General features: G+C 39.4%; 2 protein-coding genes across 3 annotated transcripts; one reads left to right on the top strand and one right to left on the bottom strand.

Annotated features, from left to right (window-relative positions):
* Window positions 1–67,742: 67,742 nt before the first annotated feature.
* SYN2 (synapsin II) lies at window positions 67,743–264,622 on the bottom strand. Its single transcript, XM_043588144.1, has 13 exons — window positions 264,042–264,622; window positions 119,309–119,366; window positions 117,905–117,996; window positions 115,551–115,707; window positions 111,185–111,274; window positions 100,118–100,180; window positions 99,591–99,733; window positions 92,206–92,280; window positions 91,639–91,741; window positions 90,177–90,326; window positions 75,475–75,535; window positions 71,174–71,393; window positions 67,743–68,663 (listed from the first exon to the last, which is right to left on the bottom strand). The coding sequence occupies exons 1-13, from the start codon at window positions 264,431–264,433 to the stop codon at window positions 68,528–68,530; spliced, it is 1,740 nt and encodes a 579-aa protein (XP_043444079.1). The 5' UTR covers window positions 264,434–264,622; the 3' UTR covers window positions 67,743–68,527.
* Window positions 102,668–113,818, top strand: TIMP4 (TIMP metallopeptidase inhibitor 4). 2 transcript variants are annotated; one of them, XR_006298397.1, is made up of 6 exons: window positions 102,668–103,354; window positions 104,540–104,637; window positions 105,039–105,153; window positions 107,773–107,897; window positions 108,767–113,026; window positions 113,202–113,818. XR_006298397.1 is itself a non-coding variant. In XM_043588145.1 (5 exons), the coding sequence occupies exons 1-5, from the start codon at window positions 103,216–103,218 to the stop codon at window positions 108,962–108,964; spliced, it is 675 nt and encodes a 224-aa protein (XP_043444080.1). In that variant the 5' UTR covers window positions 102,668–103,215; the 3' UTR covers window positions 108,965–113,818. The 2 variants fall into 2 exon arrangements, 1 of the variants encoding a protein (XP_043444080.1); XM_043588145.1 differs by having other exon boundaries at window positions 108,767–113,818.
* Window positions 264,623–288,358: the final 23,736 nt, after the last annotated feature.

Below are 288,358 nucleotides of genomic sequence, written 5' to 3'. Positions count from 1 at the left end.
AGACCTCATATGTCATTTTAAGGATATAATATGTCCCTGTCCTGCTGAGGACATAATGTGGATATACAGATATCATGTATAGCGTATATAAATATTTTTTTAAAATCGACTTTATTATAAAATAATGCATGCTCACTAAAGAATTACATTTGGAAAATATAATGAAATTTAAAGACTAAGATAAAGATTACCTATTATCTCATTACCCAGATGGAATCACTGATGGTATTTTGGTGTATATATTTCCAGATTTATTTTATGTGTATGATACATTGGTATTTAGCATAAATAGAATAGCCTGCTTTCTTCCCTTAACGTTACAGTTTGTACTTTTCCCATGCTGCTAAAATTGTTCCAAAACACAATTTTAATGATTGCTTAATATTTCATTTTCAGTCATACAATTTATTTAGGCATTACCCTAGTACTTGACATTAGGTTGCTTTCGATTTTTTTCTTCTTATAAGTAATAGTGCAATAAATATTCTTGTACATAAATACTGATACTCTTCCCTGGTCATTTCTTTGGGATATTTTCCTTGCAGTAGAATGTCTAGGTCAAGGCAAAAACCTCAAATTTTTCTTCCTATTAATTTTTAAATTACATTCCATCAAGGTTGTATTCTCTTTTATTTATATATAAATCAGAGCATCTCATTACATTCTTTTCAACACTTAGAACAAAATTATTATTTTTTATCTTTGTGACTCTGATAAGCTAATAGTGGTATTTTCTTTTAATTGAAATGCATTTGGTAACTAATGAGGTGAGCGTCATTTTTAATGTATTTTTTTAATTGTGTTTTTTTTTTCATTAAATGGCTTGTCGATGTCATTTTATGATTTTCCTATTGACATTTTAGTGTTAGACTATTAATATAAATCCTCCTCAAGTGGCCTTTTTGTGTATGAATGTAAGTTGGGTATATTTAAGTAGAAGATATTGTAAAAAAGAAAAAGAAAAGAAAGTAAAAACTGACAAAAATAACTCTGTAAACCTAATTTAAGAATATCTTGGAAGGGATTATATAAAGGTAAGCTAAACACGGACAGATAACCTTTAGGATAATGTGACTCACTAACCTAAATAGAATTGTCTGCTCTAATTGTGTTATTATTGTAGTTACTCCTTTCCTCCAAGGGTTGAAAGTAATCAAATGTATTTTGTTTAAAAGATCTTATGTTCCATCTTCTTCTGGATTGTGGGCTGCTTGTAGGAATAAGAATATAGAAAGAGCCACGATGAACACAAAAGATTTTTTAAAGAAGAACAGGTGAAAACATTCACATAAGAATTTGAGGGCACAATTTACCATTAGCAAACTTCAAGGCAGGGACACCTGAGTGGCTCAGTGGTTAAGTGTCCAAGTCTTGATTCCGGCACAGGTTGTGATCCCAGGGTTGTAGGATTGAGCCACACTCAGTGTGGAGTCTGCTTGGGATTATCTCCCCTTGCCCCTCTCCCCTGCTCACAAACCCTCTCTCTCTCTCAAAGAAAAGAAAAGAAAAGAAAAGGAAAGAAAAGAAAAAAGAAAATAAAAGAAAAACACTTCAATGTAAATAGTCTTCTGTACTTAACCCAATGCACAGAGAGAATATATACAATATGAACTTGGAAAGACTGTTAGATGATAGTCAAAGTTCAGGGCCACCAAAGAACTTTCCTCCCCTAAACTAAGCCACACACAAAAAATGAAGTGAAAAGAGCAAAGGTATGTAATTGATGCTGCAGACCAGCCAGGGTGTCTATCTTATTCTACAAACTTCAGGAATATCACCCAATATAACACAAATTTTAACAAATTAGAAGGAGATGCAGGAAATAGACGCTTGACTTTAAGGGAGAAACACAGTGAGGCAATCAGTGTGGGCAGATAAAATTCTGGAAAACCTTGCTGAGTGAGGTTTGGTGGTACCAAGAGTGGGAATGTAAATGACAGAAGGTAGGAACTTCTTTTTTTTATAATGTGTTTTTTATTTATTTATTTTATTTTTTTTAATATATGAAATTTATTGTCAAATTGGTTTCCATACAACACCCAGTGCTCATCCCAAAAGATGCCCTCTTCAATGCCCATCACCTACCCTCCTTGCCCTCCCACCCCTCATCAACCCTCAGTTTGTTCTCAGTTTTTAAGAGTCTCTTATGCTTTGGCTCTCTCCCACTCTAACCTCTTTTTTTTTTTTTTTTAGAAGGTAGGAACTTCTAACTTGAAGCCCCACCCTCCAGCCTCAGATAAATAGTATGAGCCCAATTTAGAAACACTCATAGAATTCACATCTTTTTTCCTTTGGTGTAAAGTAAAAGAGGATTTTGTTTATTTGTTTGTTTTTGTTTTTGTTTTTTGTTCAAGTAGCCAATAAAATCCCTGGATGGCAGTTGGGAGGGAGAACATTAGGTCACACCAAAGTGAAAATTGAAACACCCAATGCTTGCACACTCAATACACCAGCTTAATGACCCTGAAGCAGGGGAACATAGTGAAACTCAAGAGAACCTCAGTGACCCCAACTATTTGCCTGCAAGGCCAGACCCTTGCCTCTCCCAACTCAACAGAATGGTCTTGTTATGCAGGGCTCATTAAAGAGGTGAGGAAGTTCCATGGTCTCATCTCTCCAAGTTGCAAACTCTCCAGCCCCTTCCTGCTCCCACAGGCAGGTCAAAAATAGAACAAAACCACAACCCATTAACACGGCCCTTAAAACCATGTTCTGAGGGAGAGATTCAAATATTAACCAGATGAACAAGGTCTGGAGTTAAGGAGAATCTGCCTACATTATTTGGGGGCAAAAAGGCCAGGATAGGATTGTCAACCCAAGGTAGGAGGCAAAACTAGGTGAAATGGGACCTGTGCAAAAATTTGTTAGTCTCCCTCCATAGCCCCCCACCCCCACCCCCAAAGGAAAGAAATGCAGTGGAGAATCCAAACTGGAAGAAAAGTTATCCTGGAAGGAAAAGACATGTTTAGATACTATATTCTTCACACTCTTGAGGAAATTTAGAAGAACATGAAGTAACACAATGACAGCCTAAGTTCTAGAAGGAGCTGGAAATGTCAACAGAAGGAACTGAGGAGAAAATGGTACAGTCCCAGAACAAAGAAACATGTTAGAAATAAAAAGGCACAGAGTGAATATGTGGAGAACCAAGTCAAAGATATATTCCGTGATGGAAATATTACTGAAATTCCTATAGACTTCCCGGAAAAGGGGTCAAGCTTCCTACACAGGGAAAAGGAATTAAATTAGCTTGAGACTTCTCTTAAACATTCATCTGAAAACAGTGAAGCAACATCTAAATGCTTTGAGAGATAAGGGATTTGACTGAAAAGTTCTAAACCAAGTGTCCTTTAGGCAACAGATACATACAGGCAACATATAGATAATAGTGTTGGATAAGCAAGGGTTCTGGAGATAGACCATTTCTGAAAAGTCTACTTGATGATATAATTCAATCAACAGAGAGTTGAAATAAAATGAAAACCTGCAATGTCTGAGTCACAGCATACACTTATTTTCAACTTTGTTGGCAAATGCCAAAATGGTCTTCAAAGTGGTCCTTTGGATTTAAACTGCAGCAAGAATACACAGTATCAACTTTCCCACCTGCTTGCCCACGCTTTGTATTGTAAGATTTTAAATTTGTTTCCAATCTGATGTGCACCAAATGGTATCTCATTGCTGTTTTATTTTGCATTTTTCTGATGTGAAGCTGGATTACTCTCCAAAGTAGCTGTACTAATTTTCAATCCTATTAGAAGTAGATTAGATTTTTTCTGCCCCACATCATGTTTTAAAAGTTTCTTTATTTATTTGTTTTGTGAGAGAGAGAGAACACGCATGCTCATGAGCAGGGAGGCACAGAGAGAGAGGGAGGGAGAGAGGATCTCAAGCAGGGTCCGTGCTGACAGCACAGACTCTGATGCAAGGTCCAAACCCATGAACTGTGAGATCATGACCTGAGCTGAAATCAAGAGTCAGATGCTTAACCGACTGAGCCACACAGGCACCCCTCCACTTCATTGACCACATGTGGGGAATGAGGATATCATCAGTTGGCCTAATGTAGCCTGCAAATTTGACATAACCTCTTTTTTAAATTAATATAAAAAATCTTTTCAAGTTTATTTATTTTTAGAGAGAAAGGCAGTGGGTGAGGGGCAGAGAGAGAGAGAGAGAGAGAGAGGGAGGGAGAGAGAGAAAGAATCCTAAGCAGGCTCCATGCTGACAGCACAGAGCCTGATACAGGGCTGGAACCCATGAACGGTGAGATCATGACCTGAGCTGAAACCAAGAGTCAGACACTTAACCAACTGAGCCAACCGGGTGCTTCTGACATAACCTCTTTTAACTATTTGTAAACACTTCTAGATGCTCTCATACAGACTGCATATTATAGACATATCATGACCTTCTCCTTTCATTCAACAATATATTGTAGAGGGTTCCACAATCTCCCTTCCCTTTACCCTTTACCAACAACAAAGTCTGTGAAGGAATTGTGTAGGCAAACTATTCCTTCCTTCCTTTGTCACATAATTTAACTAAAACTCAGTAAGGTTTTAATGGAGTATCAAGTTGAAAATCCTGAACAACGTATGGATTTTCTTCCCCTTTTTGTGGTAGACCATCCAATGGATCTTCCTTTTCCTACCTTATGTCACTATTTGATAAGATAAACTTTATCCCCAAACTGGCTGTGGTTTCACAAAAATATGAATATTTATAATTCTTTTAATGTTTATTTTGAGAGAGAGAGAGAGAGAGAGAGAGAGAGAGAGGGGCAGAGAGAGAGAGGAAGATACAGAATCTGAAGCAGCCTCCAGGCTCTAAGCTGTCAGCACAGAGCCCAATTTGGGGCTCGAACTCAATGAACCGTGAGATCATGACCCGAGCTGAAGTCGGACACTCAAACGACCGAGCCACCCAGGTGCCCCAAAATATGAATATAAATAAACTATTGATTCAGCCAAATTGCTTAATTTCTAGTTAGTCATGAAATCATAAAATACAGGCTCCTTAGATACCTAAGTAATATTTTATTGGGCAAATCCCCCTGAGATAAGTCAAACTGCACCCTTTACAGATTATATTTTATAGTCACTCTCCAGTTTTATTACTGTATAGAGTCAACCACAGTTTCCTCATTTCATCTTTGTAACTTGAGTTTGTCTGCATTCCTGTCAAGAACACACTTTCTCCTGCTGATGATATTAATGATGGTCTAACAAGAACATCTAGGAAATAAGCACCTAGTATGGTGGCTGGCACATAATGGCTGTCTGGCATTAGAAGTTGTTGAACACGTGAAAATTAAGTTCTGTTATCCTTTTTAAATTGAGGTATAATTAAAATATAATATTGTATTAGTTTCAGGTGTATAACATACTGATTTGGCAATTCTATACATTATTTGGTGGTTGCTATGATAAGTGTATTCACTATCCATCATCATTCAATGTTATTACAGTATTATTGACAATATTCCCTATGCTGTTCTTTTCATCTCTGTGGTTTAATTTATAATTGGAAGCTTGCACCTTTTTAAGTTCTATTTTATGATTAAATTTCCCATTAAATCCATCACTGCTTCCCCTCTTATATCTGAATTGTCATTTTAAATGGTGGAATATAGACTCCTCCCCACAAACTAATCCCTTAGGACCCTGTCTTTTCCCTTAATCACAAAACAAACTTATGTGTCCAGAACTCACATCAAGCAGCCATTTCCACTTGAATTGGAAAGGATTAAGTGCAAGTGGCCAGAATGCTAATTCTAATCTTAAGACTTTGCTTCCTATTTCAAATTTTTGTTTATATTCTAATTGATAAGATGGATCAAATCCATATCTTTACCTCTGTTCCTCTATGAAGCATCATCAAAGACAGAATAAGAATTTTAAATGGCATACACTCATTAGTACAGAGAGAGTGAGAGAGGAGATGACAATGGATGCAAGATTCCACAAATTTCTAAGACACGGGAAGTAGAAGGACCTATCATAACTGACTTAATCGAATGGAGAAAGCTAAAACCTAAATCTACAGATGGCAGAAGGCAATGAGAAGACAGTTCATTCTACAGAACTCTAAAAAGTTCAGGAATTGAGGCATCAGGTGAACCTTGGGATGGAGAGGATTGAGGACTGGTTGAAAGTCTGTGCCACAAGCATTTAGCTCCCCACATCTACTTCATTACTCCACCTAGTTAGGTGACTACTCCTCTCTTAGCCTATACAAGAATAGAGATGAATTCCTTGAAGAAATTGAAAGTGAGAGGCTCTGGGAGAAGGGACTGTAGGCATAATGGAGGGTGTGGGTGAGTACATTGCAAAAGCACCACCTTTGTGCTCCAGCATCCAAGCTTATAGCTTCCTCTTGCCCCCAATCAGCCCTCTAACTCCCCAACCATCCCCACAGCCATCACACTTTCCCCCAACCAGAAGATTGGATGATTCTCCCTGGAGAAACTGCCTCAAGAGGAGACAAATGTAGACACTGACATTTGGAGACATCTCAGTGAAACAAATAGGCCCTACCAAATCACATGGCTTGAAGCCCACAAGTCAGCAAGCCCTGCCATGCCTCACTCTTAAGTAGAATCTGTCAAAGATCACTAGACATTTGAGGAACACCTCCAACATGACAGGCACACAAGTAATAATAAAATAATAATAATTTGGTTCCAATAGTCTGAAAAAACCCCACAAAATCTCACAGCAAAGAAGTAGAAACAATGCAGAGAGCAGAAAACAGGTTCAGTCATATTCTAAAAGAAAAGTATATACTGCATCCAAGACATAAGTAAAATCAGAAACAAGAAAGATCTCTCGAAAATTAAAATTGTGATAGCTAAAATTAAAAAAAAGTCAATATAAGGATTAGGAGATATAATTGAGGATCTGTCTCAGAAAGTAGAATTAAAAGACCAAAAGGTGAAAAACAGAAAAGAGAAGTAAATTAGAGGATCATGCCAGAATTTGAAAAATAGGAATTCTAGAGAGAGTAGGAATAGTAACAAATATAAATCATTGGGAAAAAAAGAAATCCATCCCAAGAATAGAGAGATGATAGATAGATAGATAGATAGATAGATAGATAGATAGATAGATGATAGATAGATAGATGTAGATAGATAGGAGACAGGAGGACGGACAGATGGATATATGGGAAGGGGAAGGCAGGATCTTTTAGTAGAATGCTGAGCATTTACTTGTAAATGTGTAAATGTGAATGGAGTACAAGAGTTGAATCATCATTTGCAACCATCAAAATAAAGATTGGTTTAGTCAAGAATCATCAATGGATGCAAAATTTGAGGAAAATTACAATGAAGAGAACATTAGCATGGTCTTAAAGTGTATTCCCACAAATTACTTATTGCAAGGGGAAAAACAAACTAATGGGGAAAAAATTAAATATCACCTCGACCAGGTGACCAAAATTAACATCACCAGTAAGGGGCAGAGATACATGGATGTCTCCAAATGTGATGCCCTAAAAAGCATACAGGACTAGGAACTCTGATGAGGAATCTATAACTTGAATCTAACCATGAAGAAACATCAGGAAACCAAAATGAGGAGCATCCTGTTTAAAAAGGGGGGGGGGAGGGTTGGTGGTATTTTTTTTTATATAAAAAAGCATCATAAAAGACAAAGATAGACTATAGAATTATCCCAGATTAAAGGGGATTAATGACATCTAAACGAAATACCTGATCTTAGACTGGATCCTGTAGCAGAGAGGCATAAAATATATTTAAAAAAAAACCACTTCTGGGGTGCCTGGGTGGCTCAGTCGGTTGAGTGACCAACTTCGGCTCAGGTCATGATCTCACGGTTTGTGAGTTCGAGGTCCGCATCGGGCTCTGTGCTGACAGCTCAGAGCCTGGAGCCTGCTTCTGATTCTGTGTCTCCCTCTCTCTCTGCCCCTCCACCACTCATGCTCTGTCTCTCTCTGTCTCAGAAATAAATAAACATTTAAAAAAATTAAAAAAAACATTTCTGGATCAACTGACAAAATTGATCTATTGGAATATGAATGGTAGATTATTATGTCAAGGTCAAATTTATCAAAGTTGATGATAGACCTATAAATTTATAAGATATATAGATATCTTTATTCTTATAAAATATATATTGAAATATTCAGGGATAAAGGGCCATTATATATAGAACTTAGTTGTAAATGGTTCAGGAAAAATATTTTGTATACATATTAACACACTTTTGTGTATGTGTGTATGTGCACACTAATGGGGCACACTAATGTTAAGAATAGGAAAATCTGGGGAAAACTATAATATATGATTACACCCGTGTAATCTTGAAGCTATTTCAAATAAACAGATGTTGAAAATTGCTTCTCTCAACTTCCTTGGGAAGCTACTAGATGATGTACTCTAACAAAGGTGTGGAGCAAACCAATAACAAAGAAGACAAAAATCCAGGAGACTAGGGAAACAACACTGGAGAAAGGAAAGACAATTCCCAGGATGATGGTAATGGCAACATCAGCAACTTTGCAAGAGGCCAAAAAGAACAACTAATCCCAACTTGGAGTAGGGGGATGGAGAAATTCCAGAAAGATGTTACCCAATTCCCCCTGGATGAAACCAATAGATCACCTGAGGTGGCTGACTTGTTTAAAGGAGTTTTATGACTCCTTTGAAGAGTTTGGTAAAAATAGATAGTGGAAAAAAAAAGTGAGGGGCAATGACTAACTCCAGGAAAAATAAACATACAGAAAAGGAAATACTATATACTATTGGCTCACTCATGAATAATATGTACATGGCAATAATAATGTAAACACAGAATGTTCATTTGTCTAAAACTTGTGATAGAAGTATGTTGAGAAAGGAAAGAAGGAAAGAAAGAAAGGACAGGGGGTTAATGCAGGAAGAGTGCTAAATTCACAGCTTCTATAGTTGCAAGCTAGATAACACCCAAGGTGACTAATAAAGAAAAAGCAGCATAGGCAAACAATCAGAAATATGGAGGGAACTCTCAGAAGAAACGGAAAGAGCAGAAGAAAGTGGTAAAAGACACTGAAAAGTGTCTGAGAAGCAGAACTCAGAAACAGTCGTCTGAAGAAATGGATTGTAGTTTTGAGGGGCATTCTTTGTTTGTAATAAGGTTTATAATACTATTTGTTCACTTATTGCATGTCTTGTTTGAATAAAGGAGAACATTTTAAAATTCCTAATATCTGCTTATTATGACAATTAATAATGCATTTATTTTATATTTCTTTTTTTGATAGTACTAGTATAGAAGTAAAGCAAGGGGGAGCTGCCAATTAGAAAGGTTTGATTGTTATATTCAAGACAAAATTTAGTTTATGTTAATTTTTAAAAGCTCTGTGCGGGGTGCCTGGGTGGCTCAATCGGTTAAGTGGCTGACTTCAGCTCAGGTCATGATGTCATAGCTTGTGAGTTTGATCCCTGTATCAGGCTCTGTGCTGAGAGCTCAGAGCCTGGAGCCTGCTTTGGATTCTGTATCTCCCTCTCTTCTGCCCTCCCCCACTCGCACTCTGTCTCTCTCTCTCCTTCAAAAATAAATAAACATTAAACAAAATTAAAAAAAATTAAAAGCTCTGTGTGTGTGTGTGTGTGTGTGTGTGTGTGTGATGTGTGTTGGTTTGGAAGGGGAGGGGAAAAGGAAGGGTGGATTTTGAATAATTCAGGTATTTGCGGAACGAAAAGAGGAAGCTGTATTCATTACATGTGCTGTAATATGTTCATGCTTAAGAAAGTAATTATGATCCAGGAGGAGTTTGATGCCTAAAAATAAGAAAAGGAAGAACAGAGAGAGGTGTTCCTATCAAATAGAAGGATGTAGTCTATAATTTTAGACACAGAACAGGACGGAAAGGGGAAAACATAGAAAAGATGTTTATTTGATTTTTATGGACTAAGTGCTAGATCTCATAAAGTGGCACAACTGGGGAATCATTTCACCTGCAGGACAGGTGTAACACAACAAGGCACAAGAGGAGTTTATACACGTTATATGGGTTTCAAGCTGAGATTTCCCTGGGGAAGTAGGGAAGCCAAGGAGAACAGTGTGGGTGGTACACAATCACTCAGTCTGGTTGGTGGAAATTTCAAGGCTAAGCAGAAATATGCTGAATTTTCTTTGGCAAAAAAACCCCATGTGTTAAGAATACCAGTGATTTCTTAATCCAGTTTTGCAAGTACAAACAATGACTGACTATTATAAAAAGGGCTATTCAGATTTAGATTTCTTCATAGTTGCAATAAGGCAAAGATCAAATTTTTAATGTAAAAAAGGAAAAACAGAGAAGTAGACAACAAGGGAGAAGTTTCTAAAACTTTAGAGGCATTTTCTTTGCTTTATAAGTTATGGCATTTCATACTATATTTTTGAAATGGAAGTTAATATGAAAAACTGAATTATAATGTTATAGTTATGGAGTTTTTACTCTCTCATGTCAATCAAAAATGAAAAGAAGCATATGCTTTTTCAAAGGTTGATGATGTCAATGTTACTGATTGGAAATGCTTCTTGGTTATAATGCCCAAATCCCATCAAAACAAGAATTTTTAAGTCCATCATCTGGATGTTCCCAAACATCTAGATATTTGGTGCCATGTAGACAAAACATACAAATGACATAACCCAAAACACAAAGACATTCCACAGAAACTTGCAGGTTGTGTCCAGATATTTGGGATGGTATGACTAGATGCTCATTGCTCTTATCTCAGGCCTCAGGAAATGGGCTCTGCAAAGTACACAGCTTTGTTTAAATCTGCTTTAAGCTAGCTGGATTTTTTGCTGAAATGAGTTATGATTGCAACTCTTTGCTTTAATAATCATACACACAAGTTTGATCATTTTATTTAGTGTATCAAGCAAAAAATTCAAAAAAGATTTGTACCCTGAAGTACAACCCAGGATCAGGAGTTTGTTAAATGTATTTTAGTGCTCTGCTTGGTTGTCAACATACAAGCTGGTAGCTGCATTTTTAAACATAACATTTCTGTACCAAGCACGTGTGACTTAGTTATCTTTTTTTCCTGAACCGAGGACAGTGCAAGAATGAATATCCTCTCTAACCATAGCACCCCCCTGGAGAGAGTCAGGAGTGAGAAGCATTCACTCTACTAGAGGAACATTACCCTAAACACACTACCCCAGATTTGGAACTTAAGAGAGAGGGGAGAGTTTAACCAAATGAGTAAACAAACAAACAAACAAACAAACCCAAAAAAATAAAAACAAAAAAAGAAAGAAATGCTTCCCTTACCAATAACTTCTAAAGTTATTAATATATATGTTTATATGCATAGATATGGACCTAGAGCCAACAACAAAAAATCAGGCTCCCATGGCTCTAATATAGAAGCAAATAACGACCCAAACCAAATCCTCCTGTGTGGTAAAGAAGTAAATGAGATAGGAAAAAAAAGAAAATACTTCCTGATTTTCTGAGTTTCTGAGGATTTTAGTGAAAGAGATCATTCTTCTTGGCTCAGGACTACTACCTTTTCACTGGTGGCCCTGTGGGAAATTTACACACTCTTCCATAACAATATAGGACTCTCTTTCCAGAACCACCTATGTTTTGGTGCCCATCAAATAACAGAGTTGTACCATGTGACAGCCAGAAAGGACACGTTTGAGGGAATTCAGTTCAACTCTTCTGTCTTATCCATGAAGGAACAAAGGTGCAGAGATATTAAGGAACTGATCTGCAGTTCTGGAGCTAATGACAAGCCAAGCCCAGGTACCCTGTCACTGGGTGCCATGTTCTCTACTGTATTCCTCACATCACACTGCTTCTCATTTGTGAGAGGCACTGCATGTTAACTTGCATTCCCCCCTTATTTCCACTTGCCTCTTAAACTTTTCTTTCTCTCAGGCATGCTCTTGTCTTGCCTCTCATCTTTTCCTTGTTCTCTTAAATTAATCCTCTAACTCTAACCTTATAATTCTCAAATCTTTGCTGAGATAGCATGTGTAATAACTTATTCATGTGTTTTTGAAAATGTTGTGGGAAAATGGTGCATTGAAAAGAATATTAAATTTGGACTTAGGGTTCCTAGGTTGTAATCCCGAGTATGTCTTTAATTTCTGTAACTTTGGAAAAATCACTTTGGGTCTCTTGTAAGCAGTTCATGATTCTATAACGTAAAAGTGCTCTATAAAAATAAAATAAAAAATAAAAGGTCTGGATGATCCTGAAGATTTCTTCTACTTCCACAGTTGCATGATTATTTTGCTTTTGAACAAATTTAACTGTGAAGACAAAACAAAACAAAAAAACCCACACCTATTTTTTAAATCTTCATAAATCATCACCCACTGGAATAAATCTACATTCTTCATGCTGTGCCTCAGTCTTAGCTTCCCCTTTCCACCCAGCAAAATGGGAATTATATCTATGTAGTTCTCTTTGCACATTGCTTACCACAGCACCATACAGTCTCAAGGGCTTAATAAGTATTTTTCAATGTGATGATGACAACAATTATAAAATGTGGTGCAAATGCAGATGTTCTAATCCCAGATGCTTACAAATCTTTATAGAAACATCTTTATTATTTGTTTTACTCTTCCTTTCAAAGACCAAGAATAGGGGTACTTGGGTGGCTCATTTGGCTGAGTGTCCGACTTTGGCCCATGTCATGATCTCGCAGTTTATGGGTTTGGGCCCTGCGTTGGGCTCTGTGCTAACAGCTCGGAGCCTGGAGCCTGCCTCAGATTCTGTCTCCTTCTCTCTGCCCCTCCCCACTCACACTCTGTCTATCTCTCAAAAATAAACACTAAAAAAAATTAGACAACAACAAAGACCAAGAATAAAACATTAGTTTTGGCAAAAGAACATTGATTAAATTTCTGTAGGGTCCATCCCTAGCCAAACTGTTAGTTAATTAAGTTTGAGGGGATCCTAGGAGAGACAGCTTTCTTTCCTGGTCCCTAATAACCAGGTTTCATTTAGTCCATTCAAAAAATATTGGAATCCAAGTAGATAAGAACAATAGTTGAAATACAGGTTCAATAAGATTTTAGCTCTTGAAAAGACTGGTATTTCTTCCCTGTTAATGTGCATTTAAAAGAAAAAAGACCTTTTTATGAGATGAAAGGAGGTAACCTGTTTATAAATAAGACTTATGGAGTTTATGTTCTCCAGGATTTGCCATAACATGTTTCCTAGAAAAGGAATTCCATACTATTGAAAAGGGTTCAGTGTGCCCACAGTCGAAAATGAAAGTTGAGTAGTGAAAGATAACTGCCCAGTAGCAAATATGAGTCACCATTCCAAATGATAAGCAAAAGACAAAAATAAAATAACTGAGAGTAGGAAAACAGAAGCAGAATTACTGGAAGCTTTATTGGATTACCCAGGAGTGTTAGCTCAACTCCTTTTCTAACAGAATTGGATTTGCCTTTTGAAGATGTTATAGCTATCAAGCACCGTAACAGCTAGCATGGCTGGGCAGCTTCATTGGTTTATTGGCAAATAGAACTTTTTTTTTTTGCTTGTTTGAAGGCAGTCTGTGTTAGAGAGATGGTTTATTGGTACTGTTCTTCCTTGGAAAACAAATGCTCATTTTGAGCTTTCTCTGGGTTTAAACTTGTGCTAGAGACCTGGTGGTGGCTTTAAATGTTGCTTAGGAAAGATTCTTCCCTTATTTCATGTGACACTTTGAGGAAAAAGCGCCACAAGGAAAACTGGAGGGAGGGAGAGATCTCTTAAGACAAGTTCAATGAAAAACAGTGAACATGATCTGATTTTTCATTCCCACAACTCAAGGTGAGTGAGAACAGAAAATCAATTTATTAGTACAAAGAGTGACATTCAGATATTTGGGTGTCTCACTAGAGAACCAAAGATGAGCTACCATTAAAAAGATGTATAGGAAGTTGCACATCTTTACATAACTGCATTCAGAAGGACTAGCAAATCTCCCCATCAACCGTAAGGCGAGCTATGAATTTACCCCAGTGCTTGACCGTCTTTTGGTGATTTGCGGATATATGTGCCATTCCTTGAAGTGCTTTTCAGTGAAGAATTTATTGTGTAGGGGTTCACTTCTACCATCCACATGTACCCAGTCATATTAGAAAAACATAATTTTAAAAAGATCATGTTGGCCAAGTTGGTCCCCTGTAAAATAATGAGCTGATAATTCCGTATTACTTGTACTCTCTATTTCTTTTCCACCTTCCTTAGCAATTTTGGACCATATATCACTAGCTTCTCGAACAAACATAGAGGAAAATTTAAAAGATGGAGCTTAAGCAAGAATTTGCGTCCTATGCAAAAGCAGCAGGTTTGGGAAAAGGGTTTTGTTGTTGTTGTTTTTTTTGTTTTTTGTTTTTTTTAACTTACATCCAAGTTAGTTAGCATATAGTGCAACAATGATTTCAGGAGTAGATTCCTTAATGCATCTTACCCATTTAGCTCATCCCCCCTCCCACAACCCCTGCAGTAACCCTCTGTTTGTTCTCCATTTTTAAGAGTCTCTTACATTTTGTCCCCCTCCCTGTTTTTATATTCTTTTTGCTTCCCTTCCCTTATGCTCATCTGTTCTGTGTCTTAAAGTCCTCATATGAGTGAAGTCATATGATATTTGTCTTTCTCTGACTGACTAATTTCACTTAGCATAATACCCTCTAGTTCCATCCACGTAGTTGCAAATGACAAGATTTCCTTCTTTTTGATTGCCGAGTAATACTCCATTGTATATATATACCACATCTTCTTTATCCATTCATCCATCGATGAACATTTGGGTTCTCTCCATACTTTGACTATTGTTTTTTTAAATATTAAATTTATTGTCAAATTGGTTTCCATACAACTCCCAGTGCTCATCCTAACAGGTGCCTTCCTCAATGCTCATCACTCACCCTCCCCAGGGAAAAGGTTTTGTGAGAGACTGAAACTTTGTTTACCAGGAATTTAAGAATTATGTTTCCTCTGGCCACTCTTTTCAAGTCTCCCAATGAGAATTTGTCAGACTTGACCACCTGAATAAACAGCAATTTTGCTGGGCAAGTCAGTAGAAATGGATTATAAACTACCCAAAGGTAGGACTTTATCATGTTATCTCTCTATGAGGCCAAGCACTAAAACACTGCAAGCGTTTCCTCTAAGGTGACACTCTAAAGAGACAAGGCAGCTGTCTCAGAAGTGGGAAAGCAGGAAACAAGTAAGACACAGAGCTTGATGTCCTTTGGACATGTTCCTCAAAAGCCTTGCACCTCTAAAATCATGTTCCCCGAGGCCTGTCTCTGACAGCTAAAATCTCACCACTAGAGACATGGCCATTTGAACTGTTACCTGCTATAATGCAAATATTCCTTGAGAGATCAACACCTACAAATAAACTGCTTTCTCTCCATATAGTCACAATAGGATTTCTGTAGTCTGATTCTATTTTTAGTATGACAGTTACCAGAGAGCAAACTTGGATCGTGTGTAGGAGTGACAGTGACACTAGCAAGGGGTGGGATGGCATAGAGATGGAGGGAAGGAGAGCCACATGCAAGAACCACGTGCAGAAACCACATAGAGAAAGTTGTGCAAAGCAAGGGCATTGACCCAAACAATCTCCGGGTTCAGCACAGTAAGTGCCTGTTGTGTGCCCAAGAGCTGCATGAGGGCGCTGGGCAGCCAGAGCCAAGGGAATAAAGAAAGAGATTCCTGAAATAGATCTTATTTTCATGGTTTGGTTTAGTTCTGATCCTGGGCTACCTACAGACTAGAAGGGATGACAAGGATTTTGGCTTTGGGGACAGGTCAACCCTGGGGAGGAGAGGATTACAGAATGGTCCAGGAGGGTTTTCGGCTTACCACAGTGTGTGGTGCTCTGTGTGTGTGTGTGTGTGTGTGTGTGTGTGTGTGTGTGTGTGTGTTGTTATGGGTTTGGGCATAGACATTGGGATCAGAAATATGACAGCAAAGGGGCGCCTGGGTGGCTAAGTCGGTTAAGCGTTGACTTTAGCTGAGGTCATGATCTCACAGTTTGTGGGTTCGAGCCCTGTGTCAGGCTCAGTGCTGACAGCTCAGAACGTGGAGCCTGCTTTGGATTCTGTGTCCCCCTCTTTCTCCGCCCCTCCCCCACTCATGCTCTGTGTCTGAAAATAAATAAACATTAAAAAAAAAGAAATTTGACAGCAGAGCAGGGAGATCTGACATGAACAGCAGAGTGGTTTTGGTAAGCAGATGGACCAGTACAGTAAATGGATCTAAGAATCAAAACAGAAGGCTGGATTTGGGGGTGCAGGTGGTGAGGAGCCCCATGGCTGGGAGAAACTGCTGATCTTTGCTCTTTTCTCTTGCTTTTCCTTTGGCTTTGTGCCTTCTTTGGCTTTTTTCTCTTTTATTATTTTGTGCTCGTCTCCTTTCCTTTTTGTTTGTTTTAATTGTGGTAAAAAAAAAAAACCCACACACATATAATATAAAATGTACCCTTTTATCATTAAAAAATGTTTTTAGTGTTTATTTATTTTTGAGAAAGACAGAGTGTGAGTGGGGGAGGGGCAGAGAGAGAGGGAGGCACAGAATCCAAGGTGGGTTCCAGGCTCTGAGCCAACAGTGCAGAGACCCATGTAGAGCGCACATCTCATGAGCTTTGAGATCATGACCTGAGCCGAAGTCAGAAGCTTAACTGACTGAGCCACCCAGGCGCCCCTCTAAGTGCACAGTTCAGTAGTGTTAAATATATTCACTCTGATGGACAACCAACCTCCAGAATATTTTCATCTTGCACAGCTGAAACCGCACCCATTCAATAATAATTCCTTCCTCCCCTCCCCTTTCTCAGCCCCCTGCAGCCACCATTCTACTTTGTGTTTCTATGAATCTGACCACTCTGACCACTCTAAGTACCTCATATAAGTGGAGTCTTACTGCATTTGTCCTTTCCTGAATGGTTTCACTCAACATAATGTCCATGTTGTAGCACATGTTGGAATCTCATTGCTTTTCCAGGCTGATGAAGTTCCATTGTGTTCCAGACCATACGTGGTTTACCCTTCCATCCATCGGTGGACCCTGGCAATGCTTCCACTTCTTGGCTACTGTGTGTGCTTTCCACGTCTAGCAGTTCCCTTCCCTCTTCTTAGTGGTACACGTCAGGAACCTGAAGCATGTTTTAAATAATTTCTTCACTAAATAGATCCATCAGGAAGAAGGGAGGAAGCACAGAGTGTGGAAATCAGGAAAACAGCTTGGTAATCCCGTTAACAGTTAACTGCATAATCTTGGACTGTTAGTACATCTGTAAAATGAGTGGTTTGGTCTAGATGAATGTCCTTCTAAGGTCTGTGATTTCTTGTTCTTTCTTCTTTTGCTTAAGGAAGGAGGGCTAAACTCTGATCTCAGATCAAGTAGATTTTTCCTCACTTGTGTGACACTGTTTTGGATTTTTGTCCCCCTTTTAGTAATGATTCTTTAAGAGAAAAATTCTCTACTTCCAAGCTCCTTTTATGAGTCTGTTCATATTTGCAACTTGCGCTGCCTTTGATATGTAATGAGTTTCATCAGCGTCCTTCAGATAAACTCTAAGATTATCTCTTTTAAACCTTAGCCTCAATTAAATTGTTTTTAACACAGAAATATTCATGGAGCACAATTATATCTCCAGAATTATATGGAGGATTAAAACAGAGAGAAAGGAGAATAAAAGAATGGCATTGCTCCAAAGAAGCTCAAAACCTAACTGTGTCTTGGGTTTGGGGGATTATTGATTTTTAAAATTTCCTTTCAATTTATCCCAACTTATACTTGGATTTTATTCTCTTTACTATTTCTAAAATTGATGAATCCTATGATATTTCTCTGGTTTTCTTTCCCCAGTTAGAACATTATATTTTTTTTGTCTGGGTGACACTAACATGTATCCAGTCTTTCACAAGCTAAAGTCCTTACAAACATTGGCTGGTACAGAGAGTTCTTTCTCTTGCCCATGAAGGCATGTCATGAAGAAGAATCAGAAGCAAAAAGTTTTAATTACTCAAAAAGCATGTTGAGTGTATGTGAACTGTCTTAAAGGACTAGGACTCCTACTCTAAAGATGAAGGTTTATGACTGATGACATCACAGCCTAACTAATATTGATAGATTTGAATGAAAGGGTACTAGAACTAGGGAGAATCCAACTGAACTAAAAAAATGAACTTTGGACCCATTAAATAAGCCAGACTTGACACTTAAATGCCCTGCTCTAAAGAAATAGTCTGGGGTTATTGAACTCATCAAGTTCCCAGGAGAGGTGTATCCTTTTTTTTTTTCACGTGATGTTTATTTTTTTTAATACATGAAATTTATTGTCAAATTGGTTTCCATACAACACCCAGTGCTCATCCCAAAAGATGCCCTCTTCAATGCCCATCACCCATCCTCCCCTCCCTCCCACCCCCCCATCAACCCTCAGTTTGTTCTCAGTTTTTAAGAGTCTCTTATGCTTTGGCTCTCTCCCACTCTAACCAGGAGAGGTGTATCCTATAAGTATAGTTTTAGTTTGATAAATGAATATAACAGGTTTAAAGGAGAAACATGCAGATAAAAGGGCCCCCTTCCACATGGTTTGGAAGCTGTTTTTACACGTGGCTATTTCAACTGTATATAGCCCCTCTGGAGACAGAGGAGCTCATGTAAAATTGCTGTTAGGGGCTGAATTATATGTCATCTTCTGTGCCTCCTCCCCCCCCCCCCCCAATTCATATATTGAAGTCCTAACTTCCAGTACATCAGATTGTGACTGTATTTGGAGATAGAGCCTTTATTGTTGTGATTAAGTTGCAATGAGGTCATTAGGGTGGCCCTAATGCAGTATCACTGGTGTTGTTATAAGAGGAGAAAATTTGAACACACGCACGTATGGAAGGAAGGTAATGTGAAGACAAAGGGAGAAGGCTGCCATCTACAAGCCAAGGCGAGAGGCCTAGGGCAGATTCTTCCCTCACTACCCTCAGGAGGAATCAATCCTGCTGAAACCTTCGTTTTGGACCTCCAGCCTCCAGAACTGTGAGACAATAAATTTCTGTTGTTTAAGCCACCCAGTCTGCAGTATTATTATGGCAGCCCTAGCAAGCCAGTATGGTTGTGACACATTTTTTAAAAATTTGGCTAACAAACACCTGTATAGAGCTTACTATGTGCGAGACATACCTCTAAGCACTTTAAAAATTTTGTATTATTTTATTTTTTTAAGAGATTTTTTAAAAGTAGACTTCACGCCCACCACTGAGCTCAATATGGGGCTCAAACTCATGACCCTGAGATCAAGACCTGAGCCAAGATCAAGAGTCTGACATTTAACCAACTCAGCCACCCAGGTGCCCTTTAAGTTGTTGTTGTTGTTGTTGTTGTTTGAGAGAGAGAGAGATTGAAAGGGTGAGTGGGGGAGGGGCAAATGGAGGGGGAGAGAATAATCTTAAGCAGACTCTATGCTCAGCATGGAGCCTGATGCAGGGCTTCATCTCATGACCATAAGATCATGACCTGAGCTGAAATCAAGTCGGATGCTCAACCAACTAAGCCATCCAAGCACCCCAAGATTTTATTTTTAAGTAATCTCTACACCCAACGTGAGACTTGAACTCACAACCCTGTGATCAAGAATCTACTGACTGAGCCAGCCAGGCACCCCAACACTTTACAAATTTTAATTCAATTGTCATAACAACCCTATGAAGTAGAAACTACTATTGTCCCCATTTTACAATTGGGTAACTGAAGCACAAAGACATTAAGTAGCTTGCCTAACTTAGTAAGTAAAGGAGCCAGTATCTGAACACAGGCAGTCTGATTCAAGTCCATGTGCTGAAACCCCTCTTTACAAGGTCTGTCTTACTTTGTCTCCTGGGATTTAACCAGGGGTTCCAAGATACAGGTTAAAATTTGTCCCCACAGAGGTGTGTATGTATGTGTGTGTGTGTGTGTGTGTGTGTGTGTGTGTGTTTAAATCTAATACCACACTGCTAAATAGATAGAAATCACATTTCATAATGTTTTTCTAGATTTTTCAGCCTCACATCAAGGAAAACAATCCAGGATTCTTACAAAATATGTGCTGGTCCTTCACAAGAGTCCAGACTACTGGACTCCCTAGGCTGTGGATGAACAATCCTTATTTCTTCTTACCTAGCAACATTCCACAGAGGTATGAGAGGAGTGATCTTGTCTTCTCTGTTAGCCAGCAAATAACTCCTTCTAGTTATACAAAACTTGAAGAATTGCATGGAAGGTAGGGTTCGGTGGTCATACAAGACAGCTTGCAGGCAAAGGGCTTTTCCATATGCATACTTGGCTATCGATAAAGTGTCAAACAACACACATCCAACAGTGTGCAGATGCTTGACTTCAACGTGTGAAAAAAAAATCTTTCCGGAAAATCGTCCAGAGAGCCCAAATTTAATTAATAAACATGTTTAGAACATGAGCAACTGGGGGGGGGGGGGAATCACTGCAGAGAAAGAGGGAACACTTGATCCCTTGTCCTAAAACACAAGGGTTTTGAAGGTTGGTGAAGCTGGACTGCAGCTCAGTGGGGAGAGTTAGTTATTAAATGGAAGGAAAGTACACATGTCCGACCTGCTGAACATGCACCATGCTGCACACCTGCTCACACCCTGCCCTTGAGACTTGCAGGTTGAAAGACTTTGTTTGCAGTCATCCATTGCTCAGAGTCTTGAGTGGAGGAGCCAGAAATACCCCTCTTTACTCTTTCCCATTTCAGCTGACTCACTTGGGGATTTTGTGGAGGTGACCGTGAGAGGCCAAGGTGGTGCCAGCGAAAGTCTGGACTTTAATGAACCAACATACTTAGTGCTGGAAAAGATAAAGTGATGGAGGGCTTCTTGTTGTATATCTATTCAGTAGCTTTTTTACTCCCCTCAAGAGTGGATTGTGGACCCCACATTATACAAGAGCAGCTTGATAGGTTAGTTAGCAACACATCCTCTTCCAATCGTGACAGAGGAAACAAAACCAGAGTATGCTGAACAAGAAGGCAGCAGTGATCTGTGACCTCTTCTAAATCATGCCTTCTCACATCCAGTCAAAACCTTGGCTTCTTTAAAATGATCTGTGTGGCTTTCTGTCATGTTCTAATAGGAAGCAGTGACACTCCTCCCCTCCTCAAGTTCTCTCTGACATTCCAAACAGGCCCCAGTCTCCAAATCCCCACTGCAGAGAAATCCTAAGCAAGCTCATTGGCAAGTCTCTCCTGTTGTTCTGAGAGCCAGCTCTGCCCCAGGTGTTCTAATGTTGACATGCACTGCAGGGAGCCGGCTTAGAACATCTGAGAACAAAAGGAGAAAAACATTATGAAACGTGATTTCTACCTGGGATATGCCAGGTAGGAAGGAAACAAGTCCTTTGTAAGGAAGCAGGTCTCAGCCTGAATCTCAGTGCCCTGGTAAAGAATGCCAGGAGGTTGTTGTTGGGGGTGGAGATGGTGGGGTTGGTGGAGGAGGAGGGTCAATAATTTGTAAATGAGAGTTCCTGGCTCCAGAGAGGCAGCAGGATGTTGAAATGCCCACAGTGCCATCTGTATCAGCCCCCACCAAACCCAGAGTAGGGACGTGGTTCACTCTGGTGTGGTCCCTTCACAAAACTAAGAAGCAAGGCCAGATTCACCCACACCAGCCATGTGAGAAAACTTCATAAGAAACCAGGGAACTGAGAAACATTTCTATAACTGAAACCTTTGTAGGTCTGTGATATCTTTGGAGATGTTGCTAGAGAATGGAGTTATATGTGAGGTCAAGACTGGATCTAGCTTCCTCTCTGGGTAAATTTAACCTAAATGGAAGGCTTTGGAGAATTCCAGTTCTTTGTGTCATGCTGAAGTCTCTGACTCCCCCAGACTGAAGTTCTTTATCACTCTCTTAAGCAGATATCATGACAACACAACAGGTAACTTTAGGCTCCTTTGGTCCTTCTAACTTGAATAACAACATTGCTAGTTTATCATTTCCAGCTAAGTCAGGCAATACCTGCTATGCAGGCTTTCTAAGCAAAATAATTTATTGCAAGAAACTGCCAATTGCCCGTCTGCCTTGGTGACTCTGAAGAGATTGACAAAGACCAGAGATATGAAAGGAAAATATTTGTAAAATAGAATCAGAGTCCCTGCTCCCACCAGTTGGCGTCATTCTTATCTTTCTAGAGTAATTCTCTTATTCAAATTGAAACTCTTCCCATGATAAATATTTGTATAACTCGTTGTTCATTTGTTACTTATTTAGTTAACCAATTTATTTTATATGAATCCTAAGTACATGGAAGGGAACCAATGTGCATATACTTTTGGTTGGAATAAGAGTTTCATCCTACCACAGGTAAAGCTAGATGTCACACAAACAAGTGTATTATGTGAGGCACTTTATAAAAGGAACATGAACATTTTCTGACAATTATTTTAGCATGCTGGGTTCAAGCTGAGCTTATTGAAAGGTCTTATCAGGTTATTCTTTAAAAACTTGTTTTTTTAAATGTTTATTTATCTTTGAGTAAGAGAGACAGTGTGAGTGGGGAGGAGCTGAGAGAGAGGGAGACACAGAATCTGAAGAAGGCTCCAGGCTCTGAGCCATCAGTACAGAGTCCAAAGCGGGGCTGGAACTCATGAACCGCGAGATCATAACCTGAGCTGAAGTCAGATGCTTAACTGACTGAGCCACCCAGGCGCCCCAAATCAGGTTATTCTTTAAAAAGGAAAGGGGCGCCTGGGTGGCGCAGTCGGTTAAGCGTCCGACTTCAGCCAGGTCACGATCTCGCGGTCCGTGAGTTCGAGCCCCACGTCAGGCTCTGGGCTGATGGCTCAGAGCCTGGAGCCTGTTTCCGATTCTGTGTCTCCCTCTCTCTCTGCCCCTCCCCCGTTCATGCTCTGTCTCTCTCTGTCCCAAAAATAAATAAACGTGGGAAAAAAATTTAAAAAGGAAAACCTGATATTGATAAAAGTGCCTAAATATTTCCTCACCCAAGTGAACTCATGTTGGTTAAATTAGGCTGATGGGTTGCATAACGGAATTAGGAAGTGGGAATGCCAGAAACCCACTTGAGGTTCAAAGAACAACTAAGTTAAAATAACTGTGGTCTCCAAAGTATTGAACCAAGAAAATGCTCTGGCTTCATGAAGTGATTTGGAGAAAAAGTAAAAGGAATTCAGTGGTTATGTGGTAAAGTAGTGAGATTTCTGAACCAATAGTCAAGAGATCCAGCTTTGGTTGTCACACACTGGGGAATTCGCTTCTCCTCTCCAGGTTTCATCCATAGAATAAGGTGCTTAGATTAGGTGACCTCGCTGAGGTCCCTTCCAAGTTTTTTCCTCTGTGAAATAGGTGGCCTTAGTTTAGGGTATGCTGGTTTTGATCAGTGATACTTTTTTTGTTGTTTATACATGATTTAATTAAATTAAAATTTTTACTACATTAGCATGCTTGGCATTTTTTCCATTTCTTTCTAAATCCCTGCATTCAAGTTGGTGAACCCAGCTATTTAAATAGTTTAAGACTAGGGGCGCCTGGGTGGCTCAGTCAGTTAAGTGTCTGACTCTTGATTTCAGCTCCGGTCATGGTCTCACGTTCTGTGAGATCGAGCCCAAGTCTGGCTCTGCACTGGCAGTGCAGGGCCTGCTTGGGATTCTCTCTCTCTGCCTCTCCCCTGCGTGTGCACACACACACTCTCTCAATATAAATAAATATAAACTTAAAAAATAAGTAAAAAAATAAATAGTTTGAGACTAGAAACTGCCAGGTGAAATTAATAGGGTAGGATTGTTAACTATACCTCAATAAAATAACAACAACAACAAAAGAATGAAAGGGGCATGGAGATTACCAGAGTAAGCTATCATAATAGTAGCATGGAGACCTTAAATCAAAGAAAATAATGAAGATATATAACACTTGTCTATGTTTTAGAAGCCAGAACAGGAGAGCTAGGGAATTTGAAGAAGGCCATGGTAGGAAAATACATGTTCATAAATATTCTTTTATGTTGGAACATAAATTTTGGTTTCAAAGAATAATGGAAACACAGAGGCTGATCAAAATGAATACTTCTGACATTGAAGAAATAAAATAATGTAACATGAAAAAGCCCTTGATACTTCAGAGCCTGTAAGCAAAGATCTAAATAAAACCTCTTCAATAAAAGTCGTTATCCAAATAAATGTTAGCTTATAGTCTATCTTTTGAATCCTGATTTTTATGACCTCAGCTAATAAACTTCAAAATCTCCACTCAAAGAAGAAATTCTGTAGAAAGTATGGACGTCAAGAAGTTGGAGTAGAAGAGGAGGCAAGATAGAGGTACTACCCAAATGCATAATGTTCCTGTCACAGAACTGTGAAGAACGTCACTAGCCCAGCTGCCCTTGGCTGAGGAACTTATTACTGACTCTCTTATGGGGGGTCACTTGAGATGGAAATCCTGGGCTAGTGTCTGGGATAGAGATTTGCCTGAGGAGGTTCAATGGGAATTCTGTCTGGAGCAATACCTAGAAGGGGACTAAGGGGAGCAGGATTGGTCAGGAGAAGCAGTGGTGTGGTGACAATGATGGCTTTAGCCAATCCCACAGAAAGTTCTGGAACTGAGATGGCCTTTCAAAGTTGTCTTCAGTAAAGGTAAGAAGTCTGGACCAATGTGTACTCACACAAACTGGTCACTGGATGTCAGCTGCACCTGCAGAGGCAGCAGACTGGGGCAAAGCAGCTCCCTGTGGCTGAGGACAGTGCCCAGAGAGATTTAAGATTTAACTAGCTAATGCCGTCAACTTCTGGGGGAGAGAATACCCCAGTCCCGAAGGAACATTTGGGGTCCTGCACCACAGCATCCACTACTCTGCTTGATAGTATGCAAACTACTCTTCACTGTGTAAAAAAAAAAAAAAAAGTATATAGAATAGTAGCAAAACATCAACAAACAAGAGTTCAGCTCCTAAGCAACCTCACCTATCTTTCCCCAAAAAAATCGTGATAAAAAATACCTTTGAACAGACAAAACAGATGCCACCAAGTCTATGCACCAAAGCTAGCGAACTTGATTCATTGGCGAGTCTCTGCACAGGAAATCTGGCAATATATCATCTATGCCCATATCCAATAATAACAAATTAAGAGAAGTATTAAAAAATTTCTTAATAACAGGAAGTAGTGACCACTAATACCGTATCTGTGAGGGAAGTGCCAAAGAAAATGACACGAGAAGAAAAAAAAAAAACAACTTAAAAGGGACAGAAGTTTGGAACCATTTAGTATCATAGGGAAAAAGTATCCTAGCATCTCATTATACCTAAGGGCATCACCACATTATAGCTCATCACTATGACTGCTATTTATAATGATTAGGTGTTCAAGAAAATTGTATTATAGGGGCCTCTGAGTGGCTCAGGCAGTTAAGCGTCTGACTCTGGCTCAAGTCATGATCTGAGCCCCACGTCAGGCTTTGTGCTGACAGCTCAGAGCCTGGAGTCTGCTTCAGATCTGTGTCTCCCTCTCTCTGCTCCTCCCCCGCTTGCCCTGTGTCTCCCTCTCAAAAATAAACAAACATTAAAAAAAATGAAAATTGTATTCTAAACATTTTATTTATAAAAGAAAAATAAATTTCCTTTTAGAATAGTTAACTTTTAATAAGCTTGATGTTCATTCATACTTACCCAGAAAACTTGGCTACAGACTCCCGCACATTCTCTGAAGAATCTGTATAGCCCAGTGTTTACTATATGGGTAGCCTTGGAAGTTAAACGTTAATAGGCATGGCTTCAGCAAGGCCTTTATTACGTAGGTGCTCACACCGCAGATCTGTGGCAGTGGCTCCAATATCCTATTTCTTTCCTTCCTTAATCAGGTCCCCTAGGGAGTACACTTGATAAGCAAGAAGCTAGGTGCAGATTCTTTCAGGTGTATTAGACAATTCAATTACAAGGAGTTCAGAGCATGCTCTCTGCCTCACCAGCCATCTCACCCTTGCTAACCTAGCGTAGGTAAAACTGTGCCAGCAGGCAGGATTCTGCCCTGGCGTGGTCACCTAGTCTATTTCCTACTGCTTTCAGAGGGGAAAGTTCTAAAGAAGACATAGCAAAAGTAGGGCTCTGACCAGCCTTCTGAAGCCATGACTGCTTTGGGAGTGCGCAGTTGTTGCCTTTCCACTGACTCAGCTAAGTATGAGGAGAAAGTATTCCTGAAAATGTATCTCACTGGAAAGTCAGTGGAAGTAAATTTTTTTGTGAAACGCTGAATCATTCTGATGCATTAGCCAGAAGTTTATGCAATTTCTCTGTTATCACCGGAAGATCTTTAGTAATTGTAGGCACTCCTCTTATTTCAATATAGCTTTGGAGAGGGATTGTTGACACCTTAGATTAAGCCAGTGGATACATGCCACCTTTTTCCATTCATAAAGTCAAAGAACGAGGCATGTGTCGAAAACCTGAAAGTCATTACAGGCCTGGACTTCAAAAAGTGTCTTTTTTTTTTTTAACCTAGAAGTCTTTTTAACATTCCTATAAGATCTCTATACCACAAATAAAAGTAGGAATCCTCTCATCTTTTTTTTTCAAATTGTAATAAGAACACTTAACATGAGATCTACCCTCTTGACAAATTTTTAAGTGTACAATACAGTGTTGTTGACTGTAGGTACAATGTTGTGCAGACGATCTCTAGAGCTCATTCATCTTGTTTAACTGAAACTTTATGCCCCTTTATGAGTAACTCCCCGTTTTCTCCTCCCTGCAGACCCTGGCAACCACCATTCTACTCTTTCATTCTACAAATTTGACTACCTTAGATAGTCAAATAAGTGGAATCATGCAGTATGTGTCTTTCTGTGTCTGGCTTTTTTTTTTTTTAACCAAGCATAATGGTCCTCAAGGTCCATCCGCATTGGCACAAATTGCAGAATTTCCTTCATTTTTGAGGCTCAGTAACATTCCATTATATGTATATGCCACATTTTCTTTATCCATTCATCTGTCAAAGGACACATAGGCTGTTCCATATCTTGGCTATTGTGAATAGTGCATCAAGGAGCATGGAAGTGATGGGGCGCCTGGGTGGCGCAGTCGGTTAAGCGGCCGACTTCAGCCAGGTCACGATCTCGCGGTCCGGGAGTTCGAGCCCCCCGTCAGGCTCTGGGCTGATGGCTCGGAGCCTGGAGCCTGTTTCCAATTCTGTGTCTCCCTCTCTCTCTGTCCCTCCCCCGTTCATGCTTTGTCTCTCTCTGTCCCAAAAATAAATAAACGTTGAAAAAAAAAATTAAAAAAAAAAAAAGGAGCATGGAAGTGCTAATATCTCTTTGAGATTCTGGAAATCTTCTCATCTTAAATTATGCAAATCATATTCATTCTCTGCCTTTCTCTTCCCCTCATCTTTCTTTGTTCTCAGTCAAGCTTCCCAGCTTATACAGCATTTGTGACTTTCATTTTGATTGCTGCGTTTTCACAGAAAAGCATGACACATTTGTCTCATGCTCTGCTAACTAAATCCACCTGTTACACAGGTAACAGTTTTGCTTACACTGTGTCTTCAACACAACACCAGGAGTGCTGTGGGCACTTGACTAAATATTAACAAGCAAAAATAATCATGTCTCTTTTACTTCCCTTTTTGCTTGAAATTACTTAACATCTCCTGTAGTCTCCACCAGACATAACACAAGCTAACTCAAATCATAGATTTTTATACTTAAGAGATTCACCTTCACATTTATCTTAATTTTCTACTCAGATAAAATCTAGTCTGATATAAGCCTCAAAGTGGAGGCATCTATCTGAAAGTATACATAAAAATCTGTGAGACCTGTTCAAACTGTTAATCATGTCCCCATAGTTAAAAAAAACCCAAACACTCAACATAAATTGAGTGAGGAAATTGGCTATAGTCTCAAAAGCAGATGCTTACACTTTCAGATCTTACAAAGAAAGACTTTATTTTCCTTATGAAATCACAAAAATATTAGTATACCTGACTTTGAAGACATGATTGGATGACTTAATTCTAATATCACAAGAACAAGCTGGAGCTTGCTATTTGTCCCTCAGTGAAATAAGGCAAATTTGGAATATACTCAGTGTTCCTAACTTTATGTTGGAGGAAATCACAGAAAAGAGCTTAAGTTACTTGAGGTAGCATTCCATTGGTGTTAATGATCAATTAAAGACCCATTGTGAAGGGGTAATTTCTAAAACATGCCTGACCCAGAGGAAGAAAGAACCTTAAATTAAACTGGTAACACTACTTAAGGAATTCTTGTTTAAAGTGAGAGCTTAAAGTTTCTCCAAGCTATAGGAGGTCTGATTATACCATCGGCAATTTATTTTACAATATATCATTCTATTCATTCACTCATTCTTCATTTACCTTAAATGGCAACACAGCTGTAAGCTATTATTGTTCCCCGTCTGTTTAGTCTGTACCTGAATACTAAACAGAAAAAGCAAATTATAGTTCTACTTCCAGCCACGGCAGAAGAACTGGAACCAGATTGTCCTCCCACTGTAAATGACTAGAAAACTGAACAAAATTTATGAAACAACTGTTTTCAGACATCAGACAATAGAGAGAATAGGACTGTGATTATTTTCTTTGAGAGAGAGAGAGAGAGAAAAAGAGAGAGAGACTGAGTGGGGGGAGGGGCAGAGGGATAGGTGAAGGAAAATCTTAAGCAGGCTCCAAACTGAGCCTGATGCAGGGCTCGATCTCATGACAGTGAGATCATGACCTAAGCCAAAACCAAGAGTTGGACTTGGCTTAACTGACTTAGCCTAACTGACTGAGCCATCCAGGTGTCTCAGGATTGTGATCCTTAAGAGAAACAAAAGAAGCAAGTCCTATGATCACCCCAGCTTTCTGCCAAGGCACTTTCTGGACTATGGTATAGAGGTGGGAACCCAAGCAGAACATGTAGGTGATCCTAAGTGAGGAGACAGAGATTAGAGTTCTGGGGGTCTGAGGAGGCTGGAGTCTATGCAGTAGAGTAATGGTAAGGAGGGAGGTATCCAGAGAAAAGTTCCAGAAGTTTGCATGAGTTCCCCTTTAGTCTGTGCCTGAATACTAAACAGAGCATGCATAGAATGGGACTACACAAGGCAGGGATAGTAAGAATTATAACAATTATGGGGGAAAACATAACTATCAGGGAGCTATAAGCTTATAGTTCAATTCCTAGAGCATAATTCATAGAGCTCACACAAAGCTGGAAGACATTCAAGTATAGACCTCTTTAAACACCTGGCACATTCAGTAAAGCCCTCAGGAAGACCATGCCTTAGAAGTAGGGCTAAAGTAACCATAGATTAAGGCTATTCCACACCTATAAAACAAAACTTAAAAACCAAGGTTTGAAAGGACCAAGTTTATCTCCAAGTATTTTAACTGTCTGCCAAAATCCCACAATACTCTTTGAAGGAAGATAACAAATCCAAACAATCAACACAAAAAATATCACACTGTCCAGTATCTGAGAAAAAATTGTTAGACTTGTGAAGAAGCAGGAAATGTGATCTATAGCTATAATAAAAATTAGTCAGTAAGGACAGTCATAAAAATGACAGAGAAGATGGCACTATCATAAAACTTTAAAAGCTACTGTAAGTGTACTCAAGGGTTTGGATAAATACAGGAACACAATGAAGAGTGAAATTAAAGATATGTGAAAGGACTGGATGGATATTCTAGAGCTGAAAAATAGGATATCTGAAGTGAAAAAGTGACTGGATGAGATTAACAGTATTTTAGGAAATATAAAAGAAGGTCAGGGAAATTGAAGTCATAGCTATAGAAACTATGTAGACTAAATATGGAAGAAAACTATCAAGAAAAAAAAATAGAGCCTTGTGACTTGTGTGGCAATATGCAATGGCCTAACACAAATATAATTAAAGTCTGAGAAGGAAGAGAAGCAGAAAAAAAATGAAGAAATAAAGACCAATTTCCCCCCAAATTAAAAAGCAAACAATCTATGCTCACAAATCAGAGGCTCAGTGAATCCCAAGCAAAATTAATACAAAGGAAACTAACAAGACACATCATAACCAAATTGTTGAAAAAAAGTTATAAAGAGGAACATTTTAAAGCAGCCAGAGAGAAAAAGACACATTATAATACAGAGGAAACAAAGATAAGAATAACTTCTTACTTTTTCTCAGAAACCAGATGATTGTTAAATGCTGAAAGGAAAAAATATACAGTGAAAATATCTCTAAAAATCAGGTGAAATAATGCCATCATTAGACAAACAACCCCTGGGAGAATTCATCAGCAGCACACAAGCATGCAAGAAATGTTTCAAAAGTTATTCAGGATGAAGGACAATGATATCAGAGGGAAGCTTGGATTTACACAAAGGAATGATGAATCTCAGACATTATAAATGTGTGGGTAAATATGAAAGATTTTCTTCTTTTTTGATTGTAGTGAGTGTATTGAATTCAATGTATGGAGTATTTATAACATATATAGAATTCAGAAAGTATACAAAAGCAGGAGAGAGGAATGGACTATCTTTTTTTTTTTGCATTTTTTATTGTGGTAAAATATATGTTACATAAAATTTTCCTTTATAACCATTTTTAATATATAGTTATGAATTTGCCTCTTCCAGGTATTTCATATAAGTGAAATCATGCCATATTTGTCCTTTGCTACCTGGCTTATTTCACAATGTTTTCAAGTTTCATCCATGTGGTAGCATGTGTCAGAACTCCATTCCTTCCAATGGCTGAATAACATTTCATTTTACATAATACCGCATTTTGTTTATCCATTCACCTGTGGACGGAAAGTTGGGCTGTCCCACCTTTTGGTGACTGTGAATAACACTGCTAATGAACATTAATATTCAGGGATCTGAGTCCCTGTTTTCAATTATTTTGGGTATATCTAGGAGTGGAATTTGTTTAACTTTTTGAGGAACCACCAAGCTGTTTCCACAATGGCCACACTATTCTACATTCCCAGCAGCATTATATGAGAGTTCAGTTATGTCTACAACCTCACCAACATTTGTTATTTCATTATTTTGGGGGGGGAGATAATATCCATTCTATTAGGTGGGACACAGCATTTCACTGTGGTTTTGATTTGCACTTTCCTAATGACTAACGATGTTTAGCATCTTTTCAGGCATTTGTTTGCCATTTGTGTATCTTCTTTGGAAAATGTCTATTCAAGTCCTTTGCCCACTTTATAATTGTTTGTCTTAATGTCGTTTGTCTTTTTGTTGTTACGTTGTAGAGTTCTTTATATATTCTTAACATTAAACCTTTATCATCTATATGATTTGCAAATATTTTCTCCCATACTGCATGTTGTTTTTCATTCTCTTGATAGTTTCCTTTGATGCACAAAAGCTTTTAATTTTAATAGACTCAAATTTATCTATTTCTCTTCTTGTTACCTGTGCTTTTGGTGTCACAGTTATGAAGCCATTGCCAAATCCAAAGCTGTGAAGATTTGCTCTATATTTTCTTAGATGTTTAAGAGTTTTAGTTCTAAAATTTAGGTAAGTTAAGGGTCTGACTTCATCTCTACATGTGGATATCCAATATTCCCAGCACCATTTATTGAAGACTGTCTTTTCCCCATTGAATAGTCTTGGCACTCTTTTCAAAAAGCAGGTGACCATAGATGTCAATTTATGGGCTCTCAATTCTATTCCATTGGTCTACATATCTCTCCTTATGCCCAGTAGCACAATGCTATAGCTTTGAAATTGTGAAGTATGAATTCTCCAACTTAGTTCTTTTTCAAGATGATTTTGGTCATGTGGGGTACCTTGAAATTCTATATGAAAACACAGTTGGGATTTTGATAGGGTTTGCACTGAATCTGTAAACAACTTTGCATTGTATTATCACCTTAACAATATAAGTCTCTGATCTATGAACATGGATGTTTTTCTTTTTTTTTAAGATTTTTTAAAATGTTTTTTATTTATTTTTGAAAGAGAGAGAGAGAGAGAGACAGAGTGTGAGTGGGGGAAGAGCAGAGAGAGGGAGACACAGAATCTGAAGCAGGCTCCAGACTCTGAGCTGCTGGCACAGAGCCAGACACGGGGCTTGAACCTACAAACTATGAGATCATGACCTGTGCCAAAGTCAGACACTTAGCCAACTGAGCCACCCAGGTGCCCCTGGGCTGTCTGAGAGTTAATAAGCAAAGAGATTGACTCTCAGGGAGCTCTTGGTCTGCAGGGAAGATAAAGCCATGCATGATTATAAGAGACTGTATTAAATACCATGATAGAAGCAGTGGCATCCAAGGAGAATGATTAGTCTTTTTTTAAATGTTTATTTTTGAGAGAGAGAGAGAGAGAGTCAGTGTGAGTAGGGGAGGGGCAGAGAGAGAGAGGGAGACACAGAATCAGAAGCAGGCTCTAGGCCCTGAGCTGTCAGCACAGAGCTGGACGTGGGGCTTGAACCCATGAACCGTGAGATCATGTCCTGAAGTAGGACACTCAGCCGACTGAGCCACCTTGGCGCCCCAATAGGGAATGTTTTTCTGTTCATTTAGGTCTTCAATTTCTTTAAGCAATACTTTGCAGTTCGCAGTGTTTAAGTTTTACGCTTGCTTTGTTGAATTTATGTGTAACTATTTTATTATTTTTGATGTTATTAAAAATGAAATTGCTTTCTTAATTTCCTTTTTGGATTGTTCATTGATAGCATATAGAAAGGCAACTGATTTTCATGTGTTTATTTTGTATCTCACAATTTGGCTGAATTTGTTTATTAGTTATAACAGGGTTTTGTGGGAGCAGATTCATTAGAGTTTTCTACATATAAGATTGTGTTATCTGCAAAAGAGTTCATTTTTATTCTTTCTTTCCAATTTGGGTGCTTTTAATTTCTTTTTATTGCTTAATTATTCTTTCTAGAACTCCCAGCACTAGGTTGAATAGATGTATCAGAAGCAGGGGCGCCTGGGTGGCTCAGTCAGTTGAGCATCCAACTTTGGCTCAGGTCATGATCTCACGGTTTATGAGTTCCAGCCCCACATCGGGCTCTGTGCTGACAGCTCAGAACCTGGAGCCTGCTTTGTTTGGGATTCTGTGTCTCCCTCTCTCTCTGCCCCTCTCTTGCTCACACTCTGTATCTCTCTCTCTCAAAAATACATAAATATTAAAAAGGAACGGAAGTATCAGAAGCAGGTAACCTTGTTTTGTTTCTGATCTTAGGAGAAGAGTTTTCAGTATTTCGCTATTAAATTTCACTAGGGTTTTTCATATATGGCTTCTAACATATGGTTATGAAGATACTTCATCTTACTAGTTTGTTGAGTGTTTTTATCACAAAAGGGTGTTGGGTTTTGTGAAATGTGTTTTCTGTGTCAGTTGAGATGATCATGTGGTTTTTCTTCCTTTTGTTCTATTAACATGGTGTATTACACAGATTTTCATATGTCAAAACTGTCAAGTCCTTATTTCCTTGTGAATGAGCCACATTTTCCTGTTTCTTTGTATGCATTGTATTTGTTGTTGTTGCTGTTGTTGTTGCTGAGACCTGAACATTGTGAATATTATAATGTGGTAAGTCTGGAACTCAAGACTCACCCTTCGCAGAGATGGCTATTGAGGGCTGCAGTTGTCTATTTTATTTTTTCTAATGTTTATTTATTTATTTATCTTGAGAAAGAGAGAGAACATGTGCAAATGGGGAAGTGGCATAGAGAGAGAATCCCAAGCAGGGTCCATGCTGTCAGCACAAAGCCTCACGGTGGGCTTGATCTCACAAATCATGAGAACATGACCTGGGCTGAACTTAAGTCAGTTGGACGCTCAACTGACTGAGCCACCCACACACCCCTGCAGTTGTCTGTTTTAATAGTGACTTTTCCCAACTATTTTTTGCAGAGCCTGTATTCCTTGCTGTATGTGGTCGCTGAAGTTTCTGTTGTTATTTTTGAAGTCAGCCTATGACTGGAAGAGTCTGATCCCCTCAAGAATGTGTTCTATCTCTTTAAATCTTCTGATAGATGCTGTCAGGGACGCCATCACAACCTGAGAGGGTTGAAACAGAGGTAAGTGTCTGTGCTGGTCCCCCAGGGAGCCACCAGATTGACCAAAAGGCACAAGCCAAATCTGGGGGGACAAGATTGGCTCCAACCAGCCACCTTAGGAGTGCAGGCATTACCCTCAGAGCAACAGAGGGACTGAAGAATGGGACACGGTAGCTGGTTCATGCATGCTGCTCTCTTACCAAGGTTTGGTAGCCTCTCCTTTCACCCAGTGTTCTAGTGGATGGTGTAAATGTCTGGCCAGGTTCCAGAGTTCTGAAATAGTTGGTTCTGACTTTTTCCAGGTTAGTATTTATTTCAGTGAAGGCATTGACCTTGAAGCTTTCTCCTCTATTTTTCATGACCAGGAGTATATTCTTTTAAGATTTTTATACTGTGTGTGAAAAAGTATATTATTTAGCTGCATATAAAGTTAAAAAATGATACAAAGATGCATATTGTAAATCTAGAGCAAATGCAAAAGGCAACACAAAATATGTACCTAATATGCCAAAGATATAAAATGGTACTCTAAAGAATATTGAAAATATTAAAAAAAGGAGAAAAAAAGAAGTGACAAATAAGAAACAAATAGCAAGACAACAGACCTGAATTCAACTGTATCTATAATTATATAAATGTAAATGATCAAACCACTCCAATTAAAGGGCAAATAATTTCAGCCTGAAGTTTTAAAAAAAGTCCTAGTAGTATGCTTTTTGCAAAAAGTGAGTTTACCTATAAAGACACACATTAGTCAAAAGTAAAAGGATATTATCTAAAATATATAAAGGATGCTTGCAACTCAGCAATAAAAAGACAAATAGGCAAATTTAAAAAATAGGCAAAGCAAAATTTAACAGATATTCTTCCAAAGAAGATATACAAATGACCAATAAGGACATAAAAAGGTGCTTAGAATCAGTAGCCATCATGGAAATGGAAATAAAAACCACAATGGGATACCACTTCATACTCACCAGGGTGGCTATAACCCAAAAGACAAATAATAAAGGCTGACAAGAATACGGGAAAAGTAAAACCCCAGTACACTGCTAAGTGCAATTAGCAGAGTTACAGATCAAAATACAAATTCATTTGAATTTCTACATACTAGCAAGTAAGTGGAAAGTAAAATTAAAAATGCATTTATAAGAACATCCCTAAACCTAAATTACATAGGGGAGAATTTGACAAAATATGTATAAGACTTACACTCTGAAAACCACAAACATGGCTAAAATAAATACAGAGGTAAATCATGTTTATGGATAAAAAGACTTGGTTCTTCTCAAATTGATCTATAGATTCAACATAATCCAAATCAAAGTCCCAATAGGCTTTCTAAAGAAAAGAAATGTACAAGCTGAATCTAAAAATTATATGGAAGGGTGCCTGGGTAGTTCAGTTGGTTAAGTATCCGACTCTTGATTTTGGCTCAGGTCATGATCTCATGATTTGTAAGATCAAGCCTGCATTGGGCTCCAGGCTGACAGCCTGGAACATACTTGGGATTTTCTCTCTCCCTCTCTCTCTGTCCCTCCCCTGCTCATGTACACATTCTCTTTCTCTCTCAAAATGAATAAATAAACTTAAAAACAATAAAAATTATATGGGAACATGAGATACCTATATTAGCCAAGACAAATTTAAAAATTATATTACCTGACTTAGTATAAATCTATAATAACCAAGACAGTGTGTTATGGGCATATAGATTGATCAATGAAACCATGAGACATACACATATACATATACATATATATACATGCACACACAATATAGAATTGATTTTCAACACAAAAAATCCAAGGTAATGCAATGGGGATGGGAAAATATTTTCAACAAATAATGCTAGAATATCTACATGGAAACAATGCTAGATATCTATATGGAAAAAATGAGCCTCAAATTTCAGCTCACTAACCTAGCTCAAAATGGATCATAGGCCTATATACAATATTTAAAAATTGCAAGCTCTAGAAAAAAAGGGGAAAAATCTTCACAACTTCAGGATAAGCAAAAATTTCTTGTATAAGATGCAAAAAGAACTGACCATAAGAGAAAAATAGATAAATTTGATACCATCAAGATTGTAAATCTATTAAGAAAATGAGGATAAGCCACAGACTAGAATATTCATAATATGTGTAACTGACAAGAGACTTGTATCCAGGAAATATAAAGAACTCATGTATTAAGAAGACAAACAGGCCAATAATTTTTAAGTGGGAAAAGGTTTGAATAGTGACTTCACAAAAGAGGATTTACAAATGTCCAATAAGCACATGAAAAGATGCTTAACATCATTAGTCATCAGGAAAATGTAACTTAAAACCATAATGAGATACCACTATGCACCCTTTGGAATGGTTAACATCAAAAAGACATACTATCAAGTTTTGGCAAGGGTAGGAACACTCAGGACTGCTACACATTGCTGGCAGTCCAACCACTTTGGAAAACTATTTGGCAGTCTCTTATAAAGTTAATACAGTCTTACCATCTGACCTAGAAATTTCACTCTTAAATACTCCTCAAGAAAAATAAAATCATGTCCACACAAAGACTTATAAATGGATGTTTATGGCACTTTCATTTATAATAGTCCCAAACTGTAAACAACTCAAACGTCCATCAAGAGACGAACAGATAAACCAATTGTGATATACATGGACTACCAGTCAGCAATAGGAAAGGATGAACTACTGCCATAGGCAACAAGAATTATTCTCAAAAATAATATGCTGAGCAAAAGAAGTCAGATACAAAAGAGTACCCTCTTTGTGACTTCATTTAAGTGAAATTCTAGCCCAGGTAAAACTAGTGTTTGAAATCAGATCAATGGTTGCCTTCAGCCCAGGGCTGGCTGGCTGGTAGAGAAGGACAGGGATTGACTACAAAGGGCACAAGGGGACTTTTGGGGGTGATATAAATGGTCTATATCCTGATGGGTGGGTGATTACATGGGTATAATCATTTTTTAAAGCTCATCAAACTATGTATGTTTTATTTATTTATTTATTTTTTAATTTTTTTTTCAACGTTTATTTATTTTTGGGACAGAGAGAGACAGAGCATGAACGGGGGAGGGGCAGAGAGAGAGGGAGACACAGAATCGGAACCAGGCTCCAGGCTCTGAGCCATCAGCCCAGAGCCTGACGCGGGGCTCGAACTCACGGACCGCGAGATCGTGACCTGGCTGAAGTCGGACGCTTAACCGACTGCGCCACCCAGGCGCCCCAAACTATGTATGTTTTAAAAATGAGTATATGTTGGGGCTCCTGGGTGGCTCAGTAGGTTAAGCATCCGACTTCAGCTCAGGTCATGATCTCACGGTCCGTGAGTTCGAGCCCCGCATTGGGCTCTGTGCTGACAGCTCAGAGCCTGGAGTCTGCTTTGGATTCTGTGTCTCCCTCTCTCTCTGACCCTCTCCCATTCATGCTCTCTCTCTGTCTCAAAAAGAAATAAACATTAAAAAAAAAAAATTTTGTTTAATGAGGATATGTAAAAAAAAATTTGTTTAATGAGGATATGTTATTGTGTATAAACTATGCCTCAAAGAAGTTTATTTTTTAAAGTTTTTAAAATACAGATTATGGTAACATTCAGTTGATAGGTTGGCTTAATGCAACACAACTTTGCGCTAAATGCCAGGGAGGGGATACAAAGTTGAATTAAGACATGGCCTTGTCTCTGTATGCCTTTCTTCAGACAAGTATGTAGATAATTATTATACGTAACAAATTATAATCACATCTTTTTACAGTTTCATACTACCATAAAGGGGCAAGGCTTAGTCTAGCCTTCTAACACCTAAGAATAATGTAGATTCAGCAAGAAGGGGGGGATGGGCTTTCACCATAAAACTTACATACAACCAAGTACAACAAAGCATTAAATACGTTCATTCAAACCCTATTAATTGTACATTTGTAACAATATGCGAAGTACATTTAAGAAATTCTTGTGGGGCGCCTTGGGTGGCTCAGTCTGTTAAGCGTCTGACTTTACCTCAGGTCATGATCTCACGGTTCGAGCCCTGCATTGGGCTCTGTGCTGACAGCTTGGAGCCTGGACCCTGCTTCAGATTCTGTGTCTCCTTCTCTCTCTGACCCTCCCCGATTTGCACTCTCTCTCTCTCTCTCTCTCTCTCTCTCAAAAATAAATAAACATTAATAAAATTAAAAATATTAGAGGTAAGGTATCATTAATAAACAATAAAGAATCAACAAGCATTGCATACGTTTTTCTTTATCACACTCTTTTATGAAAATAAGTTGGCATGATGAAATAAGTGTAGGCTTTGGAGAGAAACCTAATAATAATAATAATAATAATAATAATAATAATAATAATAGCTAACATCTATGACGGTTTAGCAGGTGCCTGGCAGTGTGCTGAGTTCTTTGCATGACTTCCCTTACTGAATCTTCCCAGTGAATCAACCTGTGAAGTAGGTATTATTATTATTATTATTACCCATTTACTGGGGAATATGAAAACTGAAACTGAAAATTCAAAAGTTTAAATAACTTTGCTAAAGTGTATACGCTCATAATAGACAAAACTAGGAACTGAGCCCAGTCTACTGATCCTGGAGCTCAACTTCCCAACAATTTTACTGCCTCAAATTCCAATTTGGTACTTAGCTATGTGTCCTTTGGCAGGTAACATAGGTCTTTGATCCTCAATTTTCTTATCTATTGGGCAAGAATGATTTATGAAAGGCTCTTAATTAAATGAGATAATTTAAGTTAAATTACTTAGCACAGTATTTGGAAAGGATACAATTAGTACTAGCTTTTCTTTCCTGCTTACTTTAGACTTAATTTATAACATGTATCATATAGGACTATGTGAGTGTCAAATGAGAGAATTATGTAAAAGTCTTTTGCAAATGGTAAAATACTATATAAATTCTATTATTATATTTAAAAAATTTTTAAACATTTTTATATGTTTTATTTTATTTTAGAGAGAGAGAGAAAGCATGAACTGAGGAGAAGGCCAGAGGGAAAGAGAGAGGATCTTAAGCAGGCTCCACGTTAAGTGTGGAGCCCAATGCAAGGTGCAATCCCATGACCCTGGGCCGAAATCAAGAGTTAGATACTCAACCAACTGAGCTACCAGGCACACCTTAAAAATTTTTTTTTTAATTTTTATATATTTTATTTTATTCTATTATTGTAAACCTACAGAGACATAAATAGAAACTTGGCTTTTTTATTTTTTATTTTATTTATATTTCATTTTTTTAATGTTTATTTTTTGAGAGAGAGAGAAAGAGTGAAAGCAGGGTAGGAGCAGAGGGAAAGGGAGACACAGAATCTGAAGCAGGCTCCAGGCTCTGAGCTGTCAGCACAGAGCCCAGTGTGGGGCTGGAACTCACAAACTGTGAGATCATGATCTGAGCCGAAGTCGGACGATCAACCTAGTGAGCCACCCAGGCGCCTCAGCTTTTTTTTTTTTTTTAATTCAGCATGTAAAATTTAAACTCCTAAAACTGCCCTAAAATAGTTTCCAAACCTGGCTACCTAGCAGCGTCACTGGGGGAATGCTGTAAAAACCATATTCCTTTATCACATTCTATCTACACAGAGCTACTTAATTTAAGATCTCTATGTCCCTGGAATCCAGATGATTCTAATGCACCTGTTTTGGGGATTGCTGCCTTTATAAAAACTATGCCATGTTTATCGTTCATTCAGTAAATACTTAATGCATTTCAACTATGTCAGAGCACTGTATGAGCCCTATGACTAATAATTTATAGTTAGTAATTCCAATTATTCATAATTGGATATCTCTGAAGTATATTATAGCATTATTTTAGTGTCTTAAATGTTCTAAGATCTGCTTTATATCTTTATCCAGAAAAGTATTTCTTGAGAAAATTCATTTTTTATTGAAATACATAAATTGAATTAAGATAGTGAAATAAATGTGAAACAAATCTATACTTTCTTCCTATGCATAACTCTATATAATGACAAAAATATATGTGTGTATAAAGAATAAATAGTAAGAAAGCAAGAAAAAAACTATTGCAGATCAGAACTTTGAGCAATGTGTGAAAAATAGAAGGTTTGACCAAATCTATGGAGAAAAAAAAATGCAGAGGAAACCATAATCAAAGCATGTATGAGAGACAGTTGCTGAAAAAGCATAAGAAGTTCAGAGTGGTTTCAAGCATTAAATCAGGTTAAATCAGGATTTTCTGTTTTTCTTTTCAAAAGATAAGTTCTTAGTTTCATTGATCTTTTCTATTGCCTTATTGTCTTTTGTCTATTTTATTTATTTCCACTCTGTTCTTTGTTATTACCTTCTTTCTTTTTTTTAAATTTTTTTTAACATTTATTTATTTTTGAGAGACAGAGAGAGGAAGATCGTGAGCAGGGGAGGGGGAGAGAGAGAGAGATATAGAATCTGAAGCAGGCTCTAGGCTCTGAGCTGTTTGTTAGCACAGAACCTGACGCGGGGCTCAAACTCAGGAACTGTGAGACCATGACCTGAGCTGAAGTCGGACGCTCACCCAACTGAGCCATCCGGGCGCCCCACCTTCTTTCTTTTTTTAAGTTAAAAAAATTTTTTAAGTTTAAATTCCAGTTAATTAACATACAGTGTAATATTAGTTTCAGGTGTGCAATATAATATTCAACACTTCCATACAACACCCCATGCTCATCACAAGTGCCCTCCTTAATACCCATCACCTATTTAACCCATCACCACCCCCGTCTTCCTTCTGGTAATCATCAGTTTGTTCTCCATGGTTAAGATTCTTTTTCTTGGTTTGTCTCCCTATTTTTTTCTCCTTTGCCCATTTATTTTGTTTATTAAATTCCACATATGAATGGAATCATATGGTATTCATCTTTCTCTAACATATTTTGCTTAGTATAATACTCTCTAGCTCCATCCATGTCATTGCAGATGGCAAGATTTCACTCTTTTTATGGCTGAGTAATATTCCATTGTGTGTGTGTGTGTGTGTGTGTGTGTGTGTGTATCTTCTTTATCCATTCATCAGTCAGTGGACACTGGGGATGTTTCCATAATTTGGCTATTGTTGATAATGCTGATATAAACATCAGGGTGTTTGTATTCCTTTGGATTAGTATTTTTGTATTCCTTGGGTAAATACCTAGTAGTGCAGTTGCTGGATCATAGAGTAATTCTTTTCTTAACTTTTTGAGGAATATCCATACTATTTTACAGAGTGGCTATACCAGTGTGCATTCCCACCAACAGTGCAAGAGCGTCCCCCTTTCTCCACATCTTCTCCAACACCTGTTCCTTTTTGTGTTGTTGATTTTAGCCATTTTGACAGGTGTGAGGTGATATCTTATTGTAGTTTTGATTTGCATTTCCCTGATGATCAGTGATGTTGAGCATATTTTCATGTGTCTGTTTGCCATCTGCATCTCTTCTTTGAAAAAATGTCTATTCATGTCTTCTGCCCATTTTTTAATTCGATTATTCATTTTTTTGGGTGTTGAGTGTTATAAGTTCTATATATATTGTGGATACTAACCCTTTATCAGATATGTCATTTGCAAATATCTTCTTCTATTCTGTAGGTTACCCTTTAGTTTTGTTGATTGTTTCCTTCACTGTACAGAAGCTTTTTATTTTGATGAAGCCCCAATAGTTTATTTTTGCTTTTTTTCCCTTGCCTCAGGAGACATATCTAGTAGGAAGTTGCTATAGCCTATGTCAAAGAGGCTACTGCCTGTGTTCTCCTCTAGGATTTTATGGTTTCATGTCTCACATTTAGGCCTTTAATCCTTTGAATGTATTGAATTTGGGCACTAGAATAATAAAAGTAGTCCAGTGTGCCGGTAAAAGTCAACCAGGAGAGACAGGAAATCTCCACAGCCAAAACCCAGACCACTATAATATCACATTTGGAAGATGTCTGCCCTCCTTAATTTAGCATCTGGTTTAGATAATGGCAAACAGAAAAAGCATTCACAGAAGGATCTCACACACAGTATAAGCATATAAAAAAGAATCACCAAATATTTGAAGGAAATCAATAGCATGATAATAGAAGCATTAAACTCAATAAAGATATTAATTCCTGAGCTAATAGCAGAAGAGTGTGAAATAGCTGGGTGGCATAGTCAGTTGAGCTTCTGACTCTTGATTTCTGCTCAGATCATGATCTCATGGTTTGTGACTTCAAGTCCCACATCAGGCTCTGTGCTGACAGTGTGGAGCCTGCTTGATATTCTCTCTCTGCCCCTCCCTTGCTCTCTCTCTCTCAAAATAAACAAATAAACTTAAAAAAAAGATGAGTGTGAAATAAATACAGTGACTTTCCATTAATAATGCTGCAGTAAGTTCATACTTCCACATACCTTATCTGCTTCAAATATGCATAAATGACTGCAAAATATAAAAAGCAAAACCTTAAGGGGGCGGTGCCTCAGTCAGTTGAGTGTCTGACTTAGGCTCAGGTCATGATCTCATGGTTTGTGGGTTCAAGCCCTGCGTCCGGCTCTGTGCTGACAGCTCAGAGCCTGAAGCCTGCTTTGGATTCTTTGTCTCCCTCTCTCTCTGTCCCTCCCCTGCTCGTGCTCTGTCTCTTTCTCAAAAATAAATAAACATTAAAAAAAAAATCAAAACCTTAAAAGGTTCTTACATTTATGGTCAATTGATTTTCAAAAAAGGTGCCAAAACAATTCAATGGAACAAAGAGTAGTTTTTTCAAGAAATGGTGTTGGATCTAATTGGATACACACATGCAAAAGAATAAAGTTGGACCCTTACCTCATACCATACACAAAACTAATTCAAAATGGATCAAATGTCTAATTGTAAGAACTAAAAATATAAAAGACCTAGAAAAAAATAGTGGTATAAACCTAAATGACAACTAAAGCACATGCAACCATAGAAAAATAGATTGGAAATCAACAAAATTAAAACTTTTGTGCTTCAAAAGACAATCAACAGAATGGGAGAGAATTTTTCCACATTTTAATGGCCTAGTATCCAGAATATATAAAGAACTCTTATAGTTCAACAATAAAAAGTTAAATTGCCCATTTTAAAAATAAATAAAGAATATGGGGCGCCTGGGTGGCGCAGTCGGTTAAGCGTCCGACTTCAGCCAGGTCACGATCTCGCGGTCCGTGAGTTCGAGCCCCGCGTCAGGCTCTGGGCTGATGGCTCAGAGCCTGGAGCCTGTTTCTGATTCTGTGTCTCCCTCTCTCTCTGCCCCTCCCCCGTTCATGCTCTGTCTCTCTCTGTCCCAAAAATAAATAAACGTTGAAAAAAAATTAAAAATAAATAAAGAATCTGAATAGACATTTATTCAAAAAAGATACATAAATGGCCAAAAGGCACATGAAAAGATGTTGAAGATGACTAGCCATTAGGAAAATGCAAAATATAACCACAGTGAAATACTACTTCTCACTCACTGGATGGCTGTCATAAAAAAGACCTATTATTACCAACATTGGCAAAGATGTGAAGAGACTGGAACCCTCATACACTGATGATAGGAATATGAAATTGTACAGTTTCTTTGGAAAAAGTCTGGCGGTTTCTCAAAAATACTAAACAGTTACCATAAGAACCAGCAATTCCTCTTTGGGGTATATATCCAAAAGAATTTAAAACACATGTCCATGCAAAAGCTGGTACACAAATATTGGTATTTATAGTAGCCCAAATATGGAGACAACCCAAATGCCCATCACTAATGAATGGATAAATAAAATGTGATATATTCATACAATGGAATATTACTCATCAATTAAGAAATGAAGCATGGATACATGCTACAAGATGTATGAACACTATGCTTAGAGAAAGAAGTCAGTCACAAAAGACCACATCTTGTATGAATCCATTTATATTGAATGTCCAGGATAGACAAATCTATAAAGACAGAAAATAGATTAGTGGTGGCCTAGGGCTGAAGGAGAGGTAGAGAGTGACAATTAATGGTACCTGGTTTCTTTATGAGGTGGTAAGAATGTTCCAAACAGGTATAGAATGGTTGGACTAACCTGTGAGTATACTAAATAACACTGACATGGACCTCTCACATGGATGAATTGCTTGGTGTGTGAATTAAATCTCTTAAAATAAAGCTTTCAGTGGATACACATTGTAATCTCTAGGGGAACAATAAAAGAAAAGACAATAATTGAATAAATTCAAGCTAAGAGAAGAGGTAAAATTAAATAATAAAAGTCTCTTAGTTGATCCAAAATAAAACATAAAATGAGTTTAAAAAGGCAAAGGATATATTGGACAAATTGAAAAAAAAAATTGGATGGTAGATTTGAGCCAAATATCCTACAATTACATTAACTGCAAATAGCCTAATAACTCCATTTAAAGGGCAGAGATTGTCTACATAAATTAAAGTAATCCAAGTATATGTTGTCTGTCTGAATATATGTATCTGTAGTGAAGATATCCACCTTCATTATAGGACACAGAAAGATTGCAGGTAAGGGAAAAGATAGGCCAGGCTAACAGAACTGTGTCCCCTTGAATTCATGTGGTGAAGTTCTAACCCTACTACCTCAGAACATGGCTGTACTTGAAAATAGAGACTTACAAGAGGTAATTAAGTTAAAAATGAGGGCATTGGGATTGGCCCTAATCCCATCTGACTGGTGTCCTTATAAGAAGAGGATGTTAGGATTACAAGAGACACTAGGGATGTTCATGCACCGAGAAAAGTCCATGCGAGGGTATAGCAAGAAGGCTGGCATTTGCAAGCCAAGGAGAGTGGTCTCAGGAGACACCAAACCTGCTGATACCTTGATCTTGGACTTTTAGCCTCCAGGCTGTGAAAAAATACATTTCTGTTGTTCAAGCCATTCAGTCTGTGGTATTTTGTTATGGTAGACTTACTAACACACAAACAATAATACAAAAACAGTTGCAGTTGTAATAATTCTAGACAAAGCAGAATTACCAATATTTGTATTAAAAAAACACATAAGTATAAGATACTACAGATATTAAAAAGATGAGATATGTCAATCAGAGAAAAACAAATATCACATGATTTCACTTATATGTGGAATTTAAGAAACAAAACAGATGAACGTATGGGAAGTGGCAGGGGGGAAGAGAAGAGAGGGAAACAAACCACAAGAGACTCTTAACAATAGAGAACAGACTGAGGGGTGATGGAGAAAGGTGTGTGGGAGATGGGCTAGATGGGTGATGGGTACTAAGGAGGGCACTTGTTGTGATGAGCACTGGGTGTTGTATGTTTAAGTGATGAATCACTCAATTTTACTCTTGAAATCAATATTGCACTTCATGCTAACTAAAATTTAAATTAAAAAAAAATTTAAGAAGATGAGATACCATGGAAAACTTTATGCCAAAGTTAAATTGAAATTTTAAGTCAATGGACAATTCCTGGAAAAACACATCCTACCAATACAGACAAAAAAAGACAGAAAATGTGAATTGTCCTCTATCTACTAAGGAGACTGAATTTTAGTTTAAAACTTTCTCATGATGAAAATTCCAGGCTCAGATGGCTTCATCAGTGAATTTTCAAATATTTAAGTAAAAAAATTACATTAGTCTAAAGAAAAACTTCCCAAATAAAAAAAGTGATCATTTTCTTTTTCTTTTTTTAAACGTTTATTCATTTTTGAGACAGAGAGAGACAGAGCATGAATGGGGGAAGGTCAGAGAGAGAGGGAGACACAGAATCTGAAACAGGCTCCAGGCTCTGAGCAGTCAGCACAGAGCCCAACGCGGGGCCCAAACTCACGGACCACGAGATCATGACCTGAGACGAAGTCAGACGCCCAACCGACTGAGCCACCCAGGCGCCTCTAAACATATATGTTATACATATATATGTATTTATAATAGAAAAAATAGATAAATGATATTTATCTAGGAAAAAAATCTAGCAGAAGATGTGGAAGACTCTACACAGAAAACTACAAAACATTACTTAGAGGAACTGAAGAAGACCTAAATAAATAGAAGGATATATCACATTTATGAGTTGGTAGTCTCAATATTGTAAATGTGTCAAGTCTTCCAGTTGATATTATACTAATAAAAATTTCAGAAGGCTTTTTGTGGAAACTGATAAGCTGAAGAATACTAAGATAATTCTGATGAACATTGATATTGGAGCTACTTGACAACACAATTTGCCATAAAATACAGTAATTCAGACAATATGCTATTTACAAAATGATAGACCATTAAAACATAGTAGGGGGTTCTAAAACAGATCTCCAGAGATTTATGACAAGTTGTCACCATAATTTAGTAGGCTGTCAGTTGGCTTTTCATTTAATGTTACTGAACTGATTTGATATCCATACGGAAAAATAAATAAATCTTGACTCCTATCTCCTACTACATACACTAATCAATTCCAGATGATTTGTAGATCTAAATATAAAAGGAAAAACAATAAAGATTTCAGAACATAGAAAAATATAGAACAATTTATTAAACAGGAACAGAAAGCAATAACAAGAAGGAAAATCTTGATAACTAGGACTTAATTAAAGTTAAGAACCTCTGTTCATCAAGAGGTAGGGTAAGTAAATTGGAGAGGCTAAAGGATTGTAAAGGAAGATTGAAAATAGTCCTTCTTGGTAGACAATATGGATATCTACATGGAAAATCCAAAAATTTGTAAACATACAACTAATGAGTGAATGCTGCAAGATTCCTGGAGAAATCAGCATTTAGAAAAGCCGATAGCATTCCTATGCACCAGTAATAAGTCAATTAGAAAATATAACAAAATAAAGGATATTTATCATAATTACAAAAAACTACAGGCTATCCAGGAATAAATTTAAGAAAGATTACACAAGATAATTATGTAAAGATAATTTAAAACACTATTAAAGAACATAAAAGAAGTCCTAAATAAATGGAGAGATATAGATCCCATTTATGGACTAAGAGACCCAGTTTGTGAAAATGGCACTTCTCCATGAAATTCATCTATACATTTAATATAATTACAATAAAAATTTCAACAGGGTTAATTTGTCAACCTGACAAACTTATCCTAAAATTCTGTGGAAGGACAGAGAGCCAAGAATCGCAAAGACAATTTTGAGGAGAATGTGATAAGGGACTTTTCCTATCATGTAGTAAGATTTGTTCATTATAGGAAGATAGTGCAGTATTTGTGCAAGGATAGATGAATAAATTAATGGAACACATCTGAGAAGTCACAAATAGACCCAAGCATTGATGTATGATAGAAATATCACTGCAAGTGGATGAGGATTGTTCAAGAAGTAACGCTGGGATCATGGTTGTCCACATAGGAGAGAAATGAAAATATCCCTACATCGCAATACCACAAATGTTAATTTCAGGTACACCAAAGGCTCAAATGGTAGTGGCAGATTTATAGAAAGAAATGTAGGAAAGTGTCTGTATGACCTTGAGGTAAAGAAAGATTTCTCAAATAAGACACAGAAAATACAAACCATAGAGAAAAATATTAATAATTTGAGTACATTAAAATTTAAAACTTTTGTGCTTCCTATTTCCTAGGAACAAAAGGAAACTTCCTTAACCTGATAAGTCCATTTACCATATTTAATCATATGTACTAATTACTATGATGAACATCTCCTAAAAGTTAGAAACAAAACAAGGATGCTCCTTACTCATAATTTTTAACATTTTGTTGGAGGCCCCCACCAATGAAAATATAAAACAGGGGAAGATTTCAGGTATAAATATCAGAAAGGAAGAGACAATATTTGCAAATTATATGATCGTTAATCTAGAAGGTCCAAGAGAATCAAGTAAGAAACTATTAAAATTTTCTAATTTCTAATCAATTAGAAAGTTAAGTGGAATAAAATTCACAATAGCAGCAACATAACTGGAACAAATATTCAAGAAATTAGCAAGTTATATATGAAGAAAACTGTAAAGTGTTATTTAAGGAATAAAATAAGACCCAATTGTATTAATTAATTTATCAGCAAATATTTGTTGAGCACTTGTTAAGTGTCAGGTGCCATCTTAGGCATTGGGGCCATTTATAGCCACAGAGAAAACAAAGGTACTTGTCCTCATGAAACTTCTATTCTAGTAAAGGGGAGACAGATGATAAACAAAATAAAAAGTAGCTATAAGGTATGTTAGATGGAGACAAGTGCAATGGAGAAAAATAAAGCAGGGGAGGAGGGTAGGGAGTGTTGGGGGGATGCGATTTACAAGAGGGTGGTCAGGGAAGGCCATGCTTAGAAGAACAGCATACACTATGACATGGGAAGTCATATATTTTAGAGATGTCAATTCTCCTGGGAAATAAATATGTAAATGTAGTGCCTTCCCAATCATAATGTCAAAGGCTATTTATTTATTTATTTATTTTTAAAGTTTCTTTAGTTATCTTGATGGGGGGAGGGGCAGAGAGAGAAAGAGAGAGAATCCCAAGCAGGTTTCCCACTGACAGTGACATGGGTCACTGACAGTGACACTCATGAACCGTGAGATCATGACCTGAGCTGAAATCAAAAGTCGGATGCTTAAGCAACTGAGTCACCCTGAAGCCCCTCAAAAGGCTTTAAAAAAATTCCAGTATAGTTAAGATACAGTGTTACACTAGTTTCAGGTGTACAATATAGTGATTCAACAATTCTATGCATTATTCAGTGCTCATCGTGATAAACGTATGCCTTAATCCCCATTACCTATTTCATCCATCCCCACAATCCCCTCTGGTAACCATCAGTTTGTTCTATATATACTTTAGGTGTCTGTTTCTTGGTTTCTCTCTTTTTTTTTCTCTTGCTCATGTGTTTTATTTCTTAAATTCTACATATGAGTGAAATCATACAGTATTTGTCTTTCTCTGACTGATTTCTTTCACTTAGCATTATACCCTCTAGATTCAACCATGTTGTTGTAAATGGCAAGATTTCATCCTTTTATTTCATCCTTTTTATTTCTGGGTAGTATTCCATTGTATATACATACCACGTCTCCTTTATCCATTCATCAATCCATGACCACTTGGGCTGCTTCCATAATTTAGCTATCGCAAATAGTACTGCAATAAACAGAGAGGTGTATCAAAAGGCTTTTTAATGGAACTTAACCTAAGTTTCATATAGAATAGAAAAAGTACAAGAGAAAATCATCAAGACAACTCTGAAAAAGGAGAAAAGGCTAGGATTTTCCTAACAATAAAAACATATCATAAAGTTATAGTAATTAAAACTGTGTGATACTGGTCTACAAATAGAAAAAAAAACAGACTAATGGAACAAAACAGAGAATACACAGGAATATGGCATGTTAAATAAGTGTGTGGGAGGAGACCTAATTTCCTGCTTCTTAACTAAAGTCTCTAATTTGTGGTTTTCCATCAATTCTCTTGGTTTTCCCCCAAAAGATAATTTTATCCCTCTTTTCCAATTCCTATGCCTCTAATTGCTTTCACTTATAAAACAGCATTGACTTGTACCTCCAATATCAGGTTAATAATAATGGTGATTGTGGTCACCCTTGTCTTAAACCTGACTTTAGTGGGAATGCCTTTGGGGTATCCCATTAAATAAGATGCTGGTCTGGGGGGCTAAGATACCTCTTTCTCTAACTCTATGTTGTCTCTATCTCTCTCTGTCTCTGTCTCTATCTCCATCTCCATATCTACATCTATCTCATATATAAAATTAAAAGCAAAGCATAAAATCAGGGTATACATAAATTCATGCTAATGAAATAACATAATTTTTGTATTTTATGATTTTAAGAAAGTATTCGTTGGTTCCTATTTTATTGAGTACTTCTATCAGGACTGGGTTTTTAATTTTGTCAAATGCTTCCATCTACTTATATGATGACTTATTTGTTTGACTTATGATGACTAATGATTTCCTAATATTGAAGCATTCTTGCATTCTGGAATGAGTAAATTATATACATTTATTTTTTTTAAAGTATATTTTCCTAGAACATCAAGTGTCCAAGTCTTTCCCTCTCATTCTCTCACTAATACATAGTAGAGGTATCCAGAAGCTACAGCATGTGACAATAAACTCAGTACAGAAACAGGTGAGAATCCAGTTGTCTTTTTTTTTTTTTTTTTAATTTTAGACTGTGTGTGAGCAGGGCAGAGGGCCAGAGGGAGACACAGAGAATTTTAAGCAGGCTCCACACGGAGTTAGAGTTTAAGCAAGCTCCAACGTGGGGCTTGGTCCCATGACACTGAGATCATGAGCTGAACTGAAATCAAGAGTCAGACACTAAACCACCTGAGTCACCCAGGAACCCCCAGCTGTCTTTTTTTTTTTTTAATTTTTTTTTTCAACGTTTATTTATTTTTGGGACAGAGAGAGACAGAGCATGAACGGGGGAGGGGCAGAGAGAGAGGGAGACACAGAATCAGAAACAGGCTCCAGGCTCCGAGCCATCAGCCCAGAGCCATCAGCCCAGAGCCATCAGCCCAGAGCCCGACGCGGGGCTCGAACTCACGGACGGTGAGATCGTGACCTGGCTGAAGTCGGACGCTTAACCGACTGTGCCACCCAGGCGCCCCCCAGCTGTCTTTTCTTAAGCCAGATATTAAAGAGATCTGCAAAAATGTAAAGAAGCCACTCTTCTCAGTAATTTTTCAGATTAGAAAGGAGAACAGAATTTTTATTTTTCCTAAAATTGTTATTTATGTTAACATGCAATGGGTTTATAATTATTTAAAATTTTAATTACTACACAAATACTGTTTAAGTTGTCAAATTTAATATCAAACATGGTAAACAGTAATAGATACAACCCACATAAATGAAAGTTCTTCTGTATTTTCAGTAATTTTCAGGAGCCCCCCAAATTTGAGAACTGCTATCCTAGCAAGTTATCTATTTAGTATACAATTTCTAATGTACTTGCTTAGAACTGTAATTTTTAAAATTGCTTCTCTTTTGATGGTTACTCTCCTCTTGCCATTTCTTATGCTGTGTCTTTAGGCCTCCTCTCCTTTTTCAAAATCAGGTTGGCTTTGGATCATTTATATTTGTTAATTTTTTCAGTGAGCCAGCTTTAAAAATTTTTTTTAAATGTTTATTTTTGAGAGCAAGAACGAGAGCTTGTGTGTGCACAAGTGGGGGAGGGGCAGAGATAGATGGGAGACACAGAATCCGAAGCAGGCTCCAGGCTCTGAGCTGTCAGCACAGAGACAGAAGCGGGGGTCGAACTTGTGAACTGCAAGATCATGACCTAAGCCGAAATCAGACTTACCCAACTGAGCCACCCAAGTGCCCCACAGGATTCAATTATTTTAAATGTACATTTACAAATTGGATTTTAAATTTCTGTTTTTAAAAAAGCAGTTGTTCCTCCCCTCAGAAAGATTTTATGGCTCTCAAAGAAAAAGCAAATGCCTTCATTATGTGCCTCACACCAAGACTGACTGCAGCTAAGTAGAAAACTTACAGGAGGTGAGTTTAGAATAAAGCAAAGGTGGTAAAAGCTCAGGAGACTAAATATAATTCTGGCTATTACCAACCAGAGCCCCTTGCTCTCAGGGCCACTGCTCAGTGTCATTTCATCCCACTAAAGACATATCACACTGGGTTCTGTTGACAGCAGAAATTGCACATACTATTTATCTCCAGCAAGGGCTCCTCCAGCAAGAAGCCTAAATGATTCCTATTCATATATTAACAACATGAAACCGCTATGCCAGCACCTTGTTACTACCCTTTAAATAACACACCATCTATATTTGGAAGAATGCTACCACTCACAGCATAATTCAGAAGAAGCAAAGTGGTTAATTGGTAGGTTTATGTTGTATTTGTTTCATGGTTCTGCTTGCCTGAGTTCTATGTTCTGAGGGTTTGCCAGGTATTTTCTCAGAAATACCCTTCTCTTTTGTGCTCCCCGATATACATGCTTCCAGTAGGCACCTGGCTAGCATTTTACCCATGGGCTGGTGCACATCTACCAAAATCCAACTTTGGTTGTTTTGGGTTTTTTCCCCATTTCGGCTTCTAGCAGCCATACCCTTACTCACAGTAGAGTGTGGAATCTAATACTCACTTTAATATTATATTTAAATGCAGTATATTTTAAAATGAATCACTTCCTTTCATACAGAGTTGTGCCTTCCTCTCTACCTTCTATCTTATAACCCTGGCGCCTGTGAGGGTTTGTTGGAAAGCAAGAACACCTACCTCAGGAGCAGGAGTGGGAACACTGGTTTAGCGCCAAGAGGCTCTGGACAATCTCCAGGAGGAAGTTAAGCTTCCTATTGTATTTATCCATGATTATCTGTCACATGGTACCTTTCCTCAGTTCATTTGGATGTAGAACCTGGCATGAAGAATCCTTCTTCCCACAATGCCATTTAAAAGATTATTGGTTTTTAAGAAGTTCCTTTTTCCATGAAAGGAAATATACATGTATTTTGTGATCCTGAAAGATCCCATCCATGGTCTTGGACTTCATCATGAAAGAGAGAGAGACCTGGGAGGAGTGTGAGTGAAAACATGGCAATGTGATACACATTTTTAACGTTCTCTACCCTTCGTCTTTGTAACTTTTCATCAGATTGATCCTGTCACTTAGGGTAAATGTTTTTAATAGCAATGACATTTCAAACAGCCAGCAGCCCTGAGGCTTGAAGTAATTGTGAGGAATAGAGACAGTGCCGAAGAGCCTTGTCCCACTTCCCAAGGCACACTCCATAGAACTCCTCCTGCCTGTCTTCACTGGGCTGGAGGCAGTCGGCTCTTACCCAGAGGTTGACATGAAGTCCCTTTCCTCATTGCTGTCTGAGTACTTTGGCATGAACGGCATATATTCCTATCTGTTGAAGGTTCCTGATGTGTTCATTCCAAGTGGATTTTGATTTGAGCAGCTGCTACTTCTCCTTTTTGAGAATAGTTATAATATTAGCTTATAGCTCAGATTCAGCCAAACAGGAAGTCTAAAATCTTAGATTTGAAGACAGGCTGGATGACAAATCATCAGAGATGCTTTAGACTGGATAGCAGAGTTGGGCTAGACAAGTGATAAACTGTTTTTTAGACACTTGGCACTCGTGGAAGGGAAGCAGAGATCACCTTTAGATAAAGGTACAATAGGTCAACTTAGTGGTGTGCCTGACCTACTTGTCCTGATTTAATCAAAATAAGTTTGATCTGTTTTATACATTAAGATTTAATGTAAAAAACCTTTTTAAAAAAAAGTTTTAATGTTTATTTACTGTTGAGAGAGAGACAGACAGAGCATGAGCAGGTGAAGGGCAGAGCTAGAGAGAGAGAGACAGAACCGGAAGCAGTCTCCAGACTCTGAGCTGTCAGTACAGAGTCTGACGCAGGGCGTGAAACTCACAGACTGTGAGATCATGACCTGAGCTAAAGTCAGATGCTTAAGCAACTAAGCCACCCAGGTGCCCCAACATAAAACCTTTTGAAAATAATAATTATTACCAAAAAAATTAAGCACGAAAACTAACAGACTACAAATAATATTTATAGTGTATACGTTTTCTAAAGAATGCACAGATCCCCCCACCTTCAAGACTTACTCTTCTTGTACCCTAAGAACCCACAATCTTTAAGGGGTCTTCAGGTTATTAAAAGATTGCTTCAGCAGTAACCATTACTTTAAAAAGGTGATTTTGGTGTATGCATTTGTCCTAAATTCCAACTAAATTGCCCACAGCAGAATCTGGCCTTATAGAATAGGCTTCTATGTGATGTTTACCTTTTTGCCTTATGGGCATGCTATTTAGCCCCTAAGAAATTATGGTAATAAATTATTGTCCTTTGACTTCACTAGGTCAGGCAATATTGGGTTCCCAAAAGCCTGTATCATCCCATGTTCCTTGTGATAGTAATAAGACCCAAGTCCCTTGTAATTATGTTGTCATGGATGGCTTCATCAGTGAAATGTGAGTGGGGGCTTGACGGGTAAGGAGTATTTGGACATGCAGAAGGGAGTGAGAGAGAGAGAGAGAGAGAGAGAGAGAGAACATATCTCTAACCTCATGAGCAGAGGTGAATAGGCAGAAAAGTACAAGTTATATTTGAGGAATAGCGAGTAGATCATTAGTCTTGAGTAGAGGATTTGTGTTGTAGGAAGCTAACACCTAATAGTGGGTTTATTTGCAGAGGGCTTTGATGGCAAGTTGTAGTTTGGCCTTCATGCTCTAGGTAGTGGAGTATGCGTCAGGTATGTGCTTTGATGAAAGTGACTTTGGGCTTTATCGGTCTTACTTTTTCAGAATGGATGGGGAAGGGGATCTGAGAGCAGCCAGAACAGTACAAGGATACAAAGTTAGAGGACTTAAATAAGAGTAATGTTTGCTTTTGAAAACAGCATCAAAGATTCCAAAATTGTGGCCCAGTTAATAAGTTAGAAATTCAGGACTTTTTAGAATGCTCTGATTTTTCATTCCTATATTAGATTTTTTTAATGTTTATTTATTTTGAGAGAGAGAAAGCATGAGCAGGGTAGGGACAGAGAACAAAAAGAGAGAAAAATCCCAAACTGGCTCCACACTGTCAGTGCAGCACCCGACGTGGGGCTCAATCTCACCAACCGTGAGATCATGGCCTGAGCTGAAATCAAGAGTTGGATGCTTAACCGACTGAGCCATCCAGGCACCCCTCCTATTAGATTTCATTTATTTATTTTTTAACGTTTATTTATTTTTGAGAGAGAATGTGCATGTGCATGAGCAGGGGACGTGCAGAGAGAGGGAGACAGAGGATCCGAAGCAGGCTTCATGCTGACAGCAGAGAGCCCAGTATGGGGCTAGAACTCATGAACTGCAAGATCATGATCTAAGCCGGTCAGATGTTTAACCAACTGAGCCACCCAGGCACCCCTACTCCTATTAGATTTTAGATGGTCCTCGCAAAGTTTAGTAGATCTTGTAAAAGGCATTGCTGGGCTGTACTTCTATCCATAAGAAGAGAATCTAACCATACTTTCAGATAAAAATCTACAGAGCCTGCTGATTTCTATGTCATAGATAGTTGCTTGAAAAAAAAAAGATTTATTTTCAAGTAGAGTGCTTGAAAGTATTTTATTAAATATTCAAATCAACCTCATTTTTCAATAATACTATTAGTCATTTTATAGGCCATGACTTTTCTGAGAGAAATCAAACTTGAAAGTTTAAGAAGGATTGTCTAGGGAGCCTACAGAGAATATAACAAACTAATGTACAGATTTTTAAATCAAGGAAATACCATTTCCTCTTCCCAATACAGGTTTGATATATCTTTCTATACTATACTTATTTACTTGAATTAGTCTCCTTTAATTTCCAAACCACCTTCCTTCAATATTGCAATAGATAGCTTAAAAAAAATAACTTTTTTAAGTATCTCACCTACTCTAGGCAAACTTTGGGGAAGGGTTAGTCTCAATACACTTTTGTTGATATATGTCAGTCAGCTTCGCTGTAGAAACAAACAACTCTATAACACCATTTGCTTATAACATAAACATGCTTTTATCACTTACATTATGTGTTGGCAGTCTCAAACTGGTGGTAGTTCTGTTCCACTTTTCTTTCCATTCTAGGACTCAATCTGACCATTTCTGTGGAAGTGGGAGAACCAAATGAATTGGCATTCATGGAGTAAATTCTGTTGGTTTCCATACCATTGGCCAAAATAAATCCCATAACCAAGCCCCATGTCAGTGAGACAAGGGAGATAAATCACTTGGCAATGGATGGGGACATGTCCTCAGTTAAAGAAAGGAGGAGAGTGAATAATTGGGAACAATAATCCAAAATACTCAGAGTCCTCCATGTTGATGACATGCATTCATTCCATAAGTTTTTAGGGTTATCTACAAATGGTATACTTACCAAATATAAATAAATAAAAAAGAAAAATTCTAAAATTTGTGTGGAACCACAAAAGACCCCGAATAGCCAAGGCAATCTTGAGAAAGAAGAACACTGGAGGCATCACACTCTCTGATTTCAAACTATATTCCAAAGCTATAGTAAGCAAAAGAATATGGTTATTGGGATAAAAACACATAGACAAATGGAACAGAATGGAGAGTCCAGAAATAAACTGACATATATATGGTCAATTACTTTACAACAAAGGAGCCAAGAATATACAATGAGGAAAGGACAGTCTCTTCAATAAATAGTGTTAAAAAAAACTGGATAGCCACATGCAAAAAAAAAAAAAAACCAAAAAAAAAAAACAAATAAAAAAGAAAAGAAAAGAAAGAAGAAAGAGAGAGAGAGAGAGACAGAGAGACTGGACTACTTTCTTACACCATACACAAAACCTAACTCAAAATGGATTAAAGACTTGAATATAAGACCTGAAGCCATAAAACTCCTAGAAGACAGTCAGTAAACTCCTTAACATTGATCTTGGTGATATTTTTTTGGATTTGACACCAAAAGCAAAAGCAACGAAAGCAAAAATAAGCAATTGGGATCACATCAAACTGAAAAGCTTCTGCACAGCAAAGGAAACCATCAACAAAATGAGAGGCAACCTACTGAATGGGAGAAAATATTTGTATATCTTATATCTGATAAGGGCTTAAAAGCCAAAATATACAAAGAATGCATACAAATCAATAGCAAAAACAGTCTGATTAAAAAATGGGCAGAAGATCTGAATAGACATTTTTTTTTTCAAAACAGGCACACAGATAGTCAACAGATACATGAAAATGTACCCAACATCACTTTTGCATCAGGGAAATGCAAATCAAAACCACAAGGAGATATCACCTCATACCTGTTAGGATGACTATTATCAGAAGGACAACAGATAGTTACATGTTGATGAGGATGTGGAGAAAAGGAAACCCTCATGTACTGTTGTTGGGAATGCAAATTGGCACAGCCACTGTGGCAATAGTATGGAGGTACTTTGAAAAACTAAAAATAGAACTACCATATGATCTAGCAATTGCACTTCTGGGTATTTATCTGAAGAAAATGAAAACACTAACTTGACAGGTATACGCACCCCTATGTTCATTGCAGCATTATTTCTAGTAGACAAGATATAGAAGCAACATAAATATCCACTGATGGATGAATGGATTAAAAAATGTCATATATATACATGACAGAATATTATTCAGCCATAAAAATAACAAAATCTTGCCATTTGTGATAACACAGAGGGACCATGAGGGCATTATGCTGAGTGAAATAAGACGGAGGAAAAAAAAAACCTTATGATCTTACTTATATGTGGAATCTAAAAAACAAAAACAAAAAACTGAGCTCATAGATACAGAGAACAGACTGGTGGTTGCCAGAGGTGGGGTGGTGGGGGTTGGGCAAAATAGTTGATAGTGTAAAAAGGTACAAACCTCCAGTTATAAAATAAGTTAAGTCATGAGAATGTAATGAACAGCTTGCTGACTGTAGTAAATAATACCATATTGCATATTTGAAAGTTGCTGAGAAAGTAGATCCTAAAAGTTCTCATCACAAGAAAAGAATTTTGTAATTGTGTGGTGATGGATGTTAACTAGACTTCAGGTGGTGATAATTTTGCAATATATATAAATATCAAATCATTATGTTGTCCACCTGAAACTAATATAATGTTATATGTCAATTATACCTCAGCAAAAAAGTATTAAAAAGATTGTGAAAGAAAGAAAGAAAGAAAGAAAGAAAGAAAGAAAGAAAGAAAGAAGAAAGCTACTCTCTCCAGTTGTAACAATGTTCTTTGAAAGGGCAGTCTTAGGGAAATATGCTCAATCCATGAATTTAACTTAGTGGCAAAATTCTGGCTTCAGAATTCCAAAGATCAGATCTAAAGCCTTGATAAATCTTTTACCTAGTCTCGTGTCTTGAGACTAGTGATGGACCCATTTCTTTACCTTAGAACATAAAAATAGATCCAAACAGTACAAACTTGGAAGAGATACTGTAGAATCCTTAAATCAGTTAATAGGAGAGAAACTATAGAAATTTCCTAACATAAAGTTATATTTCACTCACACATACTCAGTCTACTAGGAAATTACAAGTCTAAAAATAGGTACAAAGTCCAGCTGAGGAGGCCACTCTTAATGAAATCCTTGTATTTGTAATTCTTTGGTCCCACCCTAAATTGAGCTTCCTGCAAGTCTAGGGTTCCTTTTGCCTGAATTCATATGCTTCCTATAGTCTGACCTGAACATCTTTGCCCTAGCTCCTGAGAGACTGCTATTTATAAAAAGTTCACAGCTTTAACTCCTGGGCTCAGGCTAACTTCTCCATGTTCCTGAGAATCTTTTCTTCCATAGAAACTACACCTTCAACTCTGTCCTGCAGTATTTGGTCTCCTCTGGAAGAATTTGTGAAGCTTCTCTTATATTTACAACAAGAATAATTCTATACTACAGTCATTTATTCATACAGAAAAAAATAGATCATCATTATACATGAAAGTCTTTGGATATCACCAGGAGTAAGGGTCTGGAGATCAGAGCAGTAAATAGTGACTCCTTTTAGGATCCTTTTTCTAAACCACCAGCTTTGTTTGGATCCCCAAGTACTTTATTATTTAACTATTTGTAACGATCTGTTCAACTACCCATCTTCTCCGTTAGGCTGTAAGCTTCATGATGGCAGAACTGTTTTGTTCATTACTATATTTGTAGGACCTGGCAGAATACCAGGGACATAGCAGGTGATCAGTATATACTTGATGATTAACCAACCAATGTTGAATTAATTGCTTAATATCCTAGGTCTTTAGTTTTTTCATCTACAAAACCAGGAGATAAAGTAGATCATCCTCAAAATCTTCACCAGATGGAGCTAATTTGTGTCGTGATTTGTGAGTGTTCTGATGTCTGCAACTTACTATGAAATGCATTAAAAATGTAAGATTGATTGTTGGATGCATAGAGGGGTGGATAGATATGGGATAAAGCAAGCATAATACAATGTGAATTGTGGAATATAGGTAGTGAGTATAAGGGTATTTTCTGTATAATTACTTCAACTATCTGTGTATCTTAAAATTTTCAAAATACAATGTTGGGAAAAATATATGGTTCAGAATAGCCTAAAACATAGACTTTGATAGATGAAAAGTGGAAGAAAATAATTCAACATAAAAAAATCAACAAGAGTTCGAGATATGAATAGAACAAAGAGATGAAATAAATATACACATTTTAATAAAATTGTGTGAACTTGCAAAACATCTGTGTAAGTAGTAGAAACAATAAGTGTATTCTAAGAGTTTAGAGGAGAGACAACAACCACAGACTACTCAGGTGGAAAAAAATGCTTCATGGAGTAGGTGATATTTCAGATGGGTATTGAAGGATATGCATGATTTGGACAAGTAATGAAGAGAAAAAAAGTAATTTTTAAGGAGCTGAAGATCGCCAAAAAACAATAAAGTGAGCATATAGAGGAAGAATGCAAAAACAAGGACAGCTACATCAGCTTAGCTACAACTAAATATGGGGAAGATATGGTGGAAAAACAATAATAATGATAAATAAAATGTGTTAGAATTTTCTTTATATGTGTGCAATACCTGCACATAACACTTTACATGCATTATCTCATACATATGTACTATTACAACTACAATCATTTCAAGTAATGAAACTAGGATTTAGAGAGGTTTAGTCATTTTGCCCAAGGTCACACAGTTACCAAGTGGTAGAACCCCCACTGAAACCAGGTTTGTCTAACCCCAAAGCCCAAATACTTAACCATAGACGTAATGCCTCCCTGCTAAATTGAGGCCAGACTCTAGGTGGGCTTAACTACCAAGATAAAGAATTAGGGTTCCACTCTCTAACTGGAAATCCACTGAAAGATTTTGATAATCACAGATCTTAAAAGAAGTGTACCTTGCAGAAATAGGCAAGAGGTTGAAACCAGGAAGACCAATTAGGAGACTGAAACAATGAGAGGTATGAATAAAGGTCTTACCCCAGAATAATAGCTATGGAGACAGAATAGAGGAAAAGTCTTTAAGAAGAAATAATCTATTGACCGCTCACTGCTTTAGTGTAAAATATTCAAACCCAAGGTGTTTTTAGATCCCAGGAGTTATAGCGTGTTAGCTCAGTGAAACTCCAAAGGCAAATGAGCAGCCCAAATGTCATTCCAGTCTACTCATCAAGCCACTCAGATCTCAGGGTTGGTTTGAAGGTCTTCAGAGTATGGATAAGTCAGGTTTGGTTGAGCCATCTAAAGGGCTCTTTGGACACAGTCTTTCAACTCTCTATCATTACCATTACCATTAACTCTAGAGTGGATCCAAGAATCCAAACCTGTTACATCTCATCAGTAATCCAACAGAGCTAATAATGCCCCTTACTCAAGAATAGGATCTAGAACAACCAGGGTTTGTTAGGTGGTCACTGAACTTAACCTGATCCACTGGGATGGCTGTGGCTTTCTGTTGTGAAGGACTTAAATGAAGGGTGGATACTCTTATCAAAAGAGATCTATACGGATATGGAAGTGGATGAAAATGAGAAGGGTGGCATTCCCTGGGGAACATTTATTTACACATGGCATGGGTTCCCTGGAACAGCTCTTTGGTGTTCCCTCCTCCCCTTTCTCTCTCAGGTTATTTGCTTGATAAAGGTGCCAGGCTGGGGAGTATGGACCGTGAAACAAGAGAAAAAAAGATACCTGAAAATATGACCAATGGATGAGCACAAGTGTGTGTGTGTGTGTGTGTGTGTGTGTGTGTGTGTGTGTGTGTGACTACATCAGTATCCAAGAAAGAAAGCAAGTTCTCAAAAAGTGATAGGGTGTTGAATAGGGAAGTAACATCAGACAGAATCAATAATTGCATTATTTTCCCTAAATGTTTACAATCAACAGGCTTTGAAGTCCAAGGAGATTTGTAGAAGGAAGAGTACCTTTCAAGTGGGAGTCCAAAGCTCACTCAGAAATCACATGTAATGAGATAGCTTCATGGGGCTGTTGTGAGAATCTAACAAAAAGATAGAAGACTCAGTGCTTTATAAACTGTAAAGTGCCTTTAAATTGCAAGGTGCTATATAAATTGTAAAATACTATACAAATGTAAGGGATGGTGATTATGAGTATTTGAGGAGAAAAACATTATTCTGAATGTAGTCTGTGCTTGGCTTGAGAATTAGATAGTAATAAGGTTATTTTTAACAAACAATAGAATTTGCCTGTTGAAATGCATCGTCTCTCTGACAAAATCAGGAATCTTGATGGGGCTTGACATTTATTTCAAAGAGAAATAATTCCAAACATATGAGACTCCTTTAATGGGATTAGTTTCCTTCAGAACCAGTTTATAAACTACACAAATTTATCTCATTAATTTATAGTTACATTTCATTTTGAACCTTATGTGTGATCTACCTTAATCATGAGAGTTGACCCCCAAAAAATTTTAAATGTTTAAAAAAATTTTAACGTTTTATTTCATTTTTTTGAGAGACAGAAATGCAGGGAAGGGGCAGAGGGAGAGAATTCAAAGGAGGCTCCAGGCTCTGAGCTGTCAGCAGAGAGCCCAACATGGGGCTCATACTCATGAATCTCGAGATCATGACCTGAGCCAAAGTCAGGAGCTCAACTGACTGAGTCACCCAGGCACCCCTTAAGTGTTTTATTTAAATCAAAATTCACTCCCTAAAACAATGATTCTTAACTATTTTTTTGTGTGTGTTGAGGACCTGCCAAAATGTGCAATATGCAGGACAGTTTGCATGGGAATCTGTATTTTCCCAGGTAATGAACTCCTGATCTTCCAATAATCACAGAAATTCAAATTTGAGGGTTACAGATCTGAGGGGAACCATTTTCTGAGCATAACCAACAGGCTTGTTGGAATAAATGTTTAGTCTCCCAAAGGAATTGTTTGAAGGAAACCACACCACTATAGGAATGATCACATAGTATGAGTGTCTAAAATTTAGCCCATTAGAAGTCATCTGGGGTTTGTGTGGTCATTTCCATAGCTGCAGTGGTTTTGGCTGTGTGTGTGCATGTGCGTGTGTGCATGTGCATGCTCAATGCTAGTGGGATGGATGCCTAGGGCAGCAGTATTTGCCTCCTCAGGTGTCTTCCCTCAACTCAATATAACCAACTTAATCTTAAAAAGACATAGCCCTAGGAAAAGGCATCTAATGGGCTGAAATTGCCCTAGAGGCCCACCTGGTTACAGGAGATGAAGAAAAGCACGACTGACATTTTTTTAGCTGCTTCTGGAGGAGTCCTGGCCAAGGGGGGATTCCACTGGTGTTCTCTTCATGAGGCAGAGGATTTCTTGTGATCCTCTCATACGCCAACCACTGTTAGAACAGACTTTAGATTAATTAATTCATTTAATTATTTTTTTATTCAAGTATAACTAACATACAGTGTTATATTAGTTTCAGATATGCAATATAATAATCCAACAATTGTATATATTTTTCAGTGCTCATCAAGATTAGTGTACTCTTAATTTCCTTTATCTATTTCACCCATCCTCTCAGCCACATCCCCTCTGGCAACCACCAGTTTGTTCTCTGTACTTAAGAGTCTGTTTTGAGGCACCTGGGTGGCTCACTAGTTTGATCATCTGACTTCGGCTCAGATCATGATCTCACAGTTTGTGAGTTCCAGCCCCATGCTGGGCTCTGTGCTGACAGCTCAGAGCCTGGAGTCTGCTTCAGATTCTGGGTCTCCCTCTCTCTCTGCTCCTCCCTCCACTTGTGCTCTGTCTCTCTCTTAAAAATAAATAAACATTAAAAAAATTTTTTTAAAGAGCCTGGTTTTTGTTTGTTCCTTTTTTCCCTTCATTTGTTCATTTGTCTTATTTCTTAAATTCCACATATGAGTGAAATCATATGGTATTTGTCTTTCTCTGACTTTTTTTTAAAGTTTTCTTTTGAGAGAGAGAGAGAGAGAGAAAATGAATGAGTGGGGGAAGGGCAGAGAGAGAGGAGAGAATCCTGAGCAGGCTCCACACTATCAGCACAGAGTCTCATGCGCAGCTTGAACCCACAAATTGTGAGATCATGACCTGAGCCAATATCAAGAGTTGGATGCTTAACTGACTGAAACACCCAGGCACCCCTTTATGACTCTTATTTCACTTAGCATTATACCCTCTAGGTCCATTCATGTTGTTGCAAATGGCAAGATTTCAATCTTTTTTATGGCTGAGTGATATTCCATAGTATATATAGACCACATCTTCTTTATCCATTCATCTACTGATGGATGCTTGGGTTGCTTCCCTATCTTGGCTATTGTAAATAATGCTATAATAAACGTAGGGGTGCATATATCTTTTTGAATTAGTGCTTTCATTTTATTTGGGTAAATACCCAGTAGTGGAATTGCTGGATCATATGGTAATTCTATTTTTAATTTTTTTTTAAATTTTTTTTCAACGTTTTTATTTATTTTTGGGACAGAGAGAGACAGAGCATGAACGGGGGAGGGGCAGAGAGAGAGGGAGACACAGAATCGGAAACAGGCTCCAGGCTCCGAGCCATCAGCCCAGAGCCTGACGTGGGGCTCGAACTCACGGACCGCGAGATCGTGACCTGGCTGAAGTCAGACGCTTAACCGACTGCGCCACCCAGGCGCCCCCAATTTTTAATTTTTTGAGGAAACTCTATACTGTTTTCCACCGTGGCTATACCAGTTTGCATTCCCATCAACAGTGCACGAGGTTTCCCTTTTCTCCTCATCCTTGCCGACATTTATTTCTTGTTTTTGATTTTAGCCATTGTAACAGGTGTGAAGTGGTATTTCACTGTGGTTTTAATTTGCAATCCCCTAATGATTAGCAGTGTTGAGCATCTTTTCATGAGTTTTGGCCATTTGTATATGAAAAATGTCTATTCAGATCCTCTGCCCATTTTTTAAAAATTGGATTCTGTGTGTGTGTGTGTGTGTGTGTGTGTGTTGAGTTGTGGAAGTTCTTTATATACTTTGAATATTAACCCTTTATAGGATATATCACTTGCAAGTATCTTCTCCCATTCAATAGATTACATTTCTGTTTTGTTGATGGTTCCCTTTGCTGTGCAGAAGCTTTTTATTTTGGTGGGTCTCACTTGTTTAATTTTGCTTTTGTCTCATTTCCTTTGACAGAGGAGGCATATCTAGAAAAATGTTTCAGTAGCCAATGTTAGAGAAATTACTGCCTGCTTTCTTCTAGGAATTTTATGGTATCAGCTCTCACATTTAGGCCTTTAATCCATTTTGAGTTTATTTTGTGTACAGTGTAAGAAAGTGGTGCAGGCTCATTCTTTTGCAGGCAGCTGTCCAGTTTTCCCAGCACCATTTCCTGAAGAGACTTAGCTTATTGAATTATTAAAATAATCTCCTCAGATTATAGAAAAGCTATAATCAAAGTCAACTAGCTAACAATTAGCAAAGACACGATTTAAACCCATATTTGATTCCAGGCTCTTCCTGTGGCCCAGCATTGTCTCATCCCATTTCTTTCCTGGCCTCTGAAATGCTTTGTAAGCCTCTTCCTCCCAGGAGGGCTCCTGGAAATGAAACCCATTCATTTATCTCATGATGGACAGTGTCTCTAATGGCCCATCAGGCACCTAGGACTGAGAGTCATTATTGCTATTACTAACTTTCTTCATGACCTTGGCCAGTTCCTTAAGTTGCCTGGGCTTCAGTTTTCTCATCTGTAAAATGAGAGGACAGAACTAGATGAAATTTCCAGTTGTACAATTCAGTGACTGCATTCTGTGTGCTCACCCCATTTTCCCAGTGGCCATGTCTCCTCATCCTGTGGGCTGCTCACAGCTCACTAGTAAGGTGCCCCGTTCTCTGAACACCCAAGCTACAGGTATGCTCCACTCCCATAACACCTACTACTTGTCCATTTTACTGTTATTTCACTCATATTTTTCATACTCCTTCCGTATCTTATCTGAACTTAACTGAATTCCTCAAATATTTTTATTTAACTTCTATACGGTATTCCAATTTATGAGTAAATCACAATTTATGTTCTAATTCCCCCATGACAGAAAGTTGGTTGTTTCTATTTTGCACAAATGGTGCTGCAGCTAATATGCTTTTACTTGCCTCCTTGAGTACATGTGCAAGAGATTCTCTAGAATGAATGTCTAGAAATTATTGAATTATAGGGTTTGTGCATTAGATATTGCCAAATTGTTCCTCAAAGTGGCAGTACCAACATATGTTCCCACTTGCAGTGTGTAAGAGTTTTGTCTCCCATATCCTCACCAATACCTATCAAGCTTAATTTTTTTCCAAACTAACATTTTGACTGCATTTGTCTTATGACATTGGCCACTTTCTTCTTTATATTTGTATATATGCTACCTCCCCTACTGGATGGTAAACTTTATGAGGGCAGAATCTTTGCTTAACTCATTTTTATATTCTTCCTACAAAATGTATTGAGCTTGGTAAGTATACAATAAAGAGTTTTGAACAAATACATAAACAGAATTAATTCATCTTGACCCAAGGATATGGGGAGTTCCATGTGGTAGGGATGAGGTGTTCTATCTCTATTACTCTGGGGTAAAGATGTGGGTAGGGAATCCCCGTCAGCTGCAGAGATGGCTGTAGAGTGGTCACAATTGGCCTGCAGACTGAAGGCTTCAAGATCTATAGTGGACTATCACCAACCCTTAGGTCATTTTTTTAACCATGGTATTCATCAAATATTTATTGATTGTTGCAAGTGGCAAATTTCTTGGTCTCTGGGGCCAGCTTTATTACGTACCAAGAGGGGTGTTTCAAAATGAAACTCTCCCACCTCTGGCCCCACCCCATTACTAAGAGTTGAATAGAATCCATGTGTCCTCTGGACCAGGGTGCTACATGACCTATAGTAAATGCCTCCCCTTTTTGTCACCCTAGCAGTTCCTGGCTGACTCATTTTCTAAATAAGCCACTTGTGGTTTTTGGTCTGACATCACATGTGAAAGAATGAGTAATTTTTTAAGAACCATAACTATATCCAATCAGAATAAGATATATTGTGTGTGTTACTCATGGTTCTAGGACGAGGGGTCAACACTGATAAGTTCTCCAACCTTCTCCCACCCCTCTTCTCCCTGGGGCCAACTGATAGAAGGTAAAGGAAGGAGGAAGGTATGGGTGCAAAGAATTTTTGTGTATATTTCTTATTTTGCTTTCACATTATGTACCATTCAGTAAAACTACATCTTGTTTCCTTTGCCAGGTAAAATAAAAATAATATAGCAAAGCTGTCCAGGCCATGAGTTATACTGCTACACTATGTGGGTTCAAATCCCAGCTCCACTGCATACCAGCTGGGTGAACTTTAGCAGGTTAATGAATCTGGATGTGCCTCCATTTCTTCATTTGTAAAATAGTAACAATACCCATAATATAGGATTGTTGGAGGGAATAAATGAATTGATATATGCTAAGTACTTAGAATTGTGCCTGAAACTTAGTAAGCACTATGAAAGTGCTGGTACATATTTCTTTGCCTCCATCACAATGTTTACACTCACAACAAGTGCTCAATAAATGCTTTTTGATTAATACATCCTATTAAATATTTTTAGAATCAGGAGGGACATAAGTGACTACAAGTGGCAGACTTTTTGCTGGATATAGAAGTAACCCTGAAGGTCAATTCCCTGGAGTATAGGGAGTTCCCTGCCCCCACCTTTTTATTTAGTTTGTTAATAGTTTGGGGCGCCTGGGTGGCGCAGTCGGTTAAGCGTCCGACTTCAGCCAGGTCACGATCTCGCGGTCCGTGAGTTCGAGCCCCACGTCAGGCTCTGGGCTGATGGCTCGGAGCCTGGAGCTTGTTTCCGATTCTGTGTCTCCCTCTCTCTCTGCCCCTCCCCCGTTCATGCTCTGTCTCTCTCTGTCCCAAAAATAAATAAAAAACGTTGAAAAAAAAATAGTTTGTTCCCTAGTTATGTGTGTTGTTGAGGGAGGAGGGCTGCCATGCCCCCACACTCCCACGGGTCACTCAATGGGAAGTTCTGCTTCTTGTTTTTTAAGTGTAAGAAGAAGGTAGCGTTCTGGATCCTTGAACCCTGAAATCATGGGGTGAATTAGAAAGGCGACACTAGTGTCAGACAACTTCACCTTCTGCCTTCTCAGCATCTACTGCTTGTGAGGAGGGTTAGCAAGATAGTGGCATTTGGCTGAAAGCTATTTTGCTGAGTTAGGATGGGTATGTGTAGGAAATTATATAGATATCATGTTAATATACTGATTTCCATTTATTAGTGCACATGTTGAGTTTATCTTCACAGTACTTGTGGTCTTCGGGAACCTACTCTTGTTGAAGAAGCCAGAGTGAAGTCCCTCAGAGCCCACCCTCAATCACAGGCCTCTTTCGGATGCCTGGGGCCAGGCCCGTGGGACTCCACTCATCAGAGCAGATGGGTCCAGCCTTGTTGGTACCACCATGTGGGTTTTAGCTGAGGAGCTTGATGGACCAGACAAGTAGGTCTAACTTGACTGCCCCAGGAGCAGGGTGCTATGCATATTAGAAAGGCTAAAAATTCAGTAAAACTGGTGGAAATGCTGAGTTACTGAAGAATGTTCAGTTGTCCTGCAGGAAACATTCACCGGGAGGTGTCAGGAGGCCCAGCGTAAGTGGCATCTAAAGGATAGCCATACTCTCAACCACTTGCAAACAGTCACTCACACATAAGCACATTCACAAACATACTGGCACAAACAGCTTCACTCTCCTGGACTTTTCCCTTCCCTACACTTGCAAACACACACATATGCCTCACATACACTCTCTCAACCAAAAGGGTGGCCTAGGGGAGACCTCATGGCTGAATCAAATGCTGGTTAATGCTGCTGCTTTTATTACACCAAAGGTCTTAACATTTATTTGGAGATGAACACAAAACTTGGCATACTGCTGTTACAGTGGCATGCATTCTCTACAGTGCAGCTTCAGAGCTCAAGATCACTGCAGCACGCACATAAGAACTGCTCTCCAGAGGAGAGAAAAGGGGCGGGAACGCTGTAGATCTGTTCTCTCCAGAATCAACAGACTAAAGGTGCTTTACCATGATAGTGGTGGAGGAATGTCTTGTGTTGGGCAGGTGTGTTTCAAACAGTGAACAGGTATGACAAAGGATCCAAGTGTGGGTAAGTTCCTAACACTTAGAGCCAAGAGCATTTTTGGGTAGGTGTATGCTCCCTAAACAGGTAGCACTGACTAAAGTGGGGGGCATGCTTAGCACTGCATCTGAGCTGGGTTAAGCTACCAAGAGTTCTCAGTGAAGGGAATTCTGGTTTCATGAAGAAGAGTAAGACATGATGGCGCTGTCACAATAAGGCCACTAAACTCACAGCGAATGATGACCTGAGAGGAAGCTGTCAGGACTACAGGAAAACAGCTCTATTCTACCTGAAGTCAGGTACCCTTTCCTGGTTAGGCACCTGCCCTGAGACTTTCACATCGTCTTTTCTAAGCTGCACAATATCACTTAGCACAACAGAGCAGAGGAAGGGGCACACACATCAAGGTCATGGGACATCACCACCAAGCATGGCTGACTATTGTCAAATGTCTCAGATGCCTTTCCCGGTGGGCTAGGTGCCCCAGTGTATCTGAAGAGCTAATCTGAAAAGAGGCTGGCAAAGGACTTCCTCAAGCTCCGGATGGTCTCCGCTTTGGCTTCATCCTCATTGGCTGAAGACCGGAAGAAGGAGGACTCAGAGAAGCTGAAGGCATTTGTCAGGGACTGCGACTTGCTTGAAGATAAAAACCAGAGAGAACATGAGAGGGGGTGTTCCCAGTGAGGCAGGGAAGGAGGGTGACATGAGGATACACAACCAAACCCCCACTCCCCCCCGAAAGGAGACCAGGGTGATGGAGGAGAAAGCCAGCAGTGGAGTGTTACCAAGACCCAGGGAGGCCCCTGTGCTATTACCCTCACCTTCAGTGCTGCTAAGACAGGAAAGGATGGGGGCAGCGTGGGAGAGAGGAAGAAGGGGGAAAAAGAGAAGGGAGAGACGGAGAAGGGGAAAAGAGAGAGAAGGGAAAGAAGGAGAAGGAGTGTGACTCATCTGTTCCTTTTATTTAATGCTGAACTAAAGGGCCCACAGGCTACATTTCAGAGTCCCTACTTGGTAAGGACTAATCTAGGAATCTCACACCCTTCCCTTCTAATGAAATATAGCAACTAGGGGACCCTAGACTCTGCACTCTCTTTCCCACCAACTGTCAAGTGGTGAAGTCATCAGAAGACCTGAGTCAAAGTCTTGGATCTGCCCTTCTTGCGCTCTTGTGCTTCTCTGGGACTCGGTTTCTCATTTGTGAGGTCTTTATACTCTGCTTTTTTCTCTCATTCCAAGTAAACTTGGAATAAACAAATGTTTCAATTTATCTGTTCTTAAAATGGACATGACCGCCCTTATGGCCTTCCTTGGAGGAGCCCTGATATGAGGTCTGTGGGGTTCAGGGAATCCAGGGGCAAAAGAGAAACATATCAGGTGGACACATACGTGTATATGTGGATACATATTGGGTTTTCTGATTACAAACCCATATCACACATTTTATGGAGGAATTTTTCCCTTGAGAGACTAAAGATTCAGAGAGAAAAACTGTGAAGGCAAGAAGGTCAAGGGGAGACCAAGCCCAGCATTTGAGAAGATATGAGATCTGATGACTCTAGTGGTCTATCATATCTCCTTGACTTTCACTGTGTCTCTATCCTGATGGTTTTTGGCTGCAAAACTCTTCTCTTGGTGTCGTAGAACTCTCAGTCTTTCCTGAAATTTGGGGTGCAGACCCAGAAACTCCCTTCTACAGAGTGTGAGCAGTTTTTCTCCTGCAGTGACTGTAAATAAATGGCCTCTCTTTCATTAGGGTTGGGGGTGAGCCTCCAACATGCTTGCCTCTGGGAGGGGGCCCTCTTCTGCATGTACAGCCAAGGGCACCACGTATAAGCCTCCTGCCTGTTGTCAGAGGCTGGCTCTATTTGATATTTCAGCCCAAAGGCAGTGGCAACCCAAAGATCTGCCCTCAGACTGGGGCCAGAGTTGGCTAATGAGAAGGCAGAAGAGATCTTAAAAGTCAGCACGCAGAAAACAATCGTATTGAGGGGAGGTTATGGGGCAGGTGAGATGTGAAATGTGCCACCAGCTAGAGCTGGGGAGCAGGAGTGGGTGATGCCCCTCCAGTCATGAGGGGTGAAAGACCTAGAGAGAGTAGTTATCTGGATGACCTGAGCCCTAATCCTGGCTCTGCTACTAACTGACAAAGTGGTTTTGAAAAAGAAAATTAACCAAATCTCTCTGAGCAGTTTACTCATCTCTACAATGCCTAGACTATCTCTAAGTGCCTCCTTTTCCTCCCTCCCTGAAGATTCCAATCACCTCACTCTGAGAAGCACTGGTGGGTCACTCCCATCCCCACAAGGCTACAGCTGTCTCTGCTGCAGTGATGACAGGGGTCTATTTGGGGACAGTACAGAGAGGTGTCTCTGGTTCTGGGGAAGAGGGTAGAACTGACCACCATCCTCACCCAGATGCTGTCTATCCCAAGTACAGCATTACTGTTTTCTAGGGGCCCTCAGTTCTTCCTCTGAAGCAGGGCAGTGTGGTGAGGGCTTGCAGGGCAGTGTGGTGAGGGCTTCTAGGGAGTGAGGAAGCCCAAGAAGATGGAGTTCCTCGGGGTATCTATCTGGGCCCTCCTCTGACCATAACCAGAAACCAACCTCCTTCTGACAAAGCTGAAGGTAAAAAGTTGAAATGGATTTAACTACTTCCCCCTTTTCCTTCTGGGCAGGCTTGCTGATTGCACACCCTAAACTGTGAGTCAGAGGCAGGAAAGAGGATTTTTTTTTTCTTTTTAATTTTGAAAGAGAGAGAGACACACACACAGAAAAGGAATGGAAAAAAAGAGTGGGAGACAGGATTTAAAAAAAAGAGAAAGAAACAACAACCCTAAGCTAATATAAGAATAGGAAAGGGGGCAGTAACTCTGCCTTGTTGGTATTCCCCAGGAAGAAAGGGGAGGGTTTGCACTTCTGGCTAGACCTTAGACTTTCACTTCCCTCTTTCCTACCCTCCCCGATCAACCCCAACCATGCCCCCAACCAAAAAAATAACCCAGAACCAAAACCCCAAAAAAGCCCCACAAAAATATCTGTAGAAGGAAGCCTGATTGAAGGTGCTTTCTAGCAGCTCTGAAGCCTAAGTCCTGTGAGGAGGGGCAGGAAGGGGAGAGGGGAAGGAGCTGCTGAGTCGTCTCTTACTTGAGCTGTGGGTGAGGCTGGGGCTTCTGTGGTGGAGCAGCCGGGGGTGGCTGGACCTCTGCCAGGGAGCTGCTGCTGGAGGGTGCATCTCCGTGGGTGGTGGAGGAAGAAGAGGAGGAGGAGGAAGAGGAGGAAGGTGGCAGTGATGGTCCAGGGGGAGGCCGGCGTGGAGGCAGCACCTTGCCTGGGGGTTGCATTCCTTGGGGTTGCCCAGGGCCCCCTAGGTTCAGTACAAGAAAAACTTCATAATTTAACCATATCAAAGGGTTTCCTTATTAGAATCTACATCTTATGGGGTGGGGTTAGTTAATTACCAAAAGGATAAGCTCTATTATGAGAAGCCACCCAGAGGCTCTGAAGGGCTCCAGAGCCAGTCCCTGGCTTCCCCATTCATCCAACCACCACTAGCTCCACCTCAGAGACACACCCCCTCAGGCACAGAAGTCAGGACAGGGAAGAAACCATGACAGGAGCAGCCCTGGTCAGAGGCAAGCTCTTTTACAGAAATCCTCCCAGACCACAGGGAGCCCAACCCTCCTCTCCAGAGGTTCCTTAGGTATAGGGCAACCCACCCCATGCAGGCCTAGGAGGCCTCGAGTTCCACGCAGCAGACATAGTACAGGGCAGTGGAAAGAGCACAGGGCTGGGCGTCAGAAAAACCAAGACATAGTCTACTAGTGACTCCCTGAGCAAGTCAGCAAACTTCTCTGCACCTTGGTGTTTACAACCATAAAACTATTAAAAAGTAATCCCTAGTCTTAGTTGTCTTTCAGACAGTGTTCAGGTAGTGTTTCAAAGATGTTAATGGACCAGAAAGTTCTTCAAAAAGCATTGTGTGCTTTATGACCATTGATGATCACAGACTTGTGATGGTTTTACCCAGCTGGCCTTTGTTCGGCTCCTGACCTGCACATGTCTGATTGTCACGCCCCACCCCACCAGAGCTTCATTTTAACATTAGCCCATGCACATGACTAGGGTCAATCCTTTGTTTCCATGTGCTTTTTGCCCCTTAGTCCCATCCTCAGGGGGCTCCACTCCCTCCCAGGTGTATGTGGTGGAAATTTTCCAGAAACCCAAGTCCTATGCTCCCCTGGGGATGTTGTGGGCACCATCTGGCAAAGAGCCCCACCTGCCCCCCAAAGGGTAGGGATACTGTTCTCCCAGCATGAGACAGAAAACCATCTGGTGGCCTGGAGAGAAAAAAAAGGCCATCCTTCCTCTGGGGCTTGTCAGGCAGTAAGTGTGATACCTGATTGCTCAGATTTTGCTAAGGGGGTTCCTGTACTCAAAAGTCAAAAGATGTCCCCATCAGTGCATACTGACTAGTGGAAATGATGCATAATTGGTCGGAGAGATCCAATTTCTCAGTCTCATTCCCAGAGTCCACATTCATGGGCCCGCTGTAAGGAGTAGGCTTCTAGAAACTCAAGAGAAGCTAAGAGTTGTGTTGTAACTTAGTTTCCTAGAAACACCAGAATACCCATACCCTCTAGAGAGGCAGATTTATACATCTACAACACTGTGCACCCATGATCATCAGACCATCTCCCTACCACATGGCATGGGCTCCTCTTTATCAATTACCAGTAAATACCAGGGTTAGTTATACATAAATAAATACATAAAGGAATAAAGAAATGGAGTTTTGCATTGAAAACTTGAAGTTCCAAGTTCAAATCAGATAACCAGTGAAGATAGTGAAGATGAAGACGAAAGATCAGCATATTCCACGTTAACCAGTTCTGCCTCTTCCAAAGTTTGGCATCGTTTGTATTATAGCCTTTTCTTGTAAAGTACAGCAGGTTGATAGCTCAGCCTCTTGTACCAGGAACCTGAATTCTTTCCCACTTGTACAGAGATGCTTGAATAGCCAGAAACTTTACAACTTAACACTGAAGACAGATATAACTTTTCCTTTATTGCACATTAAGCTGTACAAGAGAGTCACAAAAGAGAGGTACTTAAATCACTCTTCCAGCATTGGCTGAGGTTCTCCCAGCTGGATCGGTACAAAAAAAGGGGACAACATCAGAAAAGAAATGGGTACAAAACACCTGAACAGCAATCCTATACTGTGACACGGATGTCCCCCAGGCCACAGAGTTGTTCCTTAGCATGCTGCCTGAGGGCACATAATAGTCAGGATACGCTGCCTGCTTGCATTTGGCAGTAGGAGCCCTAATCAGTTTCTCCCCCACCTGAGAGACCTTGGCTAAAGCCACCCTGGAGCCTGACTGAATTCAAATGGCAACTTTGTATATGTGGCTCACAAATGTCACATGAAAAGCACCTAGATGTTCACACTGATAACATGCAGAGAAGCAACACCACTATCAGCTCACTGCTTGGACAAAAAATAATAATAAATAATAAGTAAAAAATAAATAAAAGGTATTCCTCCATTCTGGGAAATGTTGCTTTATTCCTTTCTACCATTTCATCAGATTGGGAGGTATTTAAGGACCTGATTCTTATGCAACCCACCTGGAAGTGCATAAATGCATATGTGTATATATTTACAACAGATCGACCATCACCACCATCATCTAAGGGAGGGGTCACAGATGAGAACACTCACACTCAGTGCATTTCCCTGTAGCCTCAGAATTTGCCAGCAACCCAAGGAGAAACTGGGGCACATGCCCCTGGACACATAAATCATACTATCGGCACTATTTATTCCTCCGACCTGGAATCCAGAACAGTAACATGTCAGTATAGAAGTGAGAGGAATGTGAAAGTAGAGCTAGAAGCATTTCTCTAAAATGCAAACTGCTAGCATGATCTCCCACGGACCATCATGCCAGAGGAGACCACTCAGTGCCTGTCCCAACCTGGCTAGGAGATGGCAGGAGGAGGCACTGAAGCCGAGGCCTGCTTTAAATACCTGCCTCATCACTGCCCAGGAACTGTGTGTCAGAGGAAAGAGGGCAAACTGGTAAGGTTTCTTCAAGAGCCATGGCTGTGGAGCCTCTGCCCCAAACACACACAAGCTAAAATTGGAGACAGTTCTTCCCAGGAAAAAGAAAAACCCTCATTCTCTGACTTCTGGAGGGCTCTTATCAGAGCTGGAAATGAAAGCAGGAGTCCACCTCAGACTTCTGTAGCAGTGTACCCACTCTGTGAAATGGGACATTTTTTATTTGGTCTCATGATGCCTAGGGAGAGGCCAAGAGCACAGTGGCTGAATCCTTCTCAGACTTTCAGTAGCTTCCTGAATCCTATGTCCAAAATCACTACAGAATCATCTCTGTACATAGGTCAAGCTTTGGGGAATAAAAAGCAGCCTCAGTTTCACAGAAGCGCATAATATGGCCAATTCAGAAACAGCAACAAAGAAGAAACAACTTAGGGGGACTGAGATCAACACACAGAAAATACTCACAAGTTCACTTTGATATTGCACATCAGCGGCCCCATTTTTTTTTTGTCTAATCTCATAGCTAATTAGTTAATAATAAAAAAGAAGGTACACTTCGATGTAAAATACAGAACACATTCCTGGAAATAGCTTGTTCTTTATATTTCATGTCATCACTAAAAACACGAGAGCTCTACAGGCACAGCCAGCCTATTCACATAAACTCAAACTGCACCAAATTTTTAGCAAATGGAGAAAAAGGTGGATGCCTTCAGATTCAACGGATGAAGCTATGGAAATTAGACCTTGAAAATCTCTTAAACTTCTATCTATTTACCCTAGTCATGCAGAAAGGAAGCAAAAAGCACAATTCATTGAAGATCCCAAGCACACTCATGGAGGTAAGCAGGGGGTGGGGGGGTGCTTTAATCTGAGTCTGGGGGGGAGAAGGAGAGGAGTTGGGTTTTATTTTTGTGGTCTTCGTTTCTCCCCTGTCCACCCCCCTCAGTTCTATTTCACCCCACATTATGTAATACTTTAAAAAATACTATCAAACCACCCAGAAGATAGAGTCACACTGGACTTGGGAGAGGCACAATTCTTTTGTACACTGTTGACAAACAGCCCTGGAATCACAAGTTATACAGAGAAACATAAGTGAGCATTACAAGCACGAACAGGAACAGGTAAACAACCAGACAGAGGAGCTGACACTGCATAGGAAAACACAGTCCAGTCAGCATTGAAAGAACGCAGAAACGGCACCACTGGGGGGTGGGGGGAGTGTTGCTCCCCTCCCCGCTTTCCTTTCTTTCCTTGTTTGTTTTTGGCTTAAAATTTCTGCTTTGAAAAATGAACTACCAATCACTTTAAGAAGCTTGGACTTGTTTGGGCCCTACTGCAATGCCATTACAGTCGAGAATATACTGTAAACAACCTTGAGGGGCTGGCCGCTGAGGTGGGGTCTTGCTTGAGTCCGGATCCTTAAGTGTTCCACTCTGGAAGACAAAATGCAAAAGAGATAAAAACAAAACTCTGAGCAGATTCCAAAGAGAAACCCTGTGGCTCCATGGCATGAGTGTAGTGGGATCTGATGGGATCCATGGGATCTGGCCTAGAGGCTTCTGCTGTTCCAGAAATGCCTCAAGGGAGATCTCAACATCTGGAGTGTTGCTGGGGCACAGGTCTAGGGGGTCTGGGCCTTAGTCCCATACTGGTAGGCAGTGCCCCCCTCCCCCCTTCTCATTTCCTTCCCTTTTAGACGTATTCTGTTCAGAAGCTTTGAATCTTCTAACAGCATCTGGTTTCTTCTCTGGTGGCTGCCTGCTGTCCAGTTTCCCCTCATACTCATGGCCCGGCTTCCTGAAGGAAAGGATCAACACCAAACTCCAGAGGGTGGGTTGCCTTAGGCAATTCCAAGGGTCCTGAGAGCAGGGCCTGCCTGGACTAGGTGACTAACCTAGACTTGCTTCACTTCTTCTGTGGAGTTAATTCTGGGGTGGGATCAGCTCTGGGCTGGCTCTGGGGTCAGATCCACTCTTTGGGCTGCACTGGAACCCCCACAGGGAAGGACTTAAAGGAGGGGGCAGTAGTCTGTTTCCCCCCACCCCAGGAACCCTTCTTACCCAGAGGGAAGCAGTAAGATGTTAATGCTAGTAAAAGTGCTCAAGGCCAGGCTGTTTTTCCTTCTCAGATAGCATAATCACATTTTACCCAACAACATGGCTCCACTCCCAAGCTCCCTCTCCTCCCAGCTAGGATTCTGATTATGCCCAGACAGGATCAAATATGCATGTGACTTCAGTTTGTCTTACATTTGAATTAGAGGCAGTGAGGACTTGGAGCTTAAATTCAGTAAAAGGGAAATGGTCTGTAAAACCAAAGGGCTGCCGAGTGTGCTGATGGTGATGTCACAGAGGGAGCTGCAAGGGCAAGGCTGTGAAATGGGCTGAGAATGTCATTAGCATTCTCCCACTTCCTCTTTCAGTGCCCCTCGGCCCTACTCCCACATGAAAACCATCTCTCCTGTTCCTTATTTCCTATGGGCCTCTGATTCTCACCATCAGTCTCTTCTCCTGCCTATTAAGGCCTGTTTTCAGCTCCACTCAAGGAGAGCCAAAGTGTTACCCTCTCCAGTGTCATGGTCTTTAACAACCTTGCTTAAGACTGTTCTACTAAGAAGATTTGGGGCAGTGGGAGGCAGGGGGCCTTTGAAATGTCCTTAGCGCCACCACATCAGAGGGTGTGTGTTCTATCTACATTCCCCACCCCCTCACAGATCACAGGAATCGCACCAATACTTTCCCTCTCCTTCTTCCAAGCCTTGTCATGGGGTCCATGCTTGTTCTGAGCTCTGGCACCAAAATACCCACACCCAACACACCAGCTAGAGACCACACCATCCAGTCAGCAGCAAGACCCATCAGCTTCTAAGATTCACCACCTTCTTCTAACCAATGCTGGTCAGGCCTGTACCATTTCTTGCTTAGACTACTAGACTCCTAGTACTAGTACTCCTACTACTTTACCACTACCAAAATAGTCTCCTCTCTCTCCAATCTATTCTCTCCATGCCTACCTGCTGTTCTCCTATACTCCTTTCCTAATTGTGTCACTTTACTGCTCTAAATAATTTATAGCTAACGCTGCATATGTGCCAGGTAACATATTGGGAACTTTCATGCAGTATTGCCAAAAACCTCATAAGACCTCTATGAGGTAGATGCTATTATTATCAACATCTCTAATTTTTAGATAAGGAAACTGAGGCCTAGCTAAGTCATGTAATTTTCACAGAGTCACACAGTAGAGGCTGATGCAGCTGGGCTGTGAGGCCAGGCAGTCTGATGCTCATATTTTCTTCCCATTACCAGCAAGATGACAACCACATCCTTCAGGCTGACATCCAAAACTTGCTTCAGCATGGTTATAATTGACCTTCCTAGCCTTCTCTTTGCCTCATGCCCTAAACACACCTGTTCCCTCTAGGCCTGACCCCTCACTGTTTATTCTCTAGGGTAGGCCACTCCATTGTTTGTGCTGATTATCTTCCAGGAATGCCTTTTCTCCTGTTCTACCAATCCCATCCAACACATCCTAGAGGTTTAAGTCACTTTCTACCTCACCCATGAAACCTTTCGACTGTGATGTCTTCTCTGAAATCCTGAAACAGCACTTTGGAGACTCATACTACTGAAGAGAGCCTTTGTTTTTATCCTGAAGACTGGGGATGATGCCCCCAAGAAGACAGATGCTTCAGAGAACTATGTGTCTTCATTTTCTCTTGAATTTCCAACAAATACAATGCCCATTGTTTTCAAAGAAAAAGTGGGATATAAGGCCTGGTACAGGAACTATTTATTTAAAAAATTCAAACAGTTGGAATCAGGAATATTTTGGAAAATTCAAGACTATCAAAATTTTACCAACAGCATCAAGCACAGGGCTGAGTATAATAAGATATCCTTAATAAATGCTTGTTAAATAAATGAACATGCAAACACAGTAACAGTGAAAATCCAAAAAGGACTAGAGTATAAGTCTTTAGAAGACAAATGTTGTTAGATCATAGAAGTTAAATTGTACTGAATTTGGTATCAAATCCAGTGAGCAGCTCTGGAAATGCTCAAGTTAGGGAATTAAAATTGAGGCCAGCAGAGGTATCTGCCTGTATATCAGGTACAGAAGATAAAATTAAAACAAGCCTAAAAGAATCAGAAATTGCTTCCATCAAGACCACCTAACCCAGCTGAAGTCAGGGAAACCCTAGGCCCAAGGGTTCTTTCTCACTGTGATCTCTTCTCTCACAACCTGGCTGCCAACTGGAGAAGTCTGGGGCCAGGATACAGTGTCTGGTAATGGGTGCACCAGGATAGCAGGATAGCCTTTCTACCTGGGCTTCTCACATGCTCTGACTAGGTTGGGCATCAGCCCCACGTCCCAACACACACACACACACACACACACACACACACACACACACACACTGCTGCCTAGGTCTCCAGCAGCAAGTCTTTAAGACTGGGCAGCAGAGTGATTGAGGAATTTAGGTTTTTGGGTTGGGAAGACCTTGGGTTCAATCCAAATCTGCCACTAACTAGCTTTGTGACCTTGGGCAAGTTATTTCACTCCTCTGCACCCATCTTTCTTCAAAAGAAGTGAGTCTATCTATCTATCTATCTATCTATCTATCTATCTATCTATAAGCATTTGACCCTGGTAGGTGCTAAGTAAATGCAACAGATGATGGTCATGGTGATGCTGATAAGGAATTTCTTCTGAAACTCTGTCTTACTCCCATGATGGAATACCCCCTGCAGTGCTCTATTCCTAGGCTTTGGAGAACTTTATTTAATTGTGATAACAAAGCCTCCTCTGGGCTCCCTGACAAGCCATCAGTGTTATGCCCTCTAATTGACTGAAAAGGATACTCAGATGAAAGACACCAAATTCATACAGTTTGTGGAGCCACTAGACTGTCTCTTGCCAGTTCTCTTTCCCCAAGGCCTCACCTCATACCACTGACTGCTGCCAATCACCTCAGACATCGGTCAAGAATAGCTTAAGATGTTCTCCTCTCAGAGAATTGTTATTTTCAGATAGGGCTATGGAAGACCATATAACAAGAGAGCAGAGCCAGGGCCAATGGGCAAAAGCTCTGGAAAAGTAGACTTTCAGTTACAGGAAGAACTTTATATAGCGAAAACAGTAGAAGAGGCTATCTTGGGAGGTGGGTGTGTTCAGCAGAGGCTAGAGAATTACCTGACAAAGATATTGTAGAGATATTCTTTCACTAAACATGAGATAGATTAGGTGAACACCATGGTTCCTTGTATCCTGACAGTTTATGATTCTGGTGGCAGGGTGTGTTGGGGGCGGGGGAGGGACTTTAAAATCCCATAGATTAAACTCTAATGGTAGAACACCAGACACTGACTGGATGACTTGACACGGGTAATCATACCAATGAAGGCTGGCCCTGGCTCTCCTCAGCCTAAGAAATATAAAAATAAGACACCCAAGGATAAACTGAGCCCAAAAGTTTCACTTCTAAAAGCTTCAGAGAAAGAGCTCCCAGAGGCGGTCCTTTGAGCTGGAGCCTGGGAATATGCTTTGGCCACCCTTGTCTGGCGCCTAGGGAGCTTCTCCCTTCCCTGGCTCCACTGAGGTTGTGGACTGAAGACTTCCCAGGGTCCCCTAGGACTGTCCCTTACCAGGCTGAGACCCTCTGGCTCCGCCCACAAGCCTTCCATCTGTTGGGGCTGAGGGGTATTCCCGTGGGGTTTGGCTACCATGGGATCTGTCTCCAGTCACCAAGAACTGCCTGGGATGCTTAATTCCACAGAAGTCTGGCCACTCTGGCGTCACTGCCAAAGTCTGGCCTATAGCCAGCCCACAGCAGGAGCTCATGGCCAGACTGAACTACAGTTTCCCTCAGGAAGTTGAGTTGACTCAAACAGGTAAGAACGTGTAGTCCAATGCTTGTGCCCAGCTGCACTCAAAAAAGAAGGGGGAATAAATGGCCTTACAGCCCCTTAAGGGGAAAAAACAAACAAACAAACAAACAAACAAACAAAACAAACAAACAACCCTGGGCTTATAGAATGACAAAAAGCTCAGAGGTTGTCCATTTACAATGCCATTGCCAAAAAATTTTACGCTAGAGAGGCTTCAGAAAGGGAAGTCACAGGTTCACTGCTCTTTGGGTTGATAAGCCCCACAAGAGAGCACTGCAACCAATTCTGGTGCTTCTTTAAGGGTGACACCAGTGGAATTAAAATGGGTACGTGGAGCACACAGGATGGTGAAAAGTGTGGAAATGACATCTTTCCTCATGCGACTTTGAGAAAGTTACTTAATCTCTGAGTCTCAGTTTTTTAAATAGGCAGATTAGAAGGACTAAGTGAGGTAACCGTGGAAACACCTAGGACTGAGTAGAAAATCAAAGTTAGTCAAATGTAAATCTGATCAAGGTCAAGGGCTAGCTTGGGTTGCAATGATCTTCCAGGCCTTAGAGGTGTTTAAACAGGGCCAGGACAAACTCTGATCAGAGATACTGTGGAGGACGTCATCAAGTTGAAGCCAGAGGTCTTCTACAGGTTTTTCTGTCTCTGGGATTCCATTAATTCTTTCATGCATTTTTCATTTCTCTAGGTGTCTGAGATAGGAGACAAGCCCTTCTTAGCTGCAGAGTCTTGAGCCCAGCAAGATGCCAGGGCTACTGGGCCTGAGCAGAGGCACAGGCTTTGAGGGCCTTGGCAAGTAGAGGGCTGCTGCTCTCCATCAAAGCTGGTTGGGCTGGTATCCCACTCTGATGAACCCATTGGGCTTTAGTAATCTGAGAAATCAGGGAGACAGGAGAGAGGCAGGTATAGCTCAGAGGCTCCTCTAGGTTGGCTAAGTTTAGCACTTGGTTGTCAGGAAAGCAAGGGTTTCCCTTACACAAGGTCACAAAGGCCCAGCTCTCTCCATTCTTACCTTCCCCTGTGCTCTGGTGGGGACATGAAAAAGGCATAGTGCCTATTATTGTAGACCACTACCTGAACTGTGGATCAGAAGATCCAGCACTCCTGTGTGACTGTGTGACTCTGGAGAAGTCATTTGCATTCTCTTTGCTGATGTATGAAACAGAGATAGAAATACCAGCCCAAACCATTTCACATAGGGTGGTGAGGCTCAAAATAGTGACTGTGCTTTGTAAACTGTACAGTGCTAGGCAAAGCATTGATATATGTGACCATCATTACTATTATTTAAATAATAATAAATATCAATCCAAAGGAATGCAGCTTTAATGAAGCTCTAGAATTTCATGTGTCAATGGAGAAAGTATTGTTGGGTGGCTTCCTTTCACCTGGTGCACAGTGGCTCAGTATGTAGGGGATTCTGGGTTAGGCTATACCATGCCCTCTGTATTATCACTAACTTGTTCCAGTGAGGCCCCTGAAGATGCAGAAAAGTCATTTCAGAAACAGTAAATATTAGCTGTTGAGGTAAATGGACAGGCAATCACAGTCTAGGAGAGAAAGCAAGCCCATGGATGAGGGTTTGTGGGGTTTTGTCAAAGGCACCTTTAACTTGCTACCCTGTGGCTTTCAGCAGACAAGCTGGGAGACAGGAGCTCCTATCTGAGGTCCCAGCAGGACAGAAAGCTGAGGAAGGAAAGACACTGAGTGACTCAACTTTTCAGAGTTGTTGGCCCGAGTCCAGCTGCCCCCACCAAGGAGGAAGGCCTGTGCTTGCTCAGCATATCTGAGACAGGAAATTGGGAAAGGGTCTCAGGGTCTGGCCCCAGGAAAGAGGCCAGGCCAAGCTCCTTGCCGGACACGCCACAGAGCTATTCTGATCAGCTCCCCCAGGCTCTGCTCCCCCGGTCTAAGACCCCAGGGGGAATGAGGCAGCAGGAAGGAATGTGGTTGGGAGGTTGTAGGTTCAGTTAGAGCAAAGGGGACAGCATGTTTTCAGGCACCTTGGGATCTTTCTGAGATCACCCCAGCAGTCACCAGTGCCCACCTTCCTTCCTCGGAAAGGTTATAAAAGGTTCCCAAGGATGAGCTCTTCTTCCTCCTCCTTTCACGAGGGAAATTGCTACTCTGAGGGCAGAGCTCATCTCCTGGATTGGGGCCCTCCCATGATCAGTGATTTCCTAAGGACATAAGAAGTGTCCCACGGGGGCAATCCATGAGACCTATGGAGGCACTGAGGGCCAGGTCACCCAAGGTCAGAATGTCAGCTTCAAGTGATTAAAGATGTCCCTTAAAAGTTAAGACAGCCTGAAAATAGTCAGTTTCCCTTAATAGTCTGCTAAAGGATCTGGTCACTAGTGACTTTATCTGAACCTGCTTCAAATCTCACATTTTCAGCTTATACTCACTGGGGAACTAATTCCCTAAAGCCAGTCCTGCTGTGGGAAGCAGGAAGACCTTTCATTTGTCCTAAATTTACTTCTTCTAAGCTATGTGAGTCCCTCTTAGTCTCATGTTTGGGATCTGAGTTGCGTCTCTTCACTAACTGCATGGCACTTTAGACCCCACTGAAACCCCTTCTCAGTCTTTGTGTCCTTGTACTCAAGAGACTTCATCTTTTTGAGCCTCCGTGGCTAGAAAGACCTGGCTGGAAATGTTTTCAGTATCTCTTTAGTCCAGAGAACCAGTAAAAAGGACTGGTAGAATGTCCCACCAGAGGCCACAGGCTGCAGGTCTGTGGGCCTCAGTCTTTCAGTTCTGAAGTCTCATCACTGCCCTTTCCAGGTCTGTGGCTAGTACACAGCATCTCAGATCTGGAAAGGGATTTTAAGCTACCTGCTCCAACAGCCCTAGCCCCCAGCCCACACTTTCACCATAGCCCTGACATGTACTCATCTTGCCCCTGCAGGAACATCAGCAGTGACGTGGCAGCCACACACACCAGTTCCCAAGGCAGCCATTTCCTCTCCTAGTGTTAGTTTACTCCTGTCTTCCAGCAGGTTTGCCTTTGGGCACCAGGCACCGGAGACCTGAAGGTACTCAGTCATGGGCTCCTTGAGAGTATTGCTATTCAACTGGATCTCCTTTAACATTAAGTCGTTAATTTGCCAAATGCCCCAACCCCCAGATTCTTTCCTCTGAGCACATTCTTAGAGTTCGAGGTTGTCCTTGTTTATACTGTGATTCTCAGACTGGAAACCACATTGCAGTTGTGGTCTGATCAGCTCAAGGTAGGGGAAGAGGCTCATTTTCCTCCCGGACACCATATGTGTACTAAATACTTCCAAAGGCTGAGTCTTAGAATCACTTCTCCTGGGTATAACCTGCAAGCCAAAGAGAAAGCCCATTGGTGTCTGAAATCCCTGCATTAGCAATTCAGCCCTTTGACTCCGGAAGACTTTACAGGAAACTTTAAAAAGTGGAAGCAGTGTGGTGGGGTATGAACAAAGATGAAGGAGAGCACCAGGATCCCACCTCTGCTGGCGTGACCTGAAGCTTTGTCTACCCGAAGTTCTCTCCTTGGTTCCCAGGAGTCTCAGGAGCAGCATACACCTCTCCAGAGCCCCAGACTCAGCTCAGATCCCAGAAGACAGACCCCAAGGGTTGGTGAATGTGTGGAGGGGATGCGAGGGCATGGCCTATAGGAAGGTTTCAAAAGTATATAGCCTGGAGGCTTTGGCCATCACTGGCCACCAGGTGTCACTGCCACCTCGAGAACAGTCTCCCAAAAGCACTTCAGAGTCACTTGCCCTGGACAACTCTTCGGGCAGCTCCAAAGCTGGCAGTCCAGCCAGTCTGAGGCCAGGTTGTCATTAGCCAGATAAGGCTTTGCCACTCGCCTCCCTGCCCTCAGCAACATAGCCAGTGCCTTTTACAACCCTGCCCCTATCCCTTTGAACTGGGCACAGCAGCTAGCTTGAGTCCGCTCAAATGACTTTGCTCTTTGTTTTCTATAGTTAGTCTGTCTCAGGCTAGGAGGCTGGCTGACAACAAGGTAAGGTGTGCCCTCTACTCACCTCCCCCTCAGCCTCCTTTAGGTGCTCTTCTAGAATCAAAGAAATGAGAGCTGTAACAGTAGAGCTGCAGACAAGGATAGAGAGGGAGAAAGAGAAAGGTAGATAAATTGTCCTGGTCTTGACCTAGAATACTGGGCAAGAAGCAGCTCTTAGGGCTTGTGACTCAGGCCAGAAGTTCTTTCAGCCTGAGCTGCCAGAGCCATGGAAGAAAGAGGCCAGCAAGAGGGGTCTGATTGTGAGGAATGGAATGTGACTTAGTGACAGCACCTAAGGTCTCAGTGTACTGTACAGAGTTCTGGCTGGGACCCAGGTAATGTCCCTTGGCTTACAGCCCTTCCATTTTCACACTACCAAAATCACTCACAGGATCCTGACACCAACTCTAATATGCTTTAAGGGCTGTTAAAGACACTTATTCCATCTGGGAACTCATTCAACAAATATGTACTGCAATACCATATCAAGGGGAGGAGAAGGAGGAGTGGTTTGCCTGGGTAGGAGGAGTATTTTAGTCACTGTCATTTGCATAGAATTGCTATCACATAATGATAATAAAAAGCAGACAGACCTAGTTTTGTTATTGTTAACTTTTCTACTGAGGACTGTCTGTATCTGGCCACATCACTCTCGCCCACTCCCCAGTATACTCATGATGTATTCAGTGGCTACAAATTACCAGCTACTCTGCAGGCCCTAGAGACACAGCAGTGAACAGACCCCTACTCTCCAAATCCTTACATGCTACTGGAAGAGTCAAAGGCATAAACAGATGAGAATGATTTTAGCTGATAGCAAGGGCTATGCAGCAAATTCAAGAAGCGGGGGTGGTAGCCGGTGGTACCTTCGGATTGGATGGTTGAGGCAATTTCAGCTGTACTGTCATGAAGGAGCCAGCCATGCAAAAAAAGGGGAAGAGCATTTCAGAGAGAGGACACAGCTGATGTGATGGCCCCTACCAGTGTGGCTGGGGCACAGTGAAGAAGAGCTAGGATGGTATGAGGGCAAAGAGGCAGGCAGGGGTCTACGTGAGTTGCTTGGGAAAAATTGGAAGGAAGACAAATTTAAGGGGAAAAAAAAGAGTTCTGTTTTGGCCTTGTTATATTTATGATGCCTTCAGACATGCAAATAAAGATGTCAAGCAAGAGTTAAAAATGTGAATCTGGAGTTCAAGGAGCGGTCAGAGCAGGAGATAGATATGGGCTGGCTGAGATCGCCAAGGAATGTACACAGACCACATTCTAGGGCACCGACATTTGGTGGTTTAACACAAGTGGAGAAGCCAGCAAAGGAGGTGAGAAGGAGAAATCAATGAGGTAGAATGAAGACCAGGCAAGAACAGGGTCACTGAGGCCTGGAAAGGAAAGTGTTTCAAGAAGGAGGGAGTGTGGGCAACTGCATCAAGGCTACTGAGAAGTCATGCAAGATAAGAAGATGGGAAGATCAGAATTCAGTGACTTGGAGTCACTGTGACAAGAGCAATTTCAGTGGGATGGTGGGATTGGTTATTATTTCATTTTTCTAAATGGCAGATGTTTGTGGGTAGATGTGAAAATCTTCTAGAAAGAAGAAACTGATGATGGAGAAAATAGGGATAACTTGAAAGCCAAAAGGAGGTGGCATCCAGATCACCAGTGAAGGGTGGGCCTTAGAAGCACATCATGTGGCTAAAGATGCAGATTAACTGGCAGATGTAATAGTGGGAATATGGAAGCAATCTGGTCTGACACTCCATGGGCCTGGAGCCAGGATGACTGAAATGTCTCCTCAATCATAACCAGTGGAAATATGCTATCATCAGGGAGAAATAGGAGGTGGAAATATGACCAGTTCAGTCATGACTTCCAGCCCAAGTAGCAGCATTTTGCCATGTGTGACAGACTGGTATTTCTGTCTTTAGCGGGGCTGGGGTCAAGGCACAAGGTTCAGGAGGAAACTAATAGATAATATAAGAAGGTACCATCTGACCAATAGTGATGACCTCTGTGAATTCAGTCATGATATGAATTTAGAATATGAACATCTTTTGGACAGGAACTATATTTCATTCATCACTGTAGCCCTAAGTCTAATGACTAATTTTAAGCACATATGTTGGGCTAGGCCTGTGCTAGTCAGTGGAAACACAGATGAAAAAGGCATGTCCCTTGCCCACAGGGTCTAAAATATTCAAGAAACATTGGCTAAGCTAATTTAATCATATGTGGAGTAAAGAATTTGGCCTTGCCCAAAGAGAAATCTGGCCTTTGTCCCCCAACTCCTGGGAGGTAAGAAATCTGGCCTTTGTCCCCCTACTTTTGGAAGGAAAATTCTTGGGATTCCCTGAGCAATAGGAGTGTCCCTGTTATTTGCGGTGAGAGCCCCTCAGATCACATTTGATAATATATGCTGATGAGGTGACTCACAGTAGCCCGTGGGGCCACATGGTATTAATTTGACTTTGAGGTATGGTGATACTGGAGACCAAGTTCAAACAGGTGATCAATCAGTCGAGCATAACTGTAACATGAAAACCAATAAAAACTATGAACACCAAATCTCAGATGAGTTTCCCTGATTAGCACCATGTGTACTGTCACATAAGGATGCTGAGAGGTTAATGGATCCTTAGGACAATGAAAGCTTCATGTTTGGAATCTCCCAGACTCTGCCCTGTGCATTCTTCCTTTGGTTCATTTTTGACCTGTATCCTTTCCTATAATACACCTGTGAGTATAACAGCTTTCAGTAAGTTATGTGAGTCCTTCCAGAGAACTCTTGGGAACTCTGAACTTTCTGTTGGTATCAGGAGTGAAGGCAGTCTTGTGGAAGACTGTACTCTCAGACTTTGCAGTTGGGCTGACTCCAGGTTTCATGTGACTTTAGAATTCAAAGGGATCTAGATATTATCTGATCCAACTTCATTCCGTAAGTGAGGAATTAGAGACCTAGAGATGGGGAAAGACTTACCCAAGGTCACATAATATCAGGATAGAGTAGGACGAACCCCTGAGTGTCCTAACTCCCAGCACAATGTACTTCCCACAATATCTTAGTGTAGCTTTGAATGTGAGCCTGAGCAGAGAAAAGCTTATCCTTGAGCCAGTCTGGCTTTGCTACAAGGGGATTTTTGTAGGAGCTCCTATATCTAGGAAAGCTCATTCCTTACTATGTTTCTTACCTCCCATTTTTCTTTAGAATATTTAAGTTGCAATATGTAATGTTTGCAGAGTAAGGGGCTTGTACCAAAATAGAACTAATGCTTTTTGTGGGGTGGACAATATTTTTTGGTGATTTCTTTGTTACTGAACTTTTATGCTTCAGATATCATTTCTGTATAATCTAAATTTCATTGCTAGAAGACATGTTAGCGGTTTTTTTGTTCAGTCCTTAATTTTACACATGAAGATGCTGAGACACAAGAAACAGAAACAGGACGATATCTATCCCAGGTCACTTGGTGAGTCAGTGGCAAGGACAAGGCTGAACTTAGGTCTCCTCTTCATTCTAGTCCAAAATGACTTTCCTATAGAAAGCCAAGAGAGTTGTGCACACTCCTATTTATAAAAGGACTTCAGGGATCCTCAAAGAATCCCAGAACAGCCCATTTTTGTTTATCTTGCCTGGGCAGCATGAGCCTGTCCTACTCTGTATAAATTCTTTAAGCTGCAACCAGATGTTCTCTGTATTTCTCAGGAAGGAGGCTACCTGTTACTGTTCCTCCCAGGCAGGGACAAGCAACAATCTGCTGATCCATTAGCTTTACAAAATCATAAAATCTAACCACAGATCTGATATTTTTAAACCAGGAAAGTTTGTTTGTTTGTTTGTTTGTTTGTTTGTTTATTAAAATTTTTTTAAGTTTATTTATTTTTGACAGAGACAGAGTAGGAGCATGAGCTGGGAAGGGGCAGAGAGAGGGAGAGAGACACAGAATCCGAAGCAGGCTCCAGGCTCCAAGCTGTCAGCACAGAGCCTGACGCAGGGCTCGAACTCACAAACTGTGAGATCATGACCTGGGCTGAAGTCATACGCTTAACCGACTAAGCCACTTAGGTGCCCTGAAAGTTTTTTTTATCACACCAAATTAAGTATAAATTTTAAATAATGGGATTATATCTCTAACAAGCAATTAATCTTTGTTCTGTTAATTACCCTATTGTAATTCTCTAGTGACTAACATTCCTGATGTACAGAAACAGATGCTTGCACCTGCCCAGAGGTGTGACACAGCATGAGCCTGCTACAGAAGGTATGAGACACCCGTAAGAGCTGATACATGATAGCATCCCACTGCAGGTGGCTACTCTCAACTTGGACACCAGAAGTAAATCTATTAGCCCAGAAACTCCCATTTATCCAACATCAGCCAGAATAGAAGTATTTTACTCAAATTTTCAGAGCTCAAAAGGTATTTAGATCTATCTAATATTATAGGTGGAGAAACTGACATCCAGAGAAAGAATTGACTTACGAATGGTCACACTGTTTTAATTTAGTCATTTCTACAGAAATATTTCTCATATATTACGTTTCTAACTTTCTTAAACAGCATGTGGAATACTGACTTACAAGTAACTGATTCTTGATGGTTCAGGTCCATTATTTTGAATATCAATCATGCTCCTATGCTATGATTCTGTGATATTCAAATGATAAGAAGAAAATGTGGGGTAATTTGCTTCTATACCAAATAATCCAGGCTGGTTTATCCTGTTTTTCCCTCCCCCACTCCTCTTCTTTCTTGCTGAAGTATTTTGAGAATCCAATTACTTGGCTTCTGTTTGCAGTATAATCCCAGTGAAGCACTGATCTTTAGGAAAGGGGGTGATGATATCAAAGCCTAAGGTCGTAGGGAACCCAAGCCCAGAGGCTGCTTACTTACTTAATAATAGCAAGTAACTTTTATTGAACACTTATGATACACTATGTATATTTTAGGTTCTTTACTTCATTTAATTCTCATAATAACCCTAGGAGAGGGGTGCCATTGTCATCTCTGCTGAGCCACATATAAGTGTCTAAGGTCACAAAGCCAGTAAATAGAGGGTCCAGGATTCAAACTTGGGTAGTTCTCTCTTTAAAGCCCATACTCTGAAATCACTATTCTATTCTACCTCTCTAATTGTCTTAAGTATGATTTTGAAAGAAAGATTTCTGAGTGATTTTCATGTATAAGTAATAAAACTTGAACCCTAGACAGGGTAGTAATTCCCACCCCCCCCCCACTGCCCCAAATCACACAGCTGTTTAGGGGAACAGCTAGACTAGGATTCAGTTCTTAGATTCATTATCTCAAGTTCTTACCACTTCATTATGCAAAAATTCAGTGGGAAGAAAGTTAGGGGATATTTCTGCAAAGTGAGATATCTCCTAGATGGGACTTAACACCCTCAGTCTTGCCTTTCTTGGCCCATTCTAGAGCCACAGGACCTGAGCCACAAAAGCTTCAGTGTGGATTTCCCACCTGAGGTTTGGATTCTGTCACTGTGAATGTGATTGGTCATGAGTCACACACGATAGTCAACTGAAGAAAGCTGTCTCTCTCCCTTAGAAAGGAAAGCAGATTTCTAGTTTGAGCTTTACCTTGTTACTCTCTTCCAGAATGAGGGAAGAGAATGACCCCCTCTTCTCTCTAGACCAACATATTTCTTTCTTTTTAAAATTTATTTATTTATTTTGAGAGAGAGAAAGAGAGTACAGGGGAGGAGTAGAGAGCAAGAAAGGGAGAGAGAGAATCCTAAGCAGTCTCCATGCTGTCAAGCGCACAGCCCAACATGTGGCTCAATCTCATGAATCAAGAGATCATGAGTTGGATGCTTAATGGACTGAGTCACCCAGGCACTGCTAGACCAGCAGATTTCTGATAAACACCCTTCTTTCTCTACAAAAGCAGCAGAGCCCTCATAGACAGTAAACACCTGTTGAGAGGTCAGACCCAGCACCCCCTCAGAGACCCCTCCCATTTAAAAGTGGGAGTATCCCAAGGGAAAATGGGCTATGGTTCCCCCAGAGACTTCAAGTTCAGAGAGAAGAGAGCCAATACTCCATTTCTGGACAGTTCTATAGCTGCTATTGCAGACTCCTAATGAGAAGCCTCCTCCATCTTGGAGCCACCAAAGTCTAGAGCAGTGGGCTTGGGAATGGTTCTTGGTTCTCCCATGTCTCTTCCTGCTGCTTACCTGTGGCTGCTGGGTGGTTAAGGGTCTCTGAGGGGACAGGACAGGGGTCCTGGACAGCAGCTGGTTCATCTTGCTGATGACCAGTTCGGTGATGAGTTGTCTGTCTTCCACCTGGTGTTCACCAATCAGTGGCATACTACAGTCCATGACCTGGTGGAAGATGTAGCTCAGGTTAGGAAAGAGTCTGGAAACATCAAAGGCCTGGAATAGACTTTTAGAATGAGTAGGATGTAAGGCATCAGAGATAGGTTGGGGATAAAACTTGCATTCTTATCTTGAGCTGGAAGCAAGTTCTTTTGCAGAAATAGACCTGTGTCCCCTTCTCTGGCAAACCTTTGCCTAAGGTCCTCCCCACCAAACTTTACCCAGGCAAGGGCTCAGTGAGGTTGAAAGATTGGTAGCTGAAGAAGAGAGTATGGCTCTAGGGCTCAGAGGTTTGCAGGCAGGACACATGAAGGTCACTCCCTAACTTCTAGTTAAGAGTAGGCAGTTTTCGTCTCTGAGATTTTTCACCCATGCAGTTTCTGTCTCCACACATATTCTGCCCATTAAACAACTAGATTTCTGCTTTTGCTCATGACCTGGGATTCCTTCCCTTTCACCACCATCCTGATTCTTCCTGTACCTCAATGTCTGGGTAAATGTTTTCCTCCTTTAGGAAGAGACTGCCTAACCAGGACCATAGACCCTGTAGTCCAGCTCTCATTTATGATGAGAAAACAGGCCCACCGAGAGAGGGGCCGTATGATTATCCAGGACACTACATGCCAAGCAGATCATGGAGTAGATTCTGAAGCTCACTTTGGGGTCCTGACACAAATCCTCTGCAAACACCACCAACTCCTGGCAAGGAGCCTTTCCTGTTCCCAGAAAGATTGGGCAAGAAAGTGTATGAATGATTCGTACTGCTACTCACTTTCCCTTTAATATGGGAAAAGGGAGTCAGCAAAGTTGTGTTAGAGGACCAGACTGAATAAAGTATCTCTAAGCCTCAGAGAGATGCTAAGAAGAATCTCCTGCATCCAGGAGACCTAAGCTCTAGCCCAGATTGAGACACCAATTCACTCCATGGCCTTGAGCACACGCTCACGGCATTGGGCTTTAGTTTTCTCATCTACAAAATGAGACTGAACCGAATGATTCCCAAGTCCAGCTTTCTAAGACCAAGAATGGTAAATCACTACAGTGTTCCCAGAGGAACAGCATTAGACTAGAACTCCAGGAACCCAGACCTGGCATCTCTTACCCTTGATGTGGGTCAGCCTAGCTAGTTGCAAACAACAGCTTCCTACTGGTGAAGATGTTTTGCTATGCGCAGCCATTGGATGTATTGTGTGGGAACCATCCCCTGGCCTCAGAGACTAAATGCGGTTCGGGCAGCCCACATAGTTCTCAAGCCAAGAGCGTGGCCTCCAGCTTTGGGGGGTGTCTCTTACTGAGATATTCCTTGGGCCAGACTTACCTCAAAAATGTAGTCTTTCCCATCTTTACCATGTACAGCTTTGACAGCACAGATATCCAGGCCACCAAACATCTCAGAGCAGGTATCCACCCACAGCTTGTACCTGGAGGTGACAGGAAGGTGTTCTGAGTCTGGGATGTTAGCTCATATCAAACCTGCTTGCTACTGCATGCTCTCCCTCCTGTCTCCAGCTCTCCCATTCCACCCCTCTCCTCCTTCCCTCCCTCTACCCCCATCAAGCACATTGCCTTCTGTAGAATGCCCTCTCACTTTGCTCTCCAGATTCCACCCATGTTTCCAGGCTCAAAGCAGGTCTCATATACTCTAGGTGGCCTTCCTTGGCTATTCCAGTACACAGTAACTGCTCCTTTCTTGGAGCTTCTACATAGTGTTCAGTCTTTATCTTCATAATTTAGCATATAACCCAGTCCTGCCTGATCTCATTACCTGGCTACTTGGGCCTTTGTGTTCTATCCTGATTAGAGGCTCCCTTTGGGCAGGAGTCACTTCTTTCACCTCTTCATCTAGGGAAGTTGGGCTGGGGGGTGGACAACTTCTCTCACTCACCTTTCTGACATGGCGATCTGCTCCAGCATTGCAGAGCCAGTGTTTGTCTTCCAGTTCCCTGAGATCGACGTCCTCCTGTAACAAGGTCCCACCAGGATAGGACAGGCAGTGAGCCGTACCAGCAAGATGGGGACATGAAACTTTCCAGAATTTTAGTTCACTGCTGCTTCCCCCACTTGCTTCTTCCCTCAGTAGCCAAGGCACCTTTCTGCTGAGCCTAGAAGCTGGCTACCTCTGCCAAACCCTGCCCTCAGTGTCCTCCTCCTCTCTATAGTCCAGCCCAGACTGCTGTGGCTCCAGGGAGGTTTCCCAGATCTTTTCCATCAGATGAACACTTACTTTCCCGAACCCCTAAAGGACGTTGCCTATACCTCACTTACAATCCTAGATCTACTTTTTACATTAGCTATTTGAGCTAAGTCTTATGTGTACAAGTCTATAAACCACTTGCAGCCTACCCACTTAGTATCTGGGCTGAGTTGGTATATACAGAGTGAATTCTATTGATCTTGGGAACACTCTCAGGGTTCCGTGGCTTCCTTACTAGCTCACTTATTTATTCATTCAACAGTTAATTTCTGACAGTCTACAGTATTAACAATGCAACTCTGGGCAAGTCAGTTAACTTCTTCAGGCTTAAGTTGCCTCATCCATCAAATGCAACTGATAGAATCAAGTCACCGACCTGTGACTTCTCTGCTGTGCCCTCTGTACCCTCTCCATCCATGAGCAGGTATTAGAGTCAACTAGTCTTGGACTAAATTGGAGGTAGATGACCTGGTTTCTGTTCTGGATTTGCTCTTAACTGGCTGGGTGACCATGGGCAAGTCACTTCACTTCTCTGAGCCTCTTATCCCTGTGTAAACACAGGTTTGTCATGAGGATCAATTGATACAGTTTTAAATGAATTGTAAAACACCAAAAATAGGCCTTCTTAATTATTAGTCCTCACTCATACAGAGTCAAGAGGAAGGGGATTGCCTAGGGGACAGAAAAGCCCTGCTCACACTACTGACAGAGCCATTCATGTGCTGCCCTTGTCACGTGCTACTGTTTGGAGACTGGATGCATGTGGCAGTCTCCACTCAGCAGTTCCCAGGAGTACCTTCTCCAGAGGTCTGGTCTCAGACACTGAGAAATCTAGACATATGGCTACTTTTCAGAGCCCTGAGGCAGCCTAGTTAGTTGACTGATATGGTAATACGAACCCCTCACATTTGTACAGTACTGACTACTTTCCAAGGCTCTTCCTCCACAACTTCCTCACCAGAGCCTCAGTGCAAACCCCTGTTGTGAGTAGGCTGACATCCTCACACCAACTTTACAGACAAGGAGATTAAGACTCAGAAAGGTTAAATGACTTGCAAGGTTATGTATCTAGTGAAATTAGACATCAGATAAAAAATCCAAGACTCTTGATTCCCTCATTGTGCTGTGCTCCCCCCATACCCCACGGCCTAGTTCAGAAAAAAACAAACAACTAACAGCTGACTGACTTGCAAAATCTGAGTAGAGACACACATAATAAAATCATAATAAAATAAGATCATAATAAAAATAGCACTGTCTTCCTAACACTGGTGGTTTACGGGTGTGTCCCTGTGACCAGGCTGAGCTCCTCAAGGGCAGGGGCAAAGAATCACTCACTTCCAGGTCCCCAGCACAGGGCCACAGTACAAATACTGTCCTGGAAACTGTGAGTAAGTAATAATGTCCCTTACACTTCACACCTTTCTCTAATAATGAGAATACAGGGCATAGATCCATACAGGCTACCTGGGACCTGGGGGAGTGTAAGGAGCACCCAGAAGCCACTCAGTGACAGCTCAACTACCTCTCAGGACTTGAAGGTCATCTGACCTCCACAGACAGATACACATTATCGCCTACTGAGAATAGAGAGGGAACAGCACCCTCTTTTCACCAAATATGGCTGTCTCTGGATCTCTAGGGTGAGAGCTAAGGGAGAAGGGAAGACTCTTAAACCTTATTGTGGCTATTACCAGGTCAATTCCTTCTGAAAGCAAGGGGATAGCTAAAAGCTTGGGGAAGAGGAGCTGTGAGGACCTGAATATTCACCTAAATCACTGCCCCTTGCAAATCAAAAAGTAAGTAAATGTTTTCTAAAGTTTCTTTGGTTGCCCATCCTTCATAAATATTAGAGGATTCTCTTTTCTTATGCTTCAATGAAAATGCTTTTGGAAACCTGAACCTTAAAAAAGTGGCAACTCCTTTTAAAGATCAAGGTACTCTTGCTCCACAGTCATAAACATTTTGTATTTATGTATTTACTTTTAAAAGTAAAGGATAGGAAATCTGCTTTCCTAGGTGCCTACACATATTGATTTTTGTGCTTCTTTTAGCTACTTTTTATAATGATCTTTTAAATGATCTTGTCTTACATTGTGTACAGTTTTAAAACAACCCTAAATTCCTTTCTGAAGCAGTAAGATTTTAAATAAAAAATTATAAACTTTTTTTTTAATTTTTTTTTCAACGTTTATTTATTTTTGGGACAGAGAGAGACAGAGCATGAACGGGGGAGGGGCAGAGAGAGAGGGAGACACAGAATCGGAAACAGGCTCCAGGCTCTGAGCCATCAGCCCAGAGCCTGACGCGGGGCTCGAACTCACTGACCGCGAGATCGTGACCTGGCTCAAGTCGGACGCTTAACCGACTGCGCCACCCAGGCGCCCCAAAAATTATAAACTTTTAAAAAGCAGTAATCTAGTCCAAACAACTAAAAAAGATTCTGTGCTTCAGTCCTGTACAAGGGCTCTTCCCTGAGTACTTACTGGCTGCCTACTCTGTGCCTGCTGCTACACAAGCTGATGGGGTTGCAGAGATGGTTCCACTGTCCCTCCCCAGGGAGTTCAGAGGAGGGTGACAGGAATTCCTGTGTGTGAAGAGAGCTAAGCTAGAGGTGTGTGCAGCATTATGAGAAGAAGGGGGTGTAGGGAAGGGCTCCTAACTAATTCCAGGGGTGGGGAGTACAAACACTGAAGGGAGATAATGATGGAAGAACAGTGGAAATGGCTGGGCGAGGGAAAGGGAAGCTGCTCAACCTTAAAGTCTGCTCAAGTGCTGAGCGGCAAAGTCAAATCCAGGTTATAATGTCCTTGTTTGTAAAGGAAATACTATGCTATATTTATTAAAAAGTGAGAGGCTAATATTTCCAAAATTGGAATTATAATAAGCTATTTGCATTCTTATGTATATTATAGAAGATCAGGTCATCCTGAAATCTTTTCTTTCTCTAAATTCAAATGGAGGAAACTTTTAACTTTCCATTCTGGCAAATGGACACAGTCATGTGGAGAAGTCATCTCTTCTCATAACCAATAAGCTTTTAATGCTCTGTAGTGTTTTCAGGGCTATATATTTTTATTAGGAGTGTCTTAACCTTTTCTGAGTTCTGGCAGCCTGGTGAAATCTATGGATTCCTTTCAATGTATAGAAAGGAATCCTTTATGTCTAAAGGAGCTAGAAAAGGAATAGCAAATAAAGCCTAAAAAGAGAGAGAGAGAGAGAGAAAGAGAGAGAGAGCAGAAGAAGGGAAATAATAGAGATTAGGGCAGAAATAAATGATACAGAAACAAACAAAAAACAGATCAAATCAATGAAATTAAGAGTTGGTTCTTTGAAAGAATTAATATAATTGATAAACCCCTACCCAGACTTAAAAAGAAAAGAGAAAGCACCCAAATAAATAAAATCATGAGTGAAGGAGGGACAGATCACAACCAACACCACAAAAATACAATCATAAGAGAATATTATGAGAGGCGCCTGGGTGGCTCAATCGGTTAAGTGTCCAACTCTTGATTTTGGCTCAGGGTTCAAGCCCTGCATCAGACTCTGTGCTGAGAGCACGGAGCCTACTTTGGATCCTCTCTCTCCCTCTCTTTCTGCCCCTCTCCTGCTCATGCTCTCTCTCACTCAAAATAAATAAACTTCAGAAAAAAAAAAGTGGAATATTATGAAAAATTATATCCCAACAAACTGGGCAATCTGGAAGAAATGGAAAAATTCCTAGAAACATACAAACTATCAAAACTGAAACAGGAAGAAATAGAAAACTTTAACAGATTCATAATAAAGTTAATCAATAATCAAAAATCTCCTAAGAAACAAAAGTCCAGGGCCAGATGGCTTCCCAGAGGAATTCTACCAGACATTTAAAGAAGAGTTAATACCTAATCTTCTCAAACTATTCCAAAAAATAGAAATGGAAGGAAAACTTCCAAATTCATTCTATGAGGCCAGCATTACCTTGATTTCAAAACCAGACAAAGATCCCACTGAAAAGGAGAACTACAAGCCAATATCCCTGATGAATATGGATGCAACAATTCTCAAGAAGATATTAGCAAATCAAATCCAACAGTACATTAAAAGAATTATTCACCACAACCAAGTAGGATTTATTCCTGGGCTGTAGGGCTGGTTCAATATTCACAAATCAATCAATATGATATGCTACATTAATAAAAGAAAGGATAAGAACCATGTGATCTCTCAATAAATGCAGAAAAAGCACTTGAGAAAATACAGCATCCATTCTTGATTAAAAAAAAAACCCTCAACAAAGTACCTCAACATCATAAAAGCCATATAAGAAAGACCTGCAGCTAATATCATCTCAATAGGGAAAAACTGAGAGCTTTTCCTCTATGGTCAGGAACAAGACAGGGATGTCCACTCTCACTATTATTATTTAACATAATACTGGAAGTCTTAGCCTCAGCAATCAGATAACAAAAAGAAATAAAAGGCCTCCAAATTGGCAAGAAAGAAGTCAAACTTTCACTATTTGTAGATGACATGATACTCTAGGTAGAAAACCTGACACAGTCCATGAAAAACTTGCTAGAACTAATACATGAATTCAGCAAAGTTGCAGAATATAAAGTCAATGTACAGAAACCTGTTGCATTTCTAAACACCAATAATGAAATAGCAGAAAAAGAAATCAAGGAATTGATCATTGCATCAAAAACAATTATATACCTAGGAATAAACCTAACCAAAGAGGTAAAAGATCTGTACTCTGAAAACCATAGAACACTTACGAAAGAAATTGAAGGTGACAAAAAGAAATGGGAAAAAATTCCATGCTTACGGATTGGAAGAACAAACATTGTTAAAATGTCTATACTGCCCAAAGCAGTCTACACATTTAATGTAATCCCTATCAAAATACCACCAGCATTTTTCACAGAATTAGAATGAACAGTCCTAAAATTTGTATGGAACAACAAAAGACCTCAAATAGCCAAAGCAATCCTGAAAAAGAAAAGCAAAGTTGAAGGCATCATGATTGTGGACTTTAAGCTATATTACAAAGCTGTAGTCATCAAGACAGTAAGTTACTGGCAAAAAAACAGACACATAGATCAATGGAACAGAATAGAAAACCCAGAAATGGACCCACAGTTATATGGTTAACTAATCTTCAACAAAGCAGGAAAAAATATCCAATAGAAAAAAGACAGTGTCTTCAACAAAGGGTGTTGGGAAAAATGGATGGCAACATGTAAAAGAATGAAACTGGACCACTTTCTTACATCACACACAAAAATAAATTCAAAATGGATAAAAGATCTAAATCTGAGACAGGAAACCATCAAAATCGCAGAGGAGAATACAGGGAGCAACCTCTTTGACCTTGGCCAGGGCAACTTCTTACTAGACATGTCACCAGAGGCAAGGGAAACAAAAGCAAAAATGAACTTTTGGGACCGCATCAAAATAAAAAGCTTCTGCATGGCAAAGGAAAGAATCAACAACATTAAAAGGCAGGCTGTGGAATGAGAGAAGAAATTTGCAAATGACATATCTAATAAAGGGTTAGTATCCAAAATATATAAAGAACTTAACAAATTCAACATTCAAAAAACAAATAATCCAGTGAAGAAATGGGCAGAAGGCATTAATAGATACTTTTCTAAAGAAGACATCCAGATAGCTAATAGACACATGAAAAGATGCTCAACATCACTCACCATCAGGGAAATACAAATCAAAACCACGATGAGATACCACTTCACACCTGTCAGAATGGCTAAAATGAACAATACAAGGAACAACAAATGTTGCTAAAGATGCAGAGAAAGGGGAAGTCTCTTACATTGTTGGTGGGAATGAAAACTGATGAAGCCATTCTGGAAAAGAGTATGGAAGTTCTTCAAAAAGTTAAAGATAGAACTAACCTATGATCCAGCAACTGAACTTCTAGGTGTTTGCCCAAAGGATACAAAAATGCAGATTTGAAGGGATACATGTATCCCAATGTTTATAGCAACATAAGAGCTCAAATGTCCATCGACTGATGAATAGATAAAGAAGATGTGGTATGTACACACACACACACACACACACACACACACACACACACACACACACAGGAATATTACTCAGCCATCAAAAAGAATGAAATCTCAGGGTGCCTGGGTAGCTCAGTTGGTTAAGGGTAAGTGTCTGACTTCGGCGCAGGTCATGATCTCACGGTCCATGAGTTCGAGCCCCACATCAGGCTCAGTGCCAATAGCTCAGAGTCTGGAGCGTGCTTCAGATTCTGTGTGTCTCTCTCTCTCTGCTCCTACCCCATTCACACTGTGTCTCTCTCTCAAAATTAAAATAAAAAAAAGAAAGAATGAAATCTTGCCATTTGCAATGACATGGATGGAGCTAGAGTGTATTATACTAAGAAATAAGTCAATTAGAGAAAGACAAATACGATATAATTTCACTCCTGTGTGAAATTTAGGAAACAACATAGATGAATATATGGGAAGGGGAAAAAAAAAGAGAGAGGGAGGCAAACTATAAAACACTCTTAACAAAAAAGAACAAATTGAGGGTTGATGGAGGGAGTTGAGTGGGAGATGGGCTATGTGGGTGATGGGTATTAAGGAGGGCACTTGTTATGATGAGTACTGGGTGTTATATGTAAGTGATGAATCACTAAATTCTGCTCCTGAAACCAACATTATACTATATGTTAATGAACTAGAAGGTAAACAAAAATCTGGGGAAAAAAAACCCAAAATCTCTGTGATTACCTTTAGTGACAAGGTCACATGTGCTGTTACTACTACTGTAGCCTGTTGTCTTGGTTTATAACTGAGGAGATGCCAAATTTCACTTAGAGGCTAGTGAAAATAAATATTAATTTTATTTCTCATCTTAGTTCATGGGCCCTCCTCTGACATGGAAGGAACTCAGGCTAGGAGTCCCTGACTTGTATGGCACTCTCTTTCTGTTCTCTGCCTTTTGGGCCAGATGAGGTTAAACTGAGAGTTGACTGCTACCTGGAGCCTCAGATTTTCCACTGGGCTGAGGAGAAATTGAAGAGTATGTGCTGAGACCCCAACCCCACTCACATATAAGCCTTGTAGTTGTTGCCTATCTTCTGGACCCGGATATCATACTTGGCATCAATAAAAGGCTCTGCTGTGGCATAGGTCTGGGTGAGAGCCACCACACTAGCAATGTCCTGGAAGTCGTAGTGGTTTTCCACTTTGACCTAATGTTGAAGCAAGGCAGAGAGGGAGAAAAGGAGACACACAAATGCAGATACTGAGAATCACAAGAACCCTGAGCTAAACCCATCAAGATGTTGCTCATCCAGATGCAAACCTGGATGCCACATCTCCAGAGGAAGCCCTTCCTCTCTAGCTTCCCCTCCTAGAACTCAGGACCCACACTTGCTACAAAGGGCCCAAGGCCCAAGCCTGTACTCTGTTTGTTGGAAAAGGTCTGTTTGGGTAACACTCATGCCTTCAGAGGGGCCAAATCACCTCCTTGGAAAGAATTCATAGAGAAAGGAGGCAGAACAGTCCATAACCAGGCTCTCTGAAAATTACCCTTCTTGGCCTCAACCCCAAAGTGCAGCAAACCCTGGCCTTACCTTGCCCATGCCTGAGTGAGCATGGCCAATCTTCACCACCACAGGGAATGTAGGCAGTGTCAGCTGAAAGCAGAGGAGAAAGGAATGAACTGGTCAGAGTGTGCCTCACTCTCTGTGGAATCTTACAAGTATTTTTCTTGGTAATACCCTTGGAAGGGCCCTTTAAAGTACCAGCCCAACATACTTGGTTGACAAATTAAAAAACTGAGGCCCATAGAGTGACAGTGACTTGCCCCTCTCTGCCACTGAGTACTCTTTACATCTTTAAAATTCATTGCTTCAACCTTCTCTGCATTAGACAAACTCTGGGCAGGACCTGTCCTTAGCCAAAGAGAAGTAAAAATAAATAAATAAATAAATAAATAATCTTTGAAAGGGTGAATTTTGCTGTATGTAAGTTGTATTTCATTTTATTTTTTAATTTTTTTAACGTTTATTTATCTTTGAGACAGAGAAAGACAGAGCATGAATGGGGGAGGGTCAGAGAGAGGGAGACACAGAATCTGAAACAGGCTCCAGGCTCTGAGCTGTCAGCACAGAGCCCGACGTGGGGCTCGAACTCACGGACCGCGAGATCATGACCTGAGCCGAAGTCAGCTGCTTAACCGACTGAGCCACCCAGGCGCCCCTGTAAGTTGTATTTTAATAAACCTGAATTTGAAAAGAAACATACCGGGGCTACTGGGTGACTCAGTTAGTTAAGCGTCCAACTCCAGCTCAGGCCATGATCTCATGGTTCATGAGTTCAAGCCCCTCATCAGTCTCTCTGCTGTCAGGACAGAGCCCACTTAGGATCATCTGTCCCCCTCTCTCTCTGCCCCTTCCCCAATTGCTCACTCTCTCTCTCAAAACTAAAAAAGTAAACAAAAAAAAAAAAGAAAGAAATGTATCTTTGTGGTTTTTAAAAAAAAATTTTTTAATGTCTATTTATTCTTGAGAGAGAGAGAGAGAGAGAGAGCACTAGCAGGAGAGAGGCACAAAGAAAGGGAGACACAGAATCTGAAGCAGGCTCCAGGCTCCAGGCTCCAAGCTATCAGCACAGAGCCCAACGTGGGGCTCTGACTCACTAACTGGGAGATCATGACCTGAGCTGATTAGCTTAACCCTCTGAGCCACCCAGGTGCCCCAAGAACAGTATCTTTGGAATCTTAATGTCCCTTTTGTCATGTACCTTTTAGTACCCCTCCCTCCCCCTTCAAACCTCCAGCTTTCCTGTACTGAACCTGGCTTTTCTCCCTCTCTTTCACACTGTCTGCACTGCTCATCAACACCCCAAACTCACCACCAAACACAGCTTAGTATGCTAAGGTCTCTTTCTGCCCAGTTTGGAGTTCGGAAGAGAGCTGACATAAGAATTCAACATGTCTATCTTTTGAAAGACATCCTTAAACTCTATCTTGAAGTAGCCATATTTTAACAGAGGGACAACAGAAACTTAAAAGGAGAACTACCCTCCAAAGGCAGGATTTCAAGTGGTTACAAAGTGAGGACAGAGGAAGTACCATGTTGGAGGGCTTCCTGCATATATCAGGAGACTTGCATTCTAGTCCTCTTTGCTACTAGCTTTCTGAAAGTCACTTTACCTCACTGAGACTCTGTCTTCACATCTGCCAAATGAAGAGACTGGAGTGGATGCTTTTTGGGGTCCGTCCAATAATAAATACGTCAGGCTCTATCCTGGTCTGGGTGTTATATGAAGAACCAACCTGGTCACCAGATCTCATCTTTCTCAGTCAGACTCAGCTCTCCTTCAATTTACTTCTTTTCAAACATCATTTCCACATCAAAATGAGAAGTCTTCAGAAAAAATTAAAGTTGACTCTGATGAAAAGTCAGATTCCCATGGGAATCCTAAGTGTGACGAGATACTGGGAGTACCTGATCTGAGGATTTCAGGGTTCCTAGATGAGGCCGGTTGAAGTTGGGGCAAAAGGGCCTTGGAAAGATGTAGTTCAAGCCAATTTTATGGAGAAGAAAGCGAGGTCCAGAGAGGCAAAGGCTGCAAAGCTACCTTGTGACACAATCGGAACCCAACCTCCTACCTTCTAGTCCAGCACTGTGTGGAAACATCCTGCAATAATCTCATGTATCTCTTTCTATTTGGAGACTTGGAGCATTGTGCTCTGTCAAACATAGAGGGCATGGTTCTGGTTGAAGCGACCCCATGTACCTTGCTTCTTTGTTTTCTAAGCTGCTCCACCTTCTATGACAAGACACAGTCTCTCCAGCGAGTAATGACAGAATATAGCAATCAGTGTGGCCTACGGTCTGGAGAGGACTTTGAGGTCCCAGGTTTGCCCTGAGTGTTGGGATACCCTGCGCTTTGAGCCCCCACCAAGAGCACTGTCCTCAGCCATCTGCAGAGTCTGAGGCTCTGGACATGGGAAAAGGTTTCTAAAAGCACTGGCTGCTTTCTCTGACATCTCGCCCCACCCCCCAGCCAACAGAGCCAAGACACACACACACACCCCAACTTTCTCTGTCCTATTCCATTACTGTTTGCTGTTGCTTTGGAGCCTCATAAATAGGGCATTGAAAACACTTCCTGCAGCTGAAAGAAGCCCTGAGTAGCTTGTCTCATTCCCAGTGTGCAGCTCAGCAAGGGGTCCGTCCTCTCTGTCACTGTCTCTTTTGCCTGTTGTAATTCCGTCTGCCTCTCTCTGACTCTGCCTGTCTCACTTTCTGTTTGTGCTCTCCTCACCCTTGTTCCTTCAGCTTGAATCACAGCCCCTCTGTCTTTCTGCCCTCATGCATTTGTCTTTGTTGCGCTTTCTGTCTTTCTGCCTTGACACCATCCCCTTTCCCAGTGCCTTCCCTCTACTTCTATAAGGCTTAATTGCTTAGGCAGGGAAATAGAGGCTAAGGGCCTCTCTCCTGGCTTCCCTCTTCATCTTACTGAGCCTGCCAGTCAGGAGGGCTGCGGGTCCTGCAGCCGTGGGTGGCCTACAGCCAAAGGAGGGAGGAGCCCATCCGGGCGGGATTGGCCCTAGGTCCACCTCAAAAAGCCTGGGGCAAGGGGCACGACGCGTTCTGGATGAACCCTGGAGGGCCTGTTTGGTCCGACAGACCCCACAGGCTCAGCAGGGATTTGCGGTGTCATGCCCCGGAGCCCCCGGACCGCGCCGAGCTGGGCGCTGTTGCTGCGGCTGCTGGCACTGCTGCGGCCGCCAGGGATGAGCGAGGCGTGCAGCTGCGCCCCTGCGCACCCCCAGCAGCACGTCTGCCACTCAGCGCTCGGTGAGTCCCGGAGGCCTGTGAGGTCCACAGCGGGGGGTGGTTGTGTGGGGTTGGTATGGGGCCAAGCTGCAAACCTGTAGTCTGCAGGGAGAGGGAGGAGATCAAATACTGCACCAGTTGCCTCCTATTGGGGCTGATGGGTGGGGCAGGGCCGGTGCCATAGCAACCTTGCAAGTTGCAAGGAAATGAAAGACAGTCTAAGGGACCCCTATAGCGACCCCCTCACCCCTGCCTACTGAAATTATGGAGTGTCGTTGAAGAACAATGACAAGAGCTATGCAGTGATTATTCTGAACTACTGGATGCAGGGAAGGGGAGCCAGGAGCCAGGGGATTGGGCTTTCATTATAAACATCCACTGTTTCCAAGCCTATAACTGATGTTGTCTCCAGGCCGCCCCCCAAACCCCAAGACACACCTTTTGCCCTTTTTCTCTTTCCTCTGCCTGGAATGCCCTTCCCCCACACCCTTAAATTCCCGGCAAACTCCCATTTATCCTTCAAGTTCTTACTCAGGTGTCTCTCCTCTGAAGACTTTTGGACTCCTTGGTGCTACCACAGTATCTCTTACATTTTTTGTGTTCCCATCATGCTGTGCTGTTGTTCTTTGTAAGTGTTCTATACTAGACCAAGAGTCCTGCAGGATAGGTGATGCTTAATCATGTTTACAGACCTAGTACCTAGCGTTGGGCCAGGCACAGAGGAAGAACTTTACAGCCAGTTTTTGATTAATGCCCACATGGCAAGAGACAAACTGTGCAGGGTCAGAACATATTTATTAATTCAATAAACATTTACTAATGTCAGCTCTGCGTGGGCTCTGTTGAGGCCTCAGGCTACATAGGTAGAAGACTGCAAACTCAAGGGGCATCTCCTCCCTCCTCTACCCTGGCACCTACCTTCAACCCACTGCAATCTGGGCTATGGAAAACTAGTCTCTCAAAACTAGCAGGTAAACTCTAAAGATTGTAGGACCCAGCAGGCCTGAGGGATTTGGAACTTTCAGTGACTGCAGAGGAATTGTTTTTGGGCCCCCACTCTTACACAAAATGGTCCCCCTCACAACCCAATGAGACCTAAACCCAGAATTCCCTTATAAAATTCTCCAGAGGCCTCAGGTCATTCAGATACCAGGTGGACTACTCCCACAGGTTGCTGAAGGTCCCCTCTCTTCTCTTTTTATGCAGCCATACGGGCCAAAATCTCCAGTGAGAAGGTAGTTCCTGCCAGTGCAGACCCCACTGACACTCAAAAAATGATCCGGTATGAAATCAAACAGATAAAGGTACATGGGGACAGGACAGGGCATTAACCTCCTTGGGCTGCTGGGAGGAGTGGGGTCTGTCTACTGGGAGTTGGGCTGGTAGGTCAGGCAACTGGCTCATTGATCCTGGGGTATTGATGCTGGAGTGGAAGTGGTTGATGTGTTGGGAGCAGGGCCCACAGACCCTCAGTGTCCATCTAGTCCTATAGCTGTCTATCCTGGAGGTATTCTCACTGGAATAAACCAAGGTTTAGATTTTTCCTAAGAGAGAAGCTGGGCTACCAAATTCTGAACTAGACTTTTGCCTAATGTTTTTAGATTGAGAAATGAGAGGTTTTTCCTGTTAAGATATAAAGTATACTCCCTGACCCAATACTGCTTTTTTTTTTTTTTTTTTTTTTTTTTTGGTAATTGCCTTTCAGATGTTTAAAGGGTTTGAGAAAGTCAAGGATGTTCAGTATATCTATACACCTTTTGATTCCTCTCTCTGTGGTGTAAAACTAGAAGCTAACAGCCAGAAGCAATATCTCTTGACTGGTAAGTTAAAGACCAACAAGCAACCCTAACAGTCTCTGTCCTAAGGAAGGCAGCCAAGGAAGAGTCTGGGCTGTCCTTGGGCAGCAAGCTGAGCCAGGTGGCATTTTCTTGGGCATAAAACAGAGTTGTGTTACTAAGAGGCAGCCTCGGAGTTGGGAGGAGCCGTGTTAACCTTCCTTTCAATGCAAGAGTCTTCACTACACTGATCTTGGCTACTGCTTCACTATTTTAAGGACAGACTGCTCTCCCAGCCTAGGGCAGCTCGTTCTATTTTTAAGCAGTTTTAATTGGTATAAGGTTTTTGACACCTTGAGCCAAAAATCTGCCTCTTTGAAACTGCCCTTTGTGGGTTCAGCTATGCCCTCTGCTCTATGATGATCCTTTAGAGGCCGGAGGACCATGGATACAAATACTCTAGCTCCAGGCTTGCTGGCTGTGGTTCCAAGACCCCTTCCTATCCTGGACACCTTCTCAAATGGGATATAGCCTGTCCCTCCTCTAGCACAGGACCGTAAACTGGACACTGCACTACAGGTGATGTCTTGGTTTCACAGAGTAAACGAGGATTGTGCCTGTGCAACCTCACCCCCCAACACACATATGACAGTTATTACAGTAACTTTAGATAGCCATATTGGGTCATGCTCTTGGCTCATAATGTGCCTCTGTGGCTAATTCACATCACAGGCCATATTCTAGGGGTACAGTAAATCACAGGTCTTAACAGGAGCCTTGAATCTAACATAATTGTGAACTCTAGGAACTCGGGCCCAGGCAGGTCTCCATATCCAATTGGTTGGGACATAACAGTCAAGGAACCACTCAAGAATATGACTCCATAAGTGAATGAATGCAATATTACATTATGCTGTGAGTTCAAGGAAAATAGGTATTTGTGTGGTTGCAAACAATTAGGGAAGCTAATTGTTGGTGGGACCTAACTTTCCCCTAAAGGATGAAAAATATTTGAAAAGAAGGCAAGGAAAAGAAAAACACAGCAGTTGGGGAGAACAGGAGGACTTTACATTATCTGTCCATCCATTCAGCAATAATGACCACCTACTCGCTGCCAGGCCTTGGGCAGGAGGGCCAAGACTCAGTGATAAGTCACAGTCCCCAAAGAGTTCACAGTCCAGGCTTGGCTCTTGAGAAGTCATAGCCTCTGGAGGCCACACTGGTAGGGGCTCCCCAGATCTAAGGATGTGGAATTGTGTTAATCTGGGGGCCTCTGGATGGGAGAGACAGAGGCAGGGCATGCCACTGAGCCCTTTAGGTCCCAGGACTAGCAGATGAGGCTACCTCATTTCTTCCATGTGCCCTGCCTCTGCCAGGCACTGTGGTGCATCAAGGGGAGGAGACATGCCCTCTTCTCTCAAAAATGTCAGGTCTAACTGAGAGTGGGGATAAAAAAACCCACAAGTCTGCTGAAGAATCATCAGTGGTACCTAAGCTCTTCAGGAGAAAGCACAAGCTCTTTTGCCTAATGTTGAAAGCCCTTATGATCAGAACACGCCGACCTCTCCAGCTTTGTCTCCTGCCGTGTGTGAGTGACAGTTCCCAGACCCTCATTTCCCCCCAGAGCTGAACTAAACTACTTGCAGTTGCAGAAGGTGTTCTTCTGGGCTGCACCCCGCCACCCTGCACAGGGTAGTCCCAATGTCCAGAAGTCCTTTCCCTTTCGTGTCTTGCAAGTGAACTTCTATCCATCCCTTCAAGGCCCCACAGAAGCATCATCTCCTCTGAGACACCTTCCTTGTCCCCATCTCCTTCCACAGACAGAGATAATTATGCTTTGTTTCATTCTTGTACTGTATCTTGTATATAATCACACAGCAGTGTAATTTTTACCTACTTATCTGTCTGCCCTACTGCTTATTAAGCTCCTTGGGGGCAGAGATTCTGTCATATTTATTTCTGTATTTCTAGTACCACGTCATAGTAGTTGCTCAGTGAGTAAATGAATGACTGAAGTTCTAAGAGAGGTGTGAGTGAGCGTGGCCAGAGATGGCTAGGAGGATGAGGTGGTACTGAAAACAGTCTTTGGAAGATAGGAAAAAGTTTGATAAGTAAAGAGGGGGAATTTTCCTATGGGGAAGGAGAAAGACTCACCAAGAAAAGCTTCAACAGGGCAAGAGATTAGGTTGTGTAGTTATTGGGAAGGGTTGGAAAGAGGAAGGGACCTATTATTTATGGAACCTTCTGTGGACCCAAGCTGTGCTGGGAACTTTACAGATATTCTCTCATTTAATCTTGACAACAAATTATTACTTTCATGTTCCAGCTGAGAAGTTATATGACTTTCTTAAGGTCATAGCTCTAAATGAGAGAAAAGAAGGGGTTTACATCAAGTGTCTGACCTTAAAGCCCATGTTTTTCTCTCTGTACCATGCTAAGGAAAAAGTCTTCATCCCACAACTCTCTCTCATACAAACATAGTCTGCTAATATCTTCGATGTAAAAATTATAGAGGTTTTTTTTGGTTCTTTCATTGAGTCCCAAGTCAACACTGCCATCAAAAAGCCATTGAAGAGTCTGCAATGACAGTATCTTTGAGGACCTGGGCTCCTGGTCTCCATGAATAGATTCCTCATGCTAGGTTTTCCTCCATTCCCCTTGAAGGTCAGATCCTCAGTGATGGAAAAGTCTTCATCCATCTGTGTAACTACATCGAACCTTGGGAGAACCTGTCCTTTTTGCAGAGAGAAAGTCTGAATCACCACTACCATCTGAACTGTGGCTGCCAAGTAAGGGAATGTCCATTTCCAAGGTCTTTTGGGGACAGGGGGTGGTCTGAGCCTTGCAGTCTCACTCTTCATGTATTCCTTCCTTTGTGTATGCATTTATTCACTTACCATACTATATTTGAAATCTGCCATGGATCAGTCACTGTATGAAGTTGGGGATGGGAAAGCAAGATGGTCCATAGTCCATGATCTCAAAGTACTTACATTTTGGCTAGGAAGGTAGCCATCATATAAAGTTTGAGATAATATAGCTATAATTTAATGAAAGTCTACTTTTGCCAGGCTTTATAATAGTCTATTTATTTAAAATGTTCAATTTAGTCTTTATAACAAATTTATGAAGAATTAAGATTTCCATTTTAAGGTGAAGAAATTAATGCTTTAAGAAGTGAAGTGATTTGCTCAAGGTCAGTGGTAAAGACTGTTAGGCCTGTCTGACTCCAGAAACATCATTAGACAGGAAATGCTAGGGCGCCTGCCTGGGTGGCTCAGTCGGTTAAGCATCCAACTTCAGCTCAGGTGATGACCTCATAGCTCATGAGTTCGAGCCCTGCATTGGGTTCTGTGCTGACAGCTCGGAGCCTGGAGCCTGCTTTGGATTCTGTGTCTCCCTCTCTCTCTGTTTCTCCCCCACTTGTGCTCTCTCTTTCTCTCAAAAATAAAGATTAAAAAAAAAAGCCAGACAGGCAATGCTATATATTAGGAGCATAAGGGATGGGGAGCTCAGGAGGAAGGGGACTAGGGGACTAGGAAAAGCTTTATAAGTCAGGGGCATTTGAGCTGGGTTGTACAGATAATGTAGGAGTCTGAAAGGCAATAATGGAAAAAGGACGCTCTACTCACATTGATGTTATGTGGTATGACCCTAGATTACCACCTGCTATACAGTGCCCTGTACCATCTCCGCCCCCAATGAGTGCCTCTGGACAGACTGGCTGTTGGAACGGAAGCTCTATGGGTACCAGGCCCAGCATTATATCTGCATGAAGCATGTCGATGGCACCTGCAGCTGGTACCAGGGCCGCCTGCCCCTCAGGAAGGAGTTTGTTGACATCATCCAGCCCTAGTATGGGCCAATGACCACCACTTTCCTTCAAGAGTCCTGAAGCCTAAGCCAGTTCTCCTTCCCTGTGGAGCTCTGGCCGTCACCACCTGTTTCATCACTGCCAGCCAATGGGAAGTACCAAGTAGATGATGTGGCTAGTGTTAGGGCAGGGATGGGGCTTGTTACAACTTGTATCCAAACACCATCCCAGAACCTGTCAAAGGCCAGGAAAAGTCACTTGACTTTTCTAGCCTGCCATTAGCCCATCTCCCCTGCTTCCCAAACCCTTTCAGTCTAGCTAAGCCCTGCTACTGAAGTTTTGATTCTGGCTTAGTTTGTTTTCTATAGCCAGAACTATTCACTTTTCTCCTTGGGAGAATGTGTTTTCTCTTACTGTAACTGATCTGATAAGGGAGAAATGGTGATTATTATACATATGAGATGATGTGGCTTTGTGATGTACAATACCAGAAGGTGGGCTGACAGAATCAGAAACAAGCTGATTTGGAGGAGTGAAAAGAACAATACACTATGGCTGTATGTCCTCTACTCATGTCCCATTCATCCTAATCCTCTCATATACTTTCATCTGTTTGGGGGAGAGACTTGAGGGGTGCAGAGTCATTCATGCGGAGACCTGCAGTGGCCTAACCTTCCTCCACATGCTGTAATTCCCCTCTATGTCATTCCTGGCAGAGGATCTGGCCCAGTTAGCATACTTCTGTGGACAAGAATAGACTTAGGTATTACCTCTCCAGGTTAATTATCCTTAATGCCTTCAACTGATGTGCATAAAGCTTCTCCTGTTTCTTCTCTACTCAATTACTAATGTTTTCATTCCTAATTCAGAATTTTTTTAAGCAAAAAAAAAAAAAGCCTTTCTCTTGTAGAGATGAAATTCCTCTTTAGCTCTTAACACCTCAGAGAGATCTTAGGAGGTCCTCTCTTGAGGGAAAATTTCAGGATAGAGGACAGGAGAGAAATAACACAAGGGCCCTTGGGGGAAAAAGATTGTAGATGGGGAACATACTTTGCAACTCTTACAACTGTTTTCAGTGGTCAGCCCTGCTAGGCGTTATGGCAGGAAAAAGCCAGCTTTGTTCCCTGTCTGCTCCTCAGCTCAGTCCCCTCACCACTGTGTATTAGAGTCCCTGAGAACTCCAAGGCACAGACGACTTAGGGTTCCTTAGACTGTGCAAGGCTTCCTGGCTTGCCCTGAAAGGGAAAGCCCTTATGCTCATCTCAAGAATTTATTAAGGATGAGGGCTTAAAGTTCCAGAGCCTTGCCCTGGCAAAAATGAAGGAGGTAGTTCTTTTCAAGGCTCAAGGATGCTATTCATCTTTTATGTGCGGTTTGGCCCATGCACAATATGCCAGATAATTCACAGAAATGGTTCAAATGGAGATCCCTTTTGGAGTAGGGAGTGGGAGGGGAAATAAACATGATCTCTGTCCCAGAGTACAATACTGGAATGCTATGGCAGTAAGTCTTCATTGGTGGGTTAAGCAGGATCACCAACAGACCATGCAACCTTGGGGCAGAGGATGTGGGGACAGAGAGAAAGACGGGAGTTAAACTGGAGCTAGAAGTTGTCATGAAGGACAAACATTAGCAATAGCCTCTGTCCCAGCCAACCAAACCATCTCTCTGCTCCTTCTGATATCCTAGTATGGCCTCAGAGAAGGCATAGTGTTAATCCAGTCTGACTGTAATCTTGAGGAAGCCAAGGGAAGGGCCCGGTGAAAAATAATAGGAACAATACCTTACATCTGAGGAGTGCTTCACACTTTTCCAGAAGGCTATTACTTAAAGAATTTCATTCACATTTTGTAAGTACTATATTAGATATCCTGGTCAGGAATAATTATGTGCATTTAACATTCCGAGTGGGAAACTGACATACAGGGAATCTAACTAGTCCAGTGACCTGTGGCAGGGCCAGAGCTAGAACCCAAAACAGTGGGATCTTCTGATTGCTGATCCATAGGTTTGTTACTTTCTCAGCTTGATAAAATGCCCTTGTTTCTGCTCTTCACTATTCGGTCTCCAATAACCCCTTGGAGACAAGGGGTTATCAGCTAAAATTCAGTTGCTCTAGCCCCACAAAGCAGGTCCACAGTTCAACCCCAACAGAGTGTCTTTTGAAAATGCCGAGGCCCTCTTTTGAGCCCCATAATCACCATGAGGCTAAGCTCAGAATGTAAACAGCAGAGGGACTAGAGTCCCCACTCAATCACCTACCATCTCTTTATGGTTGGGGTAGTATGTCTGCTCAATGAGTGGGAACTTTTCTCCTCCCAATGTCTTGTAGATGGCGACCAGCTGGGCAAACTGCAAAAGAGAAGCAAATGTTTCAGCTTATCTAGACAACTGGAACAGACAAACATCAATCTATATAACAAACATTTATTGAGTATTTGCTCTATTGGGGGCTTTGTGCAAAACACTCTGAGGATATAAAAGAGGTGCACAACTCTTATTTTTAGGGAACATATGCATTAGTTGGGGAAGGGAGAGAGAATGAAGTAACATTCATTACTGAATGAATTTTATAATTATACAATTTTAATGATATTCAGTCCTCATACCAAATCGATGAACTAGGTATTTTATCCTCTTCATTTTACATATGAGGCTCAGAGAAAGTAGAAAAGTTGCCTAAAGTCACAGAGCTGCAAAGAGATGAAGCTGGGATTGAAATTTGGGTCTCTAACTCTAAACACTCTAGAGATGGCAAGTGATAAAGCTGGATACGTAACACGGGGCCAAGTCTTAAAAGTTCAAATGCTAGGAAAGGAATGGTAGCTTTTTTCTGCAGGCAGTATGGAGTCATAAGAATTTAAGCAGCAGGTTATGAATAAAGCTGCTCTTTAGGAAGACTTTGACGCTCATGGTATGCAGGATAGACAGACCCAGTCTCTCCAGGACTTCCTATCCATCTAAGAACTTAACTCACTGGACCCTTTACCTATGAGAAACCAGAATAACTCTATGAAGAAAAGGTGAGATACACATACTTACAATGTGAGGGTTTAAAAGCCTTTGGCAAACATCCAGCACCTCCTGGAGCACCTTGCTCCCACAGTTTATAAGGAAGAAACTGAAGCCCAGTGAGGTCACTTGCCCAAAGTCACATAATACTTAAGCTGGATTCATAACCAAGGTTCCTTTATTCCTAATATATAATTCTTCCTACTCTTTCACGTAGCTACCTTTTAGACTCTGCAAAGACCATGCTCTTCCCACAGGAAACACACGGGACTTTTCTGCTCCATCCATTCATACACCCTACCCACACACCTATCCCCAGTGCACTGGCAGTAGGGGTAATCCAGCATCTTCCCTCTAGTGCTACTAGGTTAGTTTATACTCTAAGCCACTGATACCTGGAACTGCTAGAAGGAAAAGTTGCCAGATCAAACGTGCCTTCCATTTATCAGAGAAAGAAAAGCTAGAACATCTTCCAAAAGCTCAGGTCCTATTCTGTATAAGGGATGTTGGTGTATGAGCTAGTGAGGATGGTGGGGAGTGGGGAGAGGGGAATGAGGGGAGGAGTAAAATCTCAGAACAGGGTTTTTAGAAAACTGGAGTCTTCTGGTTCTTGTTCTGCCTTGAACTTGCTGGGTGCCCTTGAACAAATGATTTCTCCTTTCCAGGCCTCATTTTCTTCATATATAAAATGAAAGGAATGAATTTGATCAGTTCTTCAAACTTTTTACCATAAAGGAATATCATTTTATTATATTTCCTCCCAAACTCCATCATCAAACTGCAGTTTAAGTGATCATATGTTGTGGTCCTTTTGTTGGCAAAGACAGAATTTTCCTATTATTTTTGAAATGCTGGAAAATGTTGGAATTTCTGGGTCATTCCCCTTAGTGACACGGCTAGTGACTCTGGATCTTGAAGTCCTCCAGGACTGAAACTATCAGTCAGGAACTCTCAGGCCCCCAAGATTTTATTATTGAAAGACACTTTACAGAGTCTCTGGACCAGACATCTCATTTTACACATGAAGAGACTGAGGCTAGAGAAGGAAAGCATAGGCCCCCAGATGATACCTGGAGTTGGGACAGCACCCAGGTAGGTCTCTTCCTGCCCACTGCATTCTCCACTGTATACCCTGCTGTCCTTGCCATTCTTTGGTTTGTCAACTTGCTTTGACTGTCAAGACCAGCCCCTCAGACTTTTCCTGCCTTCTCTGATTCTCTCCATCACCCCATCTGACCTTTAAGTCCTGTCTACCCACCTTGGCCAGGCTGGACTCCTGTTCTGCTTCTGGATACCTTCCTGAGCTCCCAACGCTCTCCAGCATCGCCAGCAAACTGATGCCAGCTCTGCCTAACAACCTCTGTCCTGCTGCAGCCCACGCATTGGCATGGCACCAAGGCATGTGGGGTTTTATCTTTCCAGCATGTGGGAGAGTTACACAGACACCACAGCGATGCCAGGAAGGCCCACGGCGGAATCCCAGAGTCCTGGGACAGCAAGACTAAAATGGCAGCCAGTTCCCAGGCACTAGTTAGATCCCTGGGAGCTCACCCCACCCTCCTCCACTTTATCTCTGGCAGTCCCTGTCTGCTCAAGGTACTGGGTTTGGCATCTAACCCCTGCCTCCTTGGAAACTTAGATGAAGTCACAAGCACACAGTTACCAATTAAACAAATGTAATATCTGATAAGGGTTATTTCCTCTATGCATAGACAATGGATTTAGGTGCTGGGGGTGATGTTGGCAATGAATAGGAAGATAATGTTCATTTTACCACTTCTTCAGAGAATTGGGAAAGATTTTTTGGAAGAAATGAGATTTCAAGATAAGTCTGAATTTAGTAAGTTATCCTTAGCACTTCTGGAAATAAATGCTTTAATTCAACTCTCGTGCTTCTGTCTCTAAAAAACTTAGATAGAGTGATAGGATTTTTAGATAAAATTGCAGCAATATGGGATGGTGGCATTCTGGCTTCTTCTGGAATGCTACCTTCATTGATAGGGCTACTTCTGTTTCCAAAATCCCACTGTGCCTGCCTTGACCAAGCAGGTCTCTTGACCATAGCAGATATGGTCAGAGACATGGTGATACAAGGTAGAGCCTTGACAATCCAACTGAAGCCTCACACTGAAAGCAGCCTGAGTTCCCAACGCAATAAAGAAATATAGAAAATATGAACCAAAGTCATCATTTCAGAGAGACCTTCCCTTCACAGTCACCAAATTTGTTCACTCCCATTAACAGGCAGAGAACAATATATAAAATGCCATTAGTGTGGCAGCTGCCTAATGAAAATGAAGGGAGAACTTGGTGTCTGGCCAGGGAGCCTTGCAGTTCTCATGTGATGCCAAAGGCAATGTGCTGGGATTATGAATGGGTGAGAATGTGAACCCTCACCAGATCCCAGATCCCAGGAGGGGCAAAGCCCTAGGCACAGGCTCCCTGATCCTCCCACCCTGGCCTCTGGCATAGTTTTGGAACATAAAGCAGTGGACTAGTTTCTTTAAGGGATCCCAAATACTAGGGGACAGTAACAACCAGGCTGACAAACTGGTGACAGTCACTGCTATTATTCCTACTTTACAGACAAAGAAAACAGGCACAGAGAGGTTTAGTTAGAAGAAAAAAACTAATAATAGCAGAATCACCCTGTGTGGCTAGGAGGGAGCCAAATTCTAACAGGTATTGGAAAGGTAGGGAAGGAAAGGATTAGGGCTTATTTGCAGTAGGGAAGGTTGTGTGACTGAGGAGAAAAGGGAGGTCCCCAGAGAAGAAACTTGAAGGCCTCAAATATGATATTCTGTGATTAGCAACATATTCAAATCATATAATTCTTTTAGCCTGCTTCTGAAAAACTCTGGGATTCTTAGGTATCTCAGTCCAAAGAGAAAGGCTGAATGACTGGTGACCAGGAACCCAACCTGCCCTCCTCAACCACAGCAACTCTCAGATCTTCTGACTCCTCATTCATCGGTCTTTCTCTTACATTGTCAGGTCTCCTGGGTTTGTAAGAGAACAGGAAATATTGTGAATTCAGGTGTGAGGAAGAGATCAAGAGCAGAGGTGATGGCTCCACCTAGTTAAAAAACACCCCCTCCAACTCCCTGGTGGTGGAGAGGCTTGTGGTCGGAGAACTTCACAGTGTGTGCAGCTTGCACCCTTGGAAAGTCAGTGTGTGATAGCTGAAATGATTTTTGAAAAACAAGAGGAAGAGGATGTGATTAGGGGCAGGTGTTTCCTTCTAAGAGGGCAGGCTGGAGCAGCAGTTATAGGAGCTGGGTCCCCACAGCCTCAGGCCTTTCTAATAGCCCTTCAGAGCCAAGAAACAGGTATTTTTATTGTTGCATCTTATGGCTGAGGGCACAGCCTACCGACTCGTAAAGATTTCTTTATAGAAGCTTTGTGTGGCTTTGTTGTGAGACCAAAGGTCCACTCTGCAGCAAAGGCAGCCCAGCCCATGATGATAATATTTTATTGTGAGAGCCTACCCTACCCCTTGTCCCATTTGAAGCTCCTCCCATATCCTCACAGCTTTGCCTAATGCGCCTTGATTATCAGTGGTCCCCCCTGGGGGACTGGGAGCTACAGGATCTGGGGAGAAGGGGATCTCACTCACCACCCATGGCTTGTCACAGAAGTTGTAAATGGATTCCAGTGAGTTGATGCTGGGGAGGCCTGCATACTGCATGCCAATAATCAGGTGGCGGAAGTCCTCATTCTCTGCCATGCCAAATGCATGCTGCCGGATAAGCACAAAGTCCGGCCGGAAGGACCTGGTAAAAAATGTAGAGGCAAGTTTCCCATCAACCAGCATCTCAGGTCACACATCATCTCGTCTCCTATTTCCAAAGCCCTAGATAGAAAAGGGATATTCAGGGCCACCTGGTGTAAGCCCCTCATTTTATTATTATTATTCTTTCATGGACTAGGAAGTGAAGTAATTATGGTACTTCTCAGAGGAAATTTAAGGAACAGATGTATGAAGTTCCCTTATTCCTCTGGATTAAGCATTGTCTTTTTCTAAGGTACAAATTCCTCAGGAGGGAAGAAGTACTTTCAGACCCATACACCTTAAATGAACAAGAATATGGGGAAATGTGAGAGCAGAAGTTCCTTGTGGCTTCAGAGTTCGTGCTCCAAGAGGATCCCAGAAGACTCTAAGGACAACATATGTGGCTGACTTCACAACCCTGCCACGGAGATCCCTGATCTCAGTGCCCTCTTCCAACTGCTTAAAGCTGATCAGGCCCCCAGGAGAGTAAGGGTTCAGGCTGACTGAGAACAGATGCCAAGCTTCCCGATGTTATCCTTCCAAAGCGTATGCTAGGGAGGGGTGCAAATATTTCTCGAAGAACTGAGGTTGAGCAATGGCTACAAGAAGCACTGGGAGTACAGAATGTTCCCATGCATGGGAAGGCTTCCTGTGTTTCCCCTCTAGCCAGCAAAGCTCCTTGCCTCAGCTGCTCCATCTTCATGCCCTGACTCCAGAGGAACCCCATCTTTCCAGAGAGTCAGTTCTGTGGCAGCATCCACCCTCAAGGCTCTAGAGCTTGCCAGTTTCATACCGTATGCAGTGACGTACCTGGTTCTCTGCCCAGACCATCCATCCAACCCCGATCTGCAGCTCCAGTACCACCTGGCCTCAAAGACCAGTCTTTTTAATGTGGGGTTGGAAGAAGCCCTCCTCAGTCACGCAAGGGACTTAGCATCAAGTCAGTATGGCATGTGCTAGAGCTGTTCTGACTTCCTTGTGCCCAAGTTCTGGGAAACTGGCTCCAGCCTATATGCCTGAGATCAAAACTTACATATCAGTTATAGGAACTGAGGTGCAGACTTCCTACACAGGCCAGCTCTCAAGTTCCTACACTCGTACCTGGAAGGGCCTGCCTTATTCTTGCCAGATCCCTCCTGACACCCACTATGGACTTTTCTGTCACCACCTGCTTCTGTGCATGCATCCCTATGACTCATTCTACCTGCAGCTGGAGGAGCCCATCGTTTTCTTGAGCTCACTCCCTACCTGAACGGACATCTCTTTTACTCCTCCTCAGTCTCCAGGATGGAGGAGTTTACATTTCCCTGTTGTTAAGTTCCCGACACCTGAGTTTTGCCTTCCTTGTCACTGAGCCAGTTCCTGTTGGACACTGGAGACCTCAGTGTCAGGATGCTGCAGATGGAGGTAGGGAAGAGGATAAAGTAAAGATTCTTCCTGGAGCAAGATTCTGAAGTCTAAAAACCTGATGCCATGCTGGACCCCTCGGAAGAATGACACTGTGGGAACCATTTTTCCCAATCTGGAATTCTCATTACCTCCCCTAACAGAATTGTTGTATTAGATTTGATCACATATATAAGTGATATGATCCAACACACCACCTGGCATGTGAGTGTCCTGGTAACTGCAAATTTTCTTCCATCCACAATGTCCCTTCCAACCTAGACTTTCCTATCAGACTTATGAATTCCCAGGACTAAGGAATATAGAAAGAATACAGGGATGGGGGTTGAAAGAATACAGGGCTAGGGGTTAAGAGAATAGAGAAACACAAGGTTCTGCCAGCAACTCACTGAGTAAATTGAAGAAAATCAATGCAAAATAGAAGGCTGAACTAGATCAGAGGTTTTCAAACCTTTTTTTAAGCGAAGGAATCCTATTTTCCAGGGAAAATATAAAAGCACAAAATCACACTGGTGGAAGGGGTGCTGGGGTCTAGAACTCCCCTAATAAATAGGACTCTAGTTACGTCTAAATGAGTCCTGAGTCCTTTCTCTACCAATGGACTAAGAGCTCTGCCTTAGTTTTCTCCGCCTTCCTCTACTACTTGTCCATAGCACACATCATTAACTTCTGTACAATATACACAGCACTGCCTTCTCAATCCAACACTTGACTTTGAAACCACCTCTGCAAACCAGAGACAATAACTCCGAAGACTGTGACAGTGACCCTGAAGACAGAAAGGAGCTTACCGGACAACCTTTGTGCCATTCCGGAGCACCTGCATATCCACAGCATATGTCCCATCTGCATGGGCCACCAGGTTGAGCTCTGAAAATTCGGCCTGGAAAATAACAGTAGGGGATTAAGAGGGTACATTACATGTTACATGTTTTGTTTTTTTTTTTTTTTAACTATAGTTAAAATTATAAAAAAAATAAAAATAAAAATAAATAAAAATAAAAATAAATAAATAAAAATAACGGTAGGGAAATAAGATCACAGTCCTTTGCCAAGTTCTCCCCAGAGCAGCAGCAGCTTTTCCCCTAAACATTTATTCAGTTTTCAAATATTTTCACAAACTGATCTCATCCAGCTCTCATAGCAACTCTGTGAGGCAAGAAGGACAGAGAGAATTCTCCCTATTTACCAAAGAAGCAGTTAAGTGACTTTTCTGGAAAATAAAACTTAGTGTTGGCAGAGACTGGAGCAAAGCTCAGGTGTTCTGACTCCCCTGTGCTGACTTTCTACAGAGCAGGAACACAAACTGAGGCAACACGCCCTCTGTCAGTTTCAACATAAAAACACCAGGTTTTAGTTTAGGCAACCGGGTTTTACTTCTGTTCTGCCCCCATTTAGCTCCATAAGACTTTAAGCAAGTCACTTCACCTCTCGGGGTGGGAGGCGGGGAGGATTTCTTTCATCTATAAAATGGGAATAATTTGTAATCAACCCTGCCTATCTAACAAGTTGTTTTAAGAACTGAATGCAACAATGCATAGGAGAGTACTCTGTAAATCACAGCACTCTGTGTAAGGAATGACAAGTAACTTCTATTATTACATAGAAAATACATGCATTGTTTCAACTGGACACCCCTTCTCCACCCAAATGGACTTAATTATCTCTATTACAATGCAAAGGGTAGAGGAAGATTAAAAAAAAGGAGGGGGGTGATTTCAGGACTTTACTACATTACAAGCAAGGTGTTCTTTTGAAATTCTCTCTGCAGTGTAGCCTCACACCCAGAATAGGCACCACTGGAGGCTGCACAACTGAATGCCAGATATGTGCCAACCCAGGAAAATCATGCAACCAACAATACGGAGGTATGGCCGGTGTCCCAGGAAGACATTCCCCTAAGGTTTTCCTCAGCCTGAGAACTGTGTACTGCAAGAAGTCCCTAAGAGCCACTCTCCTCGCTTCTTTACAGACACCAGCACCATGAAAGAAAGTCAGGAAGTTGAAATGCAGCCTTCATAACCATATCTCATAGGCAGAAAATCCCCAGGGAGAGGGGTGAGGGAAGGAGATGGAGAGCCTAGAATCCAGTGACAGACACTGAACTCTACTCTGAAGAACTAGATGGTTCACTGTGGGATGTCAAGAAAGAATAATGATGATGCAGATGTAACTCTGGGCTTCAGGGTGATTACCTGTTCCACTTTGATATCATAATCTCCAAGGACTTTTTTGCCCCGGAAGCACTTGGCCCTAGAAAAAGGGGAAAAAAAAAACAACCCACACAAATTAGTATCATAGAAGTGTTTGAGATCAGGAATTCACGATCATAAAGAAGAGGACCATAGTAGAGAGAACCCCAGAATGAGAGGGTTGGACCCTATAACTCAGCTACTGGATCATCGTGAGACAGCCTCAAGCAAACAAACCACTTCCTCTCCTTTATGCTCAGCTTGCCTACACATAAAATAATCCAAAGCACTTTTTCACTCCTAGATTTTGCAATTTTTATGATAACATCCTTGGTCTTTGGGCTACAAAAGAAGTCTAGAAGTAGGGATTCCCCTAATGTTATTCCTCGTAAAGAGCAGGTCAGTCTTACAGATATACTTTGCTTATCTTCCTCTATCCCACAAGTCACTCTGATTTTCTACTTGGGCTCTGCCCTTGGAGTTTTTAAAGAAACTGTTATCATTTTACCCCTTCATACCCATACTTCCAAAAAGGATTTGAGGCAATTAATAATTTAAAAGGCAAATATAACCAACAAAATAAGGATTAAAGGACAATGAATGACAGAGTTAATTATACCAGAAAATAAATTTTAAAAGGGAAGAGGCTGAGGAATGCTGCTATAATTGAACACAAAACCTATCTTGTATTTCTGAATTTCAGTCAAGAAAATTAGTCAGGCTGAGTTATATAGTAATTATTATCTTCCTATCTTGTCATGGATCTAGAGGAACGTCATATTAATGCATCAGTGTCTTCAGAGGCCCTCATAAGTGGACTGTGTTTATGTTTATATTTCTATCCATTCCTACTTTGCTCTTAACTCCCCATCCTCACCCCCATAAGATTTTCTTATCTGTCCATTTAGGCTACTTCTCCATATGGGAAAAGGGCCTTTCCACACTATACCTGTTAGCTGGGTTGGTCCCACTTTCCCAGTGCTTGAAATTTCAAATTAGCATATTTCACTGGTGGGTTTCTAGAAGTCCCTCTCCAAAATAAAGGGATAAATTAACATTTATTGGACATCATGTTCCAGGAATTGTATGTACGTTGCTTTCAAGAAGATCTCTCTTAATCCTCATAACAACTTATGAGACAGAAAGGTATTCATTTCTGAGATGAGGAAACCAAGACTCAGAGGAGGAAAATGGCATATTCAAGGTCACATGGCAAGTTAGTGACAGAGCCAGTCAGTATTCACACCCACGTGTGGGTTCAGTGCCCTTGGGACTGTATAGTACTGTCTCCCTCTGCTGATTCATTCTCTCCATCTTCACTCCCACCATTACAAAAACTGACTCGTCATTTGTGCTACATTGCATGTTTTTTCCCTATTTTCCTTCTTCCGCTCAAAAGGACTTGATGTTGTGAGCACTATTTCCACTACAAATACTTCCTACCCTGGTTCCTGTGAACTACCCAGGATGAGGCCAAGATATTTCCTTTCCTCTCTGGATTCTGGAACAGTCCGTTCTAGGAAGTTATCATTTGTCCTAAGTCCCTGGCCACCCTTAAATTGCTCCCCAGAGGTACTCAGCCATCCTGGAGCTGGATCACTGAAGCCTATCCCCCCAACCTTTGTTCCAATACCTTAGTGAGCTTCATCAGCTTGCTTACAGAACCCTGTTCAACATCCATAGGTCTGTAAGCCCCTCCAGCAAGGGGCCTGTACCCTATCCTGTCTCCTTGGCTACAGTTCCATCTTATTTATGAATTTAAATGATAGTCTATAGTGGCACTATCACTGCTCTGTAGATTTTTGACTCTGGAGATCTTTTCCATGACTATAAAAAGGAGAAATGGAGTAAATGACCCTAGAGGTTCCTTTCTTGTGTTGATGAGGTGTGTCTACCTTGTTATCAGCAATGCTTTTCTGATGCTTCCTTCTATCTTCCTGTCTCAAAATAGCTCTTGTTCTGTGAGGTAAGTCTCAGAGCCATTAACAATAACCTCTCATTCAGTATGATACCTTGCACTTTCAAAGCACATTCCTTGCCTTATTTGTCCCTTACAACTTGGTGAGGCAGCCAGGGCAGATAGTGCTGTCCATCTGACTGATGGGGAAATTGAAACCCAGAGCAGTTAAATAATATGCCCAAACCACAGAAAAGTTCATAGGGGTTAAGCCTAGAACTAAGAGTTTACATCTAGGTGCTTACGTGTCACCAAGTATTTTAATTCACTTGCACTTGCTTATTTTGTGAGTTTTAAACACTGATACTGAAGTATATTTATAGATTCTGGCTGGGTTTATCTGCCACTTCCTGCACCTGCCCAGTGACCAAGTCAGCTAACGATACTGTTTTCATGCCTTCTCCCCAGCCCCACCTCTCCAATGATCTTAATGCTTTTTCCTTAAGGTAATTTGTCCTGTTGAAAATCTTGGTCTGTGTTTCCTGGCTCTGGGTCACTGACCTCTCTTGGCTGAGCCAATCTTATAAAAAAGAAGCTGAGATAGCAAGTGGATGGGGCAGAGACGTTTTCTGGAGAATGAGCACATTCTCCCAGCTCTGGCCCTTGGAAATTTTGGTTCCAGATATTTTTATGAAGAATCTTGCTTGTAACTTACAAGCAAGTGACAGAAGTGACAGAAGTACCTGCTGATATTAAGAGAGCACTGTTAGGAGTCAGCGTGTTAGAATCCAGAGAAGCTGTGAATCACAATGCTCTGAAATCCTAGCCTTAACCTTTCCTGGCTCTGTGACCTTAGGCAAGTGGCTTAAATTAAACAACAACAAAAAAGGTATGTCATGTGGTGAAATCAACCAAAATCTACCTTCAAAAGCACATAAAAGAATAAGATAAAAAATAAGTTTCTCCTTTCCCATTCCTTTTTCATCACACATAATCCTCATTACCAGTTGCAAGCATATCCTTCCAGTGTGGGGAAAATGTGTGTATGTTATTTGCATACATATATGCTTCATACATACATATAGTATCATGCTACATAAACTCTTCTTTTTTGGATCTTGATTTTTATTGCACTTGATAAAACATCTTAGTGATATGCTTTCAGCACATACTGATGGACCTCTTTCTAATAGTTGCAAGAAATTCTATTTGAAAGTCATACAGTAATATCACCAATATATATTGGTGAGTGTTTAGATTTTCAGTTTGGGGTTATTTTTGACATTATAAACAGTGCTATAATGGCTAACATTTAAGAATATATCCATAGAGGGGCACCTGGGTGGCTCAGCTGGTTAAGCATTTGCCTCTTGATTTTGGCTCAGGTCATGGTCTCATGGGTTCCTGAGATTGAGCTCTGCCTCAGGCTCTGTGCTGACAATGCAGAGCCTGCTTGGAATTCTTTCTCTCCCCTTCCCTTGCTCTGTCTCAAAATAAATAAGTAAACATTAAAAAAAAAGAGAGAATCTATCCATAGGATAAAGAACTTATTTTTCCTAGCTGTACTGAGGTAGAATTGACAAATAAAATTGTATACATTTAGTGTATATCATGATTTAATATACCCATACTTTGTGAATTGGGATTACCACATTACATGTCTATCACCTCACACAGTTACCATTTTGTGTGTGTGGTGAGGACACTTAAGATTTAATCTCTTAGAAAATTTCAAGTACACTATACAATTTTATTAACTATAGTCACCATGTTGTACATTAGAAGGGTAAACAATTTATTGCAGAACTGCTGGTGCAAGGAACATACAGAGTTATAGTTTTTACTGACATTGTCACACTGTCCTCCCCACCCTCCCCTGATGCCCCAAGAAAAATACACCACTCTCCTCAGTGTTTGAAAGTTTGGGAAAGTTACTTCACCTCCCTTAGTTCCCTTCCTCCCTCCCTAACCTCATAGCCTCTTGCATAAACAGGGCACAGAGAAGGACTTTCTGACTGGCAATCTTGTCAAATCAACCCAAATTCACCTCCTTGTTCTCAACCCTAAACAGAACCCAAGATGTACATCCTTGAAGCACAGACTAAAAATATCTATGGTGCCTGTGTTGTCAATTTCCCCCTATTGTACATTTTCTTAACAAGCCTAGCAGCTGAGGATCTATGTGAGTTTAATGGCTTGCAGCTTCCTTGATGGGCCAGGCAATGAACCATCTTCCCTTATTGCTAAAATGAGTAGAGCCTTCTAGATTTAACTCTTCTTACTCAAGGCAATGAACACATTCACCAATCTCACCAATTCCTATTCAACTAGGGCTTATGAGGCTGAGGAACACAATTTCAAAACACTTCTCTGCTAAGGCCGCCTCAAAACTTGTTGGCCCAACCTATGCAAGCCCAACTTAAATTCTCCCTGTTTTATGCATGGGATAATGGAGAAAGGTCTCGAAATGGAATGGAGAAAGGTCTAGAAATAGAAGCCAGTTTTGTTGGGTTCAGGCCTAGTTCTACCACTTTTCAGGAGTCTGACTTGACAATAGTTGCCTCTCTGAGCCTTAGTTTCCTCATATATAAAACAGGGCTGATAATAATTGTAATACTCATAGCAAGCATACACTATGTGCTAGCCACTATTCTAAGTATTTTATTTTATATATTTTACCTCATTTATTAATACCTTACTCACAGGTCATTGTGAAGACTTAATAAAGCCAGATGAGAATAACGGACATGAAAGTGTTTTGGAAACTCTGAAATGCTATGTAAATACAAACTACTGTTAGCAAAATGCAACAAATATTTATGTACCAGGTATTACTGCTGTTTTATTATTACCACAGCCAACATGGCCTCTTCCTCCTCTGAACTTTCATCCCATTTATTGTCTGCTTATGATATTTGGCTCACAGCATCATCATCTGATACCACCTTTCAAACTCAGTTGTCTAATAATCTGGGATACCCCTCTCCCACCCTGAGCCTTAGACAACTGGATTATGTAATAATGCTTGGTGCAAGGACCACCCACAAGTGAGCCCTGGATTTTCCAGAACATTTTGGCATTTTAATAATGATTATGTGCTGTTGTCTGCTTATATGCTCTGAGCTAAGGCCTGTACAAACATAATCATTGTGTCCATAAATTTCCAACTCCTTCACTGAGCTATGTACTTACCTAGGTTCATAATCAGGGCTTGCTTATTAACTGGAGTTAATGTTATGTTAATATTAGGAGTGATGGTTTTGGCCAGACAAATGGAGAAAACCAGAAGGGGCCACCTTCAGGATTGACTGAACAGAGCCTGTCACTGCAGGCCCAAGTTCCTCCTTTCTTCCTGCATTGCGTATCTGAGGGCACGTGCGCGTCTATTCTTTCTTCCCCACATGAAAATCTGTTCTCAATCTCCAACCACACTGGAACTAAAGGGCCTAAAAACAGCCTTAAGTGTAAATCTTCCCTAGGTGCCTGAGGTTTATATAGGGATCAAAACCCCAATCTAGAATATGAAAGCACTAACAAGCATTCTTAGAGCTCTGGAACCAGTCTAGCACTTAGTAAATACCTGGCACTGGTGTGGACACTTATCTTTAACAAGGTGCTTAGTTTCTGGCACTCACTGTCTCACTGGCCTTGTTCTTTCAGCCAAGCATCTCTAGGCATGAAGAAGTTAGAAAGTAAACTGGAAATATTAGAGGATTCCTATTTCCCACCCTACACTCAAAGGGTAAAATTAGGCCTGCTAGTCTTGCAGAGGGTTTATGAGGTCCTGCCGCCACCCACTGGCAAGATGTGTACTGCCACCAACCCCACTAGCCCAGGAATATCCCTCCAGGTGCTCATTTGCTGCCTTGACAAACCATGCCTGAAAATTCACTTTCTTCTAGAAAGTGTGTGTCCATATACCCCAAGCTACATATCTGGCTTTTTGCAATCTCTAGAAAGAAAGTCTACAATTTGTCAATAAATTCAACAACAATTTACTGAGTACCCAATAGTAGGTGCTGGAACTGTAAAAATGCATCAGCAGTTGCCAAGTAGAGAAAGCACAGTCTAGAAAAGGAGAATGATGGCCATTACCAATACAGGCAATTACTAAGTTCCTTTTCAACTCTTAAGATTTATAACCAGTATTCACATTCCCACCTTTCAATCTTTCTTTAAAAAAATACTTGAAGTGCACAACTAAAACAACAGAAGAAGTTTCATATAACTCAGAAACATGTAGTGAAAAGCAAGTTCCCTCTACCTTTACGAAGCTTACAGATTAGTGGAGAACAGAAGCATAAATAAAAGGTATAAATATAAATTTAGGGTATAAGCTATAGCAGGAGTATAAACAAGGCATGTTAGGAACTCAAAGGAGGGAATTCTCTTTGCCTGGAGAAGTCTAGGAGGGCTCTAGAAAGGGAATCTTAAAGTCTTAAAGAATGAGTAGGAATTTGCCACATAAGAAGAAGGAAGCAGAATTGAATGGCTGAGTATAAAGGCACAGAAGCTACGTAAGCACAGAACACTGTGGTGGACCCCGTGACTGCAGGGAAGGACACTGTAAGCTGAGCAGTGAGAGCTGCAGGTATAGAGAAAGGGAAGCATCTAACCGGCAAAGGGTTCAGATGTCAGGCTGAATAGTTGGGACTTAATGGCTAGTTTACAAAAGTTTTTAAAACTTTTTATTGTGAAAAAACTATCCTCATCAGTTATCAATATTTTGCCCATCATTTTCAACTATCACCCTCACTGTTGAGACTATTGTTTGAGTGTTTTAAAACAAATCCAAAATTTCATACCATTTCTTCTATAACACTTTAAATACTATCTCTGGCGATGATGCATTTTTTATTGTAGCAAAATATACATAACAAAATTTGCCATTTAAACATTTTTAAGTCTAAAATTCAGTGGTGTTAAATACATTCACAACGTGCAGTCATCATCACTATTTCCAAAAATTTTCGCCATTCCAAATAGAAACTGGAGCCATGAAACAATAACTGCCCATATCCCATCCCCATCTCATCCCTGATAATCTACTTTCTGTCTATGAGTTTGGCTATCCTGGGTAATGACTTTTTAACACTTAATTTAGTATTAATAATTAATAATTTTTAACATCTTTACTGTTAAAATAAATTTTAACATCTTTAAAACTTTCCCAATTGTCTCCAAAAATACTGTCAAAGAGGGGTGCCTGGGTGGCCCAGTCGGTTAAGCATCCAACTTCAACTCAGGTCATGATCTTGTAGTTAGTGAGTTCAAGCCCCGCATTGTGCTCTGTGCTGACAGCTCAGAGCCTGGAGCCTACTTCAGATTCTGTGTCTCCCTCTCTCTGCCCCTCTCCTGCTTGTGCTCTGTTTCTTTCTCTCCCTCAAAAATAAATAAACATTAGAAAAATTTAAAAATACTGTCAAAGATGTTAAGCAAGGAGGTGACATGATCAGTTGTGCCTAAGATCTGAGAAACCACTTATCTGGAATGTGGGAGAGACTGGAGGGAACAAACCAGGGCTTGAGATCATCTGGGAAGCTGGTGCAGTAAGTAGATTTCAGGACTTGCTATCTTACCAGTACACAACCAAACCGATAGCTACTGCACAGCATTCATCTGGCAACTCAATTGATAACGTAATTGATTAGGCCTAGAAACCTAGCACCTGCCTGGAAAATGACAGTTATTTAAGAAGATATTTAAGAAGATATTAGCTAAGAGGATTTAATGAAATGATAGAAAGTGGTATATGATTCCTACTAAAGATGTTCTGGAACAGAGACATAAATCAGACCTAAAATAGTCAGGGTCTTAATATTGGTAAAGGGTTCTTAACTCAAATTTGGACTTGTTTTCTAATTCACAAACCATAAAACCCCATATGTGGAGAAATGTCTGTTACAGATAATTGGTTTAGGAATGAGAAGCAAACAATAGGAATGAGTGAACACTTTTCCGGATAAAAAGTTCTGTGGCTAGTCCTTGATGTTATTAATTCAGTGATTAAATTGTTCTATCAAATGCTCTGCAACAAGGCACTTCTTACATAGAAAGCAAGTTGCATGGTGTCTTAGTTAACATTCATATAAATGATCTGGAAGAGAGTACAAGGGGAAATTGCCAAGTTGCAGATGGCATTCAGCTCTTCCAGGGATTAAAATGCCAAGCTGATTAGGGATAAACTGAAAGAAGATGTGGACGTGGGCAGAAAAGTGGCAGAGGAGTTTTAATGTGACTAAGTGTAAGAAAACACATTCAGGGGAAATGATCTTATCACAGGATCATGAGTGTTCAACTACAATCCAGTAAAGGAACCTGAAATGACAGGGGAGGAAAAAAAAAAGACATCAGTCCTGTACAATGTCACAGACAAAACACAAAAAGAACAAGAGTGAAAGATTTTAAAATGTTGGGTATCATCAGAAAGTTTACTGGAAACCCAATACAAAGAGTTTCTTACAGGGGCTCCCGGGTGGCTCAGTCAGTTGAGCATCGGACTTCGGCTCAGGCTATGATCTCACAGTCCATGAGTTTGAGCCCCATGTCAGGCTCTGTGCTGATAGCTCGGACCCTGGAGCCTGCTTCGGATTCCGCGTCTCTCTCTCTGCCCCTCCCCTGCTCATGCTCTGTCTGTTTCTGTCTCTCTCTCTTTCAAAAATGAATAAACATTTAAAAAGTTTTTTTTTAAAGTAATAAAGAGTTTCTTACACTCTGACCTCATCTTGTACAAACTATAGGATGTCCATATTTTTGACTCAGCATATTAGGTCCACTTGTCTAAAAACAAATAACATAATGAAAGTAGAAATGGCTCAGGGAAAAAAGAACAAAATGTAAAGGCTCTGATGTTAGGAAAGACTTCAATAAAATCTTCAGTCTGTAAAGGTAAAGATCCAAAGAGGACAGAAGTAATATGAAGGAGGGAAAGAGAACACTGAATGACTACATACGTCATTCATCCCAGATAACCAATTAATCTCATGATACTTCATGCCTTACAGGAATGTCATCGCAATGTTACAGGTTTTATAGGAAAATGAGGCTCAGATAAATTAAGGGACTTGGTTAAAGGTAGTAGTTAGTAGGTGGCAGAGCTGGTAAAATTAAATTTCAGGACCTCTGATGATCAAATTTAGAGACTGTTTAGTTTCTCAGATGGGGACTGTGCTCTATTCATTTTTGTATTCCCAATACCTGTCCTACTATTTGGCACATTTGCTCATTGTGAAAGAGTCCTGGGCTTGTAGGTCTCTGAAGATACCTACAGAGTCCATGTCTCTGGAATTTATATATTCGCTTAAGTTGTCTGTGGGACAACTTCAATAGCCTTAGATGGCAGATGAGACCCCTTAAGAAAAACAGCAAAAACTCAAAGCTCTGAAAATGACTAATTTCTAAGTAAACACCCCAGTTTGACTTCAGTTAGGAACACTAAATCACTTTTTCTGAGCAGATTTTCTGAAGATCTCTATTTTGGGGAATAATTAAATGATGCAGTATAACAAGATAAGATTATCGAATACAGAAGAAAAAAAAGAATCCTGTAATTCAGAACACATGATGGGAAGATTAGATGCATTTGTCTATAATTATAGTGGAGCTACAGAACAGAATGCTTTGGAGTCATGGGACAAATTCTCTTTCCATGACTGGCTTATAAAATTAAATCAGGCTGATTTGATTTTGGAGCAAAATGGGTCAGTTATGAAGTTTGCTTTAGAGAAACATCAAGCAAATATAATTTTCAAAAGATACAGATTTATTTTATGCTAGATAAACATGGTTCCTAGCCCTGGCAAAGCCCTAGGTTTAACTCCAGTGGAGGGTCACAAATCATACCCACCATTACCATCAAAGCTGCACGTTTCCATCCATTTATAGCAGTCAAGATATAAAGGAACATTCTGTATAATCTGGCCCCATCCTTCTATTTCAAATTTATCTCCTACCATTTCCCTCCTGCAAGACAGCTGCAGAGTTGTTGTGTGAATTAGAAAAAAAGCACCCTTTACTCCAGGTGGACACATTCCTGTACCCAGGTACCCTGGACTGGCAAAAAGAAGGTGGGGCTGAGTTTCATCCCTCACTAGTCTCCACACTCAAATGCACTTGTATGGTGAAAAACCTGCACCAGCATATGTAGGAGCCCTGTCCTACCACCATTCAGACACTGAATGGTACTACTACATCAATCTACCACGCAGATGCTGTTTCCCAGCTACCTCTCATCAAACTACTGCCTCTGTGCTTTGGTCTGCTTAGAAACCACCTCTTTCGCACAATAGCCAAGATGTGGAAACAACCTAAATGTCTAGTGATGGGCAAATGGATAAAGAAAGTGTGATGTATATGTATAATGGAATATTATTCAGCCTTTAAAAAGGTAGCTCTGTCATTTGCAATGACATGGATGAACCTGGAGGACATTATGCCAAGTAAAATAAGCCAGGTACAGATAAATACTTCATAAGCCACTTACATGTAGAATATAAAATAGTCAAACTTAGAAGCAGAGAGTAGAATGGTGGTTGTCAGGGGCTGGGGAGGCAGCAATTAGATGTTGGTCAAAGATTCCAAAGTTTCAGTTAGGCAAGATGAATGAGTTTTGAGGATCTAAAGTACATCAGGTAACAATTCTGTATTGTATTCTTGAAATTTTCTGAGAGTTCTCACCACAAAATTTACTGTGTTCTTAACACATACACACACCACAAAAGGTAATCTCAAAGGATTTTTATGCATCTATTGAGATCTTATTGTTTTTCTTATTATATTTGCTGCTGTGGTGAATTACATTGATTGATATTGAAATGTTATATGAATTTTGAGTCCCTGGGATGAACCCCATTGGGTCATCATGCATAATCCTTTGTTTTCTTTTTAAAAAATGTTCATTTATTTTTGAGAGAGAGAGCACAAGTACAAGTAGGGGAGGGGCAGAGAGAGAGGGAGCCAAAGATCTGAAGCCGGCTCTGCGCTGACAGCAGAGAGCCCGATGTGGGGCTCGAACTCTCAAACCTTAAGATCATGACCTGAGCTGCAGCTGGACGTTAACCATCCAGGTTAATTGAGCCATCCAGGTGCCCCAAAGCATGATCCTTTTTATATATCATGGGATCATCTAAAATGCTAAAGTGCTATCACTAAAATGTTATTTAGGAATTGTTGAATCTATGTTTATTGGGGATTTTGGTTTGTGAGTTTTCTTTTTTTGTGGTGTTTTTGTCTTGTTTGATGTCAGAGTAATAATGCTGGCTTCACAGAATGAGCTGGGAGTAAGAATGTTTGTGGAACTTGTATTCTCTACCATAAATGTTTAAGAGAATTCACCTGTGAAGCAATCATAGACTTTGTACTTTTCTTCCAGCTTTTGGATCCAGGAACAAGTCTTACCTTATTATACAATGTTCTTTTTGATACCTAATCAGATTCTATTAATAACATGTTACAAAGAATGACTGCATCTAAATTTGTAGGTGGAATGGGATATAAGTCCTTTTCTCTTTGCTCTTATCCAAATTATTGTTAAGGCTATTGTAGCCTCAACAAAATTGGATGGAGAGTCTTATATTTTCTTTTCTGGTACAAATTTTATGAATTATCTTTGCATGTATCCTAAAACTTATTAAAGACCATTTGAAAATTAATGTTAAAAAAAAGGAAGGAAATCACCTCTTCTCATTCTTCAAGGTCCAAAACAAGTTCCTCCTCCTTTATGAAACCTTTCCTGTCCTTCCCTCTGATAGTGGTTTTCCTTTCCTTTGAAAGTTTAGTCTGAAACCCATTCCCTTGTCACTTTAGAGAGACACAGTTTAGTATAACCCACTGATTTTTCATTTATGTGTGCCTCTTCCTACTGTATCAGAGCCTTCTGAGGGTGCAGACTGTCTTATATTTCCTTCCTACTGCCTCACACACACACCCTCACACTCACCACTGCCTTAAATAAAGCAAAACGGGGAGAGTTAATTTTATGTTGCAACTTGACAAGGCCACAGGGGTCCAGATATTTGCCTAATCATTATTCTGGTGAGGGTGTTTCTGGATGACATTAACATTTGAGTTAGAACTGAGTAAAGCAGATTGCCCTCCCCAATGTAAGTGCACCTAATCCAATCTATTGAAGGCCTGAAGAGAACAAAAAGATGGAGTAAGGAAGAATTCACTCTCTCTCTGACTGTCTTTGAGCTAGGTCTCAGTCTTCGCCTGCCTTTGGACTCAGACTGAAATTTACAACAACTTTCCCGGTGCTTAGGTCTTCAGACTTGGAACTATTCCATCAGCTCTCCTGGGTCTCCAGTTTGCCCACAGATCTTGGAACTTCTCAGTCTCCATAACTGTGTGAGCCAATTCTTTACAATAAATCTCCTTCTCTTTCCCTATCTATCTATCTATCTATCTATCTATCTATCTATCTATCCATCCATCTAATCTATCTATGTCTATGTCTATCTACCTACCTACCTACCTATCTACCTCTCTCTACTGACCTACAGATAAATATATAGAGAAATAATATATATCATCTATTATCTATGTATTATTTACTTATGTTATCTATGTATAACATAGACAAAGATGTATAGATACAGATATCTATCTCCTCGGACTGCTATAGTAAAATACCATAGACTGGGTGCTTAAACAATACACATTTATTTCTCACAGTTCTAGAGGCTGGGAAGTCTAGATCAAGGTGCCAGTCTACTCAGTAAGATCCTCTTCCTGGCTTGGAAAGACCCACCTTCTTGCTGTGTTCTCACATGGTAGAGAGAGAGAGAAAGAGCTCTCTGTTTTCTTTTTATAAAAACACTAATTCTATCATGGGGCTCCACCCTCATGACCTCATCCAGACCTAACTACCTCCCAAAGGCCCCACCTCCAAATACCATCACATTGGGAGTTAGAACTTCAACACATGAATTTGGCAGCGGGTGGATTGGTGGGTGGAGGTGGGGGGGAACAGGACACATGAACATTCAGCCCCATAACAAAATCCTTAATAAAGACCTGTTGCTTGATTCCTGACAGAGGACACCCACCCATCTGAGACTCGAGGAATGAGGAACCACAATACATAAAATAGTATCATACAAGAATACACAGTGCTATATGTTCATCCAATGCCAAAAGCAAATAGCCATTTACATCTTTTAGTTGAAGTGTATACACCCTGAATCAAAATGAAGAAAGAGTACCTTTCCCACTGGGTCACAAAGAAACAACTTATTCAAGCCAACTCAGAAATTTTGCATTTCAATCAATTGCTGAGTGGAACCAGATTAACTTGGGTTTAAGTCTCAGATCCTCAATTTACTACCTGAAATTTACTACCTTTATTTCTCTGTATCTTTATCTATAGGATAAAGATAATACCTATTTCTAAAATTTGTTAGATTTAAATTATTTTAATGTATTCCTCAAATGAGCTACACTTACCACCTCACCTCTCTTGGGCTTTGCACTTGCTGCAGGATATATCCTTCCCCTAGACCTTTGAACGTTCTGCTGCTTCTTACTATTTGAGTCTCAGTTTATACATTACCTTGTTATGTTTTTCCAGACTACCTGAGCTAAGGTAGTCCCCTCCCCTCCCAGTCATTCTATTATCTTCAAAGACATTATATTCATTTAAAAATTTTCTTTGACTATTATCTATCTCCCCAATCAAAATGTAAATTCCACGATAACAGGGCCCTAGCTGTCATAGTAACTGCTATATCAATCCCATGTCAGCTCTATTATAATGTCTGGTACATATTAGGTGCCCAATAATATTTGCTGAACAAATATAAGTATGTACAGTATCTAGCACAGCACTCAGCCACACATTTTAGGTACCTCTCTTCCCCTTTCTACGTAAAAATCCCTGGATTAAACAATGTGCTTGTGTGAGTCCTTTGAAATGCAGAGCATTTCAACCAAATGGATTCTTTGTTTGAATGTTGATCAGGTATTTACAATTAAAGACAGAAATATGGTCATTTACTCTAATATTTGATGAGACCATCCTCTGTCTTATTGTTCTATTCTAGGTACATGTCAGCATACTAGTTATTAAACTGTTATAAGACTTTACTGACATGTGAGACTTTAATAACATACTTCCTCAGCCTTCTGAGAGGGAAATTTTCGCTTAGAGGCTTTTTATTTATGAAGAAACAGAGTCCCAGAAAGGGGTAATACTTGACTAATTCAAGGTCTAACACTTAGTTAGAGGTAGACCATATTCCCTTTCCATTCCACCATGTTGCCCCTCTAGAGCAAGAAAGGCAACTCTCCCCAAATCAAGGAACACTGTAATTGAACAGAGATCTGTAAGTGACATTATAGGATGTGGAAATGGAGGGCTTGAATTCCATTCAAGATGCTTGTGAGATCAAGTATGATAAAGAATATAAACAGCTCTGCATTACAAAAGCATTAGATAAGTTTTATTTATTTTTATCACTTTACTGATACTTTGATTCTGTTTGTGATGATTGCATCACAGTTCACATAGCAAATTGTTGGAAGGAAATAAGAGTGCTCTCTTCATTCTGCTATCATTAGCAAAGGAGATTTGACCCTCATTTCCTGGTCCAAGAGAAAATGGTTGTTACCAGCCTACTCACCACCATGGCTCAGTAGAAACATCCTTGTACCTCAAGGCAACAATACTTTGGATTTCCAAATCCAAACCCAGGTGGCACATTCCATTCTACAATTTTCCAACTGGCACCAATTCAGGGGGAGATATTACTCACAGAATAGGCACTAACAACTGAATTTTGGCAGGGTGGGAGAATAACTGGCACTGTCCTGGAAGAGACATGCCACATGTTCCCAGATGCACCGAAGTTTAGCAAAATGGAACCACACATATTCTGAATGGAAAAAACGGACCTTAGATGGTATACTCTCATTTTTTAGGTTTTTTATTTATTTGAGAGACAGAGAGAGAGCGCGCGCATGTGTGCGTGTGTGAGTGGGGGTAGGGGCAGAGAAAGAAGGGGAGAGAGAGAGAATCTCAAGCAGGCTCCACACTGTCAGCATGGAGCCCCACGTGAAGCTTGAACTCATGAACCATGAGATCATGACCTGAGGCAAAATCCAGTTGGATGCTTAACTGACTGGGCCACCAGGAGCCCTGGTTTTCTCTCATTTTCACAGGCAAAGAAACGGACACTTAAAGAGGAAAAATGGTCATCCAAGGTCATGCAGTGGGAATCCTGTGGAAAGCAGCTTTGCTCACTACTATACCACCAGTGCTCACAAGAACCCTGTGGGAAAGCTCATCTTTTCTCAATCCAATGCTCTTCTCATTACACCAAGTTTAGTAAGCAATGAATCTGGAAAGAAGTTCATGCCTTAGTATAGAAATGCAAAGATATATGGTGGTGTTCTGGCTCTCTTCTCCTCAGTGAATTTGTCCATCATTTCAGCCATCTCTCATGATTCATTGAAATGCTCTTCACATATAACAAGCCCAAAAGACTAGTTTTAAAAATCAACCCAAACTGATTGAAAACCCAGTTCATTTTTTAGTGTTAGATATATTCCTTTGAAAAGGAGTTTGTTATTCAGTGCTATTATAATGAAATATGTTCCATAAAACTTTAAAAACATTTTCATCATTCATTCAACAAAGATTTTTTAGATTAGGTACCTACTATTTGTCCAACAATATGCAAAGCACTGGGTAGGGGGTAGGTTAAGGAAAGACTATAGACCTCACACAGTTCCAGCACAAAGAATAAATTAGTGTTAACAGCAATTGAGCAGATTATTTATCAGAGAGTCCAAGTACCAGAATTATATCAACTACAGTAAAATTAATAATAGCTAATATTTATTAACTACAGTAAGCACTAGTTACTATGCTGAATTTACACATCTTATTCAATTAATCCTTATGTCATATAAGGTAGACAAGATCATCTCCTAATCCAACAGATAACTAAGACACAGAGAGATTAATTAATTTGTTCAAGTCATGTAACTATTGAGTGATGGATTCAGGGTTTGTGGTCATGATTCCAGAGCAGATCTTATTAACCACTTCACACTATTTCTGAAATGTGAAATTATTCAAAAACAATTTTTAAAGAGTATTCATTTTTGAAAATCTCACAATTTACTAACATTTTTCTAAGATACTCACTTTTATGCATGTTTTAAAATTTTTTACTTTTGATTAAATAAAATTTTGTAATAATAACAATTGAGTGTAATAATTTATATTCTTATTTAAAAATGGTTTCCTAGAGGGGTGTCTGGCTGGCTCAGTTGGTTGAGCATTTGACTTTGGCTCAGATCATGATCTCATGATTCGTGGGTTTGAGCCCTACGTCAGGCTCTGGGCTGACAGTTCAGAGCCTGGAGCCTGCTTCAGATTCTGTGTCTCCCTCTCTCTGTTCCTCCTCTGCTAATGTTCTGTCTCTCTCTCTCTCTCTCTCTCTCTCTCTCTCTCTTTCTCTCTCAAAATAAATAAACATAATAAAAAATCTTTTTTTAAAATGATTTCCTAGCAAGTATGATTTTTGTGTTTTTTAAAAATGTTTATTTACTTATTTTGATAAAGAGGGAGAGGGAGTGTGATAGAGGCAGAGAGAGAGGGGTAAAGAGAATCCCAAGTAGGCTATGCACTGTCAGTGCAGAGCCTGATGTGGAGCTCAATCTCATAAATGGTGAGATCATGACCTAAAATCAAGGGTTAGACACTTAACTGACTGAGCCACCCAGCGCCCCTCAAGTATGATTTCTGTAATAAAAGTATAGCTTTAAAAATAGATACTTATACAAGACAGTAAAGACAACCAACACCTTTAGATACAATTTGGTAACTTTTCTGTAATAATCAACCATTATAACCATTAATTCTCTTCATTTTTCCCAGAGCAGATTTTAAGAGAAGTATCTTTTGTTCATCAGGCTTCTACGTAATTTTCCAGCTCTTAAAGATTTCAGTTTCTTTTTAGTTAAGACAGATAAACTTTAAAAATTCCTTTATTTCTTTTATCACACTTTACATGATAAAACATCTGTGCTCTGTGGGGATTTGTTGTTTGATGGACATAGAGATTCAATTTTATAAGATGAAAGGAGATTGGTTGTACAACACTGTGAATATACTTAACGCTACTGAACTAAATGTACACTTAAAAATGGTTAAGATAGTAAATTTATGTTATGTGTATTTTATCACAATTAAAAATAAAAATTCCTTGTGCTCTTTTAAAGTCAAGATACTTAACCTTCACAGATACTGTCAATTTAGAACAGATAAGGTCTCAAACATTCTACATGGTTCTCTGTTTGTGCTACAGTACAGAAAAAGGAGTGATAAATTCTGATCACAGGGTGAAAGGAAGAAATTTTGCATAGTTTAGAAATTCACCTGAATTACATTTTCTTTATATGTAAATGTGGAGATTTAATCACATGGTTTCTAAAGGCATTTTCAGGTTCTTACAGTATAGGAGTTAAGTAGTAGGATTTTCAATGTGTGATGCAGAAAGGCCATTTCAAGCAGAGACGTGGCTTAAACAAAAGTATTGCAGCATGAAAGTGTAATTCACAAAACCCTGCTAAGTGGTGGTATAGTTACAGTATAATATAGAATACACATATTTCAGAGAGGAAGTGATAGGGCAGTAGGAATAGGCTGAAAGGTAGGATGGAGCCAGTTCCTCGCTTCCTGGTTTGCCAATGACCAAGAGAGGGGCCTCTGAAGACCTGTGAATCCAATAATTTGGAATTTGGGGAATAAAGAAACAGTCACCTTCACAGTACTCTCTTGAAGGGAGATTTCTACGTAAGTGTTGTTTATTTCCCAGGTTCCAGATTCTGTACGTTGGGGATTTTCCTAAGATAGAGCTGAAATCCTGAGGCCAAGAGTAGTCTTCCTCTGTGTCAAAATTTCTGCTATGTGACTATGTTCACTTGAACGGCTTAAAGACTTAATAATCTGGGGCACCTGGATGGCTCAGTCTCGGTTAAGCACCCAATTTTTGATTTCAGCTCAGGCCATGATCTCACAGTTGTGAGATCAAGCCCTACACTGGGCACGGAGCCTGCTTAAGATTCTCTCTCCCTCTGCTCCTCCCCTGCTTATCCATGCTCTCTCTCTCTCTCTCTCTCAAAAAAAAAAAAAAAAATTAAAGACTTAATTATCATTCATATGTAGGAAGCTTAAAACTAGGTCATCAAATCCAACTTTTATACCAATGTAAAATCTGGTCTACAATGTTCATAACAAGGGATCATCAAAAAATTACTATTTTTCAGTAAAATTAATGTTATATTTTCAGTAATAAAAATTACTATTACTTTTTGTCTTCATTTTCAGACAGTTGATTTTTACACTGAGCCAAAATCTGCCATCTTTAAGTTTGCTATTTGGTTTTGGCTTTGCCCACATAAAACCAGTCTGTTCCTTTCTTGTACGTGTCTGCCTTTCAGGACAGTGAACGGGCCTCCTTAAGACTTCACTTCTTCAAGCTACACCACCGTTATTCTCTCAAATAGCCTCAGCCTAAAGCCTCCTCCAATTTATGTTATTAGGGCATGATGAATAGAACTTAATGAAATTCTTCTGGATTGGTCAGATCAAACCTGAGTTAAGAAGCAAATATTGGAAGTTGGACAAATCTGAGATTTTATTCAGTGTTGTTCTCTCTTGGCAAACTACCACTTAGAGAAAACATGATTTTGGAAGTGATGTCTGTTTAAATTTCTGCCACCACTTTATATCAGACCTTACTGTGAAAAAAATAAACTTAACTAATTATAATCCTCAAACACCTATACACATTTCTCCAAATATAAGTTCATTAATTGTCTAAATAAAGATTTCAAGAATACAGAAATATGTGTTTATTTATTTGTTTATTTATTTGAGAGATCACATGCATGTGCACATACAAGTGGGGGAGGGGCAGAGGGAGAGAGAGAATCTTTTTTTTTTTAATATGAAATTTAGTGTCAAATTGGTTTCCATACAACACCCAGTGCTCATCCCAACAGGTGCCCTCCTCAATACCCCTCACCCACCCTCCCCTCTCTCCCACCCCCCCATCAACCCTCAGTTTGTTCTCCGTTTTTAAGAGTCTCTTATGCTTTGGCTCCCTCCCTCTCTTTTTTTTTCTTCCCCTCCCCCATGGTCTTGTTAAGTTTCTCAGGATCTCCATAAGAGTGAAACATATGGTATCTGTCTTTGTATGACTTATTTCACTTAGCATAACACTCTCCAGTTCCATCCACGTTGCTACAAAAGGCCATATTTCATTCTTTCTCATTGCCACATAGTATTCCATTGTGTATATAAACCACAATTTCTTTATCCATTCATCAGTTGATGGACATTTAGGCTCTTTCCATAATTTGGCTATTGTTGAAAGTGCTTCTATAAACATTGGGGCACAAGTGCCCCTATGCATCAGCACTCCTCTATCCCTTGGGTCAATTCCTAGCAGTGTTATTGCTGGGTCATAGGGTAGATCTATTTTTAATTTTTTGAGGAACCCCCACACTGTTTTCCAGAGCTGCTGCACCAGTTTGCATTCCTACCAACAGTGCAAGAGGGTTCCCGTTTGAAAGAGAAAATCTTAAGCATGCTCCATGCCCAGTGCAGAGACCGACATATGGCTCGATCTCATGATTTAATGATTGTGAGATTATGACCTGAGCCAAAATCAAGAGTGCGATGCTTAACCAACTGAGCCACCCAGGTGCCCTAGTATATAGAAATATTTAAAGAATGACATAACAAATACCTGTTTATCCCCCAATACTAAGCTTTGTCAAATCTTAATATTTTTCTACATTTTCTTCAGATGAAAAAAAAAAAAAGAAACAGAAGTTTCACTGTTGAAACTTCTTGCACATTCCTCTTCAATTTCATTCCCCTACCTCTTCTTCCCAGGGATAACCATTCTGAATTAATGTTTATTATTTCCATATACATATTTATACAATTTTACTACTGTGTGTATTGATAAACTATATGTAGTACTCTTTTGCTTGTTTTGGGGCTTATATAAGTGGTGTTATTCTGTATTTATCTGCCTGTAAGCTGCCTTTTTCCTCTCAATGTTGTAATTTTTATGTGTATTTGTGGCAATGCATAAAACACTGATTCATTTATTTTCATTGTTTGAATATATCAAATTTAACTTTCCTCCCACTGATGCACACTTAAGTTATTCTGAATGTTTGCTATTACAAAGTATGCAGAGTTAATCTTTCTTGTATGGGGTCCCTGGTGCAAATCTTTCCCCTTTAATAGTCTGGCAATTATACATTTTATTTGTATTCATTTGTGTGGTTACTCTTAATTCTTCTTTTAACATGCATACTTTACTTTTCAGGTATAAAATTAATCAGTAGCTCTATTGTCCTCCCAAATTGTAGTGTGCTTTAAGACTGATCACTCCACTTTTCTCTTGATTCCCCTGCCATGTCACTTACTACTATTGCCCAAAATTTTAATATCCCTTTTTTTATACTCCCTAAATTAGTCATCGCTTTTGTTGTTATTCCATAGAGTTAAGCTTTTTCTGTTGTTTTGTTTTGTTTTGTTTTGTTTTAGATTTACTCACATGTTTACCAACTTCTCTGCTCCCTATTGCTATTTTCATGTTACTACTTCCTTTTGGATTCAATTTTCTGCTTCCTGAAGAATATCCATTTTCAGTAGTCTTTTCAGAAATGATCTCTGAGATGTAAACTTGATGTCTTTATCTGTCTAAAATTATTTCCACTTGACCCTTATTCTTTTTTTTAATGTTTATTTATTTTTGAGAGAGAGAGAGAGGGAGAGGGAGAGAGAGAATGAACAAGAAGGAGTAGAGAGAGAGAGACACAGAATCTGAAGCAGGCTCCAGGCTCTGAGCTGTCAGCACAGAGCCTAACATGGGGCTCTAACTCACAGACTGAGAGATCATGATGTGAACCAAAGACACACTTAACCAACTGAGCCACCCAGCTTCCCCTACCCTTATTCTTGAATGAAGTTTTAACTAGGTGGAAAATTCTAGACTGAGTGGGTTTTGTGTCTCTCAGCTTTTGAGATCATTCCTTTGTTTATTTTGTCACTGTTTTTAATTTGTGATTTCTAGGTTATCTCTTGTCTTTAGCTACTCTTAAGATTTAATTTTTGTCTTTGTAGTTGCACAGTTTCATTAAAATATGTCTAGAAGTGACTTTATTTTAATTTATCCTTTGGAATTCAAAGACCTAATTGAGGTTTTTCATCAATTTTGGAAAAATATCAACCATTACTTCTGCATATCGCCCCTTTCCATTTTCTCCATTATTGCCTTCTAGAACTATTAAACATATATTGGATCTTCTCATTCTATCCTCCTTGTCTCTTTGTTTTCATATTTTTTTCTTCTCTTTGACTCTTTAAGGGGTATCATGGGTAATTTCTGCCTTAATTTCCAATTCACCAATTTTTTCTTCAGCAGCATCTAATCTCCTATTTAAATAGTACATATTTTTACTTTAGATTACTATATTTTTTGATTTCTGAAAATTCTATTTGTCATATATGCCTTATATTTTAAATTCTTTTTTATCCTTAATAATTTTAAGTATATTAATTTTATAGATCTTTTTATCATCTTATAGTTTTAGATCTTTTTCATCTTAAGAAAAGTTCATGTTTTCTTTTGCTAGGCACCTTGGGGTATTGTTGGTTGGGCATATTTTTTGTTAATTAATCAACTTGTAGGACATCAGACTACACAGGTAGTATAAATCCAAACTCCACACCCAATTTAAGATAGACCTATGGTTTTGAATTCTCAGAAAGAAACTTTTTTTTTATCCAGAGTATAGGCTGAGAATTACAACTTTGTTGTGTCCACATATTGCTGAGGTTTTTTTTCTTTTTTCTTTTAAGATTATTTATTTTGAGAGAGAGAGAGGCAGCTGGAGAGGGGCATAGAGAGAACCACAAGCAGGCTCGGTGCTGTCAGCACTGACCCTGACATGGGGCTCAAACTCGCAAACCATGAGATCATGACTTGAGCCAAAACCAAAAGTCAGACGCTTAACCAACTGAGCCACCGAGGCACCCCAATGAGATTTTGTTTTCTATCCACCATTTTACTGAAGGTGTAAGACTCACTTGCAGGGCTCAGCTTTAATGCCTGTCTCATAAAGATTCATCTCCTGTTCTTGTATACATATTAAAATCCAAGTCCCAAGATTACCAAGACAGATATTCCAAGAGGCCTGATACATCATCGTATAGACTTACTACACATTCTGTCTCCTTTTTGGCCTCCAAAGAGTCCCTTACTTTCTTGCAAACTTAGTTATGTATTTTAAAGAATTTATTATTTTTCATTCAGAACTGTTAGGAGTTTAGTGGGTAGAGGATTTTCAGGTTATTGAGCTCAAATTATTGCTGGACACAGAAATAAGATTGTTCTCTTTTTCTGAGCGTCAGATAGGAAGCTCAAAAGCATGCTTCAATTCAGCAAACATTTATTGGTCACTTATTGTGATTATTAAGTTTTATGTTCCACCTTGGCTAGGTGCCCCATTATTTGGTTGAATGCTAGTCTAGATGTTGTTGTGAAGGTATTTTGTAGATACGATTAATAAATATTCACAATCGGTTGACTTTAGGTAAAGGAGATTATCCTTGATAATTGTGTGTGGGCCTCATCCAATCAGTTAAAGGTCTTAAAAGCAAAAACTGAGGTTTCTCAGAGAAGGAATTCTGTCCCAAGACTAACATAGAAATCCTGCCTGATGGCCTAATGGCCTCTCTTAACAGATTTCAGACTTAAGTCTGCAGTATCGATTCTTGCCTGAGTTCCTTAAAATTCCTTAAATTACATTTGAGCCAATTCCTTAGAATAAATCTATGTATCTACATATCTCCTATTGCTTCTGTTTCTCTGGAAAACCCCAGCTTTACACCTATTATGAATAAGGCCCTATGAGGGACAAAAAGGTAAGACTCAAACCCTGTCCCTGCTGTTACAGAACTTGTAGTCTTGTGGTAGACAGGCTTTTTTCAATGTAGATATTATACTAGTATTAAAGTATTAAAATAGTATAAAATTATTTATTCACCTATCCCATGAATATTTGTTAGGTATCTACTATTAGTGAGATATTGCTAGATGCTAGCAATAGAAAATATAAGGCACAGATATCTCTCTTGGAACATTGTCCAGTGTGGGAGTTAGATACAAATAGATAAAATACAGTGTATAGAGACAGAGGTAGGTATATTCTATTATGGGAATAGCCTAACTCAGAGTGAAAGGGTCAGGGAAGCCATCCTGAAAAAAGTGATGCCTGTGCCCATCTGAAATTTAAATAGGAGTTAGCCAGGCAAAAGTGAAGTAAAAATTAGGACATGGAATTATAAGCAAATGCACAGCATAAGCAAAGACATGGAAGTGAGAAATAACATGTATGTACAAAGTTGTTGTGCATAAAGTATGAGGCAGGGAATAATGGGAGATGAGGCTATAAAAAGAAAACTACAACAGAGGGAGGTTGTATAAGGTTGGACACTGAGAAAGGCTTCTTAAAGAAGGTGGCATTTAAGCTTGATCTGGAGGGATGAATAATATTTTAACAGGTAAAGATGAGGTGGAAGGGATGAAAACACAGTGGTCTGGGAGAAAACATAGGATGCATGAAGGGGACACCGGAAAATAAGAATACAGAGGTAGATTATGGCCAGACCCAGAGAGCTTTGAATGATTGATGACTCCCAAAGTAGAGGTTTAGATGTATTCCCTCGGGTAGTGGCTAGAGGCCTTTGAAAAACAGAAGCTAGTGAGGAAATTGCGGTTACAAACACCTACCACCTCCAAGGGCTTGGAAGGCCCTGAAAGACACACCTGGCCATGGCATTCGGCTGCCTCTGAAAGACACAGCCAGACTAGCCAAGGGACAGGAAACATCTGTTCCACCATGACCTGCCTGAATCCGCTCTCTCCCTATCCTTCTTGGCACTACAAAAACTGGGAACAGAACAAAGGCTAAGGCAAGCCCCAGCCTGGGTTCTAGAGAAAAACAATAACAAGAGGGGCCAACCTGACTTAGTAGAAGGGAAGAAGAGGTGGACCCTGTCAGATCTCATCAAGCAGAGTAAAATAAAAGACTCATTGTTACTGTTTTCTCCCCTTGGGAAATGAGACTCCAAACATTCAATTGTGGTTAAAAGCACACTGACCTGGAAAAGAAACCTGGGTTCTAGTCCAGATCCTGTCACTAGCTTTCTGTGCAGATTAAGCAAGTTGTTTCGCTTCTCCTCTGTTTACCCATTTGTACTGTGGAATAGAACTAGATTAGTGGTTCTCAAACCATGTCCTGTTTAGTCCCTGACTAGCTCTAGGAACCTCTAAACCTATTTCATTGAAGCAGCTTTATTTTCACCAGTTTTATATATAGGGTTGTGCCTAAAGCTTTGCTTAAAAAAAATTCAACTACTTTAAGGTAGGAAGACCTCTGGACGTGAACCTCTAACATTGTTTCTAACTTCAGGGTTCTATGACTGTGTGGTTTCACATTAAGTTGCTGTTAGGGAGTACCCACCTTCAGGACAACTGGGGCTGAGACTGTGTAAGATACTCACAGTGACAGGGAAGTCTGGACAGAGCACAAAGGCAAGTATGAAGATTAGAAAGTATGAAGGCAAGAAGGACAGGCAAACGAACCTGGGAGAAACGTCAAGAATCAAGCAGGCAATTAAAGAGCCAAGCCTAATAGACTCCATAGGCTTTCCCAACACAGGTAAAATCATATAACCTAAAAAGAAACTAAAGAAAAGGTTTCTGGAAAGAACTGTGGAATACGGTCTAAAATTCTGGCTATGTGTTTTCCTGCAAATAATTAAAACCACAAATAACAGGGGCGCCTGGGTGGCGCAGTCGGTTAAGCGTCCGACTTCAGCCAGGTCACGATCTCGCGGTCCGTGAGTTCGAGCCCCACGTCAGGCTCTGGGCTGATGGCTCGGAGCCTGGAGCCTGTTTCCGATTCTGTGTCTCCCTCTCTCTCTGCCCCTCCCCCGTTCATGCTCTGTCTCTCTCTGTCCCAAAAATAAATAAAAAACGTTGAAAGAAAAATTTAAACAAAAGAACACACAAATAACAAGGGTGGCCTTTATGTGCCACAGCATAGCTCTGTAATAAAAAGTATCGCTACAGAGAAAAATCGCTGTAGAAGAGGAAAAAGGAGCTGGAGAGGTATCCAGGAAAAGCCTGTTTATTTGTTCAATTATTAAAAACTTACCAAATTTCTGCTAAGGGCCAGAAACTGTACTACGGGGCTGAGATCAGAGAAATGAACAAAGCACTATCTTTGTCCTTAAGGAGTACAAAATTTAGTAACAGAGATAGACACAGAAGCAAAATGAGATGGAAAACTCGTTCAAAAGAGCTGAATATTTGCAGAGAAGGAAAGGCATAGTATAAGGAACAAAGCTGATTTAAAATAGTAGCTAGAAGAGAATTTTCTTATCTGACCAAAGAAGGATATCTGGCACTTAAACAGAAAAGAAGCCTAGGTTCTCTAAGGATCAAAGAAAGGGAAAATAAACAGACCTATTAAAAGAAAATAGTGAAGATAGGAATGAAGGTTAGAATGAAGGTAAGAATAGGAATGAAGGTGCCACTGAAAGGTGGGAGAAAAGAAGATTGTGGAAAGCTACATTGTCCAATAGAGTAGCCACGAGCCCCATATGACTACTGAGCACCTGAAATGTGGCTAATACAAGCTGAGATGTGCTGGGAGGAAAAGTACTCATCAGCTTCAAAGATTTAGTATGAAAAAAAGAATGTAAATATCTCTTTAATGATTTTTTTAGACTGATCACATGATGGAATGAGAATATTTCATAAATATTGTGTTAAACAAAATATATTATTAATTTCATCTGTTTCCTTTTTTCTTACTGTGGCTACTAGAAAATTTAAAATTTCATACAAGGCTTATATTTGCAATTCATATTTTATTTCTATTAGACAGTGCTGTGTTAAACCTTTGCCAAGGTAAATGAATAAGGTGACAGTATATCCCTATAACCAATATCCTTAGGATAAAATATGGACCCCTAAACTTCCTCATATTCTAAACCTAAACATACTTTATATGGTGGCAACAGCATAATGGCTACTTTACAGTCTTGGAGCAGATGAGGTCTATAAAGGAGACGAAAAATGGAAATAGGCATTCTGTTCTGTGTCTAAACTACAGGTGGCTCTTTTCATCATAAGCACACAGGACTTTCAGTAAGTTTTTTCATCTTTCTATGCATGTTTCCTCATCTGTAAAATTGGATAAGACCACTCTTCACTTGTCTGCCTGTGTTTGTATTTTAAATTGTGTTTTCCAAAGTTTCTCATACTATAATATCTCACTTGACCCTTACTATAACCTTTAGAATTAGGTAGGGTGAGGATCATTATCCCCATTTTATAGATTAGTCAGCCAAGGGAAAAAAAAGGTTTATTTGCTCATGAACATAAGACCAAGGCTTTGAACCTGGGACTTCTAACTATAAGGTCACTGCTCTTTCCATTTCTCCATGCTACCTCTTCCTGCACAAACATTACTCATCTGAAATTTCCTATTCTTGCTTTTCATTTAGCTCTTCCTATATACATCCTATCTCCCGTATCAGACTACATTTTTTAAAGCAATATCCATGCCATATTCATCTCCACAGCCACCATATCTTCTAATATCTTCCATGTAGTAGGAGCTCAGAATTAAGGCTAAGTAGAATGTGGCACGGAGGGCCAACATAGGAAGACCTGGGAATCCCCACTTTCCAACTGGCTCCAGGAAGACTGACTCTTGCCTCTAGGTAAGATGTCACTAACTTCTGGGTAGGATGCTCTATCCCTTCCCAAAAGGGCAAAAGATAGAAAATATAGAGACACAAGAGAGAGGATTTAAAACTTGACAACTCTAACTGCAACCTTAAGGCAGAATTTTTAGAAGGTTATATAACAGTTTCTGGCACTACCCACTCATATCATCCAGAGTGTTATTAGTTCCAATATTATTTGGTAGGGTGGGCTGGGATATAGTTAGTTCTCTCTCTCCCAGGGCCTTTATAAACAATGAATGATGAGATATATGAGCCAGCACTGATCAGTACAAAATCCAGAGCAGTATGTCTAAGTAATTTCTAGCATTTCTTTGTAGAATTTGAGATCAGATTTCAACAAAATAGAATATTCCTTTTTTCTAAAGATTGTACCTTGGTAAGGCACAATTTAGAGACTAAATTCATCTGTCTCAACATTGAGTCTAAACCCCCTAGCAAAGCTGTCACTCAATAAATATATGCTGAATGAATGGAATAAATTGCTTTGTAGTTTTCTCTAGGAATAAAGATTGGATCCATTGATTCTGTATTTGGAAGCTTTTGTGAGCAAGGCAAAACCAGGGTGATAGTGCATCTTAAGCGAGTCTGTCTACATATCCATGAAGGTGGGAAAGGGACATGTGGTTGTAACTAACTACACTGACTTTATGTAACTTCTAACCAATGTAATCTATAGAAAACTCTTGGGTGATACTGAAATTGTAATGTTTTTTGCTTCCCTCTGAGGTTAAACTATAATCAAGAGTGCCCTAGAGTCTAAAGCTTACAGCAACATCTGTAGTCACAAGAGGGAACCTCTCTAGAATGTCTGAGACTTGATTGTGAAGGAGAGAGCTGTTATTTAAAGCCTCCTTCCCTCTTTTTCCACAAAACTTGTAAAGCTCGCTTGGCATCCCAAGGTCCCACAAGACTAGAATAGGGTTGTGAGGATGGTGACTACTAAGGTCAAACCCAGTTCAGTGGCTATTCTGGCCACTCTGAGGAAACAGTTCTCCAGCAAAAACTCATTTGCAGCCAATCACCCACCTGTCACAAAACAAGGGTGAGCTAATAGCCACTATTCTCTCAGGTCCTCTATTTTTCCCCTCTGCATTCCTAGCTGCCTGTTCCTTCTCCCAAATGTGTCCCCAATCTCTTCCCCACTTCTCCCACCCTTTCTCTGCTCTCCCTTTCCATACTGCTCTCCCTTTCCATCCTCAAAAAAAATCCCTAGTTTCAAGCCTAGACATCTGATTAGGGAGGGGTTTGTCATTTCCTTTTCCCAGGAACTAAGGAAAATCTACAATTTTTTTTCTGTCTGAGGCCTATGGGTTCAGTATTGCTGGCCTGTGATTTATCTAGGCCACTCCAAAAAGCCAGTTCTCCAAAATGAGCTGGCATACAGATCCACAAATCAGTCCATCTTTTCTAGGCTGTTGTTAACCCTAACATAATGACTTATTCAGGGGCCTGGCAATATTGGCTGAGAAATGTCTAGTTAAAATAATAGGCACTCCTCCCAAAGTGAAGTAAAATCTTTAATTCAATTAATCTTTTAAAATTCTTGAATATCTATTCTATGCTAGGAAGAACTGTACTAGGAGATGTACAAGTCCAGATCTTGCTCTGAGGAAGCCAGTAGTAACCCCAATTCATCACAAGTTCACAGAATGTCTGTGAGTGGTATTCTGGGGGAGCAAAATAGTATTTCCACAACATAATCTCTTGCCATAATGTAAAATTAGGGACACAAACATCAAAGATCCTTAGTCAGAAGTCCTTGGGATTTAAGTTTTTTAAGAAGGACCATGAACAGGCTATTACAAATGTAGAATGAATAAAGGATTAAAGAGGTCTTAAACACTAGGAATTCCTGAACCCTGGATGGTTTCATCTGATATACGGCACAAAAATTCACTCATATTTTTCACAGCCAGTTTTCTAGGAGAGCTTTTTGTAAGTAAAGTAGGAAAATAACCTAAGGATATGAAGATTGAAACTTTTTATGCTGCTACTAAGAGCTGGCTGTAAGCTTTAGTCCTCCAAAAGTTGATATACTTCCAGGGCTAGGTTCTAAAGTAGTAACTGTCCATACAGCAGAATTTAAAGGGTGAAAACTGTCCTTGCTCTCTGAAACGCCATCACACATTCCTTTAGGTCCTAAAGAGCAACAAGGTTGCTCTTTATTGGAACAACTATATTCCTATATTGGAATAGGCACTCCTGGGTCCAAATTCTGGCTCTACCATTTATCAATTGTTTGACCTTGCACAAGTCATTTACCTGAGTCTACTCCAGAATACAAATCTCCTGTTTCCCAATGGACTATTCTTTCTCCCCAAAAATGCCTTTGTTCAGATGAAAATTAGATTCTTTGGAATGACAACAGTGAAATCTTTTCAAGGCAATAAGACATTTCTCCAACAGAAACAGGTTTTGTAATTAGTAAATTAATAAAATAAATTTCATAATTAAGAAAATTGAAGGCTGATAGGCAAGTTTCTCAGGAACATAAGTGGACAGACTCTGGGTAACAACAAAGAAAGAGTTCCAGACTAATAAAGGAGTCAAGGATAATAGAAAGTTGTCATGCCAGCTTGGAGCCTGGTGAATGAACTCTTGCTACCCTCATCTTGCTTGGCATTTGCCTTTATGTAACATTATACCCATCTTATTAAGCTGAGGAGAAGGTGGGTAGTAGAGCTGCTTGAAGAGGAACTACGTTTCCAAACTTGGTTTCCTTTCCTCCCTCAACACTTTATTATGGGGAATTTCAAACATAGAGCAAAGGTGAGATTTGAAAGAATTTTACAGAGAACTCACCACCAAATTCTATCATTAGCACTATAATTATACAGTAGTGGGCACCTGGGTGGCTCAGTTGTTAAGCATCTGACTTCAGCTCAGGTCATTATCTCACGGTTTGTGAGTTCAAGTCCCATAGTGGGTGAGCAGGAGTCCAGCTTCAGGTGAGCTCAACCCCCGCTTCGAGTCAACACAAGCCCCACTTTGGGTAAAAACACCAATCTTGCTTCTCTCTTTTTCTCTCCCTATCTGCCCCTCATGGGATTCTCTCTCTCTCTTTGCTCCCTGCTCACTTATCTCTCAAAAAAAACATTTTACAGTAGGTCCCCCTTATTTGAGGCAGATACACATTCCAAAACCCTCAGTGGACACCTGAAACCATAGATAGTACTGAATCCTATATGTACTGTTTTTTTCCTATACATACGTAATTATGATAAAGTTTAATTTATACGTTAGGTACAATAAGAGATCAACAAATAATAATAAAACAGAACAATTATAATAATATACTATAATAGAAGTTATGTGAATGTGATCTCTCTCTCAAAATGTCTTATTGTGCTGTACTCACCCTTCTTCTTCTTGTGATGATAAGGGATGACAAAATGCCTATGTGATGAGATGAAGTGAGGTGAATGATGTAGGCACAGTGATAAAGTGTGAGGCTACTATTGACCTAAGGACCATACATCAGGAGGATCATCTACTTCCAGACCATGGCTGACCACAGGTAACTGAAGCTGTGAATATGGGAAAACTACTGTACCATACTTGATTTATGACATATCTGTCCAACTTTATATACCTCTATCCATCCATTGATCCATCTTATTTTTGATCAATGTCAAAGTAAATTACAAGCATCAATACACTTCCCCCTAAATACTTCAGAATGCATATCATTAAGTTTAATACTTGATTTTTTTCTTCTTTTGAGATAACATTTACATACAATGAAATGCTCAAATATTAAGTTCAATTGCTGAGTTTTGACAAGAGCACACCCCTATGTAATCAAACCTCTATAAGTATATAGAACATTACTATCACCCCAGACTACTTCCTCATACCCCTTTCCTATCAATCCCGACCACACCTCCAGAAGCCATCACTGATATGACTTTTTCTGTAATAGTTTTGTCTCTTCTAGTTGTTCATATAAATGAAATCATCCAGTAAGGCTTTTTCACCAGCATAATCTTTTAAAGATTATTCATGTGCTCTATGCTCAGTAATTTGTTCCTTTTATTACTGAGTAGTATTCCAGTATAGAATGTAAGAATTTGTTTATTTAGTCTCCATGATGGATTCCTGGGGTATTTCTGGTTTGGAGCTATTACAAATAAAGAGCTATGAACATTCTCGTGTGCGTCTTTTTGAGAACATATGTTGGTTTCATTTTTTTATTTTACTGCATGCTGACCCTAGCCACAGGATTGGCCTCTCAAGTTTACACAAAAACTACTGTGGCCCAAGTTCTACTCACTACAGCAAATACATGAAGGAATTAGAGTTCAAGCAAAAGAATGCTAGACCTCTAGTGAGAAGACTTCAGCTCTAACTGAAGCTGTGTGAGCCTACACCTACAATAAATCATTAAACTCTGACAGCCTCAGTGTCCTTATCTGTAAAATGAGATATTATTGGCCATTTTGTTATTAAAAGAATAAAATTAGATGTAAAAGTACCTTGCAAATTGTAAAGTGAAAAGAAATAAGTCAGAATGGTTTCTCACATTGAGATATGTGTACTCCCAGTAAAGTGAAGTAATATTATGCAACGGGTAATATTTCTTTAAAAGTGGGGAAGGAAGAATTTACACCTTATGTGTAAAACTAAAGAATCCACACACACACACACACACACACACACACTAGAATAAATGAATTCAGCAAACTTGAATGATAGGAGATCAACGAGCAACAATCAATTGTATTCTAGCAATTAACAATCTGAAAAGAAAATTAAGAAAACAATTCCATTTATAATAGCAACATAGATAACAAAATACTTAGGAATAAATTTAACCAGGTATATGAAAGATATGTATAATAAAAACTACAAAACATTGCTAAAAGTAATTAAAGATGATCTAAACAAATGGAAAGAAATAATATTGTTAAGGTGGCCATATTCCCCTAAGTGCTTTATAGATTCAATGCAATCCATACCAAAAGCTTAATAGACTTTTTGCAGAAATGAAAACACTGATCCAAGTATTTATATGCAACTTCAAGGGACTGAAAACAGGTAAAACAATTTTGAAAATAAACACCGATTGGAGGACTCACTCACACTCCAACTACTACAAAGTCACAGAAATCAAGATAGTGTGGTCTGGCTTAAGGATAGACATACAGATCAATGGGATAGAATGGAGAGTCCAGAAATAAACCCATATATCTATGGCTAACTGATTTTCAATAATGGTGCCAAGACTAGTCAATGAGGAAAGAATAGTCTTTTCAATAAATGGTGCTGGGACAACTGGATATCCACATGCAAAAGTGGGAATTTGGATGGACACTTACCTCACATTAGATATAAATATTAACTCAAAATGGATCATAGCCTTAAGTATAAGATATAAAACTATAAAACTGTTAAAAGAAAACATAGGAATAAATCTTAATGACTTTGGATTAGGCAATGTTTTTAAGATATACACCAAAAACACAAGTATCCAAAGAAAATATAAATTAGACTTCATAAAGAACTTTTGTGCATCATAGGACACCATTAGGAAATGAAAATACAACTCAAGGAATGGGAGAAAATATTTGCAAATCATATATCTGATAAAGGTATAGTATCCAGAATATATAAAGAACTCTTACAGTTTAACAAAAAGACAAACAACACAATTTTAAAATGGGCAAGGGACCTGAATAGACATTTTTCTAAGAATACATAAAAACAGCGAACAAGCACATGAAAAGATGCTCAACATCATTAGTCATTAGGGGAATGACCATATCAAAACCACAGTAAGATACCACTTCACACCCACTAGGATAGCTGTAATAAAAAAATGGATAATAACAAGTGTTGGTGAGCTTGTGGAGAAATGGAAACTCTCATACATTGCTTGTGGTCATGTAAATTGGTGCAGCACTGCAGAAAACAATTTGGTGGTTCCTCAGAAAGTTAAACATAGAATTAACATGACTCAACAACTCCACTCCTTGGTATGTACTCCCAAATTGAAAACAAATGTTCAAACAAATCTTTTACACGAATGTTCATAGCAGCACGATTTCTAATAGGGAAAAGATAGAAACATTCATGTGCTAAATGTCTATCAACTGATGAATAAACAAAATTTAACCATAAAAGGAACAAAGTGCTGACACACACAACAAGAATGAACCTTAAAAACATGCTAAGTGAAAGAAGTCAGACACAAAAGACCACATTCTTTGATTTCATTTATAGTAAATACCTAGAAAAAGCAAATCCATAGAAACAGAAAGCAGAATAGTAGTTGTCAGGGCTGTGGGATGGGGAAATGGGGCATGAATGCTTAATGAGTACAGGGTTTCCTTCTGGGTGATGAAAATGTTTTGGAATTAGACAGTGGTGATGGTTGCAAAACATTGTGAATGTACTAAATGCCACTTAGTATACTAAGAATAGAATTGCATACTTCAGAACAGTTAAAATGGTGAAATTTATATTATGTTCACTATACCACAATTTTTAAAAAAGAGGGAAGGTAAATATGGCCTGTCTTCTTGAAGCATCATTTTTACTTAATTATTTTTTCTCCTTCTTTTAAAATTTTTTACCTTAAACGATTACAAATATTATGCAGTATAAAGAAAATTTTACATATATTTAAAAATCAAAACAAAACTTAATATATTTCAAGTTAATGCCAGCAGCTGTTTGGGTTATAATACGTACTCTCTTCTCCACAGGAATGCCTTGGTGAAAAAAAAAAAAACACTGCATGAAAATATCAACACACAAAACTAGGATGCTGATCTGGGCCACAATCATTCCTAGAGAGTGGAATAGACAGGAGGGTGAAATGCATTTTTAGGATGATAGACAGACAAAGATCACCAGCACTGAGTTTAGAACTTGCACAAAGTCCTCTGCACAAGAAAGCTTGGTCACTCAGAAGAACAGACACCAAATAACCCCTTGATAGTTCCTCCATTCATTTAAGGCCCAACTCAAATCTTACCTACTCTACAAAGCCTTCCCGAATCATTACAATCCATGATCATTCCTCTCCAGACTACCATAGAACTTACTGTTTATACCACCACAGGCACATACCAAATGCTAACTTGATGTGACTTACTTCTTAAAGTATTATATATAAATTTTTTAAAGTGCATTGCGAGATATCCATGGAGGCACTGGAGGCATAGTCAATGAGCTTTCACTTGGAGGCAGGTGAAATGGGTTCATGTTTTAGTCCACCATTCACTAGAGGTGTGCTATGACCCTGGCGGACACATTTCTTCTTCTCCAGCTTTAGAGTCTTCATCTACAAAATCTACCTAATAGTTAACAAGGATTATACAGCTCACTGTGATAACTGAAGAGAATTATGTTAAACATTTTGCAAACTTCTAAATATTATGCAAATGTGAGAGATTCAATAGGTTAACAGCCTTCTAACTTCATTGTAAAAAAATTGAAAGTATGGCCTATATGTCTATATCCTCCATAGGTACAAGCTGTGTCTGAGCACAGGAGAGAGATCCCCAAATAGAGAAATGAATTAAAACCATGTCACAATTCAGTTGACAGAGGTAGTTAAACAAATCTGAATACAGGAATAAAATGAATTAATTGAATCTGACTGTGAAGCTGCCAGGAATGCCCTCAAAGACAGTGGCTTTGATCCAAGAAATAGAACAATGGGTAGGGAGATAGCAGATAGTCAACCTGCAGCTTGCACACAGGTACTGTGCTTTCAGATTCCAAGGAGAATGCTGATGTCTCTTCTCATCTAGACTCAAAGCACCTCTGTCAAACCTCCCCTTAAGTTAACACCACTCTCATGTTTTTCAGCATTGAACACAGTCCTCCTCTTAGAGATTCTATGGAGATAAACCATACCAACAATCACGCAGGGGTCTTACCTAGGAGTTTCTCCCAATGTCCTAAGTATTTTCTAAAAATTTTCATTTCCAGAAGACTAGCTGACACAACAATGATGCCATGCCACAGATTCCATATCACTTTATCAGGCACCGAGAGTCCTTTTCCAAATCACTTAATTGCCTAGGGATCCCAAAATGATTCACCATATTACACTGACCAAAGATCCTCTTATTCTTCAACATGGAACAGTAGTCAATATCCCCAGAGATAAATGGCCTAATGCAGTGAACTGATGGCTAAGGAGTTCCAGATTTCTCTTCTTTAAATAAAATTCAATTAACTAGGACTATCTGGTAGGCAGGAAGAGTGGGCAATATACTGACACCAAAAGGCAATTCAAAGCTTTTGAGTCAGAAGTCTCAAAAGAAGAGAAAGATCTATAAAGGACGACCTGCTAAAAAATGAAGACTACTTTCTCTGAGCCATCCTATCAAACTGTTTAGGAATTGCCAATTCTGTAAAAGTTTATTTAGGGTTGTCTAAGGATCTGAAGGGGATCTCGGTGTGATGAGATGATGATAATACTGATTATGATGATAATAACAACAACAATGGCAACTAACATTCATTGAGCAGTACAGTGTGCCAGATACTATGCTAAGTATATATATAAACCACAACTCTTCTAGATAAGTACTATAATTACCGACATTTTAAAAGGGAGAAAAAAAAACACAAGTTTTATCGAAATAACTTGTCTTGGTTATTCAGCTGGTAAATGATAGGAGACAGGATATATTCATATCTGAATTTCTCCCAAGCTTAAGTCCTGAATCTATATACTTTATTGCCTCTGTAAGAGAGCCTAGATATGCAGAGTTTCCTCCTTTCACCCCTGTACCCCAAACCCAGAAGAGGAGATGTCTGTCTAGTTGGGTCTTATTTTCTTCCTTATGGAGGAAACAGGTGGTAGGTAAGAAAAAAATCAAGGAACTTTGATGATGGAGAGTGTGTTGGGGAAAGAAGGAAAGGAAAGAGCACTTAATAAATGTCAGGCACTTCACAAATTTCTTTTTTATATTAAAGCAAAAATACCTTTACTGGTTTTTCAATACTACATAAATATTTCAAAAAAAGGAGAAATTAAAAATGTTTCTCAATCTTCCCACAGGCAAGCCCTAATTGGTTGATGAATATGATAATAAATACTCATATTTTTAATTTATGTAATTCTTCATAATTCTGAAGATTAGTATCCTCATTTTAGAGATCAGATAATGAACTCAGAAAGATTAAATACCTAATCCAAGATGACAGAGCTCAAAATCAGAAAGATGTGACTTCAGAGTCCAAGTACTTTCCACTACTGTGCCTTTGGTAGCTGTGTCTCCCGTGCCTTCTTTCTGTTTCTTGCTTTACACTTCTCCATGTCCCCTGACCTCCAATTGTGTTCCTATCCTGAATCCAACTTATTTCAATTTCCTAGAAAATATTCTCCCAAAAATGATTTCTGACAATGGCACTTTCTGGCAAGAGAAAGCAAGAATGAAACATCTTCAACATGGGGGCACTTGGTTGGCTCAGTTGCAAGAGCATCCTCTTGATTTCGGGATTGTAAGTTCAAGCTCCACAATGGGTGTAGGATTACTAAAAACAAAAAACAAAAACAAAAAAAAACTTGAAAAAATCTTCAACACGTGAAGAAATAGATATTTAGGGATGGAATTACAAGCTGTAAGCAAGAATAAACTGCAAACTTCATTGTATCTTTATGACCACATTTTTAAAAAATCAGATAGCTCAATATTAGGAACAGGTGTTTGAGTTTTTTTCTATACAGCTTCCCTTCCTGAAACTTTCCATCTATTTTTTTCCTCTCACCCTTAAGTGAAGGGTCAAGAAAAGCTCTGGAAAAACTGGCTGACAGAACAATTATATCTTAAACACTAACCAAACAAAAAGAAATAAAAAACAAACCAAGAAAAACATATTAAATAATTTATGAAGGATGCAGGCCCCTACTTGGAACACACATTCTAATAATATAGATGTTAGAAAAGAAGTGACTCATTTAGTTTACAGTGGAGTCTGATAACTTAATAATAGATTTTACTTCTGAAGGGGGAAAGGCAGATAAGAAAGAGGGACTCCGTATACAAAAAAAATTGAACTGGAGTTGAAAATAGCTGTCTTGTGACATTCCTTAAACAAAAACCAGTATATGCTTTCAATCAAAGCCCTCTTTTCACTCCTATCTTCAAACTGAAGCCCAGTTGATCTTAAATGTCTGGTCATTTTCAGAAAAAAGGGCTAATGGTTCATAGAACTGAGGTGATTTTATCATTTTATAAAGAACTGCGATATAGTAAGAAAAACACAGAAGTGAGACACAAGACATCTGGATTACTTTCACTGAAGCAGTGTCACCAACTCATTATTTGGGCAACTCTCTTCAAGAGTTCAACCAGATAATGTCTAAAGCTACTTCCAATAAAAGTTCTCTATAATGTTCCTAAAGAGTTAGTCTTAGTTTCTTAGATTAGAAAAAAAATCAGCCTTTCCAAAACTGTGTTCTGTGACATTTATTGGGTTCTGTGGCAGGTCTTCTGTAGGCAAATAATTTTAGGAAATGTTGGGTTAAAACTCATCCCACACTGAACCCTTTCACACTGCTTATGGGCATGCAAACTGGTGCAGCTGCTCTGGAAAATGGTATGGAGGTTCCTGAAAAAATTAAAAGTAGAACTGCCCTATGACCCAGCAATTGCACTAGGCATTTATCCAAAGGATACAGCAGTGCTGATTCGAAGAGGAACATGCACCCCAATGTTTACAGCAGCGCTATTGACAAGAGCCAAAATATGCAAACAGCCCAAATGTCCATCAACGGATGAATGGATAAAGAGTATGTGGCCTATGGGAATGCAAGCTAGTGCAGACACTCTGGAAAATAGTATGGAGGTTACTCAAAAAACTAAAAATAGAACTAACCTATGACCCAGCAATTGCACTACTAGGCATTTATCCACGGGATACAGGTGTGCTGTTCGAAGGGACACATGCACCCCCATGTTTATAGCAGCACTATCGACAATAGCCAAAGTATGGAAAGAGCCCAAATGTCCATCGATGGATGAATGGATAAAGAAGATGTGGCATACATATACAATGAGTATTATTCGGCAATCAAAAAGAATGAAATCTTGCCATTTGCAACAATGTGGATGGAACTAGAGTGTATTATGCTAAGCGAAATAAGTCAGTCAGAGAAAGACAAATAACCTGATTTCACTCATATGTGGAATTTAAGATACAAAACAGATGAATATAAAGGAAGGGAATCAAAAATAATATAAAAACAGAGATGGAGACAAATCATAAGACACTCAAAAAAAGAGAACAAATTGAGGGTTGCTTGTGGGGTGTTGGATAGGGGGATGGGCTAAACGGGTGATGGGCACTGAGGACGGCACTTGTTGGGATGAGCACTGGATGTTATATGTAAGTGATGAATCACTAAATTCTATTCCTGAAATTATTATTACACTACATGTTAACTAACTTGGATTTAAATTAAAATAAATAAATAATTTTAAATGTATTTTAATAAAAAGAAAATGTATCCTGCACTGAAAGATGAGATATGGTAAGTCATATTGCTCCTCCTTATGTAGGATTCTTTAAAATACAGTACCATATGCCAGAAGCCTCCACTTGAGTCATCTTAAAAGGGAATGACCTCTCTGGATGACCATTAGCAACTGAGCTAAGCAGAGAATTAAATTACCCAGAATGATTACAGTGACATCATTACACAGACAAGCCCTCTGATGGGATTAGTATCTGCTAATCTATTATTTGAGCAGATAGTCAATAAGGGCTGAGCAAATGTCATTAAACTGCAACAATAACCATCACTCAAAACTGCAGGTTAAAAAGCTACTCAAGCAGGAAGGAAAACATTAGCATTAGATAGTCCCAGGGTAATAAACTTGCAATTCCAAAGATAAATTTGTCTTGGAAGCTATTGGTGGAATCCATTAATCTCTCTGAAGCCTAACTTCAAGTATTTTTTCCTTTAGTTGGAATACTTCTGCTGGGTACCTGAATGTATAAGGCACATTGTTATGTTAAATATTATGTTTGAACTCTTGAGTAGTATATGAAACAGTAGCATTGGACATTGGAATTAAAAGATTATCTAATCCAAATTGTCTTCACCCTGAAAACACACACACACACACACACACACACACACACACACCCCTCTATTTAGTTAATGGCAGAATCAAAATCTGAATCTTTCATTTCCTATTCCAGTGCTCATTACTTTATACCAGTAAAAAATAGAAAAGATATTTATGTGAATAATTTTCATAATTTTGCTTTTAAGTCATTAATTAAAAAACTAGAAGATTCATTCTGTACTGTCATTTTATTAAAACTACAAAGAAATTTCAAACTGAATTACACATTTTAGAAAAATATATCATGCTATATAATAGAATAGTGGTCATTGCCCTGAATTACATAATTACTCATTCTTTTATGTATTCATCTAAATATTGCTAAAACTATAGTATAAATCATACACTATACTAGATACTAGGGAATAAACATGAATAAGATTATAATCTCATACTTCTAATACATTATTAGTCAATGGTAACATCAGTATTTACTAAGTGTTAGTACGTGCCAGACATTAACCTGCCCTAAAGACTTGTCCGATGCAGTAAATTAGATAAAACATTTACACAAATGTAGTAGGCATAACTCTAAGGTGAACCCAGATTTCCCAGTCTAACCCCAGGATTGTTAAGTATGGTGGATTTTACTCACATGAATAGGTCATTATAAGGCACAGTTGACTTTCATACAGGGAAGCTATTTAGGGGGCCCTAACCCAATCACAGATGCCTTTTTAAAGCTGAGACTTTTCTCCAGCTGGTGGTTGAAGGGCAAGTTAGAGATTTGAAGCACAAGAAAGAGGTGCCATTGGTGGGTTAAAGATTGAAAAGGCCACATATTAAGGAATTCAGGCAACCTCTCCCCTGGCTGACAGCTAACAAAAAAATAGGATCTCAGTCCTATAATCACAAGGAACTGAATTCTGCTAGCATCAAGAATGAGATTTCAAGCAGATTTTTCTCCTGCATCCCCAGCAGCACATCTGACACTTATGATACCCGAAGCAGAGAACACAGCCACACTATGTCAGACTACTGACCTACAGAACTGTGAGCTAACAAATGGGTGTTGTTAAGTAGCAATAGTGAACTGATACAACAAAACATTACCTTGGAATTGTATGTGTATTCTCTAATTTTGGAAGGATGATTTGTACATATGCCTATTAGATCATGCATATTAATTATATTGTTCAAATGTTGCACATCTTTACTGCTTTTTTTTGATGCTTGGCCTTAAAATAAGAAAGACGTATTGAAATCTCCTAGTGACATACTGCATTTGTAAATTTCTCCCTGTGGTTCTATCAATTTTGCCCTATATATTTCAACTTTTTTTTTAATCTTCTAATTGAGTTAAACCTTTCCTCTTAAAATGCATTTTGTCTCATATTAACCTGGTCACCCAACCTTTTTTTTCTTTCTAGTTGTGTAGAGGTATTACTGCTACCTCAGCATTCTCAGGTTTAGTGTTTGCCTGGTATACCTTTTTGATATTTTTACTCTTATGACCTTATGTTTTGGGTGTGTTTCTAAATTTTAAATTTTAGCATTTTAAAAATAGCATTTTAAAATGCTATTTAAAAATCACTTTTACTTTTCTCCCCCCTCTCTTTTAACTGGTAAATTTTGGCCACTCACATTTACTGGAATGTCTGTTACGCTTCAACTCAACTGTGCTTTCCATTTGCCCTGTATTTTTTCTCTTTTCCTGCCCCCTGCTCTTTTAATTTGTTAATTTTCCCAGTCCTGTGCTAATTTAGAAATTATATACATGTTATTTCTTTTCTTTCATTGGTTATTCTTGAAATTATATTGTTTCTCTTAATTATATTTGAAGTTAATTGGTATCATAATCCCCTTCCCAAACAATTCAAGGACCTTAGAAGAGTGCTTCTCGGTTTTAATGTTCATATGAATCACCTGCCGAGTGCTTAAAAAAGCAATTCCAATTCAGTAATTGAGAGTTGAGTGTGGTATTTTGCATTTCTAAACTCCAAACTGATGCAATGCTCCTGAGAATCAAGGCCTTAGAATACTTCAACCATCTCCCTTTAGACTGACACACTATTGTTGTCTGGGAATTTAATTCTGTCATTTTAAATTCCATAATTATATATTATTATTTTATATACACAGTGTTCATTTAGACCTACAGAGAAAAGTTTCTTAATTTCTTTCTTCACCTTTCCTTCTTACATCTGAGACTTTCCCTCTGGGATTATTTTCCTTATTACTAATATTCCTTAAACAAAGCTCTGCTAAATGGTTCACCTTCATTCTTGAAAGACAGTATTAGATTAGTGGAGTAGAGCAGATGCCTGATTTTGAATCCCTGTTCCATCCATTACTAACTGTAGACTATATGAAATTCACATCATTTCTCTGGTCCTCAGTTTCCTCATCTGATAATAACAATACCTACCTCAGAGAGCTGTTGTGAGGATTCATTGGATTAATATAAAGCTCTTATAACTGTATCTGGCACATTGCAAATTCTAAATAAGTGTTAGTAACTACAGTCACATAATTGTAAGTTGTCACTTATTTTCTCTCATCACTTTGGAAATATAATTTTAGTTCCTCTGGCTCCTATTATCATTACTTAGGATCTGTTATCTGTGTCAATCAAATAAGCTATGTTATGCTTCAGTAATAAATAATTCCCTAAATCTCTGTGGTTTAACCCAACAGAAGTTTACTTCTTGCTCACACTACATTTTCTACACAAGTTGCACAAGTTTCTGTCCTTCAGGCACTCAGGGACTCAGGTTTTCAAAGGTTCTATCTTGACACATGCTTCCATAACAGTTTAGACAAGAAAAAGGGAAATGATAAAACTACATACAGGTCTTCCAGGAAAGGACATTCATTTTGTTCACATTTCATTGGCCAAAGAAAGTCACATTCCACACTTCACTGAATAAGGAATACAATCCTACTACAGGCAAAAAGAAAATGAAATATTTGTAGTAGCATTGCTGACTACTGTAAGGTGATCTTTTTATTCTGATTATTTTTAAGATGTTCTCTTTTTAGTATTCTAGTTTCACTACAATGTATTTAGTATAAGGTGGGATTTTTTTGCCCCCTGTATTTAAAAAAATCTTGTATGCATCCTCTGGAGATTCAGGTTTATCAGCTCACATTCTTACCATTATCTTTTTGGATAATGACTCTCTTTTATTTCTTCATCTCTAGGACAACAGTGTAGGTGTATTTCAGACCTTTTAATTCTATTTTCCATATCACAACTTCACTTTCATATTTTCCATCTACTTGTCTCTCTGTGCTATATTCTAGGCAATTTCTTTAGGTCAATATTCAAATTTGTTCATTTTCTCTGCAGCTATAATTGAATCTGCTATTCAATCCTATCTATTGAGTTTTTCAATAATTTTTATTTTTAAAAGTTCTAATTTGTTCTTTTCAAGTCTTGCTAATAATTTCATAATTCCTTAAACATGTCTTTCATAAAGATTTTACTTTCTTTACTTGAAACCTCTAATATCTGAAGTCCTTGGGAGTCTGAATCTGCTGATTGTTAGTTATTTCTGATGTAGCTCACTCATGGGTGCCTTGTTTCCTCATAATTTTGGTAATCTTTGCTTGTCAACTCCTATTTGGTTGAACTTAATCTTTGGGCATCCTCAATACCTAAGTTAAGGATGTTATCCTCCAGAAAATCTTTGCATATAAATGCTTTCAGTTGAGGGTTGGGTGGAGTATCACATTATCAAATTTGCCATTTTAGACCACTTTGAGAAACAATCTTAATGCGGTCAGCAGCAAAGTTTCAGGGTCAGAACCACATTTCAGAAGACACAACGCTTGGCCTGTGGATCCCAGTGTTGATATCAGTCAGCTTTTTTCCCAAAGATAATTCAGCTTTTGGATTTGTTTATTGCTTACAGTTCTCATTTCAGTTTGCACTCACTTTTTTTCCTTATCCTTTTTTTTATATTCATAGAGGGATGGGGGGTAGGGCAATTTGGAGATTTTCCTTCTTTTTGAGGGCCTAAAATGGTCAAAGATAAAATTTTTCTGTAGGTCATCAACAATCTAGTTATCATGGGAAGAATCTTCAAAATATCTATCCCACCATGCTAACAGTTTATTACAGTAAAATCCATCCAGTTTCCATCCCCAAAGGCAGCAAATGTCTTCAACTTCTTTGCCTCTTTCCAGAGATACTCTATGCTTATGTTAGTAATAAAATGTATAATTTTTCCTCTTTTAATGCAAAGGGTAACATATTGTATATACTCTTTGTGCTTTATCTTTTTAAAAAGATATCTTAGAAATTGTTCTGCATCAGTATATAAATAGCTTCATCATATTCCTTATGGCTTCATTTTATTCCATTTTATAAGCCATTTGAAATCTTACCTCATCCCTCAATGCTCTTTATTCCTATAGGACTATGTCTTTATTACACTTCTTCCCCCTATTCTAGCTGTTGTAGTTCAGTATAGCCTCTGTTTCTGCCTAGCTTCTAACAATGCTCTCACTCCATATCCTGAGTTTAAACTTGACAAACATTATGTTCTAGCCTCTACTTCAACTTCTCAAAATATCACGTTAAGTATAAATCCATCTGAGTTCCATGACTTTCTCATTAAAAAAAAAAAATCTCAAAGACAACAATTCTCGGCCATCTACTCAAGGAAGAAGAGGCAATACATCTAAGGAATGATAGTTAATTATACCCCATTATTTCCAAGACTTTGCATTAAGATATGGTAAAGCAATGGTTCAGGGCCTAATCCGGAAAAGGAATAGAGGTTGGGAGCTAAAAATTAGTAATAAATGACAGAAACAAATATTGGTTTGAATTTGGGGCAAGAATGAACTTTATTGCCATTATTTTCTCTTTTCTTCTATTTTCTAATAAACAGTATCTGAAGCATAAACATTTTTAATCTTGAAGACATTTATCATTTTTATTTTTATTGCTTATGCTTTTGGTGTCGTATCTAAGAAACCACTGTCTAATCCAAGGTCAGAAAAACTAACATCCATAGTTCCTTCTAAGCATCTTATAGTTTCAGCTCTTATACGTAAGCCTATGATCTATACTTAGTTTTTTTATATAGTGTGAGGTAGGAATCCAATTTAATTCTTTTGCATGTAGATATTCAGTTGCTCCAGCACCATTTATTGAAAAGACTTTTTTCCCCCATTGGATTGTCTTGGCACCCTTGTTGGAAATGATTGACCAAAGGTGCACCTGGGTGGCTCAGTTGGTTAAACACCAGACTCCTGATTTCAGCTCAGGTAATGATATCACAGTTATTGAGTTTGAGCACCACATCAGACTCTGCTCTGACAGTACAAAGCCTGCTTGGGATTCTCTCTCTCTCTCTCTCTCTCTCTCTCTCAAAAATAAATACATTTTAAAAAAAGAAGAAGAAAATCATTGACCATAGATAAATATGGGTTTATTTCTGGACAATCAATTCTATTTAGTTCACCTATATATGTTTGACCCATATGCCAGTACCACACCGTTTTGATTACAATAGTTTTGTAATCACACTTGATCTTAGCCAAAAGACCAAGAAGCATATAGCTTTGAAATCATACTCTGTAGTAACTTTTGAAATTAGGAATTTTGAGTCCTCCAATTGTCCTTTTAAAGATTGTTTTGGTGGGGTGCCTGAGCAGCTCAGTCAATTAAGGATCTGACTTCAGCTCAGGTCATGATTTCATGGTCTGTGAGTTTGAGCCCCACATCAGGCTCTGTGCTGACAGGCTGGAGCCTGGAGCCTGCTTTGGAGTCTGTGTCTCTCTTTCTGCCCCTCCCCTGCTCAAGCTCTGTCTCAAAAATAAATATTTTTTTTCAACGTTTATTTATTTTTGGGACAGAGAGAGACAGAGCATAAACGGGGGAGGGGAAGAGAGAGAGGGAGACACAGAATCGGAAACAGGCTCCAGGCTCTGAGCCATCAGCCCAGAGCCTGACGCGGGGCTCGAACTCACGGACCGGGAGATCGTGACCTGGCTGAAGTCGGACGCTTAACCGACTGCGCCACCCAGGCGCCCCTCAAAAATAAATATTAAAAAAAAAAGTTAAAGATTGTTTTGGCTATCTGGGTCACTCGAATTTCCACATCATATTAAAATCAGCTTGTTGGGGAGCCTGAGTGGCTCAGTCCGTTACGTGTCCGACTTCAGCTCAGGTCATGATCTCGTGGTCCGTGAGTTGGAGCCCCGCCTCGGGCTCTGTGCTGACAGCTTGGAGCCTGGAGGTTGTTTCAGATTCTGTGTCTCCCTTTCTCTCTGACCCTCCCCTGTTCGTGCTGTGTCTCTCTCTGTCTCAAAAATAAATAAACGTTAAAAAATTAAAAAAATAAAATAAAATAAAATAAAATCAGCTTAATTCATGCAAAGAAAAAAAAATAGGTGGAATTTGGAAATAAACTGCCTCAAATCTGCAGATCAATTTGGAGAGTAATACCATCTTCTGATCCATGAACACATTTCTATTTATTTAGATCTTAAATTTCTTTCAACGTTGTGTACTTCCCAGTGTACAAGTCTTGCACTTTTGTTAAATTTATTCCTGAGTATTTTATTCCTTTTGATACTATTATAAATGGAATTGTTCTCTAAATTTCATTTTCAGATGATTAGTTGTTAGCATCTAGAAATGTAAATGAATTTTTCCTTTACAACCTAGAAGACTTTGATTTCTTTATCTTGCCTAATTGCCTTGGTTAGAATCTACAGTAGAAAGTCAAATAGAAATGGTAACAGTGGACATCCTTGTCACATTTCCAATCTTAGTTTTCATTCACCATTAGTATGATATTAGTCGTGGATTTTTTGATAGAGGAAGTCCCCTTTGATTCCTAGGTAATTAAATGTTTTTATCATGAAAAGGTGCCAGATTTTGTCAAATGCTTTCTCTGTGTTTATTGAGATGATCATGTGGGTTTTTATTATATTAATATAGTGTATTATACTGATTTTCATGTGTTCAATCAACTATACATTCCTGGGGTATATCCCACTTAGCCATGATATATAATCCTTTTAATATGGGGGCAAATTCAATTCTCTGTTATTTTATTGAGAATGTTTGCATATATGTTCACAAGGAATATTTTCTTTTTTTTAATGTTTTTTTTTGAGAGGAGGGAAAGGGAAAGGCAGAGAGAGACTGAGGATTCAAAGCAGGCTCTGTGCTGCCAGCAGAGAACACAATGTGGGACTGGAACTCATAAACTGTGAGATCATGACCTGAGCGGGAGTCAGATGCTTAACTGACTGAGCCACTCAGGCGCCTCAAGAAATATTGTTCCATAATTTTCTTTTCTTGTAATGTGTTACCTGGTTTTGGTATCAGGGTAATACTGGCCTCATAGGATGAGTTAGAAAATGTTCCCTTCTCAACCCTCGTGCACTGTTGGTGGGAATGCAAATTGGTGCAGCCACTCTGGAAAACAGTGTGGAGGTTCCTCAAAAAATTAAAAATAGACCTACCCTATGACCCAGCAATAGCACTGCTAGGAATTTACCCAAGGGATACAGGAGTACTGATGCATAGGGGCACTTGTACCCCAATGTTTATAGCAGCACTCTCAACAACAGCCAAATTATGGAAAGAGCCTAAATGTCCATCAACTGATGAATGGATAAAGAAGTTGTGGTTTATGTACACAATGGAGTACTACGTGGCAATGAGCAAGAATGAAATATGGCCCTTTGTAGCAACATGGATGGAACTGGAGAGTGTTATGCTAAGTGAAATAAGCCATACAGAGAAAGACAGATACCATATGTTTTCACTCTTATGTGGATCCTGAGAAACTTAACAGAAACACATGGGGGAGGGGAAGGGAAAAAAAAAAAAAAAAAGGAGGTTAGAGTGGGAGAGAGCCAAAGCATAAGAGACTCTTAAAAACTGAGAACTGAGGGTTGATGGGGGGTGGGAGGGAGGGGGGGTTGGGTGATGGGTATTGAGGAGGGCACCTTTTGGGATGAGCACTGGGTGTTGTATGGAAACCAATTGGTCAATAAATTTCATATATATAAAAAAAATAAAAATAAATAAATAAATAAATTCCACATATAAATAAGATCACATGGGAATAAGTCAAAGAGCTACTGCTGCTGTTTGTTTGTTTAGTGACTTTGCTAGAAAAAGTCTATATTCTTTGTGTGTAGCTAGTGAGGTCTCTGCTTGGTTAGCTTAGTGGTGTGCTAGTGATTGAACAGAGATTTCCTTAAGTGCCTGGAACCAATAAGTATAGTCTTTCCTAAAGGATCTGTGTGTGTTGGGATAGGACTTCAACACTCAGCCAGGCTGCTTACAACTCTGCTGTAGCCTATAAATCCTGCACATGCACAGAACCCTGCACATGTGCATGCCCTTCTAATTTCAAATAATATGAAGTCCTCTCTAGACATCTCATTCCTCAACTTTTCCTTTTAGGTCCCTGCCACCTAAGGAAGTCATGATGTTAAACAACTGCAACCAATTGTTTTTAGAAAATGCCCCCATAGAAAAGACTTTTCTCACCAGGCAAGCTTCCAGTCAGGTTAATAAAATAAGCCTTGCCAATGGAGTATTTCAGGAACTATCAAACAAATCAAGAATTCTTTGGGGATGGGGCTTTGAAAGAGCTCCATCTTCATTCTCATTGAGACTCAGCCATTTTTCTTGAAAATGCTCTTTGGTTTGCTTCAGACCTTTACTTAATTTCCACAGTTCCGACAACCTACATTGGGACACGTTTTGCCCAAAAGCTCATTGCTTTTTTGAGAGTTTTTTTTGCTACTGATTCATAGAGGTGATTACATAGCTTTTACGGAGAGAATTGTCAGGAGTCCTCATTCCATCATTCTCATTGACCTAACTCTGTTTCCTTCTTGACTTAGGCAATTCTTAACTTGATACACTTTTCACTTTTCCTTATTTCTGTTTCCTCAGAATCTCTCTCTTCTGGTGCACAGTTTCTTTCCTCAGAATTTAAAGTCACTGTACAATTTTATGAAATATTTCCACATCATTCTCTGACGTATTTTTACACCTGTGATGTTTTATTCCAAAATATGCTCTCCCTGTTATGGCAAATTCTGATTGATCTAGTTCAAATATTAACTCCTCTGTTAGGTCTTCTTTACTCCATCTACTCAACAGCCAAATCAATCACTCCTGCATCTTCCCCTAAAACCCTCTTTACATGCATCTGTTATAGCTAATATTTAATCTACTCTGTCTGCTTTATTACACTGTGGATTTGGAGGACATAAGATAGAAGGTATAGATGTTACTCATCTTTGTATACCTAAAATTTAACACAGAGAAGAAACTGAGGATATGTTTTTTTGAACTGATTCTCAATAAAGAAGTTATCATCCTGCTGATAGTAAGAACCAACCTTATCAAAGGCAGTGAGCCCTCAGGCATAAGCAGAAGCTGATGATCACAAATGAATTTTTTAATACATATCTAATAGCAAGAGTCTTATAATTAACAGAATAAATAGAAAATCCATGTGCTTTCTTTTTATTCAACTTGGAGAAAATGTCACTTGGAATATTAGTAAAGTGTCCTTCTGGAGCTCTGGACTGGTTCTTCAGACACCTGGGTTCTTTTCCAAGCCACCCCCTAGCCTACTGTAGGGTTCTGAAGGAACCAAAAAGAATCTGTTTTAATGTGAAAGTGATTAATTTCACCTTTAACTCATACGTGTCCTACCAAAGTTATATTTTTAATAAATCTCTTTCCCTGCAGTATGGAGAAAGAATTATAGGAAGACAAGACTGAAAGCAGAAAAAGTAGATAGGCTTTCTACTACTAGAAAAGTAGATAGGCTTTCTACTACTACTACTAGTGCTTTGGGGGATATATATAACATAACATGTAAGTGGAGATATCATGCAGAAAATTAAAACTCACAGGAGAGGTCTTATTGGAAATAAACATTTGGAAGTTATAAGACCAAGATGGTCAGAAATCAATGGCAATGGTTGAGAACACCTAAGGAAAGAATTTTCAGAAAGAGAAAACAACTTGGTTCTGAGCTCTGAGGAATCCCTACATTTAGGATCATGTAAAGGGAGAATAGCTATGACAGGGTACTAAAAAAAAGGAGCCATGGAAGTAGGGGAAAGAAGGAGGGAATGGTAGACAGTGCTAAATGCTGCTAGCATAGTAAATTCAATGAGGATGGAGAAATGCCCACTGAATTTGTCCAACTGTAGATAATGGTTCTTTGAAAAGAGCCATTTCAGTGCAGTTGAGGGGATGGTTCAGAAGCCAGACTATACTGGGTTGAAGAGTAAATGGAAGATGAAAAAGATATTATGTGTGACAATTGTTGCTTGAAATGTTTTCTTCCCTTGGGCTCTGTGACACTATACTTTCCTGGTTTCCAACCTATCTGGCTACCTATCTAAAGTTGCCTTTGTTCTTAAAAACTGAGAACAAACCGAGGGTTGATGGGGGGTGGGAGGGAGGGGAGGGTGGGTGATGGGTATTGAGGAGGGCACCTTTTGGGATGAGCACTGGGTGTTGTATGGAAACCAATATGACAATAAACTTCATATATTGAAAAAAATTAAAAAAAATAATCCAGAGGGCTAAATAAAAAAAAAAATTTTTTTTAAACAACAAAAAAATAAAGTTGCCTTTGTTGGGTTATTCTCTACTCACTTTTAAATTTTGAAGTTCTTCAGTATTTAGATAATCTCACTCTGCTCTTACTCTTCTACCTGAGGGCTTTGATTACCACATGTAGGCCAACAACTCCTGTATCTTTGTCTCAGATCACTCCTTTGAGCTGTAGACTTGTATATTCAGTTACCTATTCAACATCTCAAAATTATTCAACATTTCCCTTTCACAATTGTTTTGCTTCTAGTGTTCCAGACTCTGTAAATTATATCATGACTTTCTCAGTTGTTCAATATAGACACGGGGAGTCCTGCTTCACTTTTTTCTCCTCTTGTGTACTACAATCAATCCAATAGCAAGTCCTGTCCATTCTATCTTCATGTCTCATTATTAACTGTCCATGGGCAAAGCATCCAAAGGTTCCTTATTTATATTATCTTTCTTATTAAGGTTCACAAGTACCCAATAGGTTAGATATTATCTCTATTTTGAAACTGAAGCTCAGAGAGATTAAATAACTTACTGTACTAAGACAAAAAGAAAATGGCAGAGAAGGAGAAATATAATACTAAACATGCCTGATTCAACACTGCTTCTGACCTCCCTCCCCACGACTTCACCTCTCTGAGGTGAAGTTTCCTTGGGAGTAAAATGGACCTAATATTTCCTAACTTTAGGCTATTATAAAGTTTTAAAAATAATAAGGTATATATCCCTAGTATAAGACATAAATTCAATAAATGTTAAGTCCCCTACACTCCTTCGCTCCCTCCTCTATATTGTTTCTGGAGCCATCCCAGTGATAGGATTACAGAGATGAACAAAGATTGTTTCTTGCCTTCAAGAAGCAAATAATTTAAGGGGACAAATGACCACACATAAAATGATGAGATACCAATATGAGACAATAGAGAACTAAGCATTAAATTGCATACAGAGAGACTTTTTTTTTAATTTTTAGTATTTATTTTTGAGAGAGATATAGAGCACAAGCAGAGGAGGGGCATAGAGAGATAGGGAGACACAAAATCCAAAGCAGCTCCAGGCACTAAGCTGTCAGCACAGAGCCCGACGGAAAGCTGGAACTCATGGACTGCGAGATCATGACTTGAGTAGCAGGCAGACATTTACCCGAGTGAGTCACCCAGGCGCCCCCAGAGACTTCTTAAAATAGAATTACAGAAAAAGAGAAAGGGCAACTAGGGAGATGGGGATAGGAGTGGGCTTTTGAAAAAGACCTATTAGTACAGTTAGGATATTTAGTGATAATATCAGCGAAGAGGGGCAGGACACTCAGAAAAAAAGGATACTAAGATGGAAAGAATAACATGCTCAGGGTCAGTGATGTGAGCAACCTGATTTCAGCGAAAGATGTTGTTTTTTTCCCACATCGAAGTATTTTTACTACTAAGCTTCCTTGTTACAGTTTAAGTTCCCAATGGAACAAAGAAACATCTGAGCTCATTATTAAGACCAAATGTCCTGGTAGGCAAAACCATCATTAAACTGTCTACCCACCTTCCCAGGGAAGGGGAACAGGACCCAGACTCTGACCCATATGAGATAAAAATAATTCGATGCTGGGGTGTGCTTTGAGAATAATATCACACTGTCAAAATGGGTCTAATGACATCAATCACATTTTCTTAGCTTATATCTCTCAGTTGCAGCTAACACTGACAAATATCACCATTCCTGTGTCTGAAGTTTCCTTTGATAAAAAGCCTACAGAGACCACCAATACTAATATGCCCATTAAGTCTGATGCTTGGATGAAGAAATTTTTATTCTCCAGAACCTGTTCAGCAGACCAATTTGGTTTCTGCAATGACAAGGAAATGTGATATATAATTTGCTTCCTCATTCGACAGAGCTTCTAGACAATGGCACCATAGAATATGAGAGCTGGAAAGAAACTTAACAGTTACCTTGATCTTATTTTACTAATGATGGCACAGAGGCCCAAAGCAGGGAAGTGGTAAGTTCAAGGTCAAAGGGACGCTGCAGGAGAGGAAGGGTTATTAGGATGGCCAACAGAACCTAGAGAAGGAGAGTCATTAGGTCCCCTGCTGAGAAAAGTGATAAAAATGTGGGAAATGGAAAAATATTATAGAGCTATTCTCAGAGCGCCAATAGATCTTTAATACTGGTCAAGAAATCTAAAATACTGGTCAAGAAATCTAAAAGATGATTTCAAAAATCACCTCAAACCCTGGTCCAATAGTCTCTTCTCTCATCTCCCAAATGTTCCACGTGGCCAATCAATAAATATTGTGTTCCAACTATGTAAAACATTTTGAAACACTAGAGGATTTAGAACACAATGATATATGAAATGCAGTCCCTTATCCCAAAAAACTTACTGTCTGGCTAAGGACATAATAATCTATGAGAAATGAAATAAACTTAGTGGTGAAGGGATTCCAAGTAAATGGTATATCTACTAAGTGTTCTGAATTCAGATGGGCTTAGAAAGAGCTCAATAGGTAGAAATATAGTAAGAAGGCTTCATGAATGAACTAGGTTATGATGAGGACAAGGATTTGGATAGAAGAGAACAAGGTAGAGCGCCTTCAGGCCAGACTGGATCTGAGGACCTAAATTCGTAATCCTCATCACTGATGAAGAAGAGATCTACTTAGCAGAATCACAACAAAAGGTGACATTGGAAGCAAAAGCAAACATTAAATAAAGCACAGAATTAACCTCAGTTTGAAGATTCAGTTCAATCAACTACAAAGCTATGTGGCTTTGAGTGTTTTGTAACCTCTTTAGAAATGAGAATAAAAATACCTTCCGCAGAGAGTTATTTTAAGAATTATAAGATAACATGGATAAACACCCAGAACAGCACGAGAGATATAATAGATAAACAATAAGTGGCTGGGTATTTTTGTTGTCGTTAATTCTGCTTTGGTTTTTGTTTGAAAGTAGGTATGCAAAGGGAAATGCCAAGTCAAGAAAATGTTAGAGCTGAAAGCAAATTTCCACTCATGAAGTGGTGGGAATTGGATAAGAAACAGAAGGATTGGTCTAGACCTGTGGTTCTTAAACACTGACCCACAGTTCTGACTGGTTATGAAAATCATCTGGAAAGCTTACTAAAAGAAAAATCAAGGATCTCAACACAGCAGATCTGATTAAAGAAATCTGAGGAAATTGGGACTCTTAATTTTTTAAAGTTCTACATGAATTTCTGATGCATAAGAAGACCGATAACTGCTAGACTAAATAATACTTAAGATCCCCTCCAATTCTAAAAATCTCCAATTCCAACCCAGCAGCAAATTCTAAAGGCCTGAAGTACTATCTTTCCAGGCATTCAAAGATTCAGAAAATTGAGGACTATATGACTACTGTAGCCATACTACATAATCTTCCGAAAAGTCTATTTGATCATGTCACTCTTTGGATTTTTAAAAAATGTCTTCAAGGGGAGCCTGGGTGGCTCAGTAGGTTCAACACCCAGCTTTGGCTCAGGTCATGATCTCAGAGTTCGTGGGTTTGAGCCCCACATAGGGCTCTGTGCTGACAGCTCACAGCCTGGAGACTGCTTCAGATTCTGTGTCTCCCTCTCTCTGCCCCTTCCCCGCTTGTGCTTTCTCTCTTTAAAAATAAATAAACTTTAAAAATAATAAAATAAAAAATGTTTTCAAGTCAAACTCTGCCTGGTTTTTAAGGATCTTCACAACCTTGATCCAGCCTGATAAGTCGCTCCGGCCAAAGTCAAAGAGGTTGTTGCTTATATTCTCCTCTAGGCTTTTGATGGTTTCCAGGTTCACATTTAGGTCTTTTATCCATTTTGAATTTATTTTGTGCATGGTGTAAGAAAGTGGTCCAATTTTATAATTTTGCATGTTGCTGTCCAGTTTTCCCAATACCATTTGTTGGAGAGACTTTTTTCCATTGGGTATTCTTTCCTGCTTTGTCAAAGATTAATTGACCATATGGTTGGGGATCCATTTTTCTGGGTTTTCAATTCTGTTCCATTGATCTATGTGTCTGTGTTTGTCCCAGTACCATACTATCTTGATAACTACACCTTTGTAATATAGTTTGAAATCCCAAATCCTGATGCCTCCAGTTTTGCTTTTCTTTTTCAGGATTGCTTTGGCTATTCAGTGTTTGTGGTTCTACACAAATTTTAAGATTGTTGCAGCTCTGTGAAAAATGTTGGTAGTATTTTGATACGGATTGCATTAAATCTGTAGATTGCTTTGGGTAGTATAGACATTTTAACAATTCTTCCAATCCATGAGCATAGAATACTTTTCCATTTCTTTGTGTCCTTTGTGATTTATTTCCTAAGTGTTCTATAGTTTTCAGAGTATAGATCTTTTATAACTTTAGTTAGATTTAGTCCTAGGTATCATACTGTTTCTGATGCAATTGTAAATGGGATGAATTTCGTGATTTCTTTTTTGCTACTTCATTATTGGTGTATAGAAATGCAAAAGATTCCTGATTTTAAATCCTATGACTTTGCTGACTTCATGTATTAGTTCTAGTAAGTTTTTGGTGGGTTCTTTCAGGTTTTCTATATAGAGTATCATGTCATCTGCAACTAGTGAAAGTTTGATTTCTTCCTTGCTAATTTGGATCCTTTTCTTTCTTTCTTTCTGTTGTCTGACTGCTGAGGCTAGGACTTCCACCATCATGTTAAACAGTAATGGTGACAGCAGAATTCCTTGCTTTTTCCTGACCATAGGGAAAAAAAAAACCCCACCTTTAAAAAAAAAAAAAAGAATTTTCCAGGTGCACCTGGGTGGCTCAGTTGGCTGAACATCCAACATCAGCTCAGGTCATGATCTTGCACTTCATGGGTCTGAGTCCCGCATCGGGCTCTGTGCTGACAGCTCAGAGCCTGGAGCTGCTTTGGATTCTGTGTCTCCTTCTCTCTCTCTGCCCCTCCCTCTCTGTCTCTATCAAAAATGAATAAACATTAAAAAATAAAAATAAAAATAAAAATAAAAAAAGAATAAAAAAAAATTTTTCCAGAGGCGCCCGAGTGGCTCAGTCAAGTAAGTGTCTGACTTCGGCTCAGGTCATGATTTCGTGGTTCATGAGTTCAAGCCCCGCATTGGGCTCTGTACTGACAGCTGAGAGCCTGAAGTCTGTTCCAGATTCTGTGTTTCCCTTTCTCTATCCCTTGCCTGCTCACCCTCTCTCTCTCTCTCTCTCTCTCAAAAGTAAATACACATTAAAAAAAATGTTTTTAACAAAAAAAAAAGAATTTTCCTGGGCAAAAAATAAAGAACAATCTGTAGTAATTTGCCTTAATTACCTTTACTGTGACATTTCCCTCTATCGATGGTTAATACCTGTTCTGTACAATTATTTTGTGAGTTGGCCAAAGTAGTTCTGAACCTCAATTCCAAAAGTTTTAATTAGAAGGCTTGGTATTCATTTTGCTACACCACATATGCCTCACAACTTCCAAGTAATGTCTTAAACACTTCTACATAGCCTGCTGTCTTATATTTATTTGATGGTCAAATCCTCTCTTCCAATAAATACCTGGCAGAGATGTTGAATAAGGGGCAAGATACAGAGGCTAGACCACTGTTGAGTTCCCACTAAGTCTTGAGATTTTGTTATTTTGACAGAATACCTACCATAAATAATACACACAATCCAATTTAAAGACAAAAGAAATTCCACCAAATTAAGTATGGAAAAAAGCCCTGTGGCAAATCAAAAAACCTGCCTTCAAGTCGTGGCTCTTCTGCTTATACTAAAATATAGTAACAGCACATAAGTCACTACCTCCGCCCAGTCACCTTCCCTTATTTTAAAGTAAAGATGATATCACCTGAGCTATGAGGATCAAAACAGACCTTGAATATGAAAGCTTTTTGAAAGGAATAAAGTGTTTCCTCAACAAGCAGAAAGAAGCAAGGAAAATAAAGTTCATTAAGTATCTATTATGTACCAAGTGGTATGTTCGGCACTTATGCATATATTATCTCACTTAATTTTCATAACAACCCTAAGAGGATGTAGGGATAATTTCTGAATAAAGTCATGGAAGTTCAGAGAAGTTAGATATCTTGCCAAGTTCTCATAATTCATAAATAGAACTCAACTTGTTTTGCAAATTTTGGGTTTTTTGCACAGATAAATACATAGATTGATAGAAGAATAAATGACTTTTTTTTTTATTCCAAAGCCAAGTCGTTTTCCTATTACATCATGCTGCTTCTCAAAAAGACTGTAACAATCACACCTCTCCTCCCCATAGTTGGGATAACCAGGTTTGCCTACACAGATCAAAACAGTGTGGGAAACACAGTAAAAGCTATCACATAGGCTATACAATGTCAATTTATTTCTAAGAAAAGATTAAGGCAAGGTTGTTATCTTCTCTTATAGCCCCATGCTCCTTAAATGGGAACAATGTATCAAAAAGTACATATCTCCATGGAATATGCACAGAGACTCTCCCTGTAGTATCAATTTCACGCAACGGTTTTTAAGGTGGATGCTATTTTATCATTTTAAAAAATGTTTATTTATTTTTGAGAGAGAGAGAGTGAGCCAGGGAGGGGCAGAGAAAGAGGGAGACACAGAATCCAAAGCAGGCTTCAGGCTCTGAGCTGTCAGCACAGAGCCCAATGTGGGGCTTAAACCCACCCTCTGTGAGATCATGATGTGAACTGAAGTTGGTCGCTCAACTAACTGAGCCACCTGGGCACTCCAAAGGTGGGTATTTTTAAAATTCTACTTTTTCTGAGTATATACTTGCAATACATTCAATATAAAAATAAAACTTAAATGAAAGTCCTTTTCTATTTCTCCTCTGAAAATAAACTCGTATAAACAGTTTAGTGCTTATCATTATTCCAGACTTAGGCCTTCTGTCTACTGAGATTATGAGGGGAAGAGACAGAGGAAATAGTTTTAAATTTTCTTTTCCCTAAAAATAATTTAAAGCTCTATGTTGATAGTAAAACAAAAATATATTACAGAATAGAATTTTTTATGTTTACATGAGATTGTCTTAATATAACATTTTAAATGTATCTATTGCTCAACTTGAAGTAAAGTGTTTAAAGCTATACTGTTCCCCTCTCCCACCAAAACCTTAGAGTTCACCTTCCTCTGTCATTATGGGTATCTGTGGGAAGAAAGTTAGAAAAGCACTACCTAGCCAGTCTTGCAGTGGCACAATCAGGACAAAACACAATTTCACTTAGGTCAAGGTACAGTAAGAAGTAAAGCTTCGTTCCTAGGCTCTTGGCCAGGAACATCCTGCTAACCCTCCTGTCATCCCAGATGACTCTCCATTCAGGGGCTTCTAGCTCCATTCCTCTTACTTCAGAGTTGTCAGGCCTCACTCAGTTACTTGTAAGTTAACACTCTTATTTTACACCTAAAGATTCTAAGGCACAGAGAAGTAAATTCACTAGCTCAGGGTCTCACTAGCCAGGAAGTGGCAGAGCCAGGCCTAAACTGGAGCTTCAGACTCTCTATTTAGTATTCTCTCTACTTTATTATGTCAACCTCTTTTTGGGCTGTTGTAACTTACATGAACTCAGTGTTTGCATTTGGTGCTTCCATGGGACCTTGAATTTGTCCTGTTTCATTTACGTTGTCATAGAGATTATCTAAAACCTGCTGAGTCCTGCCTAGCTATTCAGAGACAAGCTAAGTTTCATCATGATCTTTTTGTGGGTAGGGGGAAGACATGGTAAGACTGACATATTATTTTTGTTTCAGGTATAAAGCATAGTGATTCAACATTTGTATACACTGCAAAATGGTTACCACAATAAGTCTAGTTACATCTGCCATCTTAAAAGTTAACACAATGTTATGACTATATTTTTTTATGATGTACATTATATCCCCATGACTTATTTATTTTGTAACTGGAAGTTTGTACTTCTTAATGCCATTCACCCATTTTTGTCCTCTCCCCAATGGTACCAGTGTATTCTCTGTATTTATGAGTCTGGGTTTTGTTTTGTTTCTTGGCTTGCTTGGTTTTTCACATTTCACATATAAGTGAAACCGTATGGTATTTGTCTCCATCTCACTTACTCATTTAGCATAATACCCTCAAGGTCCATCCATGGTGCTGCAAAGGCAAGATTTCATCTTTTTTAAGGCTGAATAGTATTTCATCATATATACATACCACATCTTCTCTATCCATTCATCCATTGATAGATACCTTGGTTGTTTCCATATCTTGGCTGTTGTAAACAATGCTTCAATGAACATATGGATGCATATATCCTTTCAAATTCATGTTTTCATTTTCTTCAGATAGATACCCAGTAGTGAAACTGTTAGATCATAGCTCTATTTTTAATTTTTGAAAAACATCCATATTGCTTTCCAAAGTAGCTGCACCAACTTACATTCCCACCAGTGGTGCAGGAGGATTCCTTTTTTTTAAAAGTTTATTATTTTTTTTAAGTGTTTATTCAGTTTTGAGAGACAGACAGACAGAAAGAGAAGGAGACACAGAATCTGAAGCAGTCTCCAGGCTGTCAGCACAGAGCCCAACACAGGGCTCGAAACGCAATCCCTGAGATCATGACCTGAGCTGAAGTTGGATGCTTAACCAACTGAGCCACACGGGCACCCCAGTTTATTTGAGAGACAGAGACACAGAGAGAGAACATGCATGTGTGAGGGGCAGAGAAAGAGGGAGAGAGAGAATCCCAAGCAGGCTCTGCACTGTCAGTGTGGAGCCCAAGGCGGGGCTCCAACTCATGAATTGTGAGATCATGACCATGAATTGTGAGATCGAAATCAAGAGTTGAACACTTAAACGACTGAACCACCCAGATGCCCCCCTTCTTTTTAAGTTTAAGGAGGGTTCCCTTTTCTTCACATCCTTGCCAACATTTTATATTTCTTATCTCTTTGATAATAGCCATTCTGACAGGTAAAAGGTGATAGCTCACTGTAGTTTTGATTTGCATTTCCCTGATGATTAGTGATGTTGTGTATCTTTTTACATGCTCATTGGCCATCTGTATATCCTCTTTGGAGAGATGTATATTCAGATCCTCTACCCATTTTCTTATTGGATTGTTTGCTTTTGTTTTGCTATTGAGTTTAGTACTTTATATTTTTGGATATTTAACCCCTTATTGATATAAGACTTGCAAATATTTTCTCCCATTTTTTAGGTTGCCTTTTCATTTTTTAGATGATTTCCTTCACTGTGCAGAAGTTTTCTAGTTTGATATAGTCCTAATAATTTTTTTTGCTTTTGTTTCCCTTGCCTTTGGAGTCAGATCTAAACCACTACCAGCACCAGCACCAGCACCACCACCACCACCATGAGACCAATGTCAAGGAGCTTACAACCTATTTTCTACTGGGAGTCTTATGGTTTCAGGTCTTACAATCAAGTTTTTAATCCATTTTTGAATTGACTTTGTATATAGTGTAAGATTGTAGTCCATTTTCATTCTTTTGCATTTAGTTGTCCAGTTTTTCAACACCATTCGTTGAAGACAGAGTCCTTACCCTATTTTATATTCTTGCCTCCTTTGTCAGAAGTTAATTGACCACATATACATAGGTTTATTTCTGGGCTCTGTATTTTGTTCCATTGATCTATATGTCTGTTTCTATACCAATATTATACTGCTTTGATTACTATAGCTGCGTAATACATTCTGAAATCAGGGAATATTATACTTTGTTCTTTCTCAAAACTGTTTTGGCTATTTGAGGTCTTTGGGGTTCCATACAAATTTTAGAATTATTTGTTATAGCTCTGTGAGAAATGTCATTAGAACTTTGACAGGGATTGCACTGAATCTGTAGATTGCTTTGGGTAGTATGGAATTTTAATAATAACAATTCTTCTAATCCATGAGCACAGAATATCTTTATTGGTGTCTTCTTTCTTTCCTTAATGTTTTATAGTTTTCAGTGTACAGATCTTTCACCTCCTTGGTTAAATTTATTCCTACATATTTTATTCTTTATGTTGCAATTGTAAGTAGGTTTGTTTTCTTGATTTCTCTAATAGTTCATTATTAATGTACAGAAATGCAACAGATTTCAGATTTTTGTATGTTAATTTTATATCCTGAAATTTTACTGAATTCATTTATTAGTTCTAACAGGTTTTTGGTGGAGTCTTTATGGTTTTCTCTATATAATATCATGTTTCCTTCAATTAGTGACAGTTTTACTTTTTTCAATTTGTATGTCTTTTATCTCTTTATATTGCCTAATTGCTAGGCTAGGACTCCCAATACTATGTTGAATAAAAGTGGAGATGCTGGGTATCCTTTTTATTATTTCTGATCTTAGAGAAAAAGCTTTGTTTCAATACTGAGTATGATAATAGCTATGGGTTTGTTATTATGACCTTTATTATGTTGAGGTATGTTCCCTCTATACCCACTTTGTTGAGAGTTTTTATCACAAATGGATGTTGAATTTTGTCAATTTTTTCTGAATCTATTGAGATAATCATGTTTTTTATCTTTCATTTTGTTGTGTATCACATTGAGTGATTTACAAATGTTGAAACATCCTTGCATCTGTGGAATAAATACCACTTGATCATGGTGTATGATCCTTTTATTTTTTTTATATGAAATTTATTGACAAATTGGTTTCCATACAACACCCAGTGCTCATCCCAAAAGGTGCCCTCCACAATACCCATCACCCACCCTCTCCTCCCTCCCACCCCCCATCAACCCTCAGTTTGTTCTCAGTTTTTAACAGTCTCTTATGCTTTGGCTCTCTCGCACTCTAACCTCTTTTTTTTTTTTTTTTCCTTCCCTTCCCTCATGGGTTCCTGTTAAGTTTCTCAGGATCCACATAAGAGTGAAACCATATGGTATCTGTCTTTCTCTGTATGGCTTATTTCACTTAGCATCACACTCTCCAGTTCCATCCACGTTGCTACAAAAGGCCATATTTCATTTTTTCTCATTGCCACGTAGAATTCCATTGTGTATATAAACCACAATTTCTTTACCCATTCATCAGTTGATGGACATTTAGGCTCTTTCCATAATTTGGCTATTGTTGACAGTGCTGCTATGAACATTGGGGTACAAGTGGCCCTATGCATCAGTACTCCTGTATCCCTTGGGTAAATTCCTAGCAGTGCTATTGCTGGGTCATAGGGTAGGTCTATTTTTAATTTTCTGAGGAACCTCCACACTGCTTTCCAGAGCGGCTGCACCCATTTGCATTCCCACCAATAGTGCAAGAGGGTTCCCGTTTCTCCACATCCTCTCCAGCATCTATAGTCTCCTGATTTGTTCATTTTGGCCACTCTGACTGGCGTGAGGTGATACCTGAGTGTGGTTTTGATTTGTATTTCCCTGATAAGGAGCGACGCTGAGCATCTTTTCATGTGCCTGTTGGCCATCCGGATGTCTTCTTTAGAGAAGTGTCTATTCATGTTTTCTGCCCATTTCTTCACTGGGTTATTTGTTTTTCGGGTGTGGAGTTTGGTGAGCTCTTTATAGATTTTGGATACTAGCCCTTTGTCCGATATGTCATTTGCGAATATCTTTTCCCATTCCGTTGGTTGCCTTTTAGTTTTGTTGGTTGTTTCCTTTGCTGTGCAGAAGCTTTTTATCTTCATAAGGTCCCAGTAATTCACTTTTGCTTTTAATTCCCTTGCCTTTGGGGATGTGTCGAGTAAGAGATTGCTACGGCTGAGGTCAGAGAGGTCTTTTCCTGCTTTCTCCTCTAAGGTTTTGATGGTTTCCTGTCTCACATTTAGGTCCTTTATCCATTTGGAGTTTATTTTTGTGAATGGTGTGAGAAAGTGGTCTAGTTTCAACCTTCTGCATGTTGCTGTCCAGTTCTCCCAGCACCATTTGTTAAAGAGACTGTCTTTTTTCCATTGGATGTTCTTTCCTGCTTTGTCAAAGATGAGTTGGCCATACGTTTGTGGGTCTAGTTCTGGGGTTTCTATTCTATTCCATTGGTCTATGTGTCTGTTTTGGTGCCAATACCATGCTGTCTTGATGATGACAGCTTTGTAGTAGAGGCTAAAGTCTGGGATTGTGATGCCTCCTGCTTTGGTCTTCTTCTTCAAAATTCCTTTGGCTATTCGGGGCCTTTTGTGGTTCCATATGAATTTTAGGATTGCTTGTTCTAGTTTCGAGAAGAATGCTGGTGCAATTTTGATTGAGATTGCATTGAATGTGTAGATAGCTTTGGGTAGTATTGACATTTTGACAATATTTATTTTTCCAATCCATGAGCAGGGAATGTCTTTCCATTTCTTTAAATCTTCTTCAATTACCTTTATAAGCTTTCTATAGTTTTCAGCATACAGATCCTTTACATCTTTGGTTAGATTTATTCCTAGGTATTTTATGCTTCTTGGTGCAATTGTGAATGGGATCAGTTTCTTTATTTGTCTTTCTGTTGCTTCATTGTTAGTGTATAAGAATGCAACTGATTTCTGTACATTGATTTTGGATCCTGCAACTTTGCTGAATTCCTGTATCAGTTCTAGCAGACTTTTGGTGGAGTCTATCGGATTTTCCATGTATAATATCATGTCATCTGCAAAAAGCGAAAGCTTGACTTCATCTTTGCCAATTTTGATGCCTTTGATTTCCTTTTGTTGTCTGATTGCTGATGCTAGAACTTCCAGCACTAAGTTAAACAACAGCGGTGAGAGTGGGCATCCCTGTCGTGTTCCTGATCTCAGGGAAAAAGCTCTCAGTTTTTCCCCGTTGAGGATGATGTTAGCTGTGGGCTTTTCATAAATGGCTTTTATGATCTTTAAGTATGTTCCTTCTATCCCGACTTTCTCAAGGGTTTTTATTAAGAAAGGGTGCTCGATTTTGTCAAAGGCCTTTTCTGCATCGATTGACAGGATCATATGGTTCTTATCTTTTTTTTTGTTGATGTGATGTATCATGTTGATTGATTTGTGAATGTTGAACCAGCCCTGCATCCCAGGAATGAATCCCACTTGATCATGGTGAATAATTCTTTTTATATGCTGTTGAATTCGATTTGCTAGTATCTTATTGAGAATTTTTGCATCCATATTCATCAGGGATATTGGCCTGTAGTTCTCTTTTTTTACTGGGTCTCTGTCTGGTTTAGGAATCAAAGTAATACTGGCTTCATAGAATGAGTCTGGAAGTTTTCCTTCCCTTTCTATTTCTTGGAATAGCTTGAGAAGGATAGGTATTATCTCTGCTTTAAACGTCTGGTAGAACTCCCCTGGGAAGCCATCTGGTCCTGGACTCTTATTTGTTGGGAGATTTTTGATAACCAATTCAATTTCTTCGCTGGTTATGGGTCTGTTCAAGCTTTCTATTTCCTCCTGATTGAGTTTTGGAAGTGTGCATAAGTTAGCAGCTCTGCTCGGAAAGTGGGAAGGCTGGAGGACAAAGGGAGGGAGAGCTGCTGAGCACCCGGACGACAGAGCTCAGTTTGGCGGGGAACAAAGGCGCTCGCCAGCGCCATCTCCCCCACCCATCCCCCAGCCAAAAATCCCAAAGGGAACCAGTTCCAGCCAGGGAACTTGCTCCCTCCGCGCAAACACCCAACTCTGTGCCTCTGCGGACCCAAACCTCCGGCAGCAGATCTGACTCCCTCCCGCTGCCACAGGGCCCCTCCTGAAGTGGATCACCTAAGGAGAAGCGAGCTAAGCCTTCCCCTCCTGCCCCCGTGCACCTTGCCTACCCACCCCGGCTAATACGCCAGATCCCCAGCATCACAAGCCTGGCAGTGTGCAAGTAGCCCAGACAGGCCACGCCACCCCACAGTGAATCCCGCCCCTAGAAGAGGGGAAGAGAAGGCACACACCAGTCTGACTGTGGCCCCAGCGGTGGGCTGGGGGCAGACATCAGGTCAGACTGCGGTCCCGCCCACCAACTCCAGTTATACACCACAGCACAGGGGAAGTGCCCTGCAGGTCCTCACCATGCCAGGGACTATCCAAAATGACCAAGCGGAAGAATTCCCCTCAGAAGAATCTCCAGGAAATAACAACAGCTAATGAGCTGATCAAAAAGGACTTAAATAATATAACAGAAAGTGAATTTAGAATAATAGTCATAAAATTAATTGCTGGGCTTGAAAACAGTATAGAGGACAGCAGAGAATCTCTTGCTACAGAGATCAAGGGACTAAGGAACAGTCACGAGGAGCTGAAAAACGCTTTAAGTGAAATGCAAAATAAAATGGAAACCACCACGGCTCGGATTGAAGAGGCAGAGGAGAGAATAGGTGAACTAGAAGATAAAGTTATGGAAAAAGAGGAAGCTGAGAAAAAGAGAGATAAAAAAATCCAGGAGTATGAGGGGAAAATTAGAGAACTAAGTGATACACTAAAAAGAAATAATATACGCATAATTGGTATCCCAGAGGAGGAAGAGAGAGGGAAAGGTGCTGAAGGGGTACTTGAAGAAATCATAGCTGAGAACTTCCCTGAATTGGGGAAGGAAAAAGGCATTGAAATCCAAGAGGCACAGAGAACTCCCTTCAGACGTAACTTGAATCGATCTTCTGCACGACATATCATAGTGAAACTGGCAAAATACAAGGATAAAGAGAAGATTCTGAAAGCAGCAAGGGGTAAACGTGCCCTCACATATAAAGGGAGACCTATAAGACTCGTGACTGATCTCTCTTTTGAAACTTGGCAGGCCAGAAAGAATTGGCACGAGATCTTCAATGTGTTGAACAGAAAAAATATGCAGCCGAGAATCCTTTATCCAGCAAGTCTGTCATTTAGAATAGAAGGAGAGATAAAGGTCTTCCCAAACAAACAAAAACTGAAGGAATTTGTCACCACTAAACCAGCCCTACAAGAGATCCTAAGGGGGACCCTGTGAGACAAAGTACCAGAGGCATCACTACAAGCATAAAACATACAGACATCACAATGACTCTAAACCCGTATCTTTCTATAATAACACTGAATGTAAATGGATTAAATGCGCCAACCAAAAGACATAGGGTATCAGAATGGATAAAAAAACAAGACCCATCTATTTGCTGTCTACAAGAGACTCATTTTAGACCTGAGGACACCTTTAGATTGAGAGTGAGGGGATGGAGAACTATTTATCATGCAACTGGAAGCCAAAAGAAAGCTGGAATAGCCATACTTATATCAGACAAACTAGACTTTAAATTAAAGGCTGTAACAAGAGATGAAGAAGGACATTATATAATAGTTACAGGGTCTATCCATCAGGAAGAGCTAACAATTATAAATGTCTATGCGCCGAATACCGGAGCCCCCAAATATATAAAACAATTACTCATAAACACAAGCAACCTTATTGATAAGAATGTGGTAATTGCAGGGGACTTTAACACCCCACTTACAGAAATGGATAGATCATCTAGACACATGGTCAATAAAGAAACAAGGGCCCTGAATGACACATTGGATCAGATGGACCTGACAGATATATTTAGAACTCTGCATCCCAAAGCAACAGAATATACTTTCTTCTCGAGTGCACATGGAACATTCTCCAAGATAGATCATATACTAGGTCACAAAACAGCCCTTCATAAGTTTACAAGAATTGAAATTATACCATGCATACTTTCAGACCACAATGCTATGAAGCTTGAAATCAACCACAGAAAAAAGTCTGGAAAACCTCCAAAGGCATGGAGGTTAAAGAACACCCTACTAACGAATGAGTGGGTCAACCAGGCAATTAGAGAAGAAATTAAAAAATATATGGAAACAAACGAAAATGAAAATACAACAATCCAAATGCTTTGGGACGCAGCGAAGGCAGTCCTGAGAGGAAAATACATTGCAATCCAGGCCTATCTCAAGAAACAAGAAAAATCCCAAATACAAAATCTAACAGCACACCTAAAGGAACTAGAAGCAGAACAGCAAAGGCAGCCTAAACCCAGCAGAAGAAGAGAAATAATAAAGATCAGAGCAGAAATAAACAATATAGAATCTAAAAAAACTGTAGAGCAGATCAACGAAACCAAGAGTTGGTTTTTTGAAAAAATAAAATTGACAAATCTCTAGCCAGGCTTCTCAAAAAGAAAAGGGAGATGACCCAAATAGATAAAATCATGAATGAAAATGGAATTATTACAACCAATCCCTCAGAGATACAAACAATTATCAGGGAATACTATGAAAAATTATATGCCAACAAATTGGACAACCTGGAAGAAATGGAGAAATTCCTGAACACCCACACACTTCCAAAACTCAATCAGGAGGAACTGTATGATCCTTTTAATGTATTGTTGAACTGCGTTTGCTAATTCTTCTTTTTAATGTTTATTTATTTTAACAGAGAGGGAGAGCAATAATGGGGGAGGAGCAGAGAGAAAATCCCAAGCAGGCTTTGCATTGTCAGTGCAGAGCTGACTGCAGGGCTTGATCTGATGATCCAGGAGATCATGACCTGAGTCAAAACCAAGAGTTGGAAGCTTAACCAACTGAGCCACCCAGGCACCCCAAGTTTGCTAATATTTTCTTGAGGATTTTTGCATCTATGTTCACCAGGGATATTAGCCTGTTTCTTTTTTCTTTTTTTTCTTTTTTTCTTTTTTTTTGCTGGTATCTTTGTCTGATTTTGGTATGAGGGTATTGTTGAGTTTGCAAGCATTCTCTCCTCTTCCATTTTTTGGAAAAGTTTGAGAAGAATAGTATTAAATCTTCTTTGAATGTTTGGTAGAATTCACCAGTGAAGCAGTCTGGTAGTAGAACTTTGTTTGTTGGGAGGTTTTTGATTACTGATTCAATTTCCTTGCTAGTAATCCATCTATCTAGATTTTCATTCAGTCTCGAAAGACTATGTTTTTAGAAATTTTTTTTTCTAGATTGTCCAATTTGTTGGTGCATAATCTGTTCATAGCAGTTTCTTATCTTTTGTATTTTCATGGCATCATTTCTGATTTCATTTATTTGAGCCCTATCTCTCTTTTTTGTGGCAAGTCTAGCTACAGATCAACTTTTTTTTTTCCCCCAAAGAACCAGCTTTTAGTTCCATTGATTTTTTTTTCTATTGTCTTTTTAGTCTCTATTTCACCTATTTCTGCTCTATTTCTTTCCTTCTGCTAATGTTGGGCTTGTTCTTTTAGATGTAAAGTTTGATAGTTTATTTGAGATTTCTTTTATTTCTTGAGGTAGAACAATTTTGCTATAAACTCCCCTCTTAGAACTGCTTTTACTGCAGCTCATAAATTTTGGTTTTATTTCATTTGTCTCTAGGTATTTTTTAATTTCTCCTTTGATTTCTTCCATGACTCAGTAGTTGTTCAGAAACATGTTTAATCTCCATGTACTTAAAATTTTTCATTTTCTTGTAATTTATTTCTAGTTTCATACCATTGGGATCAATAAAAAATGCTTGATATGATTTCAGTCTTCTTGAATTTACTGAGACTTGTTTTGTGGCCTAACATGTGATCTACCCAGAGAATGTTACATGTGCACTTGAGAAGAATGTGTATTCTGCTGCTTTTGGCTGGAATGTTCTGTATATATCTATTATGTCCACCTGGTCTAATGTGTTGTTTAAAGCCAATATCTCCTTATTGATATTCTGTCTGGCTTATCTATCCAGTAATGTAAGTGGGGTTTAAAAATCCCCTATTATTATTGTATTGCTGTCAATTTCTCCCTTTAGGTTAACATTTGCTTCATATTTTGGTGTTCCTATGTTGTGTGTGCAGATATTTATAAATGTTATATCTTCTTGCTGGATTGACACCTTTATCACTATGCAGTGCCCCTTTTTATCTTTTACTATAATCTTTGTTTTAGAGTCTATCTTGCCTGATATGAGTATAGCTACACCAGCTTTTTGTTTCCCTTTATGTGGAATATGTTTTTCTATTCCTTCACTTTCAGTCTCTGTGTCTTTACTTCTGAAGACAGTCTCTTGGAGGCAGTCTTGTTTTTTGGTTTTCGTTTTTAACCATTCAGCCACTCCATGTCTCTGATTGGGGATTTCAGTCCATTCACATTTAAACTTATTAGTGGCAGGTGTTACATATTGCTATTTTGTTGTTTTCTCGCTGTTTTCAGTCTTCTCTGTTCGTTTGTCTTTGTGATTTGATGACTCCTTAATGTTATGTTTAGATTCCTTTCTCATTTTCTTTTGTATATGTACCAAAAATTTTTGCTTTGTAGTTATTGTAAAGTTCACATATATCATCATCATGTGTATATAACAGTCTATTTTAAGTTGATGCCAACTTAAATTTGGACACATTTCAAAACTCTAAATTTTACTCCTCTCCAACATTTTATGTTTTTGATGTCACTTCTGCATCTTTTAATGTATCCCTTTGCTAATTAGAAGTTTTAGTTCATTTTACTACTTGTGTTTTTAATCTTAGTAGCTTCCTTAGTAGCACTATCTTTACTGTATATTTACCTTTTTCAGTGAGATTTTTACTTTTGTAAAATGAGTACCATTTCTTTCAGCTTAAAGAAGTCCCTTTAATATTTCTTGTAAGGCCACTTTAGTAGTGATGACCTCTTCATCTTTTGCTTGTCTGGAAAACTCTTTATCTCTTTTTAAAATCTAAATGATAATCTTATCAGATAGAGTATTCTTAGTTGGAAGTTTTTTTTTTCTTTCAGGACTTTGAATAGGTCATACCACTCCCTTCTGGTTTGCAAAGTTTCTGCTAAGAAATCTGCTGATAGCCTTATGGGGTTTCCCTTGTATGAAACTTGCTACTTTTATGATTTTTCTCTTGCTACTTTTATGATTCTCTCTTTAACTTTTGACATTTTATTTACAATATATCTTGGTGTAGCTCTCTTTGGGTTCATCTTATCTGGAAATCTCTGGGTTTCCTGGACCTGGATATCTGTTTTCTTCCTTAGGTTAGGAAAGTTTTCAGCCATTATTTCTGCAAATAAGTTTTGTGCCCCCTTTTCTCTCTTTTCTCCTTCTAGGACCCCTATAATGCAAATGATATTCCACTTGATATTGTCCCAGAAGTTCCTTAGGTTATCTTCATTGTTTTAAAATTCTTTTTTCTTTGTGCTGCTCTGTCTGGTTGCATTTCATTCTTTATCTTCCAGCTCATGGATCCATTCTTATACTTCATTATATTGTGGAATCACTGTACTATATTTTTTGGTTTAGTTATTGTATTCTTCAGCTCCATGACTTCCGTTTGGTACTTTCTTCTCTTTGGTTTCTCTTTGTTGAAGTTCTCATTGTGTTCATACATTCTTCTCCTGACTTTGGTTAGCATCTTTATGATTACTTCAAATTCTTTATCAGGTAGATTAATTATCTCCATATCACTAAGGCCTTTTTTTGAGGTTTTGCCTTATTTCTTTATTTGAAACAAATTTCTGTTTCCTCATTTTGCTTGACTCTGTGTTTGTGTCTGTATATCAGGTGAAAAAGCTACCTCTATGTCTTGAAGGAGTGGCCTTGTATAGGTGATGATCCTTCTTGTTCAACCTTATCCTCTCTCTTGGTTGTTCCCCAAACCTTTTTGATTATCTAAACTGCCTGATAGGTCCTCATTGTTGAAGGTGTGCCAGGACCAGTCAGTGATCCAAGCAGAGGAATATCATTTAGCACCTAGTTTCAAGCTAACTGTAAGCTAGGAGATCTAAAGGTGTCCCCTGGGCCACAGCTACAAAAACTGGGGCTCTAGACAAATATATAAGCTCCTCCCTGGGAAGTCTCATAGAACTGTAGTGAAGCCAAGGGTATGCAAAAGGATGGTGTCTCCCTGGGAGTGCCTACTTAGCCTCTAGATGTATGGGAAACCTGAATCCTATTCCTTAGTCTGAAGCTCCAGGCTAAGTAAAGAGGCCTCTTTGACAGGAAAATTGGGGTTGTGTTTCAGTCTGCTGTCTGTGGAATGTCCTGGGAGTGGTGTAGTGCCAATAACTGTCTTCCTGATTGTTATAGTCCCATAGATTTCTGGAACACCAGCACTCTGGGCCACCAGGACCAGGTAATCAAGGGATGTCTCCTGTGTAGGTTGCATGGGATGGCTTTAGTAAGACAGCTGTAGATTACAGTGAGTGGGGCACAATTGCCAGCTTCAGAAAAACAACAGAGCAAGGTGGAAGGGGCATTTGTAGGAAGAGAATGTCTTAACTGCATGCATCTGTTGCCAGCCCCAGCCAAGGGGAAGGAGAGTGTCACAACTGCCTATCCTCACACACTTTTGGTAGGGAGTGGGAGAACTCTATAACCACTTGTACTCACCCAACCCAGCTAGGGAGTGGAGGCATGCTGCAACTGCCCATACTCTCCAGCTTCACCAAGTGCTGTGACTGGTCACCCCCACACATTCCAACAGGGTGGTAAGAGGGTGCCACATCCAAGCTTGCCTGCTTGTGGTAGCAGACTCTTTGGAGAGTGCAAGAATGGCATCTTCCAATCCCTCCATTTCTGGGGAGTTTCAGCTGTCCTGTGTCTCTCCAGCTGATGGCTCCAGATCATCAAGTGAAACTCTCTTGCACATAGTCTAGGGACTTCTCAAACTGCCATTTTTCACTGGGTCTCCAGGCAAGTGAGCCCACATGTGAGCCCTCCAAGAAGGGAATGTCATTTTTCTATAGCACTTCAGGAACCCCAACATAAGCCCTGTTGGTTTTCCAAGTCAGAGGTTCTGGAGGCTCATCTTTTCAGTATAGACCTCAGGGGCTGAGGTCCCCAAAGTGGGGGCAACCCCTCCTACTCCAGGAAAAGTGCCTTTCCAGTGAGACCCTCCCTATTATTTGTCCCCAGACTGGGGATGGGGTTTTGTGTGAGACTGTGTCTCTGCATCTCCTACTCCTCTGTCTCAAAATGATCTTTTTATCCTTTGTTGTAAAAAGAAGTTCATCTAGTTTTCAGATGTTTTTCAGAGGGAAATGATCCATGAGTTCAGGATCTTCCTACCCCACCATCTTGGACTCATTCCTGCCTTTCCTCATAGTCATTTAAAAATAAAAACACAGGGGCATCTGGGTGGATCAGTCAGTTAAGCATCTGACTTTGGCTCTGGTTATGATCTCACCGTTCATGAGTTTAAGTCCTGCATCAGACTCTGTGCTGACAGCCCAGAGCCTGGAGACTGCTTCAGATTCTTTGTCTCCCTCTCTCTCTCTCTGCCCTGGGATCCCCGCTCACATTCTATCACTCTCTCTCTCAAAAATAAATAAGCATTAAATTTTTTTTATAAAACAATAACACATTTCATGGAAGTGTTGAATCACTACACTGTACACCTGAAACTAATATTACACTGCATGTTAACTGGAATTTAAATAAAAACAAACAAAAAAAACTGTTGGTGAGAAGAAAATAATAAATGTATATTAAAAGCAAAAAAAAATGTTTTAAATGACAACACATTTGTAGGAAAATAGTTTAAATCTTTCTGAAGGCCACAGCCAAAGACTTACTCTCTTCATCACCTCTGGATGTAAATCTTTTAAGAAGCTACTGATTTTGTAACTCACAAGGACCAAGGAACCCATCAAAAAAAAAAAAAAAAAAAAAAAAAGCTTAGAAGTAAATTTGCTAGTCTTGAAGATATGTGTGTCCCTATAGGGCAAGTTAGACATCTAGGTAGAAACTGTCTTAAAATGTAGTTAGTCTATTTCCTGGTAATCATAGCCTAGAGTGCTTTAAGGGCTACCTAGTGCCTATTACGTTTTCTTACATTACAGATAAGAAAACTAGGCACTAGAAGTGACTACCCAAAATTATAGAGCCCACTGGGAGTAAAGGCAAGACTAAAACCCAGGACTCTTTTTTTTTTTTTTAATGTTTATTTCTGAGACAGAGAGAAACAGAGCATGAGTGGGGGAGGGGCAGAGAGAGAGGGGCTCTCTGAATCTGAAGCGGCTCCAGGCTCTGAGCTATCAGCACAGCGCCCGACGCGGGGCTCAAACTCACAGACTGCGAGATCATGACCTGAGCCAAAGCCGGACGCTCAACTGACTGAGCCAGCCAGGCACCCCTAAAACCCAGGACTCTTAAATCCAGTCCAGGATATCCCCCTGTACTCCATTCACTCTTAGGTAACAGGGAACTGCTGGGATACTTTGTCTACCTTTCTGAGACATCTGCCAATCTCCAACTATCTTCCCCTGACTCCCCCTAGACATCTAATGCCCTTAGGTTCCCTAGAGGCTAATATAACACTATTTACCAAGGATTGCTCAAAAGTTAATTATTCCTTCTAGATTCTCATCTGATCCACCGTCCTGACTAAATCTGAATAACTAATTTGCATATCAATTTAATGAATTGTATTTTCCAGATGCAGTGCAATAATTTGTATTATTGCAAAATACAATAATATTTTGAAGGACTCCTCAGAAAAAAACAGAGCAGTCTGAAAAACACTAATAAGTATAATTAGAAAAATTAAAAATGTTTAGATGTTACAGGGAAGCAGCTTTCACGTTAACATTATAAAAAATATTCAGAGTGATCACACGGAGTATCTTAAGGTGCAGAAATAAGCTCCTGCTCAATGAATGGTTTTAATTTAAACCTGGATGACCTAACAGGGATGCCAAAATAGGATTTCTGAATTACATGAGTGGGAGAAACATGTCTGGACAACAGACTGTCTTCGCATTCTCCTCTTCCCACTCCAACCTGTGAAAAACATTATGTGGCCTCTAAGGAGTTCTTGCTCCCTAGAAGTGGTCACTTTCTACTTGGTAGAGTACTGACACCTTATGAGAGTAAAATTTAGATGTCATGATAATTCTGCCAGGTAGATGGAGAGGTGAGGCTTCTTCAATTCCAGTGGACTCCTGTTTCCAGACAGATTAAAACTAGCAAATGGCTAAGCTCTGCCCCATCATCACCATAGATCACTGGTGATGAAGGGCCAACAGCAGTCTCTTTATGCTTAGGAAGAATCACTACAGTCCACAGAGATGTAAGTTATAGGGACACAGGAGTTTAGGAACATTCAAGCACTTTGAATATTTTCTGAGTGTTTTCCTAAACCTGAAGGGTTACCAAGTCTAAGGGGGAACTGTGGTAGGAAGGCACAAACATTTCCCTTGTCTTGAGCTCTCCCTCAAGTTTCCCCATTCCTTACTGCTCCGTTTCCATCAACCTAGGGTAAGAAGCTAAACTCAAACTTTAGTCTGCAAGATTCATTAGCATCAACACCAAGAATGGTAGAACTCTTAATCACAGGCATTCAGGTGAGAAATGGAGCAGACCTATCCAAAAGACATAATTAAGAACAAAAGGAATGGTTAGACATTAAAGATAATTAGATTTTTACCTCAGTATCAAGAGCTTTTTATTAATCAAAGTAATCCAGTGGAGTCCCTCAAGGACGAGAAATATGAGAGCTACACAAAACTTTGAGATCAAAAAGTTTAAGTTCTTGGGGCACCTGGGTGGTTCAGTCAGTTAAGGTCCAACTTGGTTTCAGCTCAGGTCATGATCTCACCGTTTGTGGGATCAAAACCCATGCCGGGCTTCACATGCTGACGGTGCACAGCATGCTCTGAAATAACAAATAAATCCTTTTTTTTAAGTTTAAGTACTTTATAAACAAATAAGAAAAATGAAGGAGACAAGTAAAGAGTGACAGCACTAAGTAAGAACTCAGGTTTCTTCTAATACAGTGCCATTCTCCTGTGTATTAAAGGACTAACACAAGGAAAAAAGAAACTACAAGATAATATATCTTATGGGATTTAAAAAGTCCTAGAATTTGGATAATAGCAATGGATGTATGTCCTCTAAAACTTTTTTTTCTCTAAAAGTTTTCATACAAGTTTTTAACCAACTTATTTTTAAATGTCTTCTAACACGGTAATATTTACTTCCTAAGTTAGTCTATTTCACCTTCTGTAAGCACATTAAAAAGATTCCCAATACCATAAAAAGTTAACATACCAGGCTTAAGAATGCTATTATTAGAAAGTCCTTCCAGCAAGGTTGATCCCTGGCTAGTAGCTAGGAACTTAGATTTCAGGAGGGTACCACCATTCCCAGAACTCATAAGAATAGCTCACTATGCCTAAACTATTTATACAGACAATGTGGTTTATGATGAACACCTACTTTCTTTCTAGGGGTGTGGAATTTTGGCATGTGGTAAGTAGAGGGTGCCTACATGACCAGCCCCCAGTAAAAACTTTAGGCTCTGAGTGTTTGATAAGCTTCCTTGGTAGACAACATTTTACACTTGTCAAAATACTGCTGCAGGAATTAAATACTTCCTGTATGACTCTACCAAAGAAGACTCTTGGAAACTTGCACCTGGTTTCCTTCAGACTTCACCACATGCATCTTTTCCCTAAGCTGATTTTGTTTAGTATCCCTTCACTATAATAAATCATAGCTCTGAGTATGACTGTACACAGTCCTGAGAATTCTGCTAATTAACGAATCATCAAATCTAGGGATGATCTTAGAGAAACCACTCACACACTGTTTTGACACACATACTGAGCCTTATTCTGTCTTCCTTAGTTTCTACCCATTGGACCTTCCGTTCTACACCTTAGAAAAAAGGCTAAAGTTAATGACAAACCAATAAGCATACAAAGAAAGAACGATGTTTTAGAAAAGCTCCCTGGAGGAAATACTACTTGACTTGGCCTTGAAGAAAGGGTGGCATATAGATAGGTGGGAAAAGATATTACAAATCAATCCATTTACTCAGAGCTAGAGATTGGTCTGGGAGGGGGCATGTGTGGTGGCAGAAAGATGGATTGGATGGTTATTGAGAAAAATACCTCTGAGATTCTGATTCTCTAGTTTTCAAGTACTGTTAGAAATCATCAATCCAATTTCAGAATGTTTTCTTTATAAAAAAAAATTTTTTTTCAACATTTTTTATTTATTTTTGGGACAGAGAGAGACAGAGCATGAACGGGGGAGGGGCAGAGAGAGAGGGAGACACAGAATCGGAAACAGGCTCCAGGCTCCGAGCCATCAGCCCAGAGCCTGACGCGGGGCTCGAACTCACGGACAGCGAGATCGTGACCTGGCTGATGTCGGACGCTTAACCGACTGCGCCACCCAGGCGCCCCTTTCAGAATGTTTTCTAATCCCAGAAGTGTACAGATCACATTCTTCAGGTCTATTATAACATGCTGATCATGATCTGAACTGCCTTCTCAAATGTTCTTTCTTTTGCAATTTGCTTTGGTAAAAATAACAAAAAAGTAAATGAAGGGAAGAAACTAAAGGCCCAAATATCTAAAATGAAAACCTAATAATATGAACAAAGCTGAGGAATGTCAAAAAAAAAAAAAAAGCAAATCATCTCTCAGCTACCTTTGTACTGTAGAAATGCAAAATATCTGGAACAATAGCTTATTCCCTCAGAAACTAGCAGAAAGTAGTATCACATATTCCATTTTCCTTTCAAGTAGCTCTTTTTGTGATTTGATATTATGGGCATACACCACTGTATTAGAAAAGACAATGATGTGTGCATAAGTAAAGGCAGCTTTCTACTTGTTTATTCAATGAGCACTTATAAAGCATTTATATGCTAAGCACCACCAGGATAACAGTGTAGATTAACCTTTGACCAAACTTTGTTGTTTGCTCTCTAAAAATGCTCTAATTCTAAATCCAAATGTGATAAATTCTCTCATCAGTAAAAATACATTAACAGATGATGCTATTTACTTTCTTCATACTACTTAACAATTAAATTATCTTTCCTCTAGGGGTGCCTGGGTGGCTCAGTCGGTTGAGCATCTGACTCTTGATTTCAGCTCAGGTCATGATCCTAGGGTCATGGGATCAGCCCACTTTGGGCTCTGCACTGGGCATGGAACGTGCTTGGGATTCTCTCTGTCTCTTTCTCACTCCCTCTCCCTCTCACCCTCTCTGCCCCACTTGCACTTCGTCTCTCTCTAAAATAAAAAAAAGAAAAAAGTAAATTATCTTTCCTGTAAACTATCAGCCTTCAAATTCTTATAGTTGAACATTTCCTTCCACCAATTAAGGCAGCAAATACCCTGAAAAATTCTACAAAGTTTAATTGAAATCTGTGGTCAGGCTTATTTTTACATGAGTTTTCCTTACAGTGAATTCATCCCAACTGAGTCCTATCACCACACAATGGCATTACTCCGTTTGCCTCCTTTTTCCTGCCTCTAAAGGCAGCATAGCGCAATAAGAAAAGCACAAACTTTGGAGTGAAGCAGGTACGTATTCTAGTCCTGGCTCTACAACTAACTAGCTGTGTGACTTGAGCTTGTTCCTAAAAATCCTCATTTATAAAATGGTAATAATAATAATACCTACCTCACAAGATTGTTGTGAGGATTAAATTAATATATATTCTGAAGTATTTAGAATAGTGCCTGACAAATAGCAACTACTCAAGAAGTGTTGACTATTATTACCACCTGTGTGCTCTTCACAGACAGTAACTAACTCACTGTTTCAAATTTTCACACATGACCCAGTGTTGCAAATAACAGGCATTACACATGCTTTTCTTAATAAGTAAATAATTTCAAAAGGCATTTAGGGCAAGATTACATTTTTTATGGCTATTATACCATTGTATATATATTATATATGTGTGTATATATATATGTGTGTGTGTGTATATATATGTATATATACATATGTACATATATATGTAAAATATATACACATCTTTATTCATCAGTTGATGGACATTTGGGCTCTTTCCATAATTTGGCTATTATTAATAATGCGGCCATAAACATCAGAGCAAATACCTAGTAAGTAGTGCAACTGCTGGATTGTAGGGTAGTTCTATTTTTAAGTCTCTGACTTTTCCAGAGTGGCTGTACCAGTTTGCATTCCTGGGGTAAAAGGGTTCCCCTTTCTCCATACTGTGTTAAGCAAAATAAGTCAGGCAGACAAAGACAAACACCATACGATCTCACTCATATGTGGAATTTAAGAAACAAAACAAACCAACATGAGGAGGGGGTAGGAAAACCAAGAAAGACACTTACCTATAGAAAAAAAACAGATGGTTACCAGAGGGGAGGTTGATACGAGGATGGATTAAATAGGTATTGGGGATTAAGGAGGGAGTTGTGATGATCACCCAGTGTTGATTATAAGGGTTGAATCACTAAATTCTACACCCAAAACTAATGTTACACTGTATTTTAACTACCTGAAATTTAAATAAAAACTTTAATTAAAAGAAAAGCATTTATGTACTCTTAATGAGATTTCAGAAATGGAAAGCATATCTTTAAATCACTGGCCAAGAGGCACCTAGGTGGCTCAGTTGATTAAGTGTCAGACTTTGGCTTAGATCATGATCTCATGGCTCACAAGTTTGAGCCCTGCGCTGGGCTCTGTGCTGACAGTTCAAAGCCTGGAGAATGCTTCAGATTCTTTGTTTTCCTCTCCCTCTCTGCCCCGGGATTCCCTGCTTGCATTCTCTCTCTCTGTCTCTCTCTCAAAAATAAACATTAAAAAAAATCACTGGCCAAATATAGAAGAAAATATCGTCTCAGTAATTCTTACTACATAGGAATTTGTTATCAGGGAAAGAGAAAGAATATCTTTTCCAACAATGACCCAGAAGATTTAATTTTTAATTAAAAAAAAAACCTGCAAGGCTAAGAAAGAAACTCAGCATCAGCCACAAAAAAAGGGAACTGCATGACATTTCACTCTTCTACTATAATACAGGACATCCTTCCTTAAAAGCCTACACTTATGTTAGGCAGAGAAAAACCCATAGTACCCCAACTAATTTTTCTCCAAATAGAATAAATGTCTCATTATATTATTTAATGTGACAGTTTTCCCTGCTATCTCAATTCTTCTTCAATGGAGAAAATGAAGCTCTATGTTGTGAAAACAACCTGTGTGATGACCTCAAGCTAATTTAGAGATGGAATGATACATAGAGAATCACCACATCTATAAGGACCTAGTCAAGTCACTTCATCAGTCTTTGCCTCAGTTTCCTTATTTATCAAATTGAGAAAATATTGTCTAACCTTCATATTGTTGTGAGGAAAATGAAATAATGATAGTGTGTATTAGGAAGCTATAAAGTATTAAACAGATGTGCAATGTAATTTAAAATTAGTAAAGCTGGGAAGGAAAGAGGCATCTTTTTTTTTTCTAAGTTTATTTATTTATTTTGAGAGAGAGAGAAAGCGCAAGTTGAGGAGGGTCAGAAAGAGAGAATCCCAAGCAGTCTCCACATTGTGAGCACAGAGCTCAATGATAGGCTTGAATTCATTAACCATGAGATCATGACCTGAGCTGAAGTCAGACACTTAATTGAATGAGCCACCCAGGTACCCCAGGAAAGTGGCATCTAACATTTCTTTTGATAACAAGAAAAAAACTCACGGTAAATTACCTTAACAAAAAAGAAGAGTTTATTGTAAGTGATATCTCAGAGATCTCAGCGAACTGAGCCTCGTGAGGAACTAGAATAAGAAACTGTAGTCATCAGAAACCAAAGTTTCTCTTTCTTATGCCTGGCTTTTCTTCTTTTCCAAACTAATGTCTCTCAGGCCTAATTTCCAGTTTCCAGGGATTAACCTGGCTTGGTTCCATTGTCCACCATTGGTCCAATCAACTGAGCAGAGGGGACAGGAAGAGTTCTCAGAAAAGGAGAACGTCATGAGCTGGACAAATACCTCATTTTTTTCCCCTGTGGGAAAATTATAAATACTGTTTAATGTTTTTATTTATTTTTGAGATGAGAGAGACAGAGCATGAGCAGGGGAGGGGCAGAGAGAGAGGGAGACACAGAATCTGAAGCAGGCTCCAGGCTATGAGCTGTCAGCACAGAGCCCGACACGGGGCTGGAACTCACAGACTATAAAGATCATGACCTGACCTGAAGTCGGATGCTTAAATGACTGAGCCACCCAGGCACCCCATAAATATTTTTAATATTAAGCCCTGAGGGCAAGAACCTATATACGTTTTTCTTCCAAGTTCAAGGTCACATGCTATGACCAAAGTAACAGGGAGCAGAAGAAATGTAAACGTGTTTAAAAGGAAAGTACTTACATAATTAACTTAAGCCTAATGTAACTCTCGTGCATCTCAAGAACCAGAGGAGATGAATTGAGTTTTAAAACTCAGAGCTCTGAGTATTGAGCAATTCCCAGCCTTGCCTTACCTAGCTACCTGTCCTCCTTCCAACACACACGAAATATATTCCCTTCTGTTGAATGGCTTATGTTCTCCAATATGTGAGTGTTTTCATGCCCCTACAGATTTGCACATGCTGCTTCTACTTTTTCATTCAACAAATATTAGTTGAATACCTATGTCCCAAACATTATTCTAGGCACTACACAATCTCTCATGGGTTTTACATTCTAGTAGAGAAAGAGAAAAAATAAATATACAAATATACAAATAATTACTGATACTGATAAGCACTATGAAGGAAATAAGCTTTGCCAAGCATTGATGATGTGAGATTGCTTATAGAGAGTATAAGACAGGGCTGTTTAACCAAGTCAGGAGAGTGCCTTTCTTCCTATCTCACTTCCTATTCTCAGTCCCTTTTGCTCTTCCCCTTCCTTTTATCCAGCCCCTAAATTTAGAGTTCCTCAGAACCTGGTACTGAATAAGAATGTATATTTTGAGAAGTCTTATTTTCAATCCTGTCCTGTCCATCTAGTTCTCCAATGACCATATCTCCCACAGTTAATAATTTTTATTAGTTTCCTTCAGTGTTTCTTTTTGAAAAAATATACTCATGCACTTACTTCTTAAATAAAATTATACTATACTGTTCTGTACCTTGCTTTTTTCACTTATATCTGAAAGATAAGTTCTCATTCCTTTTTATGGTTCTTTTGCATACCATTGGGTGGATGTATCTTAATAAATAAACATCTGGGTTCCCCCCCCAACCTATCATTATTACAAATAATATGGACTTGGATGTTGATGTCCAACTGAGGGCCAGTCCTGCACAAGGCAGATGCTGGAACTGAGACTTCTATATAAAGCCAAGCTACAAAACAAAATAATAATGACTAATTTGAATAAAAGCAAGTGAAGTCTAAAAGGTAGACAATAATAACAAATAAGATGAAAAGAATAATCAGATTAAGACTGTTGAATTGTTCCAGAGAATAAAGAAATTGATTAATTTAGATTTTAAGTCAACTAAAACTTTATAATTTTAAGAGTATTCACTAAAGGAATACAAATAGAATGTATAACTTCCACACTAGTGGAGAGGGGAAAGCAGGGAGGAAAAAATATTAGCAATGTGGTAATAGGTAGGAAGGAGAAAACAACGAATAGTAAAAGCAGGGTAATGAACAAAATGCAAACAGCAGAAATTAATTCAATATATCAGTAATATAAAAAATGAAAAATTCCAAGTTAAGAAAAAATTGTCAGATTAATTTTTGATCCATTTATATTCTGTTTACAAGAGATGCATCTAAAATATATAAATGTGGAGGGGTGCCTGGGTGGCTCAGTGGGTTGAGCGTCCAGCTTCAGCTCAGGTCATGGTTTGTGAGTTTGAGCGCTGCACCAGGCTTGCTGCTGTCAGTGCAGAGCCTGCTTTGGATCCTCTGTCCCCACCTCCCCCTCTCTCTATGCCCCTCCCCCGCTCATGCTTTCTCTCTCTCTCAAAAAGAAAACATTAAAAATATATAAATGTGGAAAGTTGAAAGATGGAAAAAATATATCAGAGTACATATCTCACAATTTTATATATCATATAAAGCAGAACTAAAGTCAAAAAGCACTGATAGAGGGATAAAAGCTTATTATATACAATTAATAGCAGCAATCTACCAAGAAGATATAACTACTTGGAAACATGTATGGCCCTAAGTAACAGTTTCCAAATACATGAAGCAAAAGTTGACAGAACTTGTGACAGTAAAGAAAAACTGAAAATTCACAACTGAAGTGGTAGACTTCATCAAACCTCTTTAACTGATAAATCAGGAAGTAAATTATTAAGTCCATGAATACGTGAATAAAAATTAACAAACTTAATCCAAGAAATGGCTTAGATACCAAGAATTATATGCCAAAGAACATATTCTCATCCTTATTTAATTTCTTTTTTAACATTTACTTATTTTTGAGAGACAGAGAGAGACAGAGCACAAGTGGGGGTGGGACAGAGAGGGAGACACAGAATTAGAAGCAGGCTCCAGGCTCTGAGCTGTCAGTACAGAGCCTGAATTGGTGCTTGAGCCCATGAACTATGAGATCATGACCTGAGCTGAAGTCGGAGGCTTAACTGACTGAGCCACCCAGGTGCCCCTCCATCTCATTTTTTAAGACAAATATTTTAATCTAGTTTTCCCACTTTATACTAAATCATTAATACAGGTCACAAATTGCATTTATTTGCAGACATGTAGAAAACAATCAAAAGTGTATATAGCTCAGGGCACCTGGGTGACTCAGTCAGTTAAGCATTCGACTTTGGCTCAAGTCACGATCTCACAGTTAATGAGTTCAAGACCCGCAATGACTTCGGATACTCTGTCCCCCCTCTCTCTGCCCCTCCCTCTCTCCCTCATGCACACACATTTTCCCTCTCTTTCAAAAATAAATGAACATTTTTTTAAAAAGTGTAAATATCTCTCTATATAGATCATACTAATAAATTTTATTTAGACAAGAATACTTGTGCCACAACAGTTTTAAACTGCATGATTAAAGACTGCAGTATGCCCAAGAGTGGTCACAGATACGTACAGCATGTGAAGGAAAGCTGTACCTCATGGCCAAGCACAATCAAGTTAAAAACCCCTGACATACAGCACGTGCCAATAAACTCCTTGAGGTCATGACCAGCACGAAGAAAATCACGACACAGATACTCAGCCAAAGTTCTATAGTTAACACATACTCTTCTTAAACACACATGGAAAATTTATAGAAATTGATTTATTCAAGGTTCTAAACCTCAACAAATATCAAAGTTTCAATCCCTGGCTCCAATGCACTAAATCAGAAATCAATAACAAAAATACTTTTTAATATTCTGTTGCTGGTTAAAGATGACAAAATGAACATAAATATTTAACTCTGTTATCTCCAGAAATCCAACTATAATTAATATAAAGGGTTGCCTAATTTTTGTTTTTCTTTTTAAGGTATAAACATACAAGTATAAAGAGAAAAGAAGGAATGACAGCCACAAGATTGTGGACAGTGGAAAATGGAAGAAGCAGTAACCGATAGCAGAGTTAAGAAAGCAGAGAAGCATCATGGTTGATATTATGAAATTCCCCAAAGGCCCAGATGCCTGGAAGTGGCATTACAGGTAAAAGCAATCAGATCAATTAAGTATTAAGAAGCAGTTAGGCCTCTGTATCCTCTACTGCTACACTTAGCTCAGTAACAAATTTCTCCTGACCCCTCTTAATTCAGACAGAAAACTAGAGTTAATTCTCAGGAGAGGTTAAAAAAAAGGATTTTTTGGCATAGGGGTCACTGGGCATGTTTAAAGTTTAGGGATATTTAATTGAAAACAGAGTAGATTAAGTAAAAGTTTACTTTCTCACTGTTGAGATACCCCAGCCCATGCCATAATGAAATTCCAGAATTCTGGAATTTATGATTATACTCTCCTAGGAAGAGGAGTGAGAGACCCTTCTGAACTATTTAAGAAATAGATTTTTTTGTTTTTAAATTCCAGTTAGTTAACATACAGTGTAATATTATATTCAAGTGTACAATTTAGTGATTCAACACAAATACAACACCAGTGCTCAACACAAGTGCACCCCTTAATACCCATCACCTATCTAAACCATCCCCCACCAAGTTCCTCTCTGGTAACCATCAGTTTGTTCTCTCTAGTTAAGAGTCTGTTTCTTGGTTTTCCTCCTTTCCCCCCATGATCATGTGTTTTATTTCTTAAATTCCACATATGAGTGAAATCATATGGTATTTGTCTTTCTCTGACTTATTTCTCTTAGCATAATACTCTCTAGCTCCATCTACATCATTGCAAATGGCAAGATTTCATTCCTTTTTTAAAAGCAAATATTCCTCTGTGTGTGTGTGCGTGTGTGTGTGTGTGTGTACACATAACACATCTTCTTTATCCATTCACCAGTTGATGGACATTTGGGCTGTTTCCATAATTTGGCTACTGTCAATAATGTTTCTATAAACATCGGGGTGCACATATCCCTTCAAATTAGTATTTTTGTATCCTTTGGGTAAATACTTATAGTGCAATTGCTGGATCATAGGGTGGTTCTATTTTTAACTTTTTAAAGAACCTCCATACTATTTTCCAGAGTAGCTGCATTAGTTTGCATTCCCACCAACAGTATAAGAGGATTCCCCTTTATCCACACCCTCGCCAGCACCTATTGTTTCTTATATTGTTAAGCTTAGCCATTTTGAGTGGTTTGAGGTCATATCTCATTGTAGTTTTGGTTTGTATTTCCCTGATAATGAGTGATGTTGAGCATTGTTTCATGTGTCTGTCAGGCATCTGTATGTCTTCTGGGAAAAATGCCTATTCATGTGTTCTGTCCATTTATTAATTGGATTATTTGTTTTTTGGGTGTTGAAGTTTTTAACTTCTTTATATATCTTAGATGTTATCTTCTTTGTAAGATATGTCATTTGTAAATATCTTCTCCCATTCTGTAGGCTGCCTTTTAGTTTTGTTGATTGTTTCCTTTGCTCTGCAGAAGATTTTTATTTTGATGAAGTCCCAATAGTTTATTTTTGCTTTTGTTTTTCTTACCCCAGGAAAAATATCTAGTAAGAAGTTGCCATGGCCCATGTCAAAGAGGTTACTGCCTATGTTCTCCTCCAGGCTTTTAATGGGTTCCTGGTCCACATTGAGGTCTTTCATCCATTTTGATTTTTGTGTATGGTGTAAGGAAGTGGTCCAGTTTCATTCTTTTGCATGTTGCTGTCCAGTTGTCCCAATGCCATTTGTTGAAGAGACATTTTCCCATTGTATATTCTTGCCTCCTTTGTCAAAGATTAATTGACTACATAGCTGTGAGTTCATTTCTGGGTTTTCTATTCTCTTCCATTGATCTAGATGTCTATTTTTGTGCCAGTACCATACTGTCTTGATCACAAGAGCTTTGTAATATAACTTGAAGTCTGGAATTGTGATGCCTCCAGCTTTGCTCTCCTTTTTCAAGGTTGCTTTGGCTATTCAGGGTCTTTTGTGGTTCCATACAAATTTTAGGATTGTTTGTTATAACTCTGTGGAAAATGATATTAGATGGGGAACCCTCTTACACTGTTGGTGGGAATGTAAACTGGTGTAGCCATTCTGGAAAACAGTATGGAAGTTCTTGAAAAACTTAAAATATAGAACTACCCTATGATCCAGGAATTCCACTACTAGGTATCTACCCAAAGAATACAAAAATAGAGATTGAACGGGGTATATGCACCCCGATGTTTATAGCAGCATTATCAACAATAGCCAAATTATGGAAAGAGCCAAAGTTTCCATTGACTAATGAATGGATAAAGAAGATACTGTGTGTGTGTATATATACATGTACGTATACATACACACACACATACACACACACAACAGAATATTACTCAGCCATCAAAAAGAATGAAATCTTGCCATTTGCAGTGATGTGGATGGAGCTAGAGTGTATTACACTAAGTGAACTAAGTCAGAGAAAAACAAATACTATATGATTTCACTCCTAGGTGGAATTTAGGAAACAAAACAGATGAACATATGGGAAGGGAGAAAAAGAGATTAACAAACCATAAGAGACTCTTAATGATGGAGAACAAACCAAGGGTTGATGGAGGGAGGTGGGTGAAGGATGAGCTAAATGGGTGATGGATATTGTGGAGGGCACCTGTTATGATGAGCATTGAGTGTTATATGTAAATGATGAATCACTAAATTCTACTCCTGAAACCAACATTACACTACATGTTAACTAGCTAGCATTTAAATAAAAATTATAAAAAAGAAAGAAAAGAAAGAAAAGAAAAATGCTGCTGGCATTTTGATAGGGATTGCATTAAATCTGTAGATTGCTTTGGGTAGTATAGACATTTTAACAATATTTGTTCTTCCAATCCATGAGCATGGAATGTTTTTCCATTTCTTTGTGTCATGAATTTCTTTCATCAGTGTTTTAATAGTTTTCAGGATAATAACTACATGATCTTTTCAATAGACGCAGAAAAAACACTTGACAACATACAACATCCATTTATAATAAAAATCCTCCACAAAGTAGGGTTAGAGGAAACATACCTCAACATAATAAAGGCCATTTATTAAAATCCCACAGCTAATATCATCTTCAATGGGGGAAAACTGAGAGCTTTTCCTCTAAGGCCAGGAACAAGACAGAGATGTCCACTCTCAACACTGTTATTTAACATAGTCCTGGAAGTCCTAGCTCTGGCAGTCAGATAATAAAAAGAAATAAAAGGCATCCAAATCAGCACAGAAGAAGTCAAACTTTCATTTTTTGCATATGACATGATACTCTATCTGGAAAACCCAAAAGACTCCACCAAAAAATTGTTAGAACTCATACATGAATTTAGTAAAGTTTCAGGATAAAAAAAATCAACATACAGGAATCTATTGCATTTCTATACACCAATAATGAAGCAGCATAAAGAGAAATCAAAGAATCAATTCCATTTACAATTGTACGAAAAACCATAAGATACCTAGGAATAAACCTAACCAAAGATGCAAAAGAAAAATATTTTAACATACTGAAACATTGATCAGGTCTAGCTGGGTCACCCTACAGAGGCCCATAGTAGATAAGCTCAACCAAACCCACAGAGCTTTCAATCAGCCTTTAGTACCCATCTTTAGACTTGAGCAGGTAACTGAGAATAACACACATTTTTGTAGATAGTACAAAATGAAACAGAGTCAAACCCCTGAACAGATCAAAAAGCAACCTACAGAAACAGAGACTTTGCAGAGAAGTGAAAGCTTTAAAGGCTATCATTAATATCCTCAGAAAGATAATGGCCCTATGGTAGAAACATAGGATGAAAACAGAATAATCAGAGAAAAACAATGAGTTCTTGTAAGTTAAAAATATATATAGAAGCACAGAAATAAACCCTCACATTTATGATCCAATGATTTTTTTATAAGGGTAGAAAGATGAGGCAATAAAGAAGAGTATTTTCCACAAATGATGGTGGGACAACTGTATATACATGTGTAAAAGGATGAATTTGGACTTCTATTTAATACCATATGCAGAAATTAGCTCAAAATAGATAAAAGGCCTAAATGTAAGAGCAAAATCTCAAGAAGACGACAGTAAATTTTTGTGACCTTGGATTAGACAATAGTTTCTTAGATATGATCTCAAAAGCAAAACCAACAGAAAAAATTGAACTTCATGAAAATTAAAAACTCTGTGCTTCGAAAGATACCATTAAATAAAGTGAAAAGACAACCTACAGAAAAGGAGAAGCATTTTAAAATTATATATCTGATAAGGGTCTAGTATCCACAATAAATAAAGAACTTTTACAACACAATAATAAAAAAATAACCCAAGTAAAAAATTATCAAAAGATCCAAATAGACATTTCTCCTAAGAACATATACAAATAGCAAATATCATATGAAAAAATGTCCAATATCATTAACCATCAGGAAAACATAAATCAAAACCACAATGAGGTACCAATTCATAACCCAATAGGATGACTATGATAAAAAAGAAAAGAACAAGAGTTGGTGAGGATGTGGAGAAATTGGAGCCCTCATACACAGCTAATGGGAGTGTAAAATGCTGCAGTTGCTGTGGATAACAGTTTGGCAGTTCCTCAAATGGTTAAACATACAGTCACCATTTGACCCAGCAATTCCACTACTAGGTATGTTCCCTAGATAAATGAAAAACATATCACACAAAAATTTATACATGAATGTTCATAGCAGCATTGTTTAGAATAGCCAAAAACCCAAATGTCCATCAATTGATGAGATGTCCATCAACTTATAAAAACAATGTGGCATTTCCTTGGAGTGTGACTGCTAATGGGTACAGTTTATTTCTGGAGTGAAGAAAATGTTCTAAAATCAACTGTGGTGATACTTGCACAACTCTTAGATATAATAGAAACCATTAAAGTGTACACTTTACATGGGAAAATTTTTTAAGAGAAACAAATAATATCACTGAAAGAAAACTCAATAGGAACTTTGGAAGAAAAGTTGAGGAAATTTTCTTAAAAATACAGAAATACTCAGAGATGGAAAACAGAAGACAAAAAAATTAAGAAAATTACCTGACTAGTTCAGAAGTTTTAACATCCAAATAACAGTAGTTCTAGAAAGACAGGCCAGAAAAATATGAGTTGAAAATCAACAATGAAAAAAATATAAGAAAGTGTCCCAGAATTGGGCTCGTTTTCTAGACTTAAAGAAATGGCTCCATAGAGCTTAGCATAAATTGATTCTCACTCACCAAGGTTCATCATTGTAAATTTCAGAAGAGCAAGTCAAAGAGAAAATTCTAAAAACTTTCAGAAAAAAGGGTTGATATCAGATAAGATACAAAAGATTAGGAAACCAAAGTGGCTTTGAACTTCCTGGGAACAATACTACAATCCAGAAGATAACTGAGCAATGCCTTCAATATTCTAAGGGAAAATAATTTCCAACGTAAAATTCTAAAGCTAGCAAACTATTAAGTGCAAAAGTAGTATATTTTCAGACATGAAAGGTGGAACTTTAAATGTTTCCATAAAAAGAGATATCAAGCTCATGCCAAATACGTTATAATTGAGTTCATCTACATTTTAATTTTAAAAATTTAAAGAAAACTTGAGAAGTGAAGACATGGATACAGATTGTGTTTGTGAAGTTTTTCCAGGAAAGGAACCAAGGACAATGGGAGTATGGGAGTCAAGGAGAATTTTTTTTTTAAGCTAAGTGAGCCAGAGCTTGTGATATGTTGATGGGAATGATTTAGGACAGAGGGAGAAACGATGCTACTTGGAATGCTTGATGAAGCTTCATTTATAGCAGCATAAATCTTCCAAAGAGCTGGGTTGATACCCACTAAAGGTTTGACAATTTTCTGTCAAATGCACCAATGCAGTCAAATTCTTAGGTTGGATTTGTCTGACTTCACTTAAACCTTACTGTTATAATAGAACTGCAAAGACTATAAAGTGAAACCATCTTGGAGGTAATACTGCTGATAGTGCTTAAAGACCTAAGAGACAATCATTACAGAGGTATTATCTAGGAGAAAATATTGATTTTCTTAGTGTTCTAGGTTCAAGCTATGAATCTGGGTGTGATTCTTGATACTTTTATCACACATGAGGAACTCCAAGCAAAGCCTATCATCTTCAACCTAATACTTAAGCCACACAAATTCTCGAATGTTAGCTCTGGAAAAGACTGAAGCAATGATCTTGCCCAACTCCTCAGTGTGAAGATGAAGAATCTAAAAACCTAAAAGGTATGGTATTTTCCTAAGGTTAAAAGATCAGAAATTATGTGTAGAGTGATTTCAGATCAATAATGTTGGGGTAAGGTTTTTTTTTAAAAAAAAAAAACAACTTTGTTTCAAAAGTGAAAATACAAGAAAACATTCATCATGATGAGCACTGAGTAATGTATATACTTGCTGAATCACTATACTGTATACCTGAAACTAATGTAACACTGTATGTTAACTATACTGGAATTAAATTTTTAAAAGAAAGTAAAAAATAAATATCAGAGGCACAGCCAAAACCAGAATTTGGCATTCCAAGTTCAGTTCTCTTAAATTTCCTCCTACCTGGCTTTCATCAATAACACATCAATGATATACATTTGCTGTCTTATCTCTGAATGCCTGACAATCCTATATTACTATATCAATGGACACTACAGAGATTGTAGTAACTCAGTTGACAAATGGGACCAAACAAAACACCAATGCTTCTGGCATAAGTATAGCCACTTATTTGTGAAAGCCCTACAAAAAGCCTTGGATATGTGCAAATAGCTAACAATGTCTGCAGCAAAGTCAGCATTTCTGAGAGTAATGTGAAATGAATGTATTTTCACATATTTTAGTAAAAATGACAGTCTGATTTCAACTTGAAAATACCAGCAACAATGACTCCATGTACAGGAAAAAGAGTCTAGAAAAATGTTCAATTCAGCCCTGTGTACAATGCTCTGCAAGCAAGGAGACAATTTCTGCTGTTACAGAACATTCACATAGGTAGTGAGATGAGAATGACATATATATATACTGACTTTATATCAGGAAATGGCCTTAGAAGTTATGTAATTCTTTCATTTTGCAAGTGGGGATGTTGAGACTAGGAAAAGTAAATGACTAATCAGTGATCCAGCTCATATAAGAACCCTAGTCGTCTGACTTCCTACTTATTGTTCTTACCAACAGCTTTAACCACTCACCCATGAGTAATTTTAATATTTAAATCCTTTCACAAAGGATTTAAGAGTGCTTCCCAACATACATACAATAGAGAAAAAAAATAAATTATTGATGGTGTTAAGTCAAGGAATATAGCAGCAGCAGAAATTCATTCACTTCAGTGAGGATGTTTCATACATTTCTACGTCTGTTACATTCTGTATTCATATTGGGATCACTCAACCTCCCAAATGATTTTTTTTTAATTTCCAAACATTACAGTTCACTCTTTGTGCTTCTGAGTTCCAAAGATTTTGACAAATGAATAGTGTCATATATCCACAATTACAGTATCACTACCCAACAAAAAATCCCCTATGTTTCACCAATTCAGGTTCCCTCCTCCCCCTTTCCTGGGTAACCACTGATCTTTTTACCTAGTTTTGCCTTTTCCAAAATGTCATATATTTGGAATCATACAGCATGTAGCCCTTTCAATTTGGCTTCTTTCACTTAGCAATATGCTTTTAAGATTCATCCATGTGGCTTGATAGCTCATTTCTTTTTATCATTAAGTAATATTCATTGTGTGGATTCCTTCATCTGTTGGAGGACATGGTGATTCCTTCTAGTTTCTGGCCACTATAAATAAAATTGCTATAAACATGTGCACATCAGTTTTTGTGCAGGCATATGTTTTCAAATTGGTTGGGTAAATACCTAGAAGTATGAATGCTAGATCTTATAATAAGATCATGTTTAGCTCCATAAGAAACTGCCAAACTGTGTTCCAAAGTGTACACTTCTTATTGTTGAGTCTCGGAGTTCTTTGTATATTTGGATATAAATCCTTTATCAGATACGTGTTTTCCAAATATTTTCCCCCAGTCTGTGGTTGTTGTTTTTTTTTTTAATTCTCTTAACAGTGTCTTTCACAGAGCAAGGTTTTAGTTTAATAAGATCCAACTTACCGATTTTTTCTTCTATGGATTGTGCTTCTGGTGCTATAGCTGAAAACTCTGCCAAAACCAAGGTCGCCTGGATTTACTCCTACGTTTTCTTCTAGAAGGTTTATAGCCTTGCATTTAGATTGTGGTCCAAAAAGATTCGTTTTGAATTAATTTTTGTCAATGATGTAAAATCTGTGTCTAGGATTTTTTTGCACAGGGATGTCCAATTTTGCCAGCATTATTTGTTGAAAAGATTATCCTTTTTCTATGTAATTGTCAAATGTCACTTGACTATATTTGTGTGGGTCTATTTCCGAACTCTCTGTTCTGTTCCATTGCTCCATTTGTCTATTCTTGTACCAGTAGTATACTGCCCTGATCACTGCAGCTTAATAGTAAGTCTTGCAACCAGGAAATGTGAATCTTCCAACCTTGTTCTTCCTCCTGTTGATGTTAACTATTCCAAATCTTTTGTCTCTCTACATAAACTTTAGAATCAGTTTGTTGGTATTTAACAAAATAATTTGCTGGAATTTTTATTGGGATTTCACTGAATCCATAGATCAAGTTGGGAAGGACTGACATCCTAATAATATTGTTTTCCAACCATTGACCATAATACAACTCGCCATTTATTTAGATCTTTTATTTCCTTCATTAGTTTTGGTGGGTTTTTTTTCTATATAAATGTCCTGCACATATTTTGTTAGATTTATATGTCAGTTTTTTAGTTTTTTGTAATGGTATTATAAATGGTAGATTTAGCCAATTTCAAATTCCAATTGTTCATTGCTGGTACATAGGAAAACAACTGACTTTATATATTAACTTTGTATCCTGCAACCTTGCTCTATACACTTATCAGTTCCAGTAGTTTTTTGGTCAATTCTTAGTAACATTCTACATAGACAGTCATGTCATCTGTGAACGAAGAGTTTTATCTCTTCTTTTTCAATCTACATACATTTGATTTCCTTTTCTTCTCTTATTGCACCAGCTAAGGTCATTCAGTACCGTGTTGAAAAAGAATGGTGAGAAAGGTCATGTCTGTCTTATTCCCAATCTTAGGGAGAAAGCACACAGTTTTTCATCATTAAGTATGATGTTAGCTGTAGGTTTTTGGTAAGATGTTCTTTATCAGGTTGAGGAAATTCACTTCTATTTTGTCAAAGACTGTTTCAGCATCAAATTTTGGTCATTATTATTCAAATATTTATTCTTTCTTTTGATATTCTAACTACACATATGTTAAATCTGTTGAAATTGCCCCACGATTCTTGGATGTTCTGTTTGTTTTTTTAACTCTTCTCTTCGCATTTCTGCCAGAGAAGTTTCTATTGCCCTATCTTCAAGTATGCTGATAACTTCCTTGGCTATGTCCAGTCTATTGATTAGCCCACAAAAGCATTTTTCATTGCTTTTGTGTTAAAAGCATTCGTCATTGCTTTTGTGTTATTTCTCACATTTTTAAAAATTGAATAACTTTGACATGTAACATTGTGTAAGTTTAAGGTATACAGCATGATTTATACATTGTAACTTAGTTGTGATGTAGTGATATTTATCACATTACATAATTAACAGCACAAGATTATTGTCTATATTCATTATATTGTGCATTAAATCTCTATGGTTTATTTCCTACTTGTTACAGGTTTATACCCTTAAGCACCATCACTCTTATTCCACCCCCCATCCCTAGGTAACCACTATTTTACTTTGTTTTATACAGATTTAACTTTTTTAGATTCTAATATAAGTGGTATCACATAGCACTTACCTTTCTCTAACTTATTTTGCTTAGCATAATGTGCTCAAGGGCCATCCATGTTGTTGCAAATAGAGAAATATCCTCCCCTTTCTCATGGTTGAATATTCCATCGTGTATATATACATCTTTTTTTTAATCTGTTCATCCACTGGTTGACATTTAGGTTGTTTCCATATCCTGGCTTTTATAAATAATGCTGTGATAAGCAAGGGAGTGCATATATCTCACTGAAATCCTGTTCTCATTTCCTTTGAAGATATACCCAGAAGTGAAGTTGCAGGATCATAAAGGAGATCTATTTCTAAATTTTTGAGGAACCTCTATATTGTTTTCCTTAGTGTTTAGACCAATTTACATTCCCACTAGCAATGCACAAGGGTTCCCTTTTCTCCACATCCTCTCCAACACTTATTTCTTGTCTTTTTGATACTAAACATTCTGACTGTTGTGATATATTATCTCATTGTGATTTTGATTTACATTTCCTTGATGAGTAGAGATGTTGAGCATCTTTTCATGTGTCTATTGGCAATCTGTATATCTTCTTTGGAAACGTCTATTCAGGTCTCTGCCCACTTTTTAATTGGATTGTTTTTTTATTTTAGTGTTGAATTATGTAATTTATATATTTTGGATAGTAACCCCTTAACAGATTTGATCAGCAAATATCTTCTATATACTAGGTAGCCTTTTGTGGTTGGACGTTTTAACTTTCAGTATTTTATTTTATTTTTTTAATTTTTTTTTCAACGTTTATTTATTTTTGGGACAGAGAGAGACAGAGCATGAACGGAGGAGGGGCAGGGAGAGAGGGAGACACAGAATCAGAAACAGGCTCCAGGCTCCGAGCCATCAGCCCAGAGCCTGACGCGGGGCTGGAACTCACGGACCGCGAGATCGTGACCTGGCTGAAGTCGGACGCTTAACCGACTGCGCCACCCAGGCGCCCCTAACTTTCAGTATTTTAAACATGTCATTCCACTCTCTACTGGCTTGTAGAGTTTCTGCTGAGAAATCTGCTGATAGCCTAATAGGTGCTCCTTTGCAGGTTACTGTCTTTTCCTTGCTTGGCTGCCTTTAAAATTCTTTATCATATGGCACAAAAACAGACACATAGACCAATGGAATAGAATAGAAACCCCAGAACTAGACCCACAAACGTATGGCCAACTCATCTTTGACAAAGCAGGAAAGAACATCCAATGGAAAAAAGACAGTCTCTTTAACAAATGGTGCTGGGGGAACTGGACAGCAACATGCAGAAGGTTGAAACTAGACCACTTTCTCACACCATTCACAAAAATAAACTCCAAATGGATAAAGGACCTAAATGTGAGACAGGAAACCATCAAAACCTTAGAGGAGAAAGCAGGAAAAGACCTCTCTGACCTCAGCCGTAGCAATCTCTTACTCGACACATCCCCAAAGGCAAGGGAATTAAAAGCAAAAATGAATTACTGGGACCTTATGAAGATAAAAAGCTTCTGCACAGCAAAGGAAACAACCAACAAAACTAAAAGGCAACCAACGGAATGGGAAAAGATATTTGCAAATGACATATCGGACAAAGGGCTAGTATCCAAAATCTATAAAGAGCTCACCAAACTCCACACCCGAAAAACAAATAACCCAGTGAAGAAATGGGCAGAAAACATGAATAGACACTTCTCTAAAGAAGACATCCGGATGGCCAACAGGCACATGAAAAGATGCTCAACGTCGCTCCTTATCAGGGAAATACAAATCAAAACCACACTCAGATATCACCTCACACCAGTCAGAGTGGCCAAAATGAACAAATCAGGAGACTATAGATGCTGGAGAGGTTGTGGAAAAACGGGAACCCTCTTGCACTGTTGGTGGGAATGCAAACTGGTGCAGCCACTCTGGAAAACAGTGTGGAGGTTCCTCAAAAAATTAAAAATAGACCTACCCTATGACCCAGCAATAGCACTGCTAGGAATTTACCCAAGGGATACAGGAGTACTGATGCATAGGGGCACTTGTACCCCAATGTTTATAGCAGCACTCTCAACAACAGCCAAATTATGGAAAGAGCCTAAATGTCCATCAACTGATGAATGGATAAAGAAATTGTGGTTTACATACACAATGGAGTACTACATGGCAATGAGAAAGAAAGAAATATGGCCCTTTGTAGCAACGTGGATGGAACTGGAGAGTGTGATGCTAAGTGAAATAAGCCATACAGAGAAAGACAGATACCATATGTTTTCACTCTTATGAAATCCTGAGAAACTTAACAGGAACCCATGGGTGAGGGGAAGGAAAAAAAAAAAAAAAAGAGGTTAGAGTGGGAGAGAGCCAAAGCATAAGAGACTCTTGAAAACTGAGAACTGAGGGTTGATGGGGGGTGGGAGGGAGGAGAGGGTGGGTGATGGGTATTGAGGAGGGCACCTTTTGGGATGAGCACTGGGTGTTGTATGGAAACCAATTTGACAATAAATTTCATATATTGAAAAAAAATTCTTTATCATAGACTTTTAACAGTTTTAATATAATATGTATTTGAGATAGTCGTTTTGCACTGAGATAATAAGGTGTTCTATCAGCTTTGTGGACTTGAATAACCAGTTTCTTCTCCAGGTTTGGGAAGTTCTCAGTTATTATTTCTTTAAATAAACTCTCTGTCCCTTCACCCTCCCTTCTTCTGGAATAATCTTTATACTTATGCTGGCTTTTCTAATGGAGTGTAATAACTCTCATGGGCTTTCTTCACTTTTTAAAAATCTTACTTCTCTGTCTTCTCTCCCTTGAATCATTTCTAGATTCCTATCTTTTAGCTTGCTAATTCTCTCTTTCATCTGTTCTATTTCCAATGCATTCGAATGCATTCTTCATGGTATTTTTTGAGTTCTTCAACTCCAGAATTTGTTTAGTTCTTTTTCAGAATTTATTCTCTTTAGTAAAGTACTACTTTTCATTAATTTTATTCCTGAAATCACTGCATTGTCTTTGTAATTTTTCTTGTAACTTGTTGAATTTCTTTATAATAGCTCTTTTGAATTCTTTATCAGTTACACCACTATATTCCACACCTTTGGATTCAGTGCTGGAAAACTGTCATTTTCTTTTGGTGATACTGTACTACCATGACTTTTCAAGGGGTTGATAAGGGCCTCTGCCGCCACATCTGAAGTAGCAAACACCTTCCTTATTTAGGGAGGACATTGTTTATTTTAATTCCAACAGTTCAAAAGGTTGGTGATTAGGAGTCTTTCTTTTGCTTTCCAGAAGGTGGTGCTATAGCACAAGTTTTTGGTTTCTCTTACCAGAGCTGATTGGCCACTAAAATTGAAAGCACACCATGTTTTTCAAGTGCCTTCACTTTACTCCTCCTCTGTCATAAAGATTCTGCTGTCCCGCTGCTGAACCTGCCACTGATTCCTCTGCTGCCACAGGTTCCACTGCCAATTCCCTTGCTCCACAGCCTCCTCCAAGGCCCAATCAACCCACTTTCAGGTACACAGATGGGTGGATATCTTGGATGTCCTGGAATGCTGTACAGGTTTTTGGTTTTGTTTTTTGTTTTGTTTTTTTGGTTATAAACATCCAACTAGTTGTAAATAAAAAAGAAAAAGGGAATGACTCATACCACGATGCTGATGTCACTTCCATTTCTTTTTCGTTCTTTCTTACAGTTTTCATCTCTCTGCCTGTGTTATCTTTCACATTGTCTAATTTTTCATATATTCCTTAACCTGTTAATCACTGTTACTTTAAATTTCCTGTCTGATGATTCCAAAATTTGTGCCATTTGAGTCTGTTTTCATGCTTGCTTTCTCTCTTCAAACTGTGTTTTCCTATTCCTTTTAGCATGCCTTGTAATTTTTTGTTGAAAGCCAGACGTGATTTATCAGGAATCAGAGCTAGGGTAAATACTCCTTTAGTGTGATGTTTTAGGTTATCTGGCTAAGAGTTTGGCTGTATAATATTTGGCATATCAGTAGGTGCCAGAGTCTTCAAATTCCTCGAGCATCCATTTGTATCTCCCCTGTTGTCATGGTTTCCCTGAGAACTACGCCCCCCCTGCCCCCTCCCCCAAAGAGTCTGTGTGTTGAAGCTACTTTGGCTGTAATCCCGTTATTCTATCAGAGCCCTATTGGTGTAACAGTAAGATGGGGGGGAAGCATTCTATAATCTTATGATTAAATCTCAGTCTTATGGTGGGCATGTGTCCTTCACAAGCATTTCTCAGCTTCTATCCTCTCTCCTCACTTGAGTTGAGACAGTAAGAGTGGAGACAGGTAGAGTTGAAGAAATGTCCTTTTCCCAGGTAGGATAAGCTCTGGTAAAGTCTTTTCCCCTAAAGAGGAGACCTTTATTATGAAAGCTGTAGGTATATTTTATAATGGTTCCTCTTATTCTCTTCCTGCCAGAATCAAAACAAGATCCTTCTTGGCTCTTCACAGTGAGATCCCGGATGTAAAACCCATGATAGTGTGGGTTTCTTTTCTAAGAAGAATCTTAGTCTTCTCTAAGATTACAAACCCAGGAGTTTTTCATTCTCAAACTAGTCCACACTCAGCTTCCAGCAATTCACCAAAATTATCAATTAAGTGCTAACAGTTCATGACTCCAGCAGTTTCTGCTCCAATAAGCAGATCTCAACTATGATTTTCTAAATTCACCTAACTCTCCATATTTTAGGGTAGCAATCTCAAGTTCTCTGATAAGAAAACTTACTTATTACTGATTTCTTATTGTCCAAGAAGAGTTACTGATTTTCATTTTGTTTCTTGTGTAAGGGTGGAAGTGGTAATTTCTAAGTTCTTTATATGTCAAAACTGATACCTGCTGCTCACATTTTCATCCTTATGGTTTAATCAGTTGCTCTCTTGAACAACCACTTGAGCAACATATTATATGAGATGCAGGTAACCTGGCAGGCAGATTTAGATATGCCTCAGTGTTGGATTCGGCTCTTGGACAAATACTAAGATTCCCTCGTTCCAACTGGTGGTGATGTGGGGTCACAGTGATATCATTAGGGGATGGTTTTATAAGGTGAGAAAGTAGTTTAAACTAGTATGGAACTGGAATGAGAAGGAACTCTTGGGAATGGCATGTGGTGGGGGAGAGGGATGATAAACACAAGTGTTCTTTTTAGAAACTATTCTCAGCACTGTTATGACACTCCCAACAGAATCTTTGGGCTAGATCAGGGAAAACAAAATTATCAAAGAGATTTCCAGTCCCCATGCTTCTTTCTGGGTTTCTCTCTGCGCATGCCTCTCTCCTTGTTTCAACACTGCCTTTGTATTCCCTTCCTCAATGCTTTTATCTTGATTTATTCTCTGGGCCCACTTCGAAATGCTAGAGCTTAATTGTTACCAGAAGGGCTAATACTAGAATAAGAGATAATAATAGAGGCAACCTGTCCATCATTTCAAGGAACAGTTTGCATCAGGAGAAAATTTCCTACCACTAGCATATTTAAACAGAGAAGAAACAATTGCTTGTCAGGAAAAGAAGTAAATTACTGTTATCTTACACCACACAAACATACAAAGGTTAATGACTGGAATAACTGACACTCATTCTGGGGAAAAAAATTCTAAGTCTTGATTCCTTTTTTACTCTTATATATATATATATATATATATATATATATATATATATAAGAGTAATATATATATATTATACTATATATTATATATTATATACTATACTATATATTATATAGAGTATATATATATATATACACACACACACAGCATAACAGCATATCTTAATTTAATGTGTTTGATAATGCAGCTGAGAATCATTCAGAAATCATTTACTATTATTAAAGGGATCAGTAATTTGTTGGAAAGAAAATGTATTTATGCTGTCAAGATCTCCAACTTACATCAAACCTATTATTTCAAAAACATGCAAATGGTCTATCAAATAACCTCCAGATGGCCTATTGATATCTACATGTTCTTATGGATATTATAGATAAGAAATTTAAATAAGTCAAATGCAAACTGGCACAGCTGCTGTGAAAAACAGTATGGATGGAGGTTACTCAAAAAGTTAAAAATAGAATTACGATATGATCCAGTAATTCCACTACAGGGTATTTACCCAAAGAAAATGAAAACACTAATTTGAAAAGATATATGCATCCCTATGTTTAGTGCAGCATTATTTATAACAGCCAAATTATGGAAACAACCCAAATATCCATCAATAGATGAATGGATAAAGCAGATATATAAATAATGAAATCTTCCCATTTGCAACAACATGGATAGATCTAGAGGGCACAATGCTAAGTGAAATATGTCAGTCAGAGAAAGATAAAGACCACATGATTTCACTCATATGTGGAATTTAAGAAACAAAACAAACAGAAAAAAGAGACAAACCAAAAACCAGGCTCTTAACATAGAGAACAGATTGATGGCTATCAGAAGAGAGGAGGGTGAGGGGATGGGTCAAATAGTTGAAGGGGGTTAAAGAGTGCACTTATGAGGAACACTAAGTAAAAAGTCTAAAATTATCGACTTGCTATATTGCATACCTAAAACTATTATAACACTGTATGTTAACTATACTGGAATTAAAGGTAAAAAAAAAAAAGAAAAAAAATGTCTACAGAAATTTAAACAGGTGAAGAAATAAATAGGGAAACTGACAAAAAGATAAAGATCAAATTCTAGGCACAGTCACTTGTTAAACAGGATGGGACCTATGGAGTATGTTCTTAAAATACTTTCCTAGGTGATTTTGATGTAGGTAGTAGGACACACTTGAGAAGCTACATTCTAAAATGATAAAAATACAGAATATGTTTGAAGTATATTTATATAGTAATTTTTTAGTTTTAGCACTTTTATAGAACCAACTCAATTTATATACTTATTTTAAGTATTTGCATTATATTTTTTCATAAAATCTTCCTTGTTTGTCCTACAGTAACAAGAAATGCAAGCCAAAGGAGTGGATAAAGCAAAACACCAGAGAGAGTAGAAAAGGTCAGTCCCTGTAAAGTAAGAGTAAAAATTAAGTTATTAACAGATAAGATGCTGAGAGAACTGAATCTAAGTCAAAATTAAAGTTATAAATATAAAACCAACTTTCTGAAATCAAGCTGTAACCAAAGAATAGATTACTCTTACTCAGCCTACAGGCATGTCTAATCCAAGTTTATATTGTACAGGGCTAAAATCAATGCAACATAAAATACTGAAAATAAAGTCCCTCCCTGAACCCTATATTTCTATATTTTTAAGATTGTTCTGGTACTGCTCAGCTTCTGGACTGTATTTGACATTTATTTCAAATATCTTTGTTCATGTTTCACTAGAAAACAGAAGATTTAAAAGTATCACTGTATTTTCACATCTGATATTATCTGCTTAAAACTATCATTTTTTTTCTGTTAGAATTTAATACACACGCTTCCATACAATTTTTAATATACACAAAGTACAAAACTTTAAGTAAGGGTGACTACCAGAGGGTAAATACTATTGCCACTTAGAGAGAAATTAATAAACCACCCACACTTCTACTTGCCAACATCACTCTAATGAGAAAGTAAAAGGACTCTGTACTTTAGAACCAGATCATGTTTGGGCTTGAATTTTTCCTCTACTATTTGTTACCATGAGCAATTTATTTAATCTCTATGAGACTTGGTAAACAAGGATAGTTTTGGCTTTTTTTTTTAAACCCTGTGTCAAAGGGGGTGCCTGGGTGACTCAGTTGGTTAAGCGCCCGACTTCAGCTCACATCATAATCTCACACTCCATGAGTTCAAGCCCCGCGTCGGGCTCTGTACTGACAGCTCAGAGCCTGGAGCCTGCTTCAGATTCTGTGTCTCTCCCTCTCTCTGCCCCTCCCCTGCTCACGCTCTGTGTCTGTCTCAAAAATAAATAAACACTTAAAAAAAAACCCTTGTATCAAAGGCTGATTTTCAACGAAACAGGGATGATTTTGAACATGAAGATAATATCTGTGAAATGCCCTAGCACAAAGATCAGCATAGAGTGGTCAACAAAATTAATATATAAAACTCCCTTCTTTTGTCCTCTCTGCCCACTAATCCTCTTGTTCATTAGTTCAGACCACAAAATATATTCTTTTTTAATCTTTATGTCATAAAATAAAACGAAGATACAGAAAGCCACACCAAAAAATGTATTGCTTAATGAGTTTGATGAGTTGTTAGGAGGTAAACACCCATATATCCACCGTTCAGGTTAAGAAATAGAATTTTGCCTACCAGCAGCTTCCTTGGTACCCTATCACAACCTTAACCTATTCCCCTCCTGCCCCCTCCCCATAAAGTAACCTCTATCCTGAGTTTTTAGTAATCACCTTCTGATGTTTGCACCCCAGTGTACAGTCTTAGACATTATAGAGATGCCCATTTAAAAAAACGGTATATGTCTTCTAAATCCCTTTTAATCCACAGGATTCCCTCCTTCATCTGTTTCTTCCTCTTGTGGTGGATCTGTTGAAGAACATGGAGCCACTGACCCATACATACAATTTTCCACAGGGAAGATCAACATGTTCCTCAGCCCTATGTACTTCCTACAAATTGGCAGCTGGATCCAGAGGCTTGATCAGACTCATGTTAGATGACTTTATGTTCTTTTATCAGGAGTGCATAATGTCTGCTTGTCTCTTTTTTGTGTGTGATATTAACTGCTGCTGATGTTCAATGTTTAGATACATTTTGCACTAAGAGCTGAAAAATGGAAATACTCTATTTTTGTCATTTTTATGCAAAATTTTATTTCTATATCCCAGCAACCAATAAATAAAAATAAAATCCAAAGAGTAATACCATTTATAATAACATAAAAAAAAAAGCCACCAAGCACCCATGGATAAAGACAACAAAATATGTGAAAGACTTCCACACTGAAAAACAACAAAATGAAACTGAGGGAGGTTACAGAAGCATCAAATAAATGGTGGGATACATCATGTTTATGAACTAGAAGATTCACAATTACAAAGATGTGTGTGTACACACACACACACACACACACACACCACATCTTTATCCATTCATCAGTCGATGGTCATTTGGGCTCTTTCAATATTTGGCTATTGATCATAGTGCTTCTATAAACTTTGGAGTGCACATGCCCCTTCGAATCAGCACTCTTGTATCCTCTGGATAAATACCTAGTAATGCAATTGCTGTGTCATAGGGTAGTTCTATTTTTAATTTTATGAGGAATCTGCATTCTGTTTCCCAGAGTGGCTGCACCAGTTTGTGTTCCCACCAACAGTATAAGAGGCTTCCCCTTACTCTGCATCCTCGCCAACATCTGTTGTTTCCTGAGTTGTTAATTTTAGCCTTTCTGACAGATGTGAGGTGGTATTTCATTGTGGTTTTGATTTGTATTTCCCTGATGATGACTGATGTCGACCATTTTTTCATGTGTGTTAGCCACTGGTATGTCTTCTTTGGAGAAGTATCTGTTCATGTCTTTTGCCCATTTCTTAACTGGATTATTTATTTTTTAGGTGTCGAGTTTGGTAAGTTCTTTATACATTTTGGATGCTAGTCCTTTATCTGATATGTCATTTACAAATATCTTCTCCCATTCTGTAAGTTTTTTAGTTTTGTTTCCTTCACTGTGCAGAAGACTTTTTATCTTGATGAAGTCTCAATAGTTCACTTTTGCTTTTGTTTCTCTTGCCTCCAGAGACCTGTCTAGTAAGAAGTTGCTATGGCTAAAGTCAAAAAGGATGCTGCCTGTGTCATCCTCTAGGATTTTGATGGTTTCCTGTCTCACATTTAGGTGTTTCATCCGTTTTATATTTGTTTTTCTGTATGGTGTTATAAATTGGTCCAGTTTCATTCTTCTACATGTTACTGTCCAGTTTTTCCAGAACCATTTGTTTAAAGTCTTTTTTCCATTGGACATTCTTTCTTGATTTGTCAAAAATGAGTTGACCAAATAGTTTTCTATCCATTTCTGGGTTCTCTATTCTGTTCTATTGATCTATGTGTCTGTTTTTGTGCCAGGACAATACTGTCTTGATGATTACAGATTTGTAGGATAGCTTGAAGTCTGGAAAAGCAGACAAAGACCCCACTGAAAAAGAGAATTACAGACCAACATCCCTAATGAACATGGATGCAGAAATTCTCAACAAGATACTGGCAAATCAAATCCAACAGTACATTAAAAGAATTATTCACCATGATCAAGTGGGATTTATTCCTGGGCTGTGGGGTGGTTCAATATCCACAAATCAATCAATGTGATACACATTAATCAACAAAAGGATAAGAACCATATGATCCTCTCAATAGATGCCAAAAAAGCATTTGACAAAATACAGCATCCGTTTTTGATTAAAAAAAAAAAACTCAAGAAAGTAGGGATAGAAGGAACATACCACAACATCATAAAGGCCATATATGAAAGACCCACAGCTAGTATTATCCTCATTGGGGAAAAACTGACAGCTTTTCCTCTACAGTAAGGAACATGACAGGGATGTCCTGTCACCATTGTTCAACACAGTACTGGAAGTCCTAGCCTCAGCAATCAGACAACAAAAAGAAATAAAAGACATCCAAACCAGCAAGGAAGAGGTCAAACTTTCATTCTTTGCAGACAACATGATACTCCATGTGGAAAACCTGAAAAACTCCACCAAAAAATTACTAAAACTGATCCATAAATTCTGTAAAGTTGCAGAATATAAAACCAGTGTATAGAAATCTGTTGCATTTCTGTACACCAATAATGAAACAGCAGAAAGAGAAATCAAGAAGTCGATCCCATTTACACTTGTACCCAACAACCATAAGATACTTAGGAATAAACCTAACCAAAGAGGTTAAAAGATCTGTATAGTGAAAACTATAGAACACTTATGAAAGAAATTGAAGATGAAAGAAAGAAATAGAAAAATATTCCATGCTCATGGATTGGAAAGACAAATATTGCTAAAATGTCTATACTACGCAAAGTAATCTACACATTCAATGCAATCCCTGTCAAAATAATGCCAGCATTTTTCACAGAGCTAGAACAAACTATTTAAAATTTGTATGGAACAAGAAAACACCTCAAATAGCCAAAGTAATGTTGAAAAAGAACAGCATGGTAAGAGGAATCACAATTCCAAACTTCAAGCTTTATTACAAAGCTGTAATCATTAAGGCTTTCTTATCTAATATATGTATTTTAGAAGATAAATTTTCTTCTATACTCATTTTTGTTTTATCCCTCAAATACTGTGTAATGTTTTATTATTCAATACTAGATATTTTTAAATTGCATTAACTACTTAGTTTGTGTTTTTAATTTTTCAAAATACATGAAAATTTAAAAATTTTATCTTTTTGTATTTACTTCTAATTTCATTATGTTGTAGTCAAAGATTATTCTTTGTAATATCTATTTTTGAAATTCATTGCTATACTATGACTTGTTCATATTATTTTTGTATAAATGTTCCATGTACACTTGAGGAAAAGGTATATTCTTAAATTGCTAGATATAAAATCTGTATATCCAAAAGGTCAGGCATAATGCTTTAAAATTTTTAATTCTGGGGCCCCTGGGTGGCTCAGTCGGTTAAGCATCCGACTTTAGCTCATGATCTTGTGGTCTGTGAGTTCGAGCCCCGCGTCGGGCTCTGTGCTGACAGCTCACAGCCTGGAGCCTGTTTCAGATTCTGTGTCTCCCTCTTTCTCTGACCCTCCCCCGTACATGCTCTGTCTCTGTATCAAAAACAAATAAACGTTCAAAAAAAAGTTTTTTAATTTTTAATTCTGCCTTCTTGACCTATCAATGTTAAACTTCTCAACAGTAATACAAGATGCTAGAAGAAAGAAGTAATAATTTTCTAAATTTTGGCGAAGAATTATTTTCAACCTACAATTCTATACTCTACTACACTGTAAATCAAATGTATAAGTAGAATAACAAAATTTTTGAACATGCAATTTCTCAGAAGATTCATCTCTTAGGTACCCTTTCTTTAAAAAAAACTCCTAGAAGTTGTGCTCCTGAAGAATTAAAGTAAAGCAAAAAGGAAAAAGTGGGATCTGTCAAACAGTAGCTACTCCCTAAGACAGCAGTAAAAAGAAGCCCCTGAATACAACAGGCCTAGAAAGCGAATATACAGCTTGAAACAGAATGGAGATTTCTGGGAGGGAGATCTTCAGAGAGGGGATGGAAGAAGGGACAATTGGTAGATTTTTCAGATATTGTTAGTACTTGATTGTATTAGACACATCTCTTGCTCCTCATCAGATTCTCTTGGTTTTAGTCTGTCTTGAGCTGCCACCATAGTGATTCTGTGGGGACTCAGAGTTCCACTCGGGGTGTCTCTGGCTCCTCCCACAACTTCCAGATTCAGATAAAGTATCACATTATGGATAGTAGAATGTCGCTTCCCCCCAAATTGCCAAAGACACATCTGATGGTACATACAAGAAGGGTGGGGAGAGAGTTTACTCTTCATGGGGAAAACTTTCACTAGTGGGAAGCAGAAAACATAGGAAAATTAAAAGATAAAATCCCTTTCCCTCTTTCTGGTAGATTATTCTAGCAATTTTCAGTACAGCCCATAAGGAAATGTCCTGAGTGGGTGAGTAATGAAATCTGCCAAACGACCAGCTGTTATCTCTTCATAGCTTGTTGCAAAGCAGTAGCCAGTGAGGTAATGCATCACCTTGCATTTGCTTCCTATTTGTCCTGCCTCACTTCCCTCTACCTTCATCATTCTTGCTGCCCTAACATTGCACCTCCCAGAATTAGCATTTAATGCTTGCTTCAAGCTGTTGTCTAAGGAACATGGAGCAAGTCACAAATATATAATGGATTCTGAGAAACCATGTAAGTTTTTATTTGTTTGTAAAAATTATTCAAGGAAAAACATCAGAATATTGTTAACTCCAGGGTGCAGCATGTTGGGGGAGTTGTGTATGGTAAGCATTGTAATCATGGTATATATCATCTAACTCTGCAGAAAACAGTATTTACATAATTATAATAATGTAAACACTAATCACTGATATAAGTACAAACTGTGGAGTAATTAAATTTGGTAGATGGAGAGTAGAGGATGAGTGTGAGAGCTAAAATTCTCTCTACCAGGTAATGAGAAAGAAGGACTACACAATCAGAATCCTATTCTTAGCCCTCAAGTAATTCAATGTGTGATCTTGCACAAGTTGCCTAGTTTACCTTTGTCTCAGTCTCTTCACTTGCCAAATGGAAATAATACCTGTCATGCCTTTTGCAGCAGGGTTGTTATAAAGGCAAAATGAAACACGTGTGGAAGTATACTGAAAAAACAGAAAGAGGCATGAAAACCAGCAGCATGTTCAGAGCAGCATTTTGGGATCAAAGGAAAAAAAGTGGGCTATGAAACCAAATCCCCTACCTACCATTTCTTTGAAAGCTAAACTGAATGGGGCAAAGCTAAGAATTTTAAGAATATTATGACCCTTTGGTATTAAAAAAAAAAAAAAAAAACAACCGGGGCGCCTGGGTGGCTCAGTCGGTTAGGTGGCTGACTTCGGCTCAGGTCATGATCTCACGGTCCGTGAATTCGAGCCCCGCGTCGGGCTCTGTGCTGACTGCTCAGAGCCTGGAGCCTGTTTCAGATTCTGTGTCTCCCTCTCTATCTGACCCTCCCCGTTCATGCCCTCTCTCTGTCTCAAAAATAAATAAACGTTAAAAAAAAAGTGTTTTTTAATAAAAAAAAAAAAAAAACCAAAAACTCTTTTCCCTAGTAAGAAGGAAGATATGATCATACCTGGCTTCTACAGGTAATTTTGATTAAAATAACCTAACTTGTTTTCCTGGCTCTAACCTCTCTTCCCACCAATATCTCTATCTAGTTTACCATTCCTAACCTAACTCTTTATCTTGTTATCCACAGATCAGGGACCCAAAAAGGCTCCAGATCCCTCAATTAAGGTTCTATCTTCTCTCCAAAAGCCTGTATTAATTTCTCTGGTCCACTCAGATTTGGTTTTTTCCCCTCTTCTAAGAGTCAACTTAATTTTTTTTTCTTGAAGTATAACCAATAGTCAACTTTTAATATTAGATTAAATTCTACCTTGTCTTTACAAATCTTGACTCCCTCAGACACTGCATAAATTTGAGAATATCAAACATGTCTATTGCTTCTCCCTAAGTGCTAACCACAGTTCTAATCAGGTGTCAGGTATTTAAAAACAAACAAACCAAACAAACAAAAAAGCCAGAAATGACTAGAACAGAAGTTCCTTACTTAACCTCTTTAAGCTTCTAGTTTTTCTTCTGTACATGTGAACAATACCTTACTGAGATACTATGAGACTTTTAAAAATCATACACATGAGAACTTTTCTTATTTCTTGAGATAGGCCTGAAATGCAAAGTATTTTCCTCTTACAACTGCCTTCCCCACATCCCAAAGGGTTTGGATTGTTTTGTTTTCATTTTCATTTGTTTCCATTCACTTTTTAATTTCTTCTTTAATTGCCTAGTTGACCCTTCGTTTTTTAGTAAGATGTTCTTTAACCTCAATGCATTTGGAGGTTTTCCAAACTTTTTCCTGTGGTTGATTTCAAGTTTCATAGCATTGTGATCTGAAAGTGTGCATGGTATGATCTCAATTCTTTTATATTTATTAAGGGCTGTTTTATGACACAGTTTGTGATCTATCTTAGAGAATGTTCCATGTGCACTAAAGAAGAATGTATATTCTGCTTTAGGATGAAAAGTCCTAAATATATCTGTCAAGTCCATCTGGCCCAGTGCAGGGCTGGTTGAATATTTGCAAATTAATCAATGTGATACATCACATTAGTAAAAGAAAGGATAAGAACCACATGATCCTGTAAATAGATGCAGAAAAAGCATTTTACAAAATACAGCATCCTTTCCTAATAAAAACCTTCAAGAAAGTTGGGATAGAAGGAACATACTTAAGCATCATAAAAGCCATACATGAAAATCCCACAGCTAATATCATTTTCAATGGGTGGGGGAAAACTGAGAGCTTTTCCCCTGAGATCAGGAACACGACAGATGTCCACTGTCACCCCACTGTTATTTAACATTAGTTTTGGAAGTCCTGGAATCAGCAATCAGACAACAAAATGAAATAAAAGGCATCAAAATTGGCAAAGAAGTCAAACTTTCACTTTTCCCAGGTGACATGAAACTCTACATGGAAAATCTGAAATACTCCCCCAAAAGACTGCTAGAACTGATACATGAATTCAGCAAAAGTCACAGGGTACAAAATTAATGTACAGAAATTGGTTGCATTTTTATACACCAATAATGAAGCAACAGAAAGAGAAATAAAGAAACTGATCCCACTTACAACTGCACCAAGAACCATAAAATACCTAGGAATAAACCTAACCAAAGATGTAAAAGACCTGTATGCTGAAAACTATAAAAAGCTTATTAAGGAAATTGAAGACAACACAAAGAATGGAAAAACATTCCATGCTCATGGATTGGAAAAATAAATATTGTTAAAATATCAATACTACCCAAAGCAATCTACACGTTCAATGCAATCCCAATCAAAATTGCACTGGCATTCTTCTCAAAGCTAGAACAATTCTAAAATTTGAATGGAACCACAAAAGACCCCAAATAGCCAAAGTATAACTGAAGTAGAAAACCAAAGCAGAAGATAACACAATCCCAGACTTTAGCCTCTACTATAAAGCTGTAATCAACAAGACAGTATGGTATTGGCACAAAAACAGACATATAGACCAAGGGAATAGAATAGAGAACCCAGAATTGGACCTACAAATGTATGGCCAACTAATCTTTGACAAAGCAGGAAATAGTATCCAATGGAAAAAAGACAGTCTCTTTAGCAAGTGGTGCTGGGAGAACTGGACAGCAACATGTAGAAGAATGAAACTAGACCACTTGCTTACAGCATACACAAACATAAGCTCAAAATGGATGAAAGATCTGAATGTGAGATGGGAAACCATCAAAACCCTACAGGAGAAAGCAGGTGACAACCTCTTTGACCTCAGCCACAGCAATTTCTTACTCAACACAATTCCAAAGGCAAGGGAATTAACAGCAAAAATAAACTATTGGGACCTCATCACGATAAAAAGCTTCTGCACAGCAAAGGAAACAATCAACAACACTAAAAGACAACATATGGAATGGGACAAGATATTTGCAAATGACCTATCAGATAAAGGGTTAGTATCCAAAGTCTATAAAGAACTCACCAAACTCCACACCCAAAAAACAAATAATCCAGTGAAGGAATGGGCAGAAGACATGAATAGACACTTTTCCAAAGAAGACACCCAGATGGCCAACTGACACATGAAATGATGCTCAACGCCACTCATCATCAGGGAAATACAAATCAAAGCCACACTGAGATACCGCCTCACACAGGCCAGAGTGGCTAAAATGAACAAATCAGGAGACTATAGATGCTGGTGAGGATGTGGAGAAACGGGAACCCTCTTGCACTGTTGGTGGGAATGCAAACTGGTGCAGCCACTCTGGAAAACAGTGTGGAGGTTCCTCAAAAAATTAGAAATAGACCTACCCTATGACCCAGCAATAGCACTACTAGAAATTTATCCAAGGGATACAGGAGTCCTGATGCATAGGGGCACATGTACCCCTATGTTTATAGCAGCGCCTTCAACAATAGCCAAATTATGGAAAGAGCGTAAATGTCCATCAACTGATAAATGGATAAAGATGTGGTTCATATATACAATGGAATACTACTTGGCAATGAGAAAGAATAAAATCATGCCATTTGCAGCCATGTGGATGGAACTGCAGGGTATTATGCTAAGTGAAGTAAGTCAGTCAAAGACAGATATCACGTTTTAATTCATATGTGAATCTTGAGAAACTTAATAGAAGACCAAGGGGGAAGGGAAGAGGAAAAAAATAGTTACAGAGAGGGAGGAAGGCAAACCATAAAAGATTCTTAAATACAGAGAACTGAGGATTGATGGCGGGGGGCCGGTGGGAAAGAGGGGAAAGTGGGTGAAGGGCATTGAGGAGAGCACTTGTTGGGATGAGCACTGGGTGTTGTATATAAGCCAATTTGACAATAAATTATATTTTTAAAAAGCCACACAGCGGGGTGCCTGGGTGGCTCAGTCGGTTAAGCATCCACCTTTGGCTCAGGTCATGATCTCACAGTTTGTGGGTTCGAGCCTCACGGTAGGCTCTGTGCTGACAGCTTGGAGCCTGGAGCCTGCTTGATTCTGTGTCTCCTCCTATCTCTGCCCCTCCCCCACTTGTGTTCTGTCTCTCAAAATTAAATAAATGTAAAAAAAAACATTAAAAAAGTCACACAGCTACTTAAATAAACATTAAACAAAAATTTTAAATCATATATATGAGACAGTCTAGCAAAATGTCTAGTGTGTAGGTAGCATTCAATAAATGTTTGCTGAATCTAGATACTAAAATGTGGATAATATTCATCTCATATGATTGGTTTGAGGATTAAATAAGGATGTGTTAACATGCTTTAAAACCAAAACACTAGTCAAAGCCAAAGAATTATCATCATTAAAAAGCACAACATAAAGAAACAGAATGGTAGAGGAAACTAGCAGGGAGCCAACTCAGAAGCAGAGGCCCCATGGGAAATATATGGTGGATTTAATAAGATTTCTGGCCTCTGAAAAGCTTCTCTCTTGGAGAAGCTGAATGAATATCTGAGAGTTTTTGCCTGAAGAGGTGAGATCCTAATACCTCAGGTACATGCAAGTCTTGAAGCAGATGCTTTCGTACAGTGTGATTCAAGAGACAGTCTTTGCAATTAACCCATTTAAGAAATATACCCTCTGGTCCAGAGAAGATCTTTGGTAAGCCATCTCCAAGTGGGGTGATGCAAGAACTAGTCTAAGTATTCCATTTCAGAGCTCTAGGACTCACTTAACGTTAAAGAGTAGCTCAAAACTAAGGTAGTCCAGGGATGCCTGGGTGGCTCAGTCGGTTAAGCATCTGACTCTTGATTTCAGCTCAGGTCATGGTGAGTTCAAGCCCCACATCGGGCTCTGTACTGAAAGTGCAGAGCCTGGTTGGGTTTCTCTTTCTCTCTGCCCCTCCTCTGCTCTCTCTCAAAATAAATAAACAAACATTTTAAAGTATTCCATAAAATAAAAGAGGTAAACCATAGGAGCTCTAAGACATTTCAGTTCTGAAATTTGGAGATTCATCTGTATTAAGAAAACTTATTGGGGCAGCAGAATTTGAGAAACAGACCGCCACTACCCAAAACTAGATCAACAGTAGCTTTGGAGGAGAAATTATCAGTCTGTGTCCCTCTGTCAGAGACGTAGAACAATGTAGCAATTCATCTCTCAGCGTAGTGCCCGCCCTCTGCTTATAGTCTAATAAAAAAAATATTGTCCACTGAAAGCCACTAATGGAACCTGAATATTTCCCCTTGCCACAGTCCTATGCAATCATCTTAAATTCCTGTTCATCCAGAAAAGCTGTAATTTTTTAAACATATTCTGTAGGATTTATTACTTCTTTTATCCTCATAATCTGAACTGCTTTTACTGAGAGGACACTTAAAGAGTCAAAGGCAGGTAGGTCTATCATCACATACTAAGCACTGGCCTGCATGTCAGAAGACTTGGATTCTTGTCCAGACTTTTCTAACAACTTGCTAAAATCCCTTGGCAAGGCACTTATCCTCTTGCTATTCTCCCTCTGGGTCTCTTCTCTCTCTCTCCCTCTTTTTAAAATGAAGATCTTTTCACGTCTACAAATGTATGAAATCATTCCAAACTGTAACCATTACTGTCAAAGAATCTACACTAAATGAAGAGAGTAACTTAAGGATCCGCAAGCATTCTAAGTTTCTTGCAGAGAATTACAATCATTGATAGCCTAAGAACTACTAAGAGTGGTTTGTGATGTGCAGCTCCAGCGCTCACTTGGAGCTCTCCAGGGTGCTGATTTAATCTCTGCCTGGTATTTGCCTTCTACTCTGGACTTAAGTTTCCAAATCTATCAACCACACATGCAGAGGTGTGACACAAATATATGCACTGCCCAATGAATATATGAACAAACAAAAGAGAAGAATGCCATAACAGAGAACATAGGACTGCAAAACAAAATGAATTCCAAACCAGTTTTCATTCAACACGTACTAGTCATTTTACAGGAAGTACTGTACCATTTCCTTTACAAACTTCAGGTCATCTATAGCATTCCAGTACCAGACTAGAACCTAAGTCTCTCAACCTTCAATGTAATGTTCTTTCCACAATTCTTCTCTACTTCTCCTTTGATACCCAATGTTAAACTTCCGAAAGTTATACTAAGCTGATAAGAATTTAGACTGTTTTATAATACACCTAGCACAATGGACTGATATACCCTCCCCCTAAGTGTTCACTGATACTTATTCAATGAATGATAAAGATGAGACCATAAGCAGAGCCCCTGGGTGGCTCAGTCGGTTAAGCGTCCAACTTCAGCTCAGGTCAGGTTTGTGAGTTCGAGCCGCTTTTCAGGCTCTGTGCTGACCTGCTTCAGATTCTGTGTCTTTCTCTCTGCCCCTCCTTACTCACTCTCTCTCTCTCTCTCTCTCTCTCACACACACACACAAACACACACACACACACACACACACACACACACACACACACACACACGAACACTCACTCACTCAGTCTCTAATAAACAAACAAAGATGGGACCATAAGCATCTCCAAACACCAAGTTTCACCATGTCTCACCTGCATATTCATGAAATTCTGATAATCCCATCTTACACAGAACTCAAAAGACTGACACATAAAGCTTCCAGAGTATAAGTCTGCGTGATTGCAAAATTAATAAAGCAGCTGATACAATGACTAAAAGTAGGCACTACTGTGTTGACTGCTATAATTCCTGTATAGCAATTGTAAACCGAGGCTTGAAATTGGACAATCTTGGATTTGAATCCTAACTATCACTTATTATGCCCATTACTTGGGCATATTACTTACCTTTCTTAAGTCACGCTTGACTTATTTATAAAAAAAGGGAAAAATAGTATATGCCCTCATAAGCCTACTGAGAGGATTAAATTAAATACTGCATTAAAGCATTGTACTGTGTAACTGGAACAATGCCTGGCACACAATTAGTGCTCAATAAAAGTTAGCTATTGCCACCATCTTTATAATAATCACTGAACTCTATAAGTGAAACGGAGACTTTGTATGTTAAAAACCACCTCAAAAGAATTTAAAAAATTTTTGTTAAAAAAAGGATGAAATCTCATACCATCCCCTTGAGAAAGTAAAACACAGGAAATGGTGATTGCCTCATTTTATTTTAAATTTTATTTTTTTTAACGTTTATTTATTTTTGAGACAAAGAGAGACAGAGCATGAACGGGGGAGGGTCAGAGAGAGAGGGAGACACAGAATCCGAAACAGGCTCCAGGCTCTGAGCCATCAGCACAGAGCCCGACGCGGGGCTCGAACTCACGAACCACGAGATCATGACCTGAGCCGAAGTCGGACGCTTAACCAACCAAGCCACCCAGGCGCCCCTTATTTTAAATTTTTAAATGTTTTTATTTTTTAGAGAGAGATTGCGCGTGCATGAGCGGGGGAGGGGCAGAGAGAGAGGAAGACATGGCATCTGAAGCAGGCTCCAGACTCTGAGCTGTCAATAGAACCCAATGTGGGACTCAAACTCTGGAACCATGAGATCATGACCTGAGCCGATGTCAGACACTTAACAGACTGAGCCACCCAGGCACCCCTTGATTCCCTCATTTTAAAAACTCTTTCAACTGGGGTCACACAAAATGTTCAATCCACTAAAGACAAGTAATGGCTACTTTGCCTATAAGTCAGAGCAAAAGGTTGGAGTACACAAAGTATGTAACTTGTAGAGGGTCTCCCAATCAGGTACCAAAGGGGTGGGGGGAGCTAAAGTATTTTCACTCCAGAGTTATTTGCTAATTTATAATTTATTGAACCACCTTAAATCTGAACAGCTGAGCAAAAAGTATGTTAATAGCTCTCTTCGAATTAAAGAGAAAATTCACATGATGCCTCCCTAACATCTACAACAACCAAGTGAGAAAGACATCAGAACTTTACCTCCTATTTTACAAACGAAAGCAATCTTCACCTTAATAAATCCTCCAGATAATTCTGGATGCACACACTAAAGTTTGAGAACCACTGTCCCTGTCCCTACTCCCCTCCTATCTTCTTTTGCCTCTCTATTCAACTTGGATTCCATGACCTAGTATCAAGAACCTAAATTTCCTTTACCTTTCACCCTCTCCACTTGATAAAACCTCAAAACCCCTTGATAAGCTCAATTATCCACCTTCTTCAAGTGTACCCCAAGTTGCTGAGGAATGAAAAAAAGAAAAGCAGGGCAGACTGGCACCTCATCAAGGCTTTTAACTGTCAATAAATCATGTGTTTGGTCAAAAGACAGTGGTAATTTTAAATCCTATTTATTCCCTTCAAATAGCACCCCTTCCTTCCTTGTTCTCAGTAGATGACCTAGCCTCCTACTTAACAGAGAAAATAGAATCCACCAGATGGATATATCCTCAACTTCCCACCATCCAATCTACACAACTTTCTGTGTCTTCGTCCATATTCTCCTCCATCCCTTCTGTTAAAATAATAAATCAAGTGGCTCTCCTCTTATCTAAGACCAAAACCACCTGTGAGCTGGGCCTAATTCCCTCTTGCTGTTAAAAATAACATTATTGGGGCATCTGGGTGGCTCAGTCAGTTAAGCATCCAACTTTGGCTCAGGTCATGATCTCACACTTCGGGAGTTCGAGCCCCATGTCTGGCTCTGTGCTTACAGCTCAGAGCATGGAGCCTGCTTCAGGTTGTGTGTCTCCTTCCCTCTCTGTGTCTCCCCCACTCACACTCTGTCTCTCTCAAAAATAAATAAACACTAAAAATATTTTTAAAATAATATTACCAATTATTCTTCTCTCTCATTATTTACCTTTTCCTTCAGTTACTTATGGCATATAATCAGTACTTTAGTATATACAATGAAACGCCATGCAGTCATGAAAAAAATGAATAAAGTAGTTCTTTCTGTCCTCATATGGAACAAAATACACCTTCCTGAAGTTCAAACCGATATACCCAACTGCTCATAATGATCCTTTAGATGGATGTGTCATAGGCACTTCAATGTAACATGTCTAAAATAACTCTCCTCATCTCCCCCTAAAATCTCTTCCTTTAGGCTTTCTAGTACTCCTCATCTGATAAACATCACCCGCATCCACCCAAGTGCCCACCCAGAAATCTAGCAGACATATTTTGCTACATCCCTCTCCTTCATCTCCTATCTAATCAATCATCACGTCCTAATAATTGTATCTATTAAATATTTCTTATGTTATTCCACCTCTCTCCATCTCCACTGCCACTATTTTGGTGCAAGCCAATGTCATCTCTCACCTGGGCTCCTGAAATGGCCTTTTAATCATTTCCCAGCATCCACATTTCCCCTCCTCCAATTCAGTCTCCACTAGATTGTAGCCAGAGCAGTCATTTCAAAAAATATTTAATCATGGCTCTCATCTATCAAAACTGTTATAGTTTCTCATTTCTATTAGAATAAAGTACAAAATACTTAGCAAAGCTTTAAGCCTCTGCATGACCTAAACTTTGTTTATTCTCATTTTATACCTCTCTCCCTTCTCTACATTCCAATAACATAGAAATGCATTTCTTCAAACTATGCTCTTTCCTTTTTAGAAGCTTCACAAATGTTCTTTCTCCCGGAATGTGGTTCTCCTCATTTGCCTAGCAAACTCCTATTCATCCTTCAGGTCTCAGTTGGAATGTAATATCCTCAGTGAAACCTTTTCCAAACCTTCAGATTTGGTCAAGCCAATTTTAACCCTCCCCCCAATTTACCAGACATTCATCCATGTATTCATTCAACAAATATTTACTGAGCACCTAAACTATATCAGTTGCTGTGCTAGGTGCAGAGAATGCAACTGAACAATACTAACAGTCTCTTTCCTGATTAAATATGTTTGCTAGAGGAAAATATAATCATTACACAAATAATTATTAAATTTCAGTTATATAATAAATACCACTGTCAAGAAGTACAGGGTGCTTTGACAATGAATAAATGTCTGGTAAATGGGGAAAGGAAAGAATTCCTTGGACTCCAAAGTCTAATCTTATTTTCCCCACTACACTATGCTATAAATTCAACCTTCACTTTATTTCTAACCATAACTGACTTTAACTTTTTTCTTCATGACTCCAGCAGATTCAAATTCTGCATAATTCTCTCTTGTGCTTCTGGGAGGCAGTCCTAAGCTCCCCACCACTCAACATGGCAGTACTCCAACCCCACAAGGACCACAAATCAGCTGACTATGAATACTGTTCTGGGAATGGGGTGTGGGAAACTGTGGGGGGTAAATGACATAAAAAATAGTTAAAACACAATGCATGGCTATGTGCAGAGGCCTATGGAAACAGAAAAGATGGAAAATTTAATTTTGTCTGGGGCAATAACATATGAGAAAGTACTATGTAAAATACAAAAGGTTAGTCAAATGATTGTTATTAGTGGTGGCAATACCGGTAGTGGTCTAAGCAATAGAATCTTTCAAGGACAAAACAAAAAACACAATAAAAATATCTATTCAAATAGAAAAACAGTATGGCCATTTATTTATTTAACCCAGAAAAGAAAACCTGAAATAAATTTCTCTTCATTCATTGTTAGTATCTCATTTTAACTTATTTTACATTTTAACAAAACCCTTATTTGCAGCAAATGACAAATTAATTTATGTATTTTTTATTCACTCTTTTATTGTATCAGAAAAATATTAAATTCTGATAGTTCTAACTTATAATAATATCTCAATCTTAAGCAGTCACTGAGGTTAAAAAAACACACACTAAAATACTAAATGCAGTAAACTCCTTTTAAGTTCATTTTTAGCACAGATTTTGTTACACCACAGGTACAGCCCCCTGGTGGTGGCATAGTGGAATGGCTGGATTGAAAGTTCAGGGACTAAGACTCAAAATAATCACCTGGAAAGTCCAGGCTGGGAACCTCTGGATCATACAATCCTTAAGGCATACAGATTTATAATAATTCCAGCTCTGCAACTTCTTAGCTGAATGACCTGGAGTACCTTTAACTTTTGTAATCTTCAATCTCTTCATGCATAAAATAGAAATAACTACAATATCTGATAGAATAATTGTAAGAATTAAATAAAATATGTAAAGAGATTAGCACAGTAGATAGCACACATCTAGTACTCAATAGTTACTATATTATTATTATTATTATTATTATTATTATTACTCTTTCAGCGCTGAAGTTCTATGAATTCTATAAACCCTATACCAAAGAGCACAATAAAATATAGAAAACCTACATTATAGTTATTGTTCTTATTCCCCACTAGAAGGAATGTGCTGTAGTTCACAATAAGAAATCATGACCAGGTAGAGTTAAGTGAAAAGGGATGCCAATGGCTGGTCTTGAGACCTCAGGGCCTCCACACTAGGTAACCATCACCCAAGATAAAAAGACTCCTATTTTGAGGGATTCTAATGTTTAAATAAATGTCTTTATAAGATTCTAAATATCTCCTATGTATTCCCCTCGTTCTTTCCTATGAAAGTATGGAAAATAGTTACTTAGAATTATTTTGACCACAGGGCAAAATAATTTTAGAGAGTTACTAAATCGCTTCTGGAACCCTTTACTTTTCCACAAGGATCCTATTTCAAATCTTTCAATATCCTAATTACTTAGATAGTGAAAAAGACAAAATGAAACCTAATATTCCACCAGAAGTATAAAAAAGTTTGACTTACAGAAGAATTCCCATTCTTTTTTGCCTTTGCTCATACTGTTCATGTTCATGCCCTACCTCTCCTCCCCTCATCTGAATCCTACCCATCCTTTAAGGTTGAAATTATACTTTTTATCTGACCCTCTGATTTCATTCCACCATTTGATTTTGTGAGTTGAACAAAAGAGTTATCAATATCAGCATCCTAAGAAAAGAAACTAAAATTCAGAGGTTGAGATTTGGCCAAGGTTACAAATACTATACTATGATTTTATAAATCCATTGAAACATCAGACTTAACTATATGGAAATGCAGTGACAATCTAGTAGTACCAAGAATATCTATACCACATATCTGGATTATTCTGGTGAAAAAATCCAGTTTATCTCAAAAATGTATCAAGACAGTAGTAAATCTACCTCTTAATGAGCCCAGTGTACTTATTTTAAAGGGAATAAAATGCTCAGAAAAGCTTAATGTCACTTTTTTAATTAGAACTCTTACATTTGCAACTGTAAACTAGGCAAATATATAATTTACTAATTCACATATTTGAAAAGTCCAGGTTTTGAGTTCAACAGATTTTAGGACGTCAAAACACCTGGTTGCTCTCCATCTGCTGTGGCTTCACTCCCAGGCAGCACTTCTCTTGAGGACCCCAAACTTAGATACTCCCAGGTTCACATCCAGTATAAAAAGAATACATATCTTCTCAAAAAAACTAATCTAAAATCAGAGCCATAGATCTAAACTGAGATTGGTGTCCATCCCTAAGTCAGTATCCATGATCAAAAGAATGTAATACTCTAATTAGCAAAACATGAACCACATGTCCATCCCTGGAGCCAGGGGTAAAGTGGGCTCTGTCCAAATCTCAAAGCCTGAATTCTGGGGAGGAGATGGCTCCTCAGAGTAAAATCTGAGTACTGATGCTAAAAGAAGGGGAAACAGACACTGGGAGGCAAAAACAAAAACAATAGTCTAATATAATCATATAACTAAATAGTGTCATATCTGGGACCAGAACTTGCACTGTGACTCCTAATTCAGTGTTCTTTCTATTATACTATGCTATCATACTATACTATTCTTCCAGGAGGAAGAAACTGTAAAACAGGATCTCAATCAGCTCTGTCTTGAATTATCTAAAGCTTAAAATGTTTTGCTTTGCTTCTTAAAAGCTATTTTCATAAAAAGACAGCTTCACAAAACTCTCCAGGAAATAATTCTGTTCCATATGGAGAGTTTCAGAATCACTTTTCAAGATGATCTTGGCCTTATGATCTACTTCCCATCTACACTTGGCAGGATCAGCCATATAAAATAGTGGGTAACCTATAATGTTGAATATTAGGGGGATCAAAAAGCTCGCAATTCAAACCTCTACCTCACTTATTAATATTTTTTTGAATTCCACCACCAAATTCAATAGGCTTTGGAAGTTCTGTTGAGCTACCAGTTTTCTTAGAAAAATACAGACATTCTAGGAAGAAAAACACCTTTAAATTACCCACTCAGCCAACATTTAATGAATGTAAAGCAAAAAGCTAGGAGGTATTTTGGGTATAAGAATAAGCAAGAAAAACCTTTCCTTCTGAGGAGTTTGCAGTTTGGGAAGAAGACATCTAACATAATTATAACACATTGTGAAAGAATTACGATAAATCTCATATAAAATGATTTTGTCCACAGCACAGCAATCACTTGAGAAGAGAATTGAGTGAGAATCAGTGGACAAGATGGCTCAGAGATGGTGTGGGGTGCATCACAAGACATAACGATGTCACTGAGAAGACAGACAGAAGAGACCAAAGACAAACTTTACCTTCCAAAGGAAAATGGTAAAGGGTGAGAGGAGGAAAACAGAAATTCACCTAATAATTAATTAGCAGATGTTACATGTAAGGATTCCTAGCAGGTAATATGGAAAATTAAAAAATGACAAGATTCCCATCTTCAAGAAACCTACAATATACGTGGGCAAATAAGAAACAGACAGAAATTGCATAATAAAAAAGACTGTTTTAAGTGCAATAAAGTTCAAACAGATAAACTGCTATAGAATTTCATATGAGAAAGACATAAAGAGAAAGAAGAATATCAGGGAGAGGAGAATCTGGGAAAGTGTCATGAAGAAGGTGTGAATATGTAGGAGGTAAGGAATAGGTAAGGATGCTGGAGGAGACAGATGTTGGACGTTAATCCCAAAAGAAAGGTCATATGAGACTTCTGGCCCTCTTTTGACTAATCCATGTTTCACATCTTTAACTAATCTAGTGGGGATGGACCATCACAATTCAGTGCCCAGTCACTCTGGGGGCTGCAAAATTAAGTTCCTCAGGCAATCTACAGAAGAAAAAAAAAGTACATAGCTGACAACAACATGATTGAAGGGTCTTAAAACACAATTTTTAATTTTATTTTTCTGAGCCTTGTTTTTCTGACCTGTAAATTATGGATAAATAACCCTTACCTACATAAACTTGTCAGAAGACAACATAAAATAACACACTAGAGTGCCTAGAACATGTCTGGTATATAACAGACCTTTTAGTAAATACTAATTCTTCTTACCTTCTGTTTTAATTTCCTAAGGCTGCCATTACATATCACCATAAATGTAGTGGCTTAAAACATCTAAACATCTCTCACAGTTTTGGAGGCTAGAAGTCTGAAATCAAGGTGTTGGCAGGGTTATGTTTCTTCTGAAGGCTAGAAGGAAGCCTGGGTTCCTTGCTTCTTCCAGCTTCTAGGGGCTATCAGCAATCTCTGTCTCCATTTTCACATGGCCTTCTCCTTTCTGTTTCTCTCTGTATCCCCTCTTATCCTTATAAGTACCACCAGTCTTTGGATTTAGAGCCCACCCTAAATCCAGGTGATTTCATCTCAAGATCCTTAACTAATTACATCTGCAAAAACTATTTCCAAAAAAAGGTCACATTCTAAGGTGCTGGGTGGACATGAATCTGAGTGGCCTAATCAACCTACCCAACTTCCCTTCTTCAGATTCATTTGAGTTTGAAAGATTCCCAACATGTTTTGTAACTGTCCAGTTCACAGGAAGACCTTACCTTTTCAGTGCACTCCCACAATATTTCCATGGAATTAAATAACACTATCAACAAATACCTTAAGAAAAACTGGGATTTTAAGAAGGCCTGAGGCAAGTCAACATTTTCAAAAGACCCAAAAATCTGGGCTCCAGTTCTCTCTCTACCGTAGCAACTGTGAGACCTTGGGCAAATTACATCAACTCTTCAAGATTCAATTTCTTGGGGCGCCTGGGTGGCTCAGTCGGTTGAGCATCCGACTTCAGCTCAGGTCATGATCTCACAGTCTGTGAGTTCGAGCCCCACATCAGGCTCTGTGCTGACAGCTCAGAGCCTGGAGCCTGTTTCAGATTCTGTGTCTCCCTCTCTCTATGAACCTCCCCCGTTCATGCTCTCTCTCTGTCTCAAAAATCAATACGGGGCGCCTGCGTGGCGCAGTCGGTTAAGCGTCCAACTTCAGCCAGGTCACGATCTCGCGGTCCGGGAGTTCGAGCCCCGCGTCAGGCTCTGGGCTGATGGCTCAGAGCCTGGAGCCTGTTTCCGATTCTGTGTCTCCCTCTCTCTCTGCCTCTCCCCCGTTCATGCTCTGTCTCTCTCTGTCCCAAAAATAAATACGCGTTGAAAAAAAAAAAGAAAAAAAAAAAGAAAAAAATCAATAAAGGTTAAAAAAATTTAAAAAAAAGATTCAATTTCTTTATCTTTAAATAGGAATGTAAAAAAAAAGGAGGGGAAGAATTAAGATACAAATATAATATACAAATACTAGTTATTATTTACAAAACTTTCAATGTTTAATTATTTAACAAAATATACTGGTAAGTACCAAGCACCATCTTACACACGATGGTCCATATATAAATAGAGATTATGAAATAATTTACCCCTGAATTATCTGGAAGTTATCATATATGTTTCACAGAATTCAGATGACAGTGACAAATGCTACCATGAAGGAGGAAGAAATTGAGCTAAGTCTCAGAGGGCAGGTAGGTTTTAGCTAAAGAAGAACAGAATGAATGCTGGGCAAGAAAATAAAACATGAAGGCCAGATGTAAAAAATTTCAAGGCTAGACACTATGCTTAGACTTGAAGCAGAGCAGCAGCTATGACAGATACCTGAATGAAGAGTGCCATGATGAAAGCAGGGTTTTAGGGAAAAAAGCCTGGCAGCATTTACAGTCTAGATTGGCAGGAGAGAGACTAAAGGCAAGGATATCAACTAAAAGGCTGTGGCCCTAATCCAGAACATGTTCATCTTCACTGGTTGCTAAAATCGTGATTGGCAGCAAGATCTGTAATTTCTGGAAAGCCGCTTACTTCTCAGGCAGTAACTCCAAGCCTTTCCCAGGGATTTTTCCTCTGCTGACCTCACTAAGCCAATCACTGGATTGTAGAGAAGCTTCCACTTCACATCTCATCTCCTCAGGGCAGAAAAGAAGCAAGGAGGACACATAGGCAATCCAATCCAATCCAGTGCAAAAACCCTCCCTAAAGCAACACTGATGGGAGGAGTCATCCGTTGGAAGTTACAGCCTCTGCTTAAACACCACCTAAGAAATGCCCATTTCATCAAAGCCACTATCTCTGCAAATGACCAAGGTCAAATATATCATCAGATCCTTGAAGAAACACTTGGCTCCCTTGAGTCCTGGACAGTTCTTCACCTGGGAAGGTTAGAGTTAGCCACTGCTAGAGTAGAAGGAGGAATAACATGATCCTGCAGCTTTTGACAGAGATTCAAACCATGCCCAGTAGTGGCTGGCTGCAGGGAGGCAGGTCTGAGTCAGTCTGTCAGGCGATGAAATCCTCACTCCATCTGCTCTGAAGGAGTTGTCTGCCAAGTTTGATGCCTGAACACATGAGCTCCCACTCCCACACCTACCACTTTCTCCTCTGAAAAGGAGAAACAAAATCTGTTTCAAATCTTCATCTTTTTTCCTCTTCCCAAAGCCCAGCCCTAAGAAATTACCTTTTCAGTTATAGAATATGGAAGAGAATAGAGAAGCACATATTCCTCTAATGACTCCAAATAGGCAAGATGGCTATAATAAAACATACATTAAGCAAAGGCTACCTGACATTTCCATTATTAACACATTAGTTCCTTGCTGGGACTTAATTCTATTCCTCTTTCTTTTCTTTTCTTTCTTTCTTCTCCTCCTTTTTTGAAACATTAGATATATTTTAAAATGTAACATAAATAAGTTATAAAGCCTACTAATAAAAAGAACTCTCATGGACCTACCATTCACTTTAAGGAATAGAATTTGCCAACACCACTAAAGCTCTCTACCACACCCTCTGCCTTACCCTGGCTTCCATCAGAAGTAACCAATCACCATTCTTTCTCCTATTCATCAAAACTAGATTCATTTGCCAATTCAAAGACTTCCTACCTCCTATTTTTCCATTCTAAAGTCTACTTTCACTGCCATTTCTATCTGCAGCTACACACTTGCCATCTCTCATCAAATTCCAATCACCTTTGGGAAGCTGAATGCCCATACAATCCTAATTCATGATGATCAAACTGTTGAGCACTCAGAGAGCTTCTCCTCCTCAAACATGACCACAAATCTCCCAAATCACTAACCAGTATACTTCATACCTAATCACTCCATACATTATTATTATTATTATCATTGTCATCATCATCACCATCATCTAAGTATACAATGAATATTCCAGACTCTCTCAACACCAGTGCCCACCTTTGCTAGAGGCCTAGAATCTCACTGTACAGCTTGCATGTCATCCACAACTAGACTATTAATTACTCAAGGGCAGGAAACATGTCTTCTTTAAGCCTGAGGCTTAAAGATGGCTTTGATTTAGGCGCTACCTGATATCAAAAAAAGAGTGGCCATACAATGAAGAAAAACGTTAGTTTCTCTCTATCTTCAATGCCTCACCTGATATAACATATCTAGTCTATGATGACACTCATGACAGGTTCAGTTCTGTTACTACATACATAAAGCTAATTTTACAACTCAGGACACACCTTCAAAAAATCCATTGTTTTATTTGGTTCCATCTCAATTTTTTCCTTGCAGCATCAAACATCATTTAAGACAGGATAAGTGCCGAACAACCAAAACAAACAAACAAACAACAACAACAAAAAACCTTTGCCCCTTTGTTTTCTCATCTGCAAGATAGAAGCTTAAATAAGGTAACATATGTAAGGCCTTTAGCAAGGTGGTGGCACATAGCAGTTTGTGGAATAATATGAGGCACCTTCCATTTCTCCCTGCATAATATCAGAAGATCTACTAAATATCTCCCAGCTACAAACAAAATGTTAGCAAACCAAACCTAACAATATATAAAAGGGATTATATACCATGACTAAATGAAATTTATCCCAGGAATGCAAGGTTGGTTCAACATATGAGTATCAGTTAATGCAATACACCATATGAATAAAGGACAAAAACCACATGGTCACTTCAATAGGCATAGAAAAAGCATTTGACAAAATCTAACACTCTTCCATCGTAAAAACAGTCAGCAATCTAGGAATCAAAGGGAACTTCCTCAACCTCATAAAGGGGATCTATTAAGAAAACGAAAACAAAAAACCCAAAACACAGTTAACATTACACTAATGGTGAAAGACTAAAGGCTTTCCCCCAAATATCAGCAATAAGACAAAGATGTTTGCTCTCTCTACTTTTACTTAGCATTGTACTAGAGATTCCAGCCAAGACAATTAGGCAAGAAAAAGATATAATAAGGCATCCAAATTGGAAAGAAAGAAGAAAAACTATCTCTACTTACAGATGATAGGATCTTATATATACAAAATTCTAAGAAATATATACACACAATTAGATAATTAAATTAATAAGTGAGTTCAGCAAGGTTGCAAGAGATAATCAATATGCAAAAGTCAGTTGTATTTCTATATACAGTAATAATTCAAAAATGAAATAAAATAAGATTTAGAAAAGAACTCCATTTATAATAGCACCAAAAATACCAAAATTATTGGAAATAAATGTTGAAAAGGAAGTAGAAGACTTATACAATGAAAACTACAAAACAGTTTTGAAAGAAATTTTAAAAAATCAAAATAAATGGAAAGACAACTATGTTCATGAATTGTAAGATTTACTAGATGTCAATAATCTTCAAAGTAATCTGTAGATCAACGCAATCTGTATCAAAATTCCAGCTCTTTTTGCAGAAACTGACAAACTGATGCCAAGATCCATCAGGAAATTCAAGGAACCCAGAATAGACAAAAATCTTGGAAAAGAAAGTTGGAGGACTTACACTTTCCCGTTTCAAAACTTACAAAATTACATAATGAAGACAGCATGGTGTTGGTATTGACATAGATAATGAACCGTTGGAATCTGCTGGATCAATAGAATAGAGCTGAGAATCCAAAAATGGACCCATAACTCTACCATTAATTGATTTTCAACAAGTGTGTCAAGACAATTCAATGGGGGAAACAAGCATTTCCAACAAATGATGCTGGGAAAAACAAATATCCACATGTATAAGAACCCAACATGTAAAAATTAATGCAAAATGATTCAAAACCCCAAATGTGAGAGATACAACTAAAAACTAGAAGAAAACATAGATCATGTAAATATTTGTGACCTTGAAATAAGAAATGGTTTCCTAGATATATGTCAAAAACACAAGAAATAAAAAATAAATTGGACTTCATCAAAATTAAAAACTTCATGCTTTAAAAAACAATATCAAACAACAACGTCAAATAAGCAAGACAAAAAAAGTGAAAAGACAACCCAGTGAATGGGAGAAAATATTAGCAAATCATATTTCTGGTAAGGTACTTTTATATCTATAACATGTAAAGAACTCTAATAACCAAAAACCCAATTAAATCAACCCAATTAACCCAATTAAAAAATGGGAAAGGATTTGAATAGACATTTCTCCAAAAAGCATACAAATAGTCAATAAGCCCATGAAAAGATGATCAGCATCATTAATCAGTAGGGAAATGTAAGTCAAAATCACACACACTAAGATAGCCATAAAAAAAAAAAAAGACAGTAGGTATCATCAAGGATGTAAAGAAAGTGAAACCATCAGACATTCCTGGTAGGAATGTAAAATGGTACCAGCCACTTTGGAAAACTGTTTGGAGGTTCTCAAGAAGTTGAAAAGAATTACTACATAACCCAGCAATTCCACTCTGGAGAAATACCTAAAAGAACTGAAAACATATGTTAATGTAACAATTTGTACATAAACACTCATAACAGTCTTATTCATAATAGCACAGAAGTGTTAAAAAATCAAATGTCCATCAACCGATAAATGGATAAAATATGGTTATCCGTACAATAGAATATTGTATAGAAAGGAAAAAAGGAATAAAATCTATAATAAGGAACCAAGTACTAGGGTGCCTGGGAGGCTTAGTCAGTTAAGCGTCCAACTCTTGATTTCAGCTCAAGCCATGTCACACTGCCAGTTTGGAGCCTGCTTGGGATTCTTTTTCTCTCCCCCCGCACCCCTGCCCCACACCTCACCTGCTTACTCTCTCTCTCTCTCAAAATAAATAAATCAACTTTTTTAAAAAAAGGAACTAAGCACTAATAGATGCTGCAATGTGGATAAACCTTGAAAACACTATGTTAAGTGAAAGAAGCTGAACACAGAAGAAAGGGTCACATATTATATAATTCCACACACATAAAATGTCTAGAATAGGCAAATCCACATAAACAAAAAGTAGATTAGCCTGGGGCTAGGGAAAGGGGATATGGGGAACGACTGCCAAAGGGTATAGGGCTTCTTTCTGGAATGATGAAGATGTTCTGGAAGTAGTGCTGATGGTTACACAACCTTGTGAATATACTAAAATCAGTGAATTGTATACTTTAAAAAGGTGATTTTTTTTGAGAGAGAGAGGGAGTGAGAGAGTATGAGTGGGGGAGGGAGGACGAAGGGAGAGAGAGAATCTCAAGCAGGTTCCATGCTCAGCAAGGAGCCTAAAGTGGGGATCAATCCTATGACCCTGGGATCATGAACTGAGCTGAGATCAAGAGTCAAACACTCAACTGACTGAGCCACCCAGGTGTCCCAAAGGTGAATTTCATGGTATTAAAATTATATCTCATTTTTTTAAAAGAAAGCCCTAGCTACATAGCATATCAATCTCCTGCTCTGACTCAAACCTGGAAATTATCTAAACTCATCACTAGCCACAGCATAATCTGCTTCATTCCCAAAGTGGGGTAAATATTAGAATTGCTTATAACTTATTACTTTGTATACCTTCTACTTCTGATTAAATGTCAATTTTCCAAAACCTCTTTTCTGACCTTGATGCCTTAAGTCCTTCCCCTAAGCTTTTCCCCACTCGGCTGTGAAATTTCTATGACTCTAATAGCATAATTATTCTGCCTTCAGAGTCAAGAAGTAGAAAAAAACACGGATTTTCAACTCAGACAAAAATTCAAATCCTCACCACTTTCTAGCTGTATGCAACTTTGGGGAAGTTACTTAACCATCTGCTTATATGTAAAATGGCAACAGCACCTCTCTGAAAGTGTAAGGATTCAAAGAGATAATATATGTTAAGTGCCTAGTCATAGTAACTTTTCAATGTCAGTTCAGTCCTTCTCAGTTTTGTAAAATGGATGAAGCCGACATTGGCCCCAAATGGGCAGATACTGTGCCCCAACATGAAATGTGTCCCCAACCGGTGGATCTAGGGACTCATGATATCTAGGGACATGAGGTCTAGGGACATCTCAAGGGCACAAATGAAAAAAATGGAGCAAATGGGTGGGACACCTTCATATGTGTTTAATTTGGAACCTGATTCCCAACCTAATACAATTCACAGGCTCATTACATCAGGTTCTGAGGCTCTCTAGGCAGGGAGACAGGTGTTTGACAGAAGAAAGAAAAGGCACGCTGCTCCAATTACCACAAATGCAATGCATTACAAATAAACACATGTTTCCAGGGGCAGAATGAGGAGATCTGAAAAGCCTGAGCCACAAGACTGACTCTAATTTTTCACACAGGAGGTAAAACTACAATCTTGCCACTTCCACCTCTGATGATGAGTTTAAATGGGAAGGACACCACTGAGTTCATTACAGTGTGGAGACTGGCTGCCCATCAAGAGAGCCCCTTTTACTCCCCTAGTCTTTTGTTTTACACAAGCATTACACATATATCTGATACTCTAAGCCAATTAAGAAGAAGAAATTAGGATAGATCCAAGGCTCTCTCTAATCAAAATCACTTCTTAGTGTGTGAGCTTCGCAATTGCCATAGTTATAAACACTGCTGTGCGGATCAACGGTCCTGAATCTAAAGGAGCCCAAAATTCATCTAGCAGTGCTAATTCAAATGATATTTACAATTTTTCATTAGTCCTCATCACTATAACTATAATGTTCAAGACCCTTTAAAAAAGAGCCCATTGACCTCTCAACCCATATCATCTAGCATTCCTTTGTTCCTCTTTTCATCATACACATATCTACACCAAGAATACAATATTTCCAAAATAAGTGTCTTTTCATGGCTTCCTGCCTCATTCCTCTTCCTGAAATGCCTTATTCCCCTCAATCTCCTAATTCACCCTGAGAATTTCTATTCTTCCTTTAAATTCAGCTCCGATGCCTCCTCTTTGGTTAATCCTTCCCAATCTAGACAAAATTAAGTATACCCCCTCCATTCCCTCAGGTTCAGAGGATAGCATGAAGGCCTTGTGCATACAAAGAAAATGTTAAAGGTAAAAATTTTGCTCATCCTTGTTGTGCCATTCATAATCTTTCACAAAGTTTTCACAAGTAATACTTTCACTTGTAAGAGATCTTCTAAGTCTAGTGGATTTCAAGAATATATTTGTTATATAATCCTTTGCTTTAACTAAAATCTCAGGAGAAAGGTCAATACATACGCAACAAATAAAACCAGAGTTGCTCTGGTTGTAATAGTACAGAGAGGATCCAAAGTATCTCCACTTGAGTCTTCCCACAGTAAGCCCTGAGAATGGTCTGTGAACCAGTTACCCCAATCCAACACCTTCTTTTTATAAATTATAAAACTTCAATCAGGAGAAGGGATATGTGATATTTAAGGGCATACAATAATTTAGTACTAGGGCCATGTCTCCTGTCAGGTAGCCCTATTACTTGTCATTCTTGTCTTCCTACTCTTGGGGGTCAAAAGCTACATGAAGAAAACTGATGAGAGAGAGAAATGAGAGGTTTAACTAGCCTTAAAAATGCTATGGGAGCTTCTTCCGTCAGCCTGCCAGCTGGAGCAAAAGATATGCCAGTATAATACCTACCTTGAGACAGTCTTAATGACTGGCCGCTAAGAGATTCAGTGGGGAGGCAGAAGAGACTGAGGGACTGGGGCGGGGGAGGGCATAGGGAGCGTTACCTAGTTAGGAGGCTGCTGTTTGCAGGGACAAATAAGTACTAAGTCTCAGAAGGGGGCCCATGTATATTATGGGCTTTCAGGGTCATCAAGAAGGGGGTATTATAGAAGCTTAGCAGGTATTGGTTATGTTGTGTATCTTGACTTGTGTTGTACTTTATACTTTGCAAAACCCAATGAACTATATATTTATTATTTGGCACTTTAATACTTCAATGTTTAAAAAGTTTACCAGGAAAACAGGCCTCTGGAAGAGATAATAGACTGAAGGCCATAAGGCCCCAGAGCTCCTTTAGCCAAGGACTACACTCTCTGACATCCTTGTATCAACCCCTTCTTCACTGTCATGGTCCCACTACTATAAGCCTCCAGTATCTCATAGATGGATAACCAAAATATGCTCCTAAAGTCTCCAGGCCAACACAAGTTCTTCCTCCTCCATTTCTACACTGTCTCCAGATAAACCTTCCCAAGGAAAGCACTGATTGAATCACTCTCTTGCTCCAAAACCTTCACTATTCCCCACTGACTACATCTCTGAGCTTTGCATTCAAGGTTCTTCTTATCAGATCCCAATCTACTATTCCAGGATCAGCTCATGATTCCTTCTTATCAAATCACTGACTGCATCTGAACATGGCCCACTCTGCCATACTTGTGTTGTTTTATCTTCTTCTTGTTATTTTCATTCAACCCTAGGAAAAGGACTGAGAAAAAAACTAATCGTTTGCAAAAGTAGTAAAAAGCTTAAGAAAGTCTATTCACCCCTCAAAATTACCCCCCATCATCCTCCATCCTCCCTCACTATTCCCTTGGGGGAAAATAATACTTTAGAAAGTTCTATTTCATCTTCATATGATAAAGATTGGCAGCAAAATATAAAAAATAAATCTAGCTCCTGGGAAAAAATAAAAGTAACTTTATCTCCCTATTTTTAGTTTCCTACATGAGATGGTGATGATAACAATGATTTTTTTTCCACATAGCACTTCAGAGTTTACAAAGCACTGCCATAAACTACTTAATTTCAATAAAATCTCATGATAACCCTAGAAAGTAGACATTCTCATTGACATTTATACATAATGACACCAAGGCTCAGGTGACCACTAAGATTACTTTCCAATTCTCATATTCCTGGGATTCTCTGAGATAGATAAGGTTTATTTCGACAACTTCCTACTACTCTTCTGAGCATCTCTCACCCCATCTCCACTCCTCCATCACCAGGTGTCTATTCTATATTCCATCCATACGGAGTGTTGCTCTCAGTGTGGTTGTAATCTCCAATATGATGCCTGAGACCACCATAGTCATCCTCCTATAGGTATTAATAAATTCCTAGAGGACTCCAAGATTAGAAAATCTTTAAGATCCAAAGAACAAATCTTAAATGGTGACATTTCAGGCAATTTAAGAAGAGATGAGAATAATATTTAGAGAAGGAGCTTATCCAGTGTTCCCAAGAAATTCATATTCCTTCAATAATTTTTTGAGGCCTACTATCAGCCAGCATGCTAAAAAGCTGAGGCAAATAATAAAACATAGCCTTTGCCCTAAAAGAACTCACAGCCTAGTATAGACCCCACGTGTAGTACTGATTTTAGCTCAAAGAATCCAACTCTTGACTCCACCATTACAAAAGTTTTTGCCAAGTTAGACGTAATCCCCAGGAAGACATTCTACCCACTGTCATCCATTCCTCCTCATCAATAATAAATGTCCCATTCAAAATCAAAATGTCCCAAGCAAATCAACAAGTAAACTTCCCAAGTCCAGAGAAATTGTTTCACATATTTATAAGCAAACATTAGGGAAAACATTCAACTTTACCTGTATTCATAGAAATGCATGTTAAAACACTCAAATATTGCTTTGGGGTGGCTGGCTGGCTCAGTCAGTTAAGCATCTGACTCTTGATTTCAGGTCATGATCTCACAGTTTCTGAGTTCAAGTCCCTCATGGATTCTCACTCTCCCTCTCTCTTCTGCTCCTCCCCCACTCTCAAAACAAATAAATACACATATTTTTATAAAACACTCAAATATTGCCTTTACTCCTATTAATATTTAAAAAAATAATAATGTGCTGAAAAGTGAGGTAGAAATGGTTGATGGACTACAAACAGGAAAAACTTTTTACAGGAAACAGTATAGTAATATCTATCAAAAGCTACATATTTCATAATTTTTGATCAAGTAGTTCCTTTCCTGAAAATTGAGAATGCCTATAGTCTTACCTGAAAATTGAGAATGCCTATAGTCTTACTATGCAATAATCATGAAATATTTGAAGTCAATACAGTTCTCTAATAGAAATATAATTGGATAAATCATGGTACAAGTGCTATGAAAAAAAAGTGTAAGTAACAACATGTAAAAATTATAATTGAAAAAACAATATGAAATTATGGCTACATAAAAATCACAATTATGTAAAAAATAAGTTTGCATATAGTCAAATATTGGAAGAGAATGTGGAAAAATGTAGAAGCAGCTTCTCTATTGCTATGGCAAAATTATGAGAGAAATATGTTCTGTTTAAAACTTTCCTAAACATGCTGACATAACTATAAATCCTACTTTATTACATTGCTTGTTTGACTATCTTTCCAAATAAATTATAAGTTTTGTGAAGATAGGACAATGTCTCTTGTGCTCAGCATTATAGTGCCAGTTCCTACAGAATAATTCATGAAAAAATGAATGAAATAACATGGGAAACTTCATAATAAATACCCTCAAGACGGAGAGGGAAAGGAGACCACTAAAAGTAAGCAAAAGGCTGATCTGTACGAGCCTTTTTTTTTTTTTTTTAAGTTCTATTGATGGGAAAAACCAAACCAACCATTGAAAAATCTCTGGGAAGTCTTTATTTCCTCAAGACCACTGCTGAGATGCTCCTAAAAGGTGTGGAAAAAGACAGAGGGTGCTAGGTATTCCCAGAATTTGGGAGGAACACATGGAATCAGAAGGGACAGGAGCTTCATATCCTTGCCCTACCCCCAAACCCACTGCCCTTTGACTCTCAGAACTTTGCATATAATTATTGCTGGAATTAAGGGGTAGGATGTAGCAAGAGGGACTGGCTACCTAAAAAAAAGAAGGCAGAAAAAAATAGATCACAGAGAACAGTCTCTTTAGTAGGAACTTAAATTTGACACCATCCTAAAATCTGGCTAAGAAATAAATTTCCAGGTACAAAGGAAAATAAGAAGCTTTAAAGGAATTGAGCTCTGGAGTCAAAAATCCCCTTTCCTGACAACTTAAAATCAGTCTGAAATATACCAGAAACACCAGAAGGATTCTAAATCATAAAAATATTATAAGCATTAACAAAAACACATAGGGAAAGGAGATTATCTTTAAGTTGTTTTTCAACCAACCTACGCAGCACCTGTCACAGGCCATACAGGCTCTTTCCAGCTTAAGCAATTTTTTTATCCATCCTTAGTGCTTTTAGGCAAAAGTGTCCTAATTGACTAATGGCTCAGAAAGTACTTTAGCTACATAGAGAAAAGAGGCACTGAAGTAAGGAGAAAAAAGCACAGAGAAAGAAGAATCTAGATTTTAGATGTCACTCTACCTATTTCATGTTGTAACTATATACACAAATCACAATCTACCTGAGCTTTGGTTTCATAATCAAAACAGGAAGTTATACCAAATTACATCACAAGGTTAAGGTGCCAATTGAATGAGATGACACCTGCAAGTCAAAGTACATAAGAAATTATCAAGTTTTACCTATATGTATGACTTTATTACAGAATCCTAAATTTCCTTCCAGGGTCAAAGTTAAGTTGAGTATATTTTTTTCAACCAAATGACTGCATAAGTCATCTAGGAGCTAAAGGAAAATCAGCCTAATCCTACTTTGCCAAGTCAACTGACAAATTATTCTTTCAAAGAGAAGATTTTTCATGTGGGCAAGTAGCAATAAGGAAGGACTCTCCTCTGCTCCCAATCTTAGGGCTGGAATTCCACTATTTGTTATTTAGGATTAGAGAAATTGCTCTATTTTCCAACTCCTTCTATGAAAAAGCAAAAACCTGTGAAAAGGAATTGCCAATAACCATTCACAACTTCTAGCTGAGCAAAGATTAACTTAGCCTACTGAAAATTAAAGGCTAGGAGATAGGGATACCGACAATAATCTGGCCTACAATTTCCACAAACCTCCTGACTTCGAGGCGGTTCCAACCACCACTGTGTCCAGCCACTAAAATTTCCTCCAAATTCCTCATTTCAGCTCCTAAAAATCACCAGACTAATTCTTGCACTGAAAAATAAGACCTCCTGTCCCAAATTGTTTCAGAAAAATATGTTTACCTCTGGAATGAGTGCCACCCAAGTCACAGGACATATGTCCATGGACTCAGAATGGAAGGTGTCAACAGGGAGAGAAGGCACAGAAAAGTAAAACAGCAACAACAACCACAACACAGCTATTTTCCCAAGAACAAGCATGGAGTGTTTATGCCCATCAGAAAAGGGTATGTTAGAGAGTGGAAGAGTAGGTTTATCATCAAGGGAGGCTAGTAACAATAATTAATGTTTTTATACCATTTTACAATTTATAAAAATATTTTTGGGGCCCCTGGGTGGTTCAGTCGGTTAAGTGTCCAACTTCGGCTCAGGTCATGATCTTGCAGTTTGTGAGGTTCGAGCCCTGCATCAGGTTCTGTGCTGACAGCTCAGAGCCTGGAGCCTGCTTTGGATTCTGTGTCTCCCTCTCTCTGCTCTGCCCCCGCTCATATACTCACACTCACTCTCTCTCTCTGTCTCTCAGAAATTTTTTCATAAGTCATTGACTGATACAACAAATAATTATTGAAAGCCTTCTTTGTCATACCAAATGCTGGGGATACCAAAATTAAAGTTATAGTCTTTGTCTTCAAGGAGATCTCAGTGTTGAAGGTGAGAAGATGAGAAGAGAGACAAGTAAAACCTGATTATAATACAACAAGTTAATTGCTATGAGACAAGCAAGTATATTATGGTTTCTAACACAAATTGAAAGAACTAAGGAAGGAGTAAATCTAGTCTTGACTCTATTAACAGTCAACAACTGAACTGAGTCTTGAAAATTATCCAGGCAAAAACACAGAAGAAGTCTTTCAGGTAGTAGGAGTAGTAAAACATAGGGGCATGGCACATTCCATTAAACCTGAGTAGTTTGTCATGGCTATCAAAGTGGGTGGGGGTCAAAGACAGTTAGAACTGAAGAGGTAAGCAAAGTCAGATCATGAAAAGTTTACTGTGTATGTCAACATTTTTCAGTCACAATGTTGTTTAGTTCTCCAGAATTATCCTTTGGGTAAACCAAAAGAATTTTTTCACTAAGGAGAAAGAAACAAGCATGTTGGGTGGCCCAAGATGAGTATTTCATGCTGAGGGAAGAGAAGAACTTCAGAAAAATGAGCTTCTTGAGAGCTAAGTGTCAATATAATCTATGGAGGAGAACCTCAACCCTTAATTTTATTCTATTTGCCTTTGCTCTGTTCAAAGCTCCCATGGGCTAGATAATATTTTCCAGTATTGTGGGCTGGTATGGCTCTCATTCAGAGCTAAATCTCTAAAGATTTATGATTTGGACTGTTTGAAAATTGGTAATTAAGTTAATTTGTATTTCATACAGCATAAGAGAAAAAGCATTTTAAGAGTTATATTTGGGGTGCCTGGGTGGCTCAGTCGGTTAAGCGTCCGACTTCAGCTCAGGTCATGATCTCACAGTCCGTGAGTTCGAGCCCCACGTTGGGCTCTGTGCTGACAGCTCAGAGCCTGGAGCCTGTTTCGGATTCTGTGTCTCCCTCTCTCTGACCCTCCCCTGTTCATGCTCTGTCTCTCCCTGTCTCAAAAATAAATAAAACGTTAAAAAAAATTTTTTTTTAAAGTTATATTTGCAGTAAGTAAAGATGATTTCCAACATAATAACATATACTCTAATCCTAGAATACTTCTTCCTCACCATTGTTCCCTTCTATCCTTTTTTTTCATTTTCTAGATCTCACTCTACTAGGTTCAATTTGGCAAAGATTTACTGAACTCAAACTATGTGTCAGACACTCTGCTGGATGCTAAGGATATAAAAATGAATAAAACCCTAAGCCTGCTGCAAAGAACTCTCTATCACATAAACCAATCATTGTGTTGAGTCCAGTGATAAAGATATCCACATGACTGAAAGAGGGCATGGAGCGGACAGAGATGCCCGATATATTCCAGGAGCTAAGAGAAGGATTTCTGATAAAGGAAATATTCATCTCAGTCTCAAAAGGTGAATATGCATTTAGTCAAGAAAAGGAAGGAAAGTAGAAGAAAAGCAATTGCAGGAGGAGTGGACAGCATAAACAAAAGGAAGAAATGCCATAATGTGTATATGGAACTGCAAATAGTTCAATAATCCTGTAAACTGAAGTTTAGGGATGGAAATGGTTAGGAGATTGAAGTAAGCAGGAGTCAAATCACAGGAGGCCATGAACTTTACATATCAGACATGGGATAGGACATTAAGCAAAGGAGTCAAAGAGTCACATTTGTATTTTAAATAGCTCATTCAAGCTATTAAGTGGAAATCATGATGAGGCGTGCAAAAGTTCTAGGTGAAATTAGTGAGAAATTGAAACAGACAACTAATGGTGTCTTCAGTTGAGACAGAGAATATAAGAAGAGCTGGAATAGGAAGGCAAGATAAGGAATTCAATACCGAAACAAATGACCTTGAGTCACCTTTAACCACCCAAATGGAGATGTCCAGCAGGCAACTAAACATACATGTAAAGATCAGGACAATGTTCTGGTCTAAAGGTTGAGATCTGGGAACTGATTGCATTTAGGAAATAACTGAAATCTTGAGAGTGGATGGACCAGGGAAAATATGTAGAGTGAAAAAGGAAATGGGCAGAAGATGGGGCCCTGAGGAACACCTACATTTAATGAGGTAAGCAAAGGAAAAGACCAAGAAGAGAAGGAACTTTAAAAAGACAGTACGAAAAAAAGATTGCCATATTCAGAAACCAAGGGACTTCCAAATAGAAGATAAACAGTATCAAGCCAATCAGTTAAAGTATAGACTGACACCTTCCTTTGGATTTAGCAATGAGGTAACCTAGCAAGAACAATTTCAGTATTATGGAAAAGGTAAAAGCTCTCAGTGCAAGGGGGCAAATATAGGATAAGGAAGTGGGGACAAGAGTGAGATTTCTCTTTCATATCTGGAAGAGTGATTAAGAAGGCAAAGAGCAGATTTTGCTTGTTCCTTTCTTTACAAGCATGGACCAACCAGTAGAAAACGAGAGTATGAAAAGAAGGAAATAGAAGGGGTGAAATTTAGAGCAAAGACATGGAGAAGGCTGGAGGAGATGGGGCTTTTTTAAACAATAGACAGTATCCTCATGCTCTGAAAATGGGATAAAGAAAATGAGCATTGAGGTAAGAGAGAGAAGCAGAACAAGAGCATTTTAAAGGAACTGTGTAATAATAGCAGAGAATACTGAAACCCAAGTTACGTGTTCAGAAAGAGTGTAATCCAGAATATAGCCAAAGTTTAGGATTGAGAGAGTAGTGACAAATGAGTCTGAAAAGATAAACTGGAGGTTGTAAATAATCCTCACAAGCAACAATGAGTTAGAGAAGAATGTTTAAAAGGAAATTAACTCTAGAAAATCAATGACTGCTTTTAAGAATACTCTGAAATTGGTTAAGCTTTGGGTCAAGTCATGATCTCATGATTCATGTGTTCAAGCCCAGCATCTGGCTCTGTGCTGACAGCTCAGAGCCTGGAGCCTGCTTCAGTTTCTGAGTCTGTCTCTCTCTCTGCCCCTCCCTTGCTTGTGCTCTCTCAAAAATAAGTAAATGTAAAAAAAAAAAATTTTTTTAAGAACATTCTGAATGCAATATGAAAGATAGATTGAATAGGAGAAAATAATACAGGAACACCTTTTAAAGCCATTCTATGTTTCTCTCTTCCTTCATTTCTCCCTCTGTGTCCACCCTTCCTTAATTAGTCACAAGTGAAACTGCAGCAGAGCTATTTTAGAATTCATTTATTAAATAAAATAAGGATTTATGTGGTCCTGTCCCTAATTGTTAATATAGCTGAGTCAAATGGGTAATGTTTCTTATTTAAAAAAACAAACAAACAAAAACCAGACTAAATTATGTTTCCTTTCAAAAAATACCAAAGAAAACCTTCAAAAATTCTGGGTATGAACAGACTTCAATCTAAAAAAATTAAGATATTTCTCACCCCTGAAATGTGCAAAATAGATAATAAAACTGCACAAGATCTGGGGAACTCAACAAAAGGACCAAGATAGGTTGGGTACCTGCATGTGGAAACAAAGAAGGATGCAACAATCACTAGTATGGCTCTTTACCCTTTACAAAATGCTTCTCCAAAACCTTGTTTTATTCAATTCTCATGACATCGCTATGAGATATATATGCTATTATTCCATTTTACACATAAGGGAATTTTTGTCTGTATTATTCCAGAACCCCAAATACTGTCTGGCATATAGTAAGTGTCTAATGAAAAATGTGTCAAATAGAGGGAAACGGGGCTCAGTGAGGTTATATAACTCTGATAGGGTCATATGGTTGATGGTGGAGCCAGGTCTCAACCCTAGGTCTTCTGACCCTTAGTCCTATATGTTCATATTGTTTCATGCTGCTGAAAAGAGAAGTGTAGAGTGACTGAATATAATCATAATCTGCTTTGTAATTTTACATGAACTGAATACAATTTCAGAAATGCCTGCTGTCAAGCAACAAACAAGGCCAGTATACTTCCTCCCATTCATAGGCACGCTGAATGAGCATCTTTAGAGTTCAGAGATCTATGGTATTTGCTCACTTTATTCTTTCTATAGGTCTCCTGCCCTATTCTAGGTTACTTCCTTCTGCTGCATTGAAGCAATGTCTGCAGAATAGAGAAACCTTTTTTATCATCCTCTCCTCTCTCTGGAAAACTATATGTAGCCTTGTGGTATTCAATTGCATCTATGTGGAAAGCTAAAACAAAGAATGACAATGCTATCCAATGAGTATGCAGAAGGTCTTACAAGATTTAGAGGGGCACATATAGCATGAGTGCCATTAAACACTAAAAACAGTATGCAACTCTACATCCTGAGGCCACTATATTTAACCATGCCCTCACTCTCTTTAAGGATATGATCCTGGGGCACCTGGGTGGCTCAGTCGGTTAAGCGGCCGACTTCGGCTCAGGTCACGATCTCACGGTCCGTGAGTTTGAGCCCCGCGTCGGGCTCTGTGCTGACAGCTCAGAGCCTGGAGCCTGTTTCAGATTCTGTGTCTCCCTCTCTCTGACCCTCCCCCGTTCATGCTCTCTCTCTGTCTCAAAAATAAATAAACGTTGGGGCGCCTGGGTGGCGCAGTAGGTTAAGCGACCGACTTCAGCCAGGTCACGATCTCGCGGTCCCGGAGTTCGAGCCCCGCGTCAGGCTCTGGGCTGATGGCTCAGAGCCTGGAGCCTGTTTCCGATTCTGTGTCTCCCTCTCTCTCTGCCCCTCCCCCGTTCATGCTCTGTCTCTCTCTGTCCCAAAAATAAATTTAAAAAAATGTTGAAAAAAAAATTTTTTTTTAAAAATAAACGTTAAAAAAAAATTTAAAAAAAAAGGATATGATCCTGAAAAAGCTGTGTGTATATAAAATTTTTGTAAATTGAGTAACTCCAAAAGCAGTGGGGTGCTTACTATTTAAGTAAATCACTGGATTCTACTCCTGAAATCATTATCGCACTATATGCTAACTCACTCAGGTATAAATTTAAAAATATATATTTTTTTTAAATTAATGAATCATATGGTAAATCCTTTTACAAAAGAAACAACCTTTTTTATAATAAAAAATAATCTAATTTTTTCTGCTGGCAAGTTTGTCTTTTGTGTGTGTGTAGGAATCTGGCAATCTGGGTTCAGATCCTGAAATTTCAGCTTAACAGCTTAACTATTTAATATTGAGCAAGTGATTACTTTTATGAGTTTGTTTACTCATCTATGAAATATTCTTTCTACTGTTCAGGATCACTGTGAGAATAAAGTAAGACAATGTGTATGTGTATGTTATATAAACTGCTCAGCACAGTGTATATGGCAGGGATCAAGAAATAAAGGCTTTCAGCCAATACTTCAACATACGTATACAAAAGTTCTTAGGTCTATCAGGAAGAAAGAAATTCAACTACATGTCCCCAATTCCCATCTTTGAGGAGGTAAGAAAGAGCTACTGAATGGAGAGTACTCAAAGATGAGCCTTTCATCCAAAGCCATGTTTAGTCATTTATTGACCTATGCCTCTTCTTCCAAAGATTTACAAGCATTATGCCATAGAATAAATTATAAAGTTTTTTATAAAGAAAATAGCACAAAACTGTAACATGGAAATAATATAGTGCTGTAAAGGATCTTAGAGAATGTCTGTTTCAATCCTCTCATTTGACAGATTTTACAAAATCAACCAAGGAGGCAAAATAGTTTACCTAAGGATACACAATGGCACATTTTTAACGGCCTAATCATTTCTACCCACATCTTCATTTCCCAGGACAACCCACCTCTGTGTTCTCATAGCATCGTACACATGCTAATTACCATACTATAATAAATCCTATTTAAATATCTGTCCTCTTTGGGGCACCTGGGTGGCTCAGTCAGTTAAGCATCTGACTTTGGCTCAGGTCATCATTTTATGGTTAGGGAGTTCGAGCCCCGCGTCAGGCTCTGTGTTGACAGCTCAGAGCCTGGAGCCTGCTTCAGATTCTGTGTCTCTCTCTCTCTCTGCCCTTCCCCCCGCTCACACTCTGTCTCTGTATCTCTCAAAAATAAATAAACTTTAAAAAAATTTTTTTTAAATGTCTGTCTTCTTCCCTCTTGGACTGGAGGATCCTCATAAACAAGGCCTATGCCCAAATTATCCTTGTATCTCCAGCATCTGGCTTATGTTAGATGTTCAGCTGCACTGAACATATCCCAGTTAACTGTTTTACCAATTTTAGAGGAAGGTATACAACTCTGGAAAACTTACTGTTTGGGTCTCCACTACTTCTTGCTTAGCAAGATACTGAAAAGGCTAATGTTATTAAAGATCTGAACTTGATACAGAAAGACAGGAAGCAATCTCAGGTAGAGAGGGACACTGGTAAAAATGGGTCCCTGAAAGGAAGGTCATCATTGTACCACAGTCCGACTAACCTTATTATATTTTTGGATTTTGATTACTAGGCCTCTAAGAATCTCCTTCAACCATTTTACAATAACCTTTCCTGAAACAACAATAACACAAATAAGACAGTGAAATTGGTGTGAATATAACATGATACTCGTGTGGCTCTTTTTAAAGTATTCATTAAAGAATTCCACAAAGAATCTTTAAAACAGACAAAAATAGTATTTTTAAGGAGAAAAAGGATTAATTTGAGGGATCTGCTTAAAGAGTGACTTAAGAGTAGAAAGACCTCTTTAAGGAAGATGCGGTCGCAGCTATAGTGGAGCCCTGGATGCCTTGCTCCTGCTCCTGACTCACCAGTGTTCACTCTTGCCCAGGAACAAGATGATCAGGAAGCCACTCCACAGCCATGGCTTTTAAAAGCACTGGGAAAACACTCAGGAACCAGAGGCAGGAATTCAACAATTCAGAATAACTCTAACCAGCCACAACCCGGTCGGTATCTTTGGAGAACGTATGTGCTGACTTGACCAGAGGTACAAAGGAAAAGAATCTCAAAGTGAAAGGACCAGTTCAGTTGCCAAGACTCTGAGAATCACTAAAGGAAAATCTCCTTGTGGTGAAGGTTCTAAGACTTGGAATCATTTTCAGACGAGGATCCACAAGCGACTTACTGATTTTCAGTCCTTCTGGGATTGTTAAACAAATTACCTCCATCAGGATTGAGCCAGGAGTGAAGGTTGAAGTCACCATTGCAGATGCTTAAATCAATCTTTTCAGTAAATTTTATCAGTTATTAAAAAAAAAAAAGAGTAGAAAGAACTTTGAGTTGGAGTCAGATGATGTAAGTTCTAGTCTCCATTCTCTAACTTCTTATTGGTGGGCAAATCATTCCATTTCTCCACAGCTAGATGATCATTCAGGTTCTTTCGAGTTCAAATGCGATAATTATAAAAGGAAAAGTCTCTATCAGTCCTTGAAAGAATCAGGGATGGAAAAAGATAAAAGTTAGAAAGGTAGAAAGATAGCAAAACAGAGGGATAGAGTGGTACTGTGGTATAGTGGGGAGAGATAGCTTAGAAGAGAGACTGAAGTTCTAGATTCTAGTTCTGGTTTTGCCATTAACTAGTTAAATAACCTTGAACAACTCACTGTCCCCTCTTCAGATCAAGATTTCTCCCATTTATAAAGTACCCAGATGATCTTCCAGCTCTAACCATCTAGAATTCTAAGCTATTGCCTACTGCTCTTACGAACAATGAAATTTTATGGAATCCATGTGTTTATGTTCACCAGTCAGAAACAGGACACACAGACAAAATATTTAGCAGACAGAAACCTCAAACCTCATTTGAGCTTCCTCCCAAGTTCCAATTCAAATATTTTTCTAGAGCCTCTCACAAGCACTGGTTCAGACTACTATACTTTGAATTCCCCTATTCTGAATAATACGGCCAAAGTTGGACCATAAAAGAATGAAAGTAGGTGCTGCCTAGTAATTCATCAATCCAGTCTTTTCACGGCCTTTGTCTTTTCAACCACTGTACTTTCCTTATACTATCCATTCTCTGGACTGAGCCAAACCTATCTTTTTTTATTCGAATTCTTCAAGGTTCAATTCAAATCTCAGTATTTCCATGAAGCATTCCCTTCCCACTTCTAGCCCGCACCCATTTTTCATTCTTTTAAACTTCTATAGTACTACACTGCTATGGTAGAGATTCAATAATATTTGTAAAAAGCTTATTAATACAACATTTCACATACAGCAGTTACCCAATAAATGACAGTAGTTGGTGTTGTTGCCACACCTTTAGCACTAATTACATACCGTTTAGTTCAGTGTATCTTAAATTTAATGTGCAGGTGAATCACTTAGAGATTTTATTCAAATGCAAATTATGATTCAGTAGGCATGAGGACCTGATAATCTGTAGTTTAATAAGCTCATGGTTGATGTCAACGCTGTTAATCCAAGGACTATTATTCTTTGAATACAAGGGGTAGTTTTTAGTAAATTAAAAAAAAAAATGTATGCTTATCTATCCATCTCGACAGAAAGATCTTAAAAGAGAGATACTATGTCTCCTTTTACTTAGAATATATACCTTATACAGAGAAGATGCTCCATAAACACCTGTGGATTTACCATATCTGCAGTTTCTAGAACATCTAGATAGTCTCTAGAATGCCTGTGCTACACTGATTTTCAAACCAAACATTGAGAGATGCTAAGATGAAAAATTTCACTTCATCACTGTTATTGAAATCGCTGAAAATGGAGTCAGGAAAATCTGAGAGAAAACTTACCTTTTCACCAGTGAGAGTGTAATATGCAGAAAAAACAACATATCCAAATGGACGTTTGTTCCTTGTTTAAACACAGAGATCATAAGAGTTCAGTGATTTTATTTTATTTTATTTTATTTATTTTTTTAGAGAGAGAGAGAGCAAGAGCAGGGGAGGGGCCAGGGAGGGGGAGGGGGAGGGGGAGGGAGAGAGAGAGAGAGAGAAAAAATATCTTAAGCAGGCTCCATGCTCAGCGTGGAACCTGACTCAGGGCTCAACCCCACAACCCTGGGATCATAACCTGTGCTGAAATCAAGAGTTAGATGCCCAACTGACTAAGTCACCCACGTGCTCCTAGAGTTCAATCTTAACTGCACTTCAACCTTAGGCATGAACCTTAAAAGAAAACATGCATTGTCAGGCAATATGTATATATTTTTTAAATATTAACAATAATTACTAATAAGGGATATAATGATCTTGATTTCATTTTTTAGTGAAGCAGATACATTTTTTCAATGATTCTTCACTGTGCAATTAACCTAAAGATCTTTAGCAACCAATGAAAACACAGTTCAATCAAAAGAGACAGAAATATCCTCCCAATTTTCCCAACAACCTAGTCAGTGGCAAAGTCCCCAAATTCCATTGTTCACAATTACACTGGTAAACATTAGAAGTAATCTTAATCTATATTAAAGTTGCTCTGAAGGCTGCCTATTTAAAGCCCTTCTTTTAAATCTCCAATTATTTAAATTCTTGTTAAAACCCTCTTTATTTTAGCATTCTATAATTCAGATGAGACTGATATTCTTAAATTCTACTGGGAAGCTACACTCTGACTTCCTAGTCAAGCATCAGGAAAATAATAGTAGGCACATATGACACCTGCTCACTGAATGGTATCTAGACACTTTAAACAATAAAACAAATTTACTAAAATTTGCCTTTAGAGCAAAAAGCACCTTGTTAAGGCACTCTGCTTGTCATAAGCAGGCACCTGCTCCTTAACTTACAGAGAACTTCCAATAAAACCATTCAACAATATTTGAGATGTTTTTAACACATTTAGGCATGATATCAGACAAAATCTGCAATCCTGAGAATTGCTATTAAGTACAGAAACAGAGAAGCATCAAATGCTGTCAAGCACTAAACTCAAACTGGGTTTATGAGTTTTAATAAATCAATGTTATTACTTCAGAGAAAATCCGAAAACAGCTGGGAGTCAGCCCAAAGGAAAATGGATTCTATTACTTCCATCAGAAGTCTAGTCTCCAGGGCAAAGCAAATTCTCTGGTTCATGCCGGGCAGGCAGTCTTCCTAGAGAATAAAATACCCAAGAAGAGTTTCAAATCTCAAGCCACTGAAGCAGTTAGTGATAAACACAAATCTACAGCAGCCACATCATACACGTACAAATGAGTGTCTTCCTACCTGCAGGTACCTAACTGGTAATTAAACCCAAAACAAATGCCTTCAACAGGATAGGAGATCAGGACAAGGTACAGGAGTGTCAGATTCTTGCATAAAAAAATGAAGAACCAATATCATTCCCATTTTTCCCCTCCTTTTCCTGGCCTTTCTTCAAGACTCATCTTTTGTGAAGCTTTCTCCTATAACTCTGGCTCTCCCATTCACTTCATTTATTGAATGCCTGAAACACTAGTCTGAAATAATTCTAGATTCTTTTTTGTTAACCATTTCATGTTTCCATTTTGTCTCCCCAAATGTGAGCTCTCTGTAAGGCCCCTACAGTGCCTATCCTATAGAGGGAGCTAATTATTAATATTGCCAATAATATAATAACAAAATAGTAAGGGAACATAGCATAGTGGAGTGGCACTACTGGAGTCAAACGGGCCTAAGTTCAAATCGTGGGTCTACTATCTGCTGGCTCTATGACTTGGAACACATTATCCATTTTTTGTAAGCCTCAGTTTTGTGGTAAGAATTTAATGAGCTATATATTAGAGCACCTAGTACAGGGTTTGACATATAACATATGTTCAGTAAGGCTTAGTTACCAACCTTTCTCACTTAATAAGCACTTGCTGATTTGAACTAAGAGTAATTACAGGGGGCTCCCTATGGTACCATCATATACTCTTAACCTTCCTCAAACACTCCTGCAAGTACCTTTGTCATTTCCTAACAAAGATCCCTTAAGATTTTTTACTCCACTGTTCTGAGAAAAGGCAACTACGCAAGTCACCCAAATGACTATTCAAAGTAGTCATATTAGAGGCCAGCCGGAGTGCATCTCCACATCTACATCTCACTTCCACCACACCCACGCCAGTACTCCCTCCCTCCAAGTCTCCCAGTGAGAAAATGATAGAGAAAAGCAGTGAAGCAAGCCAAAAGAGGAAATGGAGATAAACAGCTCTGTGGTCCCTCTGTGCCTCACTCTCGAGAGGAAGCACTTGGGTCCAGTCTGTAACCTCAACCCCTGTGAGAACGAAAAAAATAAAACCCTTCCCGTATTCCTGGGGCGGGGGCAACCAGGCTCTTGCCTCTTCACGTCTTCAAGCCCTTCACCCATCAATTCCACCATCACCACCCACCCCATTCATCCCCTGGGCCAACTTCCTGCTACATAAAATAGAACCTCTTTAAACTGATGTGTCTTAAATGAACCTCATTCAGCTTTTACCAACTAGAGGTAACATTTCCCCCCAGCCTTCACCATTCTAAGTTGAATATCCCTTAAAAAAAAAAAAAAAAAAAAAGAAAGAAAGAAAGAAAGAAAGAAAGAAAGAAAGAAAGAATTCTTGAAGTTGCCGTCTACTGCATTAAGGTAGATCTCTGTTTGTGCCCCTTTAATGATCCAGAATATTTTACCTCAGTCATCTTTCCAGCTGGAAAAGGCCATCACTTCCACAACCCCCTCCCACACACCTATTTTTTCCTAAAACAAAAACAAATGAAAAAAATCCACAAATCCCCTCCCTGCTGCACAAAACACAAGAATTTTAATATTCTTAAATAGACTTAAGCCATGCTCCATGGGAACAAGTCTCTGTACACCTGGGCTTTCACATGTTTTCCTTGACCAACGTTGATGTCACTACGGATACAAGCCCTCATCCAGCCAGGTGATATCTATCCCCACCACCCTCTCCCCGCACAACACCGATCTCCACTGCAAATTCACTCCGTGACTCACGATATAGAATTGTTGTTGGCTTTGAATGTTTCACCTGAGCTTTCATGTGTCTAGGCTGAAAGTCGGCTTCCTCTGCACCACCTCCCCTTCGAAAACAAACAAACAAACTCTATTTTTTAAGATTTTTCCCTGTTGCAGAAAGTAGCTCTTTTTATGTGTCGTGAGGGATTTGAGAGAATCGAGGAAATATTTCACCTCAGGATTCACCTTTCCACCGCGCCCCCCCCCGCCATACGCAAGCTCACCCGCCATCTCCCCACTGCGGGACCATGCAGACCCCCCCTTCTCCCGGGTCCGAAACGTTTCCTTGGCGCCCCGGGACCGCCTTCCCCGCGGCCTCCACAGCTGCCCGGCAGGCCCCGGGAGTCCCGAGCGGCGGCGGCGGCGGCGGCCGGGCACCTACCAGTCGGTGTGAGGCTCGTCGACGACCAGCAGCACCTTGGCCTTCCTGGCGGCGGCGGGCGCGGGCGAGGGCGCGTCCACCAGGCCGGCCGAGGCGGCTGTCTGCTTCACGGCTTGGGACAGCGAGCTAAAGAAGCTGCTGCCCACCGACGGCGCCGGGGCCGCCTGTGGCGCGGGTTGCGGCGCGGGAGCCGAGGCCGGCGGCGGCCTCCGCTCGGGGCCCGGCGAGGCGGCCGGGGGCGCCGACGAGGACGAGGCCGAGGCCGCGCCCGGACCGGGGGGCGGTGGCGGCGGCTGCTGGGGCTCGGGCCGCTGCAGGTCGGTCATGTAGCCATTGGGCAGGTTGGCGATGAAGCTACTGTCCGACAGCCGGCGCCTCAGGAAGTTCATCATCTGGCTTGAGGGGCTGGGGGCGCGCGAGGCGGCGAGGCCGGGCGGCGCGGAGGGCGAGACTGGGGCGGCGACGGCGGCTGGAGCCTGAGGCGGCTGAGGCGGTTGAGGAGGCTGCGGCCGGGTCCGCGGCGCGCTAGCCCAGCAGACAGCCGCGGTGCACTGGGCCGGGCGGGCCGGGCGGCTGGAGGCTCCGCGCCAGGGAGCGGGCGGGGCCTGGGGCGGGGCCACTTATCGCCCCGCCCCGCGCCGCAGAGCGGGCGCCGCCCCCGACTCGCCGCCTGCGCGCGGACGCCTAAACCGCTAGGTCTGGGGTCTTAACCCGTAGGGACGGCTAGGTCTCTCGCAACCTGAGCAGAGCTCTGTGGGGAGAGCGTGGAAACCAGTCATGCTCCCCGAAAACAGGGAAAAGAGGACCGAGACCCCTACCACCTATTTGGCTGGGGATGAAAGAGCCAGGTCCCATCCGATATGGAGACGAAGGAGACTGTCCCCACGCTCTTTGGAGGGAAGAGAGGTGTCAGCCTCCCCACCATGAGGTGAGGAAAAAAGCCAGTCCCGTGACGCTGGCGCGCGTGCACACACACACACACACACACACACACACACACACACACTCCCTGTAGTGAGAAAGAAAAGAACCACCTCCTTTGCCAAAGCTAGGAGAAAGGTGCCATCTACTCATCCTCCGGGTGAGGGAGGAAGGAATAATCTGCACCCACTAGCGCACGCGCGCGCGCGCGCGCGCACACACACACACACACACACACACACACACTCTCTCTCCTATGGTGTGAAAAAAAATAACTACCCCTTCCTCAATGCTGGGTGAGAAAGACATCCCTTCCATCCCAAGGTGACGCAGACATGACCTAGTGGGAAAGCAAAGGGTCATCTCCTCTACTTTGGGGAAATAAGGTGATAGATCCCTCCACCGGGTCTGCGGGGTGCATTTTTGGTGCCTGCACTTTAGGGATGGCTCACTTAAGAGCTCCTACTTCTCGCCCCCTCCCCATGAACCAGAGAAAAGAAGCTGTGTGTAAGGCTGGGGATCCCTTGCCTCCAAGTGGGATATCTAAGGGTCCCCCACAACTTCTGTGTTCACCTCTCTGTCAGGCAGGGCTGCAGCCTATGGAGTACCAAGAAGTTTATCTCTTCAAAATCCTTCTATTTGTTTTTTTCCAGTTCATTCATTGGCTAGATCTGCCTCCACCTCCGTGAAGACCTCTGATTATCACCTTCCCATGTGCTCTCCCTAGATCTTGTATGACCTCTGGACCTTTGTTTTCACCTCTCATGAGATATACTTAATCCCTGTGTTGTATTGGTATTGGATTGGTGTTGTATTGGAACAGGACACCGCAGATATAGTACTTTATATTCAGGCCACTCTGGGTGATGTGCGACCTCAGGCAGATTAGCCTCTGAACCTCTTTTCTCTATCTGATAAAAAAGATAACACTTTAAATTTTTTTTAATTTGAGTATAGTTGACACACATCATTACATTAGCTTCAGGTGTACAAAATAATGATTCAACAAGTTTATATGTTATGCCATGGGGAGATAACACTTTTCAAAGTTGTTACATACACAGAATAAATGAGATTGTGTATATATAAAGCACCCGGCACACAGTGGGTCTTCTAGTAGTAGTGGCTAGATTCTTATTTGAGCCAGTTCTCAGTATAATAATGCATAATAATGCAGTGGTCTTCCCATCTGCCATGTGCCAGGCAGTGGTAAGAGCTGGATAAACCGATATGAATGGGAAGTGACCCCTGTCTGTGGGAAGTTCATGATCTATATGGGACAGAGGAGAGTATGGGGAGGATAAACACAGGAACAATTAACCACAATAAGATGTGAGAAATGCTATAACACAGTTGGGCAAAGTGGGTTAGGGGCACCAAGGCATGAGGGAAGCATGGCTTCTCAGGGGGCACCTGGCTGGCTCATTTGGTTAAGTGTGGAACTCTGACACTGGCTCTGATCTCGAGGTTTGTGAGATTGAGCCCCACATTAGGCTCTGCCCTGACAGTGCTGAACTTGCTTGGGATTCTCTCTCTCTTTCTCTCTCAAAATAAATAAATAAACTTAAAAAAATGGCTTTCCCAGAGGAGGTGACATTTGAAGTGGGTCTTGAAGCAGCTGTAAGAGTTTACCAGCAGAGAAATGGGGAAAGCACTCAGAGAAGGTATGGAGGAATGCTAGTTGATGACTCCTCCAAGAAGCCTTCCCTCAATCCTCCAAGGCAGACTAAGTGTTCATTACCTATGCTTGGTTTTGTCATAGCCCCTTAAAAATTATAATGAAATGTTCTTGTGACTTGTATGTAAGATTTTCAAGGATAGGATTATGTTTTAGCCATCTTGGACCCCAATATGAAGCACAGTGCTTGGCATGCAGTAAGGACTCAGCTGTTTGAAAGTTGAACTGTAATCTTACCCAATTCAGCTCTTGTGTCTGTTGGAGAATAAAACTGATATGTCACTGATAACTAAATAAATTCAATTTAGGGTATCGCCCTTCCTGGAAGTATTTTTTAGAGTGTCAGATGAATCTTTTACAAAGGTATGAATCTCTAATGATGGGATTTCATATACTGTATCACTTCGATTTTTCAGATGTGTGATTATCTTTTTTTAAATGTTTATTTATTTTTGACAGAGAGAGAGACAGAGTGCGAGTGAGGAAGGGGCAGAAACAGAAAGGGAGACACAGAATCTGAAGCAGGCTCCAGGCTCCCAGCTGTCAGCACAGAGCCCAACGATGGGGCTTGAACCCATGAACCGCAAGATCAAGACCTGAGCCAAAGTCAACGCTCAACCAACTGAGCCACCCAGGTGCCCCCCCTTTTTAAATTGGGTTATCTTTTTTATATTTCACTAAGCAGTTCCCCTTAACCATTAAGGGTGTAGTACATGTATAATATTTTTAAATCAACCAGTTAAAAAACATGTTGTGAGTACCTAATACATACAGGGTATTATGCTAAGCACTCAAAGGTAAACAAGATTCAAGAACGAATAAAACCCAAGTTATGCCCTTAAAAAGACAACTCATAAACATGTGAACACATAACCAGCAATAGCACAGCAGTCTGTGAATGACAAGAAAGTGGAGCAGGCAGTGAGTGTTAAAAGAGCCAGAGGAAGAAGAGATCTTTGAGGTGTAAGAGGATTTCACAGAGGAAGTACGGCTCAGGCATTGTGAAATGGGTGGAATTTAGATACCCAGGACAGGGTGGAGAAGGCAACCAAGACACAGAGGACAGGAAAAGCAGAGACAGAGAAGCTGGACTAGGCATGTGATGAAAATGTATTGATCTACTCCTCGAAGGCAAAGACCCCACCTGTGTTATCACTATATCCTTTAAGCCTTGGAATAGCACCTGGCATAAAGTATACCCTTAAATATTTGTAAGGAGGCTCTGAGAGGCTGTACTTGTATGTATGTTCTGTTGTTAGTGTCTATCCAGCTTTCTTTTTAGCTGGCAGTCACCTCAAGGTGAGGGATTCTGTCTATGTTCTATGAAGCCTGATATAACACCTAACACACAATTAGTGTAATCTTGGGTGCGAGACCAGAATGTTCCCAAAGAACTACTTAGGTTGAGATTGCTTCATTGAGACAATGTAGGCCCACAAGACCATTGAAACATATTTATTAAATATTCCATGAATTTATTGTTATTTTCTGGTAAGTTTAAATAAGGATATTATTCTTATGGAAAAACAGACTATTTTCTTATAATCGGGAATGTGTGGTCATTAATCAGTTGTATATGAGCAGAAGATTTTGATTAGTTGGCACAACTATAAATCACATCTGCTTCAACCAGTATTCTCCATACTCCTCTGAGTCCTTGCCAAGAAGTGTCTGTGCAGCATGCAAAGACACGTGCTTGTAAGTGGGCTTGGGTTTTTAATGAGCTATAATGAAAATCTTTCCCTTATCCTTACCTGTGGATCCAGATTCCAGGGGCAGGAAGAATATAGCACTTTCAGTCTATCATATGTCTTGTCTTTTCTCTGGAATTGAAGGGGAAGCAGGCCTTGGAAATTCTACAAAACATACAATTCTGGCACTATTTAGGCCTTTTCTCCCTATCTCCTTCTGAGACCAAGCAGCCATTCCCAGCTCTAGGCAGAAGGCATTTCTCTCAGAGCAATCAGTGGAAAGGCCTCCCCCACCTTTCTGAATCACTCAGTGACCGACTAAGCCAAATGTCAGAATTTCAGAGGTCTCTACTAGTTTTAGAAGCCCAGGACTGTGTAATGCTCTTCCTTGCATAATCTTTATCTTCCCACTGAGTTGTAAACACAGGCACACATCTGGTGACTGCAGATGAAAGAATCCTGCTAAAATCAGGAACGAATTTAAATGCTTTATCGCCTCTCTGATTTCTCTCTTCCCATGAACAACAATGCAGCAAAGAATGCTCACAGGGAGAAAGGCAGACAGAGCTCAAAATAAGAGCTTAAAGGAAAAGCTGACACACCAAGCCACCTGACCAAACACTTGTTGTCCAGTGTCCTCTCAAACAAGGGAGTTTGCTAGAACATGCCACCTTTGGCCCTTGCTCACGTCTCAGGATCAGGGACCCCATTCAGACCCCCTGCCCTAAACAGATGTAGAAAGAATTTGAAATTCAGAAACTATAGGTCCCATCACTACTTGGCTTTGCAATTTTCAACAAGTTGCTCAGTCTCTGGGCCTCTTACGTAAACAGGGAGGGACAGGTGTGCCTTGGGTCTCTCATGAGATAATATAAGAACACTTTGAAAGTGAAAAGCTTTACCAGAAAAGGCATCAATATTGCTTTCCACACGTATGTTACCTGCCATTTGGAGAACCCAACTGAATTGACTTTGTCACCTTCACTCGGGGGCCTTTCGTGACATCAGCCCTGTGGATGCCTTCCTCCTCCACCTGTGGATAGAGAACAGCTGTGTGCCTGACACTGCATTCTCCATAGGTGGCCATGTCAGCTGGGCCAGTGTGCTGTAATTAGGAATCACACAAATAGAAGTTTAATTCTTAAATCTACCCCACGGTAACTGTGTAACTTCGAACAAATCACTTTCAGCCTCAGTTTTCTCATCTGTAAAAGAATGGTGTGATTATCATAATGACCTGGAAGGACTACTACCAAGGCTAAATAAGATCAAGTATATGAGTGTACCTTATAAGCTGTAAAGCACTGTGCAAATGTTAGCTATTAATATTCCTGACGCCAGGGGAATCACAGAACTCACCAGCACCACAACTAAACTACAAAAAAAGGACTCTCCCCACACACACTTATCCTAAAGCCACACACCCAAGAGATTTCATGAAAAGCATGAGGTGGGTCCTCTGCAGCTACTCCCAGGCTTAATCACACCTGCTAAAATGAATGCAACAATCCCTTCAACTAATGGCTTCTACCTCCCTGGGTGACCTTAAACAATGCACTTCTCTCTCCAGGCTTCCATTTCCTGACCTGGAAAATGAGGGAGAGGGACCTGAGCTGGGTGATCCCCAAGGTCTAGTGTTGTGAGATTCTGTGAGCGGAGCCCCACAGGGGGAAGTAAGCATCTGATGTCACCAGGCTGAGCCAGGCAATACAGGGGCTGAGTCTGGGGAGCAAACACTGAGCATGGCTTTAGGAAGAAAGACAGAGAGAGAAAGAGAGAGAAGCAGAGGCACCCAGGAAACTTCTAAGTCCAAGTCTTTCCCTGACTTCAAGGAGTCGGAGATGGTCCCCTTGCCAAGTCTCCATTTCTCTGACAGTATTGGGGACACAATAATGACTACAACTGATTAGATGCTGACCACATGCCAGAAACTGCTCATGTGTTATCTCATTTAATCTCCCTCGGGGAGGTGTTAAATATCCCGTTTTTGCCATTGAAGCAATTAGACCTCAAAGATGTTATACCAACTAACATGAAATCTTAGAATTAAAAAATTGTGGAGATGGAAGACAGGTCTGGTTGTTTGCAAGGCCCATAAGATTCCCCATTAGAATACTCTGGCAGGCCCCTTAGAAAGGTGCCATTCATCAGCAGCTTGCCGAATAAGTACATTTCATTGGAAGCCATGGAAGAAATAATGTGCCCTCCTGGGCTCTCAGCTTCCCTGTCATCTCCCTTTGCCCAGAATCCTGCAGATATAGGAGGCTTGGCATCCTGTATAAACATTCCTGCCCTCAGGAACAAGCTGGCTTCAAGCAGAAAGAATCAAGCTGGTGAAACACCCCTTCCCCCATACACCCTACTCCTACTCCCACCCAGCTTGGACCACAACTCCCCACAGAGCAGCTCTGGCCTCTTGTGGGATGCGGGTGTATTGTTTGTTGCTATGGTGATAGAGGAACATTACTGTCACGCACAGAGGAGCAGCACAGAGTGGGTCTCCCCCGCCTGAGAAACTCAGAGGATTCATCAGAGGTTGTTTTCTAGTAGCTTCCTCACACCACTTCATGGATAAGTGAAAGAGCATCCTTTCCACTTAGCATTCAACCCACCCCAGGGATAACATTGAGCTTTTTGTACTGAGTGGGTGTAGAAGACAACACCCTGTCTCTACTTGGTACAGTTCCTCTTCAAGGAGGCTCCTGCCAGGTAGTAGGAAGAGATATTTACAAGATGCCAGTGAATGAGCTGTTGTGTTTATAATCTTTTGACTACTCTTAGATTGTGAACCAATTAGATTTTTAGTGTCAACCCCCTGTGGGTTTATCCTCTGCCTCAGCTGCTTATTAGCAAAGCAACCTCATGCAATTTATTTAATGAGACTCAATTTATTTATCTGTAAAGTGGGGTTAATCACTCGTTGCAGAGTTTCTGAAGAAAATTAAGTGAGATCATGTATGAACAGTGCTCAAAACAATGTCTGGCACATATTCATGACAGCAATTATTTTAAAGAGGGAAATATAATGAAACATATGTTCTGAATTGGAGACAAATATTTGAATCCCTCGTTCACCACTTAATAGCTTAATAGCTATGTAATATTCTGAGGTCAATTTCATTTTGAGTCTCAGTTTCCTCAGGTGTAAAAGGAAGAGGTCAGGAGAGATTCATAGGCTCAAAGTCTATGATATTCTTAAGTGAAGATTTATTTTGAAGGTATGGTTATAATATCTCTGCTTGGAATCTGAGGATTTGTGTGAAAAAGAAAAGAAAAAGACATCCACTTCTTTATTGGTGAAGTGGCATAAATAATCAATGGCATTCTTTCTTTCTTTCTTTCTTTCTTTCTTTCTTTTTTTTGAGAGAGAGAGAGAGAGAGAGAGAGAGAGCGAGCGAGCGTGGGACAAAGGGGCAGAGGGAGGGAGAGAGAGAGAAAAAAAAAAAATCTTAAGCAGGCTCCACACTCAGCACGGAGCCCTATGTAGTATTCAATCCCACCACCCTGGGATCATGTCCTGAGCTGAAATCAAGAGTCAGATGCTGAACCGAATGAGCTACCTAGGTGCCCCAGCATGACTTCTTAATGTAAGTGTCTACACATTGAGAATACATTTCTCCCACCCCCACCCTTGACACCGCATTGTATGAGTTCCTGCACAGCTGTCCCTAGGGAAAGGTTCCTTAGTGCCAGGACCAGCTCTGAGCAGATGGCCCCATTTCTTCTCTCGAAAACAGTCAGCTCCAGGGATCTGAGAAAAACAGAGTCATAGTCCAAGGTCAAATGCTTGACTGTTGTTTTAATGAGTGTGATTCAGCCTGAAAGCCCATCAGCACTTTCTCTTCGTCCCCTCCCCTAAGTCCCAGGGTCTGCAGGACTCTGCCAGGGCTGGAGGCCCTCTGGATAGCTGAAGACACCTGGCTGGCTTGCCTGTCCCTTGTTCCTGATCAGGAGTGGGTCAGTTTTCCTATTTCTTGGTTTTTATCTTCCTACACTGCCAGTGTCAAGAGAATGTCTTTTCTCATCTCCAAAATAGCATCTGGTCCATTTGAAGCAGGCTAGCAGTAGGCTTTCTGCCAGCATTCTCATTTCTTGGAGGATGGAAGGCATTCCCCCATCCAATTATCTAAAAGTCCCTCTGCCTGATGATTCAGCCAACCCCTCCATCAGGAGCCAGTCCTGGGTATCCTAAAGTCACCTTGAACAGATCGATAGTAATGATCTTGCCTTGAATTCTTACAGCTCTACAAGGTAGGATACATACTCTCACTTAAATAAGGAAACAGAGGCTCCGAGAGGGGAAAAGACTTCTCCAAGGTCACACAGCCTGTCACAAAAGAGCTGATATTGAAACTCTATTTCACAATTTTAAGAGAAAGACTTAAACATTTACTTGCCACTTGCTTTTCCTACAAGCCACAGTGAGCACTTTGGAAAGTGCTGGGGACTAGTGAGCATGCAGCCAAGGGTTCCAAAAAATTACCCCATATGTCATCTCTATTGTGCTTCCAAGCCTTTGCCCAAGCTGTTCCCTCCACTTGAGACACCCTTCCCCATGCTTTGCAGCATGGTGCAATGGGACAACCACAAGCTTTGCAGAAAGTAGACAGAACTATTTTGGAATCCTGACAGTACCATTTACAGATTTATGATCTCAGCTAATTTATCTAATATCCCTGAGTTTTCTTCTTCTGTATAGTAGGACTATCTACCTCATAATGTTGTCATGAGGACTTGAGCTAAAAGGGCCTAGCATGGTGCCTGGTAGTTAGCAGGTGCTCATGACTATAACCAATCCTTCCAAATGCAGTTCAGGCACCACTGCCTCTGTGAAGCCTTCCCTGACTATGCCTCCCTCCTCCATGCCCTAACCCATGATCTTACAGCTGGTGGGATCAAGCCCTGTGTTGAGCTCCGCACCAACAGCATGGAGCCTGCTTGCTATTCTCTCTCTCTTCTCTCTCTGCCCTTCCCTCCCCTCTCTTTCTCTCTCTCTCTCAAAATAAATAAATAAACAAACAAACAAACATTTAAAAATATAGTAAAGTACATAAATAACTCAATTGTAGAACTCAGCAAATGGTATTGTAATTATTGGATCATGTTCTGTTTCCTTCATTAAACAGATCTTTCTGGTGGCAGAGATTTCAACTAAATCATCTCTGAATCCAGAATGCTTCATCCAAGGCCTGGCAGGAGGAAGGAAAGGCAGAAGAAAGATGAAAGAATAAAAGGCAGAACGAAAAGAAAACAAGGCCAAAGACTGCTTATGACACCTGCTCAAAAAACAAAACAAAACAAAACAAAACAAAACAAAACACCCCTCAGTATTCAGGCAGACAGGAAAAGCACCTGGTCCTTCCCCAGCCTGTTATGCAAAAGCCTCCCAATTCCCCCATTGACAGAAGCCAACAACAGGATGAGAATATCAATGACTGAATAGGAAGCTTCAGATGAGCCCCACATGGAGAGTGGAGACAGGCAAGTGGTGAGCGCGAAAGCGCAGCTGCAGAAAGGAAAATTCAGTCTGTGCAGGCGCTGGGGATAGACAGCCGCCAGGGCCTGGCAACAGCACCGGCTGTTGAAAGAGCTCCGCCCACCTCCGGAGACAGCGGCTGCATCCCCCGCAACTCCTTGGCCTGGTCTGGCCAGTGATGAAGGCAGCAACCAATCAATAGGAAGGCAGGAGGCACTCCCAGGTGAGGGCCTGAGCCCTATAGATAGCACTACAGAGCTGGAGCTTGGAGTCCCAAGCCTTGGCCAAAAATACTAGGAAGGAGGAGATGAAGGTCTTCAGTCTCCCTCCTCCCCAGACAGTGCCCTTACCCGCCACCAAATCATCCGAGAGACTTCTAAAAAATCCCATTCTCATCATATCATCCTTCTTCACAAGAGGATAAATGCCACTTGGTAGCCAGGCATTTGTGATTCTCCATGCTGCTTTTTCAGCTCATCTCCTAGCCTTCCTTGAACTGGTCTGCAACCATCTGCAACTGCTTTCTGGGCCCAAAAGAAGGCAAGTTGTCATATGTATGTGCCTTTGCTGATGTTCTTCCCTCTTCTGGCAATGCACTCTGTGCTTTGCTCTGTTGGGTCAGTTTCCCAGAAGCAGACCCTGAAACTAGGATTTGAGTGCAAATAGTTTGTTCAGAGATGATTCCCAGGAAGCCCCAGTGGGGACACGGACAAGTGAGACCAGGAAAGGAAGAAATCAGGGAAAAGCATTATCACTTTGGGTGGCTGGGGCCCAATCCTACTCAGCAACCCTGGTAGATATTGTAAAGCATATCTTGGAGTTATCCCACTCAAGGGGTGAGAAAACTAGGGCAATTATCAGTCAGATCCCATTCAAAACTGGTTGAGTACTGCTCCTGGGAGCATTAGCTCCCCCAGCAGCCTGCCTTCTACAAGAGCCAGGCATATCTCTTCACCAAAGCTAGCATTTAAATAGAGAGTTACAGGTTACTAGTACCACCTGCTACCCTTGTCAAACTAGCTAACTACTTCTTACCTTTCAAGGCCCGACTCAAAAGCCAATACTGCTAATACCAAATTAATTTCACAACCCCTTCTCTGCATTCCCAGAACATGTTGATCTTAACTCTGTAGAATATTTAATCTAGTGCATTATAGTGAGTTTCTACCTATTATCCCCACTTGACTGTGGACTCCTCTAGGGAAAGGAATTGTGACTTTATTCACTTCTGTGTCCAGAGCTCCTAGCACAGAATGGCACATAAATAGCAGGTGCTCATTAAATAGTAATGCTGATTGAGAATGCTAATGAACATTGACAAATTCCAATGCCAGCCCAATAATCCATTTTTCTGGTAGCATACCTGACTCCCTATTGTCTTTTGTGATTTGAGGAGAAAATCATACTATATCTTTAGAACGTGTAATACTGAATGCTACATCAATTTCCTCAAGGTGAGCAGTTACAGGACACCAAAGAAAAATCCATCTAAAGAGTCTCATCTTGAAGCAACATAAGCTTTAGTTTGCCATCTTTTGCCCTGGGGTGGACAGACACCTTACAGTGCATGAAAAGACATTCAATTCATACAGATTTGTGTTGTTTATAACACATATAACACCATCAACCTGTTTTAGTATCCATGGCACCCACTCTAGAAGAGCTTAAGGTGTATGGACAGGGCATTCCCTGGGCCAGAACCCTCAGAGGGTCTAGGTCTTGCCTGCAAGCTGGCAGCAGGAACTGGAACCCAAATCAAATCAGATATGATGTTTCTCAAGATACCATGAGGCAATACTGCCACCATGGAGATCTTAAATTGTTGCCAAAAGAACATCCAGTTAGAGCACATGGAGGAAAGAACAAATACTTATATAGCAATAAAAAGATAAGTTATCCATCAGTAAAGTTAAAAAGATGTATTCAAATTCTGTTTGAAAAAAATTAATGTTGGGGTGCCTGGGTGGCTCAGTCGGTTGAGCGTCCGGCTTCGCCTCAGGTCATGAGCTCACCGTTCGTGAGTTTGAGCCCCGCATCGGGCTCTGTGCTGACAACTCAGAGCCTGGAGCCTGCTTTGGATTCTGTGTCCCCCTCTCTCTCCGCCCCACCCCTGCTTGTGCTCTTTCTCTGTTTCAAAAATGAATAAACATAAAAAATTTTAAAAAAAAAGAGAAAATAATGTTACTAAGGGATACCAAAGGACACTTAAAAAAAGCTATGTTTTTTTCTTGGGTAGGAAGACTCAACGTCATAAAGATGTCATTTCTCCCTAAATTTAATGCAATTCCAGTAGAAAAGATACTGACTGACAGGTTTCTTGGGGGAACTAGACAAACCAACTCTGAAATTCATATAGAAAATAATCAAGCAGAGGGGTGCCTGGCTGGCTCACTTAGGAGAGCAGGCGACTCTTGATTTCAGAGTTGTTAGTTTGGGCCCCACATTGGGTATAGAGATTACTTAAAAATAAAATCTTTGAGGGGCGCCTGGGTGGCGCAGTCGGTTAAGCGTCCGACTTCAGCCAGGTCACGATCTCGCGGTCCGGGAGTTCAAGCCCCGCGTCGGGCTCTGGGCTGATGGCTCAGAGCCTGGAGCCTGTTTCCGATTCTGTGTCTCCCTCTTTCTCTGCCCCTCCCCCGTTCATGCTCTGTCTCTCTATGTCCCAAAAATAAATAAACATTGAAAATAAAATAAAATAAAATAAAATCTTTGAAAAGAAAAGAAACAAGCAGAAGCTAGGTGAATTCTGAGAAGGAAGAGAAGAAAGAGAGTGGCCGGCTCTACTACATATTAAAACATGATATTGAGCTGCAGTGATTTAAACAATCAATAAATAGACAACTCAGAAATAAAGCTAAATATATCCAGAAATCTAGCATAGGATAAATGTGGCATTTCAAAGCAGTGGGGAACAAGATTACTCAATAAACATTGTTGGAATAACTTGAAACTTATCAAGTTAAATTGGATCCATATCTCACACATTACATCAAAAATTTTTCAGATGGATCAAAGCCAAAACAATAATAGAGGAAAACATAGGGTAATTTGTTTTATAATCTTGGACTAAGGAATAACCTAAGAATGACATGTCCCAGTCATAAAATTTTTAAAAATTGATAAATTAGACTGCCAAACATTTCTCCATGGAAAAAACCTTCATATATTCAGAAGGCAAAAAGACAAACTGGGAAAAATACTGGCAATTCATACCACAGGCATAGAACTAATTCACTTATAATAAAAGCCTCCACATATCAGTAAGGAAAAAAAAAACAATTCTATAGCAAAATAGGTAATAGACATGAAAGAAAGAAAATACAAATGACCTCTAAACCTCATGCATTTTAAACAACAAAAATTCAGCTGAGTAAATTTCAAGATCAAATCGGCTTTATTCAATGATTCATGAATCAGGCAGCATCCTATTGAGCAATAGAAAGGAAATCTGCTGAACTGTAGAAAAGGAAAAGTTTTTAAAGTTTTTATTTAAATTCCATTTAGTTAATATACAGTGTAATATTAGTTTTAGGTGTACAATAGAGAGATTCAACACTTCCATACAACACCTGGTGCTCATCACAACAATGCTCTCCTTAATCCCCATCGCCTATTTAACCCACCCCACCCCACCTCCCCTCTGGTAACCATCAGTTTGTTCTCCATAGTTAAGAATCTGTTTCTTGGTTTGCGCCCCCTCCTTTTTTTGTCCCTTTGCCCATTTGTTTTGTCTCTTAAATTCCACATATGAGTGAAATCATATGGTATTTATCTTTCTCTGACCGATTTTTTCACTTAACATAATATTCTCTAGCTCCATCCATGTTGTTGCAAAAGGCAAGATTTCGTTCTTTTTAAGGCTGAGTAATATTCCAGTGTGTGTGTGTGTGTGTGTGTGTGTGTGTGTGTGTGTGTGTATGGCATATATCACACACACATGTGTATATATATATATACATACATATATGTATATATATATATATACATATATCACATATTCTTTATCCTTTCATCAATCAATGGGCACTTGGGCTGTTTCCATAATCTGGCTATTATAGACAATGCTGCTATAAAGATTGGGGTGCATGTATCCCTCTGAATTAGTATTTTTTTATTCTTTGGGTAAATACCTAGTAGTAAGATTGCTAGATCATAGGGAAGGTCCTTTTTTTAACCTTTTGAGGAACTCCCATATTGTTTAAGGAACAAAACAATGCTGATGTGGGGTCTAGTACAAGTGACTCCATTTTGGACCTGCTGTCTTCTTTTTAACATGCTTAATAAGATAACTGGGTGATGGGGAAATAACCATATGGTCTTTTGTATCTCTAAATTTTATACCATTTGCCTGTATATTACCTTGTTTTCAAAAAAATTTCAAGTTAAAAAAAACAAACAAAAAGTTATGTTTTAATAATAATCAATATGACCCTGAGTACTAGCTGAAGGGGTAACTATCAGCATCAAAGGAGTACATGGAAAAACAACTAAAGTTGATAACTAAGGGAGTTAAAAGCAGGGTGGGGGAGCTTAGTGAGGTGACCAATTACACAGTCTTTGGTGTTCAAGCTGCAGATCTACTTTCTGTTAGCTGTGTGACTTCAGCAATTGACTTCATTCTATGACCCTCAATTTTCTCATCTGTGAAATGGGAACAATTATAGTAATTACCTCTTGGGGGTTTTCTAAGATTCAAAGAAATGATGCATGAAAAATGCTATGACAGGGGCGCCTGGTGGCTTAGTCGGTTAAGAGTCCAACTCTTGATTTCAGCTCAGGTCATGATCTCATGGTTGTGAGATCAAGCGCTGTGTCAGGTTCCATGCTCAACAGAAAGAGTGCAGAAATAAGAAAGTATTAGCAAAGAACGCGTTGTTTCCGGCAAGGTCACCCTCCTGAGGCTCATTCCCTTAAAGATTCTTGCCCTCCTTCTCCCTCTGCCTCTTCCCCACTTGTGTGCATGCAGGCATGAGCACGCGCATTTTCTCTTTTTCCCAAAAAAGAAAAAGAAAAAAAGAAAAATGCTAGGACATTGTCTGGCATATAGTAAATGCATGAAGGGCACCTTGCATATGCCTGGAAGAGAGTGCATTTGACAGCTTAGTGGCTGTGCAGGATAAGCACAGGGTTCTAGACCTCTGATTTCCCAAGCTTAACACCTGGGGATCTATTCTGCATTTCGCTGTCACAAAGTCATCCCCTTTTATCTCAGAAGATCTATATGAAACAAATACCTCAAATCCTCTTCTGTTATTCTCTTTCCCAAAGTCTCTGATACCCAGGAATTCCAGATTTCTGTTGATTTGCACAGGGCTCTCTGGCCCTGAATTCTCCTGGAAAATTCCATTAAGGCTCCAAATATACAAATCTATAATTATGGCTCAATTGGGCTCACATTAAGGGTTCAGTATACACATTTTGCACTGTGCCATGACTGTTCCACCGCTGGACCTTTCAATGAAACCATCCCACCCACACATCACATTCCTGCCAGACCTTAAAAGCAAGCTATAAATGGTAGTTGATACCTTAAGCAATCCTTCAAGGCCAGTCGATTTCCATTGCTATCTGATCTGCCTACCCAAACAATCTCCCTCTTGGGTCCAAACTCCTGGCTCCGTTCCCAGACTTTGATCCTTGCCTCTGGCCCCTTCTGGGTTTTTGTATCTTGTCTCTCCACTGGACTTTGGATCTTAGAGCTCCTGAACAATTTTAGATTTGCATAACCATTATAGTAGTTAAGGACAATACGTTGTTCCTCCACTGAGGGGGACTCAGATAAGGCTGGCCCCTAACAGAATTGGTAAGAAGATACAAGTGTTCTTACTAGGAAGATACAAGTGCATTCCGACTCCCATCACAGAGTTCCTGCCCAGGCTTGATGCTGCCTTTCTCCCCTGGGTACTATTCATAGTGCTTTATTCTCAGTTCACCATCATTGGTACCCTCCAGACACCAGCTGATAAGGTTTAAGAATGAATCTAACTCCCCTTTTATCATGGATTTTCCAAGAAGTTCTGAAAACCTGCAATGCCTCCAAGACCCTGTGGAAAATTTTAATTGCATCTGTATTGCATCCTCTTCCCCAACCTTTTCTTGGGTCCTTTCTCCCAAACTCCATCCACATGGCTGCCATGTGTCACATGATTCACTTTCTTGACTACAGTTGATTGGTTCACCTGACGCAGGCCAACCCCACCCAGAGTCTTTCTCTGGGAGTTTTTTTTTTTTTTTTTTTTTTAACAAATAGATTAAAGAATAATTACTGGTCTTGATGGTAGTGGTAAATGTAGGGCAAAAATGCAAGACCTATTCAAATCCCTTTTTACCACCTGTGCTAGTTCAGGTCTTCTGAAAAGCAGTTAACCGGGATGGGATTAGACATGGAAGAGATTTCTTTCTTTCTTTTTTTTTTAATTAAAAAAAGTTTTTTAATGTTTATTTATTTTTGAGAGAGAAAGAGACAGAGAGTGAGTGGGGGAGGGAAAGAGAGAGAGGGAGACACAGAATCCAAAGCAGATTCCAGGCTCCGAGCTGTCAGCACAGAGTCCAATGCAAGGCTGGAACTCACAAGCTGTGAGATCATGACCTGAGCTTAAATCGGACGCCTAACTGACTGAGCCACCCAGATGCCCCTTTTAAAATTTTTTTAAAGTTTATTTACTTATTTTGAGAGAGAGCATGAGCTTGAGTTGGGGAGGGGTAGAGAGAGAGGGAGAGAAAGAATCCCAAGCAAGCTCTGCATAATGCAGAGAATGATATGGGGTTCGAACCCCTATGTGGAGTCCTGATACAATCTCACAACAGTGAGATCATGACCTGAGCCAAAATCAAGAATCAGATGCTTAACTAACAGCCACCTAGGCACCCCATGGAAGAGATTTCTTAAAGAAACACCTGTGAAGTATAAAAGGGAGGGAGCAGGAGTAGGGCAGGGGGAGGCTCAGACTGCAATGCAGGACTGACGCCTATGAAAGGAGAGAGGGAAGGAAGGAAGATTGGTTAGGAAGAGTCTCAGTTCTAAGCACAGTTCTAAGAAAGCTTGGCCAGGCCTATGGGGAGTTGTCAAGCCAAAATTTCCCATTAGAGACATGGACTAGCATTAGCCTGCACCCCCCTCCCCTGCCACCATGCTTATTTATTGGCTGGAAATAGTCTGGGAAAAGCGTGGCCTCAGCAAAATGCTGTTGTGCATCCACAAGAGTGAGCCAGGCTCTTCAGTCAATTCTGCTCTCATGGTAAACTCTCTTGAAGGAGTCTATTACTCCAGTACTCTGAGAAGCAGACACTAAAACAGGATTAAATGCACACGGATTTTATTGGGTCAATCACAGTAAGGGAAAATGGAAAGGAAGCCAGGAAGGTGGAGAGAATCATTAGACTATAATGCAAGTCTGACTCCAAGTGACAGAGGAAATTAGCTTCCAAGACTACCAACCAGTCCAAGGAAGGTTTGACAAGGCTGTTGGGGAGTCCTCAAGCCAAAATCAATCATCAAGGGGTTCTGGTCTTCCCAGGAGAAGCCTGACACACTTAGTCAGTCACTCCCATGGAGCAACCCAAGGAGATCATAACCTCAGGGCAAATAGAAGCAATGAATTTCAGCAGCTGGGACCTTTGGTCAGTGACCTCTCTCGAGTGTCTCAGGCTCATGCTCCTGATCACCTCAAGGAGATCTGAGTGGTGTATTTACATAGCCTCCAGCACCACCATGCAGAGAGAAAGCTGGTTGGCATTAAGAATGACATCAACACAACTGAGAAAAGGGATATAAAGATAATCCTGGTACTGAACCTCTGATGGCACTTCTTCCTGAAATCCAGATTTCCCTGCTTTTTCACATAATTTGGCTGTTCACCTTTTCCGTGGTGAGCCAGTAAGTTCCTCTTTTGGCTTACACTAGTTTCAGTTGGGTTTCTATCACTTGCAACCAAAAGAATCCTAATACAGACCTAGAGTAGACAAACTTAAATGGTGAAATTTCAGCATGGAAGCCAATCTTTAGGGGGAAATGTTTCTGGTGATAGGATTCAAATCAAGCCAACTCACAGGGCCTACAGACAAGGAATGTCCAGACAAATGAGACTGATGTGAGTATGCCCTATAACAATCATCAATTTGAATTGAATTTTATGGATAAATGACTGCTTCTTTACTAAACTATGAATTCTTTAAGGGCAGGAGCGTGCATTATATCTCTGATGTCTGAGCATGTGTAGTGGTGCCAGGCACAGAAGGCTTAATAAATAATCGTTGGATGAATGAGACAGAGGCCCCTGATTTCAATTAGCTCCTGCTCTAGCAGCAGGAATAGTCATATAAACATTCCAGTACAATAATTAGTATAATAGAATTATATGCAAGGTGCTATGGCATCAAAGAGCAGAGAACATTCAATTCTGCCGTAAGATATCAGGAACTATTTTACAGTCAAGCTGGATTTTAAGGGATAAATAAGACCACCAATGAGAGAAGGAAGAAAGGTCTTGCTAGGCAGCAGAAAGGGCATCTACACAGAGATGATGACATAAAAGTATGAGAAACTTTTAGAAATAGCAAACAGACTGTAACTACACCATAAGTTCCCATGTCTTAAAAAACAGAGTTGAATTTTTGAGTGAGTATCCACACTTAGAAATGGCCTGGAATATAGTAGGAGCTCAATGCATTGGGTTTTTTTTTTTTTAAGTTTTTTTTCCCTCTGCTTTATTAAGGTGTAATTGACATATGACACTGTGTGAGTTTAAGCAACATGTCGATTGGATACACTCATATATTGCAAAATTATTATCATCATAGCATTAGCTAACACCAGCATCACATACATAATTACCATTTATTTTTTGTGGTGGAACATTTAATAATCTACTCTTTTAGAATTTGCAAGTATGTAGTACAGTATTATTAACTCTATTCGTTATACTGTTCAGTTCATTTTTTAGTGGTATTTCAAAGTGGCTGAAACATGGTGTTGTATGAAGTATGGCTGGAGGGAAATAAGGCTGACAAGCAAGTTGAAACCAAGTGGTAATAAATAATAATAAAATTAAATTTAAAAATTAACAATATAAAATAATGATAATGATAATAAATAGTAACAACAATAGAAAACACTAATTATGTGACTGATGTGTGCCAGGTTCATGCTAAAAACTTCACATGCATTAATTATCTCATATTATCTTTTCAACAATCTTATGAAATTGGCACTATTATAATCCCGTTTTTTTATTTTTACCACTGAAAATATTCATGTTCAGAAAGTGGAGTGACTTCACCAAAGTCAAACAGGAAGGATGGGGCAGACCTGGGATTCAAATCCAGCTAATTCCAGAGGGAGAGCCCTTTATCACAATCCTGCCTCCCTTGCCAAGGAGAATTAATTTGATTCTGAGGCAATGGGGAGCCAGTAGAGCCATTTAAGATCTGCATGATGCCCTCAATCTACACTGCATCAATGACCCCTTTCTTTACTTCTCTGGTGTGTAGAGTCTAAGAAGTGGGCTGAGGTATGACCAGAGTGACATGACCACATGGGATAGGAGAAGCTAAATTAAAATCGGGAATGAGATTGGGGGTAGATGCCAGGAAATGGTCTTAAAGCTACCCTTTACCGAAGCATGGAGATCTTATCATTCTCTAGGCCCTGTGTTTAGCACTTTCATTGCATCCTTGTGTCCCGTCCCTCTGTACACCATCCCACCAAACACAAGACAATTCTGAAGCTCAGAGAAGTGTAGGGTCTTGCCCTGAGGTCGCTTAGCTAGTTAGCAGCAAAGCAAGGATTCTAGCCCAGGTACTTCTGACTCTTGAAGTTAAAAGTACTCATATTTTTTCATAGCAGAAGACTGTTTATCTCCAGTTTTTATTTTAATCAACTCATAGTTCTTTCCCATCGTGGCCATGTAACAACAGAGGACAACTATATCCATGGTTTGAGGGATTATGTCAAACCCTAGGTTTCATAAAAACATCTACATAAATGCCTGCTAGTGGTCAGGGCCTTGCCTGCTTTATCAGGCTTTCCTTTTTGATCAGCTGTGTCCATAGGTCTGTCACGTAAGTTTATCACACAGATAGGTTTGTGCCAAGCTGAGCCACAATCCAAGATAAGCTGCTTTATGAAGGATTTCACCTATGAGATTAATTGAGGAAATTCCCAAACATTAATATCTTTCACTAAGATTCCTCGGAGGAGGAATCACCTTCTTCCCTAAATCTGTGTCATTGGTGAAATATCTCTCAATATCTCTGTTTTAAAATCTGAAGCTCTGTTCTTTAGAGTTATGTTCTGATAAACTTAGGTCTATAATTGAAAGCTCTCCAGCTTAAAAAAAAAATGGTAACAACTTCTAAACTAGCTGTCAGAAAATGTGGTAATTGGAGAAAAAATTAGTTTGAAGCATCAGTGCGAACACCATTATGTAAACTGTTTCTCCTGCTTCAGTCAGAGGTGACAAAGGACTCCTCTAGGAAAAGGAATGTGCCAGAGACTTCTCTGGCCAAACAAGAATGCTAAGAAGGACAACTGAGGCTATTCCACTAATTATCCCTAACAGGAGAGGAATGTGAACCACAGAAGCTGATGGGAAGTGAGAAGTCTCTCTAAGGATGCTCAGTGTCAGCCTTATTTGAAGCATGTCCTGCATAGATAGGCTCTAGGAGGATTTAATCCTAGAATAGATTCAGGGTGTTTCAAAAATATCATCTACCCAGCAGCCAAATCAATTATCAGTTATGGCCCTTCCTCTCTTGCCCCCACCTGCCAGCAACTCATGTTAAAAGTTGAACCTGGGAGGGGCACCTGGGTGGCTCAGTTGGTTGAGCATCTGACTCCTGATCTCACTCAGGTCATGATCCCAGGGTTGTGGGATCGAGCCCCACATTGGGAATATGGAACCTGCTTGAGATTCTCCCTCTCTCTTTCTCTCTTTCTCTCTCTCTCTCTGCTCCTCCCCCCAGCATGCTCATACACACACACTGTATCTCTATCTAACAAAACAAACAAATCATTAAAAAAAAAAAAAAAGCTGGGGCTCCTGGATGGCTCAGTTGGTTAGGCGTCCGACTTCAGCTCAGATCATGATCTCATTCATGGTTGGTGAGTTCAAGCCCTGCATCGGGCTCTGTGCTCACAACTCAGAGCCTGGAGCCTGCTTTGGAATCTGTGTCTCCCTCTCTCTCTGCCCCTCTCCCCCTCATGCTCTCTCTCTCTCTCTCTCTCTCTCTCTCTCTCTCTTTCTCTCTCAAAAATAAATAAATATTTTTAAATAATTTTTAAAAAAATATCTAAAGCCAGGTGGAATGGAAAGCCTTGTTCAGGGTCAGAAAATAAGGAAGTGTCAAATTCAGGGCTTTTTCTCCAAGCTTTTTATAGCTCTGCTCCATATCTATATTGTCTTTATAGGTGATCTTAGTGAGAGAAATCAGATCTGCTTAATGCTATCTTTATTCAAAACAAACATGTATCATTAACCCTAAGAGTTCCCCCTCTTTACATCAGTTCTTCAACAAATTAATTTGAGAGATTTGTCATTCAGGTCCCCAGACCCCCTGTTTTTCATCTTTTTCCTTATTCCTTTTCTCTTGACCCAAGACTCATCTCAGTCTGCCTCTGCTGCCCCTCTTGGTTCCCTCTCCTCAGTTAAAACCTCTCTCAAGGAAGGGGTATGCACACATCCACACTGACATGCTTGAGCAGTTGCATTTTAACAAGGGTATAAGAAAGGCCTAACAGAACGCCTGGGTGGCTCAATCAGTTGAGCATCCGACTCTCGGTTTCTGCTCAGGTCATGATCTCACAGTTTGTGAGTTTGAGCCCCACCTTGGACTCTGCGCTGATAGCATGGGGTTTGCTTGGGATTCTGTCTCCCTCTCTCCTGCCTCTCTCTCACATGAAAGTAAATAAATAAACATTAAACAAAAAAATAATGGCCTAACTTAGAGGAATTAATATTTAATGTTAGAACCTCAGAGACCATCTAATGAGGGGAAAGCATATCTTGGAGAAAACAGTCTTCCCAGGGCTCTCAAAGTCATACCAATAGGGAACCACTTATATGCATTAGAATCAGATCCATTTCACTAACTTTATAGATTTGGTCAGTTTCAGTAAAAGGCAGTGTGGTGCATCATCAGAAACCACACTGGACCAGGAATTACCTGAACTTTGCTTTCCTCATATGTAAACCTTAGAAGATGTACCTTATATTCTCTTGCTTAATATTCTAGAATTCAGGGGTAGGTTTTTAAGGGTCATAGCTCTGCAAGCAGTCAAACCTGGATGAGGATCTGTCGCTTACCATCTGAGAGAATTTGACAAGCCAGTGACCCTCACTAAGCCTTATTTTCTCCATCTATAGAATGGGAATTAAAAGTGCCTACCTCAGTATTATGCTAAGTGAAATAAGTCAGATGGAGAAAGACAAATACAAAAGTATGATTTAACTTATATGTGACATTTTTAAAAACAAAACAAACAGTGCTCACTTCAGCACATATACTAAAAACAAAACAAACAAAACAAAATTCACAGTTACAGAGAGTAGCTGGTGATTGCCAGAGGGGAGGGGAGATTAGAGGAGTGAAGGGGATCAAGAGGTACAAACTTCCAGGTATAAAATAAATAAGTCATGGGAATGTAACATACACCATGATGACTATAGTCAATAACACTGTATTGCAAATTTGAAAGTTGCTAAGAAAGGAAATCTTAAAAATTCTTATCATAGGAAAAAAATTTTGTCACTTTGTATGGTGACAGACACAAACTAGACTTATTGTGGTGATCATTTCTCAGTGTATACAAATGTTCACCATTATGTTGGACACCTGCCACTAATAGAATGTTAAATGTCAATTATACTTCAATAAAAATAAAATAAAGTAAAATAAATGTATGTATCTCAGGGTGCTGTGAGAAACTCAACAAGCTGTGTGGTGCATGGAAGGGCTCAGCAAGTATTAGCTATGACCATCATTGCTTCGTGTTACAGGATGATCAATTCTACCTCAGCCAGCAGCCTGTAACCAGATAGTTGGCTATTCTTTCAATAAAGCTTGGGGATGAGCCTTCCTTTAGTTTTACTGAATTCTCCAACCTAACTTCACAGAGCAATTTATGTCTAAAACAATTACAAGCCTATTGAGAAGAAGGAAAATTATTTCTTTCTTAAACAAATGTAGCTTTAATAATCTAATTTCTCACCCTAGCACTTATGAGTCACTGAAATTAATTGGGTTCAGTATTGAAAGAAGTACATTATCCCCCTTATGTTTTCATCGTCAGCCCCCTAGAAACTATTTTTAAAGAGAAATCACTATGTCACACCTGGTCAGCATTATACCATGATTAGTTCTTAAATTAACAAGGAAGAAAAAAATATCATATTTTATTAAGTCTTTGTGGGAATATTGTTGGATTCTAGCAGCTGAATAGTTTGTAGCAATTCAGCATGGATCACGCCCAAGAAACTATTAGACAGAAAAGTATACATTTTATTCATCAAAAGTTAAAGATGTTTATCATATTTTAAAATACCTCCTTACTTACCTGGTCCGCTTACAGCATCATTGATTTCTTTTGTCTCCCCTCTCTTTAATGCACAAGTAAATGCAGGCTCTTTATAAGAAATGTAGATCAGAAAAAAAAAAATCCCCAAACGCTTTGCATAACACCATCTAGTTATGCAAACGAGAAACTTAGACTACATCCTTGATTTTACCACATATCAGAACCTTTGCCTAATCTTGTCAATTCCATCTCCTTCAGAGGAGATGGAACCTCACCATCCCACTGCCAGTAACCTAGGTCAATCCCTCATCCTGTCTGACTTAGATCCTTGCTACTTCAAATGTCATCCTGGACTAGCAGCATTGGCATCAATTGAGAACTTGTTGGAAAGGCAGAATTGCAGCTCCCCCGCCAAGACCTACAGAATCGGGATCTGCATTTCACCAAGATCCCTGGTAATTCATATATACTTCAGAGTTTGAAAAGCACTGCACTAAACCAGCTCAGGAGTGGAGGGGGATTCTGCATTTCTTTCTTTCTTTCTTTCTTTTTAAGTAGGCTCCATGCCCAACGTGGTACTTGAACTCCTGACCCTGAGATCAAGAGTTGCATGCTCTACTAACTGAGCCAGCCAGGCACCCCAGATTCTACATTTCTAACAAGCTCCCAAGTGATGCCTGATTTGGCTCTTCCACAGACACACTCTGAGAGGCTCCTCAATTGTTTCCCTACCCCCAGCCTGGAAGAATTGGAAGAAGTTCAAATCCTAACTACATTTAGCCAACAAAAGCATCTTTCTAACATGTATTTGATAATGCCACTTCCCTGCTTAAAACCCTTCAGTGGTCATTTGTTTTAGTAGCAGTAGTAATGATAGTAGTAGTTGTTGTTGCTGTTGATTTGGATTTGCATAGTTTGGCAGGGGCAATTTGGTTGATACCCTTCCTAGTTTGGGAAATCTCTTTCTCTCTAACAGTTGGTAGAAGACAAAAGTGCCTCCTAATGTAGAAGCTGAAAAGTGCAGATACAATCTCTGTC

The sequence above is a fragment of the Prionailurus bengalensis genome, chromosome A2, assembly GCF_016509475.1.
Source record: "Prionailurus bengalensis isolate Pbe53 chromosome A2, Fcat_Pben_1.1_paternal_pri, whole genome shotgun sequence".
Lineage (NCBI taxonomy): Eukaryota > Metazoa > Chordata > Mammalia > Carnivora > Felidae > Prionailurus > Prionailurus bengalensis.
This window is presented reverse-complemented; position numbering and strand designations above follow the sequence as displayed.

Excerpts from the sequence above, each read along its gene's own strand:
- TIMP4 (XM_043588145.1), top strand. The coding sequence starts at position 103,216 with ATGCCCCGGAGCCCCCGGACCGCGCCGAGCTGGGCGCTGTTGCTGCGG. Across the intron at positions 103,355-104,539 it reads CGTCTGCCACTCAGCGCTCG|CCATACGGGCCAAAATCTCC; the intron begins GTGAGTCCCGGA and ends CTTTTTATGCAG. Across the intron at positions 107,898-108,766 it reads ATCTGAACTGTGGCTGCCAA|ATTACCACCTGCTATACAGT; the intron begins GTAAGGGAATGT and ends GTATGACCCTAG.
- SYN2 (XM_043588144.1), bottom strand. The coding sequence starts at position 264,433 with ATGATGAACTTCCTGAGGCGCCGGCTGTCGGACAGTAGCTTCATCGCC. Across the intron at positions 99,734-100,117 it reads CTCACTCAGGCATGGGCAAG|GTCAAAGTGGAAAACCACTA; the intron begins GTAAGGCCAGGG and ends CTTCAACATTAG. Across the intron at positions 71,394-75,474 it reads TCAGCGGCCAGCCCCTCAAG|GGGGCCCTGGGCAACCCCAA; the intron begins GTTGTTTACAGT and ends TACTGAACCTAG.